Source organism: Bos indicus, chromosome 7 (genome assembly GCF_029378745.1).
Source record: "Bos indicus isolate NIAB-ARS_2022 breed Sahiwal x Tharparkar chromosome 7, NIAB-ARS_B.indTharparkar_mat_pri_1.0, whole genome shotgun sequence".
NCBI classification, from domain to species: domain Eukaryota; kingdom Metazoa; phylum Chordata; class Mammalia; order Artiodactyla; family Bovidae; genus Bos; species Bos indicus.
In genome coordinates this window covers 16,000,133-16,275,574 of record NC_091766.1, presented here as the reverse complement: position 1 = coordinate 16,275,574, position 275,442 = coordinate 16,000,133, and the positions used below count along the sequence as shown (strand labels likewise).

The following is a 275,442-nucleotide window of genomic DNA, read 5'->3' as shown; positions in this document are numbered from 1 at the left end:
GACTGCAGATAAAACTTGTTGATGAGAATGTAGAGAAAAAAGACACTGTACACATTCGTGCAGTCACAATGGAGAACAGTGTGAAGGTGCCTCAAAAAACTAAAAGTAGAACTACTACATGATCCAGCAATTCCACTCCTGAGTATATATCAGAAGACAATGAAAACACTAGTTTGAAAGGATACATGCACTCCTTGCTGTTCATTGCGGCATTATTTATGATAGCCCAGATATGGAAGCAACCTAAGTGCCCATCAACAGACAAGTGGATAAAGATGTGGCATATATATACACACATATATACACATATATGGCGATGGCACCCCACTTCAGTACTCTTGCCTGGAAAATCCCATGGACAGAGGAGCCTGGTAGGCTGCAGTCCACGGGGTCGCTAAGAGTCGGACACGACTGAGCGACTTCACTTTCACTTTTCACTTTCATGCATTGGAGAAGGAAATGGCAACCCACTCCAGTGTTCTTGCCTGGAGAATCCCAGGGACGGGGGAGCCTGGTGGGCGGCCGTCTATGGGGTCGCACAGAGTCAGACACGACTGAAGCGACTTAGCAGCAGGAGCAGCATACACATATATATGTATGATGGTATATTACTCAGCCTAGAAAATATTATGCTTAGTGAACTAAGACAGAGAGGGACAAATACTGTATGTTATCAGGATATATGCAGAATCTAAAAAATACAACATAGTAGTAAATATAACAAAAAACAAAGAGAACAAACTAGTGGTTGCCAGTGGGGAGAGGGAAGGAGGAGGGGCAAAAGAGGAGTAGGAGATTAAGGGGTACAAACTACAATGTATAAAATAAATAAGCTACCAAGATACATATTGTACAGCAAGGGAATACAGGTGACTTCATAATAATTATACAGGAGTATAATCTATAAAAATTTCAATTTTTTGAAATTTTACAATTTAAACTTTTTATTTACAATTTTACATATTTACATATTTAAATTTTACAATTTACAACCATGTTGTACACCTGAAACTAAGGCAAAAGTCATTTTTCGAGTGCTCTGATTTTTTCAAACCCTTTAGTCTCAGAACTTTTCAGATAAGAGCTTTTGAAGGAAGCAAAAGAAGTGGGCAGCTCTAACTACAGGAGAGGTGAAAAACAAGGACAGTGGGTAGAAGCCCCTGGGATTCCCTGGGGACTCAGTTGAAAACCCCTAGCTCAGTAGCAGGAAAGAGGTATACATGCCCTGATAAAAGAAAGGTTCACATACGGAGGTCTGGAGAAGTCATTCTGGCTTCTACATAAGTTAGCTTGAATTTTATGCTAGCTAAAATAGCCTGCTTGTGACCTATCAAACCTACATTATATACTTGCTTTAATTATTAAAGAAACGGGCACACTGACCAGAAGTCAAGAATGTCCATGTTCAAAATAAAGATTAAATGCCTCCCTTCCTGGGACATCAATGCTGGTCCTCCTTTGGTGATAAGACTCCCTTCCCAAGCTCCAAGGCCATACTGGCTGACTATGCACATTCTGGTCTTGTTTCTTTGAAACTTTGAAGGAGTGTCTCTCTGACTTCTCTGACATTCTTTGCTCTGACAAGACACAAAGTGAAAGTCATTCAGTCGTGTCCGACTCTGCAACCCCATGGACTGTATCAGTTCAGTTCACTTCAGTCACTCTCTGACTCTTTGAAACCCCATGAACCACAGCACGCCAGGCCTCCCTGTCCATCACCAACTCCCGGAGTTCACCCAAACCCATGTACACTGAGTCGGTGATGCCATCCAGCCATCTCATCCTCTGTCGTCCCCTTCTCCTCCTGCCCTCAATCTTTCCCAGCATCAGGGTCTTTTCAAATGAGTCAGCTCTTCGCATCAGGTGGCCAAAGTATTGGAATTTCAGCTTCAACATCAGTCCTTCCAATGAACATCCAGGACTGATCTCCTTTAGGATAGACTCGTTGGATCTCTTTGCAGTCCAAGGGACTCTCAAGAGTCTTCTCCAACACCACAGTTCAAAAGCATCAATCCTTTGGCACTCAGAAAAACCATAGCCTTGATAGACAGACCTTTGTTGGCAAAGTAATGTCTCTGCTTTTCAATATGCTGTCTAGGTTGGTCATAACTTTCCTTCCAAGAAATAAGCATCTTTTAATTTCATGGCTGCAATCACCATCTACCATGATTTTGGAGCCCAGAAAAATAAAGTCTGACACTGTTTCCACTGTTTCCCCATCTATTTCCCATGAAATGATGGGACCAGATGCCATGATCTTCATTTTCTGAATGTTGAGCTTTAAGCCAACTTTTCCACTCTCTTTCACCTTCATCAAGAGGCTCTTTAGTTCACTTTCTGCCATAAGGGTGATGTCATCTGCATATCTGAGGTTATTGATATTTCTCCTGGCAATCTTGAGTCCAGCTTGTGCTTCCTCCAGCCCAGCGTTTCTCATGATGTTCTCTGCATATAAGTTAAATAAGCAGAGTGACAATATACAGCCTTGACATACTCCTTTTCCTATTTGGAACCAGTCTGTTGTTCCATGTCCAGTTCTAACTGTTGCTTCCTGACCTGCGTATAGGTTTCTCAAGAGGCAGGTCAGGTGGTCTGGTATTCCCATCTTTTTCAGAATTTTCCACAGTTTATTGTGATCCACACAGTCAAAGGCTTTGGCATAGTCAATAAAACAGAAATAGATGTTTTTCTGGAATTCTCTTGCTTTTTCTATGATCCAGCGGATTTTGGCAATTTGATCTCTGGTTGCTCTGCCTTTTCTAAAACCAGCTTGAACATCTGGAAGTTCACGGTTCACATATTGCTGAAGCCTGGCTTGGAGAATTTAAAGCATTACTTTACTAGCGTGTGAGATGAGTGCAATTGTGCGGTAGTTTGAGCATTCTTTGGCACTGCCTTTCTTTGGGATTGGAATGAAAACTGACCTTTTCCAGTCCTGTGGCCACTGCTGAGTTTTCCAAATTTGCTGGCATATTGAGTGCAGCACTTTCACAGCATCATCTTTCAGGATTTGAAATAGCTCAACTCAATTCCATCACCTCCACTAGCTTTGTTCATAGTGATGCTTCCTAAGGCCCATTTGACTTCACATTCCAGGATGTCTGGCTCTAGTTGAGTGATCACACCATTGTGATTATCTGGGCCATGAAGATCTTTTTTGTACAGTTTTTCTGTGTATTCTTGCCACCTCTTCTTAATATCTTCTGCTTCTGTTAGGTCCCTACCATTTCTGTCCTTTATTGAGCCCATCTTTGCATGAAATGTTCCCTTGGTATCTCTAATTTTCTTGAAGAGATCTCTAGTCTTTCCCATTCTATTGTTTTCCTCTATTTCTTTGCATTGATTGCTGAGGAAGACTTTCTTATCTCTCCTTGCTATTCTTTGGAACCTTGCATTCACATGGGTATATCTTTCCTTTTCTCCTTTGCTTTTTGCTTCCCTTAATTTCACAGCTATTTGTAAGGCCTCCTTAGACAGCCATTTTGGTTTTTTCATTTCTTTTTCTTGGGGATGGTCTTGATTCCTGTCTCTTGTACAATGTCACGAACCTCCGTCCATAATTCATCAGGCACTCTGTCTATCAGATCTAGCCCCTTAAATCTATTTCTCATGTCCACTGTACAGTCATAAAGGATTTGATTTAGGTCATACCTGAATGGTCTAGTGGTTTTCTCCACTTTCTTCAACTTCATGGAATTCTCCAGGCCAGAATACTGGAGTGAGTATCCTTTCCTTTCTCCAGGGGGTCTTCCCAACCCAGGAACCAAAACCAGGTCTCCCTCATTGCAGGTGGATTCTTACCAGCTGAGTCACAAGGGAAGCCCAAGAATACTGGAGTGGGTGGCTTATCCCTTCTCCAGTGGATCTTCCCAACCCAGGAATTGAACGAGGGTCTCCTGCATTGCAGGTGGATTCTTTACCAACTGAGCTATGAGGGAAGCCCTGACAAGACATAAAACTGCACTGAAAAGCCATACCTCTCCGGAGCACTTCCTCAGAGTAATCTGAGAGGCTGTCTTCTGAGTTATAGTCCTCAGTTTGGCTCTAGTAAAGCCCTATTCTATTCTTATTATAGATGTTTATTGATTATTGTCATCAACAGTCCCTTAATTATCTTCTATGAAAAAATATATTTTATTTATTTATTTTATTTGGCTGCACTGGGTCTTAGTTGCAGCGTGCAGGATCTTTAGTTAGGGCACGCTAACTCTTAGTTATGGCTTATGGGATCTAATTCCCTGACTAGGGATCAAAGCCCGCCTCCTAAATTCACAGGGGGTCTAAGCTGCTGGACCACCGGGGAAGTCCCACTTAATTCTCTTTTTAAAAAATCCTTTCATTCTCCCTGATTTCTGCCAACAAAACTGAGCTCTAGTGGCTGTAATTTTACATCTAATACTACCGAATAAAATTCTAGAACCAGGTCTTTTAAAAGCACAATAGGGCAATCACCCACCTATAATTTTTAAAAATAGATTTTGTGTGTAATTTCATGAAATAAAATATGTCTATCTTAAATGTTCAGTTGGATGCATTTTGACAAGTCTATATACCTGCATACTGCATCAATGTTTTGTTTTTCCCAAGTATTGGGTTTTATTTTTAATTGTGTGTAATTGACATACTGCAAAATTCACTCTTTTTACTGAGTTCTATGAGTTTTGACAAATGTGTACAGTTGTGTAACCATCATTACAGTTGTGTAAACCAAATATTTATAATTCAAATTATAATTGGAAAAAAAGGAGTCTCCCAAAGAGCTGAAGGTAATATGTGTCCTGAAGTCACAGAAAGGAAGGATTTTTCTGCCCCAAACAACTGTTTTTTTTTTTTTGTGCTCTGCAGATCCCCTGAATATTTGCAAGTGTTACCAGCTTGTTCTTGCCTCTGTTAATATACATCTGCCCTTGAAGTAGTTTTGAACAAAGAGGCCTGTATCACTTGGAAGACTGGAAACTGTTGCCACTTCTTGTGAAACTGACTTGCATAGGCAACCCACGATTCTGACTGGTTACTCCCTTCCCCCGATTCTGACTGGTTACTGCCTTGCTACATAACTTGGCTAATGCATGTAGCAATGACAGGTAGCCCTGCCAATCAGAAATGAATCATTGACACTTGCTTCCTGTCCCACATGAATGACAGAAGATAAAAGTAAAAGTCTTGATAATTACTAGAGAAATGCAAATCAAAACCATAGTGAGATACCTCATGCTGGTCAGAATGGCCATCATCAAAAAGTCTACAAACAATAAATGCTGGAGAGAGTGTGGAGAAAAGGGACCCCCCTATACTGTTGGTGGGAATGTAAACTGGTACAGTTCCTATGGAGAACAGGATGGAGCTTCCTCAAAAACCTAAAAATAGAGTTGCCATAACAATCCAGAAATCCCAGTCCTGGGCATATATCTGGAGAAAACTAGAATTCAGAAGGATACATGCACCCCTATGTTCACAGAAACACTATTCACAATACTCCAGAAACAATCTCAATATCTATCCATCAACAGATGATGGATAAAGAAGATGTGGAATATATATTCTGTTGACATATATATGTCAATTGAATATTACTCAGGGATAAAAAAAGGATGAAATAATGCCATTTGCAGCAACAGGGATGGACCTAGTGATTCTCATACTAGATGAAGTAAGTCAGACAAAGCAAGACAAATACTATATGATATGGCTTATACATGGAATCTTAAAAAAGATACAAATGAACTTGTTTACAAAACAGAAACAGATCCACAGACACAGAAGACAAAATTATGGCTACCAAAGGGGAAATTAGGGAAGGATAAATTAGGTTAGACTTAATATACACACAGTACTATTATAAACTAGATGACCAACAAGGACCTCCTGTATAGCACAAGGAACTGTACTCAATATTTTATAATAAGTTATAAGGTAAATGAATCTGAAATATATATGTGTGTCTATACATATGTTCAGAGAAGGCCGTGGCACCTCACTCCAGTACTCTTGCCTGGAAAATCCCATGGATGGAGGAGCCTGGTAGGCTGCAGTCCATGAGGTCGCTAAGAGTTGGACACGACTGAGCGACTTCACTTTGACTTTTCACTTTCATGCATTGGAGAAGGAAATGGCAACCCACTCCAGTGTTCTTGCCTGGAGAATCCCAGGGACGGGGGAGCCTGGTGGGCTGCCATCTATGGGGTCGCACAGAGTCAGACACGACTGAAACGACTTAGCAGCAGCAGCAGCATATACATATGTTATATATCTAACTGAATCTCTGTTCTGTACACCTGAAACTAACACAACATCGTAAATCAACTGTACTTGAATAATAAAAAATAATATAATTTTAAAAGAATAAAAGATAATGGTGTGGGGGCAGAACGGAAAGCCTGGCCAAAGCTTCTTGAGAGCCCCCCACCACGTACCCCATTTCACAGATGGGAAAACTGATGTTGGGTGAGACTGAGTCACTTTCAAAGGGAAGGTTTCAGACGCAGATTTGTTAGGTGCCAAGGTGCTTAGTCTGTTTTTTTGGCTGCAGCGTGGGTCTTGCAGGATCTTAGTTCCCAGACCAAGGATTGAACTCATGCCCCCTGCAGTGGAAGCGTCTTAACCACTGAACCGCCAGGGAGAACCCTCAAAGTCCTTACTTATAACCAAGGCATTTTCCCCCCATATCATGAGGTGGGGGGAACACATGGAGGACAAAGTAAGGGGCAGCCTAGCTCTTGGGGCCCCGCTGGCCCAGGATGAGCTGTCTCTCCAGCCCCTTTGTGCTGGGCCCCCCCCCACCCCTGCACCCACCCTGCCCAGCATATCCAAACAAGAGCAGATGCCAAGGAGTTTTAAGGATGCTGGGGTGGTGATGTCCAGCCCCCTTCCTGGGAACCCCAGCTCAGCCATTGACTAGCTGCATAGCTTTGAGAAAGTGGCTAAAACACCTCTGGGCCTCTGTTTTCCCTTTTGTAAAATGGAAGTATTCTCAGTGACTACCTTACACGGCCGGGGTGATGATTGACTACTCCTCCTCCCGCAGCTTTACCAAGATAAAACTGACATGTAGCATTGCCTGGGTTTAAGGTGTATAACGTGATGATGTGACATGTGTATGTTGCAAAATGACTACCACATAAGGTTAGTTAACACCTCCATCATCTCCCATAATTATCTTTTTGTGTGTGTGGTGAGAACACTTAAGACCTACTCTCTTAGCAACTTTCCAGTACACATACAGTGTCACTTGTAATCACCGTGCTGTATGTTAGGTCCCCAGAATTTATTAATCTTCTAACTGAAAGTCTGTCCCCTTCGAGAAACATCTCCCCATGTCCCCATCCACCCAGCCCTTGGTCACCACTATCCTGTTCTCTGTTGTTCTGGCTCAGCTTTCTTAGATTTCACAAATAAATCTTTAAAAACAAAATCAAACTCATAGAAAGAGACTGGCGTTTGCCAGGGCCTGGGAAGTAAGAGAAATAGGTTAAGGCTTGTTGAAAGGTACAAACTTCCAGTTATAAGAGGAGTAAATTCTGTCTGGGGGTGTAATGTACAACATACGGATGATGGTTAACAATATTGCATATTGTGTATTGAAAGGTCGCTAAGAAAGGAGAATTGAAAAGTTCTTGGAAATTCCCTGGCAGTCCAGTGGTTAGGGCTCCACCCTTTTACTGCCAAAGATACTGATTCAATCCCTGATCCGGGAACTAAGATCCCAGGAGCTGGGCAGTGTGGCCAAAAAAAGACATAAAACTAAAAATTTCTCACAACACACAGGACAACTATGTGAAGAGTTGGATATACTACCTAACCTTATTGTAGTTATCGTTTTGCAAAGTATTGTCAACACAAATAATCAATAAATCATCTGTGTGCATGCCAAGTCACTTCAGTTGTACCTGACTCTTTGCAACTCTGTGGACTATAGTCTGCTGGGTTCCTCTCTCCATGGGATTCTCCAGAAAGAATACTGGAGTGGGTTTCCTACTCCAGGGATCTTCTTCACCCAGGGATCAAACCTCCATCTCTTACATCTCCTGCATTGGCAGGCAGGTTCTTTAACCACTAGTGCCACCTGGGAAGCCCAAGGCATCTCTAATAGAAATAGAAGAGGTTTTTTTTTTTTCTTCTAATGCCACCCAGCTTTTGGGATCTTAGTTCCCTGACCAGGAATCAAACTCGGGCCCATAGCTGTGAGAGCGCAGACTCCTCACTACTTGACTGGTACGGAAGTCCGAGAGAAGAGGTTTATTTGCGCCAAACGGAGGAATATAGCCCAGAAGACAGCCTCTCTGATGACTCCGAGGAACTGCCTCAGAGAACCATGATTTTAGCTCTGTTGTATGTCTTGTTAAAATAAAGAACATCAAACAAGTCAGGGAGACACTCCTTCAAAGTTTCAAAGAAACAGACCGGCACATGCACAGCAAGTCAGTATGACCTTGGCACCTGGGAAAGGAGTCTTATTACTGAAGGAGGACCAGCGCTGGTGTCCCAAGAAGTGAGGCATTTAATTTTTATTTTGAATATGGACATTCTTGACTTCTGGTCAATGTGCCCTTTTCTTTAATAATTAAAGCCGAAGTACAATGTAGCTTTGGTAGGCTACAAACAGGCTGTTTTAGTTAGCATCAAGTTCAAGTTAACCCAGGTGGCCCAGTGGTAAAGAATTCCGCCGGCCAATATAGGAGACACAAGTTCGATCCCTGGGTCAGGAAGATCCCCTGGAGAAGGAAATGGCAACCTGCTCCAGTATTCTTTGCCTGGAAATTTTCTTGGATAGAGGAGCCTGACAGGCTACAGTCCATGGGGTCGCAAAGAGTTGCACATGACTGAGCACACATGTAGGAGCCAGAACGACTTCCCCAAACCTCAATAATGGGAAGATTTCTTTTATCCGTATATATGTATTAAATCACTACTTTGTACATCGTAAGCTTATCTCAACACAGCTAGGGGAAAAAAGTAGATTCCACAGTTACGTAAGGTCAGACAGTATTTGTCTGCTCCCTCTGACTTATTTCATCCAGTGTGTAATTTATGTGAATCTACGTAGGCAATGCATGATGAATGTTTTATAAACATCTTTTTTGTTCATTACTTCCCCAGAATTTCCCCAACTGCTGACAGGGATCAAAGCTCCGAGTGGTCACTGAAGGTGGAGGGGTCCCCCACCCAGACTTCCTCTTCCTGTCCCAACCCCTCAACACCTCAGCCCTGGGGACTCCATCTTGGCCCCACAGGAATGGAACTTTCCCACTCTTGGGGCTATTTCCACACCCCTAGGAGCCTTTTCACAATATTCTTAGCAGGACCTGTTGGTTAATTTCTGTTTTCAGATTTTGAGCAACTTTACAGAAAAAAAAAATAAGGAAGCTTGCTTTGCTTCCTTGATGTCTACTGGGTTCCTCAGAAACCCTCAGCTCCTCCCCTGAAGGCCTAGGGCACTTCTTGCTCTGCCAGTGTCCCTGGCAGGGGGCAGAGGGTCACCATCCCACCTCCACCATCCTTGCTCAGCTGGCAGCTCCAGACCCTCACTTTTTTGTTCTTTTTAAAAGCAGCTTTTGTTGTTCAGTCACTAAGTCATGTCTGACTCTTTGCCACACCATGGACTGCAGCCCACGAGGCTCCCTTGTCCTTCACTATCTCCCAGAGTTTGCACAAACTCATGTCCATTGAGTTGGTGATGCCATCCAACCATCTCACTGTCTGCTGCTCCCTTCTCCTGCCCTCAATCTTTCCCAGCATTAGGGTCTTTTACAATGAGTCGGCTCTTCACATCAGGTGGCCAAAGTATGGGAGCTTCAGCTTCAGCATCAGTCCTTCCAATGAATATTCAGGATTGATTTCCTTTAGGATTGACTGGTTTGATCTCCTTGCTGTCCAAAGGATTCTCAAGAGTCTTCTCCCAATACCACAGTTGGAAAGCATCAATTCTTCAGCACTCAGCCTTCTTTATGGTCGAACTCTTACATCCCTATATGACTACTGGAAAAAAACATAGCTTTGAGAAGCAGCTTTACTGAAGTATAATTTACACGCTACAACATTTATCCATTTCAAGTACAGGACTCGATGGTCTGCAGTAAAATTTCATAGGGGTGCGCAGCCATCACTGCAATCCAGTTCTGGAACATTTCCATTGCCCTTAAAAGGAATTCTGTGCTGCTTTTCAGTCCCTGTCTATTCCCAATCCCATCCCTAGGCAACCACTTTCTGTCTGTGAATTTGCTTATTCTGGACATTCCATATAAATAGAATCATACACTATGTGGTGGTTTTTTTTTTTTAGGATTTTTTGATGTGGACCATTTTGAAAGTTTTTATTGAATTTGTTACAATATTACTTCTGTTTTTCATGTCTTTGTTTTTTTGACCTCGAGGCAAATGGGATCTTAGCTTCCTGACCAGGGATGGAACTGTCACCCCTGAATTAGAAAGCAAAGTCTTAACCACTGGACCACCAGGCAAGTCCCCCAATATGTGTTCTTTTGCATCAAGCTTCTTTCACTTAGCATAGTGTGTTTGAGGTTTATTCATGTTGTAACAAGTATTTTGGGCTTCTCTGGTGGCTCAGACGGTAAAGAATCTGCCTGCAACGCTGGAGACCTGGGTTTGATCCCTGGGTTGGGAAGATCCCCTGGAGAAGGAAATGGCAACCCACTCCAGTATTCTTGCCTGGAGAATTCCATAGACAGAGGAGTCTGGTGGGCTACAGTCCATGGGGTCACAGAGTCAGACACGACTTAGCAATTGAGCACACTTTTTTTTTAAGTAGAGCAAATTCAAGACCACAAACCTTTCCCTCCTGTCATTTGGGGGAGATAATACTTTAGAAAAGCCCCCTGCCCAGCATAGCATGGACTGAGAACCATCCTCTGCTGTGATGTGTTCCCAACTCCCCCCTCCAGAACATCAGTGCTCACCACCCCAGGGGTGCCCTCCTGACCTTCCCAAGCCCTGCTGCTCACCTGAGGAATTCCCTTCTCACTTTGTGGGGCTCTCCTTCTTAGTACATCCTGGGAACTACACCGCCCAGGCCAGAGCCAGACCCCTTTTGGGTATTCAATAATAATAACGTATTATTACATCAAGACTATATTATTATAGTATATATTAATATCACATCCATATATTATTATCACTGTGGCAGCCAGGAGTTCCTAAGTGTTGCCCAAGTTATACTGTGACCCAACAGTGACTCTGGCATCTGTTTGCACCCGAGGCCTCCCTGATGAGCTCACGTGTTCAGTTGTCTCCTGGGGATCCTGGGGACCTAAGCCACACCCACAAGTAATAGGTAAAAAGCCTTAGGTTGCTACTTTCCCTACAAACCAACTACAGTTGTTTTTGAGGGACAGTCCTTTCAAGAAGGGTTCCAGGGACTTCCCTGGTCGTCCAGTGGCTAACACTCCATGCTCCCAATGCAGGGGATCTGGGTTCAATCCCTGGTCAGGGAACCAGATCTCATAGGCTGCACCTAAAGACCTGGTGAGGCCAAATAAATACGTATTAAAAAATTAAGAAGAAGAAGGATTCCAGCTGATTCCAGTGTGAGGAATGACAGGGATGAAAATAATCCTCAAGAGTTATTGGCAATAGATAGGTATATAGATTGGAGTAGGAACTGGCAACTCACTCCAGTATTCTTGCCTGGAAAATTCCACAGACAGAGAAAGCTGGCGGGCTACAGTCCCTGGGGTTGCAGAGTCTGACATGACTGAGCATGCACACACACAGTTACATGAAAGTGAAGTCGCTCAGTCGTGTCCCACTCTTTTGCGACCCATGGACTGTCGCCCACCAGGCTCCTCTGTCCATGGGATTCTCCAGTTAAGAATATTGGAGAGGGTTGCCATTTTCTTCTCTGGGGGATCTTCCCGACCCAGGAATCAAACCCAGGTCTCCTGCATTGCAGGCAGATTCGTGACCATCTGAGCCACCAGGGAAGTTTTAAATACTGGGGCGGGGGGGGGGGGGGGGAGATTTAGGAATTCCCTGGCTATCCAGTGGTTAGGACTCCTTGCTTTCCCTGCATGGCCTAGGTTCACTCTCTGGTAGGGGAACTAAGATCCTGCAAACCTCCAGACACCGCCAACAACAAAAAAATAATAATTAATTTAAAAAGGGAGATGGAAGGAATTCCCTGGGGGTCTGAAGTTCAGGGGGCAAGTTTCAATCCCTGGTAGGGGAACTAGGATCCTGAACGTCCCCAGGCAGAGAAAAAAAAATTTTTTTAAGGTGTAAACTTGCAGGAACCCAGGACTGCTAAAACCTTTATGCGGAGAGTTGTTGGGAATCACAGACCTCCCGCCTTGCCCTCACCCCAGCCACCGACTGACCGTAGGGACATGACATCATGGAGTCCCTGACGTAATGCATCATGGAACGCATAAAGGTTGGAGTTTACTCTCCTGAGAGGGTTTTGAGAATTTTGTGCAACGCGTGGGGCACTTGGCGTGATACCTGGGGGCGTGGTCAGGACTGACACTACTGGCTGCTCTGGTCCATGGTGGGTGGGGTCCGTGAATATTCTTAGAATAAAATGCCCTTAGGTGGAAGATTTTACACCATCATTTACGTACAAATAAGGGGCCGAGGCCGAGGCGATTTAAACAGAGTTTCGTTGACGCTGAGAACTACGGAGTAACTCATGACCTACTCTCCCTCCTCCATCCCCCCTCCCCGCGGCCCGCCACCGGCGAGGTCTCTAATTAGGGTCACCCAAATTCCTGGTTACAGACGCTTTTTGATCTTTCGATCAAAGCAACCGGCAAGTTGAGCCACAGCGCCCCCTTGCGCTCAGAGAGTTTACCTGCCTAAGCGGGCCCCGGAGGGAATACCGTGACTTCCCAATTCAGTTCAGTTCAGTTCAGTCGCTCAGTCGTGTCCGACTCTTTGCGACCCCATGAATCGCAGCACGCCAGGCCTCCCTGTCCACCCCCAACTCCCGGAGTCTACCCAAACCCATGTCCCTCGAGTCGGTGATGCCTTCCAGCCATCTCATCCTCTGTCGTCCCCTCCTCCTGCCCCCAATCCCTTTCAGCATTAGGGTCTTTTCCAATGAGTCAACTCTTCGCATGAGGTGGCCAAAGTATTGGAGTTTCAGCTTCAACATCAGTCCTTCCAATGAACACCCAGGACTGGTCTCCTTTAGGATAGACTCGTTGGATCTCCTTGCTGTCCAAGGGACTCTCAAGAGTCTTCTCCAACACCATAGTTGAAAAGCATCAATTCTTCGGCACTCAGCCTTCTTTATAGTCCAACTCTCACATCCATACATGACCACTGGAAAAACCATAGCCTTGACTAGACAGAACTTTGTTGGCAAAGTAATGTCTCTGCTTTTTAACACGCTGTCTAGGTTGGTCATAACTTTCCTTCCAAGGAGTAAGTGTCTTTTAATTTCATGGCTGCAATCACCATCTACTGTGATTTTGGAGCCCCCCAAAATAAAGTCTGACACTGTTTCCACTGTTTCCCCATCTATTTCCCATGAAGTGATGGGACCAGATGCCATGATCTTTGTTTTCGGAATGTTGAGCTTTAAGCCAACTTTTTCACTCTCCTCTTTCACTTTCTTCAAGAGGCTTTTTAGTTCCTCTTCACTTTCTGCCATAAGGGTGGTGTCACCTGCATATCTGAGGTTATTGATATTTCTCCTGGCAACCTTGATTCCAGCTTGTGCTTCTTCCAGCCCAGCGTTTCTCATGATGTACTCTGCATAGAAGTTATATAAGCAGGGTGACAATATACAGCCTTGACGTACTCCTTTTCCTATTTGGAACCAGTCTGTTGTTCCATGTCCAGTTCTAACTGTTGCTTCCTGACCTGAATACAGGTTTCTCAAGAGACAGGTCAGATGGTCTGGTATTCTCTTCTCTTTCAAAATTTTCCACAGTTTATTGTGATCCACACAGTCAAAGGCTTTGGTATAGTCAATAAAGCAGAAATAGATGTTTTTCTGGAACTCTCTTGCTTTTTCAATGATCCAGAGGATGTTGGCAATTTGATCTCTGGTTCCTTTGCCTTTTCTAAAACCAGCTTGAACATCTGGAAGTTCAAGGTTCAAGTATTGCTGAAGCCTGGCTTGGCCAGTTCAGTTCAGTTCACTCAGTTGTGTCCAACTCTTTGAGACCCCATGAACTGCAGCATGTCAGGCTTCCCTGTCCATCACCAACTCCCAGAGTTTACTCAAACTCATGTCCATCGAGTCAGTGATGCCATCCAAACATCTCATCCTCTGTCGTCCCCTTCTCCCCCCTTCAAACTTTCCCAGCATCAGGGTCTCTTCAATGAGTCAGTTCTTTGCATCAGGTGGCCAAAGTATTGGAGTTTCAGCTTCAGCATCGGTCCTTCCAGTGAATATTCAGGACTGATTTCCTTTAGGATGGACTGGTTGGATCTCCTTGCTGTCCAAGGGACTCTCAAGTCTTCTCCAACACCACAGTTCAACAGGATCAGTTCTTCTTGAGCTCAGCTTTCTTTATAGTCCAACTCTCACATCCATACATGACTACTGGAAAAACCATAGCTTTGACTAGATGGACCTTTGTTTAATATGCTGTCTAGGTTGATCATAGCCTTTTTTCCAAGGAGCAAGCATCTTTTAAATTTCATGACTGCAGTCACCATCTGCAGTGATTTTGGAGCCCCTCAAAATAAAGCCTCTCACTGTTTCCATTATTTCCCCATCTATTTTCCATGAAGTGATTGGAACGGATGCCCTGATCTTAGTTTTCTGAATGTTGAGTTTTAAGCCAACTTTTTCACTCTCCTCCTTCACTTTCATCAAGAGGCTCTTTAGTTCTTCACTTTCTTCCATAAAGGTGGTGTCATCTGCATATCTGAGGTTATTGATATTTCTCTGGCTTCCCAGAGCAAGGTTTAAATGTTAAATTTTGGGGACTTCCCTGGTGGTCCAGTAGTTATAACCCACCCTTCCATTGTGGGGAGATGCGGGTTCCATCACTGATCAGGGAACTAAGGTGCTCCGCGGACAAAAATAAACAATTTTTTTTTAAGTTAAACTCTTAAAACCATCTCCCTCCCATTGTGTCTCCCACCAGTTGAAAGGCTTCCCTGCCAAGTCTGTGAAGGGAGCCTCGCATCCAGGGCGGGATGTCTCAGGGGTCCGAGATGACCCACTTTCTTCCCTGTATCCTATCTACTCAAGGGCCTTGCACGTCCATCTTTCTGCCCTGTTAGGAGTTTCACGTAAGTTTTAGTTGTTGCTATTGGTGTTGTTTAGTCGCTCAGTCGTGTCCGACTCTTTTGCGACCCCATGGACTATAAGGCTGCCAGGCTTCTCTGTCCATGGGATTCTCCAGACAAGAATACTGGAGTGGGTTGCCATGCCCTCCTGCATCTCCTGCATTGGCAGGCAGATTCTTTCCCACTTAGCCACCAGAGAAGCCCTGTAAATCTCAGAAGAAATGCTGAATTGGAGGGGGTTTTTGCTTCTCCAAGGCCCCACCTGCAAAACTGTGTGTGTGTGATTTTTCTAGTTAGGGTGTCTTTAGATTTCTCCGAATTCTCAAAAGGAGAGGTGACCTCTGGACTTCCCTAGTAGTCCAGTGGTTAGGATTCCACACTCCCTATGCAGGGGGCAAGACTTCAATTCCCGGTTGGGGAACTGGGATCCCGCATGTTGCACAGCCTGCCCCCACCAAAAAAACAGGATAGGTGACCTCAAAATCAGGGCCAAGTCTTCGGTGGGTGGGAAAGGAGGGGCCTAGGTGTCCCATTTCTGCCCACACTCTCTTGGTCACAACCTCAGATGGGCCACAACTCCGATTACAGGTGGGGTAGTGCTCTACCTGGAGGGGGGTGGTCACGATCTTCAGCTTATCCTCCCATCAGGGTCCCCTCCCCAGGCACCCATCCCAGCTGAGTCCCATCACCCACATTACACTTGGACCCCACCTGACCCTGCTGAGATCCCTTCTGCAGTTTCCCATCACTCCAGCAGCGGTCATATTCAGGGGTCATATTCTTACTCAGGCCCCAGGTGGCTATTAGACCTTGACCCCTCAAGACCCTTTCCCACTGGCTCCATTCTGCTGTCTTGCTTTTGCCTCCACACACCCCCTCCCTTCCCAGGTAACACCTCTTCACTTTCTCTTCACATTCTCTTAAGTGCCCCCTCCTCCAGGAAGCCTTCCCTGACTGCCCCAGGCTGAGTGGATTATGGTGTCCTCAGGGATCTCTTAGCCCCATGTGATACAGACTTCTGACCAGGCTATGTGTCTGTGCCCTCAGAGGAAAGGGGCCTCATAGCTCTTATTCAGGCTGTAAAATTCACATCTGATTTTAGCTAAGGGTTATGGACTGAACTGTGCCCCCAGAAAATTCGTATGCTGGAGTCCTAAGCCCTATGCCTCAGAACGTGACTCTATTTGGAGATAAGACTTTCAGAAAGATCATTAAGTTGGGAGTTCCCTGGTGGTTCAGTGGCTAAGACTCCATGCTCTCAATTCAGGGGGCACAGGTTCCGTCCCTGGCTGGGGAACTAGATCCCACATACTGCAACAAAAGATTCTGTGTGCTGCAATTAAGAGTCGCTGCTGCTAAGTCACTTCAGTCATGTCCATCCGACTCTGTGTGACCCCATAGACAGCAGCCCACCAGGCTCCCCTGTCCCTGGGATTCTCCAGGCAATAACACTGGAGTGGGTGGCCATTTCCTTCTCCAATGCATGAAAGTGAAAAGTGAAAGTGAAGTCGCTCAGTTGTGTCCGACCCTCAGCGACCCCATGGACTGCAGCCTACCAGGCTCCTCTGTCCATGGGATTTTCCAGGCAAGAGTACTGGAGTGGGGTGCCAGTGCCTTCTCCGAATTAAGAGTCGGTGCAGTCCAAAAAAGTTTTTCTTTGACAGTGTCAGTCAGGGAGAATAAATCAAAGGGATGATCCAGAATGGAGAGAAGTGATCAAAAAAAAAAAAGATAATTAAATCCAAATGAGGTCACTAGTGTAGACTCTAAGCCAATACGACTGGTGTCCTTAAGAGGAGATTAGGACACAGATATGCACAGAGGCAAGAGCATGTGAGGACACAAGGAGAAGAAAGCCATCTATGCGCCAAGGAGAGGGGCCTTTGAAGAAATCAACCCTGCCAACACCTTCACCTTGGACTCCTGCTCTCCACAAATGGGAGAGAGTAATTTCTGTTGTGTAGGTCACCTGGTACGTGGGACTGGGTTGTGGCAGCCCCGGCATTACTAATCCACCCAGTAAAGTCCCTGATAAGTCCTGCAGTTAGGAAGCCCTGTGAATACCCTGCCGGAAATGGAGAGGAAGAAGCAGGAGGAGCTCCAACTCTCTGGGATGGGAGCTGGGCAGGCATCGTTTGCCGTGCTCCTGTCCTCACACAAGTGCCAGTTCTGATCTTAGCAAGCGGAAAAAGACTCCTGATCTGTGTGGCTGCAAGTCCCAAGGAGACAGTGCCAGAGGGCTGGGGAGTCTGTCTGGTCTGTTGACGCTCTGCTACTGACGGTCCCATCAGAGTGGCCAAGAGAACCATCACTGGTTCCCAGGTTCTGGAAAGGCCAACCCAAGATGTTGGCTGGAACCTGGAAGCTAGTAGATCTTGGAGTCCATGTTCACCTTAAGAGTGTGGAATGCCCTCTAGAAGAACAGGGTTGGGTGGGGCCTGAGGCACAAGGTCAGGGGACGGGACCCAAGGGAGGTGGGCCCCATATGGCTCCCTTGGAAAGAAAGCAAGGTGGGTGCCAGCTGGCAGATGGGAGTTTATTTCTCTGGAAAGGGATGCAGCAGGTCAGGCGGGGGTCAGGGCAGGGAGACACCCTCTAGCTTCTGGTCCAGAGTCTTCAGATCATCCAGGAAGCGGGTCGGGGTGAGGATGTGCGAGGAGCCTGGACGGGAGGGAGGGGCTGCGAGAGTGGCCTTGGCCCCTGACCCTTCCACCCAGAGGGTCGTTCAGGAACACCCTGGCTCTCAGGACTCAGGAGTCTCACCTCCTGGAAAGGGAAGGGTCCACTCCCAGGGGACCCCATTCCTGGGAAGCCAAGCCCTAACCCTTCTCACCTAGGGCTCCCAGATGCCAGCCCTGCAGAGGCTCCAGGGTTTGGGGACCCAGAAGGCGCACAGCTATCAGTTCCCCAGGAACCCACAGGCGGGAGAGTCGGGCTCCCAGCCCCTGCCCACCCCAGGAGACCCCAGTCTTGGCCACTCACCGATGAGCACCTCCCACTTGCCATCAGTGGCCCTGGTAACTTCGTAGGCGGCCCGCATCTCTGACATGGCCACACCACCCACGATGTAGACAATAAGCCGGGGCCCTGCCCGGGCCTCCACGCCTGCCTTGTTCTTGTGCCAGTGGCCGAAGCGGGCACTGTGCGAGGAAGGCAGGCGGAGGTCAGACTGGGTAGCAGATCACCCCTTCCCCAAGCCTTACTTCCTGTGGGTCTGGGCGTGTCCCTGGCCTCACCTGACGGCAGCCTGGGAGCTGGATGTGGGGGCAGGGTCAGACACAAAGGGCCACAGCTTCCGGTCCAGCCGGTCTTCCACAGCATCCTAGGGCCGGAGAGGGAGGCTGAGGAGAGGGGCCCGGGCAATGAGGCCCAAGGTCTGGAGCCTCCTCCATCAGGTATGTTCCCGGGCCAAGATCCTGGCAGACAGGGGCTGCCACCTGTACCTCCAGCCCCTTGATGACCCAGGACCCGGCCTCTTAGCTTCTTAAGGACCCTGCTCCTGCTCAGCTCCTCAGGGACCCAGGAGTGTGGACCTCCAGCCCCTGGAGAAGCCAAGATTCTGAGCCCCTAACCCCTCAGGAACCCAGAGGTCTAGGCATCCAGGATCCATAAGGATAAGGGGGTCTCCAAGCAGGCAGAGATGCCAGGACTCCACACAGACGGCAGGAAGCAGGAAGCCAGGTCCCTGGCCAGGTCTTTTAGGCTGCTGCTGCTTTTGGCTCCCACAGTGGGGCTGGGGTTGGTATGGGCAGGGCAAAGCGGGACCCAGGTGGCGTCCTGGGGGGCAGGAGTGAATAGAGGGGGACAGAAGAGGGGGCCAGCAAGTGGAGAGAAGATGAAGCTCTTCTCTCTGTATGCGCCCCTGTTCCTCCAGTGTGGGATGGGGTTGCCCCCAGACCCCAGGCAGAGCCACGGGGATGCCCGTAATGAGGGATTTTCTCTTAAGCCCTGGGGCTTAGGACAGTGAGCAGGGAGGGGGCTGAGCATGGCCTGGATCGGGGAACTCAGGTCCCACCCCTACCAGCGGTACCTCCATCACATCCTTGATGACCGGGGTCCAGCGAGACAGCTGATAGGTGGGCTCTGAGCGCTCCCTCCGCTCCAGTCGGCTGGTGGTCCCAGAGCTCTACAGGTGGGGCGGGTGGGGTTGGTGGGGGAATTAGGGAGAAGGAGGCAGGTCACGGATGGGGCTTGTCGGGCTGGGGGAGGTTGCAGACAGAGCGAGGAAGGAAAACAAGAGGGAGGGAGGAAGAAATACACAGGTGATGAAACCAAGACGAGACAAAGAAGAAATCAGGACTGAGAGAGATGGGGACTGACGACGGAGGACACAGAAACAGGGGGACTGAGAGGAGGTGGACAGGGTGACAGACGGGGGCGCCTGGGAGAGAGGCAGAGGGCAGGCAGGGGGAGAACACGAGAGGTGCCTGCAGTCGAGCGGCAGCGGAGGCAAGGTCGAGGGAGGAGGGACGTGTTGAGAGCCGAGCCCAGGAAGCTGCTGAGTGTGTTCCGGGTGGACTGGAGGCCCTGAGACCTCCGGGAGCCCAGGGTCCCCTGCTGGGGACCCAGCTATCGACCTGTGGGACGTGGACCACACGCCCCACACGGCAGCGCCACTAGGACTCGGGCTCTATGCCTCATGGCCCCCACTTCTCCTGTGACTCTGAGACTCGGAACAGCCCTGCTGCCCCCCAATCCCCAGACCCTACTCAGGGCTCCCCGTGCTCCCAGAACCACATCACGCCTGGTGTGTCCCCGCCCTGGTGATGTGCCCTCTGACCCCAGTCACCCCCCTCTGACTCAGTGCCCTCTCCCTGCCCAGCATACCCCAGGGTTGGTGACAGTGCCCCCCAGCTGCTCCAGGTTCCTGATGAGGTTGCTGTGTGCCTGCACATTGGCGTGCTGAATCAGCTTGGCCAGGTTCTCCTCGCTCACACCTGGAGGCGGCCGGAGGGCGGGGCTTATGTGGAGGCTCACAGGGTGGTGGTGGGCAAGGGGGAGGGTGGAGAGGTGGCCACACAGGCTTCTGGGTTGAGGGGCTTGGGGTGGGGGCATCCAGCAGTCGGGACACCCTGGGGACCGGGGGAGCCACCTACGCTCACAGAGGGGGCGGATTCCTCATGTTAGAACTCTGGATGGGAATCCTAGAGGAGGTGGTAGATTGGAGGAGCCTCTGGAATCAGTTGAGGGGGCTAAATTTGGAGGAGCCCTAAAAATAGATTCAGAGGGTCTCCATGCCAACGGAGGCCAATGGAGGGTGGCCCAAGGTCCAGAGTGGTATCTGCGGGGTTTGGCGTACCTGGTGTGTGGGGGCATCTGCAGGAGTGAGAGCCTCCCACAGTCACCAGAAACCGTGGTGAATGATGGTATACCAACCTCCCCCGCCTCTTCAACTCCAGGCCCCCTACCTACCATTCCGTAGCAGGATGTAGAGCAACAGAACCCGGATCTTGTCGTAGGCTGGCACTGCAGCATCCAGTAGCACCGGTACAATCAGCTTCATGGGGTCCTTGATCTTCTCACCCTCTGCGTCTGAGCCCATGGCTAAGTCCTGGGGGCCATAGGGGTCAGACACCATGTGGAGGGACGGGGCAGGGCAGGGACATCCCCATGGGCCTCGGCAAGACCTCTGGGCTTCATTTTGCTCTACCAGTCTCTGAAGGTTCTACACACTGTTCGCTGTGAGGTCCCACCCCTCACACAGGCCCCTCCTCCCCATAGGCTTCACCCTCTAGGAGGTTTAGCCTCCTCCCCTACAGGCCATACCTCTCACACAGGCCACACCCCTCACACAGGCCACAACTCTCCACAGGCCCCGCATTTCCAAGGGTGTGTGTGTTAATTCGGAGAAGGCAATGGCAACCCACTCCAGTACTCTTGCCTGGAAAATCCCATGGACGGAGGAGCCTGGTAGGCTACAGTCCATGGGGTCACCAAGAGTTGGACACGACTGAGCGACTTCACTTTGACTTTTCACTTTTATGCATTGGAGATGGAAATGGCAACCCACTCCAGTGTTCTTGCCTGGAGAATCCCAGGGATGGGGGAGCCTGGTGGGCTGCCGTCTATGGGGTCGCACAGAATCAGACACGACTGATGTGACTTAGCAGCAGCAGCAGCAGTGTGTTAATTGCTCAGTGGTGTCGGACTCTTCATAACCCCATGGTCTGTAGACCACCAGGCTCCTTTGTCCATAGAATTCTCCAGGCAAGAATACTGGAGTGGGTTGCCATTTCCTTCTCCAGGGGATCTTCCTGACCCAGGGATCGAACCTGGGTCTCCCTCATTGCAGGCAGATTACCGTCTGAGCTCCTTGGGCCTGCCCTCCCCACAAGAAACTGCCTCTTCAAGGGGCTGGCCCCACAGGCCCCACGCCCACACTCCAAGTCTCAAGAGGAGACAGATCCCACTCCTCACACAGGCCACACCTCTCCAGAGGCCCCAGCCCATACCCAGGTCCTACTTTTTTCCAGGCCGGGCCACCCCCCACAAGTCACAGACTGCCCCAGAAATGCCTCTCCACTCCCAGCCCAGCCCATACAGACCCCACCCCTGCCCAGGGCCCACACACCTGCTCCACGCTGCACAGCTTCTCCACGCAGCCCTTGAAATGCTTCATGCAGTCATCAGCTAAATGCAGGTGTGTAGAGTACTGCAGGGTAGGTGTGGGAGTCAGGGGTAACAGAGACTGAGTCAGGATGGAGACAGGGTGACAGTTGGAGGCACGCAGGTTCCTGGTCCCCGCTTATTGCTCACCTTGTTCAGCTCCTTCTGGTACTGTGGCATCTTTTTCAGGATATGAGACAGGTCTTTGATGTTGGCCTGGGAACAAGGCTGAGCATGAGGCCAGGCCCTGCCTACCCGAGGCCCCCAGTCTAGGCTGGGGCTCCAGACTGAGGCCCCGCCCCTCCCAAGTGGCCCACCCTGCCCCGGGCCTGCACCCTACACACTACAGCCTACCTTGTCTGTGGTCAGCCTCTTGCTCTCACAGAAATTCTTTAGGAGCTCCGTGACCTTCCTGGCAGTGAGAGTGGGCAGGGGGTAGGTTGGGGACTGGTGCCGAGACGGTCATATTGGGGCAGAGTTGGGGGGTGGGGGAGTCACATGGCCCGGGGATGCCAGCCAGGGGACACAGGCCGTGTATGAGCCCACACTGGAAAGGCATGGGGAGGCCAGCAAAGGGGTGTGGCTCGTTGACAGGCATTCATGCAGAATGGGTCCATAATGGGAGGGAGGGGTGGGGACCTCGTGCCAGAGGGCCCCCAACCCCGGTGCCCCCCGCGAGCACACGCACGCGCATGCACATACTTGGACACGTCCGCAATGTGCATGTGTCGAAGCTCCACCCACAGGTCATCATCCTCGTCCAGCAGCACCGCCTTCTCCCGGGCCTCACTGAGCCCAGTGGTCTCGTACCTGGGAAAGCCAGAGACATGAAGGTTGTGAGCGCTCGCTGAAGCCCAGGGACCTGGGTCTGCAGTGACAGCAGAGGATAAGTTCCAGGGTCTGCCCACCTGTAGGTGTCCTGGTCGATGTCCAGCAGGTCGTAGGCCATGGCCTGGAAGGTGAGCTCATGCAGCAAGGGGGACACGGGGTCAGCCGCCCGGTCCATGATGAGCAGCTGTGAGCGAGTCTTCTCAGGGCCCTGGGGTGCAAGGGGTGGGCAGGGGGATGAAGCCATTGACCCTGACCCTGGCTGGGGCCTCCCTCCACCTCCCCAGAAAGCCCCCTCACCTCGCCCAGGTTGGGAGTGTCTGCCTTAAAGGCGTTCAGCTTGGCTAGGACGGCATGGGCCAGCTGTGCTGTGTCCTCTGGGCCCCTGGGGATGGGGTGGGCAGACACGGGGTGGGTGCCTCAGGGTGTGGGGTTTGGGAGGGCCAGTCGGCACAGACTGGGAGTCAGGGATGGGGTTAGGGATGGGAGTCAGGGGTCAGGGTGAGGACTGGAGCTGGGGTTGGAAGAGAGGTGCAAGGTTGGAAGCAGGATGGGGTCAAGGTCAGGGCAGCATCTGGCTGGGGACCCACTTGCGGTAGCGGATGGCCGGGTACTCTTGCAGAGTGGCGCACAGGGTGGCGATCTGCTGGGCCAGTGCCTCCAGCTGCCGTGCTCTCTCGCCCGCCCGGAAGGGGCAGTAGAGGTTGTAGGTGCTGTGGGGGGCATCCAGGGAGAACACCTGCGAGGACACAGAGCCGCCACTGCTGGAGGTGCGCCCCTGCCCAACTCCAGCCGCGGCCATGTGCCACTCCCCGGGGCTTCCTCCGGTCTCTGGAGCCTGCTTTGCAGGCCTGGGGCAGCCCCCTGACTGCTGTTTTGTGGAATACCCCAGCCCCCTCTGCCTTGTGGGGGAAGACAAGCAGTGAGCTGCATGCTGCCCCCCTGCTATTGCCCAGGAAGACGGAACTCCAGGTGACTCCCGCTAAGAGCTCATTCCACCGGTTGTTAGCTGCTTTCCTTTCTGATTCAGCACCCTCTCTGCTTATCACCTTGCCTATTTCTGAGGGAACCTGGGATACTTGGTGACGAAGCCCCACTTCCTACCCAGAAGTGGGCTGGGCTATACCTGAGCTTCGTATGGGAGGAAGGCAAGGTGGATCTCTTTCAGCGTCTTCACCACCTTTGCCAGACGGGAGCGACCCAGCTCACTGAACAGGGGCTCAGGGCAGGCTGGGAATGGGCAAGACGGGGCATCAGGCCAGGGCAGCCCTCACACCCCCTTACCCTGACCCCCACACCGCACCCCTACCCGGCTCTCCTCACTCACTGTCGGTGAAGAAGACGTGTGCGGCTTTGTAGGTGAAGGTCGGGGTCCCCCGGAAATCTGCGATCAGGGCCTGTACCGACTGGGGAAGGTGGATCACTCTCCAGGCCTGGCCAAGTACCCTTAGACAGACCACCCCTGACCCAACCTCCCAGCCACTGCCTGCCCCTCATACACACACAGACATGTATGCCCGCACACACGCATCCACACACACACACACACACTATCATAGGCACCTTCTCCGTGGGGCTCAGCAGATAAATAGCCTCCAGGCTGGGGATGGGTTCTCGTCTTTTGTTGATGTCCTCCACAACTAGTAGGAACAGAGAAAGGGGACATGTGTGGATGGCACTGGGGCCAGGGCACATGCAGAGTCGCACACTCAGGGAGCTGGACACTTGGGGTGCAGAGGCAGGAGGGGATATGCACACTCCCTGAGGGTCCTGAGCTTCAGGGGACACATCCATGGATCACAGGACTAAGAGCTATGTGGGCAGGGCTCTGCACATTCGGGATCACACAGTCATCGCCTCCTGGGGATCGACCTTTGAGAGTTACACATTCTCGGGGTCACACTCTGAAAGCCCCACATGGGGTTCCACACAAAGGGGTTGCACAGCTGGGGAGGCTGACCCCTTAGGGGTTGCAGCTAGGGAGCCCCTTGCGTGGGAAGTCTGACTATCTAGGGGTTGCCATATCAGGGCTGTCTGTAAAGGAAACCGCATCCTTGGAAGTCCTGGACAATTTCAGGGGATCCCACACTCTGGTCCCAGCTGGGAAGCCTGGGGTTGAGGTAGCCACTCACTGGTGATGCCCTCAGCCAAGATGTCTGACATCTTGCAGCAGGACGACAAGATGCGCATACTCGGGTGGTCCATGATGAGCACCTGTCCAGACGGATGGAATGGACAGAAAAGAGGGTGGGAGAGGTTGAAGCTGTCCCCAAGAAGGGGCTGGAGCCACGGGCAAGTCTCTCAGCTTCATGAGCTGATTGAACAAGAGGACCCAGGACCCTACCCAAGCCCAACCCAGACCCACCCACGTGACCTCTGTGGACCAGCAGCCTCCTCGGGGAGCTGGAGTGGTGGGGGGTGTCCCACATTCAGGGCCCCCTGACATGGGTTTGGACAAGGCATTCTATCTCGCCCCTACCTTCCACTCTCCATCTTTCTTGACGCTCCGAATGACTCCGCTCAAAATTTCTGCAGGGAAATGAGGGGTGGGTTCAGTATGTGGGGTCCTCTGGCCCCACAGTGCCCCCCAGTTTTCTGGGTCCTGGGCTGGACTTCCATCGGAACTCCCATTTACTCCTCCCCTCAGTCCTTTGAGGTAGCTCCTGAGGTCACCCCCAAATTATAGTCAGGGCCACTGAGGTTCAGAGAGGAGAAGGAAATTGCCTAAGGACCCTCAGCACCTAAGTGGCAAGTGCCTGGAGCGTAAGTAGTAGATAAATATGCTTTAGATAAACGAATAACTGGAAAGCCACGACTCACATAACAGGTCTACCTGCCTCCAGAACTGGGCTCTCCATCCCCCTATATACTGGAGTACTCCTGGCATGTAGATTTCAGCCACACCCTCATTTCACCTCCATCGTTTACCCTGAACCAGAATGCAGGACCCCTGGATCCCTGTCTGAAACATGCCTGGCTGTGGTCATCCCATTACCCAATATCCAGCCTCAGTTTCCTCATTTGTAAAATGGAATCAATGGCTCTCCTGTCTCTCCATCAATCCCTTCATAGGAGGAGGCTCCTTTTTCAGTTGGGGTTTGGGGAGTTTGAGCCACACTCGGCTCTGCCTAGTGGAGGGAGTGGGCAAAAGGGCCAGGGCGGCCCCGCCCAGCAAGTGTCTTGTCCACTGTTATCAGCACTGCCAGGGCGGAAGAAGACTCTGAGGCCGGAACTACCGGGGGTGGGGGAGGGGACGACCTCCACCCACCCCCCACGAAAGAACCAGGCCCGCGAGGCCTGGATGCCACGGTCCCCAGGCTGCAAGGGACTCCTGGGGGCCGGGCAAAGAGCAAGGCGTCCCCCGCCCTTGGATCTGCATTGGAGCCTGGACGCGCATCCTGAGCACTCTCACCAGCTGGGGTCGCTGACCAGCGCACCCAGGCCCGGCCGCGGTCCGCAACATGGGGCCCCAAGAGTCCAGCCCGCCGGACTTTGCCCGGCTTAGAGACGCCGGAGCCTGGCTGTCCAGCGGTGCCCTCCCCACGCCCATTCTTTAGGGGGTCCAGGAGTCCATGCCCAACGCCTGTCTACTCCACCCTTAGTCTGATTTCTTTCGGTCCCCGGAGTTTAGTCTCCCAACTTTGTTCCGCTCCCTCAAGGGAGAGCCAAGTCCCCGCGCACCCCCTCGAGGGTCAGGTGCTCGACGTCCTGCCAGGTCCCCAACTCCCCGCCGCTAGACTCCCAGAGTCCGTGCGCCCCCGGCCCCCCGCCCCCAGGGGGCGGCACTCACTTTCTCCTACCACCGCCTTCAGCCCCGAGGGCGCCATCTTTCCCTAGGGGCGCCGCCGCTTCCGGGTCTGTCCCAAGGTGGGGGCGTGGCCCCGCGCGTCATCCACGTGGCCCCCGCCCTGCGGGTCCAGGGCACGCCCCCTGCCCACCTGGCCCCGCCCCTCCACCGGTTCTCGGAGAAGTTGCGTTCCTTGCTGAAACGACAGGGGAAAGCGTCCCTGCAGACATCTTCAAAGTCGCCGGAGGAGCACGGCCCGACGACACGTTCATAGACGTGAGCTCAGACACACTTCCCTAGCTTGTGTGCAACGAGAAAGTGGGATCGCAAGGCAATAATAACCCCTTTATCTTCCCCAGGCATAGTTCCACCCCGGCAGAAATTTCTCCCCTGGGTCTAAACGATACTGTGTATGCCTACTTGGAGCTACGGGACCACAAACCCGTGATCCACTTACCTTCTGTTCCCGAGTTTAGTAGCAGCAGTGGGCTTGGGCAACACTTGATAAGGAGGCCTGGGGGAAGGTTGGAGCTAAGCTAGCAATTATTGGGTGCTAGGTTCTCAGTCCGGAGAAGGCAATGGCACCCCACTCCAGGACTCTTGCCTGGAAAATCCCATGGACGGAGGAGCCTGGTGGGCCGCAGTCCATGGGGTCGCTAAGAGTCGGACAAGACTCAGCGACTTCACTTTCATTTTTCACTTTACTGCATTGGAGAAGGAAATGGCAACCCACTCCAGTGTTCTTGCCTGGAGAAGCCCAGGGACAGGGGAGCCTCGTGGGCTGCCGTCTATGGGGTTACACAGAGTCGGACACGACTTAAGTGACTTATCAGGTTCTTAGTCGGGGCTTCTCTGGTGGCTCAGATGATAAAGAATCTGCCTGCAACACAGGGGTTCGATTCCTGGGTCGGTAAGATCTCCTGAAGAAGGAAATAGCAAATCCACTCCAGCATTCTTGCCTGGAGAATTCCACGGACAGAGGAGCCTGGAAGGCAACAGTCCATGGGATCACAAAGAGTCTGACACGACTGAGCAGGTAACACACACATACAGATTCTCAGTCGACCCTGCAGAGGCCCTGATGGGCAGCGCAGGTTGGACAATGAAACCGCAACTCGGACTGACCCTTGTCCAAGGCCGGGTGATGAATAGGCCTATTGCAGTCTGAAGCACGAGTTGGTCCCAGGAGGTATGCTAGTCACAGCCTTGCTGATGCACACGTGAACTCAGTGGCATGTTCAACCGCTTGCACACATACATACACACACATCTCAATTTACACTCGACTTGAAATATTAGGGCCTGCCCCGGCTGTGTGCCAGCAAAGGGCTGACACCTTATCACACAGCAGGCACAGTCCAGCATCACCTTCTCCTTTTGATGAGGATTTAAGGTGTGACACTCGTGTGTGGGTACAGAATCCTGAGCTGGCTCAGTCCTGAACGCGTGGTTTTATTTGGCTGTGGTTTTTTGAGAGTTTAGCCAAGTGCCAAGCCCTGTGCCACTTTCACGGGATGGGCATGGGACTGACCATAATGAGTAAGACCAAAAAGCCTGCCAGGCACACTTAAAGTTGAATGGAGGAGGAGGGGAGAGAAAATGATCAATTATGCCTTAAGGAAAGAAAGTGACATGATAGCAAATTTGGGGGTGGGGTGGGGGCACTCTATTGGGGGTGGTGCCAGAGGGGTATCCTGAGGGGATGATCTTTTAACCCTGAGCGGTATTAGGGAGCAGCCGTGCATAGAGAAGCAGGAGGTGAGATTGGAGGAGTGGCTGGAGTGAGATGAGGGGGGGATGCCCCCCTCCCCAACAGAAGCTGAGGTTGGAGGGGCCACAGAGACCAGACCCCAGTGGGACATGGCAGGACTAACCTAGCCCAATTTGCATGGGATTGAGAGGTTTTCAGGACCCAGGGCTTTCAGTGATAAAACTGGGACAGTCCTGGCCAAACCAGGAGGGCTGGCCTCTCTACAAAGGAGCTTGGGTTTTTCTTTCTTCTTTTCTTTCTCTCCCTCATCTTCTCTCTCTCCCCCTCTCTACCATCCTTTTTTTCCCCTTTTTGTTTCTTAGCTTTATTACAATATAATTCACATACAATTTAACCACAGAGGGGACAATCAATGGCTTTTGCCATATTCACGGTTGTGTATCCTTTACCTGTCAATTTATTTACTGAAGTATTGTTGATTTACCATGTCAATTTCTACTTTACAGCAAATGATTCAGATATACATGCACGTTGTTTTTCATATTCTTTTCCATTATGGTTTATCACAGGATATTAAATAGTTTTGTGCTATACTCTATATAGAAGTTTTCATTTGCTAACCCCAAACTCTTAGTCCATCCCTCCTCCACACCTCCTTGCATTTGACAACCACAAGTCTCTTTTTTGTGTCTGTTAATCTGTTTCTGTTATGTAAATAATTTGTGTCGTATTTTAGATTCCATACCTGAGTGAAATCAGATGCTGTTTCTCTAACTTACTTCACCTAGTATAATAACTTCTAGGTCCATGTTGCTGCAAATGGCATTATTTCATTCTTTTTAATGGTTGAGTAATATTCCATTGTGTATATGCACCGCATCTTTTTTATCCATCCATCTGTTGATTCTCCATTTGTTATCCATTCATCTGTTGTTTCTGTGCCTTAGCTATTGTGAATAGTGCTGCAATGAACACTGGGGTGCGTGTATCTTTACAAGTTAGTTTTGTCTGGATGTATGCCTAAAAGTGGGATTGCTGGATCATATGGTAGCTCCATTCTTAGTTTTTTGAGGAACCTCCAATACTGTTCTCCATAGTGACTGCCCTATCTTACATACCCACCCACAGTGTAGGATGGTTCCCTTTCCTCCACATCCTCTCCAGCATTTATAAGATTTTTAAATGATGGCCATTCTGACTGACATCACCAGTCAAGTTTAGAACATCTCCATGGTCTCATGGTATTCGGGTTTTCTCCTGAGGACAGTGGGGGCCAAGGGAGAGTTCTGAGTGAGGGAGGGAGGAGACCCCTGTGGTTCCTGGGAGGAAGGATGGATTGTAGGGGCAATGGGGAGGGGGGAGGGAGCTGGGACCACCTCTAGCGTCTCTCTTGGTCTGTCCTCTGGTGGTGAGACTCTGTAGGGTCTGGCCTCACTCTATCAGGTGAGGATAATCAGGTCTTCTGCTGCTATGGGCTCAAGGGTGTGCTAACCACCCCCTTGAAGGAAAAAAAAAAAAAAGTATGTTACAGCCCTTACTCCCAGTACCTTAGAATGTGCCCTGTTTTGGATATATGGTTTTTGCAGGTGCAGTTAGTAAAAGATGAGGTTGTGCTGTGGTAGGGTGAGTCCCCAAAGCAGTGTGACTAGTGTCTATGTCTTAGGACAGCTGTGTTAAAACAGTACATGATGGGGATGCCTGTGATGACAAAGGCAGAGACAAGTCCTGCAGCGACAAGCCACAGGACATTAAGGACTGCCAGCAGCCACTCGAACCCAGGGAGAGGCAAGGAAAGAGTCTCTCCTCCGCATGGCCCTGCCAACACCTGGATTTTGGACTTCTGGCCTCCAGAACTGTATGACAATAAATGTCTGCTGCTCTAAGCTACCTCGTTCGGCACACTTCATTAAGAAGTCTGGGAACTAATATGTCTGGGGAGGAGCAGGACAGCACATTGGCATTTGGGGTCATGGGGCCACGGAGAAGATGTGGACAGGGGCTCCAGAGGGCAGTGGTCTGTCTGGGGAGGAGGACCAAGCTTTACAATCGTGCAGAGGTGGTCATGGTGCGGCCCCTTTATCCTGTGAAGAAACTTGAACTGGTTTCCAGAAAGGCATGCGGGAGAGGGGGTGGGGTGCACTTGGGGTCCTCCCAACAGCACCCTCTCCCAGGGCACTGATGGGGAGCCACAGCTGCTCAGGGGACGGGGTGGGGTTTCCTTCTTGCCTCCCTCGGCAGGACTGTAGCCTCTCATCCCTAACTGGGACTGGGGGAGGGGGGGTCAAATGGGAGGAGACAGGCCAACTTGGCATTGGTGATGGGGAGACAGGTGGTCCCACAACTTCCAGTTTTTTGGGGGGATGAGGTGTGGACAACCAGACCTGGGGACAGTAGTAGAAAGGATGGCCAGGAGACAGAGGTGGAGCCAGGCTAGCTGGTGGTGGCTCAGGTGTCCTTGAGCTTCCTCTCCTCCCACCACCTGTGGATGGCAACTGCCTTTCCAGCCAATATGGGTGGGCAAGGTGGATGCAGATGTCACCTGAGCTGTCCCATGGTCCAGTCCTCTCCCAAGGGGGTCCAGTCAACTCAAGCTCTCCACTGTGGGGACCCTGCACTCCACCTCAGAGTCCTTGAGGCCCAGCGGGTCCTAAACCCAGGTCACCCTGCCTCCTGCCCCCACAGCAGCCCCGGCCTCACGCTGCAAAAACAATTATCTGGATCATCTTTATGGGGCTTAAGCTTGGGTGGGAGCAGATGGGGCATGAGCTGGGGATTTGGGGCTGGGTATCCACTACACACACCCCGCCCCCCTCCATATCCCAGTCTCTTAAAAAGCCTTCTCTGGCCTGGGGCTGGGGCAGAGGCCAGCGGAGAGGTGGACGGGATCCAGGGGAGGGCAGCAGGGACAACGATGGACCAGGAACAGGAGGATGTGGGCTCAGCCTGCGACAAGGTGAGCAGGCCCCACCCCCACCCCCCCAAGGGCCTGTGAATGACAAGACTAATTCATTTGTAGGGCACCTAATTAGCAAGGAGTCTTCTGGGACCCCTGACCCAGTTGCCACCTAAGAAGGTGCAGGAGGGCACTTGAGGTTCTGAGTGCCTAATCCACCCCCCAGCGAGGTCAGGGCTCTCAGTGATGACCCCATGAAGGGAGGGGGTTGGGATAAGGGAGCGGCCCCCGGGATGGTCCCCTGGCTAGTGTCCCAGTCCCAGGCCACCCCGCAGTCAGGCCCCTATGTAGGACGTCAGCCCTCTCTCTTGGGGCAGCGCTGCAGTCACGTGGCACTGCTGGTGGGGCCCCCTGGGGCAGGGGCCAGGGCGAGATTGAGGAGGAGACTCATGTCTCATTTGGAGCAGCTCTGCAAAGCAGCACATCGGCGGGGACCATGGTGAGAGCCACAGAGAAGCTCAGAGCGGGCCCAGGAGCCAGGTGGAAGCTGGCTGACTGGGTTGATGGGTCTCCTGGCTGAGGGTGGGCTGGACTGAGCATATCTGTTCCCCAGGCTGGCTCCCCAGACCAGGAGGGCTTCTTCAACCTGCTGAGCCACGTGCAGGGCGGCCGGATGGAGGAGCAGCGCTGCTCGCTGCAGGCGGGGCCGGGCCCAGCCTCTGACAGCCGTGAGAGTGGGCAGCAGGGTGTGCAGAAGTGGCTGTGATGTGGGTGGCCGGGCATGAATGGGGCAAGTGGCCACCTGGGGGGCCTGTGGGAAAGAGTCTGAGAAAGTGAGCTGGTGACGGGACAGAGATGGCCATGGGTTGGGGGCAGATACCAGCATGCTTCTTGGAGGATGTGGGCTGGGGGGCTCCAGCTGGGCTGAGCTCCCCATGGCCTTGGCTCCACGCAGAGAGCAGCCCTGCACCCGAGATGGACAGCCTCATGGACATGCTGGCCAATACCCAGGGCCGCCGCATGGATGACCAGCGAGTGACGGTCAGCGCTCTGCCTGGCTTCCAGCCTTTGGGCCCCAAGGTAGGTGATGTTCTGCCTGGGCTGAGGAGAGACCAACCAGGCTGAGGCCTTTAACCCTGCCTTCTACCCCCAGCCAGGAGTGCAAGGGGCCCCACCCCCACCTCTGTCCATCCATCATCTGGTAGGAGCACTCATCCTGAGTCCCTGCCAGTCACAAGACCCCGGTGGATCCAATACCCCGGTTCAGAGGGAGGGCAGAGGCCCAGACAGGGCTGAAAAGGGATCGAGGTCATGTCTGGGGCATGTTCAAGTCAGAGACATGGCGAGAACTCACAGCTCCTGAGCCCGAGTGTCTGAGAGCTATGAGGAGGTGACAGAGAATAGACCCCTTCCTGGGAAGGCACCCCGAGGGTGGAGGACAGGTGAGCTTGTGCACAGGATGCATCCAGACCCCCACATGTCCACATCACACATACTTGCCCACAGCTTGGGTTCTGATCAGGACCCCAGTGAGGCCCCCAAGACCCACCAGCCCCAAAATACCACCCTTAATGTTGAGTAACCAAGGAGCACAGAGGCTCAGGGATGGTGGGAGCAGGTAAGGGGAGGGAGGGGAGGTGTGACTCAGCTGCCATCTGCCGCCTCCCTCCAGCGTCTGTGTCCCCCTCTGGTTGGCACTACCCTCGGCCCCTCTCTCTGGTTGACCCCTTTGTATCAACAGGACGGAGTGCAGAAACGAGCTGGGACCCTCAGTCCCCAACCCCTCCTCACCCCCCAGGACCCAGCTGCTCTCAGCTTCCGTCGGAACAGCAGCCCCCAGCCCCAGACACAAGCCCCCTGAGGACCTGAGGTGTCCTGGGCCCCACTTGGCCCCTGAGAGCCGACAATAAAGCACTTCCATGAGCAACAAAGAACCGTGTGTGTGTTATTCTTCGGGGCAGGCTGGAATTCCGGCACGGAGAGACCTCAGGGGCCCTGCTGGGCAGCACGAAGGAGTTTCTCCTCCCGCTGCTTCCGTATCCTCTCTTTGAATTCTTCTAGCTCCCGGCGCTGGGGAGGTGAAATGGGAAGGAAGGAGAGGCAAATGCACCTCAGGGCCTGGATCTTGTTCCCAGCCCACCTCCCCTTAACCCCCCAGACCGTGGCTTCAGAGTTCCTATCTACAATGAAGCCTGTGCCAATTACAACCCCAGATTAGCTTCAACCTTCAGGGAGTTCCCTGATAGCTCAATTGGTAAAGAATCCACCTGCAATGCAGGATACCCCAGTTCAATTCCTGGGTTGGGAAGATCTGCTAGAGAAAGGATAGGCTACCCACTCCAGTATTCTTGGGGTTCCCTTGTAGCTCAGCTGGTAAAGAATCCGTCTCTAATGCAGGAGACCTGGGTTTGATCCCTGGGTTGGGAAGATCCCCTGGAGAAAGGAAAGGCTACCCACTCCAGTATTACGGCCCAGAGAATTCCATGGACTGTATAGTCCATGGGGTCCGCAAAGAGTCAGACATGACTGAGCAACTGTCACTTTCAGGGAGAGGGCAGTTAAGGAAATCATGTGTCCCTCCACCCTAGGTTCCCTGCCCACAGGAATCCAGGCCCCTCCCCACTCCGGTGGGAGGAAAAGTACATGGCTTACCTGGTCCTCCTTCTCAGGGGGCCACAGCTCCCTCTGTAGGGACAAAGTCACAGATGGAGTCACAAGCCAGAAGCCTCCAGAGCCCCGCATCCAGGGCAGGGTCGGCTCAGGGAAGGCTGACCCTGTTCCCTCATACCCTTCCCCATTCCCTGGAATGAACCAGTACCCACCTTGCGCTGTATGACATAGTCCTCAAACCACTCGGCCTGATTGGCAATCCAGAACATAGCCACAGGGAAGGTGAGGTAGATGGTCATCTGGAAGGGAAGGGGAGGGATGAGTAGTCAGGAATTACCATCCCCGCCTCAACCCCTACTGTACAGAGGCTGGTCAGAGTCGGGAAAACGATCCTCTGGCCGAGACCAGAGGTGTTTCTTCAGGACCCTCCAGAACCCCAAAACTCCCAGCAAGGGTACAGAAGTCACACACCTTGAAGTCTAGTCCCAAGAATCCAAGAGTAACCCCCCACCCCCACCCCGAAAGCCCCCTCCAAGTCTGAAAGACTCTTTCTCAAAGAAACACAGATATATTGGCCCCAGGAGCAGAAGAGCTTGTACTACAATAAAGGCATCTCTCTGAGACCTCAAACCACCCCCAGCTAGATTCCAGAGCACCCTCAGATCCAGAACTCATTCTTCAGAGTCTAGGAGTCGGTCTAGGAGAAAGACGCACACCCACTTTAAACCCGAGAGCTCCGCCAGAGCCTGAAGTCTTCCTTCTTAGAGTCTCCTCCCCAGGTCACATCTCTCAGAGGGTTTTCCTCACACCTGCCCTCCCAGAGCCCCCAACCCAGCGCCCCCTTCTCTGCGTCTCCAACAGTAAAGGTCCCTTTCAAATCAATGGAGCTTTCGCCCCAGAGCCCCTCTCTCGGAGGCCTCCCTTTTCAGAGCCTTCTCATCCAGGAAGAACCCCGCGCCCAGCTTTCCGACCGCTCCGTTGCTCACTGACCCGAAACACCTCAAGCTTCACCCCCATGTTTCTGCTCTTAGGCTTCACAGCCGCTTCCGCCCAAAGCCAACCGTCCAACAAGACAGTAGGTCATTGGGAGTCCGCGGGCTCCACTGCTAAAGCTGATTGGTCCAAGTAGCTTCATGATGACGTCATCTTAGGGCGCTCGCCAATGCTTCCGGTAGCTGGGGTGGTCGAAAGGAAAGTCAACAACACCTGGCGCATGATCGGGAGGAGTTCAGCCAATGGGAAATTAGTCTGGTTCGAGATAGGAGGCCTTTAGGCGTAGACGTCATCATACCGCGACTCCTGTCCGTGTCTGGGGAGCCTGGAAAATGGTGGTGATGGCGCGGCTTTCGAGGCCCGAGCGACCGGACCTTGTGTTCGTGAGTCCGCGGCGGGCCGGGGATGGCATTCATAGGGGCGCCGGGGCTTAGATACCTCAGGGGATTGGGGCTTGGCCACTCGGGATATTTAGGCTAAAACTGTGCCGGTCTGAGAGCAGGAGGACCCTTACGGGCCGACTCGTGATGTTTGGACCAGGCTGGTCAGGAGCAAAGATCTGGTGCCGGAGCTCAGGTGACCTTAGTAAAGAGCAAATGGTCGAAGTTAAGGGCCTAGCATCCCAGACCTGGGGCGGAAATGGGAGCGCGCAGGGTGTGGGCGGGAAGGGAAACTCATGTAGCTAAGCCTTGAGAGGCCTGGTGTTTGAAGTAAAAGCATGGTGAGTAGTCCAGGGCTGGTTTCATTGGTAAAATCTAAGTGTTCCGGGTAACGGTCCAGGTCTGGTCCTGAGCGTTATAGTTTCTGGGATAAAGGCATGGTGTCTGGACCGGGAGAATCTTGGGAAAGAAGTAAAGACCTGGTGATGTGGAGCTGAGGGGGCGACGGCCAGTAGAATCCTGGAGAGTCAAAGTCTTGGTGTTTGGAGTAGAGGCGTGGCATTTTCACTAGATTGCTTCTTGGTGTCTCGAGTTAAAGGCTAGGGAACTTGTCCATACCTTTCTTCCTGAGATAAAGGATCTAGCTTCCAACTTCTGGGGCAGAGTTGAACTAAACTGGCTGGTGGGAGCCTGAGATGCCAAAGGTCTGGTGTCTGGGGAGTCATGCTCTAAGGAGGTAAGACTTGGTGACTAGGGCAGAGGCCTAGCGTTGGACCAGAACCTTGGTGTCTGTAGAGTCTGGTGACCTGGGCCAGAAAGTGGATAGCTTGATTCGGAAGGCCAAGAGAGTGATATCTGGGTGATAGTTTCATGCCTGGCCTGGAACCCGGTGACCGAGGAGTCTGATAGTCTGGGTCACGTTGTAAGTCATCAGATTCTGAGAGGTAAAAGTCTGGTCCTGGTATCTGGGTGACTGGGCTCCAGTGGTGAGCAGTGGCATCTGGGACCTGGGTAGGGATCCCAGTAGGAGTGGTGCTGTGCGCAGGCTCTGAGAGCAGGTCTGTCTTCTCCCCATGCCCTGGCAGGAGGAAGAGGACCTCCCCTATGAGGAGGAAATCATGCGGAACCAGTTCTCCGTCAAGTGCTGGCTCCGCTACATCGAGTTCAAGCAGGGGGCCCCCAAGCCCAGGCTCAATCAACTGTATGAGCGGGCGCTCAAGCTGCTGCCCTGCAGGTGAGATTGGCAGCAGCTGCCCTGCCTGCCTCCGCCCCCTGCCCCACCTTTTCTTATCCCATCACACCAGAACTGGCTAGTAGGTCCCAGGTCCCTCCTAGGTGTTGTGTCAGCGAGTAGACATCCCAGGAATCGCTGAGCACACCTTCCCTGATGTCCTGGCCATCCTCCCCAGGCCCCTGCTCCTAGCCCTCGTCTCATAGGGCAGAGGGAAGGGTCCCGGGAGTCCATAAAAGCTGACCAGTCACTGCCCCTCCCTCCAACTCCCAGCTACAAACTCTGGTACCGCTACCTGAAGGCCCGCCGGGCACAGGTGAAGCATCGCTGCGTGACTGACCCCGCCTATGAAGATGTCAACAACTGCCATGAGAGGGCCTTTGTGTTCATGCACAAGGTGGGGAGGGGCATGGCTGGGCCAGGGAATGAGTAGGGAGGTGGGGCTCAGAGTCCACGGAGGTGGACAGAGCAGGGGTGGGAATTCTGTGACCTCTGTGCATGCCGGCCTGAGCAAGACTTAGTTCCAGGGACACTGGGGTTCTGGGTCCTGCTGCAGGGGACATCCAGCATCCTGGGGCCCAGTGCTGAGGCTGGCAGCTCAGCCCCTCCTCTCCCCACCCCTCCAGATGCCCCGGCTGTGGCTGGATTACTGCCAGTTCCTAATGGACCAGGGACGTGTCACGCACACGCGCCGAACTTTCGACCGGGCCCTCCGGGCATTGCCCATCACCCAGCACTCTCGTATTTGGCCCCTGTACCTGCGCTTCCTGCGCTCACACCCCCTGCCTGAGACTGCTGTGCGGGGCTACCGGCGCTTCCTCAAGGTGAGGCTCCTAAAAGGGCAAGACGGGGCCAGGTTCAGGCAGGTGGGCCAGTTCCCCAGGTCAGGACTTTCCAAAAACGGGCTCGTTGGGGGCACTGTGTGCCCTGACAGACAGGAAATGGGAACGTGGCTCATTGAGACAGACAGGGTTTTGTTTATGAGTTCTGTGTTCAATCTCCAGAGAGTTTGCGAGCATCTGCTCCACGTCAGGCACTGGGATACAGGTGCTGGGGATAGCGTGGCTAAGACCGTCCGTTTGCACGGAGCTTTCAGTCTCACCTGGCAGACAAATGCTTGCGGCCTGACTGCATAAACCAGAGTAAATCTGCAACCACGAGAGGGCAGGGAACAGGAGATAAACACATAACAGGCAGGGCTGAGAGTCGAGGGGCAAACAGTATGGAGGCCTCATGCGGTTTCCCCAAATGTATAGTCTCTTATGCATCGTGAAGTCCTTAGTGCAGTGCTGTTTTAGGTAGGGGGCTTGGGATGAAAGCAAGGCCTGGTCTGTGCAGGCTGGACCGCTGGTGTCTGACCCAGACAGTGAGGGCTGGACCTGGACTGGTGAGGGCTGGGGCTGAGACTGGAAGTGCAGCGCTAGCTCCTGCCCAGAACAGTGGTGGGTGGCTGACCGGAGGTGGGGTGGGAGGGGGCATGGTGGTGTGGCCCTGTGGCCCCACTGACAGCCGGTGGTGTGTGGGTGCCCAGCTGAGCCCCGAAAGCGCTGAGGAGTATATCGAGTACCTCAAGTCAAGCGACCGGCTGGATGAGGCAGCGCAGCGCCTGGCCACCGTGGTGAACGACGAACGCTTCGTGTCGAAGGCCGGCAAGTCTAACTACCAGGTGGGCCCTGGGTGCTGGCCAGGCGGGAGGGCTGGCCCCTTGGGGCCAAGGCTGACCTTCCCTCACCCCGCAGCTGTGGCACGAGCTCTGTGACCTCATCTCCCAGAACCCTGACAAGGTGCAGTCTCTCAATGTGGACGCCATCATCCGTGGGGGCCTCACCCGCTTCACCGACCAGCTGGGCAAGCTCTGGTGCTCGCTGGCTGACTACTACATCCGTAGCGGTCACTTCGAGAAGGTGCCTGGGCAGGCAGGGGTCTGGGAGCGGGGCGGGGCCTCCCTCCAGCACTCAGCCTTTGGGGACACCTGTGGACGTGCATATGAGCAGAAACATGTGCCAGTGTATTGCTAGTGCACACTTCTGCACGTGCCTTCCTGAAGGTGGGGCGAGGCAGACTGCCAGCGAGCGCACCCACCTTGAACCAGCGAAACCTAGTTTTCCATGGTGGTAGCCTTGGACCTGTTTTAGCTTGGGTGTCCTCGTTTGCTGAAGTTTCCTGAGAATGAACTTTTGAGAGTGACAGTTGCATTCCCACCTATTGGGACTCAGGCTGGAGTTGGGGTTTGGTGTGAGGGTCCCTCCTGAGGTGTTGGTGTTACCATCTGTTCATGTTGGCTGTTCTCCTTGTGACAGTGGAGTGGCAAGCTTGGGGATGGGGGCCGTGTGGGGGGGCTCAGAGAGGTCCCTGGAGGGGCTGGGTGGGCCAGGGGTGATCAGAGCAAGAGGGTGGAGCTGGAGTCGGGGCCCAGAGTGGGCTGTGCAGGCCTGGGGGAAGGGGGAGCCCTGCAGGCCAACAAGGGGCCAACTGTGTCCCACTACAGGGAGCTGCGAGTTAGCCAGCCATGAGCAGGACGCAGGCCTGACCAGCTGTGCCTTCTACAAAAATACAAAGACCCTTCGGGCTGACACTTTGAGTGGACCACATAGGCCGGGGCTGGCAGCAGGAGACTGGCCAGGCAGGGGCAGAGTGAGGGGGCCTCCCACCACTTTCCTTTCATACTGCCTGTCCCCTCGGGGTTTGGGGAATGACCAGGAGAATGTGTGCTGGAAAGAGGGGTCAGACTGGTGTGAGGGGTACTTTGTAGCAACAGCTGAGCCGTCCATGACCTGCTGAGGCTCAGGCCCTGGCAGGGTGGTTGGTCCCCCTTTTGGTCCAGCGGGGGCTGGGCCATCATGTATCTCACTTGAGCCCCATGGTTACTGCACGAGGAGCTGCCACTCTGTTTACTGATGAGGAGCCGAGGTCCCCAGGTCATCTGGTAGAAGAGGGGAAGGGAGAGCTCCAACCATTGTTGGATGCTGGCAGTGCTGGGCAGGCCCCAGGACTCTGTTTACTGATGAGGAGCCGAGGTCCCCAGATCATCTGGTAGAAGAGGGGAAGGGAGAGCTCCAACCATTGTTGGATGCTGGCAGTGCTGGGCAGGCCCCAGGGAGTACCCTACGGGGATTCTGATCTGGGATGGGTGCTCAGAGGCCGGTTCTGTCAGATGCCTAGGGTCCCTGTGGTGGGCACACACGCCTCTCCCCTGCACTTTGCTTACAACCTCCTCCCCCACTTCCCTTCCCTGCAGGCTCGGGACGTGTATGAGGAGGCCATCCGGACTGTGATGACCGTGCGGGACTTCACCCAGGTGTTTGACAGCTATGCCCAATTCGAGGAGAGTATGATCGCGGCAAAGATGGAGACCGCCTCGGAGCTGGGGCGGGAGGAGGAGGGTGAGCTGGGGGAGAGGGGTCCCTAGTGACTTCTTGGGGGTGAGTGGGTCTTGGGGTCAGAGGCCAGCAGCAGGGGAGTGTGAGTGGGTGGGTTGCCAGGACTGGGGACACTTTTCAGTGGGGCTTGGGTTGAACGCTGGTGGGAAGGGAAAGCAGGGTACACAGTGAGGTGGAGAGGGGGCCTGGGCCAGAGCTTGGCAGGGAAGGAGGGCTTGGGGGGGGGGCGGTGGAATTGAGGGGTTTCCAGGGTAGCCTGGACCCTGCCCACGTGTGGGTTCACGGTGGCCCTGGGGCAGCTCGGAGAGGGAGTGCCCAGATGGACAGTGGGGGCGTAGGGTAGGGACCGGCAGTGAGCAGGAGGTGCCCTGGGTACTGTGAACTGACGCCCTCCGCCCTGCCCCGACTTCGCAGATGACGTAGACCTGGAGCTACGCCTGGCCCGCTTCGAGCAGCTCATCAGCCGGCGGCCTCTGCTCCTCAACAGCGTCCTGCTGCGCCAGAACCCACACCACGTGCACGAGTGGCACAAGCGTGTGGCCCTGCACCAGGGCCGCCCTCGGGAGGTGTGTGACGGCCCCGCCTCCAGAGCCTGTCTTGGCCCCCTCTCCTCCGAGGCCCGCCCCCTCCCCACCAGGTCCCCGCCCAGCCTGACCCAGCCCTTCCCTCCCAGATCATCAATACGTACACGGAGGCTGTGCAGACGGTGGACCCCTTCAAAGCCACCGGCAAGCCCCACACGCTGTGGGTCGCGTTTGCCAAGTTTTACGAGGACAACGGGCAGCTGGACGATGTGAGTGTGGGTGTCGCGGATGGACGTCTTATGGGTCCTCTGCCCCGCCCCCTTCGTGGGCGGGGTCTCAGCCTGGCCTCTGCCCGCCCCGCAGGCCCGCGTCATCTTGGAGAAAGCCACCAAGGTGAGTTTCAAGCAGGTGGACGACCTGGCCAGTGTGTGGTGCGAGTGTGGAGAGCTGGAGCTCCGGCATGAGAACTACGACCAGGCCTTGCGACTTCTGCGGGTGAGCATAGGCTGGCGAGGGGTGGGATGGGCCGGCGAGGGGTGGGATGGGCGCGCTTGGGCGCTGCAGGGTGTGCCGTCAGGGTTCAGGACGCCCCCTGAGCGCCTCCCCCTGCCGTCCTTGCCCCTGCAGAAGGCGACAGCGCTGCCTGCCCGGCGCGCCGAGTACTTTGATGGCTCAGAGCCTGTGCAGAACCGTGTGTACAAGTCTCTGAAGGTGTGGTCCATGCTGGCCGACCTGGAGGAGAGCCTCGGCACCTTCCAGGTGAGCCCCTGGAACAGGATGGGGGTGGGATTGCACCTTCCAGTGGAGCCCCTGGGATGGGGTGGGGGAATGCGACGCGCTCCCTACGGAGGGGAGGGGGGCTGACTCCCCCACCCGGGGCACACCGCCCTGTCCCCGCCCCGCAGTCCACCAAGGCAGTGTACGACCGCATCCTGGACCTGCGCATCGCCACGCCGCAGATCGTCATTAACTACGCCATGTTCCTGGAGGAGCACAAGTACTTTGAGGAGAGCTTCAAGGTACGGGGGTCCCACCCAGGTGTCAGGGACACTGTTCTGTGCTCAGGCCGCCCCCACAAGGTACCACCCACTGGGCGGCTTAACCCACGGAGGTGCGTTTTCTTCATCGTGGAGGCCCAAAGTCTGAGATCAAGGTGTGGGCAGGGTGGTTTTCCTCCGAGAGCCCCTCCCTCTGGCTTGTAGAGGTCGCCTCTTCGTGGTGTTCTGACGTGGCTGCCTCTGCTGTCATGAGGATGTGAGTTGTATTGGAGCGAGGTCACCTTAATCATCTCATTTTAACTCAAGTTACATCTTGTAAAATTTTTTTCCAAATAATCTTGTTCTGAGGTACTGGGAGCTAGGGTTTTGACTTGAATTTGGGGGGACACAGGGACACAGGAATGGGGACACGGTGGGGGGGACGGTGTCGTACACACATGAGTGCCGCCTCTTGAGTGTCAGGCCTGCTCCCCTGCCTGGGTGGTGACCTTTCTCCCCAGGCTTCAGTGTCTGTGGAGCTGAGGATCTACTCCCATCTTCAGCCATAAAGTTGCTGAGTTAGCTTAGTGAGTCCTAGTCCAGCTCTGTTTAGGGTCCTGGCAGCCTATAGAGGAAGACAGGCCATGCATTGGCCGCCAGGCTGGGTTTTGATTGCGTGATCACGGGGAGGAGCAGGAGGGAGAGGCAGGCAGGCAGGCCAGGGGCCCGCTGAATGAGCCAGAAGGGGACATGGGCGTGAGGGGTCCTCCTGCTGAGGGCTCACACACAGCACCCCCTCGGGCAGGCATACGAGCGCGGCATCTCGTTGTTCAAGTGGCCCAACGTGTCGGACATCTGGAGTACCTACCTGACGAAGTTCATTGCCCGCTACGGGGGCCGCAAGCTGGAGCGAGCACGTGACCTCTTTGAGCAGGCGCTGGATGGCTGCCCTCCCAAATATGCCAAGAGTGAGGGGGGCCAAATGGTCTTGGGGGGTAGGGGTGCATCCCAGGCCCAACCGCTGATCTCTAATCCAACCCCCTGCTTTGTCCTGCCGCAGCGCTGTACCTGCTGTACGCGCAGCTGGAAGAAGAGTGGGGCCTGGCGCGGCACGCCATGGCAGTGTATGAGCGTGCCACCAGGGCTGTGGAGCCCGCGCAGCAGTACGACATGTTCAACATCTACATCAAGCGGGCGGCTGAGATCTACGGGGTCACCCACACCCGCAGCATCTATCAGAAGGCTATTGAGGTGCCCGCGTTGGGGGTGGGGGGTGAGGGGGAAGAAGAGGGTCTTGCAGGCAGGGAATCTGAGTGAGCCTGTGTGTGTGTGGCAGAGGGTAGGCTTACTGCCCAGGGGCCAGCCTGGTGTGCCCAGAGGGGTGTGTGCACCCCCGCCCCCATCCCAGCCTCCCTGACCCCTCCCAACCCCACCAGGTGCTGTCTGACGAGCACGCCCGGGAGATGTGCCTGCGGTTCGCTGACATGGAGTGCAAGCTCGGGGAGATCGACCGCGCCCGGGCCATATACAGCTTCTGCTCGCAGATCTGCGACCCCCGGGTAGGGACGGTCCTGGACCTGGGGAGGGATTGAGGGGTGGGAGGTTGTGGCCAAGCTGACCAGCTCATGTTCCTGCTACCCCCTCTGCAGACGACTGGGGCCTTCTGGCAAACGTGGAAGGACTTTGAGGTCCGGCATGGCAACGAGGACACCATCCGGGAGATGCTGCGGATCCGCCGCAGCGTGCAGGCCACATACAACACACAGGTCAACTTCATGGCCTCGCAGATGCTCAAGGTGTCGGGCAGCGCCACGGGCACCGGTGAGCGGGCCCTTGCCATGGGTGCTGGCCTCCCAGGTCTGAGAGCATCAAGGTTCACCCCGTCCCCCATGCCTCAGGCTGGGAACCCCCTGGGGGATTGGGGCCTCAGGCTTACGTGGGGGGCACCCAGCAGCACCCAGAGCAAAGCAGGCACGGTCCCCACGGCATCTGACCCCCACGTTCCCTGCCTCCACCCCCAGTGTCCGACCTGGCCCCCGGGCAGAGCGGTATGGATGACATGAAGCTGCTGGAGCAGCGTGCCGAGCAGTTGGCGGCCGAGGCGGAGCGGGACCAGCCCTCAAGGGCCCAGAGCAAGATCCTGTTTGTGAGGTGAGGGAGGGCGCCCTGAGGCTGGGGCTCAGAGCCAGCCAGCTCTCAGGAGGGGAGACACCAGGAGGTGGGGGGCCGCCGGGCCTGGCTGAGCAGTGTGGCCCCCTCCGCCCCAGGAGTGACGCCTCCCGGGAGGAGCTGGCTGAGCTGGCCCAGCAGGCCAACCCAGAGGAGATTGAGCTGGGCGAGGACGAGGATGAGGATGAAATGGACCTGGAGCCCAACGGTGAGGGGCCAGTGGGCCGGAGGGGTGGAGGGTAGGGGTGGGACCCCCTCCCAGAGAGTGACCGAGTCCTCCTCACATCCCATCCCCATCCAGAGGTGCGCCTGGAACAGCAGAGCGTGCCAGCCGCTGTGTTCGGGAGCCTGAAGGAAGACTGACTCCCGCCCCTGCCCACTCTGCCTCTCCCCTCAATGAAGCTTGTGTTTGTACGTCCTGGTCTGAGCCTCCTTCCTGCCCCCTCTCTCCTGCTGCCCAGGTGCCTGAGGGGTTTGCCAACTCAGCGCCCCGCCCCCCTCCACCCCTGGATTGGCTCATGTGGGAGGTGGGGCAGGCTGGGCTCTAGGCCAGGGCAGGCACCCGCCCCACCCTCACCCCACCGAGCGAGTTCTGGACTCTGAGAGGCCAGTCTCTCCGCGGCCTGAGGGCCTGATCCTAGAGGGGCCCTGTCCCGCTTCCCATTAGCAGGTAGACAGCACGCCACCTCGAACCCTTCCTCCCTGGGCGAGGGCGGCACCCTCCACCCTTGGGAGGTTACTAGTCTGACAGCTTTGGAGGCAGGCAGGCCCTGACCACCTCTGCGATCTTAGCAAGGCTATTCTCTACCTGGACAGCAGCCAGGAGCCAGACCTCGGCCCTGGGCCACGGCCAGGGCGTGGTCCTTAGTCCTAAGCTCTGGGAAGCCATTATCGGGCTCTAAGCTATTAAAGGATTTGAAGCATTCAGGGACTTAATCAGATTTGTGCCCTTAACAGGCCAGGCAGACTGCTGTGGGACCGGCTGGTAGCAGGAGGTGACTGGGGATGCAGTCATGGGGACAGAGAAGTGAGTGAGCAGGTAGGCCTTCAGGAGGCGAATGTGCAGGATCAGGTGACCCTGGGGAGGCTGAGGTTCCCCACTTGAGCTTATGACTTAGCTCCTCCACCGGAGACATCCGGGGGCCACGCCAAGGCAGCAACCTCAGACCTGGAGCTTGGCTGAGAGAAACAGGACCCCCTGGCCCAGAGGCAGTCACCGAGTCTAGAAACGTAGGCAGTGGGGTGAGGGAGAGAAGATCAAGTTTAGCAGTTGGCCAAGGACCAAATGACAGGAGGGGCTGATAATAACAGCCAGGCTGAGGAGGAAAATGAAGCCAGTGGGGGTGGGGAGGGCTGGCCGGAAGCCCCAGGTGCCCAGGAGTTCAGCTAAGAGGCAGCTGGGAATCGGCCATGGGGCCCGGGCAGGGGAGTCATGCCAGACCTTGGCAGAAGCTGCACCAGAGCCATCGAAGGGGGCAGACAAGAGGCTGGAGCAGGATCAAGAGGGAATTGGGAGACAGGAAATGGCGAGTGTGGGAAACCTCTCCTGCAGAGATGTCCCCAGCCCCCCAGCCAGCCTCGAGGAGATGGCCAGTGGTCTCCAGTAGTCTCGCTCTCTTTAAATTACTTTATTCAAGAAGGTGGGGAGGACAGACAGTTGGGGGGGACTGAGCTGAGCCCTGAGTCCTTGAACCTCCCAGCTCAGCCCCCACAGCAGGACGGGACAAAAATTAGGGGGTGGGGACTCCAGCCCCACCCAGACAAGGTCGGGGACAGACAGGACCCAGGAACACCGACTGACTGTCCTCCGGGCTGGTCCCCGGAGGGGGCGGCAGTCGGAGTACACAGGGCCCGGCCTGCGGACCACCCAGGATGGGGCTATTTGGGGGTGCTGCTGCCCTTCTTGGGAGTGGTGGGCTTCTTGCTCTGCCAGAGGTGTCCCTGGATGGTGAAGGCATCCACGCTCATGGACATGGTCTTGGCGGGGATCTGCGTGAAGCGCTTGCGGTCTGAGTTGTACTTGTAGATGCCCTCGACCATGGCTGGCGTGACCGTGCGGGGGCCATAGCCCGCCAGCCGTGATAGCTCCTCTGTTTCTGCGGACAATGTGTACAGGGCCCGGAACTGGCAGCTTGAGTCGCGGAAGAGGATCAGGAAGTGGTTGGCCTTGCTCTTCTCGATCTCCTGGTGGGCGGCAGACACAGTTAGCCAGGCCACCAGAGACCCCCCACCTGCCCCTGACCCCCTATAAAGCCCCGGCAAGGGCCTACCTCAAGAATGCGGTTCTTCTGTGGCTCATTCACCTTGCCTGCCAGGCAGCAGTGTGACAGGGCATTGTGGATGATGAACTTGTTGGACTTGGCACTCGGCTCCTTGTACAGCCGCGGACCTAGGGGGCAGGGCAGTGAGCAGGGACTGGTGGGGGCCGGTGCTCACCACCCCCCCACCCCTGAAAGTCCTACCACCTACCCGTATACTCAGGCACTGAGGCCGGGGAAGATGCGTTGCTGCCATTGTCCCACTCACGTTCGCGGCTGCCGGGCAGGCGGCTTGGGGACATGAGGCCAGATGGAGATGGAGCCCTGCGGGGGAAGGTGGGATGGGGTGGGGGTGCGGTCAGTGGTGGACGAAGTCAGTATGCAGTGAGACCCAGGAAGGGTGCGCCCAGGACAATGGCAAAGCAGGATGTATCCACAGATACCATCTGTGCTCCTAAGTCCCTGCAGGGCCAGGTCCCAGCCCTGGGCACGCTGAATACGGGAGCAGAGAGACGCATCCTTAGGTTCTGTCTCAGGTGTGTGACCTTTCATCTCTGGCACCATATCACCATATGGCTCCTTGTGCCATACCACACTCCTAGGCATGCATTCACACTCACACACACACACACACACACACACACACGCACACTCTGAGAGGCATGTGGCACATGCACGTCCAGGCCAAACTCACCGAGACGTGGGCCTCTTCACACCAAGGTTACTGGGGCCCTCGTTGGCCACCGTGGACAGAGACAGGGTGGACTGGGAGTAGATTTTGCTGAGCCGAGAGCCTGGGAGCAGAGGGTGTCAGGTCAAGCACCCCCCACCAAACCCCCTTACCTCCACGTATGCCTAGGGGGCCTGACCTGGCCAGTTGGAGAAGGAACATGGGGGTCAACCCTGCCTAAGACCCTCACCCCACACTGACTATCCCCCGTCCCCCCTAAGCCAGGCTGTAGGGAAGCAGTGCCTGACCTATTAAGCTGCGGAGAGAACTCTGAGCCAGTACCCTTTACCCTGCTGTGGCCCCCACATCCTTCTGGAAGCCTTGAATCCCCACACCGCAGCCCTGTGTATATACCCCAAGCCGCCCCACTTGCCCCCTGGGGGCCTCACCCAGCAGTCCACGGGCTGGGCTCCGAGCCAGGGCCGAGTCATCACAGCAACCAGAGCGTGGCCGAGGGGCCCTCCGACCGCCGCGGCCCGGCCCCCCACTCCCTGCTGCCCGGGGCCGCAGCACCTTATCAAGATCGTCCATCAGCTTCAGCTGGGCCCGGCGTTCATACTCCAGCCGTGTGAACTCCCCCCGCCGGGGGCCCACCTCCTCCTCAGCAGGGGCCCGGGCAGCTGGGGCTGGGATTGCAGCAGAGGCCGTAGGAGCTGTGGGTGCAGGGGGGCTGGGGGTCACCTCCTCCTGGACCAGCCTATGCACAGAGGAGATGGACACAGTCAGACAGGTGGCAGGGTTGCCGGGGGCAGAGGTCCTGGGCTGAGCTCAGCCTCACCTCGAGGCCTCCTCCCTCCGCTGCTCCTTCTCAGCCTCCTGCCACTGCTTCCTCCGCCGTGCCTCCTCTGCCCGCCGCTGCTGCCGTTCCAGCAGGCTGGCCCGCTTCTGGGCCATCTCGTCCTCGGGCTTGTCTTCATCCTGGGGGCAGGCACCAAGTGTAGCTGGCTGTCCCTCCCCTGGTTCGGCTGGAGTCTGTTTCGACCCAGCCTGCCAGTCACTCACATGTCCTTGAGTTTTTGTCATTGGTCTGAAGGCGTTTGGTGGGTGCCTGCTGTGTGTGTGACCCCATGCTGGGTTCTGGGCACACAAAGGCCTCAACCCAGCTAGGATGCAACACTGGTGAGCACACTGGTGGGGCAGGATTTATCCTAGTCTGGAGATACCAGGAGAGGTTTCCTGGAGGAAGCAGCCTAGGAGAATGAGGTGGACTGAACTGGGTGGGGTTGAGTGGTGAGGAGTGCAATCTGGGGCGGGAACAGGAAGTGCAAAGGCCCTGAGACCAGAGCAGGTTGAGCAGGTGTGGAGCAGGGAGGCCAGTTTATTCTAGGACCAAAGGGGAGCCACAGGAGGGTTTTAAATAGGGGAATGTGTGTTAGTCGCTCAGCTGTGCCCGACTGTGGCCCCATGGACTGTAGCCCGCCAGGCTCCTCTGTCCGTGGGATTCTCCAGACAAGAATATTGTTAGCGGGTTGCCATTCCCTTCTCCAGGGGATCTTCCCAACCCAGGGATTGAACTCCAGTCTCCTGCATTGCAGGCAGAATCTTCACTGTCTGAGCCACCGGGTAAGCCCACAGATGGGAGTGACAAAGTCTAATTTACATTTTAAATAAATGCTAACTGCTCAGTTCACAGTGGTCAGGGATTGGTGTGGTGAGGGGTGGGCAGTGGAGACCAATCAGGACGAGACTGCTGGTGTCCAAGTAAAAGGTGCTGGCCCAGGCTGGGGATGCCGACAGGAAGAAGAGTGATTGGATATGGGAAAGTTCAAAAGAGGAACTGGTAGGGCCATGCTGGGGGCAGTGGGGAGGAGAGGACAGGAGGGAGGGGATGCTGTGGAAGATGCCAGCCGCATCTGTTGATCTGCCTATTCCTGTTCACCTGTCCGTAACCCACCTACCCATCCGTCTACTGGGCCACCCCTGTCCATCTGTCTACCACTTACTTTGTATTCCCCCACTACCCACCGCATCTACATGTCCATCTGACCACACACACCTTGTAGGTCTGCCTCTCCCACCTGGCTAACCATCTATCCATTCTGTTCCCCTACCAGCTCTATCTGTTTGGTCATACACTGAGAAAGCCCCATCCATGCGACCACCTGTCCACCTGCCTGTCTGCCCATCCGTCCGTTCATCCATCTGCCCACCTGGCCCCGCCCCCACCTGCTCAGGTGCTCACCTTATAGAAGAAGCCCAGTCCGGTGCGGGGCTCTCCCTCTGAAGACACTTCCTCCTCTAAGGAGTCCTCAGCCCCAGGGGGGCTCCCATCTCCCTCGTCCTCAGCTGCTGGCTCCTCCAGGCTGCTCAGTGGGATCTCGATGAGGCCGGGCCGTGCTGCGGGCTCCTCGGGGGGCGGCCCCTCGGCCAGGAGGATGGAGGAGCGCGTCTGCACCGGCACCTGGCTCGGCGAGAACTTGCGCAGATGGGGGAGGCTGTCCACGTCGTGTGGGGGCGTGAGCACCCTGGTCAGGGGCGCCAGCCGCAGCTCTGCTGGCCGCGCGTGTTTGGGGCTGCGGGGTGTGGGGCTGGGGCCGGGGCTGGGGCCCGGCCCGTGGCTGCGCCGGGCAGCTGGGGCGCGCCGGGCGGGGCTGGGGGATGCAGCTTTGGGGCCTGCTGTGGGACCGGGGATGACCCACGCGGCGGCAGCGGGAGTAGGGGCGACTGTGGAGGACTCGGGTGGGGCCAGGAGCCGCTGCTGCTGGTCTGTGAGCCTCTGCATGTCCCGTTGCAGAGAGTTCAGCGCCGCGCTCAGCTTGCTCACTGCCCGGTTATAGTCCCCCAGTCCTTCGGGGGGCACCGGGCCCAGTTCTGGTGAGAAGGTCACCGCCTTTGGCCGTGGGGATGGCTCACCCTGGCCCTCACCTGCTGGCCGCTCCCCGCCAGGGGCCGGGCCCAGCTCTGCCTCTGCTTCCCCACCGGCCTCCCGGGGCTGCACCTGCAGGAAAGCATTCTTGCCCAGTCGTTGGCGGTGCTTGGCAAAGATGGCCTCGATCCGTCGCTTCTGGGCCTCGATGGCCCGGCGTTTCTCCTCTAGCCGGGCTCCAAGCTCACTCATCTCCGAGCTCAGGGCCTCCGGTGCCCCCGGGGTGGCCACCGGGGACCCGGCCTCGACCTCGGCCTTCACCAGCTGCTTCTTGCGTTCAGCAAAGCTGGTCATCTTCACTTCAGAGTTGCTGGCTGCTGGGGATGAAGCTGCCACCTTTGGGGAGCCCTCAGGCAGGGCTGGTGGTTTTGATACCTCCCCAGCTGGGCAGGGAGCTGGTTTTGAGGGGCCCTCGGGGTGGGGCAAGTAGGCAGGTACTTTGGTGGGCCCGTCAGGCAGTGGTTTCGAGGACCCCTCCAGTGGGTAGGGGGAAGCCAGCGGCAGTTTGGAGGACCCCTCAGGGGAGTGGAGGTAGAAGCTGCCATCGGCAGCCCCATCTGGGAGCAGCCGAGGCTCGGCACTGTGGATGATCTGCAGGGCCTCCTCGATGGTAGGCAGGTCGCCAGTCTCCGGGGGTGGCTGCGCGGGGGTCCGGGCTGGCACAGGGCGCTGGGGACCCAGGCTGTCTGAGCTGACGGAGCGCAGTAGGACGGGGTCTCCCATGACAACATCCACGTCGCTGTCCAGGCCAAAGGGGGTGCTGAACGACACGGCCTGGGAAAGGGGACGGCTGGGCGGCCGGAGGGAAGGGTCAGCCCCTGGGACAGGTCCAGGCCCCACCTGGCCCCTCTGACTCCACTGCCTGGGCCCTTTCGATGTGCTCACCTGAGCTGACGGTTCCAGGCTTTGCCGAGGGCCTCCATGTGGGACATGGACGGGGAGGACTTCAGCGAGCCTGGGGAGGGGTGATGAGTGGTCATTCTGGGGTCACTGGGGACCCTGGGTGGGGTAAGCTATGGGGTGTCAGTGGGTGAGTCACTGATGGGGCATTATGTGGATGGAGAGCTGGGGGCCACGTGGTGTCACTAGGGGGTCCTTGTGAGGAGGTCACTGTGGGGGCCAGTGAATGTCACCAAGGAAGTCATTCAGGTACCAGACAGACCCAATGGAGGGGTCACAAGGTGCCCACATGAGGTCAGCAGGGGCAGTCTTTGGGTGTGGGGGGGGGGGGGGGGCGGATCTCCAGTGACGAGCCATCCCCCTGCCCTCACCTGTGGATCCTCGGAGTGGGGACTGGGGGCCACCAGGTGACAGGAGTGGATGGCGGAAATTGAAGACAGGAGAGCTGCCAAGAGAGGTGTGTCAGCCAAGGGTCCCCCCATCCCCCTCCCCTCCCCCCTTGGGAGTGGAGACCAGAGTATCCCCCCGACACCTTCCCTCTAGCCAACCCAGCAGGAGGAGGGACCCAGCAGGAGGAGGAACCCGTCGTGGCTGGGAAGTCTCCACCCACCAGGGGATGTACCTGCTGCCGCTGTTCTGGGGAGTAGAGGCCTCTGTGGCCTGGGGGGAGGCAGCTGTACACAGAGCAGAGGGTCAGGCAGGGCTTGGTCTTCCCACTATCCCCCTCAACCTCACCCCACCCCAGGCCCGGGGCCAGGCCTTACCGTGACCATCAGGCAGATCCTTGACCTGCACAAAGTCGGGTTTCAGCACCTCGAAGCACATGAACAACTCAGCCAGCAGCACCATCAGGTTGACCTGGAGGCGAGAGGCAGGGTCAGCCGCCCGGACCCACAGCCCCGGATGCCCATGAGGCCCACGAGGTAGCCTTACCTTGAGGGGCGGTGGGACATAGAGAAGGTCCTCCAAGGACAGCGGGCAGCCCCGAGGGAGGCGGGAGGCACAGAAATCCTGCACCAGCTGGAGGTTGTACAGGCTGTCCGCCACAGACATGGGGTCCTTGAGGCATACCTCTGTCGGGACAGGATGCCTGGGTCCCTGGCTCTCCAGGAAGGAGGACGGGGTCCCAGCACACAATATACACGGACACCTTCGACTGATGAGCTGAGCCGGGCCCCCTTCATAAGGTGGGTGTCATGACAGGCTGGCTGTCCCTCAGGTCTTTGCATCTACTGTCCCCACCGCCTGGAATGCTAGTCCCCCGAGAACTCAACTCAAATGGCTTCTGACTACCCAGCACCTGACAAAGTACCTAACATCCAGAATATTCCTCTAGATGAACTTATGGTTCATTCTCTCTCAACTAGGATGTGAGCCGCCTGAGGCCAGGGGCAGGTCCATATTGTTTTGGTTGGATCTCTTGGTGCCTACAATAGGATCTGGCACACAGTTTCTACTCTACTCACATTTGCTGCAGGACTGAATTATGGAATCACACAGTATGGCTCAGATGGTAAAGAATCTTCCTGCAATGCAGGAGACCTGGGTTCGATCCCTGGGTTGGCAAGATCCCCAGGAGGAAGACATGACAACCCACTCCAGTATTCTTGCCTGGAGAATCCCATGGGCAGAGGAGCCTGGCAGTCTACAGTGGGGTCACAAAGTGTCAGACACGATTGAGCAACTAACACACACTGAATTATAGGCAGCACAGAGACGTTTAGACACTTGGGCAAGGTCACACAGCTCATTAATAGGAGAGAGATGTTCAAACTCAGGTCTGCCAATCCTGGGAGCTACACTTAACAGTCTCTGCGATACTCTGGGGACAGGAGCCAAGGCCTGGGTGCCAGGCTCGTCGGGACAGGATCTGGCTCAGACCCATTCACTCACCCTCAAGTCGCAAGAGCTGGGGACAGTAGCAGTGGATTGTGGCAGCCAGCGCAGCCCCACTTGCCAGGTCCTGGAGGCTGGTCACCGTCGGAAAGCAGGGGGCACGTCGGGCCACCGCACGGTCCTTGCGATATCGAATCTGCGGGTGGGAGTCGTGTCAGGTCAGAGGTCAGGCTGGCCTCCAAGTCCGTGGTCATGCAAGCTGTGTGGGGAGGCCTGGGGTTTCCACCACGAAGGGGCGTGAAGCCAGGGGGGTCCCAGAGCCAGTGTGGGAGGGGGGCCAGCCTGGAGCAGGGTGGGGAAGGGCAGCAGCAAGAGGCAGAGGAGGTGTCCGCGAGCAGCCAGGCCAGCAGCGGGGGCTGGGGGCAGGGACTCCTGAGACCCTGGGGTGGGGGATACATTACCATGGGGGGTTTGCTCCCCGACTCCTTCAAACAGAAGGCAATTGCGTGCTGGGGGGGAGAGGAGCAGCCGTCAGCGGGGCGGGAGGGGTGCTGACTTGCTGGGCCCCCAAGCACACCTCCGGGATGGGGGACGGCCCTGACCCCTGTCCTGAGCCCTGGCCGTCCAGCTCCCTGGCTGTGCTCTGGCCGGCTCTGGGGACCCCAGCACCTCCCAGCACGGAGGGACCCAACAGAGCAGCCTCTCATGCAGCAAGTCCTCCCCCACCCACTCAAGAGACCCAGGCCCTGGCTGGGGGAGGGCAAGCAGAGGAAGCAGGTAGGCAGGAGAGGAGCCCCTGACCCAGGCCCTAGGGTGGGGGGAAGGAGGAGGCCCTGAAGTGAGCAAAGGCAGGGGCTTCAGCCCAAAGCGCCCCCACCCTCACCCCACTTGCAGTGGTCACTTTCCCCTTATTGCACTTCAGGGATGGACACCCCACTGCCTCCAGAGCTGGGAGCAGGGAGCTGTCCTTAGGGAAGCTGGAGGCTCAGTTAGGAAGGTTCCTCTCCCCTCTTTTGGGTTTGAGGATCTTCCTCTTGGCCAGAAGGGTCTTCTCCCTGTGCCCTGCCTGCTGGGGTCAGGATCCATGTGTCTGATGGGCTGGGGTCCTCCCCTCAGAAGCCCCAGAGGTCTCCCCACCTCGGCTCAGGTGGACAAGCCTCTGGATTACTGGGTGGGGAGTCATATACCAGGGGAGAAGTAAGAGCAGAGATGACCCTCTTGCCTTGGTTCCCCAAAGGGTTTCCCTCTGTCCCCCAGGGCTGGGTCCCACTTCCTTTGCTCATAACTGGGAGCAGGGGAGAATAGGAGAGGGAGCGGGACAGGCAGGCAGAAAGAGACACACAGACAGCGACAAGCGGGGCAGGCAGACAGGGCAGAAAGACAGCCCCACTTACAGGAACCAGCTTCCAGTACCAGCGTGTGGGGCACTGATGCCAGAGAGGCAGAGAGGAGAGTGTGGCAGGAGTGGGCAGAGGCAAGGCGGCAGAGAGAGAGAGAGAGAGAGAGAGAGAGAGTGAGAGAGAGAGAGAGTCACTTCCGCCCCGCCAAGAGCAGGAATGGCCTCGAGGCACAGCCCCGACCTACCCATCCAGCCCTCAAAGATCCGCCCCTCCCTCCTTCCTTCCATCCATCACCCCAGCCTCACCGAAGGCTGCGCTGGGGCCACCCCATCTGCAGGGGCCGCTGGAGTAGCTCTCTGGGCAGCTTCCTGCTCCGTCTTCTCCTGCAGCCGCCGGATGGTCTGCGGAGCAGGGAGACGTTAGCACTCTAGTCACTGGACCGGTCCTGGCCGCCTCCGGCTGCACCCCCCCGCCCCCCGCCCCCCCATCTTGGCCCAACCCCCACCTACCGTGTCTACCCAGAAAAGGAGCTTGTGCTCCAAGCTGGCTAGGGCCAAGGGACCAGGCAGTGTCTTTGTCCACTCGAAGGCGAAGGCAACCATGAGGGCATCAATGACAGCTAGATGGGCTCCCTGTAGGGGCAAGGGCTGAAGGGTGAGCCCAGAGCACAGGTTGGAGGCCTCCAAGGGAAAAGAAACAGGAAAAACCTGGAGGTGGGAGGGGCTTACAGTGGGACGGGCTTGGGAAGCAGGCCAAGCTTGAAAGGGAAAGTTAAAGTCGCTCAGTGTCTAACTCTTTGAGACCTCATGGACTATATAGCCCATGGAATTCTCCAGGCCAGAATACTTGGAGGTCACAAACTAGGCCTTAGCGATCTGGCGTCCAGAGTAGCGCCTTTTGGGGAGGTGCCTGACTTGGTAGGAGGAGCCAGGGCTGATGGGCGGAGCCTTGGTGGGGGAGGGACCTTGTTTGGTGGGGCGGGGCCTGGCTGGGCAGGGGCGGGGCCTACCATGAGGATAGGCTGGTGCCTCAGGTCGGCCTCCTGCACCGGGCGCTCGGGCAGCGCAGGCACTGTGCCCCTCCGTGCCAGCAGTGCCAGAAGCGCAGAGGGGCTAGGGGGTGCTTCGAGCTGCGGCAGCGCCTGGCGCCAGGCCCGGCAGTACAGCTCGGCCGAGAGCAGCAGCCGTGTCACCGGGGGCTTCACATGCTCCTGGGCGTACTGATCCGTGTAGAAGGGCTCCCACAGCTCCGAGGGCACATGCTCTGCGGGGGCGGAGTGGAGGTAATGGCAGAGTCAGGGCACGGGGCACAAACCCCCATACTTGCAACCCCACAGACTAGGTAGCCTACCAGGCGCCTCTGTCCATGGAATTCTCCAGGCAAGAATACTGAAGTGGGTAGCCATTCCCTTCTCCAGGACCCAGGGATCAACCCAGGAATCGAACCCGGAACTCCAGCATTGCAGGCAGATTCTTTCCCGTCTGAGCCACCAGGGAAGCCCTTACATACAATTACATGGCCCCAATTAAAGCAGGGGTGGATGGGGTGTGGGTTGGGGCAGGTCTGTACCAAGAAGGATGGCACCAAGATGAGAGAATAGGGGAGCTGGGCTAAGATGAGAGGCGCAAATGCAGAGGAGTTTCCCAGAGGAAGGGATGACGGAGTTTCTGGCAGGGGGCTCTGCATACAAAGGAGAGACGGTGGGTGGGACGGAGCACCAAGCCTAGAGGAGGTGGCGGGCTCTTGGACCCAGAGTGGAAATGGAGGTCAGATAGGCGGGGTCTTGAAGCCACGCCTCTCGCCTTCACCTAAGGACAACAGTGACTCGAAGGGTTAATGGACCTCCCCGGTGCTTCCCCTTACAGCAACCCTAGGAAGAGGCAGCCTGGGCACACGTGGTAACTCCGCTTTATAGATGAGGAGACCTAGGCACCAAGGCCACACAGCTGATCAAGGCTGGGACTGGGGGACTTCCCTGGTGGGCCAGTAGCTAAGACTCTGCACTCTCTTGGTCAGGGAACTAGATCCCACATGCCGCAACTAAGAGTTCGCATGGCACAACTAAATATCCAAACAAATAAATATTAAAAATAAAAAAAAAAAAAGGTTGGGACTGGGATTCAAACCCAGGTCTCAAGGAGACTACACCCTTAGAGTGGAGGCTGGAGGTGGGATGAGCTGTGGAGCAGGGGGCTGGCTGGAAGGGCATAGAATGGAGGAGGGGACAGACTGCAAACACGTTGAGAGGGGTGAATGGCCTGAACTTGGTGACTGAAGGGGGGGTGGGGGTGGGGGGAAGAGAGGCACCCAGAGCCCTATCTGGAGGGGGAAGACAGGCAGGAGAAAGAGGGTGTTGGCTGAGATGGGGGTACAGGAGGGCCGGGGACTTAGAGGCAGCCATGGAAACTCTGAAAGAGAGGGGCAAGGTAAGACGAGGAGGCTTGAGGAAGCCCCAGGGGGAGGGGGGCAGTAGCAGAACCCCAACCAAGTAAAACCCAAGGGTGAGGAGGAGAAAAATCAGAGCCACTAGGAAGATTCGGGAGGTAGAGGAGGAGGATCCAACTCGGTTAGATCTGCCCTCCTGGGCCTTCCAGGGAGGCCCCAAGTCTTATCCCAGTCAGAGCCGCTGCTCTGTACACGTGGGTTATGCCTGTGTTGGAAGAATGCAAGAAGGCAGGATTGTACCGTTCAGAAACATTTGAACGTGACATACCAGGCCTTCCTCAGGTGCCTGAGTTCACAGCAGTGCTCCCCCGGGGTCCCGGCCCTCAGCTACAAGGACCCAGGCACCCTTGCCTTCAACCCCTCCCTGCCCCTCCCTGATCTTTCCCCACACCTTAAACTCACACTTGACCTTCCCACTTAATACCCAAACCTTGTGAAGAGTTGGGCCATCTCCCTGACCCTTGAAGGAAAAGCTCTCCAGAGCAAGAGATTATATTATGTGAAGTCAGACAGAGAAACACATATATCAAACCCCATCGCTTGGAATATGTGGAATATTCCATATGTGGAATCTAAAAAAATGATACAAAGGGGCTTATTTACAAAACAGAAACAAGACAGAAAACAAACTTAGGGTTACTAAAGGGGAAGCGGGGAGCAATTAATTAGGAATTTAGGATTAACGTATATATAGTACTATGAACTAGATAACCAAATAGGACCTACTGCAGAGCACAGAAAACTATACTCAATATCTTGTAATAACCTACACTGAAAAAGAATCTGAAAATGAATGTGTGTGTGTGTGTGTGTGTTCAGTCGTTCAGTCATGTCCAGCTTTTTGCAACCCCATGGACTAGCTCATCAGCTCCTTTGTCCATGGAATTTTCAAGGCAAGAATCCTGGAGCAGGTTGCCATTTCATACTCCAGGGGATCTTTCCAACCCAGGGATCGAACCCATGTCTCTTGCATATCCCTCATTGACAGGTGGGTTCTTTACCACTTCGCCACCTGGGAAGCCTATATATGTATGTATAACTGAGTCAGTTTGCTGTTTATGTGAAACTAAACACAACATTGTAACTATACTCCAATTAAAAAAAAGAAAAAAGTTCTCCAGGTTCTCTTTCCTTCCACTCTACTCCCGATCGGACTCCTCCCCATCCGTTCCTTCCCTTGTAGCTCCCAGCCTTCCCAAGGCCAGCAGTGGCGTTCCAAAGCCCACTATCTTGCCTGGGCTCTCTGCCGAGCATCTCCTTCTTTGGGAAGTCTTCCTCCCTCTGGTGTCTCCCAACATCCTATCTCTTTCTCCTTCTCTCACCACTCAAGCCTGGCTGCCTGCCCCCATGCCTTTTCATTGCTGGGCTCCTGATAGCTCTGTCTGAGCAGCCCTGTCAATGGACATGCTCTCCCCACCTCCTTCCCACCACAATGATGGCTTCCATAGTCATCTGAGCACTGCCTCCTGCTGCAGCTCAGGCATTGCCCCTAATCCTTAGCATCCTTCTCCTTCTCTCTGTTCCCATCACAGTAAGAGAACACCATCTCTCCTTCTCTCTCCCCACCTCCAACATCCAGCCTCAACTCACCGGGGTTCAGCTCCTGGCATCCCCTGAAGCCAAACCCTCCTCCCTCTCTCTCTAGCTCCAGGTTTGTTTCCTGCTCTCATCAGCAAAATGAAACAAGTTTCTTTCCTGCAGGACTTGTCAGGGCCTTGAAGACGACAACTTGAGCTGGAGCTACCGATGGCTACTGTTTATTAAGGGGCTTCCAGGGTCAGGGGCTTACCAGGTGGTGCAATGGTAAAGAATTCACGTGCCAGTGCAGGAGACACAAGAGACGTGGGTTTGATCCCTGGGAGGGGAAAATCCCCTGGAGAAGGGCATGGCAACCCACTCCAGTATTCTTGTCTGGGAAATCCCAGGGACAGAGGAGCCTGGTGGGCAACAGTCCATACGGTTGCAAAGAGTGAGACACAACCCAAGCACACACAATGTTTATCAAGTACTTAGGTTATACTAGTGTGTCTTTGCCGAGGCACAACTGGCATTTGGGGCTGGATGATTTGTGTTTAGTGGGGCTATAGGTGTGGGGAATTGGGGCAGGGAGTGCTGTTCTGGGCATTGTAACATATTTAGCAGACTTCCTGGTCTCTCCTCCAGAGCTGACAAGAGCACTGTCCTCTCTAATAGTGACCACCAAAGATATTCCCAAACATGGCCCCTAAGTGACAAACTCATCCTCGGTTGAGAACTACGGCTCTATGCTATGTGTATTGGAGCACTTAATACTGTCCGACAGGAATAGAATACGAGCCACACAAGAAGTTTAAATTTTTCTATTGCACCGTTTAAAAAGCAGCAAGGAGTAACAAGACCTTATAATATATCTCACCCAATATATATATATATTGGTAATATATATCTTAGTAATATATCTCATCATATATATATATATGTCCAAAATATTATTTCAACATGTCAACATAAAAACATTATTAATGGGATGTTCACATTTTTTTTTGGTACCAGGTCTCCAGAAGCCACTGTGTATTTTACATTGACAGCCTTTCACAAGTCAGATCAGCCACATGTTGCTCTTGAGAGTCCCTTGGATTGCAAGGAGATCAAACCAGTCAGTCCTAAAGGAAGTCAACCCTGAATATTTATGGAAGGACTGATGCTGAAGCTCCAAAACTTTGGCCATCTGATGCGAAGAGCCGACTCATTGGAAAAGACCGTGATGCTGGGAAAGATTGAGGGCAGGAGGAAAAGGGGGCGACAGAGGATGAGATGGTTGGATGGCATCACCGACTCAATGGACATGAGTTTGAGCAAGCTCCAGGAGATAGTGAAGGATAGGGAAGCCTGGTGTGCTGCAGCCCATGGGGTTGCAAAGAGATGGACACAAGTAAGTGACTGAACAACAATATGTTGCTCGTGGCTACCACGCTGGACAGCACAGCTAGTCTTTGGACCACCCGCCTTGTGTGCATCTGCTCCTGGCATTCCTTTTCTTTTTTTAATTGGAGGATAACTGCTCTACGATGTTGTATTGGTTTCTGCCACACACCGCTGATATGGAATCAGCCATAAGTATCCATATATTCCCCTCCCTCTTGAGCCTCCTCCCACCCCCCTTGCTCATGGAATTCTTATGAAACTTATCCATTGTACAGATAGGAAAACATAGACCCAGACAGCTAATATGACTTGGCCAAGATCCAAAGAGATAGTAAAGGGTGGAGCCGACAGGACCCTAGCTCCCTAGAGCATCACAGGGAGGTTCTGGAGGCCTGAGGGACTGCATGTAGCACTTCCCAAACTTGTGTAAAGATGGCACCCTTCCTTATCTTATCTCTGAGCTCACTGTGGAGCCCACTAGCCTGCATTCTTGCCCAACCTCCTCAGGCCTGTGCCCCAGGCCACCAGAAAGACCCCATCCCCCTAGCCATTTTTCCCCAGAGGGGCAACTGCATAGCTGATCTCATCTTGTCAGTCCCCAAACACCTTCCCCAGCTCCCCAGGGCCCTCAGATCCCCACATGTGGCCTGAGAGGACCTCTCCAATGGCACCAGACTCCCTCATCGCCCCCAGCCACTCCTGGGCACAGCACAGAGAACTCCCTGTGGGTCTCCTCCCCCTAGAAAACTCCTACACACCCTTCAAGGTCCAAACGCTCTCTCCTCTAGTGAGCTGTCTGTCCCTTCTCCTCCCTTCCCTGGAAGACTTCTAGGATTTCCTCCCCTAGCCCCTCTGTAAGGGCTGGCAGCCCTCTTCCACACTGCTTGGACATCACCAGCTTTATCACTAGAAGAAGCAACGGTCTAGTTTCAGGTCCCATCGTCCTCTCTCCAGAGTTCATCCCCATCTTTTCTGTCCTGAGAGCCCAGCACTGGCCTGGCACCCAACAGGCATCAGTAGAGAGTTCCAGAGTTCATGGATCAAGCAGGGGTCTGCTCACCACTTTCTGCTTAGAGCCTGGGGTCTCCCCTTCCTCAGTCCCCCTCTGTTCAGAGAACATGGGTGAGGGGACAGACTGAACTTGAGCCTCCGGGACCATATCACACAATTCAGGGGAGCTGAGTCAGTGAAAACAGAACCAGGTGAGTCAGGGCATCCTCCCAGAGACCTGACTTTTCTTTCTGCAAAATGTAATAGTAATTTCTCTTCTGTCCCCTGGACAGAGGACAAATAATATTATTAATAAAAATACCACTGGTCATGGCAGCAGAAATAGCAACATCCACTTAGTGTGTATAGTGGGCCAGACACAGAAGAATCCCATGGTCTGTCTGTCTCACCTTGTGAAAGATGAAACTGGGACCCCACTCACCCCAGCACTGCCCTGGGACTTAGTGGACAATTGTGAAATGGAAAACAAAGTGAATACATGCCTTCTTTTACAGAGGACTCAACAGAAGCTTAGAGAATTGGGTTAATTCATCCACATTCTGGGGGAATGTGGCACTCAAACCCAGCTGATTCCCAAAGCTGAGTCCTCTGTGGCCTCATAACTTGGGATGGGGGGACTGGGGCAGGCTGGGCTCTCTCCCTGACAAGCCTTCCTCTCTTCCTCAAGCAGGTATTTGGGGGTGGGTGGGCCCTAGAGTGGGCCCTGCCTGGGAGACTGCAGGGAAAGAGATTGGAAGAAAAAGACAGGCTCAGGCGGAACCAGGAGACAGATGGACAGCTGTCACCAAGACCCACACCCAGAACAGGTTGATCTGGGAAGGCCACTGAAGGGGGGATGGGCTGTGCTCAGCTGGTGCCAAGACCAGTGGGCAGGACCCGTAGGCGGGCAGGGCGTCCCCCCAGAAGGCCCAGACCTTAATTAACTCCTCTTCCCCATGGCCAGGCCCTGACTCCTGGCTCTGGCATGAGGCCATGACTGAAACTGCCCTGGGCCTCAAATCCTAGGGATGTACCCGCATCCTCCTCCCCCGTGGGGTGGCCCGAAGTCTCCACACATGTGGGTCTTGGGGAGGAAGTGGGACAAGGCCCCACACCTGGCCCCCACTCCCGGCGATCATGGATAAGCCATTTCCCTTCTGCCGGGCTCGCCCGCCTCCTGAGTAAAATGGGGCAATAAGTCACAGCTGCCAGCCGCCGGCCGGGGCCATGGAGGCGAGAGAGGGGCTTCCTGGAGCTCCCTTCGCCGCTCGCAGCGCAGGCAGGGCCGACGCCGGGTGTGTGTGTCCGGCCTGGACTGGGGCGGGGGTCCTCGCGGGCGCGTGATATAAGGGTGTAAAGGGTGGGGGGAGGACGTGCCAGAGGCGAGGCGAGGCTCGCCTGGGGGACACCACTCGGCCCACAGGCCCTGCCCGGCTCACCTGGGGACCCGGACGCCCCGCTCGTGGCGCGGAGCTGGGCAGCCGGCCCCACCCCCACCGCGCTCCCGCAGCCGCGCGGGCAAAGTCCACCGCCCGGGCCGAGCAGGAAGCCCAGAGGCCCGGCGCCGAGGGGCCCAGGCCCGGGGACCCCCCCGCCCCCGGCGGCCGGCGCTATTGTTCCCACGGCCCCGGCCTCCCCAGCGCGGCGCCCCGCCCCCCGCACCTGCCGCCCCCTTCTTCCCCTGGCCCCGGTACCTGCGCCCCCGAATGCGGCCCGCAGCACCCACGCCAGGCTCGCCGCCGCCTTGGCCCGCGAGAAATCGTACTGGTCCAGCGACTTGATCTCGGGCACCAGGAAGGTCCTCCGCAGCGGCCCGGGCCCCGGGGGCGCCGCCTCCACCATGGCGGCGCGGGGGCTGCGGGCACCGGCTCCGCGCTCGCTCGGGCTGGGCTTCGCCGCGCTCGCACCCGGGCCGGGCCCGCTGCCGCCACCACAGCCGCCACCGCCACCGCCACCGCCACCACCACCACCACCACTGCAGGCGAGCCAGGTGCGGCCGCTCGCGCTCACGACGCTGCGTCGGCCCCGCCCCGGGGCGGAGCCCAGGTGCGCCCCGCCCCCGGCCCTGGCCCCCGACCCGGTCCCCTCGCCTGACCCGGTCCCCTCGCCTCTCCCGGTCCCCTCGCCTCGCCCGATCCCTCGCCGCCGCAGGGTGGGGCGGGCCCAGACTGCGGTGGCGGCGGGGGAGGCTGCGGAGGAGTGTGTGTGTGTGTGTGTGCGCGCCCGCGCGCGCTTGTCTGTGTGCGCGCACTGGGGAGGATGAGGGACCCTCGGCTTGCGGGTGTGGGTGCAGGCACAAGTGTTGTTTCCTTAGATGAGAATGTGAGCTTGTCATTCCTGGCCCCGGAGGCAGCGCGCGCGTGGGTGCACCTGTTTCTCATTGTGTCTTGGGAGCGTCCAAGAACGGGTGTCTGTGTTCGCACGAGTGTATGGTCTCTGCAAGTGTTTGGGTGGTGCACGAGTGTCTTTGAGGGTGTCTGCATGTGCGTATCTGTGTGAGTGTGTGACAGCGATTGTGTGTGTCCTTGATTTTCATGAGTGTTGTGTTTTCAAGGATCTATATTGTGTAGGTGCCTGTGTCCTTAGAAAACAGGAGTGTGTTTTGTCATTGTGCTTGTGAGTGTGCCTATTTGTGAGCATTTAAATGCACTTGTATTATATATCAGAGTGTGATGAATGTCAATGAAGGAGGATAAGTGAAAAATTGAGTATGTGTATTTATAGAGTGTGACGGCTTGTAGCTGTGAGTGTGTTTCAGTGGCTGTTACTGGGTATATCTGCAAATATATTTACATTCATGTGTGGATTTGTGATGTCAACAGAATTGGTTGGGGGTGGGGCTCCAACTGTGTATAGATGGGGATTATGTATTTGTATCCAAGTGCATTTGTATATGAGTCTATGAGTGTGATTGTGTGCAATGGATGTCTATGGGGGGAGACATGGCAGAATGTGTTCTGTGCATATATGTGTATTTACATGTAAGTGTATTTGTGGATGACTGCGTTTGGGTATATGGTGTGAATCAGGGTGGTGTGACAGGGTGTGTAAATCGTGGAAGGGGATGTAATTGTGTAAGAATGTCCATTTCTTGGATGCATTTATGAGTGTGCGTGCATGTTAAGTCCTTTCAGTCCTGTCTAACGCTTTGAGACTCCATGGACTGTAGCACACCAGGCTCCTCTGTTCATGGAGTTCTCCAGGCGAGAATACTGGAGTAGGTTGCCATTCCCTCCTCCAGGAGATCTTCCGGACCCAGGGATTGAACCCATGTCTCTTGTGTCTCCTGCATTGGCAGGCAGGTTCTTTACCACTAGCTAGCGCCACCTGGGAAGCCCTTTATGAGTGTGTGCCTATTTCTGTAGGAACTGCAGATATGTGTGAGCAAATCTGTTTGTGGTATGAGCCTGATTGTGTATGTTGGCATGGAGGTGTGTGTGTATGTGTGAATATATGTGTGTGAGCTCAGATATTTGTGTACACAATGCAATTGTGTGGATGTTACTGGGTATACTTGTAAATGTCTGAGCGCCTATTGGTGGATATTTGTTTAATATTTGCTTGTGTGTTCCATAGTGTTTTTTTTTTTTTTTTATGTCAACTGTGGGCCTCTTAACTGTGTGTAATTGTGAACACAGGAGTGTTTGTGAATGTTAGGTATTTGTGTAGGTCTAGATGCGTATATCGGAGAAGGCAATGGCACCCCACTCCAGTACTCTTGCCTGGAAAATCCCATGGACAGAGGAGCCTGGTGGGCTGCAGTCCATGGGGTCTCGAAGAGTCGGACACGACTGAGCGACTTCACTTTCACTTTTCACTTTCATGCATTGGAAAAGGAAATGGCAACCCACTCCAGTGTTCTTGCCTGGAGAATCCCAGGGACCGGCCAGAGGGGGTGGTGGGGTGGGGTGGTGGGCCTCGTGGGCTGCCGTCTCTGGGGTCTCACAGAGTCGTACACGACTGAAGTGACTTAGAAGCAGCAGATGTGTATATCAGAGTGCAGTTTTGTGTGTATAGTAAATGTACGTATATGTTTGGGTTTATATGTTATCTGTTTATATGAGCATTGACCTGTATCACTGAGTGTATTGTGTGTATATTTGTGTGTGTGGAGCTGGTGTTTACCTCTGTGTGGATTTGTGGATATTGCACCTGTAACAGTGTGTGTATCTGGTTTCTGAATATAAACTGAGTGCCTGAACATATCTCTTTGTGTATAAGTGCTTTTGTGGGTGCCTGGTTGTGAACATATGGCTGTAGTGTGTGTGTAGGTGTATGTGTGTAAGAAGTCATACTTTGAATGGCTTTGTGGGTGAATAAGGGTAAGTATTTGTGCATCTGGATGCACTTTGGTGTCATATATAAGTGAGACTGGGTGGGTGAATTTCGTGTAAGGGAAACTGAGTCTGTGCATTTACAACTACAGAGGGGTTTCAGTCTATAAACACACACACAGAACAGTGTTTTCTTGACTGTGTAAAATTCTATGAGATGAAACTGACTACAGCAAGTCAGTCTCTTTACAACCGCCCCCCACAGGGGTCCCTGAGCCCCATCCTTTGTAGAAATTGCCCATCCGCTTAACATTCAAGGTACAGCGGTGCTTGAGGAGTGGGTCTCCTGGTCCAGAGCATGTTGAGGGGCAGGAGGTGGGTGTGCCTAAGGGAGGGGAGCTGGGGCGTGGGCCCTCCTGTCTGGATGTGCCCGTGCAGGAGTGGGTGTGGACGCACTCACAAAGGGGCCAGTGTGGATGTGTCTGAACACACGTGTGGGATGTGTGTGGCGCACGTGCCCTGGCCCCTATCCCAACCCCCCGCTCCTCCCGCCTGAAAGACATGGACGAGTCCCTTTTTCCCTTGGGCTTCAGTCCCTTTTTCCCCTGGGCTTCGGTGTCCCCATCTACAACACTGTCAGGGGATCCCGGGGGCTAGGGAGGTGACCTGGCGGGGACGGGCGTGCCTGCGTGCCCTGCCCCTCCTGGGAGCGTGGTGTGTCCTGCCGGGACACACGTGTCTGTGCTTTCCCTGGGGAGGTTCTCACGACCTTTGTGGACCCCAAGGGCAAACATGGGTGAAGGCAGTGCCTCCCGCTTGTGGGCACTCTCCTGGGGGATGCATTATGACCACGCAGCCAAAGGCTTTCCCGCCTTGGGAGGCGCCTCCGCTAGCCCTCAACTGCCCGGGGGTGGGAGAGCCAGGGGGCTTCCGGTGGTGTAGCGAGCAGGAGCCAGTGGCCTCCTGGCGCCCAGCCCCCACACTGGGCGGACTGGAATGCCTGGCTGGGCTGGACCGCCCCACCCACGCCTGCTGGAAACCACGTCCCACCTTCCCCTCCGGGGTCTTGTTCCTGGGGCCTGGGCGGCTCCAGACAAACTGACTCTCCAGTGTGCACCAGGCGCCCCATCCTAGCAGCCCCCTCCCGCCCTGCCGGCTTCTTTGCTTCCAGCCTCCTTGCTCACCTGCAGGCCTGGCTCTCAAGCCTCTTAACTCATTCGATGGGCCCTGGTTATTAAACGGGGGTGGGTAGGGATGACTTAGAGACTTTGTAGGTCAAGGGTTCAGAACTAAGTTTAGGGAACTGATGAACCCCGAAAAAGCCATCTGCAAAATTATGTATGTGCAGTGCACTTTCAGGGATTGTGCTAACAGATAACAATTTCTGAGAGTACGATATGCCCAGCACAGTCTCATTTAATCCTCACAACCACCCTAGCGTATTATCATACCCATTTCACAGACAGGAAAACTGAAGCCGAGCACCATCAAGTCAGGTGGCAAGGAGAATGTAAGGACGCTTTGAGCCCAAGTCACCAGGATTCAAGTTGCATCTGCCTAACAAATATGCTGCCCTTCCATTCCAAGGCTGGCCCACATTCTCTACATATCTATGAACCTTCAAATAGAGTTGGGTGAGGCCTCTAGTTTTGGGGATCTCAGAGTGGAGGAAGAAGTCTGAGGTCCCTTTTATGTACCTGCAGCCTACATAGCAAGCTGTGGTGATGGGATTCAGGTATGGTCAGTGCTTCTGTCCTCCACATTCCCACAGTATTCCCACGGTGGTACCTCTGAAGTTTGGCCAGAGTAGAGGGAGATTATTATCAGACCTCCAGGGGCCTCCAGGAGACATTTCTAAAATATTTCAAAATAACGTCTTTTAAAACTAAAACACGATGGTGCATTGCCCAGGGTTGTCCCCGTCCTCATGACACTTCCATGCAGAGGTGATAAACAAATTCATTAAAGAGATCATTTCAGCAAGGGATGAAATAGTGAGACAGGAATGAAACAAAGTGGTGGGGGGCGGGGCAGGGGGGGAGGACCTGGAAATAGCCAGGGTGGGGGCTTCTTCAGTTTGAGACCAGGAGACTTTTTTGAGGAGGGGGAGATGGAGCTGAGACAGGATTGATGACCCAGAGCAGTTGGAGGGAGAGCATTCCAGGCAGAGAGAGTTGCCTGGGCAAAGGGCAAGGGGGGCGGGGGGGCGGGGGGGGGGGGGGCGGGAGGCAGGTAAAAGCCTGGTGCTCAGGACAGGTCCCTGGAGCTGGTGTGAATGAGGCAGGCAGAGGAAGATGTTAGAAAGTTTTGGAGTGCTCCTTAAATTCTCTGAAACGCAGATCTTTTTTTTTTTTTTTGTAATCAAAATGCAATAGAAATTAATTTCTAGGAAAATAAGATTGAAAATGAGATTGAAAAAGACACGCATGGGAATCCCCTGGCAGTTAGGACTTGCGAGCTTTCATTGCAAGGGGCATGGGTTTGATCCCTGATCCAGGAACTAAGATTCCACAAGCCATGTGGCATATGGCCAGAAAGAAAGAAAAAGATGTGCTTAGAGCCAGAAAGCAAGGAACAGCTGACAAGGATCAAGGACAAGAGGATATCCACAGGAGTCAACTAAAAGAGTTTCCAGAGGACAAAGCCAGAGCCATTTGAACAACAAAATTAATCAAGTATTGGGGGACTTCTGTGGTGGTCCAGTGGCTAAGACTCCAAGCTCCCAATGCAGGAGGCCTGGGTTTGATCCCTGGTGACAGAACCAGATCCCATGTACCGCAACTAAGACCCAGCACAGCCAAATAAAATAAATATTAAAATAAATATATATAGTATTGGATTCGGAGAAGCCTGGTGGGCTGCAGTCCATAGGGTCGCTAAGAGTCAGACATGACTGAGCGACTTCACTTTCACTTTTTCACTTTTCACTTTCCTGCATTGGAGAAGGAAATGGCAACCCACTCCAGTGTTCTTGCCTGGAGAATCCCAGGGACGGGGGAGCCTGGTGGGCTGCCGTCTATGGGGTCGCACAGAGTCGGACACGACTGAAGCGACTTAGCAGCAGCAGCAGCAGCATAGTATTGGATTATAACCCAAGGAAGACGATTTCCCTAGTGGTGCAATGGATCCCATGTGCCGCAGGGCAACTAAGCCTGTGCATGCCACAACCACTGAGCCTATGCTCTAGGGCCTGCAAGCTGCAACTGCTGAAGCCCTCCAGCCTATAGCCCATGTTCCGCAACAAGAGAAGCCACTGCAATGAAGAGCCCGTGCACCGCAATGAAGAGTAGCCCCTGCTTGCCGCATTACAAGAAAGCAAAGCAGAGAAGACCCAGCACAGCCAAAAAAAAAAACCCAGGAAGAAAATAAATGTCCATGAGTTTGTAAGCGATACACAGAAATGATGGAATACATTAACACATGAAGGACAGGTATGGAAGGTTTTCAGATAATTTATGTAAGTACTCCACCCCAGGGGATGGTTAGAACTGCACACAGTGGGTTCCTTCCCAGAAGGAACAGTATGTAAAGAAAGGAAAGAAAGAGTAACTTTTCAGTGGAGAAAACTGTCATACATGCTACATCACCTGGCTGGGTGTTCAAGGTCAACAGTCATAATTGTACTCTTGATCATATGCACTCTTGAGATGATGTGATGAAAATGGCACTTTACCTCTGTGATCTTTCTCCCCCCAAACCCATAACCCTAGTCTAAATATGAGGGAAATAATCCAAAAACTTGAGAGGCATCCACTTGTTTGTGTGCATGCATGCTAAGTCGCTTTAGTCATGTCCCACTCTTTGTGACCCTATGGACTGTAGCCCGCCATGCTCCTCTGTCCATGGGATTCTCCAGGCAAGAATACTGGAGTGGGTTGCCATGCCCTCCTCCAGGGCATCTTCCCAACCCAGGGACCGAACCCACGTCTCTTACATTTCCTGCATTGGCAGGTGGGTTCTTTAACACTAGTGCCACCTTGGAAGCCCCATCCTCCTGTATAGTTGACCATGATCCTCAAAACTCTCAAGGTCATCAAAGACAGGGGGAGCTCAAGAAACTGCCCCAGCCAAGAGAAATCTAAGGAGACATGTCAATTAGTTGTCATGTGGGCTCCTGGACCAGAAAAAGTATATTCTGGGAAAACTGAAGAAATATGAATAAAGCATGAACTTTAGTTCATGCTAAAGTTAATGATGTCATGTCCCACTCTTTGTGACCCTATGGACTGTAGCCCGCCATGCTGCAGTCATGAACTTTAGTTCATGCTAAAGTTCATGCTGTTAGTTAATGATAATGTATAGATGTGCTGTGCTTAGTTGCTCAGTCATGTCCAACCCTTTGTGACCCCATGGACTGTAGCCAGCCAGGCTCCTCTGTCCATTGGAATCTCCAGGCAAGAATACTGGAATGAGTTGCCATGCCCTCCTCCAGGGGACCTGCTCAACCCAGGGATCGAACCCAGGTCTCCCACATTGCAGGTAGATTCTTTACCAGCTGAGCCACAAGGGAAGGCAAGAATACTGGAGTGGGTAGCCTATCCCTTCTCCAGGGGAGCTTCCTGATCCAGGAATCAAACTGGGGTATCCTGCATTGTAGGTGGATTCTTTACCAGCTGAGCTACCAGGGAAGCCTTGGTTCACCAATCCCAGACTAGTGGAAGATATTACTTCCACTAGTTACTGGGGAAACTGTATGTGTGTGTGTTGGGGCAGGAAATATATGGAAATAGTACTATCTGCCCAATGTTTCTGTAAATTTTAATTTGTTCTAGAAAAGTCTATTAATTAAAATAAAGAATTTGTATGGAAAAGAATCTGAAAATGAATATTTATATATGATTGTATAACTGAGTCATTTTGCTGTGCACACGAAATTAACACAACATTGTAAACTAATTGTTGTTGTTCAGTTGCTAAGTTGTGACTGACTCTGTGACCCCATGGACTGCAGCATGCGCCAGGCTTCCCTGTCCTTCACTATCTCCCAGAGTTTCTCAAATTCAGTCCATTGAGTCCTTGATGCTATCCAACCATCTCATCCTCTGCCCCCCGCCCCTTCTCCTTTTGTTTTTCAATCTTTCCCGGGATCAGGGTCTTTTCCAATGAGTCAGCTTTTTGCATGGCCAAAGTATATGTCAATTTAAAAAATGTTTACAAAAAAGAATTTACAAAACATGCAAAACACAAGCCCAGTAGTCCATGAAATGACTATGGCAAGTTGCTATAAAGTTTCTAAACACTTATTCTTTCCTTAAAAAAAAATATCTATTTATTTGTCTGTGCCTGCATAAGTCTTTGTTGCTGCAAGCAGGAGCTTCAGTTGCATCATGTGGGGTGTAGTTCCCAGACCAGGGATCAAACCCAGGCCCTCTATATTGGGAATGCAGAGTCTTAGCCACTGGATCACCAGGGAAGTGCCTCCTTATCGTTTTCTATACTCTCTTATCTGGATGGATAATCAGCCAGATGGGACCAGCACTGGTCTGTGGGTTGATCTGAGCAGTTCTAGATCAGTGGTTCTCACCCTCGGTTCTGTTGACATTTGGGGAACAGATCAGTCTTTGCTGTGGGGATCAGTCCTTTGTATTGTGGATGTTTAGCAACTTCCCTGACCTCTGCCCTCTAGACACCAGTAGCAGCCACCTCTCCAATTGTGACAACCAAAATTATCTCTACACATTACCAAACGTCCCCCAGGCCACGTGAATCAATCACTCGCCCATTGAAAACCATGCATGTGTGCAGGTGATGAGGTCAAACCTGGTAACAGTCCAGAAAGACCTAGGCATGTCTGTGACCTCACGGCTGCATTGAGGGGCTTGGGATCTCCGAAACAATCCTCCTCCAGCCCGGTGGGCCACAGAAACATGTCTTAGGAGGCCAATCCTAGGGCTTGGCTTTGGGACTAGATAGAAAGCAAGGATTCAGAATTGTGTTGAAAAGAGAAAATTGAGGGGTTTCCCTGGTGGCCCATCTACTTGCAAAGAATCCGCTTGTCAATGCCGGAGACACTGATTCCATCCCTGGTCCAGGAAGATCCCACAGGCTGCAGTGCAACCAACCCCGTACAACTACTGAACACAACTACTGAGCCTGTGCTTTAGAGCCCACGTGCCACAACCTCTGAAGCCCGACTCACCTGGAGCCCGTGCTCTGCAACAAAAGAAGCCACCACAAGGAGAAGCCCACACTCCACAGCTAGAGAAAAGCCCATGCAGCAACAAAAACCCAGCGTAGCCAAGAATAAATAAATAAAATTATTAAAAAATGAGAGAAAGAGAGAGAGAATTGGGGGATTTCCTGGCAGTCCAGTGATTAGGACTCAGTGGTTTCACTGCCCAAGGTGAGGGTTCAATGCCTGGTTGGGAACTAAGACCTCTCCAGCCTCCTGCCATGGCCAAAAAAAAAAAAACCCAGAATTGACAAGACTTGCTGATTGATGGGAGGAGGAGGACAGAAGGAGAAGGGAGGAGTTTGGAAGATGCCCATATCTTTCCCTTTCACAGCTGGGTGGATGTGGAGTCATCAGCTGAGATGGGGACACGAGATGAGGGGCCAGCTTGGGTGAGGGAGGGGAGGATGCCAAGTTTCATCTTGGGCAGGATGAGTTTCAGGTCCTGGAGGGAGGAAAGGAGGGCATCTGCTCATAATCTCTTACCTGTCTCGATGAGTGGTGCCTTGTGTGTTTCCATGAATGTAAAATAGTCCCAAAGGGGTAATTTGGCCCCTTGCTTCTGTGGCACAAAGACACAATTTGGGGGCTTCCATAGTGTCGTGGCCCACTGGCTAACACTCCCATGCTCCCAATGCAGGAGGCCCAGGTTTGATCCCTGGTCAAGAAACTAGATCCCACATGCTGCAAGTAAGACCCAGCATGGGCAAATTAAAAAAGAAGAAGAAGAAGACACAATGGAGACTTGAAAACCACTAAGATGTCCTTCAGCAGGATAAACAAACTGTGAGACATCCAGACAATAGAATACTGTTCGGTGCTAAAAAGAGGAGCAGTCAGGCTGTGAAAAGACTCAGAGCAACTTTAAAAAATGCATACAACTAAGTGAAAGAAGCTGATCTGAAAAATCTATGGAGTGGGTGATTCCAACTTGAGGATATTTTGGAAAAGGCAAAGCTACGGAGACAGTAAAAGAATCAGTGGCTCCTGGGGATGAAGCGGGCAGGAAGGATGAACAGGCAGGGCCCTGTGGATTTTCAGGGCAGTGAAAAAACCCTTTGTGGTGCTATAATGGCAGACCCTTGCCATTATACTTTTGTCCAAAACCCACTGAATGTACACCACCAAGAGTGAGCCCTAATGTTGACAATGGACTTTGAGTGATAACGAACTGTTAGTGTTCGCTGTAGGTGTGTTCATTGTAACAAATGCACCATGTGGTGGGGGATGGCAATAGTAGGGGAGGCTATGGGGGGAGGGGTATGTGGGAAATCTAATCTGTATTTTCTGCTCAATTTTGCTGTGAACCTAAAGCTGCTCTAAAAGTTAGTCTATAATAAACAGATACAGTGAGACCCACATATAAACACTGAGCAAATATTCATAAATACATACTGGGGCATTTAAAATATACCCAATGGGAAACATGTGAGGGAAGATAAATTAGGAACTGGGGATTAACCTATGCACCCTGCTCTATCTACAACAGATCATCAACAGGTATCTACTCGATATTCTGTGATAACCTACCTGGGAAAAGAATCTAAAAAGGAATGGATATATGCATGTGTATCACTGAATCACTCTGCTGTACACCTGAAACTAACACAACATTGTAAATCAACTGCATCCCAATATAATTTTAAAAACCACACAATAATACCCACATGCTCATCCTCATGAGCACCAATATCTGTGCATGAACACCTCACACACACACGCTCACGGCATACTCATTATTGATGTAGGTCAAGGCAAAAAAGATTATCTCGAGTGTGCCTCTGTCCTCTGCATGTCCTCGATGGAAAGAAATTTTCTATCCACTTTGTTCCTTTCTCCCTTTTCCTCCCTCTGGGAGGAGAAGATCTGTGGGCAGACAGAAGGGAGGCAGTGACTTTCTAAAGTGAAAGTGTTAGAAAGTCAGTCGTGTCTGACTGTGACCCCTTGAACCATATCCCGCCAGGCTCCTCCAGGCAAAATACTGGAGAGTGGGTTGGCATTACCCAACCCAAGGATCGAACCCAGGTCTCCTGCATTACAGGCAGATTCTTTACCATGTGAACCACCAGGGAAGCCAGTGACTTTCTAAAGCAGGCTAGAAAACAAAAATCTGAGGTGACTGTGGGCTTTCCAAGTGGTGCTAGTGGTAAAGAACCCACCTGCCCATGCAGAAAACGCAGGTTCCATCTCTGAGTCGGGAAGATACCCGGGAGGAGGGCATGGCAACCCACTCCAGGATTCCCATGGACAGAGGAGCTTGGTGGGCTACAGTCCATAGGGTCGCACAGAGTCGGACACGACTGAAACAGCTTAGCAAGGACACACACAAGATGATTGTAGGCAAAGAAGGATGAAGAGAGGCTGATTTTCAGACTCTGATGAAGACTGTAGAGATGCAACACAAATGAAGGGTCTGTATCATCCTTTGAATTCATTGCTGTGCTCAACCACCATTTTCAACTGTAAGAGACACTCAGCAAATCACACACAAACTTTGGGGTCTTGCAATGGCCCCATCTGCTAAGACCCCATGGTGTGTGAGCTCCTCAAGAGTAATGGTCAGGGCTGGAGATGCCTGTGTGGGAGTTCGAGAAATCGAAGGCTTGAGAAAAATGAGACACGGGTGAAGGACCGAGTGGGCAGGGGCTTCTGGACGGTGAGAGGGATCCCCAGGGTCAGGGTTAGCTTGGAGTGACTGCAGGAGAAAGAATGGGCAGTCACAGCTGATGCAAGGACAGAGCGGTTCAATGGTGATTTTGGGGAAACTGGCCTCAAAGAAATGTGTGTGAAGAGGCCCAAGGGAGGGAGTAAATGAGGCAATGAGATGAGAGAGTAGAAACATCACTGAAATTTTCAAGCCACCGTTCACGCTTTTCCTTTGCTCTCTCCAAAGCTGTTATCCCCCACAAGTCCATCCTTCCTGCTTTGTGCTTCTTTTCCACTTCCTATCATTCCCCAAAACTTAATCCTGCCAGCAGAACTGTAGAATGAAAAAAGGTGGAAAGGAAGTGTCTTGGAGAATGGCATGCTTGTCTGCTCAGTCACTCAATTATGTCCAACTCTTTGCGACCCCATGGACTGTAAACCCTCCAGGCTCCTCTGCCCATGGGATTCTCCAGGCAAGAATACTGGAGTGGGTTGCCATTTCCTCCTCCAGGGGATTTTCCCAGCCCAGAGATCGAAGAGCCCAGGTCTTCCAAATCGCAGGTGGATTCTTTACTGTCTGAGCCACCAGGGAAACCCAAGAATCTGAAGTGGGTAGCCTATCCCTTCTCCAGGGGAACTTCCCGACCCAGGAATTGAACCCGAGTCTCCTGCCTTACAGGCAGATTCTTTATCAGCTGAATTACCAGGGAAGCACATAACATTACATGGATGTGAGATATTCCATTTTCGATTGCATCAGAGAAAGTCAAAGTATCAGTCACTCCATCAGTAGATGCCTTCCAACTGTGATCATGTCCCAGGTCTTCAGGTGTCCTCTGGACTGAGACTTACATCCAGTGCTGGGGACGACAGACATTTTTTCCAGGACCACTCAGCACAATGCATCAAGAAATTTAACAAAACCGTGTATTTTTATTATTTTTAAATTATTTATTTATTCTTTCGGTCATGCAGCTCGGCTTGTGGGATCTTATTTCCTTGACCAGGGTTTGACCCTGTGCTCTCAGCACTGAAAGCTCAGAGTCCCAATCATTGGACCACCAGAGAATTCCCCAGGTCACTTATTTATTAATTTATATTTTTAAGTTAAAGTTTTTTAATTTTATGTTGGAGTATAGTCGATCTACAATACTGTGTTAGTTTCAGGTGTACAGCAAAGTGATTCCGTTATACACATACGTGTATCTATTCTTTTTCAGATGGTTTTCCCACGGAGGTTAATTGCATCCAAATCACTTATTTTTTAATCCAGTATTTCCACATCTGGGATTATTTTCCTTAAGAGCATAAGCAAAGAAATAATAAGTATGTGCTTGTGTATTTATTTCTTCACTAATCAGTTGGGAATAGCGTGAAGAAATCACAGAGGCAAATAAAGGTGAACATTCAAGGACATTCATCCCAATTTCATTCATAATAGTGAAAGTTAGAACCAACCTGGATGCCCAGCAGGAGAGACCTGGTTAAATAATTACGCAGCAGCCATGTTGGCAGGGGAGAGAAGGAGTCCGGTGCTTTTGTTTCTTTGTTGTTTTTTGTTTCTTGCCACACCACCAGCCATTTGGGATCTTAGTTCCCTGCCCAGGGATTGAACCCACGTCCCCTGCAGTAGAAGCAAAGAATCTTTTTTTTTTTCTTTTCCTTTCATGAAGCCCTGCAGTTTTTTAAAAAACTTATTTTTAATTGGAGGACAGTAGCTTTGCATAGTTGTGTTGGTTTCTGCCATACGACAGCATGAATCAGCCATACGTACACAAATATCCCCTCCCTCTTGAACCTCTCTCTTACCTCCTTCCCCATTCCACTCCTTTAGGTCATTACGGAGCACCGAGCTGAGCTCTCTGTTACATAGCAGTTTCCCACTAGCTATCTATTTCACACCTGCCAGTGTATATAATTCAGTGCTACTCTCTCGATTTGTCCCACCCTCTCCTTCCCCCCGCAGGAAATATGGAATCATAACCACTAGGCTGCCAGGGAAGTCCCAGGAATCTTGTTTTAGAGGAATATTTAACAAGTTTTTTTCTGGGGGGCTTAAAAAATGATCGAAATAGTGCAATCTCATTGTACAAAAGGGTCAAAGAATGCAGAAAGTGACGATACAGAAGTTCCACTTTTAACTGTCACCCTGCGACTTCTTCCTAAGAGGAAACCACTGGTAATTGTTTGGAATAAACTCCCAGGGCGTCTTATACGTGTACATACTTGTGTATCATTCACATTCTTTACAATAAGTGCAATCAGACTGTATACAATGTTATGGTTGTTTTTTTTTTTTTTTCCCACAGAGCAATATACCAGCAACACACACAGGGATTTTTCCAAGTCATTTTTTTTTAATGGTTGTGCTGCGTTCCCACAGTCTGCCATGCCCTAATTTGTCCAACTATGCCCCTATTGTCAGTCATAAAGACTGTTTTCCATGTTTTGCTTTTACGAGCAATGGCATCATTGCAAGCAAGGCTTTGATGAGAACACATCTTTGGGCACGTATATTCCTGGGATCAATTGTTGGCTGTAGAGTGCCCAGGTGAGAGGTGACGTGCTTTAAATGGTTTGTTCGCCCACAGTCAAATTCCCTTCCAAAAAAGTTGCAGTAATTTACACTTCCCCCACTCAACAATGTGGCAATGCTTATTATTCATCCAATTCTCCATAAGATCTCATGCTTGCAATAGTTTTAATGTTGGGCTTCCCCTGTGGCGCTAGTGGTAAAGAGCCTGCTGCCCGTGCAGGAGACTCAAGAGACTGGGTCGATCCCTGGGTCAGGAAGATCCCCTGGAGTAGGAAATGGCAACCAACTCCAGTATTGTTGCTTGGAAAGTTCCACGGACAAAGGAACCTGGTGGGCTGCAGTCCACAGGGCCACAAAGAATCAGACACAACTGAGCACAGCACAAGTTAAAGAATGAGGATTAAAATCTGTCTGATTACTAGTGAGACTGAGCATGTTGCTGTCTTTTTTTTTTCTATTTATATTTCTAGCCCGCTTGCACAGTCCAGATGTCAACCTAATTTATATAAAGAGGCATGATGACGTAGGGGTTAGGAATATGGACTCCATGGCCAAGCTGCTTTGCTTCCAGCTCGGTTGTTTACTGACTCTGTGACCTTGGGTAAGTCACTTAACCTTTCTGTGTCCCTGTTTCTCATCTGTAAGATAGAGATAATGATAGTATCCATCTCATAGGGTTGAGGATTAAATTACTTTATGTATACAAAGGCCAAGAAGAGTATCCAGTATTCAGTGAGCAGTTAATAAAACATTAGCAATAATTGCCCTTTTGCTATCATTTATGTTGCAAATATTTCCTTCAGGGATGCAGCTCTGTTGGCCCTTTTGTCTTTGTTCAGCGTGTTTCCATGTCATCAAATCTGTCTGTCTTTTCTTTCATGGCTCTCAGTTTCAAAAAAAGCAAAACCGGAACATTTAAACCAGAACATAGGGTGGGCAACAGAGGATGAGATAGTTGGATGGCATCGGAAACTCAGTAGGACATGAGTCTGAGCAAATTCTGGGAGGCAGTGAAGGACAGAGGGGCCTGGCATGCTGCAGTCCACGGGGTTGCAAAGATCTGGACACGACTGAGCGACTGAACAACAAGAGTAAGAAACTGAGAAAGAAGAAAATATTAGCAATGTTCACCTCTGGGCGATAGAATTCAGACGACTTCTCTTTTTTTATGTTTCATGTTTTCAGAATGGTCTAAGGAGCATGTATCATGAATATGTATTTCCAAGTGAACACATATTACCTTTATTTTTATGCTTTATGTGGTCATAAATTTTATGCTAAGCGCACTGATAATCATTTTATAATGAGAAAAAGCACCCCTTCCCAATAAGTGTTGTTTATCTTAAAAGACCAAAAAGGGAGTCAGCTTGGGACTCCACACTTAATGCAAACAGAGCCAGCAGAGGAAAGCTCCACCCTGGAAGGAGCCAGCTGTGGGGACTGAACACTCAAACATTATGGCAGGATCGCCCCCTGGTGGTAGGTGGTAGAGAGATGAGGTGATCCAGGGAGGGTGTGTGTGTGTGTGTGTGTGTGTGTGTGTGTGTGCGCATGCGCGCACACTCACCTGCCTGCCCTCCTGTTAAGAAGTTCTGTTCCATTTTACTTACATCACAAAGTAACCCTTTGAGTTGGGGACAAAAATTATGTAAAAGACACAGATGAGGAATTTGAATCAACCTGCTGGCAAGGTACAGCTCCTCACCTGCTTGGAGAAATGTCCAAGTGCCTATTTTTTTCTTGCTGTTATTTGGTTGGTTTTTGTTTTGTTTGTTTCTTGGCTGTGCCATAGAGAGTGCAGGATCTTAGTTCCCCAAACAGGGGCCGAACCCATGCCTCCTTCAGTGCAAGTGTGGGGTCTTAATCACTGGACCACCAGGGAATTCCCCCAGGTCCCTGTTTTTGATCACGAAGTCCTCTGTTCCCAAAGGTCCCCTGCCCTGTCTGTGGATCTAATTCATATAATATTCAATTCACCCATTGAAAGTGTACAGTTCAGTGAGTTTTAGTCTATTCCGAGTTGTGCAACCATCATCACTATCAATTTGAAAACATTTCTATCACAGGATGTGGAGAAAAGGGAACCCTCGTGCACTGTCGTTGGGAATGTAAATCAGTGCACCCACGGTGGAAAACAGTAGTAAGGTTTCCACGAGAAATTAAAAATAGAACTATCATATGGTCCAGCGATCCCACTCCTGGATCTACATCCAAAGGAAATGATACCTTTTTCCAGAAGAAATAGTTGCACTCCTATTTCATAGCAGCATTATTCACAATAGCCCAGGTATGAAAACAACCGAAGTGTTCCTTGATGGATGAAGAGATAAGGAAAATGGGATACATCTTTTCCCCCACTATATAGGGGATGGAGTATGATTCAGCCTTTAAAAAGAATGAAATTCTGTCATTTGCAACAACATGGACGAACATGGAGGGCATTGTGCTATGTGAAATAAACTAAACAGAGAAAGAAAAATACTGCAGTCACTTACTTTTTAAGAATTTTTGGCTGCTCAACGCAGCACGTGGGGTCTTAGTTCCCTGACCAGAGATGGAACCATGTCCCCTGTAGTGGAAGCACAGAGTCTCGATCATTGGCCCACCGCGGGAGTCCTGCAATCACTTATATGTGGAATCTAAAGGAAAAAAGTAGAGCTCATAGAAACGGAGAGGAGAAAAGAAGTTTCCAGACGCTGGGGGTGAGATAAATAGGGAGATGTTGGTAAAGAGTATAAGCTTTCAGTTAGAAGATGAATAGATAGCTCTGAGGATTTAATGTATAACATGGTAATTACTGTTAACAACACTGTATGGTATGACTGAAACTGACCAAGAGGGTAGAATTGAAGTGTTCTCACCCCAAAATAAAAAAAAAAGTAAATATGAGAGGTGATGGAGGTATTAATGAACTAGACGGAGGGTATCATTTTTCAGTGTATACATTATCATTATGGCACACTTACAATATCTTATAATTTTGTCAATTATACCTTGATAAAAAAAAAGCTGGGTGGAAAAAAAAGAGAACATTTCCGTTACCTCAGAAAGAAACCCCAAGCTCATTAGCAGTCATTCCTTATTTCCTCTCCCACCAACCCCTGACAACTGCTAATCTGTCTGTCTCCAGGGATTTCCTGTTCTAGATATTTCATATTAATGGAAGCACTCCTACAAATGGAATAGTACAACGTGGGGCCTTTTGTATCCGGCTTCTTGCACTTGGCACAGTGTTTTCAAGTTTCACCCATGTTGTAACATGTGTCTGTACTTCATTCCTTTTTGTTCTGTTGCGCTCAGTTGTGTCTGACTCTTTTGTGACCCCGTGGACTGTAGCCCACCGGGCTCCTTTGTCCATGGCATTTCCCAGGCAAGAATACTGGAGTGGGTTGCCATTTCCTACTCCAGGGATCTTCCCAACCCAGGGATTGAACCTGCATCTCTTGTGTCTCCTGCATTGGCAAGGGGATTCTTTACCACTGTGCCACTTAGGTCCAAATAAATGTCCCATTGTATGGATATGCCACAATTTCTTTATTCAGTCATCAGTGGTTGGGCGTCTGATTGGCTATTATGAAGAATGATGTCCTGAACTTTCATGTACAACATTTCTGTGGACATATACTTTCATATCTCTTGGGTAGAAACCTAGGAGTGGTATTTCTGGACCATAAACTAACTCTATGTATAAGAAGTCTTTTAAACTCAACTTCCCGGATGTCTGGGGTCCAACATAGTTGTCACTTTGCTGTCTAATCTCTATATGGGCATTTCCAGAGACCTGGCTAGAAACACACACACACACACACACACACACCTCTTGTGAGCCTGGCTCCATCAGCCTCCTCTGGCTCCACTCTTCTTTCCCAGCTTCTGTGAGTTCGGGTCAGGCCTCTGGAACCCCAAGATTTCTTAGTGTTAGCTGAGGATCAAGCTCTGGAATAGAGAGAAGTAGCCAAAACAGCTCAAGAAGATCCAGTGAAATCTGACTAACTCTATTAGTGATGAATGTTCATCAAATGTTTCCATTGCTGTCTCTTCTGAGCACAGGGTAGGGCTGTTCTTTCCTGCTCTCTCTTAGTTGGGTGGGACCACATGACTTATTCTGGCCAATGAGAAGTGAACAGAAATGCTGTGTCATTTCTGGGCCAGAGAATTGAATGGCCGGTGCAAGACCCTCCGGAGAGTTCCTATCCTCTGTTATGATGTCCTGACATATTCCAGGCAGTGGCTGCTTCATCGCCTGGGTCATGGAGTGAAGGTACATGGGAAAGAATCCCCAGTGGATCTGTGATGGATACATCCTGGGAGTGAGAAATTAATTTTGTATTCTTTAGGCACCCTGGTTCAGTTCAGTTCAGTTCAGTTCAGTCGCTCAGTCATGTCCAACTCTTTGCAACACCATAGACTGCAGAATGCCAGGCTTCCCTGTCCATCACCAACTCCCAGAGCTTGCTGAAACTCATGTCTATTGAGTCAATGATGCTATCCAACCATCTCATCCTCTGTTACCCCTTCTCCTCCTGCCTTCAATCTTTCCCAGCATCAGGGTCTTCTCCAGTGAGTCAGTTCTTCACATCAGGTGGCCAAAGTATTGGAGCTTCAGCTTCAGCATCAGTCCTTCCAGTGCATATTCAGGACTGATTTCCTTTAGAAATGACTGGTTTGAGCTCCTTGCAGTCCAAGGGACTCTCAATAGTCTTCAACACCACAGTTCACTGGAAAAACCATAGCTTTGACTAGATGGACCTTTGTTGGCAAAGTAATGTCTTTCCTTTTTAATATGCTGTCTAGGTTGGTCATAACTTTTCTTCCAAGGAGCAATTGTCTTTTAATTTCATGGCTGCAGTCCCCATCTGCAGTGATTTTGGAGCCCAAGAAAATAAAGTCTGTCACTGTTTCCAATGTTTCCCCATCTATTTGCCATGAAGTGATGGGACCGGATGTCATGATCTTCGCTTTCTGAATGTTGAGTTTTAAGCCAGCTTTTTCACTCTCTTCTTTCATTGTCATCAAGAGTTCTTCTTCACTTTCAGCCATAAGGGTGGTGTCATCTGCATAATCTAAATTTTATGCACCCTGGTTAGTATAACATAAATTTTCCTGACTGATACACTAACCCATCTACCTCATGCACCTGGGTCCGACCAAGGGCTCTCTACTCATTTGATAGGGTTGCCACAGCCAGGGACCACAGACTGGGTAGTTTAAGCAACAGAAATGGATTATCTCTGTTCTTGAGGCTAGAAGTTCAAGATCAAGATGCTTCAGCCTTGATTTCTTCTGAGGGCAGTAAGGGAGACTCTGTTCTATGCCCCTCTCCCAGCTTCTCAAAGTCTCAGGGGTTCCTTGGTTTTTAGGTGATGTTCTCCCTATGTCTCCCCATCATCTTTCCTCTGTGTGTGTCTGTGTTCAAATTTCCCCCACCCTTTTTAAGGACACCAGTCACATAACAGATTAGGACCCATCTGAATTATCTCCTTTCAACTTTATTGCTTCTTAGAGATCCCATCTCCAGATAAAGTCCCATTCTGATGTCCTGGAGATGAGGATTTCAATATATAGATTTGGAGGGATGCTGGCTTGAAACTCAGCATTGAAAAAGCTAAGATCATGGAAGCCAGTCCGATCACTTCACAGCAAATATAAGGGGGGAAAGGGGAAGCAGTGACAGATTTTGTTTTCTTGGGCTCCAAATTACTGTGGACAGAGACTGCAGCCATGAAATTAAAAGATGTTTGCTCCTTGGAAGGTAAGCTATGACAAACCTAGACAGTGTATTAAAAAGCAGAGACATCACTTTGCCGACAAAGGTCCATATAGTCAAAGCTATGGTTTCTCAGTAGTCATGTATGGATGTGGGAGTTGGACCATAAAAAAGACTAAGCACAGAAGAATTGATGCTTTTTAATTGTGGTGCTGGAGAAAACTCTTGAGAGCCCCTTGGACTGCAAGGAGATGAAACCAGTAAATCTTAAAGGAAATCAACCCTGAATATTCATTGGAAGGAGTGACGCTGACGCTGAAACTCCAATACTTTGGTCACCTGATGCAAAGAGCCAGCTCATTGGAAAAGACCCTCAAGCTGGGGAAGATAGAAGGCAAAAGGAGAAGGGGGCGGTAGAGGATGAGATGGTCAGATAGCATCAGCGACTCAATGGACATGAATCTGAACAAACTCCAGGAGACAGTGAAGGACAGGGGAGCCTGGCATATTGCAGTCCACAGGGTCACAAAGAGTTGGACCCCACTTAGCAACTGAACAACAACAAAAATCACCCCATTACAGACTCAATTTCAACTCCAAGGTGCCAGGGGTCCCAGCCTTCCCAGCTTCAGTGAGAGAAGGGAGCTGAGTGATCAGGGGACTCTTTCCAGGTCCACAGAGGACTTCTTTCCTGAGGATCAAGTGCTGTCCACAGGAATGCGGCCTAGTGAGGAAACTTCAACAAATCCATTTCCCAGGGAGATAGTATAAGTTGGTGGTTAAGCTTCTGAATATGAAAACCAGCTCCATCTCTTAGCAACTGTGTCACTTAACCCTCTCTTTGAGCTTCAGTTATCTTTTCTATGAAATGGGATAATAATAATAATAATAATAATAATAATAATATACATCCTCTATGGAGCTATTGTGAGAGTTCAAAGAGAGAATATGTATGCATCAGCACAAGACATGATATATGGAAATTCTCTCCAAAAATTGTCATTGTTACTGCTGCTGGTGATGCTCATATGTGCTTAAGGGAAAAGGATGTTATGTGGCTTCCAAGTGGGGGGTCTCAAGATTCCTAGAGCATAAGGGACATCTCAGGTATCTTTGCTTCATCCCCAGAGCTTGATCTTATTAGACAAACATTCCTACTATGGGCCAAAAGCTCTTCTACACAAGGTTTCTCCAGGGTTGGAACTTATATTTGAGCAAAAAGAGGCAGATGATAAACAAGCGAAGCAACTGAGGTCAGTGAGTATGATTAAAAGGCAAGGAAGGGGGCTTCCCTGGTGGCTCAGTGATAAAGAGTCTGCCTGCCAATGCAGGAGACACAGGTTTCATCCCTGGTCTGGGAAGATCCCATATGCCATGGAGCAACTAAGCCCATGCATCATAGCTATTGAGTCTGTGCTCTAGAGCCCAGGAGCTACACTACTGAGCTCACACACTGCAACTACTGAAGCCTGAGCTCCCTAGAGCCCACCCATGCTCTGGAATGAAAGAAGCTACCACAATGAGAAGCTTGCATATTGCAACCAAAGAGTAGCCCCTGCTTGTCACAACTAGAGAAAAGCCGCACATCAACAAAGACCCACACAGCTATAAATAAATAAAATTATTTTTTTAAAAAGGCATGGAGGGGACTTGCCTGGAAGTCTAGTGATTAAGACTCCATGCTCCCAATATGGGTGTACAGGTTCGATCCCTGGTCAAACAACTAAGATCATGCATGCTGCACAGTGCTGCCAAAAGATTTTTTAAAAATAAAAAAAGGCAAGAAAACAGGGCAGTGGGAGTGGGGAAACTGATTTAGACAGTACTTTCAGACAATCTGAAGAGGCAATATTTGAGAATAGACTTATTCAACTACACAGAGTAAAGAGCTCCAAGGCAGGAATCTATGAAGAGTTTGAGTTGCAGAAGAAATGCTAGTGGAATTGGAGGAGCAAGTGAACATGGAGTGGGGGGCAATTATGGTGGAGATGTCTGCAGGGTACAAACCGGGGCTTAATTTTCAGCTTAATGTGTTCCCCAGGATCTGAAGAGGGCAGGGATATCAGAGGCTTGAAGGTGAAGGCAGAGGGAGGTGGGCCTTGGGAGCACCTGGGATAGCACCCTCGCTGTCCATGGTGCTGACACGCTGAGACACTGTTCCCCAAAAGGGAGACATCATTGATTCAACAATGAAGACACAGGAGACTAAGTTCCCACCCTCGAGATGCTGAAGTTCCAGGTATAAATAGTGATAATGTTAATAATGATCTACTGATCATCCTAGTAACAACCATTATTCACTGAGAGTCTCCTATTGGCTTAGCTTGTGAACTTAGGAACTTATAAAGTGAAAGTGTTAGTCACTCAGTCGTGTCTGACTCTTTGTGACTCCATGGGCTGTAGCCTGCCAGACTCCTCTGTCCATGGAATTTTCCAGGCAAGAATACTGGAGTGGGTTGCTGTTGCCATTCTCTTCTCCTAGGAACTTATGGTAGGCAAGTGAAAGTGAAAGTGAAGTCGCTCAGTCATGTCTGACTCTTTGCGACCCCATGGACTATAGCCCACCAGGCTCCTCTGTCCATGGGATTCTCTAGGCAAGAATGCTGGAGTGGGTTGCCATTTCCTTCTCCAGGGAATCTTTCCGACCCAGGGTTCGAACCCAGGTCTCCCGCATTGCAAGCAGACGCTTTAACCTAGGCAAAATATCTCCAAAAATTTAATTCCTGGAACCTATGAATGTGTCACCTTACACAGAAAAGAGGCTTTAACCCATGCATCTATGGTCAATTAATCTACAACAAAGGAGGCAAGAATATACAAAGGAGAAAAGACAATCTCTTCAATATGAGGTGCTGGGAAAACCGGACAGTTACCTGTAAAAGAATAAAATTAGAAAATTCTCTAATACCATACACAAAAGGAAAATCAGAATGGATTAAAGACCTAAATATGAGAATGGATCCTATAAAACTCCTAGAGGAAAACATAGGGAGGACACTCTTAGAAACCACAGAAATATCTTTTTAGATTTGTCTCCTAGGGTAATGGAAATAAAAACAGAAAATAAACAAATGGGGGTTTCCCTGGTGAGGCAGTGGATAAGAATCCACCTGCCATTCAGGGTACACAAGTTCAATCTCTGGTCCAGGAAGATTTCAACTAAGCCCACGAGCCACCACTACTGAAGTCTGTGTGCCTAACCCTGTGCTTCGCAACAAGAAGCCACAGCAATGAGCAGTCCATGCACAACAAAGGGCAGCTCCTGCTCCACACAACTAGAGGAAAGCCTGTGCCAAAAGCCATGAAGACCCACAGCAACCATAAATACGTTTTTAAAATGAATACATTTTAAACAAATGGGATGATCCCCTGGGGAAGGAAATGGCCACACACTCCAGTATTCTTGCCTGGAACATCCCATGGACAGAGGAGCCTGGCAGGCTACCGTCCACGGGGTCTTAACACTTTCACTTCACACATGCCCAGGGTCAACTAAGCCCATGTGCCACAACTAGTAAAGTCTGTGCACTGCAACTAGAGTCTGTGTGCCACAGTGAAAGATCTCCCATGACACAACGAAGATTCCGCATGCCACAATGAGAACCTGACACAGCCAGGTAAATAGTGAGTCAATAAAAACACTCACTCTCACTTTATTAAAAAAACCAGATAACCAACAAGGACATGCTGTATAGCACAGGGAACTATCCTCAGTATTTTATAACAATCTGTAAGGGAAAAGAATCTGAAAATGAATGTATGGCTTATATATAACTGAATCACTCTGCTGTGTGCCAGAAACTAACACAGCATTGTAAACCAACTATACTTCAATTAAAAAGAAAAAAATTTTAAAACATATACATATAAAATTTTATTTACCTTTTTTGGCCATGCCACATGGCATGTGGGATCTTAGTTCCTCACCCAGGGATCGAACCCATGCTCCCTGCACTGGAAGCATGGGGTCTTAAACACTGGATGGACAGGGAAGTCTCCTATGTGATGTATATTTTATAATAAATCATACACACACAACTAAACAAACAAAAAATCATCCAGGGTTCCTCGCTGTCCGCAAGATAGTCTTGTGAATGAGCCCAGCCATTGTCACATCCCCGCTCTGGCTCCGGGGAGGCAGTGATGGGGAGCCCCAACAGGCCAGCAGCACGCAGTAGAGGAACCTGGCTGGGAGCCTCCGAGAGTAAAGTTCTTGAGCTCCGTTTATGCGTGTATGTATGGGACATCCTCTGGGGACCAGGCTCAGGAGAACACACAATAGGAACACATAGAAGACATGGAGCTTCTGCACACAGTAGGACTAGTCAAGGGGCGAAGGCTGTGGGAACCTAGTATGGAGAATGAGGGGTGCCAGAATGGGCATCCGTGATTCCCAGAGAGGCACACAGCATCTGCAGGCCGTGTGGTCCAGAGCCTGCACTGAGTGGGACTACAGGCCACTCCCACTGGGAGTGGGGGATGTTCAGCCCAAGGCTGGGAGCACTGGTCACTGTGACAAGCTCAAGGCTGTTTTCAGTGCCAGCCTCCACCATCCTGAGCATGGAAGGCGGAGTGAGGTGCCCCCTGAACCCAAAGATGACATAAGGCCACTTCTAAGAGGGGAAGGTTTATTGGTGTGACTGATCGAGGGTCATCAGTGCAGTGCTGCCCCTCCCCCATGCCAGGGAGGGGGGACAGGCCAGTCCAGTGTGTGGGCCCTGGGGGTCAAGGGGGACCCAAAGGGCCACAGGCATAGCAGCAGGCAGAGGGGGAGTGAGCCACCCCCATAGGGCTCACCCCTTGTCTAGCTCAAGGCAGGGACCCCTCTGGAGGTCCTCAGGTATCTGCAGCAGGGCTGGAGGGTTCCTGCGGCAGCCAGCGCCGGTGCCGGAGGATCGACTTCTCCTCCTCCTGTGGGGACAAGGGGTGGCCCCCCACGCCCTGCATGTGTCATCACACAGCCCAGGCCGGGGGGGCACATCAGCAGAGTCTCCCCACTGCGCGGGCGGTGGGGAGGGGGGCCCGGGCCATCCTCCTCTCACCATCTCCAAGGCAGTGCTGGGGCTTGCGCCCTCCGGAGAGCCCCCTTCGTCCCGTGAGCACTCAGGGCCCGCGTCCTCCTCATACTCCGTCAGACAGTCCGACTCCTCCCCTGGAATGGCGTGGGTGAAGTTGACGCGGCTCAGGACTGGTCTGACCTCTCCGGCCACGTACATCATCCCCACCCTCCTAGGGTGGCCCTCGGTCCCTCACCATCAGCACAACCGTCGGAAACCGAAACGTAGCTCGTGGTGGGCGGCTCGATCCGGGACACTATCTCCGCCAAGTCGGTGAAGCCAGAGCTGGGGAAGGCGAGCACCTGCCGGGTAATGTGGATGAGGCTCTCGGCGGTCATCTGAGGTGTGTGTGTTCGGGGGGTGGGGGTGGGGTGGGCCGGGGTCCAGAGGGAACTGGGGTTGGGGGGGAATCTGTTGTCAGAGGGGCCCTGCTGATGGAGGAAGGCGCAAGCTTACGTCTGCACGGCGGCTCTCGTTCAGGTCGGCAGACCACCGGTCTGTGAGCATCTTTTCAATGATGTCGCCCCGGCTCCAGCCCCCAAAGACGGTCGATCCATACTGGTAGCCCACATCCTGCAGGAAATGAAGGGGGCTTGGGGCCATGTGTGCAACCCCCAGAATGTTCCTCTCTGCTTATCCCCACCATGCCTGCTCCTCCCCTGGCCCCTCAGAAGCCTGCTGCTCTGTAGGACCTGGCATTTGAGACTACATAAAGTTCAGACTTGGGTGTACTTAGCACACTCACCCCCATGTCCTGTGATCCTGTGCCCCTACCAAACATTACTAATCTGTCTTAGCACATTTCTTTCCCAACTCAGCCCCACGGAGTGTGTCAAGTGTCAAAGGACAGGTGGCAGTGTGTAAGCTTATTTCAAGCTCTACAATTAAGTATTAGTCGTTCAGTCATGCTCGACTGTTTGTGACCCCATGGACGGTAGCCCACCAGTCCCCACTGTCCATGAAATTCTCCAGGCAAGAATACTGGAGTGGGTAGCCATTCCCTTCTCCAGGGGGTCTTCCTGACCCAGGGATGGAACCTGGCTCTCTGGCACTGTGGGCAGATTCTTTACCATCCGAGCCACCAGGGAAGCCCTTGCAAATATGTGCTATACCCCTAAATATCACCATCTCCCATGCCCACTACAGACATCACTAATCCATCATGGCTTGCCTTCCCAGTGAGCCTGGAAAGGGCATCAAACATTTTTTACTCAGCGCACTGGACAGGCAGCTACTGATGCTTTCTTTTTTCTCTTTTTGGCTGCACTATGTGGCAGGCAGGATCATAGTTCCCCAGCCAGGAATTGAACCCACGCCCCCTGGAGCAGAAGCTCTGAATCTTAACCACTGGACCAGGGAAGTCCCCAGCTACTGACCATTTTCTCTTGGCATGCACTAAGATCCATTTTTCTGGACCAGTGGCACATTACACACTACTGCATTCAGTGCATCACAAACCTGTGGCAGACATTACTAACTGACCATGGTGTTTATTCCCACCAACACAGAAATGGTGTTAGAAATCTCTACACTGTGCTTCAGGCCGCGCAACTTGCCTGGTAGTTGATATATAGCGCATGTGCAGCCACGCCCCCTTGTGACACTCATTGTAGACATCACTAATGGATTACCGTTCTATTCCCCCTAGATCCCAAACAAAGCCCTAGACTATTTCCCCTTCTGTGGTTTTGGGCTTTCAGAAGTAAAGGTCTACCGGCCCACCACACTGTCACCAGGTGGCTCTCACCAACTCACATAGATCTGGTCGAACTTCCCGAAGTCCATGGTCTTGAAGCAGTCGATGGGTGGGCGCAGGTACTCACAGTAGGAGCTGGACTTCACAACCTCCAGCTGTCGCACGCAGGACACGTAGGCCAGGCGAGACTGGATCTCTGCCATATCTGGAACCTTGATCTTGTCTGCCCAGGGATTCAGCCGCTTCCACAGAAGCCACCAGCCAGACAGGCTGTCCCCGTATGTGCTAAGGTCTGTCTCATCCTGGCTCCCCACGTCGATGGCGATGACTGTCTTGGCACCCATGCTGCGGGCGATGTCCGCTGTGGGGCCAGGGAGTCAGCTGGGGGCTCCCCACCAGTACCGGGGCAGGGAAGATCAATCCAGTCCCACAAACACCATCACTCACATGGTCATGCTAAAAAACCATGTGAACGACATGTAGGCATGCAAAGGGGTATGTATGGATGGATGTAGAGGCTGATGATGTGTGGGAAGTGGGGTTGGGTGTTGGCGCTTTGGGGTTTGGGGAACCAGGGCCAAGGGAATGGAGAAGATGGAGCACAGGGACAAAATCACTGTGGAAAGACACACGAAGTCAGATGCATGGGGAACAGAGACATGGAAGGAGAGTGACAGAGAGAGAGAGTATAGTAAGGACATCAGGAAAGAAAGGTGAAGGGATCAGTCATGGAAACAGACAGTGGGTCTGAGATGCAGGGAGACAGTGGTGGAAGGAAACTGACAGGGAGATGTGGGAATAAAGACACCCAGAGAGGGACTTCCCTGTTGGTCCAGTGGTTAAGAATCCACCTTCCAATGCAAGGGACATGAGTTCGATTCCTGGTTAGGAAACTAAGATCCCACATGCTGCAGGGCAACTAAGCCCTTGTGCCACAACTGGAGAAGCCCCATTGCACTGCAACTAGAGAAAGTCTAAATACCTCACCAAAGAGCCCACATACCACAATGAAGACCCAGAGCAGCTAAAAACAAAAAAAGATACCAGGAGACACAGCCAAGGGAAGAGAAACACAGGGGACCAGAGATAGCAACAGAGACAGGTGGGAGAAAGAGACAGAGATCAGTGGCCAGAGATATGGAAGGATAGAGAATCCAGGTAGAATAAGAGACCTCAAGACTGAGGCAAGACAACAAAGAGCTGGTTCAAGGAGATTCAGGGGAGCAGGATGGATAGGGGAAGGGGTGGGGTGATGGCACAGTGTGTGTGGGGTGCTGTGGTCACAGTCTGTGTGCCCCACTGAGGGTCTCTGTGTGTGGGGGTGCCTATGGACAGGTCCTATAGCCACGCCCATTCCCCAAAGACACCTGAGTCTCCATCAGACTGCTTGTGTCCCTCACAAGTTTTTGTGTGTGCACGCGTGCCGTATGCACCCTTATCAGATATATGCAACTCTTGTCTGTATGTTTGTGAATACACCCACCTCTGGGTGGGGTATACCTCTGTACACACACCCAGTACTGTTTGTATTCCTTTCACATGGCCCTAGATCAACGTCTGTGTATGTTTCCTTGTGCGTCCAAGCATGCCTGTCCATCAGAGTTTGTACACACCTGCTCACATGAATGTGGTTGTGTGAGTGCATGTATCTATTTGGACTGCCTGTGCCAGAGTTGGCAAACCATAAAAGGCCAGAGGAAAAATTATTTTGGCTTTTTAGGCCGTGTGGTCTCTGATGCAGTTATTTGACTCTGCTGCACAGACACAGCCACAGACAAAAGGTTAATGACCGGGAGTGGCTGTGTGCCAATAAAACTTTATTTATAAAATCAGGCAGGGGGCTGAACTTGGTGTGCAAGCGAACTGTGTGGATCCCTGGCTTATGGGACCTCAAGCGTCTGTGTAGCCAGCATAGGTGTCTACTTGTGTTTGCACGCTTCTGTGTGTATGGAATTTTAAGTTGCAAATGCCCCTGTCTCTTGTCTGCATGCTTCAAGTCAGCAGGTGTGAGAGAAAGCTGGTGGTGGAGGCACCCCACCCATTTGTGTGTGTATGTGCATGTCCAGCACAGCACATGCGTGCATCCTACACATGCACATACCAGCTGTGAGCTCGCCCGTGTGTCCACACAGGGGGATGAGCAGGTGGCTACTTGCCTGGCAGGTTGTTGATGTAGCCGCCGTCCATGAGGAGGTGCCCATCCTTGGGGTCGCACAGCGGCGGCAGGTAGCCCGAGAGAGTCATGCTGGCACGCACGTATCGCCACAGGGAGCCTGCCCAGCGGGACACACAGACACAGACACGCACAGGCACACTCAGACGCACTCAGAGGCCCGGCCAGCCCCGTGGGCTCGCTGACCTGGCACGTTGTTGACGAAGCACCCATCCACCAGCAGGTGCCCGTCCCTGGGGTCGCAGAGCGGGGGCAGGTAGGGGCAGTAGGAGGCACTGGCCCGGACGTAGCGCCACACGCAGCCTGCGGGGACGGGGGGTGAGGGGGTGAGGCGCCCGACAAGTCTCCCAACCCCCCCGCCCTCCCCAGGACAGACATACCTGGGGCCCTCTGGGGCATTAGTGGGTGACGGTTAGTGCTCAGCAATCAGGCCAGGAGGGATGGTCACTCATGTTAACAACTTGGCTGCCCCCCCAGCACCCACTCCCCAAACGGCCCCAGTGGTTGTGGTTGGGCCGCCTGGGGGCACGCACCATCTTTGTGGACACGCATGGCTGAGGAGGTGATATCCGTGGTCACATTGAAGTATGGCAGCCACAGGTCCTGCAGGAACAGGGACCGCGATCCAGGAGGACTGGGTACGCCTATGGGGAGGGGTAGGGGTGGGGGGGGCATGGGGGAAGTATGTACCTCGATCTGCTTGTCCTGGAAGACACGGTGGATGCTGCGGTTGAAGGCTGACCCCGTGAACATGGAGGTGACGGGGTAGGTGAGGTCCAGTACAGGCTCCAGCACCGAAGTCATGCTCTAGGGGTGAGGAGCGAGCTGGGGTCAAACAGGAGTTACTTGGGGGTCACTGACTAGTAGGTCTTTAAGGGTCTTGATTGTTCTAGCTGGGAGCTGGGGGCTAGGATCACTAGCCTGGAAGTCACAGGGGTCATCCAAGGTCCTGGAGGTATCTCTATAAGCATCTGGATGGGCTTCACAGGATTAAGTCAGGGAGGGTCAGGAGAAGTCCAGAAGCCCCTCTGAGGTCAGGTTTTTCAGGGTGCTCCTGGGGTGGGGGGACCCTTCCCCATCACCTCCCCACCCCTTCCCCATAACGCACACCTTAGCCCACTCCCGGGCCCGCTGTTTAGTGCGGCTGGCGCTCCGCTCCTCGGCGTACAGGGCCCCGATGAAGGAGCCGATGGACGTGCCACCCACCAGGTCAACGGGGACCCCCGCCTCCTCTAATGCCTTCAGCACCCCGATGTGTGAGCAGCCCCTGCACGGTGGAGGAGACTCAGTGACTTGCTGGGGATCCCCTAAGCCCCACCCCCAGGAATCTCCTCCAGTCTCCCCCACCAGCAAGGAACGTGGTGCTAGCCGAGTCCCTGTGGGATCCTGCTCAAGGAGTCAGCTCCACCCCTCAAGGCACCTGGTCCCGCCCGTGCCGGCACTGACCGCACCCCTCACCTGGCTCCGCCCCCGCCCAGCACCAGGGCGATGGTGTTGCCCGTGAGCACCCGCGCCAGGCGGGAGAAGTCGCTGTGCCGGTCTGCGCGCCTCGAGAAAACCTTCTCGTAGAGCTCGTGCTGGTATGAGGGGAGAGAGACACGGCGTATAAGGATGGGGGTGTAAGAGGCACCCTCTGGACCTTCAACACACCGCCACGCCCCTCTGGCCTCTAAGCCATACCCCTCCACTAGCCACGCCCCCGAAGGGTTCTGCCAGTGGACCTGCGCCCCACAGCACCCCTCACCAGCTTGGCCGGGCTGCGGCGTGAGAAGAGGCGGCGCGGACAGCGCAGATGCAGGTGTCCCGAGCACCAGCTGCGCATGTTGAGCCACTCCACAGTGCGTGTGGGGCCTGCGCCCTCCTCGCGGTGCAGCAGGACCAGCTGCTTGAGGGCGCGCACTGCCGTGTTCTCCAGCATCTGCTCCAGCTGCATGGGGGGGTGGGAGTGAGGAGGACTGAAGTCACTCTCACCGGTGGTTTCCTCCTCGCCCCCCACAGCTGGCCCCCTGGGTTCCTGGCCACCTAGCCCCAATGGTGAAGGTGCACATGGCCCGGCACAGGCACCCAAGGGCCTGGGGCGGGATCCCAGGGATAGGGGTCACTGTGCCTGGTCTCCGGACCTGGCCAAGTGTGGGCTCCTGGTCGCCCAGCCCCACGATGAGGATGCAGTCAGCCTGACGCAGGCAGCGCACAGTCCAGGGCGTCAGCGATGTGTCTGTTTGGTAGAGCACGATGCGGTGCGTGTCCTCCTGCTGGGCCAGCCACCCTGACAGCCGGAATTCTTGGATGCTAGGGTGGGAGTGGGGAGGGTCATCTTGGGGCTGGTCAGGGGTCTGTGCCCTCAGAGACCATGTAGCTCCACTGCTGTGGGGACGTGGATGTGGACATTCAAGGCCTAGACATGACTGCATCCTCTAGGGACCAATTCACCCCACTGTCTCCCCAGTGGCCAGAGGGATGGGGGCCCACGCTCCTTGTTTCACAGCCTAGAACTCAAATGAAACTGAAGGAATCCTACGTTCTGAGCTCATCCCTGTGCTCCCCGTCCCCATACCCCAACACACACCTGTCCAGTGCAGAGGCCCCCAGGCGGGCCCGGATGATGTCACTGTTGAGGAGGAGCGTGGGGCCTGGAGATGGATGAGTGAGGAAGGGTGTTTAGGAACCTGGGCCAACAGAGGTGGGGCCTCTCCCATGAGAGAATACCACCTACTTGGCTTACAGGGCCTTGTTCCAGCTCCACCCCCACCCTGACCCACCAAGGCATTTCCATTCCTTGACCGATGCCCCACCCACATGCGCCTTGCCCCACGCAGACCAAAGGCCTGCCCTTGCCCACGACTGACCAATGGCTTGCAGAGCGTGCTGCAGCTCCAGCATGAAGGCCACCATGGGCACCTCGGCACACACAGGCAGCACTGCCACTGTTGACAGGTTGCTGGCGGGGTTGGTGAGCTCCGAGTGAGGGGGGACACCTAGTCCCGAGCCTGCTGAGACCCCAAAGGATGGTATTTGCTGTGCGGTCCTGTGTTTGGAAAGGTCAGCTCTCCCCCACCTTCTCAGAAATCCCTTCTCCTTGTCCCTCAGCTGAGGCTTAGTGACGCCATACTGAAGATCATGGTCTCAATCCTCGTCCCACAGCCTCAACCACTGTCCTTGATAAGATGTGGTTATCTGACCCTCAGTTTTGGCCCAGTCTCCTCAGGGGGATCCATTACACAACTGTATAACCCTTTCTGTTTTCCACTCTGCCTACATGGACTTGATCTGTGCCCCTACCCATTCTCGCCTGGGCGGGGTGGGGCGGGGGGTGTCTCTGTCCACTAAGAGGACTTGAACACAGAACTAGACTGAGATAAAGATGTTTCTGACCCACCTATTGCATCTCAGCTTCTCTGCATACACCTTAGACTAAAACATCGACCCCATCTCTTGATCAGACCTCTCACTGCCTCTTCTCCACCAATTCCTATAACAGTTCTGTTGTTGTCGTTCAGTTGCTAAGTCATGTCCGATTCTTTGGGACCCCAAAAACTGCAGCATGCCAGGCTTTCCTGTCTTTCACTATCTCCCAGAGTTTGCTCAGATTATAACAATCTAAACAAGTTCAAATGCCTTTCTGGTTGCTACAAGACTTGCCCTGGCCCATTCCTCCCCCTCACTCACTTTCCCCCTTAAAGTGTTTCAACACCACCAAACCCTTTCGGAGTCTTGTCTTGTCCCATCTCATTTATCAAGTCTCTGCTCATTGTCCTCAGAAAAGCCTGCCTCCTTAGGTTAGTCACGCCCCAGCAAGACTCTCGTTTTCTACACAGTACCTTAACTGACATTGTACTCTTTCTTTGTATTTTAAAAACTGTTATCTTGCAAGCCAAGCCATAAGCCATTCTAGGGGCTTTGTCTGTCTTGTGTACTTTCCCACCACCCTGCACACTGCAGGATGCCCAGCACACACTAGATGCTCACTAGAAACTGTCTTCGTAGCATCACAGAGAGGTTCTCAGGGGTCTGAAATTTTTAAAGTCCCTGCCCCATAGCTGCCCCAGAATCACATCAAGGGTGTCCTGCCAACAGAGTGGGAGTGAAAGTGTACTTGGGCACAGAGTGTAGGACTAGGGGGAAAGTCTGTCGGGGAAGACTCTGGGTGTAGGGATGATTCGTTGCCATGGCTCACCTTGGCCCCACCCAAGAGATCCAGGTGTCAGGGCTGACTGGGCAGAAGCCCCCAGGCGAAAAAGGAAAGTAGAGGTTGCCTAGGCTAGTCCAGGGTCAGGTCACCATAATTGAAAACCTCGGGCCCATATTTCTGCACGCCTCAAATCCGACCACTTCCCAGTGTATCCTAGCTGGGAAAATTCACCTCCCAGTATGCCCTGGAAGGGAACCACACCTCCCAGCATGCACTGAAACTGAGAAATACAACTCCCAGCATCCACCAGGACCAGGAACCACATCTCCCACCATGTTGGTAACCTATTGAAGTCACTTTCCAATATACCCTAGGCCCCAAACACCACCCCACAAACTACACTTCCCAGCACACGTTAGTCTAGGCGTTCCTTTTCTAGTAGGTGGACTCCATCCTCCAGCCAGCTCTGACACCCAGAACCGGGCTGCCCCTAAGACGCCCACCTCTCGTCATGACTGACGCTTTAGATTCCACTAACATCCATCCTAAAGGAGACCAGTCCTGGGTGTTCATTGGAAGGACTGATGCTGAGGCTGAAACTCTTTGGCCACCTCATGCGAAGAGTTGACTCATTGGAAAAGACCCTGATGCTGGGAGGGATTGGGGGCAGGAGGAGAAGGGGACGACAGAGGATGAGGTGGCTGGATGGCATCACCGACTCGATGCACATGAGTTTGGGTGAACTCCGGGAGTTGGTGATGGACAGGGAGGCCTGGCGTGCTGCGATTCATGGGGTCGCAAAGAGTCGGACACGACTGAGCGACTGAACTGAACTGAAGCAGCCCTGGCTCCAGGACTCCGTTTCCCGGCATGCCCAGGAACCCGAACTTCATCCCCCAGCATGCACTAGAACTCGGATTGCCATTTCCTGCTTCAAGCTCCACCCAGAGCAGGTTATACGCCGGACTCCACCTCCCAGCATGCCCTAGGCTCAAGGCTCCCTCCCCCAGCACGTTCTGCGGCGTTGGACTACATCCCCCAGTATTCCCGGGCGCTTGCAGGCTCCCACCTGGGAAGGGTCCTCGCAGCTGCTGCAAATTCCCCAGAATCTTCTGACTCAGCAGGTGGATGAGGCGGGTCACGACCTGGGGCGTTGGAGGCCGGCGGTCCAGTTAGACTGCAGGAGCAACTCTGCGAGTACCACTTTTTCCTTCTTGACCAGGGCGCCTGGGTCCGTTACCTGGGCCCCACCCCACGAGCCCCGCCCCTCACTTGGAGGCTTCAGCTCCTCCCTAGGGCTCCATCTGCACCCGAACCCCCTCCCCACCCATTAGGCCCCGCCCTCTCTAGGGCCACACCCCCACTCATCTGTCCCATCTCCATTAGGAGAACAGCCCCCAGCCCAACGAGCTGCACCTGCGGGTATCGACGTTTGATGTGGCCCAGGGTGCCCTCGGGGAGTTTGGCCAGCTCTGTGTCGCGCACCGCGTGCACCGTCGTGGCACGTGGCTGCCTTGTCAGCGCCTCCACCTAGGGGATCGCGTGTGTGACCAGGGCTGAATGAGCCAGGAGGCTGATAGGTAAGGGGAAGACCGACTGTGGGTGCAGACAGAAGGCGGAACGAAGCCTCGCTATCCATCTCCGAGCTCGGGGAAAGAGAGGCCAGGAGAGGGTGCCACACCGGGTGAGGGTCCCTCACTACGCTGATGAGGTTGCCCCCATCTCCCCGCCCCATGGAAAGCAGTTGGAGAAAGTGGAGTACAGAAGGTTAGAGGCGGGGGGTGGGGGGGGGTGCTGCGCGTTTAGTGCCCCATCCTGTTGTCCGGGATGAAATATATGTTGGGGGTGGGGGGAACCTGGACTGGAAGAGGTTAGAGATCAGTGGGTGGGGCCATGCTCACCACTCCTATGAGATCCCCGCGGCCGTACTCGCCCACCAGCTCTTTTTTGCCGCTGCCCCTCTGAATGACACTACGCAGCCGCCCGTTGAGCACGATGTAGGTGCAGTCTGAACGGTCTCCCTGCCTGCGGTGGGGGTGCGGGTGTCAGAGTAGGAAGGTAGGCAGGACCTGAAGGAAGAGGTAGGGGCGGGGGCTGCACCTGTACAGTGCGCGTCCCGCCTCCACCGCTGTCCAGTCGATGGCGAAGTCCATCTGGCGCACGAAGGGCGACATCCTGGCGGCCACGGTTTGTGCGGCGCTCAGCACCACGCTGGGCTGTGCACGCATGATCCTGCAGGCAAAGGGCAGGGGCGCATGGGCCTGGGGGCGCCCAGGAACAGCCGATAGGGAGTGTTGAGTTGGGTGATGGCCTGGGGGGTGGGACAGGAAGGGCTCAAAAAGTGAAAACGGCTTTTCAAGTGCCGTTGAAAAGTGTGGAGGGTCAGAGGCATAGCCTCATGTAGGGCAGAATGGAGTTGGTCGGGGAACCCCCTGAGTCACCCCCGCCCCAACATCGGGCCCAGGATGTACTCGTAGAAGTTGGACTTGGAGATCCGCAGGAAGGTACAGTCACGCTGGGCTCGAAGCGTGAAGATGAGGGGCTCGCCGGTGAGCACAGCCAACTGTCCCACTAGCTCCCCGGGCTGTACCACGAACAGGCACACGTCCTCGGCCTTGTCGATCATGCGCTGGTACACGTGCAGACTGCCCCACAGCACAAAGTGCAGGCTCACATCCTGTGGGAGAGGGGCCAGGAGATGGGCATCCGGGCAACACTCCACCCACAGCTCGGGTCTGTGAGCTCGGAAAAGGTTAAGGAAAGAAAAGTTGGAGGTAGTGAAGGCCCTCCATAGCACTGAGCTGAGCAGCACATGTATTTATATTCCCATTCAGCACCCACAGCTGCTGCTGCTGCTGCTGCTAAGTCGCATCAGTCGTGTCCGATTCTGTGCGACCCCATAGACGGCAGCCCACCAGGCTCCCCCGTCCCTGGGATTCTCCAGGCAAGAACACTGGAGTGGGTTGCCATTTCCTTCTCCAATGCATGAAAGTGAAAAGTGAAAGTGAAGTCTCTCAGTCGTGTCTGACTCTTAGTGACCCCATGGACTGCAGCCTACCAGGCTCCTCCGCCCATGGGATTTTCTAGGCAAATGGAGTGGGGTGCCAGATGCTGCTAATAGATCACCCATCGCAGCCCAGATTAAGAGGCAGGAATTCTTTTCAACAGGGTCAGCAAGAGGCTGGGAAGACCGGCTACATAGGAGCATGGCTGAGCTTAGGTCCTCTTTGCTTGTGCTGGGCAACTGCATAGCTACATGGAAAGGAACAAAGTTGCAGCCTCACCTTTCATCATGTCAAAATGGATCAAAGACATGAATGTGAGAGCTTAAACTATACAACTCTAAGGAGAAAACACAGGAGTCAATCATGGTCACACTGGACCGTGGACGCAATGGAATCTTGGATATGATACTAAAAGCCCAAGTGACAAAATGAAAAACGGATAAACTGGACTTCATCCAAGTTAAAAACTTTTGAGCTTCAAAGGGCACTATCAACTGAAAGGAAACCCACAGGCTAGGAGAAAACATTTGCAAATCATATATCTGCTAAGGGTCTGCTATTCAGAATATGTGAAGAATTTTTACAACTCCACACTAAAAAGACAACACAATTTTAAAAACGGGCAAAGGCTCCAAATAGACGTTTCTCCAAAGGATGTATGAATGGCTAGTGATCCTATGAAGATGCTCAACATTACAAATCACCACATGATGCATGCTAAGTCATGTCCTACTCTTTGTGACACTATGGACTGTAGCCTGCTAAGCTCCTGTCCATGGGATTCTCTAGGCAAGAATACTGGAGTGGGTTGCCATTTCCTTCTCCAGAGTTGCCCTATGACCCAGCAACTCAACTCTAGGACACAATGAAAATATATCCACACAGACATGTGTACATAATGTTCATACCTGAATCACGCTATTATGCATACTAGCCAAAAGGTGGAAATAACTCAATGTCCATCAGAAGATGAACTGAGAACCAAAATGTGGTTCATTTCTATGATGGAATAGTATTCAGCTGTAATGGAATCGGAGAAGGCAACGGCAGCCCACTCCAGTACTCTTGCCTGGAAAATCCCATGGGCAGAGGAGCCTGGTAGGCTGCAGTCCATGGGGTCACTAAGAGTCAGGCATGACTGAGCGACTTCACTTTCACTTTTCACTTTCATGCATTGGAGAAGGAAATGGCAACCCACTCCAGTGTTCTTGCCTGGAGAATCCCAGGGACAGCGGAGCCTGGTGGGCTGCCCTCTATGGGGTCGCACAGAGTCGGACACGACTGAAGCGACTTAGCAGCAGCAGTAATGGAATAAGGCACTGACACATGCCACAACATGGGTGAAGCCTGAAAACATCATACTACGGGAAAGAATCCCAGACACAAAGGGCCACATATTGTTTGATTCCATTTATATGAAGTGTCCAGAACAGGCAAATCTATAGAAACATAAGATCAGTAGTTGCTTAGGGCTGCGGCTGGTTAGGAGGTAGGAGATCGATGGCTTTAGAGTGTGGTGTTTCTCTTTAAAGGGATGTTCTCAAATCGACAGTGGTTATGGTTGCACAACTCTGAATATACTAAAAACCACTGAATTGTACTCTTCAAATGGGTGAACTGTATCATGTGTGAATTACAGCTCTAAAATTATCACACACACAAAAAAAATCCCCTTTGGGGAGTTCGCTGGTGGTCTAGTGGTTAGCATTTGGCACTTTCACTACTGAAGCCAAGGTTCAATCCTTGGTCAGGGAACTGAGATCCCACAAGCTGACTGGTGCAAAACAAAACAACAACAAAAAACCCCTTTGTTCTCAATTCCTGTGTTCTGCTCCAACCTTGTTGGTTTTCCTTTGTTTTCCAGATGGGACAGCTCCACTACAGGACATCTGCACAAACTGTACCCTCTGCCTAAAATGTTCTTTCCTCCCCCTTGCACCTAGTTAATTTCTCTTTGTTCTTCCTACTTCACTGGAGGTCACTTCCTCAGAGACACTGCTCTGCCTAAATCAGAGGTTGTAGAACTGAGGACATCCCCTTTGTAGCACGAAGCCTATATGATTTAGCAACAATCTGTATCATCCTTTGAGTGAAAGGTCTATCTGTGAGCTTCTCAAGGGCAGGGGACCCCTGCTGGTGTTTTTTGGCCCTACAGCAAGCCTGCTAACTGCTGCTACTGCTGCTAAGTCACTTCAGTCGTGTCCCACTCTGTGCGACCCCATAGATGGCAGCCCACCAGGCTCCTCCATCCCTGGGATTCTCCAGGCAAGAACACTGGAGTGGGTTGCCATTTCCTTCTCCAATGCATGAAAGTGAAAAGTGCAAGTGAAGTCGCTCAGTCGTGTCCGACTCCTAGCGACCCCATGGACTGCAGCCCACCAGGCTCCTCCATCCATGGGATTTGCCAGGCAAGAGTACTGGAGTGGGGTGCCATTGCCTTCTCCACAGCAAGCCTGGGACACAGCAAATACCCCTCTCCCCTCTGGTTAGCCTGCCCAGCTGGACACCACTCTGTACCACCCTCTTAAGTAAGGAACTGAAACTGCCTAGAGACAGAAATGTTCCTTCCTCATCCAGCACACAAACCTGTACGACACCCCACAAAGCCCTGGTGAGCACCAAAACACTGCAAGGATCCTTGGGAGGGGTGGGGGACATACACACATGCTGGAACCTTCTAAGACAGAATTCCCAGCCTGGGTTTGGGATACAATGGGAGTGACTAGTATTAGGCTGCCATTCATCCTCAGATTGGGAAACATGTTTCCTCACCACCCCCCAACTGCAGGACTTCTCAGAGCTTTGAATATGCTAATGAGTTCACTGGGCACTTCCAAGAAGGACTAAAACAGCCCGTGTTCCCCAAACCTGTTGCACTCAGATCCCTTGTGATAGGGGTGTTCCGTGAAATATACTCTGGGAAATGTTTGTGGAAAGCAAGGTTTCTCAACGTTGGCACTACTGACATGTTGGACTGGATAATTCTGTTGTGGGGGGCTGGCCTGTGCCTTTTGCATCCCTGGTGTCTAGCCATTAGGTGACGGTACCACCCTCCCAAGCCAATCAAAAATGTCACCCTGTGGGACTTGCCTGGTGGTCCAGTGGTTAAGAATCCGCTTTGCAATGCAGGGGACACAGGTTGGATCTCTGGTTGGGGAACTAAGATCCTACATGCCGTGGAGCAACTGAGTCTGCACACCACAACTAGAGAGTCCATGCATCGCAACAAAAGATCCCACATGACGCAGGATGATCCTGTGTGCCACAACTAAGACCAGACACAGCCAGATAAATGAATAAGGAAATAAGTAAAACCTGATCTCAAAAACACTCAAGAAAAGCTTAAAAAAAAGTCTCCACGTGGCCAAATATCCCAGGGGGGTGGGCCAAACTGTCTCCACCTCGCCCACTGTGCATGGTTTGGGGAGGGGCACAGCAGACCAGCTTTGTCCCTAACAAAGTCCTGAAGACCCTGAGGAGCCTTTGATGGTTGCACACCAGCCTGGTATGTTAGCAGGCTGGGCTGGGCTGGGCTGGGCTGGGCTGAGTTGAGCCCAGCAGAGGTTTCCAGATAAGCAGGGCCCAGGGGCCCCTGCAAGGGCCATGATGTGACCACACTTCCTCAGCCGGGCCTTGAACAACTGCCACCAAATGTACTCTGCAGGAAGGAGCCCATTCTGCATTGAGCAGCTCAAAGTGACAATATAATCAAACTGATCATGTGATATAACAAATCAACTAGAATCTAATTAAAATAAAAACCACCATCGCCCAGCCAGCTAACAGCTGGGCCATCCCCTCTTCCAAGCGCAGACCTCCCTCTCCTGAGCCTGGGGTGCTGCTGCGGTTTCAGCACTTAAGTCATGTCACCCTTACTGTCACCTCCCCATCCTTCTGTCAGCACACCTCCCTCTGGTCACCCTTGCACACACCCTAGCAGCTCAGAACTGAGTACTTCCTGCTTGATCCTCACAACAGTTCCTGCAGGTAGTTATGAGCCACATACCCCCGACCCCATTCCACAGGTGGGAAAGATGAGAAGTTTCTATATGATTCACCCAAGGTCACCCAAGGGCTGCAACTCTGGTTCCCTCTCTAACCCTCCTCCCCTGTGCTCCCCAGCTGTGATGTCACAAAAGGGCCTCAGTTTCCCCATCTGGAGAATGGGCAGATTAGTGGTTTCCTCCACCTCCTGCGTGTCATCAAGGGGCAATGAAATCCAGCTCGTGGGGCTCATAGGGCTGGTTCCTGGCCTCCAGGCCAGATTCACACCCGCACCCATTTAGTGAGCCCCACCCACCCCCATCCCAGCAGGGACCTAGGATAAGAAATACAGCATCAGAATATGTTGTAGATTTCGAAGGTCAGAAAAATGGAGGTTGTAGGAATGGCCAAGGGCAGGGAAGAGAGATCTTGGGGTGGGGGTCCTAGTGTAAAAGGTTCAAGTTTGGAGGGGAAAGGTAAATAGGTCCACAGGACTTGGGGAGGGAGGGCTGGGGGTCAGAATCATAGGATCCAAAGGTCAGGGGTTGGAAATCACAGACTGAGAGGTCTACATGTAAGGTGAAAAGGCAAGGATCAGAGACCAGAGAGGGGGAGAGAGAGGTCTCGGGTCAGAGCTGCAGGGTCAGAGATCAAGGGTCAGACTCACCTGGTCCCCCTGGCGGGCGATGATGGTGCCAGCTTTGGCGTGATGTAGCAGAACTCGACTATTCAGAAGAGTGGGGTCCTGGTGAGGAAGGATAGGGGCTTGAGACAGCCCAGCGATGCCTACCACCCCCCTTACCTGGTCCCCTAGATGCCCTGGGCTGCCCACCTCAATCTGCATCAGCTTGGCCAGCTCCTGCTTTGCTGCCTCAAAGATGCTGCTTGTCTGGCGGCCCTGGTAGGGCCCGAAGGGGCAGCTGCCGGAGGCCGACTCGTCCTCACAATAGCTGTACTCACAGGCGCCTGCTGGCTGCTCCCGGGGCTCCTGACTGGGAGTCTGTGGGGGAGGGTCTGTGACCTCCATGCTCCCCCCAAACCTTCCTCCTTGGGAGACTCCACCTGTGGCTAGGCCAGGGTTCCAGGAGGGGATTGGAGTCAGGAGGCAGGGGCAGGGGAAGAGGACAAGGCCCTACCCGAGCTGAGGCTGCCTGGAACCCTCCTGAGGCCTCTTCTTGCAGGGACACAGAGATTCGGCCCCGTTCATATGCCATGTCGAAGTCTGAACGGGGCCCACCCTGCAAGCCTGCGGTGGATGAGGGGCAATAAATGCAATAAAGATCAGAGTAACCATAGTGGGAATCTAAGCAAACACTATCTACATAACGTTATCCCGGGCAGCAGCCGGAAAGACATGGACTAATCCATCGCCTCTCTCTCTCCCTTGCAACCCTTCTCACTACAGTGCGGAGAGCACCATCTCAACAAGGACCCACAGAAAAAAAGACATGAGAAATGCTCCCAATATTCCTATTTCGTGGATGAGAAAAATCAAGACTGGGAGGCAGATGGACTTCCCTGGTGACCCAGTGGTTAAGAATCCTCCTGCCAATGCAGGGTACTATTCCTGGTCCAGGAAGATCCCACATGCCTCTGAGTAACTACTAAGTTACAACTACTGAGTGCACACTCTAGAGCCCATGCTTTGCAATAAGAGACGCCACTGCCTGAGAAGCCCGTGCACCACAATGAAGAGTAGCCCCCTTGCACAGCAACGAAGACCCACTGCAGGCAAAAATAAGTAAATAAATGATATTTGATAGCCTCTCCCAGCTCCACCTGGTGCCCCAAACCTGAGATATCCACTGGCATGGAGATGCAGCGACTCAGCAAGGGGGCTGAGGAGGTTTCCAGGGATGTGGGCTTCACTGGGTCCCCTGGAGGAGACATATATTTAGGCTCCGGCCCCTCGGAGCCCCCAGGTCTACAGCTAGGATCAGAGGGTGGGGAACTGAAGGGAGCTTGAGGAGGGGTCAGCTCAGAGTTCCTGGGGACTGGGGGACTAGGAAAAGCAATTCCAATGGGCCCATGGGACTGAGGCCAGGGGTTCTGGGGGACTAGGCAGGAGGCAGACCTGGAGACCTAGTTGAAAGGGCTCTTGGGGGGCTGAGAGCTTCCGTGGTGGCTCAGATGGTAAAGAATCTGCCTACAATGCAGGAGACCTGGGTTCGATCCCTGGGTTGGGAAGATCCCCTGGAGAAGGAAATAGCTACCCACTCCAGTATTCTTGCCTGGAGAATTCCATGGACAGAGGAGCCTGGTAGGCTACAGTCCATGAAGTCACAAGGAGTCAGACATGACTAAAGTGACCAACACTTTCACTTTTGGGGGGCTGGGCAAGTTAGGTGGGAGTCCCTGAGGAACTGAGACAGGCACTGAGGGGCAGAGGCTGGGTCAACCTGAGCTCCTGGGGGCCAGGCAGCAGTCACCTTGGGTACCTCCAGTCCCGGGCAGTGGGGCCCCAGTGGGGTCAGACGGCCGGCCAGGGGTCTCCCTCAGCTCCTCTGAGGCCACAGTGCTGACCATCCGCTTGGAGCCACGCACTGGGCTGGTGCGGGGTGGGAGGCCCGGGCTAGGGAAGAGGCGCAGTGGCTGGATCTCCTAGGGGCAGACAGCATACTTGTGGCATGTCCGGGGGAGGCAGGCGTCACTCACCCCTCCAGCTCCTGGTGCTCTGCAGGCAACTCACATGGCTGAAGAGCTCATTGGTCAGTCCCAGGTAGTTGTGGAGTGCCAGGAAAGTGACCCGCTGCAACCTCACCATGATGATCTTCAGGGGCGTGGTCCGCAGAGGAGGGGGCCAAGGAGAAAGAGGGTGAGCCCCGGGAGAAAGTGGGGACCTAGCACTTGGAGGTGGGGCCATGGATGGGGAGAAGGAGAGGGAGCTAAGGTCAGAGGTCAAGATCAGAGCAGGAAGGGGCTGGGCAGGGCCATGGGAGCCAGGGAGAAACCCACAATCAGGTGGCAGAAGCCTGGGAAGATGGGGTGGAGGCGGCTCAGAGGAGGAGTTGGCGAGGTCTGGCTGCTCAGAGTTGATAAGCCCATCGTGAGCGCCTCTTGGCAGCTGGGTCCAGCCCCCAGGAGCCTGTGATGGGCGGGGGTCATAGAAGGAAGTGAACCGCCCACTCACCTGCACCACCCGCACCAGGCTCTCGGGGTACTTGGTGAATACCGCTGAGAAGGCCTCCACCGGCAGCCGCAGCACCGTGGAGTCTCGGGCTGCCCGGGCGGACACAGTGCGCTGTGGGTGCTGGTGACCCTGGGGGCACAGGGGGCACAAGGAGAGTCAAGGTCGGGGTGGTGAGAGCCCCCTGCCTGCTTCCCCTGGCCCCTTCCCAATGCCATTCCTTGAGGGACCCCTGGAAACATCAGAGACCCATCAGAGATGGGGGCTCTTGGGGTGACCCTCTCCTACCCAGTCTGGTGGGTGTGGCCTCCTACTGTCCCCACACCCCTCCGTACTGGTGACTCACAGTGATGACATCCAGTATGCTCAGGAGGCTGTTGACACTGTCCCCAGGAACCACTTCCTTCACCACACACTCCTTCCCGTCCTGAGACACACAAAGTGGGGTGAGCACTGCCCAGTGCTGCCCTTACCCTGCTGACCCACATCTTGCCCCCTGACCAAGCCACTAGCCCTCATTCTCATGTAGTCTGGTGATCGTTGACATCCTGACCCCATGAACCTTCCGACCAGCATCGCTAACTAGCCAGTGGCTGTGCTGACCACCCCAGAAGCCCCTGGGCATCCGTTCCTGACTCCTGCCTGTACATCTCATAAGGACCACCAACCTGGGGAGTTCCCTGGTGGTCTAGTGTTTAGGATTTGGTGCTTTCACTGCCATGGCCTGGATTTGATCCCTGATCAGGGAACTGAGATTCTGCAAGCCATGCAGCACGGCCCAAATTAAAAAAAAAAAAAAAAAAAGACCACCAACCCTGCTGACCAAAACCACTGTCTGTCCCGTGACCGTGGCACCCATGCTTGTCCTGCCACCCACCTTGTTGCCCCACAGAGCCCCCCAGGGTGGTACACTCACAGGCCCCGGCAGACAGAGCTCCAGGAGTCCATCCTGTACCACATAGATGCTTGCATCCGGCTGGCCAGGTCGGAAGACATAGTCACCCTGACTGAGCCGCTGGAAGACCATGTGGCGGCAGAGCTCCAGGAAGAGTGGCTTCTCAAAGTGGCCCAGCACCCTGGACAGGGAAGGTGGGGAATTGTGGATATGAGGAGGTCAGGTCAGCCCCAGCTCTGCAATGCCCCTGCCTGTACCCTGACACTGACCGGACATTCTTGAGCATGTAGAGCACCTCGGAGGGCAGGTGGGAGTTGGCCAGGTCGCCCTCGGTCAGGTCAGCCTCCAGCACAGCAGGCGGGGGCTCCTTCCGCTGCAGCGTGGGCGCCTCTTTCTGGATGCGCAGGATCCTGGTGGCAGGAGAGGGGGATGGGGACAGTGGGGAGCAGGAAGAAGGCTCAGGCAGACCTCAGATCCTCCTGCCCCCACAGAGCCCTTCCTGGAGTCCTTAGAGCAGGGGTCAGCAAACTCTGGCCCACTGGCCAAATCAGGCCAGCCACGCCAGCCACCTCCTTTTTGTCCATAAAGTTTTATTGGCACACAGCTATATTCATTCATTTACACATATCTGTGGCTGCTTTAATGATACAATAGCAGGATTGAGTCATTACATTACCGTTGTATGCAGCCTGCAAAGCCTAAGATGTGGCTCGAAAAAGAAGAAACTTGCTGACCCCTAATGTAAAACTCTGAGGTTGCCCTCCACTAGTCACAGGCTTCCTAGATGGAACCTCTCATTGGGCAGACTCCTGACATAGCTTCCAAGATACGAGCAGACCCCAGGAAAATCATCTATGTTCATCACGGCACTCCAGATATAGTCCATCAGCTGGCAATCACAGATTAGACTCCTGATACAGCCTCCCTCATGAAGGCAGACCCCTGGGGTAGCTTCTGTTATATCAGAAGACCCCAGATGCAGCCTCTCTGCTCTTTATAACAATCCCTGAGATAGCCCTTCCTCCCAAGCCTCAGACAGCCCCGAGAGAGCCTCTTGGATGGCTACAGAGGCTCTTGAGATAGCTCTGGTTACAGACAGAGAATCCAGATACAGCTCCTCTGCTGATCATGGACCTCAGATAGCTCTGCCCTGCAAGGCATAGTTATTACTGAGACAGTCCTTCCACTGGTTACAAAATGCTCAAGATAGACCCTCTAGAATGAGCTCAAACTGAGTTAAACTCCACAGAACAGAGGAATCGCACAGTGGTTCCCCTTCTGATCAGGAAGATCCTTGGGCTAGCCCTTATCTAGGTCACAGAGAAGTGAGATAGCCCTTTGAAGGTCATGGTGATATCAGGGTAGCTCCTCAAGGCTGTGCAGCCAATGAGACTGCCCCCCAGGAGTTGGACAGACCCTCAACTCATTGTGGAAGACCTAGAGACAGCCCTTCTGCTCAAGTCATAGAAAGTCATGGGATAGCACACCTACTGACTGTGGTCCGCCCTGGCATAGCGCCTCAGTGTGAAGAAACACTTGAGACAGACCTTCATGTAGACCCTACATTGTCAGGAGACCCCACAGCCAGCTCTCAGCTTAGAACGATCTCTGGGAGGGCCTTGCTCAGAAACCCCAAGGTAGCCCTTTTATGATGACATGTCCTGAGATGTCCTTCCTGTCTCAAGTGTGAAAAGATTCTTGAGATGACTCCTAGGGAACAGAAATCCCTGACGTAGTCTTCTTGTAGTAGAAGAACTGCAATGAAGGTGACATAGAGAGATGCTTTCTGATATAGAGGGACTGCTGAGATAACCGCCGGGGAACAAAAGGTAGAGACAACCCCTCCAGCAGGTCGCAGAAACACCCTGGAGTACCCTGGAATAAGCCCTCTCACGTGGGGAGATTTGACCAAGGCAAGACATCCAAGATAGCATTGTTGTTGTTTAGTTGCTAATTTGTGTCCGACTCTTTGTGACCCCATGGATTGTAGCCTGCCAGGTTCCTCTGTTCATGGGATTTTCCAGGCAAGAATACTGGAGTAGGTTGCCATTTCCTTCTCCAGAGGATCTCCTAACCCAAGGATCAAACCCACATCTCCTGCATTGGCAGGTGGATTCTTTACCACTGAGCCACCAAAGCCAGAGATAGTAACTGGGGATTAAATAAATCATAGATACTTCTGTAGTAGAGAAACATCACTGAGAGAGCCCTCAAGGAACAGAAACAGCCTGTCTGGTAGGGGAGAGCTCTGAAACAGTTCCACAGACGTGGAAAGACTCCTGAGACAGACAGTCCATAGGGTTCAAAGAAGCCTGAGATGCACGCTTCGGTGTGGGTTGATCACTCAAAAAGCCCTGAACATAGCCCCGGGTACATCCAGCACAGCCTTACTTCTTGGCAATGTTGAGCATCTTAAGTTTCTTCTTCATGCGTGGGCGGGAAGTGGTGGAGACGGAGGCGTCCACTAAGGAAGAAGTGGATTGTGACACCTGGGAGAATTAAGGGGGGTGGGAGTGAGAGGGATGCATCAACTGTCAGTTCAGACCCTAAGGAGGCGGGGGCAAATCCAAGGCCCTTAATCAAGGAGGGAGGCGGGCTTACTAAGAAGTATAACTAGGAAAAGGGCAGGGCCTCTGTGTGGCCAAAAGGAGCCCCAGAGGGTCCCAGACTTACCTTTCGCATGATCTTCCGGCCATAGAAAAGCACTTTGTCTCTCTTCCGGAATCGGTAACGGGGGCCGTCCGGGGCTGGAGCTTCTGGGGATAATAAGTGCGGAGAGGGGCATTCTGAGCTATACGCATACTCCGCGCGGCGAAAGATGGGGACGCTGCGTGCGGGCTCCAGCAAATCCCATCTCTACTGACTCACGGGCCCAGACATTTCACCTTCCCATCCCTCAACAGCCCCCAAAGGCCCTCCGGGTCCTCACTCGGCACTCGAAGCCTCCGCACCAGCAGCAGGATGAGCACGGCCGTGACCAGAACCGCGACTCCAGCCCCGATCATCATGCCCAGCACCTGCGGGACGAACGGCACAGGCTGCGCATCGCATACCGGCCCCGCCAAGCCTTCCCCGGGGGTCGGGACGCTTGGGACTCCATCCAACGGAGCCAAGTCCGCCCCGGAGATCACAGTCGGCTCGGCCCTCGACGTCCCCATCTGCAAAATGGGCCAGCGCGGCTCCCTCCCCGGGGGAGTCAACTCTTTCTGGAGGTTCGGCGGCCCGCAGTGCACGCCGGGAAACGTAGTTCAGCCTGAACAGACGCAGCCTAGTTATCGCGGGACCGCGCTGATGCGCGCTAAGCACGTCGGGAACCGTAGTCCCCGCGGAGGCGCACAACCTCCAACCCTTACCATTCCGGTTTGCAGCGGGGCGTCCATCTGTTTCTTCAGGCAGGGCTGCACGTCTGGCACTCCTGGGGAATGAGAAGCCGGAGCAACCCGGGCAAGTCGTCACTCTGGGCCGCCTCTCCCCTGCAGCAAGCCCTGCCCTCTTCTTACCCTTACTGCCGGGAGGTTTCTCTGCCGGCTTGGGGACGGCTGGAGGGTGGGGCAAATTGAGTTCGGGGCCCAAGCTAGGGAGTGAGGTGGGTTCCCGGGTCCCCACCAGGGTCTCCTTACTTACCAGGCCGGCCTGACGCCCCACTCGTCCAGCCCCACCCTGGGGCTGAAGGGCAGCCGGTCGGACACCTATTATCAGCAGCCAGAGAACAGGTTCCCCAAGGGGCACGGTTTTCTCCAGCAGGTGGCCCCCTCTTCAGGATCAATCCTGACCCGATCCCTAGGCCGCACCCCTGCACTCTCTGCGAACACTGGATGCCGCACCCCAGGGAAACCGGGCCCGAGTCATGGGGCTGGGGAGATGCCTGGCTCCCGCTGGAATGCTGCCAGGAGCGCCTTCACAAGGAGTCGTGATGCAATGACGAGGTCTCAGTAGCATCCTGGGATGCTTGGAGTGGAGTGGGCTCGCAAAGTGTTACTGGTTGATGCTGGAGATTTACTGTCACGTAATAGTAAAATTTAGGGGTTTTCTGATGGGACTCGGGGAACGAGGCTGGGACCATTGCTGGGAGATGTAACCAGGGACGCTGGAGTTACCAAGGGTCGATAGAAAGTTATCGAGATTGCGAAGCATGTAAGACTATCACTGAGAAAATCGGAACTGGTTGGGCACATCCCTGGAGTCGTTGGAGCGTGATACTGAAGAATGCTGGAATTATCACTGACTTTCCTGGGAAGCTGAGACTGTTTTGGCAACCTCAGAGGATTAATGGAAATCTGGGGTAGTCACTGGGCCCTTGAGACCGTACCTGGAAAATTCACAGGGGATTGGTCTTCTCCCACCCGAGGATGCACCTGGCTACCGGTGCGAAAACACCTGCCGGGAGCTGGGGGAGCGGGGTAAGAGTCAGGAAGTCGAGAGATACCGAGAATAGACGGAAGACAGATCTTAGGAAAGCCGAGGGCTCGCTAACAACCCGCGAAGGGATGTCCCTGCGGGTGCCAAGGAAACCCGGACTCACCCAGGAGCCGCAGCTGGGGTCCACCCTTCGCCAACTCCGTTAGCGTTCCGCCCAGCGCCGCAGACGCGGCCCCTTTAAATTATTCACCGCAGGGCGCGCCGCAGCCCCGCCCCTCGCCATGCTTGGAAGGTCGCGCGGAGTGTGGCGACGCTTTAAAGGGACCCGCGACCAGTTGGCGCAGGGAATGCCCCTCCCACTACAAATGAGAACAAGTTTATTTTCCCGTTTATTTAACACCCACCCTATCCTTGTCCAAAGTCCGACCCGACTGGCCCAGGCCCTCACGGGGCGCGACTGGCAGCCGGCCCTTAAAAGCAAAGGGTAAAATAAATAAGCTTGGGTCTCCGCACTCCGGGGGTGGTGGTGGTGAGGGGGCTAATGTCCAGTAGCAGTCCGGGTCCGAGTCAATTCACCAGCAGCGAATGCTCCTCCGAAGCGTCCCTGAAGGAAGGGCAGTGTTAGCGGAGGTGGAAAGCATCGGTTCCTTCCGTCCGCTTCCCTTCCACCAGCCAATCCCAAACCCGAACCAAACCAGCCTCGAACCTGCCACAACAGCAAAGGAGGCTGCAGGCGGAGCCGCTCCCGCGGCGGAATTTGCCGGAGGTGGGGCTGTCCTGGCACTGCGCGATGTAGGCCTGGAGCTCGCTCACCTCTGCGCCCGCTCCGCCTGGGTGCTGGGGAGAAAGACCCGGGACCCACATGAAAGACACCCCTGCCCTCCCCATCCTCTCCAACCATCTGAATCTCCTCCCTGATCCTGGTGGACCAACCAGGCTCCCTCCTCTGGGGCTTTGTACATGCTGTGCCCTCCACCTGCTGGTTCCCCGTGCTTTGCTTCACCTGGAGACATTCCCTGACCACTGAATGTGTCTCTCCGCCTGCGGGGCCACCACCTAGAGCCATACTGGACCCAATCTGGGTGCTTGGCAACCACCTACTGACTTGGGTGCACACAGCGGAAGCAAGGTCTGGGTTTGTACCCCCAAGGCTGATAGACATGTGTGATCTTTAAGTGCTAGAGGAAGACCTATAAGGGGTCCTTGGGTCTGAGTGACAGAATTATGTCTGTTGCCTGGCTGTATGTCCAGGCACAGGCCGGTGCAGTCTTCTGCATTCCCAGTTGCAGGGATGTTCTGGCTTTCAGCCTCTTTTTCACCCTTCCCAACCTCATGGGAGCACTCTCTTCTCCAAATCCTTTCTAGCAGTTCCTTCTCCCTGGTGCGCTCTCTCCCGGGCTCTTGTCTCATCAATCCAGAATGTTCTGAGATGATGGAAAGGTTTGATATCTATGCTGTCTAAATCTGGTAGCTACTAACTGCACTGGCATTTGGGTGCTTGCTCTATGCCTGGTGTGAGTGAGGAACTGAATTTAGAATTGTTTCATTTTCATGAAAGTCAAAGTGTAACTAGTCACGTGTGTGGCCAGAGACCAGACAGCACATTTTAGAAATTTGCCTGGACTCAGCCTAACACCAGTCTAAAGCAGGAGGCCTCTGTAACCTTCAGTTTATACCACCTCCATCGGTAGATTGCCATACTCTGGTTTGTCCATTATCCATCCTGCCCACCAGTGCTGGACAGACACCTGGCACCAGGCTTGCAACACAACAGGCCCCCAAACACATCTGCTGAAAGATGTGTCTGCTGACAGATGTGTCACACCTGTCTACCTGTCACGCCCGCGTTCTGCTCTGGGCCCTGCAGCCTGCAGGACCACCATCATTCCCTAGACCCACAGGACACAGGGGCTTGGAGCAGCACTTCTGGAATCACACAGTTTCGGGATGAGCTGGGTCCACCATCTGCCTAGTAGCCAACCTTGGGCGAGTCAGTGAAACTCTATGGCTTGGTTTGTGTGTGTTCAGTCACTCAGTTGTGTCCGACTCTTTGCAATCCCAGGGACTATAGCCCACCAGGCTCCTCTATTCAAGGGATTTTCCACGCAAGAATGCTGGAGTGGGTTGCCGTTTCCTACTCCAATGGCTTGGGTTCCCTGTTGGTAAAAGATGCAGGAATCCTACCTGGCCCCACACCTTGATAAAACTGAGAATGCAGCAGCTGTGATGGTATCAGCCCCTCTTGGGCCCCCCACTTCTGAGCTAACCTCTCCTTTGGCCTCGTGGAGTCTCCCATATTCTTTCCCAGGGTCCTTCTCGCCTCACCCCAATGTGGCCAACCTCGAGGGACTTACAGCCTGAGTTTGGGGCTGTGTGCTAATGCATGTGGGGTGGCCCACAGGGAGGTGGCTGACCTTGATGGTGTCATAGGCGCCTGTGATGAGCGCGATGAAGAGACTGAGCACCATGTAGATGAACAGGCTGATGAAGGAGTACAGGTAGAGCTGAGAGAAGAGCCAGACCAGGCTGCTGCGGCTCTGCTGCGCCTGCATGGCCGCGAAGGTCACGAACATGTCATCCCCGTTGATGAGCGAGAACAGGCACTCGGACACCATGGACAGTGAGCGGAACTGCAGGTGGGCAGCGTAGTAGGGGGGTCAGAGCAAGCTGGGGGCGTGGCAGGGGCTGGGATGGGGCTGGTAGTGGCATTGGGGAGTCAGAGGGGACAGCAGACAGAGCACTAGTAGTCACGGTAAGGCCAGCTCGGGGGGGATGGGTCACTGAATAAGGATCAAGGCCAGGGTCACTGGGTGGGTTCAGAGAGGACAGTGGACAGAATTGCTGGAGACCAGGGATCAAGGTGGGTCGTTCAGCGTCACCAGATCAACAGCAGATGGACCCGCTGGTGTCAGAAGACTCAGGAAGTAAGAAGGGGAGCCAGGGACCCTTGGACAGTGGGTCATGAGCGCCACCCACAGGTCCCTGCCAGCCCCTACCTTCACATGGTAGGGCCCCAACACGATCCAGCCGCAGAAGCAATAGCCCAGATAGATGACGGCCACACAGCAGCAGAAGCGCATGACGCTGGGCAGGGCCACCCGCAGCGTGGCGATGAGGATCTGTGGAGGGAGGAGTGGGGGGGCGGACAGTGTGGGCATACCCACAACACAGGCCAGCTGGGGTGACCAGTGAAGCTGGAAGGAGCCTCAGAAGGGGCAGCAGGGTGCTGAGAGCACACCCCCTTGGCTGGATTCAGCTGGCAAGGGGTTGGGGATGAAAGTGGGCTCACATAGCCCCTGCCCATGTAGAGTGACAGGTATGTCTGGCAGGGGTGAGGGGGCAGGTATGGGGAAGAGGCTCCTGGTGGGTCATCTGCAGGGGCTGTTGATGGCAATACGGGTATGATTTATCTGGGGGTCGAGGGGGTGGGAATTAAGGGACATGTGGCCGCCACCAAGGGGGCCCTGCCTGCATATCTGAAGCTTACATTGTACTTATGGAAGAAGGTCAAGTAGCGGATGACTCCGACCCAGACTAGCAGTGTTGAGGTGCCCAGGAGGATGCTGCAGACGTCGTAGCTTGCCAGGTTCTAGGGGCGGGAGTAGCGTCAACTCCATCTGCCCCTTCCCTGGGGATGGCATTGGCAGAGAGTGGGAGAGGGGGACAGGGCTGGAAGGAGATGGGGTGGGGAGGCAGGGCGTGGGCTGGACCCACCTTGGCTTCGATGCCAATCTTCATGATGGTACCCGAGATGGTGAGCATGTCACTGGTGACCAGAAGGATGTACCAGCCGTTGACAAATTCCAACCGCTCCCACAGGCTGATGACCCGTCCCCGCCGTCGCCACATGAACCTGACAAATTCCTGCAGGGGTAGGCGGGTGGGGTGAGGGCTGGTCTGGGCAGGGGAGGCTCCCCACCCTGGTGGCCCCAAGGGTCCCAGAGCTGGGCGAGGCTGGGGCTGGCTCTCACGTTCTGCAGCAGGAAGCCTCGGAGCAGTGAGCGGGCGCACAGCAGGAAGGAGAAGGCGCAGGTAAGGATCACAACCACGTCAAACAGGAGCCGGAAGCTGTTGTCTCCTGCGGGGAGGGGCCAGGCCCGGGGGGGGGGGGGCTTCAGGGCTGCTTTGGGCTGGTCAGTGGGCTCATAGGTTTGTCTGGGTGAGTCAAGAGCTCGGTTCACACTGGTCTGGGGCTCGGGGCTCCCAGGGAGATTCAGAGCCCCTGGGCAGCACTGGTTCAGGGCTTGGGGGCTCACCATGGCCAAAGACGCTGGGGTGCTTACACTCCTGGATGTGGGCCTGGGTCTCTAGGCTGATGGGGACACGCCCACTGTGTGCCTTATTGTCAAATGTGATCTGCAGGGGTGCACCGAGATGAGACGGGACAGGGTAAACCTCGGCAGACCCAAGGCTCCCAGACCTGCAGGATGGATGGTCTGTCCAGCCCCAGCCTCCCCCGTCACCCCCACACTGCCCCTGGCCCAGGGTCCCCCAGCTCCAGAGTTCAGGAGTCCTGTGCCCCGCCCCCCACCCTACCCCGTCACAGGCTGGTTCCTCACCCACACCCCAGGGACCGTGGGCTCACCAGGATACTGAAGGTGTAGCAGTCTGGGATTTCATTGTTGATCAGGCTCTGGAGGTTAATGGTCTTCAGCTGGAAGTGGATGGTGACGTTGATCAGCCTGGCGGGGAGGCTTGGGTGAGGGGGTGGGTGGGCTCTGCCTGAGTGCCAGTGCTCTGCCCCATGCTGACTCTGCAGCTGGCAGAGGAAGTGCTCACGTGGCAGCTTGGCCTGCCCAGCCCAGGCTTGTGGGGAAGTGGCTGCCCCCTCCCCCAACACTGAAGGTGCCTGGAGTCCTGCCTCCCCGCACCCCCAGCCCCCTCGATCGGTCAGACAGTACTTGTGGAATTTGAGCGTGAGGTTCCTGTAACTGGCGCTGCCATCCGAGAGGGAGAGATCATCACTGGGGGGGACGGGGGGTCTCTCAGGGGGGTCCACCCGGATACAGTCTGAGGACAGGGAGTCAGGGAGGGGACACTGGTGGCAGAGGAGGCACAGGCAGGTCTCCCCAGAGTCCCCGACAGCCCCCTTCCCTGCTTTACCACTCCCTTCGTATTTCCACATTTGTCTGTTTCTGTTGTCTACCCCACAAGGGTCAGGCCCAGTCTATCTAACCCCGTACACAGGCCCCAGTGCCTGGTGCTCTGTGGCCCCAGGTGTTTAGAGAATGAATGACAGCGAAACATAACATGCAGCTCTGTCTGCACACCAAGCAGCCAACTCATCATCACATCATCCTCGCCACCCTGTCTTCCAGAAGAGCAGGAGGGATTTTCAAGTGGGATTTTAATCCTAGCAGCCCGGGCTCCTGACCACTGAGCCCTGCCCGGCCCACTCACCCGTGACGACCATCGGATCAATGTCAAATGTGTCGTTGGCTGGGTCCACGTGGCCCCGGTGGTAGTAGCACTGGCAGAGGGCCAAGGCCGAGCCGTTGGCCCAGGGGCCGCCCCCGCCCCGCACATAGGCATACCGGCCCAGGGACACGTCTGGGAGTGTCAGGTACTGCGGGCAAAGGAGGGGAGGATCTGTCAGCCCCGCCCGCTCTCCCCTGAGGGCCCAGCTGCCCAATGGCTCCTGGCCACCCGCACCTGGTCCACGGCATAGAAGATGGCCTGGTATAGCTGCTGCCGTGTGTAGGCTGCGAACGTGTCATCCGCCCCATCCGTGTAGCCCAGCAGGAAGAGGTGTCGGAAAGCGATGGTGTTCTCCTCCCGGAACGTCACTGCCAGCTGGTTGCTGAGCCCAAACAGGATGAGCTGGTAGGAGGGACAAGGACGATGGGGATCTCCCACAGTGCATGAGTGGACGGAGAGAAGAGAGGGCCCTCCCCATGAGGGCAGGCCTTCCATACGCAAACAGTGGCTGCTCATAGAACTCACGGCAACAGCTAACGTCCATTACATGTGTACTGGGTGCCAGCTGCTGTGCTAAACCCAAACCTATGGGGAGAGTCAAGCTCCAGGAGTTGGTGATGGACAGGGAAGCCTGGTGAGCTGCAGTCCATGGGGTCACAAAGAGTCAGACATGACTGAGGGACTGGACTGAACTGCACAGGTAAGCACCACTGCTGGCTCCTTTTGCTGTTGTTCAGTCGCTCAGTCGTGTCCAACTCCTTTCGATCCCATGGACTATCCGTGGGATAGTCCTCTGTCCGTGGGATTTCACTGGCAAGAATACTGGAGTGGGTTGCCATTTCCTCCTCTAGAGGATCTTCCCAACCCAGGGATTAAACCTGCGTCTCCTGCATTGGCAGGTAGGTTCTTTACCACTGAGTCACCTGGGAAGCCCCTCACTGGGCTTCTTTACTGACAGGAGATTAGAAGCATGGTGACATACCCAAAGGCACTAGACCAGAAGCTCTCAGGACAGGGGCTGAGTCTGACTCATCACGGAGTCCTTGGAGCCCAGCACAGGTCCTGGGAGAGGGAGGGAGGGAGGGCAGTGGTCTCTGCAGCCACCAGACCAGTTTTCTTTGAGGGTCAGCACAGCATCAGACTGCCAGGGTCCACATGCCAGCTCCCAAGGCTTAGTGGCTATGTGACTTTGGACAAGTCCCTTAAACTTTCTGAGCTTCATTTGTCTCATCTATAAAAAAAGTGCAACAACACTGACCAGAACCTTAGAGGGCATTTGTGAAGCTTAAAGGAGCTGCTCCTGTGCAGGTCCCAGAGGGCTTCCGACTGATGAGTGCCACATGCTGCTGAGGGGGCAGGACTAGGCTCTGACTCTAGGCTTTTCCCCTTCAAGGAAAATAGGGCCCACAGGTGGAACTCTGGGGGCAGGGGCGAGTGGTACAGGTCTCACCTGCACGGTGACCACCAAGATCTTCACCACTTGCAGCATAAGCTTGAAAGGCTTGCGACCCTTGGCCCGGAATTTATCACAGGGGCTCATGAAGAAGTACTTGAGACGGCGACGGAGATCTTCCTCTTCTGGAGGGGTAGAGGGGGCTGGGGAAGCCCCTGTCTGAGTCCCATATCCAGGGCTGGGTGTCAGAAGCCGCTCGGTCTCTGTGAGATGGGAGGGAGGGGGAAGTGGGGACCAGGCCGAGACAAGTTTACCTGCCAATAGGGGAGGCAGGTCCCAAGCTCCAGCTAAAAAAGAACTCTGAGAGATCTAAGGAAAACCAGAAAATTCGTAACATTTTACAGATATTTGCAGCAGTGCTGGTCAAAGACTATAAATCACTTGAAAGAGCCTGAACTGATTCCTGGCCCTGCCTCAGGGCACTCAGCTTCCCTGAGTCTCAGCTTCCTCGACTGCAAAATGGGGCAATAAATTCTCTCACTTAGGAAGCTAAGGATTTGATACTTACAAAGCATTCCATTCCTAAGCGTCAATAGTTCCTCAACAAGTAGAGGCTATTCTATTTTTTTGTTTGTTTTTCCCCCCTTCTTTTTGGCCATGCCTAAGGGCAGAGAAGGCAATGGCACCCCACTCCAGTACTCTTGCCTGGAGAATCCCATGGACGGAGGAGCCTGGTAGGCTGCAGACCATGGGGTCGCCAAGAGTTGGAAACGACTGAGCGATTTCACTTTCACTTTTCACTTTCATGCATTGGAGAAGGAAATGGCAATCCACTCCAGTGTTCTTGCCTGGAGAATCCCAGGGACGGAAGAGCCTGGTGGGCTGCCGTCTATGGGGTCGCACAGAGTCGGACACGACTGAAGCGACTTAGCAGCAGCAGCAGCAAGGGCTTGCAGGATCTTAGTTCCCAGACCAGGGACTGAACCCAGGCCGCAGCAATGAAAGCACCAAGTCCTAACCACTAGACCACCAGGGAACTCCTGAAAGTGAAAGTGAAGTCACTCAGTCGTGTCGGACTCTTTGCGACCCCATAGACTGTAGCCTACTATAGACCATAGCCTACAGGCTTCTCCATCCATGGGATTTTCCAGGCAAGAGTATGGGAGTGGGTTGCCATTTCCTTCTCCAGGCGATCTTCTCGACCCAGGGATCGAACCCGGGTCTCCCGCATTGCAGGGAGATGCTTTACCCTCTTAGCCACCAGGGAAGCCCAGCGAACTCCTAAATAGAGGCTATTCTAAGCATCACTGATTCCTTTCAATCCTGACCAGCCCAAGAAGAAGTCCAAGTTTTCAGCAACTGCTGGTCATAGTTGGTCACAGCAGCTGAGAATAGTCCCTGACATACCCCCATGATCCCCACTGGAAGAACCCTGTTTCATTCCAAGGTCTGGCTGACTCTCTGCCTAGCCCAGCCACCAAGATGAAATGTGGACACTCTTAGAACCTGTCCCACAGTGAGGGCCACCTTCAGATCCCTTTGGCACTCAGATGCTGTTGTGGTTGTTTACAAGACAGCTGGATGGGAAACCAGAGGGTGGGGCACCTCCCTGGCTGGGATCACAGCTAATCCACCCCAGGCTCCAATGACTAGGACATCTCTGAGATGTCTGCAGCTAGTTTAAAAGATGATCAACACATGGGCATTCCTCCAGGCTTCCCTATGAGAGGCAACTGAGCTTCCACGGGTTTGGAGATCTGAAATTGAGTTAGGCGCCTGGGTTTAAAGTGGCAACCCCGCCCCAGCAGTCCTGCCTGGGTTTAGAAAAGCTGAGCATTTGCCTCCTGGCCTGGGGAAGCAGAGTCTGGGAGTCTGACGTTGGGGCGGGAGGGTAGGGGTGGGGGTTGGAGAAGCTGGGGCCGCAGTCGGAGTTTCAACAGAACTAAGCAATCCGAATCTAGGCCCGGGATGCAAATCCTGGGACCCTCGCCGCCGCGCGTCGAGAAGCTGGCGGCTCGCCAGCTGCCTGAGTTGAAGGTACTCAGAGCACAGCCCGGAGTCCCGCCACTTAGAAGGGAGAAGCTGGTGCCCACCCGCCACATGTGGGCAGCCTGCCTTTTCTGCCTAGGCTCTAGGAGCCGTCAGTCCATACCGACGCCACCGGGAAGCTGAGAGGTGGGCATGGGAGCTGAGGAAAAGGGAAACCCGGAGCTCCGCCGTCCCAGGTAGGAGAAGCCGTCCGCAGGTTCGCAACCCGCGTTCCGGAGCTCGCCGGATTGCCTGCGCCCTCACCTGAGCCGCGCGGGCCTACGGGGACTGCCATGTCGGGGCCCGGAGCGCCGGACGCCGCCGGGCGCTGCGGGGCAGCCGGGGTCCGAACGCCCCGCGCTGTCACTGCGGCCTCGCTCCCTGGCGGTGCAGCTTCAAACCCTCCCGCATCAGCTGACTCGCGCCTCAGACACGTGACCACAGCGGCCAGGGAGGCAGGCGACCAAATCCGGTCCCTCCCCCTGCGCCACGACGTCCCCTGCCTGAGCAGCGCGCAAGCGTGCCTCGGATGGCGGCTGGCTTCCTCTAGGCGGTCGCGAGGTCCTAGCGCCGAAGGTGACAATGTGCTTGGGGGATGGGCCGGCTGTGAGCGTGCGGACTTAGGACTGACTCAGTCCTGGCTCCCTGTCGTTCCGGCGTCCAGTGCCAATCTCATGGCTTCCATGTCTAATGCTTGACCCCTTTCCCTCCGCGGTGTAGGATAAGGATCCTGTCTCAAGGGTGTCCGGCTCCATCCTCCCAGAAACCCTCCCTTACTCTCAACCCCCTCTCATCTGACCTATCATCAATCCTACTTCTTTTCCTAATTGTATCCTAAATAGGACCACTTTCCTCCACTCCTATGGCTGTCAGCCCAGAGTCTCCCAACATTCCTGGCTTGGACCACTGCAACAACCTCCCTGATCTTACGCTCCTATTTCTGATCCCCCTCCATTCCCCTCTCCATCCAGCAGCCAGAAGGGTCTTCCAAAAATAACTGATAGTCCTCTGTCAGAACCTGCTGGTAGCTTCCCATTTCTCTTGGATGACAAGCAAACTCCGCTCTTCAATCTACTGAGCCGTCTTTTCCAGCCCCACCTACCTCCTCCCCTATCTCATCTCAGTGGCCCCAGGGCCTTAGTACAATCTTCTTGCCTTAGGCAAGAAGGCAAGTGATCAGATCAGTTCAGTCACTCAGTCGTGTCCAACTCTTTGCGACCCCATGAATCGCAGCACTCCAGGCTTCCCTGTCCATCACCAACTCCCGGAGTTCACTGAGACTCACGTCCATCGAGTCAGTGATGCCATCCAGCCATCTCATCCTCTGTTGTCCCCTTCTCCTCCTGCCCCCAATCCCTCCCAGCATCAGAGTCTTTTCCAGTGAGTCAACTCTTCGCATGAGGTGGCCAAAGTACTGGAGTTTCAGCTTTAGCATCATTCCTTTCAAAGAAATCCCAGGGCTGATCTCCCAGTCCAAGGGACTCTCAAGAGTCTTTTCCAACACCACAGTTCAAAAGCATCAATTCTTTGGCGCTCAGCCTTCTTCACAGTCCAACTCTCACATCCATACATGACCACAGGAAAAACCATAGCCTTGACTAGACGAACCTTTGTTGGCAAAGTAATGTCTCTGCTTTTGAATATGCTATCTAGGTTGGTCATAACACGCTCCCAACCACCACTTCTGGGTCTTTGAAAAACTCCTTTAAATGCCATGTGCCTCAGTGTCCTCATTTGCAAAAGGGGAATACTCAGTTATCTGTCTCATGGAGCTGCTGAGAGAATTAAATGAGAGGGCTTCCTTGATGGTCCAGTAATTAAGAATCTGCAGGGAACACAGATTCTATCTTGGTCTGGGAAGATCCCACACGGCAAGGAGCAACTAGGTCTGTGTTCCACAAGTACTGAGCCAGTGCTCTAGAGCCTGTGAGTCACAACTACTGAAGCCTGTCTGCCTAGAGCCTGTGCTCCATAAGAGAAACTAAAGCAATGAGAAGCCTGTGTACCACAACCAAGTGTAGCCCCTGCTCACTGCAACTAGAGAAAAGCCCACACACAGCAATGAAGACCTAGCATGGCCAAAAGATAAATAAAATTGTTTTAAAAAAAGAATTAAGTGAGAAAATGCAAATGCATAGCACAAGTCTGGACCAGCAGTAGTGCTGAAGTAGCAGTGATTAGATTTACAAAGTCCTTCCACAGGGAAGCTGTCCCCTATTTAAATCAGAAGTCTTGTTATGCTTCTTGAATGCACCATACTCTATAGTTGCTTTTTAAGTGTTTCTGAACTCTGGGAGCTCTGTGAGAACCAAGGCCATGCTAATCTTGCTCCCTGCTGAGGCTTGAGCAATCAACACGTGTTTATTGAATGCATAAGCGAGTAACCTCTCCTTTGTCCTGTGGTGTACCTGCAACATGGGCTTTGAAGGATAAGGGGGTAAATCTGGGGAGCAGAAAGGGCAGGCTGCCCACATGGTTTCATATCAGCCTCTGCTATGCACCTGCTAGACATTCAATGTGCCAGAAATCCCACCACTCGTGGGAAAGTTAACTCTAAAAGGGAAGGAAGCAGCATAGACCAGATCGCAGGGTGAGTCCGCCCCTGACTGGGGTGGCTAGGTCTGGGGGAACAGAGAGTGGCGACTGCTGGGATGGACCACTATGAGACCTCCTGGGGGAAGCCAGGAGGATATTGTGGAGGGAGCCAGGATAGTAAGGTTCCATTTGTGTGGCTCACTCAGGCAATGCCCTCCCATCTCCCCAGGAACAGGCTGCACATTAGAGAAAAAAGAGCAACAGCAGAACCACGACACAGAGCCAGGAGGCAGTGGGAAGATTTTACTAACTGCACAACACACGCTTTCCCAGGCACCTGTGGGTGCCAGCACACCCTTTAGCCATCAGGCCCAAGCAGGGCTTCTTGCTCCTGCACCCACCTGGGACTCTCGCCCGTAGGGAGGGCTGGGCTGACAGTGTCACAGATGGGAGAGCCAGGGTCAGGGTGGGACTTGGAGTTGGAGTCAGGGCTGGGCACAGGATCTGTGTCGGGGCTGGGACCAGATCTGTGGTCAGGGCTAGCCAGGAGGTCGGAATTGGCATTGTGCCCAGGCTTAGGGTCAGAAGACAGGGCAGAATCAGGGCTGGGGCTAGATCCAGAGCCACTGGTGGGTTTGAGGTTGGGATTGGGGAGGGAGCCCAGCCCAGAGCCAGGATCACGGTCAAGGCCAGAGCTAGGGCCAGGGCTGAGCACTGAGACAGCATCCGGACCCAGGAGGGAGGCCTGCCCTGGCCTTAGCATCGAAGCGGGGCTGAGGCCCAGGCCGGCAGCGGCAGCGGCGGCAGCCGCAGCTGCAGCCGCACCCTCGTGCACGCGCTTGTGCTTGGTGAGGCTAGAGGCTTGGCCGAAGGCCTTGCCGCAGAGCTGGCAGCGGTAGGGGCGCTCGCCCGAATGCACATGTAGGTGCTGCAGCAACGCGGAGCTCTGCCCAAAGGCCTTGGAGCAGTGGGGGCAGGCGTAGGGCCGCTCGCCCGTGTGCGTGCGCAGGTGATGCTGCAGGTTGGAGCTCTGGCCAAAGGCCTTGCCGCAGTGGGGACAGCGGTAGGGACGCTCGGCCGTGTGCGTGCGCTGGTGCTGCAGCAGCGCCGAGCTCTGCCCGAAGGCCTTGCCACATTGCGGGCATGGGTACGGCCTCTCACCCGTGTGCGTGCGCAGGTGCTTCAGCAGCGCCGAGCCCTGCCCGAAGCCCTTGGCGCACACCGGGCACTTGTGCGGCCGCGGGCCGCCGTGCGTGCGCAGGTGCTGCGCCAGCAGCGAGCCATGGCCGAAGGCTTTGCCACACACCGGGCAATGGTGAGGCTTCTCGCCACTGTGGCTGCTGCGGTGCTTGAGCAGTGTGGAGCGCCAACCGAAGGCCTTGCCGCATGCGGCGCACTGGTAGGGCCGCGCGCCAGTGTGGATGCCCCGGTGCTGCGCCAGCGTGGCGCCGTGGCTGAATGATTTGCCGCAGTCGGGGCAGCGGTAGGGCTTCTCGCCGCTGTGCGTGCGGCGGTGCTGGCTCAGCCCCGAGCTGCGGCGGAAGGCTCGCCCGCAGTCGGGGCAGGAGAAGGGCCGGGGCGGGCTGGCAGGTGCAGGGAGCACCGCGGGGGCAGCGGTCAGGACCTCAGGGGTGGCAGGGAGGTCGGAGGAGAGGGAGTCCAGGTCTGGGGAGGCAGTGGGACTGAGGGTGTCGCTGTTAGGGTCGAGGATCAGGGGAACCGGGCCGATGACGTCGGGGTCGTCGAAACTTGAAGACAGGGGGTCGAGATCTTGGGGGTCGGAGTCACGGATCCCCGAGATGGAGCCTGGAGCATCCGCCTCCGCATCCAGAGCCTCGGAGACAGGCTCCAGATCTTCATAGCTGGGGTCCACGTCCTCAGAGACAGTGTGGAGGTCTTCCGGCTCAGGCTCCTGCTTTTCGGAAGCCGGGTCCAGCTCTTCTGGGTCAGGGTCTAGGTCTTCTGAGTCTGAGTCAAGCTCTTCATAATCCGGCCTCCTGCCCTTGTGGCCTGGGTTCCTGACTAAGACGGAACGCCTCATCCCTGGTGTGGAAGTACCGGCTTCTGGGGCAGGATCTATGGGGTGAGGGCAGAGGGTGAGTGGAGAGTAGGTTCTGCGGAACCCGGGGTCTCTTCTGGAGCCTGGGCAGGGAAGAGAGAGGGAGTTGGGCTGTACCCCAGATCCCGCTTTGGGGTAAACACACAGATCCTTCTCTTGTCTCGTGCTATAGGGAGACTGCACTGGTTCCTGCCAGGTCAGGGAGAAGAGGGACCCTGGTGGGACAGGGGGAGGGGCCTCCCTTCTCAGCCCCACACCTGGACAGAAGTCAGGGGACCCAGCACTAGAGGTCTCCAGCACCCAGCTCCATGGTTCCGCCCCTCTCTCCATCCTGGGCTCCTCCTCTGGTGGGAAGCTCAGGTCCTGTGGAGGAGAGAGTCCCCTTGACCATGGCCGCTTTGAGGGGAAGAGGGTGGGTGTCTGGGTTCCTGTGCTTGCTCTAAGTACATGGCCTGAATTCCAGTCCCATTGTTGGGGGTGGCATATTTGGGGGTTCCTGGTAGGGAACTTGGCTCACCTCCTAGAGGAAACACTGTGATCTCTGAAGCCTCTATCTGTGGGGGATGAGTGTGTGTGTTGGGGGGGGGTGCAGACAACATCTGGTACTTCTCCTGGGTCACTGGGGGCAAGCAGGGAGACCCCTGGCTTGCTTCCGGGGGAAGAGACAACGTGAATTCCAAACTTCATAGTTCTGGGGTATGACTAAGTGTCAAAACACCTATGTTCCGTCTTAGAAGATCCTGAATGCTGACTTCTAAAGGTAGAGTGTGCATGGGAACCCCTGGAGGGGGCAGGGAGACCCATGGACCCATTATCCAGGAGAGTAGCGACAAGTGTCCGTGTACCTGTTTGCCCGACTGGATAGATCCTGAATTCTAACCCCTAGCTTGTTAGTCGCTTAGTCCAGTCCAGCTGTTTGGTATCTCATGGACTGTAACCCACCAGGCTTCTCTGTCCAAGGAATTATCCAGGCAAGAAAACTGGGGTGGGTAGCCAATTCCCTTCTCCAGCGGATCTTCCCCACCCAGGGATCAAACAAGGGTCTCCTGCATTGCAGGCAGATTCTTTACCATTTGAGCCACCAGAAAACCCCTAGCTGTTGGGTAGGCAAAACAACACATTGGGCTTCTCTTTGGTTACTGGAGGGACCCCTGGGCCATCTCCTAGGAGGGAATGATTTGAGTGACTGACTCCATGGCTCAAGCATGGAGATGGTCCTCTCTGGGAAGAAAGATCCTGAATTCTACCTCCATGGCTGGAGGTAGGGAGTGGGACAGAGAAACAAGCTGGGACCCCTTCTGGGGAGCAGGGGGAGCTCAGGATTATCTGAAGGGGAGGTGATGCCCTCCCCATGGCTAGGCCTGGGGGGGGAAACAACAAATAGATCATTATTGGGAGGGGGGTTGAGGTGGGGGTGGGTGGGTGTGCGTTGGGGGGCACTTTGGCTCTCCTTTGGGGGAGGGGGACCTTCTGAGCCACAACCTCAGAACTGGGAGTGGATACACACAGAAAGAGGCCTGAGTTCCTAGTTCACCTCCTCACATTCCATGATGGAGGGTGGGGGGACAGTGCTGGGTCACCCCTGGATTCCCAGTAGGGGGAAGACCCTTAGATTGGCTCCTGAATTCCCACCTCTGAGCTACAAGTAGCAAGGAGACATAACTGGGGTCCTTCCCTGAGTTCCGGGGGGGCAGGTGGAATCCTGGATCACCTCCTGAGGAAGGGGCTTCCAGTGCTCTGGACCCCAAGACTGGAGAGTGAGGGGAAACACTTGGGGTCCTGGGGGAGGTCCCTCTGGAGGATGGGTCTCCTGAACTCCGGACCCCAGGCTGGAGGGTCTGAGGGAACAATACCTGGGCTCCTGGGGTGGGGGATCCGGATCGCCTCCAGGGGAGGGGGCGTTCTGGACTTACGCCCCCGCCCCCAGCCGAGGGGTGCCCCCCTCCCCTACCTCCCTATTGACGGCGCCCAGCTTGGGCTGGGCCCTCCCCCGGGCCGCAGCGGCGGAACCGGCGCGCTAGGCCCGCAGGTCGCGAGGCCCCCTCCCATCGCGCCCCAGGCTCTGCTCTCCCCGGGCGGGCGGGCGCGCGGGGCGGCGGCGTGGGGTAGGACAGAGGTCGCCCCGGGCCGCGCCCCGCGCTGGGGGCCCCCCGCGCCCGCCCCCCTCATCGCAGCCCCCGCCCGCCCGGCCCGCTCGCGGGGACACTCACCCGGCGCCCCTCTCCCCTGCCCGGCCCGCCGCGCCCGCCGGCGCCCCCGGGGCCCGCAGGAAGCCCCCCGCCCGCCAGCCCCGCCGGCGGCCCCCTCGGCCCTGCGGCCCCGCCAGGCGCTCCCGGGGAGCGAGAGGGGCCGGCCGAGGGCCGCAGCGGGGGCTGCTGGGACTTGTAGTTCGCCCGCACCCGCCTCGGCCGTCGCCATCGCTGCCCCCGCCCCCCGGGCCAGCCTTTGTCCCGGCCGGGCCACCCGGCCGCGCGGCCGCGCCTTTGTCTGCGCCGGGCTCCGCCCGCGCTGTCCCCGCCGCTGCCTCTCCTCTTCTGCTTCTCTCCCAGCCGCTCTTGATCCCTCTCCGCCCCTGTCTCTCTCTCTCTGTCCCTTCTCTGTTCCTCCGTCCCTTTATTTCCATGTCTTGGCCTCTCTTGTCACTTTCTCTGCCTCCATCCCTCTGTCTCTGCATCCTCCTCCTCTCTCTCCCTGTCTCTGCCTCCAGCCCGTGTCTCCGACTCTGTCTCTCTTTCTCTCTCTCGTTTCCAGGAACACCGAACAGTCTCTGTCTCTTGCAGACGGGAAACACACATCAGCATAGTTCAGACGCTGAGAATTTACAAACTTGTGGTATCTTTGCTCAGTCCAGCGTTTTCCCTTTAAGACTCCTCCTCCGAGGAAAAGAGCTGGGGATACTCCTCCTCTTTCTCCTCCCAGGGTCATGCAGGGCTGTCACTGGTGGGCTCCCCGTGCCTGTTCCTCCTTCTATAAGCCAGGTCTGGGAAGCAGTCTGGGCATACTTTACCTGGAGATGGAGATCCCTGTGAAGAGGGAATGAAATACAGTCCTGGCAGCTGGCAGCTGGCAGCTGGGCTGTGATGTTCTTACCAGAACATAAACAACGGTCTCAGAATATAAACAGTCATCACACAAGGCCGCTCTGTGACTGCGTCTGAGCTGAGATAGACACAAGGACACTCTGCAACCTCAAAAATGAATACATACCCTGTGCCCCCTACTAACGGAGATGACCGCCGCTTCTTCCCAATGACCACCCCACATCCATCCTCCTACATCTAAGAATCACCAAAAGACCCAATCACCAATCTGCTCCCTCACAGAGCCAGGCTAGAATTGCTTCTGCTCTCAACTCTACTTAAAATTATCCAGCACAAACCTGAATCCTATAAGAAGCCTTTCTGTCCTCCACCTCTCTCCTCTGTCGATACCCTGCTAAGGGGTCTTCCTTGCTGCACAAGCTAAAAAGAACAAAACTTTTTTGACTACCGGTGTGCTTCTGATGGGGCTTTTCTTGGGGCTCAGTGGTAAAGAACCCACCTGCCAATGCAGAAGACATGGGTTCTATTCCTGGGTCATGAAGATCCCCTGGAAAAGGGAATGGCAACCCACTCCAGTATTCTTGTCTGGAGAATCCCATGGACAGAGGAGCCTGGAGGGCTACAGTCCATGGAGTCGCAAAGAGTCAGACATGACTGAGCAACTAAAAACGACAAAACAAGTGCCTCTGATGGTCCTTGGCTGGTGAATTTTGACACCACCTACCCTTGCATGTAGGTCAGGGCTCCAGGAGACTTTGCTCTTCCTTCTGGATCTTCTAGATCTGGGCTGAACTTTTGGCCTGAGACCTGCTTTCTACCCCTCTGTGGAGAAGTCCACAGCAGATCTGAGAGACTTGAGACTGCAATTGGATTATGTTCCTGGATCCTTATCCTGCTGGATGATCCCATTACAGTAATACTTGTAAAGACAGCTGTTGTTTCTGTCTGCCTAGTCTCTCTCTCAGCACCTTGTTTTCCCTTTGTGTAGCCCCCACCACTACTCCAGACAGATCTGTGTCTAACACAGCCCTCAGTATCTTGTAATTGAAACTTATCAACCCGAGAACTTCAACCCCCCCACCCCCCAACCCCGGCCACAAAGAATGAAGTCTGGGATGAAGCCATGTAGCTGGAGGATCTCTTTCTTCCTCTGGGATCATGAACTGTTCACAGGACCTCATTCTACCTGCACCCACCTTCCTCAGTTGTGTGGAAGAACAGTCTTCAGACTGAAGTCAATGTGTACCAGGATGTAGAGGTGAGAGTCAGAGAGACAGCCATAGCTATATTGGTTGAGCTCCTCAGTTCAGTTCAGTTCAGTTCACTCAGTCGTGTCCAACTCTTTGCAAGACTGCAGCACGCCAGGCTTCCCTGTCCATTACCAACTCCCTGAGCCTGCTCAAACTCATGTCCAGTGAGTTGGTGATACCATCCAACCTTCTCATCCTTTGTTGTCCCCTTCTCCTCTCACCTTCAATCTTTCCCAGCATCAGAGTCTTTTCCAATAAGTCAGTTCTTCGCATCAGGTGGCCACAGTACTGGAGTTTCAGCTTCAGCATCAGTCCTTCCAATGAATATTCAGGACTGATTTCCTTTAGGATGGACTAGTTTGATCTCCTAGCAGTCCAAGGGACTCTCAAGAGTCTTCTCCAACACCACAGTTCAAAAGCATCATTTTTTTGGCGCTCAGGTTTCTTTACAGTCTAACTCTCACATCCTTACATGGCTACTGGAAAAACCGTAGCTTTGACTAGACAGACCTTTGGTGGCAAAGTAATGTCTCTGCTTTTTAATATGCTGTCTAGGTTGGTCATGGATATAGCCAGGTTGAGTTCCTGGATATAGCCATACCTGAAGCCCTTAGTCTTGTCAGTATCACAAGCCAACCAATTTCTTGGGTATTTGAGCTAGTTTCAGTTCAGTTCAGTTCAGTTCAGTCGCTAGTTTAGTGGGTATCTGTTCTTTGCTGTCATGACAGTCTTGACTAATTTATAAATTAGTTTCGGGAAAGGGAAGGGTATTGAAGGAAATAATGTAAAATGTGAAATTGGCTGAACAAAGGTAAAATAGAGGGTCAGGGCCACCACAGACATATATATTCATTATGAATAGGACTTTGAACATTGTGCTGTGCACAATCTCCTCAGATGTATGTCACACCCTGTAGAAGAGCCCTTTTCAGGAGACTAGACATCTATTATGTAGAAAAATAGCTGATTAAATTGTTGCCTGTTTTATCTTGGCACTCTAACAGGGTGTCACCTGAGACTGTGGCTCAAGTGCCTTTGGAGGAAAACATCAGGATGTTGGAATATCTGGGAGCTTCCATGAAGTCTTCAGCAAGGTCTTATAAGATACATACAAACTCCCTCTATCTGCTGCTTCTTAAAGCAGAGTTAGCACTTCTTTGATTTTGTGAAGTTAGCACTTCTTTGAATTTGGCCTTGGAATACGGAATGAAGCAGGGCAAAGACTAATAGAGTTTTGCCAAGAAAATGCACTGGTCATAGCAAACACCCTCTTCGAACAACACAAGAGAAGACTCTACACATGGACATCACCAAATGGTCAACACCAAAATCAGATTGATTGTATTCTTTGCAGCCAAAGATGGAGAAGCTCTATACAGTCAACAAAAACAAGACCAGGAGCTGACTGTGGCTCAGATCATCAACTCCTTATTGCCAAATTCAGACTTAAATTGAAGAAAGCAGGGGAAACCACTAGACCATTCAGGTATGACCCAAATCAAATCCCTTATGATTACACAGTGGAAGTGAGAAATAGATTTAAGGGACTAGATCTGATAGATCTGATAAAGTCCATGATGAACTACAGACGGAGGTTCGTGACATTGTACAGGAGACAGGGATCAAGACCATCCCCACAGAAAAGAAATGCAAAAAAGCAAAATGGCTGTCTGGGGAGGCCTTACAAATAGCTGTGAAAAGAAGAGAAGTGAAAAGCAAAGGAGAAAAAGAAAGATATAAGTGTCTGAATGCAGAGTTCCAAATAGTAGCAAGGAGAGATAAGAAAGCCTTCCTCAGCAATCAATGCAAAGAAATAGAAGAAAACAACAGAATGGGAAAGACTAGGGATCTCTTCAAGAAAATTAGAGATACCAAGGGAACATTTCATGCAAAGATGGGCTCGATAAAGGACAGAAATGGTATGGACCTAACAGAAGCAGAGATATTAAGAAGAGGTGGCAAGAATACACAGAAGAACTGTACAAAAAAGATCTTCACGACCCAGATAATCACGATGCTGTGATCACTCACCTAGAGCCAGACATCCTGGAGTGTGAAGTCAAGTGGGCCTTAGAAAGCATCACTACAAACAAAGCTTGTGGAGCTGATGGGATTCCAGTTGAGCTATTTCAAATCCTGAAAGATGATGCTATGAAAGTGCTTCACTCAATATGCCAGCAAATTTGGAAAACTCAGCAGTGGCCACAGGACTGGAAAAGGTCAGTTTTCATTCCAATCCCAAAGAAAGGCAATGCCAAAGAATGCTCAAACTACCGCACAATTGCACTCATCTCACACGCTAGTAAAATAATGCTCAAAATTCTCCAAGCGAGGCTTCAACAATACGTGAACCATGAACTTCCAGATGTACAAGCTGGTTTTAGAAAAGGCAGAGGAACCAGAGATCAAATTGCCAACATCCACTGGATCATCGAAAAAGCAAGAGAGTTCCAAAAAAACATCTATTTCTGCTTTATTGACTATGGCAAAGCCTTTGACTGTGTGGATCACAATAAAGTGTGGAAAATTCTGAAAGAGATGGGAATACCAGACCACCTGACCTGCCTCTTGAGAAACCTATATGAAGGTCAGGAAGCAATAGTTGGAACATGTTGGACATGGAACAACAGACTGGTTCCAAATAGGAAAAGGAGTATGTCAAGGCTGTATATTGTCACCCTGCTTATTTAACTTCTATGCAGAGTATATCATGGGAAATGCTGGGCTGGAAGAAGCACAAGCTGGAATCAAGATTGCCGGGAGAAATATCAATAACCTCAGATATGCAGATGATACCACCCTTATGGCAGACAGTGAAGAGGAACTAAAAAGCCTCTTGATGAAAGTGAAAGAGGAGAGTGAAAAAGTTGGCTTAAAGCTCAACATTCAGGAAATGAAGATCATGGCATGTGGTCCCATCACTTCATGGGAAATAGATGGGGAAACAGTGTCAGACTTTATTTTTGGGGGCTCCAAAATCACTGCAGATGGTGACTGCAGCCATGAAAGTAAAAGACATTTACTCCTTGGAAGGAAGGTTATGACCAACCTAGACAGCATATTGAAAAGCAGAGACATTACTTTGCCAACAAAGGTTCATCTAGTCAAGGCTATGGTTTTTCCTATGGTCATGTATGGATGCGAGAGTTGGACTGTGAAGAAAGCTGAGTGCCGAAGAATTGATACTTTTGAGCTGTGGTGTTGGAGAAGACTCTTGAGAGTCCCTTGGATTGCAAGGAGATCCAACCAGTCCATTCTGAAGGGGATCAGCCCTGGGTGTTCTTTGGAAGGAATGATGCTCCAGTATTTTGGCCACCTCATGTGAAGAGTTGACTCATTGGAAAAGACTCTGATGCTGGGTTGGATTGGGGGCAGGAGGAGAAGGGGACGACAGAGGATGAGATGGCTGGATGGCATCACCGACTCGATGGACATGAGTCTGAGTGAACTCTGGGAGTTGGTGATGGACAGGGAGGCCTGGCGTGCTGCGATTCACGGGGTCACAAAGAGTTGGACACGACTGAGTGACCGAACTGAACTGAACTGAACTGAACTGATTTTGTGAGATTGCCAGAGCTCAATTCTCTGCCCCAGGCTAAAAAACAAAGTTTCTAGGAATGAGATGGGGAGATAAGGCTGGGATTATCAGAAATCTGGTGGGTACTTTCAAACACTGAACACTGCCTGTTTCTAAAGGCACAATTACCCTCAATGGGACGAGCCTATTGGCTTAGTCTGTCTGCTCTCTAGATTGTAACCTGGGGCAAGATAGATGCTATGGGGATGGGCAGGCACAGGTCTGTTGCTAAGATACAGGATCTACCAAGGTTGGCCTCCAGACTCCAAGATCGTGGTGAGGTTTGGAGAACCAAATCATCCGGCCATTCAATCACAGCATCCCATCCCTCTGGACACAGTGATTGGTTTGCAGCTGGACATGTGTCACAAATGGGTCAGTCAGAGTGTTCCTTACTTTCTAATGCAAGACAGCTCTTCCTTTAGGGCCTAACTATTAGGATTTGGGTTTGGTTTTGGTTTTGTTTTTTGCCACTGCTTGAACTGAGAGGCAGCAAGGCAGAAAGCATGCCTGATAAGGAATTGGCAGTCTTGCTAGTTACAGACTTTCTTAAGTCAATAAAATCCCTGTCTGCTTGAGCAAATAGAGATAGGTTTCTGATACTTGAAATAGAAATACCTAAGACCTTAACTTATGGTCTCAGAGTACATCATGAGAAACGCTGGGCTGGAAGAAGCACAAGCTGGAATCAAGATTGCCGGGAGAAATATCAATAACCTCAGATATGCAGAAGACACCACCCTTATGGCAGAAAGTGAAGAGGAACTTTATAAAAAGCCTCTTGATGAAAGTGAAAAAGGAGAGTGAAAAAGTTGGCTTAAAGCTCAACATTCAGGAAACGAAGATCATGGCATGTGGTCCCATCACTTCATGGGAAATAGATGGGGAAACAGTGGAAACAGTGTCAGACTTTTTTGGGGGGGGCTCCAAAATCACTGCAGATGGTGATTGCAGCCATGAAATTAAAAGATGCTTATTCCTTGGAAGGAAAGTTATGACCAACCTAGACAGCATATTCAAAAGCAGAGACATTACTTTGCCAACAAAGGTCTGTCTAGTCAAGGCTATGGTTTTTCCAGTGGTCATGTATGGATGTGAGAGTTGGACTGTGAAGAAAGCTGAATGCCAAAGAATTGATGCTTTTGAACTGTGGTGTTGGAGAAGACTCTTGCAAGTCCCTTGGACTGCAAGGAGATCCAACCAGTCCATTCTGAAGGAGATCAGCCCTGGGTGTTCTTTGGAAGGAATGATGCTAAAGCTGAAACTCCAGTACTTTGGCCACCTCATGTGAAGAGTTGACTCACTGGAAAAGACTCTGATGCTGGGAGGGATTAGGGGCAGGAGGAGAAGGGGACGACAGAGGATGAGATGGCTGGATGGCATCACCGACTAGATGGACGTGAGTTTGAGTGAACTCCGGGAGTTGGTGACGGACAGGGAGGCCTGGCGTGCTGCGATTCATGGGGTCGCAAAGAGTTGGACATGACTGAGTGCCTGAACTGAAATGAACTGAAAATCTTAACAAAATATAGGCACTGTTCATTGAGCTGCAGCCAAGCGTGACGCCCTGTTTTAAGATGGTATGTGCACATTGTATTGACTCTTTGTAACCCTCCATGAAGGAGGAACTGTTGCTCTCCCCAATTTTTCACATAATGAAAGTGAGGGTGAGAGTATGAAATCATTTGCAGAGGGACAGAAAGAGATAAGTCTGATGCTTAGTGATGAGTACCATTGACCAGAATGTTTTCCTTTAAAAAGTCATCTCTTTGGGGACTTCCCCGGTGATCCAGTGGTTAAGAATGTGCCTTGCAATGCAGGAGATGAGGGTTCAATCCCTGGTCGAGGAACTAAGATCCCCACATGCAGGGGCAACTAGGCCCGAGTGCAGCAACTACTGAGGATGTGTACTCTCGAGCCCGTGCTCCACAACAAGAGAAGCCCCTGCACATTGCAACTAGATAAAAGCCCGAGTCACAACAAAGACCAAGCATAGCCTAAATACAAAAAGAGTCATCTGTTTTCCCATGTTCAAGACTATTTCATTTGGGCTTCCCTGGTAGCTCAGTAGTTAAAAAAAAAAAAAAAAAAAGCTGCCTGCCAATGCAGGAGACAACGGTTTGATCTCTGGTCTGGGAAGATCCCACATGCCATGGAGCAACTAAACCCATGCATCACAACTATTGAGCCTTTGCTCTAGAGCCTGGGAACTGCAACTACTGAGCCCTCATGCCACAACTATTGAAGCCCAGGAGCTCTAGAGCCTGTGCTCACAACAGGAAAAGTCACCAAAATGAGAAGCTCATGCACTGCAACTAAAGAGTAGCCTCCACTCACTACAACTAGAGAAAAGCCCAAGCAGCAATAAGGACTGAGCACAGTAAAAAAAGGTAAATACATAAAATTTTTAAAAAGATTATTGTATTCATCTAATTTTATAAGCTCTTTTAGTTTTTATAGTTCATATGACATGCCTTTTTTGGAAAGTATGTGGAATATAGGAGGGATAGACATAAATCCATAACATAAAACCGGAATCATCATAATGTAATTTCTTTCTGTACTGAAGACATTTCGAGTAAAGTTTCTGTTCTTTCCTGGCAACCCATACTGGGGCTTGTCAGTTCCTTGGTTAGAAAATGCTTCACAATGTGCAAAAATCTGCCTCCTTGTAACTCCTACCTCTTATTTCTCATCTGGTGTCTCAGCAGTTTAAACCATTCTTAGAACAAGGCAGAAGCACCCAAAATCCTGCAACTGGAGCTACACAGAACCAAAGCAAAATTTCTGAGCTTCCTGGAAGGCAAGGCAAAGAGGATGAGTCCCTTTGTACGTACAGTCTGGCCAAGCAGCAGATCGGCTTTACCAGGAGAACATGATTTTGTTGTGGGAATCACTGGAGAATGGGTTTATTGCAGTGGTCCTCAACCAGGGGTAACTTTTCCCCCCAAGGGACACTTGGCAATGTATGGAGACATCTTTGGTTGTCACAACTGGGTTGGGGAGGAGGAATGTACTATTGGCGCATGGTGGGTAGAGGTCAAGGATGATGCTGGCCAGCCTGCAATGCGCGAGATGGCCTCCAACCACCAAGAATGATCCTATCCAGAATGCCAATAATGCTGACATTGAGAAAGCCTGTTATTATCATGGAGTAATTCACAAAAGTGTCATCTGCATCATTAGTGAAAGCAAACAGAAGAAATGTCCGGCCTCTAGCAGACCTTCTCATGGTCAACGTGGATACCATGATTGCAGCCAAAAGGGCCATCTTGTCCCAGTAGGACCTCAAACTGGACTTCTCTCCTTCCTGTGGAAATGACAGGCTGGTCTCACAGGACTATTGCCCATGGGGAAAAGACTCCTGGCCAGGCTTGAGGCTGACTCTTAGTGGCCCATTGGATTGGGGGTCTTGTGAAGGTCTGTCTACAGGGTCAGGAAACTACGTTCATTCCCTGAAACCAGATTCTCAACAGCCTGTTGAGGCAGGGCCCAAGCATGGCCACCAAGACCCATCTGATCATTCCAGACAGAGCCAACTTCTCAGTGTTGATTGCACCAGACCTCCAAGATTGTCATGGTGGGTTGCTGTCCAAGGTACTGGTTCTTGACATGTTTGCTAAGCCCTGTCACCCACTGGCTTCAGGGGCCCACCCCAACCTCCTCCTTTCTACCCTTTTCATTCTATCTCTGGCTGAACACCTGCCCCCTTGGATCTGATTATATTCTGATGACTTTTGTTGTTTTTCCCTTTTGACCTGGGGGCCAGTTTCCCAGCCAGCTAGTGCGCCAACCATTCAGCTTCCTGCCTCTGCCCACAACAGGGTAAACTGCTGGCTCATTCTCATGTCCACCCCTTCATGCCCCCTCTGAGCCCCAGCCAGCATTCTCAAGGATTGAAAGCTCCTTCCTCGCATTCTCAAGGATTGAAAGCTCCTTCCTCCCCCTCCTCTCGTTCATCCTTGGAAGGGAAGCTCTCCTTTCTTAACTCCCAGCCACAACCTGACTACTGTGTACATTTCTCAGTTATAACAATCTAATGAGAGAGAGATTGTGTCCAGGTGGTGCTAGTGGTAAAGAACCCATCTGGCAATACAGGAGACATAAGAGACAAAGGTTCAATCCCTGGTTTGGGAAGATCCTCTGGAGGAGGGCATGGCAACCCACTCCAATATTTTTGCTTAGAGAATCCCATGGACAGAGGAGCCTGGCAGGCTATAGTCTATGGGGTCGCAAAAAGTCATACATGACTGAAGCAACTTAGCTCATGGCACACACGCAATGAGAGAGAGCTATTATTTATCTCCATTTTATAGATAAGCAACTAGAGGCTCAGAGGGGTCAAATGACCTGCCCAAGAGTACTTTTCAGGACATGGTGGAGTCAGGATTTGGACTCTGTCCACTCAGTTCCAGGAGCCTGTGATCTCAGCCTCATGACACTGCCTCATTCACCCACATCATTCAGAGCTTGTGACAGCAAACTCCTTACATGAATCCAACCACCAAGCCTTTGCACAAACTCGGATGGCCTCCCTGCCCAGAGTGGGACAACACCCAGAGTCTGCAAAAGGGCTTCTCCCTGGAGTCATTCTCTCTTGTACATTCTCCCCGACCTCCACCCTTCATCCCGCAAGCCCCCTATCTCCTGGAGGAGGGCATGGCAATCCACTCCAGTATTCTTGCCTGGAAAATTCCATGGACAGAGCTGCCTGATGGGCTACAGTCCATGGGGTTGCACAGAGTCAGACACAACTGAGCACACATGCATGGGTTGCCAAAGCACTGTTTATTGCTGGCTAGGGCATGGGTAGATAGGGGTCTGGGGGGCCCGAGGGTCCACTTTCCGAGCCCTACAGCCCCATTGATGAAGAGAGCCCAGGGGCAAGTGACTCTCCTGGAAGTCGTCCCATCTTAGCACTGCTGGGCCCTGGTACTTGAAGGTAAATTCATCCTTGTTTAGGGTTGAGAAGAAGCGCTGTTGACCCAGTGGGGGCTCCAAGTGGCTATACTTGCACTGTGGAGTCAGGGTGGGGGAGCCTGGCAGGGCAGCCTGGAGGGTGGCTGACCCACCCAGGCCACCCTGGGAACATAAAAGTGTGGGGAGAGACTTAGCCGGGTTTGGCCCATGACTGGGTCCTGGAGAGGTGGGTAAAAGGTTGGAGTGACACAGGAGCTGGATGAGACACCAGTGCAGACCCCTGGAGAGACCCCATAGCCTTGTTGAATTTAGGTGCTTCTGAGCTCACCCTCAGCTTGGAATGTAACTGTGGCTCACCACAGTTGCCCCTGAACTGACCATGATGGGCCCCTGAGCCTTGGATGACCCTAGAGTGATCCTGAGCAGTGAAGTGAAAGTGCTAGTCACTCATTTGTATCTGACTCTTTGTGACCCCATGGACTGTAACCCACCAGGCTCCTCTGTCCATGGAATTCTCCAGGCAAGAATACTGGAGTGGGTTGCCATGCCCTCCTCCAGGGGATCTTTCCGACCCAGGAATCCAACCCATGTCTCCTGCCTTGCAGGCAGATTCTTTACCATCTGAGTCACCAGAGAATCCCGACCCTGAGCAGATGTGAGACTAATTCTGATCTGAGAGGTTACCTGGTTAAGGAGATACCCTCTCCTCCCTCACCCGCTGTAGCAGCTCCTTGGTCACAGAGGCTGGAGCTATTCCATGTGGCTTCAGCATCTTCTGGTTCATGGTTAAAAAATCTAGGTCTGGAGATTTGAGTGGGGTGGCTGAGCTGAGGGTCTGAGGGAGGAAAGGCAGAGCCCAGGGGGAAAGAACGCAGGAGACTAAGGATGCAACAAGGGTTCAAGGGCGACACCTGGGTTCCCGCCGAAGTTGTCAGGGGAGGAGGATGCATTAGGAGGCAGGGAGGGTAAGGGAGCCAGGCGGGGGGACTGAGGTGGCCAGGGGCGGGGCAAAGGCAGAAGATCCGGGGTGAGGGGCTGGTGGGGGGACAGGAAGAGTGCACTAGCTGGTCAAGGGGCGGAGCCAGAGTGTTGCAGAGGAGGAGGAGGGCCAAGAGTCTTGAGAGGGTGGATATGGAGAGGAGAGGAGCCATACCAGAGGGGCGGAGTCATGCAGGGATGGAGGGGGTTGTTGAGAGACACGATGACGAGAGCATGGGGTTGTTCAGGGTCAGAGCTGGGAATCTTGGCCCAGGGCATGAGATCTAACCCTTCAGGAGGCGGAGCCAGAGTCAGGCAGTGGGCGAGGTGGGATTGGCCGGGGGCGGGACCACAGAGGTAGCAGGGGTAAGGCGGGGCTTCCCAAGATGGGCGGGGCCTCGCTCACCACCGGTGCCCTCTGGCAGGTTGCTGCGCTGCAGGTGGAGGTTGGGCGCTTTCGGCGGCTTTGGCATCCCAGGGGGTAAGTAGTCCGTGCCCATGGAGGTCTGGAAGAACTGTCCGAGCAGCGACGGCTCCCCTAGGGTTATGTGACTCTGCAATGTCTCATGAGGCACGTGGCGGCTGGCTGGCTCGCTCGTTCGCAGGGGCTGTAAGGACCACAGTGCATCTGGGAAGCTCCCCTCGTCATGGATGTCCCAAGGCCAGGGATGAAGCTCAAAAGCGGGAGCTGTGTGACCTTGGACGGCTCACACTTTCTTTGGGTCCCACGGATGGCGCTGGGAATTGGTACTGTTATTTCAGTTTACAGACAACCACTGAGGTATGAAGTGGTTAAGTGGCTCGCCCTACATCCCGCAAATAGATCCAGGAGATCCCTATACACATGTCCAGCTCCCTCCCACCTCAGGGCCTTTGCACTTGCTATTATACACTTTGGGAAACAGAGGAAAGCCCGTTTCCCTGACTTGCCCTGCAGCCTTTCGCCTTCCTGCTGACCTGACGGTAGAAGAAGTGTGTGGAGGTGGTGAGGCTCCCCGGACCGGGACACCCATTTCCTTCCAGGATGTGTGACTCAGGAGTCTGGTCGTGGTGAAGAAGGAAAGGTTCTGCCAGTGGCAAAGTAGGTCCTGAGCAACCCTGGGTGGCTGCTGTGGGAATGAGGGGGCAGGGCAGGCAGCCGGATCTCACCTGGCTCCCGGGCATAGAAGTGTTCCCCCTTGGTGGTCCTGTCGTGGAAGAGGCCATCCCCAGGACGGATGTTCACACAGTGGATGTGGGCTGAGGCCTGGGCCTTGTCATACCTGCAGGCAAGGGGATGGGAAGCAGGAGGTGGATCCATCTGATCTGGGCCCTTACAACTCCCAGGAAAAGGGAGGGAGGGACAAGCTCCCCAATAGCCAAGCTGTGGGGTGCTAATTGTGAGTGATCTGGCACAATAGTGGGCCTTGCCTGTGGGTGATGGAGACTTCAAGGGCACAGTGTTGGCCCTAGAGACTTAGGTGACCCACCCCACGTCACCCTGTCTTGATAGAAAAGGCCATGGTTCCTTTGTACCTGTCCGGGGGCAGATCCGGAGGCCCGTAGGCTTGTTTCTGCTCCGTGCACATGGGCCTGTAGCCAATCTTGAAGTCTCCCAGTTCTATGCTGGAGGAGGCCTGTGGGTGGACAGGAGTGGGGAGGGCAAGACCACCCAGCCCCCCTCGCTGCTCCTCCGCCTGACCCCCACCCGCAGCACCAGCCCGGTCTCAATTTACCCTCTTACACGGCAAGGCAGGTGGGCCTGGCAGGGCCTGGAACTGTCTCTGGTAGGAGGTGCTGTCATCCTGTCTCTTGTGCTCCCACTGGAGGGGATTGGGCCCACCTGAGGATGAGCAAGAGGAGAGAGAATGGGATCAATTCTTGGCAGCTTCAGGACCACTGGGATTCTATTCCTCACCTGGGAAGGGCAGGTGGGCAGTCCAGACTAGCTTAGCCAAAGGCCTATCTGGAAAACATCAAAAATAATAAGAAGTAGGAACTTTCACGGGCTTCCCTGGTGGTTCAGTGGTAGACAGTCCACCTGCAATGCAGGAGCCGCAGGTGAAGCAGGTTGGATCTCTGGGCTGATCCCCTGAAGAACCACTCCAGTATTCTTGCCTGGAGAATCCCATGGAGACAGGAGCCTGGTGGGCTACAGTCCATGGGGTGACTCCCAATGCAGGGGGCCTGGGTTCGTTTGATCTCTGGTCAGGGAACTAGACCCCCCATGCCACAATGAAGATCAAAGATCCCGCGGGCCAAAACTAAGACCCAGTACAGCTATATATATTTAAAATGACAACAAGGGAGTTCCCTGATGGCCTAGTGGTTAGGATTCCAGGTTGTCACTGCTGTGACCCAGGTTCAGTCTCTGGTCAGGAGCTGAGATCGCACAAGCTATATGTTCCTGAGTCACAGAATTGGAAAAATCATACAAATGACAACGACCCTTTGTTGCTATCTGGCAGGCACGTCCAGCACTCGGGGCTCTTTTGGCTTCACCAGTAACTATAAAACTGGTTGTCACACCCACTTTGCAGATGAGTAAACTGAGGCTGGAAGAGGTTGTCTCCCTTAGAGTTACACAACTACTGAGGTGTCAGGGCTGGGTGGTAGAGATGGAGGACACTTAGCATATTTGTTTAACCCCAAACCAGCTTCATGACTCTGCCCACAGCAAAGCACCCTGGAGAGCTTCGGGAGATGTGCCCATTCTGTGGATGCAGAAACTGAGGCTCAAGGAGGTTCCAGGGTTTCTCAGCCTCTGCGCTGTTGACATTTGACGCGAAAGTGTTAATCGCAAGTGTTAATCGCTCGGTTGTGTTCCACTCTTTGCGACTCCATGGACAGTAGCCCTCCAGGCTCCTCTGTCCATAGGGTTTTCCAGGCAAGAATGCAGGAGTGGGTTGCAATTCCCTTCTCTGGGGTATCTTTCTGACCCAGGGATCGAACCGGCGTCTCCTGGATTGGCAGGCAGATTCTTAACCAACTGAGCCACCAGGGAAGCCAACATCTGGAAAATTCTTTACTGTGGGGAGCTCCCCTATGCGTGGTAAGATGTTTAGTAGCATCCCTGGCTTCCATCAACTCCCTGACAGTAGTATTCTCTCCTTCCCGTCGTAAAGACAAAAAGACGATCATCAGACACTGCCAAGTGTCCACTGGGGGCGAGGAGCAGAATCCCTGTTCGCCGCGAGAATAAGTGTGTCGGTGAAATTGCCTAGGGCGCCGCGGCGCGCACTCACAGAGGCGGCAGGCAGGCTCGCGGGGCTTTAGGCAAAGGTCGTGGAGCGGGAAGAACTCCCGGTACGTGGTGGACGGGATGCGCAGCTTGTCTGGGTCGCCCGACGGCAGCGAGTCGCGGTCGAAGATGAGGCGCGCCCCGCGGATCTGTTCGCGAGCGCGCTCCGGCGGCTCTGGCCAGCCGTAGTCGCCGCGCGCGGTGGAGAGGCCGGTGCGTGCGCGCGCTTCCGCGTGCACGTGCAGGTGACTGGCTTGCATGGCGAGTGTGCGCTCCCGCGCCAGTTCCCGCTCCTGCTCCCTCAACAGCATAGGTGGCGGGGGCTCATAGGCGCAGCGCGTCTCCGACAGGCGCTCCTGGCCCGCCCAGCGCGCATCCTTTTGGAAGAGGGATGCGCAGGGCGGCGGCGGGCACAGCGGCCCACGGATAGCGCTCGAGTAGGCGGGAAAGTCCCGGTGCGATGTGGACTGCTTGGCGTCCGCGTGCAGCCGCGGGTCCGGCCCCAGCGCGAAGTGCGAGGCCTTGAGGAAGTCCAGCCGGGACACTGGGCACGGCAGGAGGGCTCCCGCGGCCATAGCGGGGGGAGGTGCCACCTGTGAGGAGGCGGAGACAGGAATGAGCAGGTCCCACAGTGGGCTCGGGGTTGGAGACATCAAGTTAACAGGTTTAAGGATTTTACTGGCTGTCCAGTGGTCAGGACTCCTAGCTTTCACTTCCAGGGACCAGGGTTCAACCCTGATCCGGGAACTGAGATCCCGCAAGCCCTGTGGTGCAGCCCTCACCCCCGCCTAAAAGAAACAGGTGTAGCCCTGTTTGCCTGCCCGCAGGGAAAGTAGAGATAGAAATAATCACTTATTTGGCATTTAGAGTGTGCCAGGCACGGTTCTAGAGGGGGTTCATCAACAGACCTAGAGCCTTATCTTTGTGGAGATGTATTGTATTGTGGAACATACAATAATGAATAAATGTAATCACATCAATTGCAGAGTAAGTTACAAGGTGGTTAAGTGCCTTGGGGGGGAAAAGTCACATGGTGTAAAGGATAGGGTTTGGGCTAGAAGCCTTGTTGTTTTATATAGTCAGCAAAGGCATTCCTTGGTGGTGCAGTGGATAAGAATCCACCTGCCATTGCAGGAAACATGGGTTCGATCCCTGGTCTGGGAAGATTCCATATGCTGCAGATCAATTAAGCCCGTGGGAGCCACAACTACCAAAGCCCACACCCTAGGAGCCCATGCACCACAAGAGAAGCCAGGGCACTGAGAAACACACACAGTGAAGAGTAGCTCCCTGCTTGCCACAGTTAGAGAAAGCCCACGTACAGCAACGAGGAACCAGTGCAGTCATAAATAAATAAATAAATAAATTTTAAAATAAGTCAGGGAGGCATCACTAAGATGATAGTTGAGCAAAGACCTGGAAAGAGGGGCAGTGGGGCATTTGGGTATTTGGGGTGGGTAAAAGAAATAGAGGAAAACAACAGAATGGGAAAGACTAGAGATCTCTTCAAGAAAATAAGAGATACCAAGGGAACATTTCATGCAAAGATGGGCTCGATAAAGGACAGAAATGGTATGGACCTAACAGAAGCAGAAGATATTAAGAAGAGATGGCAAGAATACACAGAAGAACTGTACAAAAAAGATCTTCACGACCCAGATAATCACGATGCTGTGATCACTCACCTAGAGCCAGACATCCTGGAGTGTGAAGTCAAGTGGGCATCACTACGAACAAAGCTAGTGGAGCTGATGGGATTCCAGTTGAGCTATTCCAAATCCTGAAAGATGATGCTGTGAAAGTGCTGCACTCAATATGCCAGCAAATTTGGAAAACTCAGCAGTGGCCACAGGACTGGAAAAGGTCAGTTTTCATTCCAATCCCAAAGAAAGGCAATGCCAAAGAATGCTTAAACTACTGAACAGTTGCACTCATCTCACACGCTAGTAAAGTAATGCTCAAAATTCTCCAAGCGAGGCTTCAACAATATGTGAACTGTGAACTTCCTGATGTTCAAGCTGGTTTTAGAAAAGGCAGGGGAACCAGAGATCAAATTGCCAACATCTGCTGGATCATGGAAAAAGCAAGAGAGTTCCAGAAAAACATCTATTTCTGCTTTATTGACTATGCCAAAGCCTTTGACTGTGTGGATCACAATAAACTGTGGAAAATTCTGAAAGAGATGGGAATACCAGACCACCTGACCTGCCTCTTGAGAAATCTGTATGCAGGTCAGGAAGCAACAGTTAGAACTGGACATGGAACAACAGACTTGTTCCAAATAGGAAAAGGAGTATGTCAAGGCTGTATATTGTCACCCTGCTTATTTAACTTATATGCAGAGTACATCATGAGAAATCCTGGGCTGGAAGAAGCATAAGCTGGAATCAAGATTGCCGGGAGAAATATCAATAACCTCAGATATGCAGATGATACCACCCTTATGGCAGAAAGTGAAGAGGAACTAAAAAGCCTCTTGATGAAAGTGAAAGAGGAGAGTGAAAAAGTTGGCTTAAAGCTCAACATTCAGGAAACGAAGATCATGCCATGTGGTCCCATCACTTCATGGGAAATATGTGGGGAAACAGTGGAAACAGTGTCAGACTTTATTTTTGGGGGCTCCAAAATCACTGCAGATGGTGACTGCAGCCATGAAATTAAAAGACATTTACTCCTTGGAAGGAAGGTTATGACCAACCTAGACAGCATATTGAAAAGCAGAGACATTACTTTGCCAACAAAGGTTCATCTAGTCAAGGCTATGGTTTTTCCTATGGTCATGTATGGATGCGAGAGTTGGACTGTGAAGAAAGCTGAGTGCCGAAGAATTGATACTTTTGAGCTGTGGTGTTGGAGAAGACTCTTGAGAGTCCCTTGGATTGCAAGGAGATCCAACCAGTCCATTCTGAAGGAGATCAGCCCTGGGTGTTCTTTGGAAGGAATGATGCTAAAGCTGAAACTCCAGTATTTTGGCCACCTCATGCGAAGAGTTGACTCATTGGAAAAGACTGATGCTGGGAGGGATTGGGGGCAGGAGGAGAAGGGGACAACAGAGGATGAGATGGCTGGATGGCATCACTGACTCGATGGACGTGAGTCTGGGTGAACTCTGGGACTTGGTGATGGACAGGGAGGCCTGGCGTGCTGCGATTCATGGGGTTGCAAAGAGTCGGACACGACTGAGTGATTGAACTGAACTGAACTGAATAACATTCCGGGCAGAAGAAACAGCAGGTACAAAGGCCCTGCGGCTGCTGCAGAGACATAGGAAGAGCTGCAGAATTAACTACTGCATTTGAGAGTTTGCTACTGGAACCTACTCTCTTCACTGTCAGTCAGTTGTGAAGACCATGGCCCTCCCCTCCTTCATGCCTGGGAACCCACTTCTGTCTCTTCCAATCTCTGTCCCATCTCTGCCATACCCCTCTCCTCACTGGTCTTCCTGCCCTCAGCAGTTTTCCCAGGCCCTGACTGTTCTTTCTGTCTTCCAGCTGTCTGCATTTTACACACCTCTTACTCATTTCTCTGACCTTTAGCTCCGGACTCTCAGCACCCCACTTAGACTTTCTGGCTTTTTCTCAGAGCTCTCTCCCTCACCTGTCTCTGCCCCTCAGAGACCAGATCCTTGGATACCACCAACACCCCTGGCTCACTCAGCATCACCTCCTTCAGGAAGCCCTCCCAGACTGCTTCAGCCCACAACTATTGGTTCACATCAATCTCTTCAGAAAACACACATGAAGTGTTGTTTTTTTTTTAAAACAAAACCACAGTGGTTTTTTTTTTCCTGATCATTTTACCACCTAAAATAGTTGAAGATCGAGAAGCTTTCAAATAGTTTGTGGGAAAATCTGATGACTGAAATGACTAGCTGGGTCACCTTGGAATAATTAACTGGGCTCCTGTGAGCTTCATTTTGTTTCCTGATCAGGGTTGAAGAGAGTGCACCTACCTCGAGGTGGGGCATGGGAGCTAGTGAGTCTTAGAAGATGCACTTGGTGTGGGCATGACCCTCAAGACTCCCTCAGTCCCTGGTCTCCCAGAGGATGCTCAGATGTTCCATCTGGGGATTTATCCAAGTGTGGTCTGGCCCTGCGCATTGTGACCCAATAAGCTGCCTGGGACGATGCTGTCACAAGGGTCCCCCAGCAACTCTGGGGGCAACCAGGAGGAAAATCAGAAGCAAGAACAGAGGATCCTGCCCCCTGAGAGCTTGAGGGAGCCTGGCCCGTGACTTGACTTCTCAAAGACTCAGTTTTGTCATCTGGAAAATGGGGCTGGAGATGGCAGCCACTTCAGTGGGGGAAGATTTGATGCCAGAGGCCACCTGATTGTATTATCACCATTTCCCCAGGTTTTATTTCTCATCAGCTTTCTAACACTTGTCTGCACAGGATGGGCCAAACTCTCTGAGTCACCATATCTCTTAATGCCACTCCAGGGCTCACAGACGTCCAGTGTAGCCTTAAAGACATCTGTGCTTCCCACCTTCAGCCCCAAGACCACCAGGAACACACATGTATTTGAACCACACAGGGCTTGTTATTTGCAGCAATGGGTACAATGCATGTCATGGATCTGGGCTTTGTCTTCGGTGCTTCCAGGGAAGTTTCAATACGTGGGGACTTTGCTGTGTGTTGGATGCTTTTACTGGTTGGAAATTGGACTTTCTTTTTATTTATTTATTTATTGGCTGCGCAGCATGGCATATGGGATCTTAGTTCCCAGTTTGTTCTTCAGTCAGTCAGTCATGTCTGACTCTTTGCGACCCCATGGACTGCAGCACACCAGGCTTCCCTGTCCTTGACCATCTCCCAGAGTTTGTTCAAACTCATGTCCATTTAGTCGATGGTGCCATCCAACCATCTCATCCTCTGTCGCCCCCTTTTCCTCCTGCCCTCAATCTTTCCCAGCATCAGACCAGCAATTAAACCCATGCTCTCTGCATTGGGAGCACAGTGTCTTAACCACTGGATTGCCAGGGAAGTCCTATCGACTTCTTTTTCTTTTTTTTTTTTTAATGTCCGGACAAATATAAATAATATATTCAAAAAACCCCTCGGAATGGGATGGGGAATGGGAAACTGATGTTTCATGTGGACAGAGTTTCAGTTTGGGGAGAAGAAAAAGTTCTGGAGGTGGACGGTGGGGATGGTTATACAACAGACTGAGTGCACTTAATGCCACTGAACACATAAAGATGATTAAAATGGTCAGTTTGAAGTATATTTTACCACAATACAAAAAAACTTAAAGGAAAAAGCAATTTCTTAAAAAAAAAACACAGATGAAATAAAAATGTAAGGGCGGTGACTCTTTCACGCTGCCCCAGATCACCTACTGAATGACAGCTTCCTTCCATCCTTTCCTTTTTCTTTCTTCCTCCCTCCCTTCTTTTCTCCAGCCCCCTCCTTCCTCACTCCTCTTTCTCTCTTCCAATATAGTTGACATATAGCATTGTGTGAGTTGAATAACATAGCAGTTTTTGATGCATTTCTTTGGCACCATGGTTATTCCTGTAGCCTTAGCCCACACCTGTTTGGCATCACCTCACTATCATTTCTTCTAGGGTCTGCAACAACTAACATCTGGTATATGGTTGGGTTTTATGTTTATAATACAGTTTTGTCTGCATGTGTGTTTGTGTATGTATGGTCTGTCCTTCCCGTACTTTGAATTCAAGCTCCAGGACTTATATACGGAATGAATTCCTTTTCACTAAATGTAAGCAAAGTGTTGTTTTCCCCACTGGGGTGAGGTTCCATCACTTGGTCCCCACCCCAGGGTCCTGCTGAGGGCTCTGGTCCAGCCGTGTGTGCGTGCTCAGTCGCTCAGTTGTGTCTGTCTCTTTGTGACCCCATGGACTGTAGCCCACCAGGCTCCTCTGTCCATGGGATTTCCCAGGCAAGAATACTGGAGTGGGTTGCCATTTCCTCCTTCAGTTTATCTTCCTGACTCAGGAGCCAACCTGCATCTCCTGCATTGGCAGACGGATTCTTTACAGCTGAGCCACTGGGGAAGCCCATTTTGATGCAAAAATACATTTTCTCTGCCTGCCTGGGAAAGGAGGATGCAGAAGTGGGTAGGTTCTGTATGCTGTCTTAAAGCAAGGGGGAGAAGTAACACTCTTATGGAGGAACTGAATAATCTTGATCACAAAGTCTAAGGAATGAAGCAACTTGAAAGCAGTGATTGGGGACTTCCCTGGTTGTCCAGTGGTTAAGAGTCTGCCTTCCAAAGCAGGGGACGCAGTTTCGATCCCTGGTCAGGGAACTAAGATCCCACATGCTGCAAGGCACCTAAGCCTGCATTCCACAATGAAAGATCCTGAGTGCAGGATCTAAAACCCAAGGCAACCAAATAAATAATAAAATAGTTTTTTAAAGAAAAAAAGTGGCAGTTGGCAAAGACTCGGAGTCCTTCAGATTAGCCGGGACACATTTGGTTGCTGTAATGATTTAGACAGTGCTCATGTTTTGTCTGTGTTCAGACAGCATGATGGAGCGGGCTTGTTTTGTCTTGTTCCACCATGGTCACAGAGTGGCCTCGTCTGATGTAGGCATCCTGTGAAATTATCTGTGTCCAGCAGGAGAACACCAGCGCCCGACTGCAAGTGAGCTCCAGGCCAGCTCCTAGCAACCACAAGGCCAGCCGTGAATGCCACGCCAGCTCCTGTCGCTTTCCCAAAGGTCAAGCTGAGCCCTAACCAGACGGTGATGGACACTGGGAGGGCAGGGCTGCCTGCCAGGCTCACTGCTGTCTCTTTGGTGCCTAAAACAGGGCTCGGCACACAGTAGGCATCAAAGAAATGTGGTGTGCTCTTACAAGGACCATGGGGACAGTACAGGCTCAGGAGAAGGGATCTGGCCAGTCTGCAGCCCAAGGTCTCCTTCCCTTTGTAGGCCTTGGGCTTGGCTTCAATTTTTCCTGCAGTATGTATGTATGTATGTATGTGTGTGTGTTTAAATGTTTATATATTTGCCTGCTCTGGGTCTTAGTTGTAGGATCTTTGATCTTCGATGAGGCATGTGGGATTTTTTTTTTTAGTTGCAGGATGTCGGGGGCTTCCCAGGTGGTGCTAGTGGTCAAGAACCCTCCTGCCAGTGCAGGAGAAATAAGAGATGTGGGTTCGATCCCTGGGTCAGGAAGATCCCCTGGAGGAAGGCATGGCAACCTGCTCCAGTATTCTTGCCTGGAGAATCCCGTGGACAGAGGAGCCTGGCGGGCTACAGTCCATGGGGTCTTAAAGAATTGTACATGACTGAGTGACTGAGCATGCACACACAGGTTAAGAAGCAACATAGGGACTTCTCTGTTGGTCCAGTGGCTAAAACTCCATGCTGTCAATGAGGGGGACTCCGGTTTGATTCCTGGTCAGAGAACTAGGTCCCACCTGCTGCAACTAAAAATCCCGCATCCTGCAGTGAAGATTGAAGATCCCACGTGTCGCAACTAACACCTGGCACAGCCATATTAAAGAAAGAAAAAGAAGAAGTAACATACGCAGTCATGTTAAGTACTGTTACAAGCTAAAAAGGAAAATAAGGTAGCAAGAAAAGCGGGCAGGAAGTGCCTGCTACTGCTGCTGCTAAGTCACGTCAGTCATGTCCGACTCTGTGCGACCCCGTAGACGGAAGCCCATCAGGCTCTCCCATCTCTGGGATTCTCCAGGCAAGAACACTGGAGTGGGTTGCCATTTCCTTCTCCAATGCATGAAAGTGAAAAGTGAAAGTGAAGTCGCTCAGTGGTGGCCAACTTTTAGTGACCCCATGGACTGCAGCCTACCAGGCTCCTCCATCCATGGGATTTTCCAGGCAAGAGTACTGGAGTGGGGTGCCATTGCCTTCTCTGAGGAAGTGCCTAGGGGTATGTGTGTGTGGTCCCAGAGGAGAATGACAGTTGAGTATATCTGAAAAGGAAGTGTGGGAGGGAGCCAGACGAGTATCTGGAAGGAGAGCCTTCCAGGCAGAGCCAACAGCATGTGCAAAAGTCCTGAGGTTGGTGTGGGCTGGAACTTCAAGGAACAGGACAAAGGCAACATGGTTGGATATGAGTGAATCAGGCTGGATGAGTAATATGTGTCTAAATCAAGAGGAAATGTATTTGTTTCTTAAAAAAGGAAACCAGTCAGCATCATTAGTGATGCAAAACAAAACCACAGTGAGATACCACTTCAGAGTCAGCAGGAGATGAGCTCTTGGGTGTCTCCTTACTGGTAAGCCAGCTTATCTTTCCTTGAGCCTTATTTATTATTTTAGCCTTGGGAAAAATAGGAGAGCAGATGCAATCTTGCAAAGGAGGAATGTATGTAGAGGAATTTCCTGAATTGACTAAGAAGAGGACAAAGAAAGCTGATGAACTATGAGAAAAGAATGGAGGTGAGAGGATTAGGGGGTATAATGTGTGTACATTAGTCTGGACGGATCCCAAGCTGGCATGACAATATTTTTGCATGTTGGGTTAAATAAAATGTATTATTAAAATGAATAGTCCAAGTGTTGGCAAGAATGTGGAGAAATTGGAACCCTTGTGCATTGTGGGTGGGAATGTAAAATGGTGCAGCCATTGTGAAAAATGGTCTAATGGTTCCTCATCAAGTCAAACATGGGGACTTCCCTGGTGGTCCAGTGGCTAAGACTCTGCATTCCCAATGCAGGGGGCCCAAGTTCGATCCTTTGTCAGGGAACTATATCTCACATGCTGCAACTAAGAGTTTGCGTGCCACAATTAAGACCTGGCACAGCCAAATAAACAAACAAATATTTTTTTAAAAAGTCAAACATAGTAGAACGGCCCGGCAATTCTAGTCCTAGGTAGGAACTGAAAGCAGGGACTAGAACAAGTACACGTAGACCATGTTCACAGCAGCACTGTTCACAAGAGTCAAAAGGTGGAAACGAGGCTTCCCTGGAGGTCCAGTGTTTAGGAAAACGCCTGCCAATGCCAAGGACACGGGTTCGATCCCTGGTCCAGGAAGTTTCCGAAGGGCAACACGCTCAGGGGCAACAAAGCCCGTGAGCCGCAACTACTGAGCGGCGTGCTACAGTTCTAACTGGTGCTCTGAAACAAGAGAGGCCGCTGCAGTGAGGAGCCCTCGCACTGCAACTAGAGAGTAGCCCCTGCTTGTTGCAACTAGAGAAAGGCCTCGAGCAGCAACAAAGACCCAGTGTAGCAAAAAAAACAAACAAAAAGAGGTAGAAACAACCCAAGTGTCCACCAACCAATGAGCAGATAAAAATATGATGTAGCCAGAGCACGGAATATTATTCAGCCACGAAAGGAATTAAGTACTATTGAGACATGCACAATGTGGAGAACTTAAAAAACAGGGTCAGTGAAAGAAGCCAGACCCAAATGTTCACATGTTACATGATTCTATGTATAAGAAATGTCCAGAATAGGTAAATCAGTAGACACAGACAGCAGATGGTGGTTGCTAGAGACTGGGGGAGGAGGAATAGTGTGACTGCATGAAAGAGTGACAAGGTTCTTTTGAGGGTGATGAAAACATTTGAAAACTATCAAGGTGGGACGTCTGTATGACACGTGAATGTACTAAATGCCACAGAATTGGACATCTTAAAATGGTGAACTTTTTGCTATATGAGTGAGGCTGAAAGTCGCTCAGTCGTGTCTGACTCTTTGCGACCCCACAGACTATACAGTCCGTGGAATTCTCCAGGCCAGAATACTGGAGAGGGTAGCTGTTCCCTTCTCCAGGGCATCTTCCCAACCCAGGGATCGAACCCAGGTCTCCCGCATTGCAGGTGGATTCTTCACCAGTCGAGCCACAAGGGAAGCCCAAGAATACTGGAGTGGGTATGTATTTGGAAATTAAATGTCCAATTTTAAATGATGGGTGAATCTAAAAAGCCATAACAAGGAAAATTAGAAAATATTTGTGATAGAATAAAATGAAAAAGAATTTACCAGAATTTGTTGCATGCAGCTGAAGCTGCTCAATGGAACTAAATATAATGTGGAATCTTGAATAAGGTATGAAAACAAATGCACACTAACACACAATTCTGTGAAATTTGAACAAAATCTGTGTATTAGTTAATAATAGTGTATCACATGTTAATTCCCTGTGCTTTGATTTTTTTACAACATAGTATTTTTTTATATTCTCAGAATTGGATTAGAAGTTTCAAGCCTCTTTGAAAAATTTTTTTAAATCACTAAGATAATAAACTTTCTAGACTTTTAGCAGTAATAGTAGATGCCAAAATACATGGAACTATATCAAAGTTTTGAATATAAAATAGAAATCTAGCATTCTATTCATACTAAGTCAAACAAAAAATAGTGTCTTTGATTTTTTTTTCCGGCTAGTCCATGCAGATGGCACAAAATTCAAAGACTACAAAACAGTACAAAGGTGAACATTCAATCTCCTCCCAGTGATGACTAATGGCTGGCCATCTGGCTCCACAAGGATTGAGTCATTGGCCACTGCAGTCACTGACCTTTAACACCCCCTGGAAAGAGTTCCACGTGGAGGATCAGAAAGGAGCGGCTCTCTGCTCTGGGAAAATTGACAGGACAGGCCTTCAGAGAGTGAAGATATTTTCAGGAAAAAAATTTTATGAGTCTGGATTCTTGTCCATCTTCCCACACTTAGAAAAGCACTAAAATCATTAACTGCAGTATTTGCTCTTTGTGACCAGAAACAACTTTCCACTGGGATGCTTGATTACACATAATCTCCAAAATCACACACGTGCAGACCTTCCACTCAACTCTTCCTGAGACCTCTTGGATTATAGCCCTCAGTAAACCCCACAATAAAACAAAAACTCACAGCTCTCATGGTGTGCGTTTTTATTTCAGTCAACATCAGCCACCCAGTTATCCTCTGGGGATATTCCAGTTGTCAGATTCTTGTCTAATCTTCTAGACCGGTTCCATGCATTTCTTTTTCTTTTTTTTTAAAGGAGACTAGTTTATTCATGCACGCGTGCAGGAACTTGGGCTTCCCAGGTAGCTCAGTGGTAAAGAATCCGCCTCCCAATGCAAGAGATGCAGGAGATGCGGGTTTGACCCCTGGATTGGGAAGATCCCCTGGAAGAGGGCATGGCAACCCACTCCAGTATTCTTGCCAGGAAAATCCCACGGAGAGAGGAGCCTGGCGGGCAAAAGTCCATGGGGTCCGCAGAGTCGGACGACTGAGCACGCAGGCACGCGGAAACACGGATGGAACTCGCGCCCCCTGTAGTCCAAGCAGAGCGTCCCAACCACTAGGCTACCAGGGAATTCCCCAAAGTTTCCTTGACTTTTTAAAACTGCCTTACAGGACATAACAGCAAACCATGCTCTCTAAAGACAAGACGACAACGCAGAAAGGGTGAAGCAGAAAAATTAGAAAACTTTCTTCTTGGACCACAGCAAACAGGTTGGTGCTTTTGCTTGGAATCTTTATGTGTGCGTGTGTGTAACTGGTTAACTTTGAAAACATGGGTAGCGAGCTCAGACCGTCCATCTAGGTGCACGGGGCCGGGAGAAACCACAAGTAGAAGTCCCAAAGCTGCAAACTGCTTTGCTCCCAGAAGCAGACAAAGGGCGGAGTCCCGGACAAAGGGTCGTGCCAGCGCCTGCGCAGAAAGCTCCCAGGAACGCAGCCCACTGCGCCAGGCCCGCCCCCTGACGCGGCGAACTGACCTCACGGTGTCGTCACGGTGGAGTCGCTATGGTGGCCCTGAGCGATCTGGCGTCGGCGCTGGAGTCTTATAGGGGTCGCGATCGCCTGGTGAGGCTGGGGTGGAGCGAGGCCAGAGGTCCTGGAGTCCGGCCAAAACCCAGAGACCGGGACATTGAGGCCAGAGAGGGAGCGGGGTCACTCAGGATTCCCCCCAGGACAGATGCCCTGTCCCCTAGCGGTGGACATGTAGGTTCTTCCCGCCGCCCCAAACGACTGGAAATTTACAGAACCAGCCAGATCCTCACGTTTGTACATTTGAATCCAGCCGGACCACTGAAGTTGGTCCCAGACAACGTTGTATAAGGATTTGGGATGTGGCAGGGCTCCCTTTAAGGCTGGACATTTGGGTTCTGACTAAATCCCCTGGAGTTGGGCACTTAGGTTGCTCTGGCCAGTTCGGCCTGGCCAGACATTCCCAGGCCAAACAAACCCATGTTGGGACATTTAGGATCAGACTAAGCCACTGTAGTTAGTTCCTCGGTTGTCGAAATCTAATATGGGGATATAAGATTTTGCACTGCTTTCCCTGTGGCTAGATGTTTAGGTTCTGAGCTTCCACTCGACTCAGATTGGGCATTTAGATTGTTCCTTCCAGGCCGCTGAGGTCGGACTCTGAGCTTGTCCCAATCAACTTCTTACAGGTAGGCATTCCAGTTGTACCAGGGAATGTACCAGTGGCTGGGCATTTAGGTTCTAGGCAAATCCTCTCTGATTGAGTATTCAGGTTCTAAATCCCCTGGAGAAGGAAATGGCACCCCACTCCAGTATTGTTGCCTGGGAAATCCCATGGACAGAGGAGTCTGGTGGGCTACTGTCCATGGGTTTGCGAAAGAGTCGGAGACGACTTGGCAACTAAACAACAACAAAAAAGCTGGACTTAAAATGCAGTGTTTTTGCCATTACAAAGGATGCGAAAAGGCATTACAAGTAAAAATAATATATAAAACAACAGGAAAAAGCAACTTGTGAAAAGCAGATGAAATAAAGATGTAAGAGTGGGAAAGCAGACCCTGTTCACCATGCTCCAGATCACCCACTGATTCCGGAATCACCACTGGGTTCCTTCTCACTAAAGTAATGCAAACAAATTATCCTTTTGTTCACTGGGTTGAGGCCTGCTCACCTTCCTAAGCCACAACCCAGCCACGGACTTTGGTCCAGCCAGGTAGATGCAAATAGCCTTCCTGCCTGCTGGGAGAAAGGATCCAGGAGGTAAGATACGCGGGTTTCTTTTTCTCGTCCCCATCACGTGTCTCCAAAGACTGTGCCACTCAGTGACATGAGCCGGCATGCCCTGAGTCTCCACAGTGCCTTTTCTTTTAAAAATTGATTTTTATTGGAGTATATGGTTGCTTTACAATGTTGTGTTAGTTTCTTCCATACAGCAGAATGAATCAGCCATCCATATACATATATCTCCTCCATCCGGGACTTCCTTCTCATTCAGGTCACCATTCAGGAACTGACTAGAGTTCCCTGAGCTATGCAGTAGGTTCTCATTAGTTATCTGTTTTGGGCTTCCCTAGTGGCTCAGATGGTAAAGAATCTGTCTGTAATGTGGGAGATCGAGATTCAATCCTTAGGTTGGGAAGATCCTGTGCATTCCAAACTCCAGTATTCTTGCCTGGAGAATCCTCATGGACAGAGGAGCCTGGCAGGCTGCAGTCCATGGAGTCTCTAAGAGTCAGACATGACTGAGCGACTAACACACCCAGTTGTCTGTTTTACACATAGTATCAATAGTGTATACCTGTCAATCCAGTCTCCCAGAGCCTTTTGCACAATGATGTCGTGTGTCTCCATGTATCCCACCTACAAGTACCTTTCAACTTTCTGTTGGGAGTTTGATTGAGAGTCCTCCTCCTGTTTGATCCCCCGAGGCCTGAGGCCAGGTCAGGGGTGATCGGCTGAGTCCTACTGACTGCTTCTGGTTTCCCGCAGATCCGAACGCTGGGTTACTGCTGCCAGCTGGTGGGCGGGGTCCTGGTGGAACAATGTCCTGCCAGGTCAGAAGTGGGGACGCGCCTGTTGGCACTGTCCTCCCAGCTCAGCCACTGCAGGGTCGTCCTGCGACTCTTTGATGATGCGGCCATGTTTGTCTACACTAAGCAGTACGGCCTGGGGGCAGAGGTAACGGGGGTGTGTGGGGCTCCAGGGAGGGGGTGCGGACCCTGGGAAGTTGGCATCTTATGGACTGGCCTTTACAAAGGCAACAATATGGGCTGTTTATTATTTTTTCAATTTTACTTTTTTTTTGAGACAATCAGACGTTCTCGTTTCAGTTTCAGTTAAACAAATTAGCTCATTCCCAAAGACTATGTAATTAAGAAGTCTTCTTCCTGACCCTTGGGTCACCAGTTTTCCTCCTCAGAGGCAGCCACTGCTCTCGGCATCTTGTGTTTCCTTCATGAGACTTCCTGCACCTGTGCTTTGCTTACATCAATAGTTACATGACATTTACATTCTTCTGCCACTTGCTTTTTTCATGGAACAGTGCAACTTGAAGGTCATTCCATATCAGTCCTTCTGGGAATTCCCTGGTGGTCCAGCAGTTAGGACTCAGCACTTTCACTGCCGCGAAAGAGTACGCCCTCAGTCGTGTCTAACTCTTTGCGACCCCCATGGACTGTAGCCCTCCAGGCTTCTCTGTCCATGGGATTCTCCAGGCAAGAATACTGGAGTGGGTTGCCATTTCCTCCTACAGGGGATCTTCCCAGCCCAGGGATCTAATCTGCATCTTTTGCATCTCCTGCATTGGCAGGCAGATTCTTTACCACTGCACCACCTGAGAAGCCCCTTCACTGCAGAGGGCCTGAGTATAATCCCCATTTGAGGAACTAACATTCCCTCAAGCCATGTGCCTTGGCAAAAACCAAAAACCAAAAGAAGCTCCTTCCTTCTTTAGGGCCTCAGGGTACACATGTATAGCCGGATGGTGACTTACTGAACTGGTCCCCTGTTGGACATGTAGATTATTTATAAGATCTTGCAGATACAACAGAACCTCATGTCACCAGTGGGTCTAGAGCGATGCTCCTCACCTGGGGAGGGGGCAGCAGGGAATGTGATCTTGCTCTACCAGGGGATGGGCTGAGTTATGCCCCCTTCCTGGGCTGCCCTGCCCTCCCCCCACCCTCCAGAGGTCTCCTCCCAAACTCACTTGCTCAGATGCCCCCCTCATCCTGCCCCAGTGCCCATGGCCTGATTATCCCCAGTCTCAAGGGTTTGCCTAGGCCTTCCTCCTGTGTTGACACCCATCTCTCCAGCTTCTTTGATGAGGGCATGTTCCCTGCACTGTCTCCCCAACCATCTCTTCTGTGAAGACTCCCCTGAGTCCCTAGGTGAGGGGGAGGGCTCTCTGCATCTCATATATCCCTTAGCCAGAACAAGAACCCTCTTTGGTTGAGTGCCCTCTGCTCCTACCTCTTCCCCAGCATAGGGCCCCAGGTCTTGCAGCTTCTCAGAAAACATTGGTGGAGTGAGCCCCATCCTCACAGAGGGATGAAGGACACCCCAGAAGGTCCCAGATGGGATGGGGAGGCTGGAGTGGGGTTCAGCATCCAGAGGGAGGCAGGACCACAGCCGGCTACCAGGAAGGAGAGGGCTAAACAGGGAAGACAGAGAGGAGGGGAAGGGCACGGCGGGCAGCGAGGGTGACACGGTTCCAGGCAGGGAAGTGAAGGACTTGGCCAGGGACCAGGCCAACTTGGAGGCCTGGAGGGGGCCCCTGGGGCCCAGGGAAGAGGCTCCTACAGCCTCAACCGGCCTTGCCTTGCCGGGTGCTCACCCCTGTCTGATCTGGGGGAGGTGATCCAAGCCTTGTAGTGAGCATTGTGCCTGCTCAAGCTGGCACTGGGTGTGTGGCAACCCAGCAGGCCAGCCAGCCGCTCTGCCTGGAGAGGGTTCTCTGCGGGGCTCCCTCCCCTGCCCCTCTCAGGGTCCTGAGCCTGAGACTCATACCCAGGAACTAGGAATGCCCTGATGCAGGGCATCCCAGGTTGTCCTCCACAGGAATCATCCGGGAACTTAATTACTGGTGCCAGGGCCCACCTCAGCCTTGGTGCGGCAGCACCCCTGGGGCTGGGGGCTGAGTGGGGGTTTTTGAAGCTCCCCAGGCATCCCCTGAGGTGCCCCAGGTGGTGCAGTGGTAAAGAATCTTCCTGCCAATGCAGGAGACTCAGGAGACATCTGTTTGATCCGTGGGTCAGGAGGGGCCCCTTGAGAAGGAAATGGCAACCCAGTGTAGTATTCTTGCCCGGGAAATCCCATAGACTGAGGAGCCTGTTGGGCTACGTCCATGGGGTCGCAAAGAGGACATGACTGCAGCAGCTTGCACACACATGCAGGGATCCCACAGCACGGTGGAGTTGAGACCAGCCGCTCTACTGAGCAGAGGTGACCACACTGAGAAATCAGGCCTTTCTCCCACAGTGCCAGCCATGAGCCAACCTGCCTGGCCTGGACCTTGCCCTGTGACTGCCCCCTGGTATGGCCCGAGCCCCTGAGATGGACAGTGGGTGGGTCCTGCTGTGGGTCCCACCCACCGCAGGCCCAGCCCCAACTCTTCCATTCCTGCAGGAGGAGGATGTGTTTGTCCGCTGTGTGTCTATCCTGAGCAACCTGGCCGACCAGCTCTATTACCCCTGTGAACATGTCGCCTGGGCCGCCGACGCCAAAATCCTCCACGTGGACTCTGCCCGGTGGTGGACACTGAGCACCACCCTCTGGGGCCTCTCCCTGCTCCTGGGGGTTGCTAGGTAAGCAGCATTGCTGCCCATCAGGAGACTGGAAGGGAGCCCCTGACATCGCCTGGGTGGGTGGGCAGGTGGACTGGGGGGCTGGGGGGCAGGGGTGGGACTGTTTTGGCCTCTCCTGCCTTTCCCCCTCTTGTCATCCCTCACTGTATCCATCCCCTGCAGCTGCTGAAATGGATTCCCACAAACTTGGCAGCTCTCCATTCAGTTGCTCAGTCGTGTCCAACTCTGGCAGCTTTAAGCAACACAGATTGATCATCTTAACAGTTTCGGAGGTTAGAAGTCCAAAATGGCTCTCAGTGGGCTAACATCCAAGCGTGGGCAGGCCTATGTTCTTCCTAGGGGCTCCGAGGGAGTCTGTTTTCGGCCTTCCCAGCTTCTAGTGTGCGTGTGTGTGTGCTAAGTCACTTCAGTTGTGTCCAACTCTGTGTGACTCTATGGACTGTAGCCCGCCAGGCTCCTCTGTCCATGGCATTCTCCACGAAAGAAGCCTGGGTTGCTGTGCCCTGCTTCCTCCAGGGGATCTTCCTGACCCAGGGATCAAACCTGCATCTCTTACATCTGCATTGGCAGGCAGGTTCTTTTACCACTGGCACCACCTGCGAAGCCCTCCAGCTGCTAGAGGCGCCTGCATCCCTCGGCTCGCAGCCCCTCCCTCCATCTTTGAAACATGTCCGTCACTCCAGCTTCTGCGTCTCTTGTCACAACTCCTTCTCTGACTCTGAGCCTCCTCCTCCCTCCTTTGAGGACCCCTGTGATGACACCCACCCCCAGATCATCTCTGATGTCCACACCCTTAACTCAATAACACCTGCAAATTCCTTTTTGAAAAAAATTATTCATTTATTTTTGGCTGTGCGGGGTCTTCGTTGCTGTGCTCGGGCTTTCTCTAGTTGTGGCGAGCAGAGGCTCCTTGTTGTTGCCGTGTGCCAGCTTCTCTTCTGAGGTGCGGTGGCTTCTCTTGTTGCAGAGCCTGGGCTCTAGGTGTGAGAGCTTGAGTAGTTGTGGTGCATGGGCTTAGTTGCTCTGAGGCATGTGGGATCGTCCCAGACCAGGGATTGAACCTGTGTCTCATGCATTGCCAGGTGGACTCTTATCCACTGCACCACCAGGGAAGGCCTGCAAAGCCGTTTTTGCTGTGGAAGGGAACACACTCACATCATAAGCCTGGGGATTAGGATGTAGGAATCTCTGGGGGTGGGGGGCCCATGACTATGCCTACCAGACCCAGGAAGAAGAAAATAACTTGGGGGGCATGGACAGAAGTGGCTGGCGTGGCTGCCTTTCCCCGGGTCCCCGGGTCTTGTTTGCATTGTCATCAGCAATCCTCAGATGGAGCAGCCAGGAGTTTCCAGACTGGCTCTGTGCTTCCACAAACCATAAGGTCTCTAAAACTTTAATGGTTTCTTCCCCTCTGCCAATTTGCTGAATGGGTTTGTTCAGAGCCCCCTGGCCCAGAAAGCATGGGCAAAGCAGGACCTCCAGTGCTGTTTCCTGGGGGCAAAGGTCTCTTAGATCCCTGAAGGGATGTGGGGCAGCCCCTAACCTCGAGGTTGAGGGGCCAGTGCCCTCATCTGCTGTCCCTTGTCCCTGGGCGTACACTGATATCCAGTAGTCCTTGTCTCCCCCTCACCCTAGTGATATGTTTACTGTAGATGGTCTGGAAAGTGAGCAGACTCCAAAGTGGAAGATTCAGTTCAGTTCAGTTTAGTCGCTCAGTCGTGTCCGACTCTTTGCGACCCCATGAACCGCAGCATGCCAGGCCTCCCTGTCCATCACCAACTCCCAGAGTTTACCCAAACCCGTGTCCATTGAGTCTGTGATGCCTTCCAGCCATCTCATCCTCTGTCGTCCCCTTCTCCTCCTGCCCTCAATCCTTCCCAGCATCAGGGTCTTTTCAAATGAGTCAGCTCTTTGCATCAAGTGGCCAAAGTATTGGAGTTTCAGCTTCAACATCAGTCCTTCCAATGAACACCCAGGACTGATCTCCTTTAGAATGGACTGGTTGGATCTCCTTGCAGTCCAAGGGGCTCTCAAGAGTCTTCTCCAACACCACAGTTCAAAAAGCATCAATTCTTCGGTGCTCAGCTTTCTTTATAGTCCAACTCTCACATCCATACGTGACCACTGGAAAAACCATAGCCTTGACTAGACAGACCTTTGTTGACAAAGATTCAAGTCATCCACTATCCAACCCAGAGACCCTCTCTCTTTATACTTTGGTGATTTTCCCCAGTCTTTGATTTAAAAAGCAAAACGAAACATTTTTTTAGTTTAGTTGCTTTAAAATGTTGTATTAGTGTCTGCTGTATCGCAAAGTGAATTAGCTGTATGTATACATGGACCCCCTCTGTTTTGGATTTCCTTCCCATTTAGGCTACCACAGAGCAGTGCGTTCCTTAGCTATACAGTAGGTTCTCATTAGTTATCTACTTTATACATAGTAGTGGGCTTCCTAGGTGGCTCAGTGGTAAGGAATCCACCTGCCAAGAAGGAGATTCGGGTTTGATCCCTGGGTCGGGAAGATCCCCTGGAGGAGAGAATGGCAACCCACTCCAGTATTCTTGCCTGGAGAATTCCATGGACAGAGGAGCCTGGTGGGCTACAGTCCACGGGGTCGCAAAGAGTCGGACACGACCAAGCGACTAAGCAGCAGCAGCAGCAGCACACATGTATCAGTCCCAACAGCCTTTGTTTCGGATGCCGTGCTGACATGTTTCCACTTGTTTCTGCTCTCCTGGTTTAGGGACACAGCTCCGTTTCGACGTCAGCTCCCTTCACAGTCTCGGCAGCTGTTATGGAGCTGGCCCTGTCTTTCCATCAGCATTGCCCACACCCCGTGTGCTCAGGGTGCCCAGGCTGGGCTCCGGGTGCTCTGAGGCCACAGCCTCTTCTGAGGCTGCCCTGTGACCTGCGGCCCTGAGAGACTTCCCGTTCCTGCTTTCAGGGCTGCCTTGTTTCCCTTAATTTTTTTTCTTTTAAATAGACTATTTTTTAGAACAGTTTTAGGTTCACAGCAAAACTGAACTGGAAGCAGAGTTTTCCCACGTACCCGCCACACACATACAGACTTCCCCACCATCCACATGGCACCACGGCCCGACATTTGTTAGTCCATGAACCGACGTTGACATGGCATAATCATCCCACGTCCATGGTTTACATCAGGGTTCACACTCTGTGTTGCACTTTGAGTTTGGACAAACGTATGATAACATGTATCCACCACTGAAGTATTTCCACTGCCCTAAAAATCCTATTTTTAGGGTGAATATGCTCTGCTTGTTCTTCCATTCATGTTATTTTGTATTAAATACCTTTTAGGGTGCTTTTTGGAGAAGGCGATGGCACTCCACTCCAGTACTCTTGTCTGGAAAATCCCATGGATGGAGGAGCCTAGTGGGCTGCAGTCCATGGGGTCGCAAAGAGTCAGACACGACTGAGCGACTTCACTTTCACTTTTCACTTTCATGCATTGGAGAAGAAATGGCAACCCACTCATGTTCTTGCCTGGAGAATCCCAGAGACGGGGGAGCCTGGTGGGCTGCCATCTGTGGGGTCGCACAGAGTCGGACACGACTGAAGCGACTTAGCAGCAGCAGCAGCAGCAGGGTGCTTTTTATCTATGTAAAATTTCACTTATTTATGGCTGCACTGGGTCTTCGTTGCTGTGCGGGGGCTGCTCTCTAGTTGCAGTGGTCGGGCCTCTCACTGCAGCGGCTTCTCTTGTGGAGAAAGGGCTTTAGGTGCTAGAAAGGCTTCAGTGGTTGCAGCATGTGGGCTCAGTAGTTGGCTCATGGGCTGGGCTGCCCCTCACGTGCAGTCTTCCCGGAACAGGAATTGAACCCGAGTCTCCTGCATTGGCAGGCAGAGTCTTAACCACTGGACCAGCAGGGAAGTCCTCCATTCATTTTAGAGCAGCTAGTTTTCCCATCGTTTCTCTGTATTTGGTGTGAGCAAGGGTATGGGGGCTGGGGAGCATTTGGTGTGTGCTCATCATGACTCAATGGACACAGGTTTGAGCAAATTCCAGGAGCTGTTGAAGGACAGAAAAGCCTGGTGGGCTGCAGTCCATGGGGTCACAAAGAGTTGGACACGACTGAGCGACTGAACAACATGGTCCCTAAGACCCCAGGGTGCCGGAGAGTCACCTGCCCAGGCTGCAGGGAGCAAAGGCTGGAGGGAGCACTGGAGGACGCCCATCTGGTGGCTGCTTCCCCAGCCTGCAGATCCAGCCCTGGGGACCCAGAAGGTTGTCTAGATTGCCTTCAGACAGGCCCAGCCAGTGTCCAGGGTGTCTGTGTAGGAAGGCAGTGGACAGGCTTTGCACCCATCTGGACCCCATTTACCTGGTGACCCCCTACTCAGCTGCTCCCACCCCATCCTGTGTGGTGTTGCAGGTCTCTGTGGATGGTCCTGAAGCTGAGACACAGGCTGAGGAACCCCCCGGAAGCCTTCACCAGGTACGTCGTCCACGGTTCCCCTAGAAGACTTCTTCCAGCAAGCTGGTCCCCAGCGGGTCTGCCCAGTCAAGGAAGTGCTCAGAGTCACTGCCCTACCCCACGCATGCAGGCTCTTGGGTGGGGGTGGGGGGCTGATGTGTGCTAGGTACCGGGGCACCGCTGCGGCGCCCCAGGGGATGGAAGCCCTTTTACAGATGGGGAAACTGAGGCTAGCTGGGGTCCCCTAGGCAGGAAGTGGCAGAGCTGGGACTCCAGGGCTGAGCCTTCACGGCTGGGCCGGATGGGAGGATGTCTGGGAGGATGATCCAAGGTGGAGTCTGTCCTGAGGACCAAGGTCAGTCACTGTCTCATCCTGGGAAGGAATGCAGGGTAAAGCAGTTGCCCGGCACAGGCCCGGAAGCTGCTCACCCCTCCCCTTTCCCCCCTCCCTCCCGCCCGAGGACCTGAGACTCTGGTTCCCACTGTGGGCTCCCTCTGGCGGATGTGATGGTCGCAGCCTGCTGGTCCTCCGCCCTCCCCAGCACTCCTTGCCCTTTGCTCCCACAGCCGGCTGACCCGGGGCAAGAGGAGGACCGTGGAGACCCAGATCTGCTCGGAGGTACTGACCCTCCTGAGCAACCTGGCGGACCTGGCCAACGCAGTGCACTGGCTGCCCCCGGGTGTCCTGTGGGCCGGCCGCTTCCCCCAGTGGCTGGTGGGCCTCCTGGGCACCCTCTCGTCACTCCTCAGCGTGTACCAGGCAGTCCAGGCGGGTGGCCAGGCCAACGCCACCCCCTGACGGATAGGGGCGCCAGAACCCCAACAAGGACCCTTCCTATGGAGCGTGATTGCCCAGGACGGGCGGGTCTCTAATCCAGGAGATCACGGCCAGGTGCCAGTAGGAAGGTGCGGCTAGAGGGCACACCAGAGCAGTCTAGGGTACCAGCCCCCAGAGGGGTGGGCTTGGGCGGCTGAGGTCCCCCAGGTGCTGCCTCAGTAGGGGTGGAGCAGGAAGACCCCGAAGACTCAACTTGCAAGAGGAACCAGCCCCTGGCAGGCCTTAGTCTTGTGTGCAATAAAGGCAAGCAGGGCAGCCGGGTTGGGCCTGAGGACTGTGAAGTGAGGATCAATTAAATGAGGTGGTGATGGTGCCAGGCCAGGTGTGAGCTGATTCCTAAGTCCCGTGTCTCCGTCTGCTTATTCTCACGCCCTCTCTCCCCAGAGGTTGGGGGCGCCCCCTGGGTCTAATAGGGTTCAGCCTCCTGTGGGCTGGAGCTGCAGCGGGAAGCACCACCTCCCAGCCCACCTTCCCCTCCGATGCTACAAACGCAGCCTGTTGACCCCAAGAGGCTCAGCCACAGAGGGCGGTCCTTCCTTCCCAACCCGCGGGCTTGGGCACCCTTGGCTGGCTGTGGATGCTGCTTCCTCTGCCAGGCCTTGCCCGGGTCTCAAGCTCCCAGGCATCGCGGGGTGCCTGTCGTGGCTGAAGCACCTCACAGCCACGGCGTGGACTCAGGGCTGCCGTGGTCCATTCGGGGCCGGTCTGAGCATTTCGAGGGCTCTGAGCATCATCAGTGGAGATGCCTGAGGCTCCCAGCTTGTGAAAGCACGGCGGGCGAGAAGGGACCAGTTTGTTTCCAATCTGGGGTTTGAGAGGCCACATGCATGTGTGGCCTCAGGTGATATTGGCAGGTGGTGGGCGGCCCACGCCTGCCCCTCACTCACTGGCCCCTGGAAGAGCCAATGAAGGGTCGTGTTTACAGGCCCTGAAGCCTGTGGTTTCAACCATGTTTTGTTCTTTTACAAAGAAGGTACGTGGTGGGCAGCTGGGGTGTGGGGCTGCTCAGGGTCTCACAGGACACAAGGACCCCACCTGGCCTCCAGCTGAGCCCCTGCCCCGTCCATCTGGGGTGCTCCCTCTGGGTTAGGAGGCTGGGCCAGGTCACTCTCCCCCTTCCCTCTGCCTTCCAGGCACCCAGAGGACCTGTGAGATTAGGGTGGGGGTCAGAGTGGCACCTGCCTGTCTGAAGACTCTGAGTTAACACCTGCAAGGCAGCGTGCTTGCCAGGGAACCACGTGAACACCTGTGTGTGTGATGCGGCAGGTCACAGGTACCCCAGGGGCTGGCATCCCCGAGGGCCTGGGCAGCAGGGCTGGGATACAGCTGCTGGCACTGCCAGTCATGTGGCTGTGCCCCCTGCCCGGTGCCCTTCCCTGGGCTGGCAGGTCAGTTAGAGGTTGGGGTCAAACAAGATGATGATTCCAGGGGACCAAGCCCCAGGGGCATAGACAGCTTTTTCATGGGATGTGGGGGAGCATGTGTATGGCAAATTAGGCTCCTTTGAGGAGGGAGATTGACAGGTCCAGAAGCCAGTAGGGTCCCCCCTCGTCGAGGAGGCTGACATCCCAGGACCATGGTGCGGGGGGCAGCCTAAATGGGTGGGGACCCATGCGCTGGGGGGCCACCTCAGCACTGCCACTGCCTCCAGCCTTGACTGTCCAGGTGGAATCCAGAGCAGGCTGCCTGGCCTGGGTTGTCTGTGCGGTCTATCCCGTCACTCGTCGGAGCTGATGCCAAGTGGGACTGGGGGTGAGGGCTGTTACTGGCCTGGGACATGTCCCTGCCTCCCTACACTCCCCGCCAGGAGAAGTGGAGAATCACAGTCTGGTCATCAAGCAGGCCTTGGGCCTGGTGTCCAGGGCTCCCCAGGGTCCTAGCAAAACAGAGGGTCTGAGTGCTGCTGCCCCCCGCCACGCAGACTGCAGCACTGAAGTTTGGGCAGGTTGTCCTAGAACAAAACCCCAAAGAAAGTGACTCTGGTCCGCTCCCCCTAGACACGTTTATTGCAAGAGTCAGGTCTTAAGTTCTAGAGCAGTTCAGACATAACCCCCAGTGAGGAGATGCTGCTATCATCGTAAAAAATGATCGTTGGGTTGACTAAGGTCATGGTCACAATTAACGAAGATGTGCACAGACCCCACCGAAGTAGGAATGTTTGCTCAACTCCTAACTTTACAAACGAGACTGGGCTGTACCTGGGAGTGGCCTCGGGGTCCTGGTGGGACGGGCCCATGGTGCTGCCCCGCTGCAGGCACCACCTGGAAGCCTCTGTGGCCGATTCCCACCACGTGGCGTTGAACTTATCCCTGCAGGAATCCCCTGGGTGGGTGAGAGGATCCTGTGGGTGGGGGCACGGGGCCCAGGAATGTCCTCTTCACGACAGGACAGGAATGTAAAGTCAGCTTTTCTAAAGTGCTCCGATGCGTCTCAGGACCAAACACAGTGGTTACAGACGTGGCGTGGGTGGCCGGACGTGTCCCGGGGAGGGGCCGCTGCTCCTCTGGAGCACTCCAGGACTGCGGTCAGTTCCTTGTCACTGTGGGCCATGGTGCCCAAGCTCCTGCTCCACCCCAGACCCTGCCTTCCCACCAATGCTTGGCGGGATACTGGGTTCTGCAGGGGCGTCTGGGGTGCAGGAAAAGGCTGGAATGCTCCCTGGCCCCGAGCCTGCACTTGGTCAGAGCTGGAATGTGGGTGTGCCCACTGTCACGCGCGACACCACCCCAACAACTGCGGCTGCACCACGAGGCTGGACCAGTGGTCCTCGCCCTCCTCTCGGGGACTGATGACAACCTGCGACAGCTCACTGGACGTGAGGTGCCTGTGAGGCGGCTATCTGTGCACTCGCTGCCAACAGTGACTGCCCAGGCCACACTGGTCCCTTCCAAGTTCTGCTCCCACTGCTCTGTGTCACCTCAGTATCTGCCCATCCACTGGAGATGCCAGCTGGGGGCCACCTCATGGGGAAGGAGGACTCTCCATCCAGGGCTGGGACCCTCAGGCATGCGCCAGCCCTGGTGGAAGCCCTGGGTTTGGCTTCCCAGGCATTGAGTCTGGGAGGCGCTTTGGGAAAGCACCAACTTCGACAAGAGTGGGTTTTAAAAACCTCCACCAGATTAAAATGAGCGGTGGTCTGTCCCCTCCCGGTCAGCCCCTTTCAGGATGAAATTCCGAACCTGCAGGACATACCTGCATGCCATGGGCCAACCCCTTCAGCCACCCTGCCTGCCCTGTGGCCCTCTGTCCTGGGTGAACTGTGTGCCACCCCTGGGTGGGGTCGCATCCTGGCCTAGAAGTTCACCACAAACCCACTCGTGTCTCTGCTTTAGAAGTCATTTCGGCCTGATTCTGTGGACAGAGCCAACCCCATCAGGCCCCTTCTGGTGCCATTGTGGCTTGCTGCAGGGTCTCCTGGTGGCTCTGGTCACTACCTTGGAAAGATAGCCCAGAGTGGGACTCTCCTCTGCTGGAATGGGGTGCTATGATGGCAGATGGCAGCTCCAGTGGGTTAGCTTTGCTTCAGCCTTCCATTACAAACTTTCCTTTTCACGTTAACAAAAAGGTTTACAAAGTTGCCCAGGCACCACTGCTAATCCTTCAGAGCGAGCAGCCTCAAGACAGCAGGCCAGCTCTGCCTGCCCCGTCCTGGCAGATGTCAGAGGAGGCCTGTGTGGGAAGGGGAGAGGGTGGGCTGGGGGTGGGGTGGGGCCACAGAGCATCAAGAGTGGGCGGTGCAGGGAGGGGTCTGCACCCCGAGCCATGCCCCCTAGAAGAAGATGACGTCTTCCTTGCCGGTTTCTTCCTTGTTGACTGGTGTGGAGGACGGGGCCCCGGGTGGAAAGGATGGCCCCCAGGTCTTGAGGGGGAGGGACTCGGTGGGGACATCGGCTGGGCCCGGGGTCGGGGCTGGAAGGCTGGGGTCTGGAAGAGAGACGGGGTGGTGGGTGTCCGCATCAGCCAGGCACTGTGGGTGCCAGGGGGTAGGGGGCTGGGCTGGCTCGCTCACCTTGGTGGGGCGTGGAGCTGGGCAGGACGGGACTCAGCGAGCGGCGGTTCCGAGAGGTGTTCTCTTCTTTGCCCATGAGCTTGTTGAGAAGCAGCGGCTGCCTCAGGTCAAATGAGGCTGAAAGAGGGTGGAAGATACTGGGGTCTGCAGTCTCGCTGCCAGTGCCAGAGCACCTGGACCTCGCCCCACTCCTCGCCCACACTTTCTCCAGTGCCGGTTCCCAGGGAGGGACGCCGCTCAGACAACAGGCCCCGAATTCACTGACAAAACCCAGAGCAGACACCCCTGGCGAACGAGGGGGGCCCCTGGACTCGTTCAATCTTCAGACAAGAGGCTCTGTGATGCTGCAGCCTGGGGTCCTGGGACCAGGGCCCTGTTCCCCAGGAGGGCCCCAGGGCCTTCTTACTGGGGAACACTGGCTCTGGGGCGAGGACTCAGTGGGGAGTAAGCAGTGTCAGTCACTGGCACACTTTCCCCCTCTGCACGGGGGTTTCCGAGGCCCGTTTCTGAATCACCAAGGTGCTCCCTTGTGTCTGATCCCAGTTTTGAGGGCCAAGGTGGGAACAGGAACTGAGTTCTGAAGTCTCTGGGGGTGGGTAGGTGGTTGTGTGTGTGTGGCGCAGGCCTCAGCTCCATCACCAGCTGGGGTTTCCTGCCGGTGTCTGGTCCAGAGGTGAGGAGCCAGGAGGGCACCAGGTGAGGGGAGGGAAGGGGGGTGCCAGGAAGTCCCAACTCACCCGAGCTGTCCCAGCGCTGGGAGCCCCGGTTCTTGCCTCCCTTGTCCTTTCCGCCCTTGGTGGAGGCTGCCAACTTGGTGGGAATCTGCTGCTGCACAGCTGCCTGCCTCTGGATCTGGTTGGTGGCACTCAGCAGCTGGATGGGCACTTCGCTCTTGGCCGGGGCGCTGTCCCTGCGGGCCACCTCGGGGCGCTCGGCGTACTCGGACCCCGCACTGGACACCAGCGAGGTGGGTCGGGGCCCTGGTGCTTTGGTCAGGGTCATGGATCCATCCAGCCCATTCCCATTGAAGCTGGGAGTGTGGCTTAGAGGCTGGGTCTGAAAAAGCCACAGAAGACACGTCCCAACGCTGTTCCTGCTGGAAGCCCTTCTTGGGGTACTGAGGAGGGGCAGCGCCCTGCGGATCAGCACGGTGCCATGCACCAGCCCCCACACTTTGCAGGCTCCAGGGTGGAGGTGGGGTTTTGGAGGTTGGATGGAGCTGGCGTGCCTGCCCACCTCCCGGGCCCGGCATGGCTTAACCGAAGCCTCTTAGTTCGGAGGGTCCCATCTGGGCATAGAGTCTGGTGTAGGCCTGATGGAGTCAACATTCCTCCCTTGTCCCGAAAACACAGGCACGTACCCACCCACGCATGTGCACACTCAGGCTCTCAGGCACAGGCACCATTAGGCCGGTGCTCACCTCCGCCAGTGCCTCCGGCGGCAGCGCCCCGGGCGCTGTGTTCTGCTTCTTGAGCCGGCGCAGCACCTCTAGGCGCTCGCGCTCCCGCTCCACGGCGCGCTGGGCCTCGCGCAGCCGCTCCAGGTCATGCTGGTAGGCCTGGCGCTGGCGCTCCAGCTCCTCGCGCTCCTGGTTCAGCCGCTCCTGCAGCCGCAGCAACTCACTCTCACGCTGCTGCAGCCGCGCCGAGGCCTGGTCCAGCTCCCGGCGCTGCTGCTCCCGCTCGCGCTCCCAGCGTTGCTGCTCCAGCCGCAGCTGGCCCTGCAGCTTCTGCACGCCTGCCAGCTCCTCTCGCTGCTTCTCAAAGTTGCGCTGCCGCTCCTGTTCCAGCAGCAGGTTCCCGCGTGTTGACTGCAGCCGGAACTGCTTCTCGCGCTCCTGGATGGCTGCTTTCTGAATTTCCACGTAGCTGTCCTGCTGGGCGATGACCACCTGGGGGAGGGGAGGGGAGGGCCGGCTTTAGGAAGAGCCAGGCCATCCTCCAGCCCCCAGCCTTAACCTGAAGGAGGAGGGCACATGTGGCCCGCTGCGCTCCCCAAAGGCCCCGTACCTGGAGGCTGAGGAGCAGCTGGGACAGCGTCTGGATCCGCTGGACGAGCTGTGGAGAGAGGGACAGGGCCACTGGGCGCTGCAGGAAGCCCCGCTGGGTCCCAGGGAGTAGGTGTGGGGACGTGGACACACAAACCTTCACTTACCTCCAACTCCAGGACTGCAGGTGGGTGGGGGCCGGGGTCTGCACCTGGTGACTCTGCCTGGGGAGACAGCATCAACACATAGAGCCTTTACAGGCCAATCTGACTTGAGTGGGACCCACTTACTATTGATGAGACATCCCCTTAGCATGGGACCGGCCCCCCCTCTGCTCATCTGACTTGTGCCAGCCTTGGTGTCTGGAGAATTAAGGGCGAAGGGTGGTTCCTGGGAGGTAGGAGGGTGCAGGGGTGTGGGCCCATGTGCGAGGCTCTGAGAAGCCCAGAGCTGGGACTCTGAGCCCAGTGCTTGGCAAGGGTGGGCCTTAGGAGCCAAAGAGAGGAACAGCCAGTGACGTCACATCCGTGGAAGGTGGACACCTGTGTAGACTGCCAGCTGGTGGTCCCCGCCTAGTACCTCTCACCTACTGATGAGGCCACTGCCCTGAGCGGGTCCCCTCCCCTGCCTCCTTCCTGTGCGCCTCCCACCCCGCCCTTCCTTGGGACTGCAGGAGGAACCCGCATGTCCTTTTGCACATTAACGATTAGTCACTGCCGAGTGGGGTAGCACTGGCTGCTATTTGCCCCAAGAGGGAAAAACCAGACAAACCAAACACAGGCTGTTCGGCCTCAGAGGATAATTATAGGGATATGGGCTGACTCTGTACTGAGCTCAGGCACATCCCAAGGAGGCAACGTACCACCTTTGAGGCTTCCTCGGGGGCCCCCTGGGTGTCTCCAGGCCTCGAGTCCAGGCTGCTCACCAGGCCCTGCCAGTCTCGGGGGCTGAGGTCACTGCTGCACATGTTCTTCTGAAGACTGCCATCTGAAACCCCAAGCCAGGCGCGTGAGATGCCTCGGGTCCCACCTGCCCTGCTCCCCGCCCCACCTCATCCCCTGGCTGGGTAGGGAACCTGGGCCGCAGAAACTGGCTTGGGTGCTGCTGTCAGAACATGACTGACAAAACCCGGGAAGTTCCAGAAACCTGACCCTGGTGTTTACAGAAGGTCGAGGGAAGCAGCAGAGAGATGCTGAAGAGCAAATGCCCAGATGCCGTGGAAAGGCACGCCCTCCCATGGTTGCCGAGCTCCGGGGTCCCCAGCAGGTGGCAGCACCATTTACCCTTGCCTGGGCTGCCTGCGCTGCCCCCGTCTTCTGCCTGGCAGTAGGCGTTGCCCAGCCGCCTGCAGATGAAACTCTGGATGTCTTCGACTGTGGAAGGAAGGGGATGGAGGGGAGCTGAGTCACCCTCTGGCTCCACCCTGGGCATTCAGAGCCAAATTCAGGGACCCAGGCAGAGGCCTCAAAGGGTGTCGGTTACCCACTATCCTGGGCACCCCCTGCACAGGTGCTGCGCCTAGGACATGCCAATCTACAGGAGAGGTGGGATCTCAGGGGACCATGGGGTGGGAGGTGGGGGGCCCTGGGCCTGGGAGGGAACTCAGCATGGCCACTACCTGTGTGCTGATGGTCACACAGATGGGCAGGAGACACAGGAGGTGGCCTCGAGGGGAGGGGGCAGGGGTGGTCACACAAGGTGCTTGAGGACACAAACTTTGGCCAGGTGAGGGGGTGGGGAGAATGTTCTAGGCTGAGGCACCAGACACGAGGGAGTTTCAGGGCCCAGGAACAGTGGTGACTACAGACATCGGAGACGGTGGCTTGGCTCCCTGGAGAGAGCAAGACTGAGTCCACATGGGACCCTTCCCGCCTTTTCTCTTCACTCTGATGGAAAGTTCTGGAGGGCAGGACCCTGTCTGTCTTGCCGGTTGATGGAAGAGCAGCCCTGGCTGTGCTGTCAGATTGGATAAGCACTGGCCATCCTGCCCAGCAAAGCCCCTGGCCTGGCACAGGACTCAGCAGCCATGTGGAAGATGCTAGGGGCTCCACAAGGACCCTGATGGCTCTGGGAAGCAGGCCGCTTATCGGCCAGCACCCCTCAGCTACGGGGACCAGGAACCCCTAAAATGACCCATCAAACTTGTATGTGTGTCTTTTTCTGGGGAGAGCATCAGTGATCCACTTATCAGAAAGAGGAACCATCTCAGTCAATTTGAGATCCCCCCTGCCCAGCATGGGGCCTGGAGCTCGGCAGGCACTGGGAATGTTTATTGAGTGAATGTGAGATGGTGCTTGGAGTCTGCATCGAGGGGCTGGCACCCAACTGGTCCAGGGACCTTCCAGCTCTAACAGGAGCGGGCAGAAGCACACGGGGATGGGGTGGCTGGTAGGCTACACAGGGCTGTGTGCCCGGCCTGGGGTCCCCTGGGAGGCCCCAGGAACGATGGGGCTGGGCTGCAGGGGTGGGCTGGTGGCTACTCACTCTCACTCATGGCTGACTTGAGAATCAGCTCGCCCTGCAGGTTCTCAGGGGGGTCCCCTCCCCGGAAGAGAAGCCGAGACAGGGCGAGGTCCTCGAGCCCGCTCATCTCGGCCATCTCCAGGTAGATCTGCTGCTTCTCGCTCAGGCTCTGTGCAATCTGCTGGTCTTTCCTGTTCAGTCGCTCTGCAAGGTGGCCGTGAGGTGGTGGTAAGCCTCCTCTGGGGTGGTTTCCCCCAGGAACCGGCTGTCATGATGCCTCGCTGGGCCAGGAGGGCCTCCGGCGTTCCCACTGACCCTCATCCTGTCCTGGACCACTCCCTTCATCCAGAATTCCCGAGAGGCAGGCAAGGGTGTGGCCCTGCCTCCTGCTTGCTTCCCTCAATTATAAAAAGATCAAATATGGTGGGAGTGTGGGGCAGGGCCATAGCAGACTAAATTTATTAGTTTGGGACAAACCGAGAGCCTTTAAAGACTTAGTTTTCTAATCTTGAAAGCCTTCTTACAAGTCTCTGGGTTTTATACTTTTTAAATTTTTATTTCTGGCCACATTTCACAGCATGTGGGATCTTAGTTCCCTGACCAAGGATATCAACCCGAGTCCCCTGCAATGGAAGTGTGGAGTCTTAACCACTGAACCACCAGGGAAGTCCCTATAGCTTTTTTGCTGCTGTGACTATGACTTATTTTACTAGACTTTCTCACATGACTGCTAGTGTGTGTATATATATATATACACACACATCCTATTTAGCTAAATTATTTAGTTCTCTTAACATTTCCAATAGTTTTCCAGTTGATTCTATCAGATTTCCTAGGCAGATAATCCTGTCACCTGCAAAAAATAATTCTGCCACCTCCCTTCCAATTGTGATTTTTTTTTCCATTTTCTTTTTGGCTGTGCAGAATGGCTTGTGGAAGCTTAGTTCTCCGACCAGGGATTGAACCTGTGCCTTTGGCAGTGAAAGTGTGGAGTCCTAACCACTGGATCACAAGGGAATTTCCGCAACTGTGATGTCTTACTTCAGAGTCTTCCCATTATTACCCTGGCTGGAAAGTCCAGGGTGGAGATACTAATGGTGGTGATGGTAGGGGGGGGGGGCCCTGTCTCGATCCTAGCTTTGATGGGAGGGTCCCTGACCTTCCAATGTGAAGGATGAGATTGGCTTTCGGTCCAAGATGGGAAAGAAGAGTTCAGTGAAGAAGATACCGATTTCTAATTCACCACAACTCGTCAGGAATGGGTGACAACGAGACATTCCTGGATGACTCTGAGGTGTTTGTGGAGATGTGTCTGGGCAAGGCCTGTACTTTATTAATTACCCTTCGGCAGGAATACAAGAGTGAGGAGGGGGTGAAATGAGCAGTATGTTAGCATGATACTTTTGGGGTCAAGGGGATTTCCCCTTTCCTTTGAATAATTTTATTCCTGAATACCCTCCAACGTGCACCTCTCCTCACACAGAGAAATAAAATACACACTACCTAATTTTAGGTGCTTACTGCTTCCATGTTATCTAAGTTGAATATAAAGATTACGATAAGAACGGGAGAAGAGGGGAATTGACTGAGATCACAAAGTACTTGGACTTATTTTTGGCAATGACCTCGCTGAAACTGCACAGGAAGCTGTGAAAACTGGGGAGGAAAATAAGCGTGATGTGGTCCAATGATAAGATGGAATATTATTCAGCTTTAAAAAAGAAAAGAGCCTGTTGCACGGATGAACCTTGAAAACATCATGCAGTGAGACAGACCCGTCACAAAGGGACAAATGTCCCCATTGATAAGAGATGTGTGGAATAGCTAAATTCCCAGACAGTAGGACAGAGGTTCCCAGGGTCTAGGGGTGGAGAAAGAGCGGGAGTGATGGCTAACGGGGATGGGGTTTCTTTTTGGGGTGATGAAAACAGCCTGAAACCGTCGGGACGGTTGCACCACCTTTTGATATAGACTAAAGCCACTGCATGGCATGTTGTGAATGGGTGACCTGTGTGGTATGTGGAATACAGTTCGATAATGTAGCTAAAAAAATATCCAGATGGAAGAGGAAGTCAGTGTGGCTGGTTGCAAAACCAGGATGGCCTGAATCCACTCAACTTTAGGAGGAGGCCGTGGGGGTCCCAGCTCTCACAGGGACCTGGAGGGTCTGACGCACTTGACGTGGGATACCACGTCGAGTCCCTTCCTGAGCGAAGACCCCAGGAGGAACCCTAGAGCCCCCCAATCCCTTTCCTATACGCTTCCTGGAAGATCACTACCCCAGGGCAAGGGCCATCCCACAGTTCAAGCCCTGGATGTGTGGGCAGTGATCTGCTCCATGGCCAGCCCTCATGGGACAGAAGGGAAGGGCCACCACTGGGCCCAGGAGGGCTCCCGGGGCCGTGTCACCAGGTGAGGGCTGGGTCATGGGTGTGGAGGTCGGACTGATTCCCTCCCCTCTCACCTTGGAAGTCCCTCAGCCTCACAGCACGCGTCTCGACCACCTTCTTTTCCTCTTCGGCCTCGCTGAAGGGCCCTTCCTCTTCGTCTGGGCAGCTGTAGGGAGAGGGGACGGATGGGTGAGTGCACTCCAGGGACTGGCTGCCTCTGAGCTGGCAGAGGTCCACCTGGAGAAGCCACTGCAAAAAGCATCTCTGATGTGCTGAGAGATGTAGCTTGTTAGTGGCCAACCTTGAGGGGGAGACACAGCCATCAGCGTGCATCCAGTCTCCAAGTGTTGGGAAACCATCGGCCACACGTTTTAAATACCTGGACACTATTTGGGGCAATTCATTCCCTGGGGCCTCCCAGGCATGGGAGGCTGCCAGCCCAGCAGAGCTGAAGCTGAGCACTGAGGGCAGGCTGAGCAGACTAAGGGAAGCTCCTGGGTATAAAGAGAGGCAGCAGGCTGGGCATGGGGGCCAGACCCCCGGCCCCATCTGAGGACCATAAGCCAGGCATCACACGGAGCCACAGGGCTGGGGTCTGTGGCTGGAGGGGGAAGAACAGCCCCCTTTGTGGGAGGGAGACAGCCCACCAATACAGAAGATTAGAGCTGCCAACCCTGCATCCCTGTCCCAGAGACATGCAGTTAGTCATGTCGGAAGGAGCCCAATGGGGCTGTCTGTCTGCCCTCAGATGAGGGGAGGGGCAGAGCACCGAGGTGGAAGGAGAGGGAGGGGAAAAGCACAGGGGTCTCCCGCCTGCCTGCGAGCCCAGCACCTCACGGGCACTTCTAGGCATCTGCCAACTTGCCAGCTGCCGAAGCCAAGGGCTTCCCTGGTGGCTCAGTGGTAAAGAACCCGCCTGCCAATGCAGGAGACGGGGGTTCGATCCCTGGGTCGGGACGATGCCCTGGAGAAGGAAATGGCAACCCACTCCAGTATTCTTGCCTGGGAAATCCCACAGACAGAGGAGCCTGGTGGGCTGCAGTCCAGGGGGTTGCAAAGAGTCGTACAGGACTGAGTGACTGAGCAACAACAACAGAGCCGAGGGTGCAGCCATGGGGGGTGGGAAGGCCTGCCGGGCCCCTCACCTCTCCACGGCCCTCCGGATGTGGGCCATCCAGGTGTTCCTGTCTTCCTTCGAGCTGGTATAGATCTCGTACATCTCGGGCCCATGCAGGGAGGCACTGATCAGAAACATGGCTTTCTCCTCGTTGGCTACCTCCCTCACGATGAGCTTTTGCAGCGAGATGACGGGGCGCTTGGAGTCCTGCACAGGTGGGAGGGGAACAGGGAGGGTGACCCTGTACCTGCTGCTGCCCCACAGCTGTGGAACCGCGAGCTGGAGGGGAAGGGGACGGGGGTGGGGGCGTGCACCCCGCTTATCCTCCAATTCAAGGGAGAAAGGTTTTTCCATCTAGGGGGAAAAAGGCACTATGGTGATGATATCCTCACATCATTTTTCATGTGTCTGTTCAATGTGCTTAAAAGATGTTTTATGATCGCTAATGCATGAATGCTGTACAAAACTCAGCAATATAACAGCTGGTGGTCTATGGTAACAAACACATCTTCCTCCCAAACCTGTGTCCCAAACAATCAGAGCCAAGCAGTATTCCCAATCTCTGGGCATCCCCCAAGAGGCAGTGCTCTGACCGACCAGTAAAAGGCACGCTTGTAACTGGTTGTTATGGGCTGAACTGGTCTCTAGCCGCCACTGACCCTAGCTAAATCCATATGCCGAGGTCCTAACCTCAGAAAACATGATGGTATATGGAGACAGAGTTGTTAAAGGGGTGACTAAGTTGAAGTGAGGGCTGAGGGGGGTGGCCCTGACCCAACAGGACTGGGGTCTTTCTGAGCAGAGGTGATGATCAGGATCCAGGCACACACAGAGGGTGGCCAGGTGGGGCACTTGGGGAGCAGCAGACATGGTGTCGCCCTCGTGGGAGTGAACACCCAGCACGCATGACGCTTGCTGGGGTCATGGGCGTGACAGCGCAACCTACTTCTGGAAACTTCTTGAGAAGCCAGTTTAAGTCTCTGGGAAAGGGATGAGACTCCAGAGTTGAGTGACAAAGTCCCTCATCCTCTCCAGGGGGACTCAGTAGTGGGTATTCATGGGTCACCCAGGTGAGAGGGGGAAGAGGCCAACTCCCTGGTAGACGAGGGCCAGGTGGGGTGGATGGACCCCAGACTGACTCCGAGTCCTCCCCAGCGGGGAGCTCCTGCAATGTGGCTGTTCTAGGACCAGTGGGCCATGGGGCCAACGCAGCCACAGCTCACAGGATGGCGGCTGCCTGAGCCGCATCCTCAGGGGTGACCGGGCAGCCTTGGCATGACCCTGAGGCCCCCTCAAGCCACTGCACGGGACCTTGGTTTTGGCAAAGTCTACTCCTGCCTTGCTGGCACCTTCTGGCCCTGGGAGGGCCTGGGACGACAGGGTAACATATGGGTGTGCTTCTCTAGCCACCATGCTCTCAGGCCACCCCCCTGCCCCAGCACTGAGGTAGCCCCCTGGTTGCTCCTGCCCCTCAGCTGCCTCCATGTGGGCAGGTTTTGAGTAGCAAAGGGACAGGACACGTACCACGGATGCAAAGACGTATTTCTGATCCTTTTCTTGGAGCAGCAGCAGCACATCTGTCAACAGGACTGCGAGGACGTCTAAAGGGAGAGCATGAAAGGAGATGTCTTTCAGGGTCCCCGTGGCCGTGTGGATCCTGCCAGGCAGACGGAAGCCCAGGTGGCCTCGGCCCTGTGGCGCTAAGTCGGTGCCATGATGCTTCTGCAGGAGCCCAGTGTCGGGGGGTGTCCCAGCTTCGACTTGACCCCTCCCCTCCCCTCTCCTGGTTTCAACATTTAACAGCGAACCCCTGGACCCTTGCATCCTGCCTCCTGCCACGGATATACTCTCGTCCCCAGGCGCCAGAGCTTCCTGGTGGTGGCAGGCTTGGAGCCCTGTCCCTGTGGAGACATTGTGAGGTGACCACCAGGCAGAGCTGGTACACAGGGGTGCGAATCCTAAGCTGTGTTTCTAACAGCAGCACTAGCGCTGTGGGAAATGAAAACACCGCCTCCTCAGGGAGCTTGCTCAGGATACCCCACCCCAGTTAGATACCCTCCCCTTATGGAATTCTCCTGCACTGAAGCCTGTGGGGTTCCTCTGAAGCACGTACTGAGCTTTTCACTGTTTTCCTGTTTACTTCTCTCTGTCCACCGGCTGGAGCCCCACGGGGTAGGGCCTCGGCCACCTGCCTTGGTGCTGGGCACACAGTGGGTCTCAGTTGTAAACCGTATCTTCTCGCTGCTCACCTGCTCACATGGAGAACAGACACTTTCTGTCATCTGGCCACCTGTGACACTTCCCCAGAGATCTTTAAAGATGCTGAGGCCAAAGGACAGGCGATGGGTGTTTCCAGAGGCTCATGGAACGGACAGGACACTCAAGGATGAGCCCTGAGCTCTGGTTTGGAACGGCACAGCAGATCTCGAAAGGAGGGCTTGGAGCTCGCCCCAAGCAGCAGGGGTGACACCCACGTCGCATTCTCTACCCCCACTGGGGCCTGTTACTGTTGTTTAGAACTCTGAGGGCTCTGCTGAGTCAGGGAGTCATGATATGCTGGGTTTCTGCTCAGGAGTCGGTGACTCGCTGCGCCCTCTTCACCTGGTGGCCCTTGCTGTGTGCACCATACCACCTCCATCACTGGAGACAGAGGGCACCCCTGCAGCCACCTCCAGCTTGCTCCTGCTCTGATTCTCCACTCCTCCCGACTTGCTATATAACCATCCTTTAGCCATGAAGTGGTGGCTCTGTGTCAGCTGGTACCCACCACTCCAAAATGGTGCCACTGATCCAAGATAGCGTCCACCACTCGAACATTACACCCACCACTCCGAGGTGGTAACACTGATCCAAGATGGCACCCATCACTCCAAGATGGTGCCACCGATCCAAGATGGCACCAACCACTCCAAGATGGTGCCACCGATCCAAGATGGCACCCACTACTCCAAGATGGTGTCACTGATCCAAGATGGCACCCACCACTCCAAGATGGTACCCACCACTCCAAGATGGCAGCCACCACTCCAAGATGGCACCCACCACTCCAAGATGGTGCCACCGATCCAAGATGGCACCCACCACTCCAAGATGGTGCCACCGATCCAAGATGGCACCCACCACTCCAAGATGGTGCCACCGATCCAAGATGGCACCCACCACTCCAAGATGGTGCCACCGATCCAAGATGGCACCCACCACTCCAAGATGGTGCCACCGATCCAAGATGGCACCCACCACTCCAAGATGGTGCCACCGATCCAAGATGGCACCCACCACTCCAAGATGGTGCCACCGATCCAAGATGGCACCCACCACTCCAAGGTGGTGCCACTGATACAAGATGGCGCCACTAATGCAAGATGGCACCTACTACTCTAAAATGGTACCACCAACCCAGGATGACATTCACCAACCCAAGATGGTGCCACTGATCCAAGATGGCGCTGACCACGCCATGATGGAGCCCAGCAGAGGCGGCCGGCGCAGGGCTTTACCTTTCAGGCGCCCAGAGGTGGTCTTCCAGCACAGGGTGCCCTCCAGGTGGAGCTGCCTCTGCAGCATGTCCTCCTTGCGGAAGGTCAGCCCATTTTTGAGCTTGCTGGAGGACTTGAGGTCCATCTTCCCAGCGATCTCCCTGAGGCGCTGGCCCTTCTCGCACTCACTGACCCTGGCGTCCACTTGTGAGATGATGTCTTTGATGAGGTTCAGGGCCTGGGTCAGGTCTCTGTGGTCCTCGGAGCCAGCTACCACACATGGCAGAGTTAGCGCTTTCCTTGGTCTGCATCCACACACGTGATGGAGGCAGGCAGGCTATGGGGTCGAGGAGGTGTCTCCCGAGGCCATGGCTCAGAGCGGCCTCGAGAGTCACCTTCCAGCTCAAGTCTCCCGAGAGATAAACGCTTCTCCTAAGTAAAGGTAACAGCCCAGCGCCTGGCTGACACCAAGACAGAGCGTTTGTTGAATGTAGAAGCTGAGGCGCAAGTCAAGCAATTAAAACGGCCCTGCACAGCCCTGGGTCACCAGCCTCCCCCTGCCCTCCAGCTCTCCAAAAAAGACTCCCACCACCGTCCCCCACCATCACCAAGGGCTGGCTCCTCCCACTCCAAGGGCAGCGGGACTCCTGCATCCTCCCACTGCCCAAATCCCCTGGAGAAAACAGGGAGGTGTGGTCAGTACTGCCCTGGCCTTTGAGAACCCTGGGCTGGGCTACATGCTCATCTTCTCTGCCCTCCATGGCACCTGGCATGTGACACGGAGGTCCTTAGCCAGAACACAGCTTGCACCCTTCCACTGACTCTTCAATACTAGTTCAACTGCTCTAGTTGAGACTTTGCAGGAACTGAAGGGGGGGTGCAGGCAAGGGAGACCAAACACCCTGTGTTTCTCAAGTTGGAAATCCCAGCCCCCAGGAGGGTAGATTCTACAAGGTGGGAGCTCAGTTAATGATCGCTGAGCCTGGCTGAATCCAGGACAGATTGCAGAGCAGACTGTCTAATCCACTGTTAGGACGGGGGCGGGGAGACTGAGACCCTCCTCCCCACCCAGCGTGGACAGGCAAGGCAGGAGGGCTGGCATACCTTCTGTATTCTGGATAATTCGCTCTACCAGCACAGGGTACTTGGTGATGCGTTGGGTGACCAGGAGGATACACTCCTGCACGCCGAGCCGCCTCACGATGGAGAAGTTGCCGATTCTCTGTGAAATGGAGACGACAAAGCCATGCCGTATGGGCATCTGTTTCCTGCCGAATCGTTAACGGTGGGACACGGGGGGCTGGGGACCCTTTCCTTTATCAGTTCATGGGGACCTTTTCTTTGTTGCTTCAGCAGACACTTGAAAGCAGGGACCGGGCTTCCCTGGTGGTCCGGTGGTTGAGAGTCCACCTTGCAATGCAGGGGACACCGATTTGAACCCTGGTCCGGGAAGATTCGACATGCCAAGGAGCAACTGAGCCCACATGCTGTGACTACTAAAGCCCATCCACCCTAGAGCCTGTGCTTCTCAAAAAGAAGCTACTGCAGTGAGAAGCCCATGCATTGCAATGAAGAGTAGCTCCCGCTTGCCACCAGAGAAAGCCCGCATGCAGCAATGAAGACCCAGCACAGCCAAAAATAACTAACTAAATAAAAAATTAAAAAAAGAAAGCAAGGAGTGCCTGCTATATACAGAAAGGCCAAGAAGCCTGAGGTTGACTCACTTGCTGTAAAATGCAGGGCTCTGCAAAAGCCATGAGGAAGAAACTAGCTGGTGTGGATTTTGGGAATCACCGGAGAGCTGTCCACACACACACGTGCACACGTGCAGACCCTAACACTGCTGATGGTTGTTGAGGCCTTCTGATGCAGCTGGGCCTGTGGTCCCTGCAGTAGCTCCCTGGTGGCTGCTGGTGCATGCTTCTGGCTAAGAGCCCAAAGAGGCGATCATCTGAAGCCATCCTTTCTTTTTTTTGGCTGAATTGTGCAGCTTGCGGAATCTTAGTTCCTCAATCAGGGATTGAATCCAGGTCCACAGCAGTGAAGTGGCAAGTGCTAACCACCGGACGGCAGGGAAAGCCCTGAAGCACCTCTTGGTGGGGGCTGGGGCAGCTTCCTGTGCTTCCTTCTGCTTGTCTGTCCCCACTGCTCTGCTTTGTGTTTTAGGAAGGCCAGGAACCATTGTATTTTTGACTGTGCCATGGTGGCATGTGGGATCTTAATTCCCCTGACTAGGATCAAACCTGTACCCCCTGCATCGGAAGCGTGGAGTCTTAACCACTGGACTGCCAGGGAGGTTCCAGGAGCCAGTTTGTAAGAGCATGGGAGGGGATGGGACAGAGACCTGAGACTTGGCTCTGTTTCCTTCTGTCTCGTGGGAAACCCCCACCTGCGAGGGGCTTCTGGTTCAGGACGTCAGGCGGCCTGGCCCCGTGCTCATCACCAGATGAATTCAGACCACTAGACGACCCTCTCCCTGTCCCATCGGTCTGCTGCCGGGACAATGGAGTGAAATTTAATGACTCTATGCCCTTCACTCTAGCCCGTTATTTACTGGGTGTCACTTGGGGCACAGGCTGCAGGCATGGAGCTGTTTTGGGGCTTCTGCTGCAGGGCACACGCTGACAGCGCCCCACGGCCTTGGCCCAGGAGCACCTCCCAGGACGCGGCAGGCAGGGGTCTTGGCTCCTGGGCCCTGAGCACCCACATGCTGTCAGGCAGAGGACAGGTGTGGGTCATTCCATGGGCTGATGGGGACGAGCGGGGAGCAGACGGCCGGAGGACAGAAAGGGGCAAAGGCTTGCAGGCCTTGTATCTGCTAGAACATCTGAGGCAGGGGAGGTGGCTCCGGAGGGGACGCTCGTGTCCCCTCGACAGTCTGAAGGACGGTGGTCACCCACTGAGTGGCATCTCAGGGGCCACCCTGCTGTGGTGGAAACAAAAACCACGCCTGCTGTGCTTTACACCCGGGGATTTTCCAGACCTTTCATGGCCCTGTTCTAAATGACTCTGTGGTTAAAAATGAGGTAGAACCTGGAAAATCACCGTTTTGTAACAAGTCCTTTATAAACCTCTCCAAATGCCTACAGTTTTGTGGGGAAAACAAAAATAAACAAAACAAAACCGCTCCCCATGAACAAACCAAAAAACCCACCTACTGCAAAGAGAATACGTTTTTAATATAAAGAAATAATTTTTTTTTACCTTGATCAAGTTTTGAAATTTCTTGTTTTGCTGCAGCAGCAACTTGTAGTGACTGACAGCATCGTTGTGACCGCTACAAAAGACGCTGTATTTTTCTTTCATCCTCTCTCCGTTTTCACCTGAAAACTGAGGAGAGGCGTGGACCTGTTACTAGGAGAAACATGGAAACTGCTGGGGAACGTCTTCACCTCGTTCGCCTGAGTCTGCTAAACCACAGATTGACCTGACTTGGGGTTTCACTCTCGTCTGGCTTGCTGGCCCCAAACAAAATGCTTCGGCACATGGTGTCTCATTAACAGGGCACCGAAAGGGCAAAGGAGAAAACTTCTGCATGTCACAGGTGCTTGTAAAACACCCCGAAATCCGACCAGGAAGAATACATTTAAGCAAGAGAATGTCAGAAAAAAATCAGAGGTGAAAAGGGTCTTCTTTTCATGAAAGGGTCGTCTTCTCCTTAGTTAGGTGACTTGCATGCTCCGGGTGCTTCAAGGGCAGATGAGGGGTCCTGGGTCCCCTCTGTCAATCTCGGCTCGGCCCAGAAGTCCATTCAAAAGTCAGTTTGGGGTCCATGGCCCTGCCATCCATGGCAGTGGTTCAAACACCACGCAGGTGTCAAGACCAAAAAAAAAGTAAAAACTGGCTAACCAACTGGCCAAACAAAAGCACAGCCTGTACACTGGACGGTGTCTCAACAAGCGTGTTTGCTGTTCAGGCCTCTGTTTCTGAGCTCCCCTGCCTCAGATGGGCAGCTGTGAGAGGCCAGGACCACTGTCCTCGGGGGCTGGGCTCTCAGAACACAGAAGGACAAAGTGGGGTGGGGGTGGGTCTGGCCATACCCACCTGCTGAAGCAGGAGGTCCCCGATCTTCCGGATGATGTAGTTGTGGGCACTGCCCTCCTCCAGCGACTCCAGGCGGCGCTCCTTCAGCCGACACAGGAAGTGGCTGTGCACCTCCAGCAGGTCGTCTGCGCCTGGGAACAGGCGGCTGACGGCCTTGGGGCTGAATTGCAGCTCCTCCCGCAGGGCCCGGGAGTAGACCTTGAGCATGATCTTGAGCGTCCGCACATGGTGGGCCTCCGTCTGCATCAGCTCTGAGGGGGCGGGGATGTGGGAATTAGCGGCACAGGTCGACACCCCGGCTGGGCCCTCCCTCGTCTCACTATGGGCCAGTCTGGCCTCTCAGCTTTCCTCGAAGCCCTCATCATAGTCGTCTGACCTCCCAGGGGCCAGGCCTCCCGTCCTCCCTGGCCCAGCACTGCCCAGGGCCCAGCTTAAGGAGGTGGACACACACCAGGAAAGGGAGGACTGGATGTATGCCGAGACCTCAACTTCACAGGAGGGTTTTCTGTCTAATGTCAACTGAAGACGTTTTCAGGCTGCTTGAAACAAGACTGTTCTGATGGACATCCCTCCCTGGGATGTGAAACTCACACGCTGGTGCTGTGTCAGAGACTCGCCCCAGACTGTAACTGATAGGAAAAGTGAAGCTCAAGGGAGGATTTTTAATTCATGTTAAAAGCAAATAAAGATTAGATTTTGTGATGAAGTTTTTCTGTTGTTTAACTTAAGGTCTTGAAGCTGTCAGAGACGAAACAGAAGTCAAGAGGATACATGTATGCGCACGGCTGATTCCTGATGCTGTCCACCTGAAACTATCACCATGTTGTTCACTGGCTATTGCTGTTGTTTAGTCACTACGCTGTGTCTCTCTTGTGACCCCATGGACTGTAGCCTGCCAGGCTCTGCTCCTCTGTCCATGGGATTTCCCAGGCAAGAATACTGGAGTGGGTAGTCAGCCATATCCTTCTCCAGGGGATCGTTCCAACCCAGGGATCACACCCACGTCTCCTGCTTGGCAGGCAGATTCTTAACCACTGAGCCATCAGAAAAGCCCGTTAATCAGTTATACTCCAATTTAAAATAAAAAGTTTAAGGGAAAGCTTAATAGCATCGGCCCGTTCCAGGGCTGCCAGCCATGGGGCTGGAAGGACTCTGTGCTTGTCCAGCTGTGGAGACAGCGAGGCGAAGCGCTGTCCAGATGGAAGCGGTGGACTGCTGCCCCCACCGGCCCTGTCTGCAGGACCCCTGGCTGGCCCGGGCTCTCCTCCTTGCCCACACCCCGACTTGCTCTGGCCCTGGCAGGGAGCTGAGTGTGTAAAACGCGGAAGGAGTTGAGTGTCCACTGGTGAGTGGTCACCACTGAGCTGCAGGGAGGGGGGCCTGGAGGGACCTGCCGGGAGCACCAGCCCAGGTTTGGGCAGTGTCTGGGAGCTATGGTTTCCATGGTGACCATGATATCCGGTCTCAGGAGAGTGGCTGCTCACGGCTAGCTCTCTGATGGTTACTGGGAAGAGGTGCCCACCTGGGAGCCGGTGTTATGGTCACATTCAGATGGACAGACCCGCCTTCAGAGCCCCCATTGCGGCTCTGTCTGGGCCTGTTTGCGGTCATCTGACTGGGGACGGCTGGGATGGGCCTGCGTGGTCTTCTCCCTCGGGGTCACCAGCAAGGTGGGGATGACTAAGGACTGGGCATTGGGCCATTCCCCTCCCCGGGGACTGATTCTCAGAAAGTCTTGCCCGGCCGCCCCATCCCTGGCCCGGAAGGCCCAGTTGCCCTGGGATGAGGGGAGCAAGTGTAGGGTGCCACGTGGTCTCAGGAAGGATCGACAGTGGAGCCCCGGCTCCCCAGTGGAATCAATTAAAAAAAAAAAACGAGAAAAGAAGAAAGAGAAGGCGCGCAGGCCTCCTTACCATAAAGCACGTCCTGCCTTTTCACCACCTCCCTCTTCTGTTTCTTCACATACTCGGGGTCCACAGAGAGGCTCCAGGACTCAGCCTCGAACTCGTGGGTGTCCGCTTCGACCTCGCCTCTCAGCGAGGCAGTGTAGGGGTCTGAGGGAAGGACAGGAGGCTGCTGCTCGGCGGCTGGGGCCTAGCTGGCTCAGGGGCTACCCCCCGCCCTTGTCCCCTGGATGCCTGCACGTGGGTCTCGATGCCTCCCAGAGACTGGAGCCTACGTGACACCCGGGGAAGGATCACGGTGATGGTACCTTCTATAAAGATGGGCTCAGTGCTGGAAGATGTAAGAAAAAGCGAGTCATCGGCCACCTGCTTGAGCTTCGGAAACAGTGTATCAGTTTCATCCATCTCTCCTGTGAGTGGTCTAAAGAGACATAAAAACAACTTTAAAGAACTTGAATTAAGCGCGCGCGCACACACACACACACACACACTCATACACACACACACACAGTCTATAAGAGCAAACCAGGTTATTACTTGATTTGATTAAGAGCAAACCAGGTTGTTACTTGATTTGATTAGATACTATTTGAGAACTTTCTGGATGTCAATATAAGGCTTAACTCTGTCATAAACCTTTTTTTTTCCTTTCTTTTTCTGGCTGTGCTGCGTGGTTTGTGGGATGTTAGTTCCCTGACCAGGACTGAACCTGCACCCCCCGCCATGGAAGTGCCCAGTCTTAACCACTGGACCACCAGGGAAGTCCTTGTCACAGATCATTTTTGAAAATTAGGAGACTACCTGTGAATGTGACATGACGAGCTCTTCCATCAAACTAACTTTTTTTTGGTGGAGGGTAGGGAGTATGGTTGATCTACAATATTACGTAAGTTATGGGTGTATAACATAGTGAATCAGAATTTTTTTGACTCAACTTTTATATTCCGTTTATAGTTATTATAAAATATTGGCTATATCTCCTGTGCTATACAATACATCCCTGTAGCTCATCTATTCTGTACGTAGTAGTTTGTGCCTCTTAAGTCCTTGCCCCTATCTTGCCTCTCCCCACTGGCAACATTAGTTTGCTCTCTGTATCTGCCACCAAAACTAATTTAATGTTCAAGTACATTCTATGAAAAAGTGAGTTAAAGCGTTAGTCACTCAGCCGTGTCTAACTCTTTGAAACCCCCTGGACTGTAGCTGCCAGGCTCTTCTGTCCATGGGATTCTCCAGGCAAGAATGCTGAAGTGGGTTGCCATTCCCTTCTCCAGGGGATCTTCCCGATCCAGGGATCAAACTCCAGTCTCCTGCATTATAGGCAGATTCTCTACCATCTGAGCATCAGGGAAGCCACCCAAGTACACTCTACAGGTGTATTCATTAAATGCTTCCTTTCCTAGCCACTGGTGCCCTCTGGAATCCCCAGAATTCTTTCCAGCCAGAGCAGGGTGGACACAGCTTCATTCCCAGTCCAGATTAAAGGGAGAATCCTTTCTAGGGGAAAAGAAGATCAGCTTCTTGTCCTACCGACTCATGCAGAGACATTTTTTTTTAACATGAGGTTTTCTACTTGAACGCTGCTGAATGCAGCACTTCGAGAACCACCTGGAAGCCCTAGGAAAACCAGCCTAAAGCATAAATAATACGATACAGACTCCGCAGCGACCCCAGCAGGCTTCCTGCCTGGTCTGCAGGACGGAAAGGAGCCCTGTCCAAGGGTTCTTCAAGAGCGGGAGGCAAACTGGCTCCAAGTGGCTGGGGACCCCAGAACACACCTTTTTTTCCCCTTCCCTTTTGAACTTTTTATTTTATATTGGGGTACAGCTGATTAACAATGTCATGATGGTTTCAGGTGAACACTGAAGGGACTCAGTCATACATATACATGTATCCATTCTCCCCCAGACCCCTCTCCTATCCAGGTTGCCACATGACACTGAGCAGAGCTCCCTGTGCTATAGCGTAGGTCTTTGTTGGTTATCCATTTAAAATATAACAGTGCGGAACACACTGTTTTTGAAAAAGGAAGAGAAGTGAATCTCCCAGGCAGGTGTTAATGGGAATCTTGCCTTTTGGTGGTGTGGTCCTGCCGAGGGTCTCCTTCCGGAGAGGCTGTCCGAGGGGTCCCTGAGGAAGCCTCCCCACCTACCCGCTTCCTCCCTTCGCCAGCTCCTGGTGGCAAAGGGGGTAACCCACTCACCCGAGTCTTGTCCCGGTTCCCGCTGGGCTGGGTGCTGGCTGTGGACCCCCCTTCTGCGAGACCGTCATGCCGACATTCCTGGTCGGGCGTGGGCTGCCATCAGACAGGAGGGTGGCCCTCGGGTGCTCCTTCAGGGATGCTGCAACAGAGGCAAAGACAGAGTGGGTGCTGAGGAAGTGGGCGGGGTAGCGCAGGTGGCCCGTCGGGAGGCCCTGCTCCGACTGGGGCCGCAGCGCCGAAAGGATCTTGGAGGTCAGCAGCTCGTTGTCCAGGAAGATGCTCTCGCTCCACTTCCTGGGGAGAGAGCCATAGAAGGAGAGCTCAGGGCGGCTGCGGGGCGCGCCCTCCCTGTCGCTGCTCTTGGAATGCCCGTTCCCCATGGTCACGCTCTGGGCACTGAGACTCGGCTGCTCTGTGCTGTTTTTATACCCTGGAGCAGGGAGGGGGGGGAATCCTTCTAGAAATGGCAAGCTGGTTCTCTTACTGTATTGGCTGAAGCCGTGGGTCTGGAGGGCAGGAAGTGGGTCCCCACTGTGACCGTTCAGTGTGGAAATCGCATAGGATTTTCTCCTTGGGTAAAACACCAACAAAACGGCAACTCCCCCACTCCAGACCCTTTCTGTCTTGGTGGGGAGAGGGGGCAGATAGTAAGGATCAGCTTATATCCGCCACAGAGAATCTTAGGATCACAGACTAAGGACCTCGTACCGACATCACACACGCGATTGTAATTAATCTGAGACCAGCTGTCAGGGTGATTCTGAGATGTGGAGACCACTGGGTCTCTGATGCTCGTAATTGCTAACAGAACCTGAGGCTCTGATCCTATAGTAGAAGGTGATCGGAAACCAACCGAACACACAACAGGGGCCCCAGCAGGGCTGTCTGTGCTCATCAGCTCGTTAATTTCAGAGTTGGCATGTTACTGTTGATAGCAACTTATCCCCCCCAACCCTGCCACAGATCATAAACTTGAATGTGTTCTACTCATATGTGAATTCATTCAATCCTCTCAGTAAGTGTGAAACTAGGCAATCTTATCTTCACCTTGATAAATAAGGACACTGATAATTAAGAAGCCCAATGCCACTTATATTTGATAAATGAAAGCCCATGATATACTCACAAGATGACCTGATTCAAATCTATAATTTTTTCACACTTGTTACTAGCAGTGCCTTGCATGTTACTTTAAGGTCACAATCTATGGGCGAGTACTGATCTATTATAACTATACTTGAAGTCATGATTATACTGGATTTTGGACACACACCCCCCAAACACAATACACACACACACACAATAAAAAACAAAAACAACAAAACCAGAAATGTAGCAACAGACTGGATGTCGAGCGGAAAGGATGTTGAACACAAGTAAGAGACCAAGAGAAATTTGAAATTAAAATAATTTCAAATTATTTTTTAAAAATGTGATGCTAGAATTAATGTTTTAAAAGTGCAAATGTAATTTTTGCCTTTTTAAATTTAAAAATATGTATTGAAGGACTTCTCTGGTAGTCCAGTGGTTAAGAATCCACCTGCCAATGCAGGGGACAAGGGTTCAATCTCTGGTCTGGAAAGATCCCACATGTGATGGGGGCAACTAACCCTGTGCAACACAACCATTGAGCCACCGCTCTAGGGCCTGCAAGCCACAAGTACTGAGCCCATGTGCTGTAACTACCAAAGCGTGCGTGCCTAGAGCCTGTGCTCCAGGACAAGAGAAGCCACCACAGTGAGAAGCTGGTGCACCGAAACTGGAGAGTAGCCTCCCTCGCTGCAACTAGATAAAAGCCTGAGCAGCAACCAAGACCCAGCACAGCCAAAAATAAAAATATATACAGGGGAAAAAAAAGTGCTGAACATTTAGATGCACGGTGCCCACTGATTCCTCCCTCACTGATGGAAAACTGCAGCTCTTAGAAAGCCAGGCTGTCATTAATTAGGCTGATTTTTTGCTGCCTCTTTTTTGGCAAATCCACCATGTAAGTCAAGCCTACTTGGGATGGGCTGCTTGGCTAATTTTGAAAGCCACATTTAAAAGCTTTGCTCTAAGACAAACAGCAGCCTTTAAAAGAAATCTGACCACTGGCATTCCAGATCTGGCTCCTGGGTCCCCAGCGCATCCCTTCCCCGTCCCCTGGTTTCTCTATGTCACTCGAGGAAAGTAGTTGGGATTCTGGTTCTGAGTAGCATGGAGACTGGGTGGTGCCACGTGCTCAGTGATTTCAGACGTCCTGACATGGAGATTGTAAATGGCTAATGGTGCCTATTATCGTGGTAGACACAGGTGGTCAAGCTGTCGCCCATATACCAACACCTGTTTGGCAAAGGTGAAAATCGTAAACCGAGGCCTCCACGGTCCCTGGCAAGTGCTTCCCGGCATTTCTACACCCAGTGAACTCCACCTCGGCAATTATGATCTATCTGGATGTACAAACGGGACGAACGCAGAGACAAAGCCTTTGCCCAGTGTCCTGGTGTGGCTGGTAGGCTGTTCCTGTGACCCAAGGTCCTGCCTGAAGTTGGATGGATTCTGCTGTAATCGAACAGCCCACAGAAGAAAAGGTAACCAGGAACGCCCTCGAAGAATCACCGCTTCCAGAGAATTTTTAGAAAATGATGGATAACACTAAATCTACAGTAAGTGTAATCAGAGCCTCCTTGGGGTGTTGGGAAGACACTTTGAGGTTCTTCCATCTTGGTCTTGCTTAGGGATCCCAGGTACCCCTGGACTCTCAGAAGGGGAGAAGGGACAAAATTCCAGGTAACACAATGCTGAGTTGGCCCTGACAACGTATGCCATGATTTACTCATTTACTCTCATTATTGTCTGTCTCCTTGGTAGGAGGGAGAAAGGGTCTCTCACAAAGTAGGCACCAAGAAATCACTGTTTCACAGGATTTTATTCAGCTAGAAAAAGGAATGAAATTCTGATACTTGCTGCAACGTGGACAAAATGTGAGGACACGATGCTCAGTGAAGTAAGTCAGACACCAAAGGACAAAGATGGTCGGATTCCTCTTCTAGGAGGTCCCAAGAGGAGTCAGACTCCCAGAGACAGAATGCAGGATGGGCTGAGGTGGGTTCCCGGGGTGGGGGAGGGGAATGAGGAGTTTTGCTTAACATGGACAGTTTCAATTGGGGAAAATGAAGAGAGTTTTGGAGATGGATGGTGGTGATGGTTGCCTGACCCTGTGAATGTACTTAATGCCACTGGATTGTACTCTTCAAAATGGTAAGGCTGGAGCCTTAGTCACCGGATTACCAGGGAACTCCTAAGTGACTCACATTTTTCACTTCAACTATCTCTGCACGTGATTGTGAACACCGCACAAGTACTGATTTGAGGGTTACAGACACATTTTAGCCAGCAGGTGAATCTGCAAACACGGAATCCAAGAATAATGTCGTTCGTCCATACAGTGGAATACGAGGTACTCAGCCAAAGAAGGAACGAAAGGTTGAAACATGCTCCTATGAGGATGGACCTGGGAAAAACCCTGCTGAGTGAAAGAGGTCAGGCACATAAGATCTCTCAGTGCAGGATCCCGTCTCTAGGAAACATGCAGGATAAGTCCATCTACAAAGGCAGAAAGCAGATTAACAGGTGCCTAGGACTGGGGGCTTCCCTGGTTGCTCAGACGGTAAAGATTCTGCATGCAGTGTGGGAGACCTGGGTTCTATCCCTGAGTTGGGAAGAACCCCTGGAAGAGGGCATGGCAACCCACTCCACTATCCTTGCCTAGAAAATCCCACAGACAGAGGAGCCTGGTGGGCTAAAGTCCATAGGATTAAAAAGAGCTGGACATGACTGAAGCGCCTAAGCACAACAACAGGACTGGGGGAGATTGGAGGGGGACAGCTCATGGGTATGGGGTTTCTTCTGGGGGTCTAAACTTGACTTCACGAAAAAAAAATGAGAAGGGGGAAATTCCCTGATGGTCCAGTGGTTAGGAATTGGCGCTTTCACTGTCCTGGGCCTGGGGTTCGATCTCTGGTTGGGGAACTAAGATCCTGAAAGCCACGTGGTGTGGCCAAAGAAACAGTTTTTAATTAAAACATTTTTTAAATCAATAAAATGGATTGCAGTGACTCTGAGAACATTAAAAGCCACTGCACCGCACACTGAAATTGGTGGATTGTATGATATGTGCATTGCATCATGGTTAATGGGTAAACTGAGAGGAAGGGCCATCTTTCTGCAGGAGGAGAGGGAGCCAAGGGATCTGTAGGCTTGACCCCCACTGTGAGTGAATCTTGCTGTCCCTGACTCTGAGACAGCAGGAATCTGTATTTGTCCTGCCATCGTGTTCTCCTACACCAGGACAGCTACGGTGGGGCAGGTGAGCAGTGGCCGGGCGCTGGGATCTGGGCGGTGCTGTCTGCACTGCCATGGGAGCCACCCGGGAGCTTAATTAGCACCCTCTGCCTGCCGCTGAGAGGTGCCATCGACCGGTGTGCTCCTGGCCCTCTGTGGCCACCCGTCCACCGTGGAGGGGACCCAGAGGAGAGGGAGGGACAACAAAGAGAAGTGAATGGTAAAAATGGAAAAAGTTCTTGGCCCGGAGGAAAAAACACACCCTGTTCTCAGCCACAAACACAGACAGCAGTCCGTTCTCAGGAATTTTTTTTTTTTTCAAACCTGGAATCTAGAAAAATAGTGTAAATGATCTTATTTGCAAAGCAGAAATAGACACAGACATAGAGAACAAATGGATGGATATCAAAGGGGAAAGGGGTGAAGCGGGTGAACTGGAAGCTTTGGATGAACATATATACACTCTACTGATAGTAGGTATAAAATCGCTAACTGATGAGAACCTACCGCACAAGGAACTCTACTCAGTGCTCTGTGGTTACCTAAATGGGGAGGAAATCCAAAAAAGAGGGGATATATGTAAACATACGGCTGAGTCACTGTGCAGTACAGCAGAAACTGACACAACATCGTAAAGCAACTGTACTCCAAAGAAAATCAATAATAATAATAATAATAATAAAAAAAGATGCTACCCTGGGTTGGGCTTCCATGTGGGAGAGTCTCAGACAGACTGGTCATATAATACAGGTATATATCCTAAGCCTGGTGGCTCAGACAGTAAAGATTCCGCTTGCAAATGCAGGAGACACAACAGACAAGGGTTTGATCCCTGGGTTGGGAAGTTGCCTTGGAGGAGGGCATGGCAACCTACACCAGTATTCTTGCCTGGAGAATCCCATGGACAGGGGAGCCTGGAGGGCTACACAGTCCACCAGGTTGCAGAAGCAACTTAGCACCCACACACCCTGGGTTATGAATCATATCCCTCCTAATGTTCTTCAATGAATAAAAGCAAATAACGTAATCACTTTTAAAAATGTCCTTGCTGCTAAAACCACAAAAACAAAAACCCGTTTTGTCTTGGTTTCTTAAAGAGTGGTCTCTGAGCAAATCAGGTGACGAAGCTGGTGTGAGAGCTGAAGTGATCCCACCTTGAGATGTTACTTGGGTGACAGACCCCACGCTGTGCAGTTCAGGTGAACAGGGGCTAATTTCTATCCCACTTAGGCTCCCGAGTGAGCTGCCATCTATAAATCCCCTGATACACCAGCAGGACCCCATCAGCCCCCGGGGGAATCATTAAGGACCCACAAGAAAAGTCTATGAATATGACTTAATAGTTACAGACCTGTTGAAAATTAATTTTCAAGGAAACCCATCAAGTGACCATCTTAATTGGACTTAAACTGTCCTTCTATAATCTAGACCCACACTGGTTTCCAGAAACACTGACTTCCAAATAAGAATTTTAAATTCTAACCAACAAGGATATACCCCCTGTTGTTATACCAACAACCATATACCCCCCTGCTGTGTAGCATGGGGACCTATATTCAATATCTTATAATAACCAATAATGGAAACGAATCTGAAAAAGAATAGATATACATGTATTGTTGTTCGGTTGCTAAATCGTGTCTGACTCTTTTGCAACCCCATGACATGACTGTAGCCCACCAGGCTCCTCTGTCCATGGGATTTCCTGGGCAAGAATACTGGAGTGGGTGGCCATTTCCTTCTCCAGGGGATCTTTCCAGCCCGGAGATCGAACCCAAGTCTCCTGCACTGGCGGGTGGATTCTTTACCACTGATCCACCTGGTATTACTGAATCATTTTGCAGTACACCTGAAACTAACACAACATTGCAAATCAACTAGACTTTAAAAATTTTTTTAATATTCTAAATGGCAGACTCCTCCTGTCACTCTATAGGAAACCAACTGGAAACATCTCTGGGAGGCAGCTGGGCCAGGGTACCACGTTCCTGCAGTTTTCTACTGCAGGCCAAGCAAGTGGATCAGACTGGCGGCATCTTTAGGCAGGACCAGACTTCCCCAGCCACCCAGCAGTTTTGGAAGCTTGGCTTCAGAACAGCTCCCCCATTTCTCCCATTTGGGTGAGGTCCTGGGTCCTCCTCCCACCACCTCCGTTCTTTGTGTTTGCGAAAACTTCTCTCCCAGGCTGTGAGTGCCGCCTGTCTCTAGAGAGTTCTAGCAAGCACAGGCTGCAGGGAGAGTGTTCCAGAGACAATTAAGAAAATCTGATGCCAAGTGGAGTTTTCAGTTCACAGCTCCAGGCTTGGCGGCTGCCTGAGAACAGACTGAATCGATGCTGAGACAACTCATTGATTTCTCTGCCTTGCTTCATTGTATGTTATACAACCGAGGTGGCATAAAAAAGAAAAAGAAAAAATATAGGAGGCAAAAAAAAACAACCCCAAAAAACAAAACCAACAGCCAAGCCCCAAATCTTAACCCCCTGCCTCAAAGGACAAGCAAAACAACTAAAAAAAAAAAGGCATACTGTGGTTTAGAAGAGTAAGCCAGAAAGAACATTCTTTGTGGATCTGAAATCACCCAATTAACAAAATACACAGCCCCCTTACTCCCAATTACGTCAAACCAGCAAACACCACTATTAAAAAAAAAAAAAAAAAAGTGGTATTTTCTTGACTGTGTGTGCAGAAGACTTAAGCATCACAAAACAGTATAAAAGTAGAAATAACCCATAACGTCACCGTCCACAGTTAACTGGTACTGGAATGAAGATTTGCAAGTTGAGAATTAATGTTTAATACTGAGTGATTTACAGAGCCATGTTGAAAGCTCCCTCATGTATAGCAAAAGGATAATATGGTAGCAAATACCATATTTTTTGCATAAATACTGTACAGGACATGTGGGTTATACCATCAAGTGATATGCTTGCAAATCACAATCATACAAAATATTCCATATTCTCTATGGATAATTCTGGAAGTTAAACATAGAAAGGACAAATGGCCATGTCTGTGGGCATAAACATGAACTTCAACCTAAAAACTTCATGTTTTTCACAAACAAAAACTCAAAATGGACCACAGATTTAGAACCATAGAAGTATTCAGAACTAACATAGGAGAAAATCTTTAGGAACTGGGGCTGAAATGGTAAAGAGTTCTTTGCTGTGACACCAGCAGCCTGATCCACAAAAGAAAAAAAATTTTTTTAAACTGTCTTCATCATGATTAAAAATGTTTGCTTGTGGAAGATCTCTTAAAAGGATGGAAAGAGGCTTGGGAAGAAATTTGCAAACTGCCTGATGAAGGACTAGCATCTAGAATATATAACAGACTCTCAAAATCCAATCGTAAAAATACAAACAACCCATTTAGAAAAATGAGCAGAAGAGATGAAGACTACATTTCAGCGAAGAAGATATTGAATGATGATGTAAAAAAAGCACATGAAATGATGTTCAACATCACTCAACCGTCAAATGCAAACCAAAACCACCAGGGACCATCACTACCAGGATAGTTAAAATAAAAAAACAGTGATGATGCTAATTGCTTGCGAGGATGTGGAGAAACTGGATTGCTCATACATGGCTGGTGAGAATGTAGAGAGTGCAGTCGCTCTGGAAAACAATTGGGCAGTTTGTAAAGAAAACAAAACAACTGCATTCCTAGGTATTTATCTCAGAGAATGCAAAACTTCAGTCCAGACAAACACCTATGCACCACTGTTCACTGCTTCTTTGAAGCCCAAACTAGAAACAATACATGGGTCCTTCATGGAGTAAAAGGCTAGACAAACTTCAGTCTACCCACACGACAGAATACAACACACAACAGTCAGGGTGGATCTCACGGGCATTGTACTGAGATAAAAGAGCCAACCTTGGACTTCCCTGCAGTGGACTGGAATCCATCTGCCAATGCAGGGGACGAGGATCCGATCCCTGCTCTGGGAAGATCCCACATGTCTTGGAGCAACTGAGTCTGGGTGCCACAGTTAATGAGCCTGCCCTCTGGAGTGTGCGAGCTGCAACTGCTGAAGCCCGTGCTCTGCAATAAGAGAAGCCACCGCAATGAGAAGCCCCTGCACGCCACAACTGGAGAGTAACCCCGCTTGCCACAAGTAGAGAAAGCTTCAATGCAGCAATAAAGACCCAGCACAGCCATGAATAAATGTTAGGAATATTTATATTTCTATAAATGTAAATAAAGGCATTAAAGTAAATATGCAAATAAAGTCAGACAAAAAAAAAAAAAAAAAAAGAAGAAGAATTCCTGCAGGAATGTGAGCATCGGGAAACTGAGTGGGAGATATATGCAAACTCTGTACTCTCTTTTTTTGTAACTTTTTTTATAAATTGAAGACTAATCCCAAACAAATAGTTAAATGTTTTTTTTTTAAAGTTCAGGAAGAACTGAGCCTTATTAAAAACAAAAGAATAATTTTTGAAAAGATATGTGTGTGGACACTCCGAGTTATGTTTAAAAAGGACTAGAATGGGCCAGGCCCTTCTTGGCAGAGGGAGGAGACAAGCAATTGAAAATATTTATTTAGGGATACCCATGTTCAGCAGTGGCGTTATTCACAGTGATGCTGAGGCGGGAGCAACCCAAGTGTCTATAGGTGGAGGAATGGATTAACAGATGTGGTCCATTCATAGCATTGGGATTTTATTTTAGTCTTAAAAAAAAAAAGGAAGGAGATGCTGAGCCCTGCCACACTGTGGATAAGCCTTGGGGACATGATGCTCAGTGAGAGAAACCAGACACAGAAGGACACAGGGTCTGATCCCACTCACAGGTGGTCCCTGGAGGAGTCAGATCCTCAGAGACAGGAAGTGGACGGTGAGGCGGGGGCGGGGCGAGGGGCCAGGGAGTGAGTGTTTCATGGGGATGGAGTTCCAGTATTTCGAGACTCAAGTTCTGGAGATGGATGGTGGGAATGGTCACACTGTGTTGTGAAAGTACTTTCAGCCACTGAATTGTGCCCTTAAGATGGTTAAGATGACAAGTTTTTAGTGTATTTTATGACTATTAACATCCCATTAAGGGACTCAGAGTGTGTCCACACAAAAGAAATGAGACTCCTTCACTGTGGTTTCCGTCTTCATTCCGTGCAGGTGAGATGGCCCCTGGACTGCGAAGGAACAGAAACAACACACTTCGAAGATCATCAAGGCTCAAGGCAGGACTAGGCACGCGTACTTGACCTCAGCTCCTCAGGGCCAGGCACAGCACAGCCCAGGGACACAGATGGCACCAAGTGAAGTCCCTAGACTGAACGATGCTCAAGTGGGACATGGACACAGCTGGCTGAGCCTGTGTGGAGCACCTCTGGGGGAGCTGGGGAGGACAGAGATGACAGAAGGGCAAAGCCATCCTGATTGGCAAAGAGGAAGGAAGTTAATCTTACAAACTCGATGTTAATCTGTGGCAAAAAAAAAAAAAAAAGCCTTCTGGGATGTGAGCATGGGACATAATGGGCTGAGAATCTTAGGTTTCCTGTTCCTTGGAACAAATCAAGACAACTCCGAGAGGTGTGCTCTGCAGCACTAGAGGAGAGTAGACAGAGAGAAGGTGCTCATGGTCGCTACAGCAAATGGCCTGCTAGTCCCTGGGCGGTTCTGGGCACAGTGGGGAGACAGAGTGGATACGGGCCCCTGGGGTATAAGTTAGGTGCTGGCTGAGTCCCTTGTGACACCCTTGTAAATTCACAGGGGGATTAAGAACCCATGAGCACAGCTTGAGGGACTTTAAAATTTACTGGGACCACACTTCCCTGCTGGTCCTGTGACTAAGACTCTGCACTTCCAATGCAGGGGACCACCCGGGTTCAATTCCTGGCCACAGAACTAAGATCCCACATGCTACAAGTAAGAGCCCGCATGCCACAACTAAAAAGGTTCCACAAGCTGCAATGAAGATCCTGTGTGCTGCAACTAAGACTCGGTACAGCCAAGTAAATAAATATTTTAAAAAGTTTACTGGGTGTCCACAAACACTCAGGCTTGGCAGTAGACTGATCTTACACAGAAAGAGGGTCTCCAGTAGAATGCCAAAGGGCTCTGTCCTTGGCCTTGACTGAAATGAGACCATAGGAGCCTTGCTTATCAAATTCACGGATGACACGCAGCAGAGAAGTTGCCCCAGATTTTGTTTGTAAATAAAGACAGAGAGATGAATTAACACAAAACTGTCTTGGAGAAATTACTATAGAGGAAATACCAAGAGATCCAGCAAAGATGGGGGGTGTGGGGCCACCTGCAGCAGCAGCACAGGTGAAAAACCAGGGGGGCGTTCCAGGTGCCTGCCAGCACCTCAGTAAACCACCAGCGTGCTGCACACAGGGCTGGGTCACCTTAGGTCACAGCAACGTCAGTGAGATAACCAGAGCCAGGAGGGCTAAGCTGCTGGCCGGCCAGGCCTGCCTGGGCATTTACCTTGGGCCACGGCCAAGTCCAGTGAGTTCACTGCCCCAAAGTGGCACCCAGGAAGCCACACGGTTTTCTAAAAAGTACCAGAGAGGGTGGTACACAGGGGGCCCCAGGCCCCCACGAGGGCCCGGTGGGGCATGCCTGGAAGGTTGACAGACCCACCAAGGGGTCCCAGCTGTGACTGGAAAGGAAGGGGTAGAAGATTGGGAGCGATGCTTGGAGGAAAGAAAGCGCAGGATGGTGTCCATGCAGGACAGGCCTGTGGGCGGGTATGGAAGCAGGTTCTCCTGGGGGGCTACCCTATGCAACAGGTGACGGTAACAGGTGAGGAACTGTCACTTTCCCATAATTATTAAACACTTAATAGCAACTGCCCAGGATTCCACAAACCACACGGAACCACCGCTCCTGTTTCAGCACATTCTTTTCCATCTTTATTTCTGTTCATTTCAATGAGGAGGTCATGCTGTCATCCACCATCAACCATTTCTGATCTGCAAAAACAACCTTTTCCCACAGTTGGACCTCACATGGGGGTGAGCTCTTGCCAAACTCAATTTTGCATCCCGCCTTTCTGCTGAAGATGTGTCATAAACATTCTGTCAGCCTGTGAAACACACTGCGGAAAGCTTGTACTGTGGCTTTTGTACGGAAGTCTTCTGCAATGGCTGTAAAATCACTTATTGGAGACGACCACTCCTCTAATAGGCTTCCCAGGTGGCGCGGTGGTAAAGAATCCACCTGCCAGTACAGGAGATGTCATGAGAGATGTGGGTTTGATCCCTGGGTGGGGAAGATCCCTTGGAGGAGGAAATGGCAACCCACTCCAGTATTCTCCTGGAGAATTGTCCTGAAGAACTGTCCAGTATTGTCCTGGAGAATCCCATGGACAGAGGAGCCTGGTGGGCTATAGTCCATGGGGGTCGTAAGAAGTCAGACTTGACTGAGAGATTGAGCACACATGCTCCTCTAATGTTGTGTTGTAATGTTTCCTGTGGTTATAAATTAAGCTGTGATGGACACCTGCATGACACACTTCCGATCAGCAACGGATATTTTCCTGGGATAGATCCTTATTAGCAGCTGGGTAACCCCCGTGGCCCATTTCCACAGTCTGTTCCCCCCATCACAATGCAGACAGTCTGGAATCTTCCTGATTGTGGGGAAAAAAAGACCCTGTGTTTTCAATGCAGGGGTTGCAGGCTCGATCCCTGGTCGGGGAGCTAAGATCCCACAAGACTTGCAGCCAAAAGAAAAACAGCTCAAAGAGCTCTACTGAGCCAAAAGCACTCTGGTGAGCTGGGGGTATGTGGCCTCCCCCAACGAGGGAACTCAGACTTGACACACTTTCCAGGAGAGGCGGGGTCCCCTCTGCACACACCCGTTCTTTCCCCCATTGTCCCTGGGGCCCCTCCCTGGGCTCTTCGGGAGCCCCTGCCCCTCTGTGTAGGGCCCTCCCTCTGTACCAGTGAGACACGCCCTGGCCGTTTGGCCAAGGCTGTGACCTCCTTGAGAGGCTGCCCGCCCAGACTTGCCAGCCCCGTCCCTCCTCACCTGCTGCCAGCGCGGCTTCCCACGCACCTGGCTAGTAGTCCCCATGGCTTCAGGATGCAGTCCTGAGCCCTTGGCCTGCTTCAGACAGACTCTCTGGGATGTGGGCCCTTCCTAGGCCTCACCTCTTGCCACCATGTCCACCCTCGGAGGCCTTGGGGACCCTGGCCCAGGCGCCCCTTTGCTTCGCCAGCTTTGGGGCCAGGCCAGAGTCCCTCTGGGTTGCCCTGCCCTGCTTCCCACCCTCAAGGTCTAGGCCTTTTGGTGGTTTCTTTACCCTCCCCCACTTTCACTGCATCACTCAGGCCTCATTGAACCTTGACCCCCATGAGGGTAAGGGGTGGGTGTCACTCATCTCTGTGTGACATCACTGGCCATCTTTGGGCTCAGGGCACAGCTACACAGGCAGATCTCAGCCCTGCTGGGAAGGTCAAAGGCAGACATCCAAGGGTGAGGCCTGCAGTAGTCAGGTACAAGCCTGTCCAGCCTGTTCTTGGTTATTTCACTTTAAAGACACGTGGTCACCTTTGCACACTTCTCCTGGGGTCTCTGTGGCTCTCTTGTTACCTTAGCTGACTTGATGAGGACAGCCTCACCCCCCCACACAGCCCAGAGACACGCCCACCCTTGGGAACTGGGCAGACACTCTGCCCTTGCCCTTGGCCCACCTGGCTTTCCTGGCAGGTTTGATTTATTTTTGTTGTTGTTTGGTCAGTTGCTGAGTCATATCTGACTCTTTGCAAACCCAAGGACTGCAGCACACCAGGCTTCCCTGTCCTCCACTATCTCCTGGAGTTTGCTCAAATTCACGTCCATTGAGTTAGTGATGCTATCTAACCATCTCATCCTCTGTTGCCCACTTCTCCTCCTGCCCTCAATCTTTCCTAGCATCAGCGTCTTTTCCAATGAGTCAGCTCTTCCAATCAGGTGGCCAGAGTATGGGAGCTTCAGCTTCAGCATCAGTCCTTCCAATGAATATTCAGGGTTGATTTCCTTTAGGACTGACTGATTTGATCTCCTTGCTGTCCAAGGAACTCTCAAGAGTTTTCTCCAGCTCCACTGTTCAAAGGCATCAATTCTTTGGCGCTCAGCCTTTGTTATGGGTTTATTTATTTACTTATCTATCTATCTAGGCCATGCTGTGCAGCTTGTGGCATGTGGGGTCTTAGTTTCCAGATCACGGTTTGAACCCTGGCCCTCAGCATTGAATGCTCAGAGTCCTAACCACTGGCTCACCAGGGAAATTCCTCCTGGCAGGTTTTAAACCTCTGTGTCTGAAAGCAGACCAGATGGAATCCCACTACCCATTTGGAATTGGGGTGGTGGGCCAGGCCGCCTCTAGTTTGTCAGGGGAAAGAGAGGGAGGGGCTGTGGGTGGTCTTGTCTCTAGCCTTCCAAGATCAGAACCTTGTTTCCCTCGGGCTCCTCCAGCCCCAGAATTCTGAGAGATGGAGGAGGCTCTTTCTACATTGTGAGGTGACCTCTGATTAGGAAATTTTGATGGCACACTACGGAAAAACTTGGGTGCATGGGGAGAAACCACACTCTTCCACGAAAACTGTTCAAAGCTCCTTTTCCTTCTAGCACATCTGAGAGTTAGGGATGCTTTGTGGCGTAAAACATACTCTAACTGGAAACATTCACGTGAGACCTTTATTCTGGCAGAAGTGGGCCAGTCTGTCCCCATTATCCCTCAAGTAGTTTAGCATCATTTCCTCACAGGGACATGATGTGTAGAAAAATATTACTCTGACATTGCTGGGAAAAAAAGAGGCTGGGGTAGGGCAGTCAGGCACAGCTAGATTTTAGTACCCAGTCAGTAGAGGTTAATTATGTTAATTAAGCAGCTGGTGTACTGCCTACAGTCAGTTCTTAACATTCTTAATAAACCTTAACTTGAAAGTTTTTTCTGGCGGGGGCGGGGGGGGGGGGGAACACTGGCTTAATTATTCCACCAATAAATAAGGTACATCTCTAAATTAATATCTAATGTCAAGATGGAATTTCTCTAAATTATTCTTGTTTTGTAAAGATAAGAGCTAACTAAAGCAAACTGCTATTGGTGAGTCATCTTAAAGAAAAAAAAAAAGAACAAAGCAGAACATTCTTGGGCTTAAATCCAGGCAGCTGCATATTATGCTCCTGGAGAAAAATGCAGTCCAAACTCCTTACCTGCACAGATTGCTGGCTGAAAAGAAATGGTCCTCAGGAAACTCAGGTAAGGGCTCATGCAAAAATGTCACCTCTGTCACTGTTACCTGGATTTGATCCCTCAATTATAGTAGAGGAATGAACTTAAAAAAAAAAAAAAAATTTTTTTTTTAAAGATAAAATTAAAAACCAGCCAATACTCTTGTCATCATTCACAAATGACTCTGCCCCAATATCTGTTTGCCTGGGTGGTACGCTGACAGCTGTCATCACAGTGAATATACCCCAGAAGGTAAAGAATCCTCCTGCCACTGCAGGAGCCACAGGCTCGATCCCTGGGTTGGGAAGATCCCCTGGAGAGGGGAATGGCAACCCATTCCAGTATTCTTGCCTGGAGAATCCCATGGACAGAGGAGCCTGCTGGGCTATAGTCCATGGGCTTGCAAGAGTCGAACATGACTGAGCACAGCACAGGGCATGGTCTTTGAATCATTTTAATCATTTCCCTGTAGTCAGATGTCAGAGCCATGTATTTCAATAATATACGCAAGCGTCAAGGGGACAGAATTGCAAAGGCAGAGATTAGAAAACGCTTTATGATTTCAGATCTGTGTCAGTAAACTGCTTCTCCAAATAAATGTACCGACGAGAACAACACTGCAGGAAAATAGGAAAACGGGAGTAAGGAAAGATAACCCTGGGAGGGGACACAACAGACCGACAGCTAGCCGCAGTTGCAAGGGATTGTGGGTATTTCCCCTCATTTTTCTGTTTTCCAAATTCCCTGTGATGGCCATATGACCTTTATAGTTAAAAAAAAAAAAAGAAAAGGTTAATATTAGGAGGAAGCTGAATGCAGGGTGTGTGGGAACTCTGCACAATCTTATTTTTTTTTTTTTTGCTGAAGCTGTGAGGTTTATGGGATCCTAGTTCCACCACCAAGGATTGAACCCAGGAGCTGGTGGTGAAAGTGCTGAGGCCCAGGTACTGCACCGACAGGGAATTTCTACATGATCCTTTTTTTTTTTTTAGATTTTCTTCAAAGATCTAAAATTATTTCAAACGATTTAGCATTTGGATGGCTGGAGTCTTCTTTAAATTTCTGATTAAAAGGAAATTAGAGAGGAGAGTCTCTACCATAGGTTTGGTTTCAAGCAGGAAACCTGACAAATTTCCATTAATGGAAAGGCTGTTGGATCTATACCAAATGGCAGGCAAATAAAAGTGCATTTATCTACTTTAAATATTGAAGGTCTATGACTTTTAAAAAGAAGTGCTGGGGCTTCCCTGGTGGACCAGTGGTTAAGACTCCACGCTTCCACTGCAGGGGGCTCGGGGTATGAAGAAGAGAAACAAGGAGAAACAAAGTGGGCAGAGGGGGGAGGGACACTGTCATGGGCCTTTAGAGGTGCCTCGGGTTTATACTTTTTCCTTGAAACTGAAGCTACAGAAAAGTTTATGCATGAGGGTCCTAGATCAGATTTGCCTCTGGAAGCGGCTGATGCAACCAGGGAGCAGTAATGGAAGGAGCCAGGGGTGGAGAGTGCCAGGACTGCTGACACGGGGGATGGGCAGGGGCAGACTCAGGGCAGGGAGAGGGGAGGGGTGACCTTTGACCTAGGATGGGAGTCGCCCAAGCTGCTTGGGAGGTCTCAGGTGACAGCTAGATGCAGGAGTGGGGCCCTCAAGAGACAGTCCAGAAGAGGGATGGAGACTTGGGCAGACGACAGTACCTGAAGCCAAGGAGTGGACGAGACTCCAGAGCTGGAGAGACTGCTTTGCAGAGCTGCCTGGGGACTGGATGGGGCAAGACATGGCAACGATGGCCCTCAGGGTCCCTGGCTGCTGCATGTAGTGCAGAACAGCGGGCAGAGGGAGTTCATCTCAGAAGCACTGCTTCATCAACTGAAATCTGTAGGCTGTTTTCTCACAGGCTGTCATTCAGTCCTCGTTCTCCATCCTGTATTTCCCTAGCTGCTAATTTAGACCAATGGTTCTCATCCTGGGGTAATTTGGCATTTGGGGGACATTTGGCAGCATCTGAAAACAGTCGAGATCATCATCAGGGGTCGGGGGTGCTCCTGACATCCTAGGTCACTACTAAGGATACTGCTCGGCACCCCAACCACAGAGAACCATCCGGCCCCAAATGTCCACAGTGCCCAGGGTGGGAAAGGCCACGTGAGACCCGGACATGGAAACTGAAACATTCTTTGCCCTGAAGCCCACCTTGCTGGCTTCAGTCACTGAGACCTGGGGGCTCTGATGACACAGAGATGGGGGCCACCCTAAAGCTTTGATAAGCAAACCTTCCACATCTGTGTCTTTCTAAATTACATGGTAAATGACTGGTCAGGACAGAGCAGAGGATGGAACCCAGGAGCGGTCTCCCTCTAATTAACTCACCAAATGTGAGCACATGTGCTCAGTCACTCAGTTGTGTCCGACTCTGTGACCCCATGGACTGCAGCCACCAGGCTCCTCTATCCATGGGATTCTCCAGACAAGAATAATGGGTTGCCATTTCCTTCTCCAGGGGAATTAACTTCCTAATTAATGCCCTTTGGGAACTTTCACCCAACTTATTATAAGCCTGGCTAAAGGGTGATTAGCTCAGAATCATCTTAACGTCTCCGTGTACTTCCTTCTACCCCAAGAATGTTGTCTAGGAGCAGATCTGACCTTCCCATCGCCCGGTGTTCCACCCCACTTTCCTGGTCGACTGACCAGACCGTCACCTGCCAGAGGAGGAAATAAGGCTGCTGTGACACCATTTCTTCCCAGGGATGCAAGCTGGCTTTAGGGCTTACAACCGCAGCTTTGATGACCCACTCTTCTGGGTGACGGAGGCATGATGGCGGGTCGGCTGTCTCTAGTTGGGGGATGGCCCTGGCCAATCCTTCTGCTTCCTCCCCAGGCCTGAGACCACACTTGCCAGATGTCAGATGCTTCTGCTGGGATGCCCAGAAATGTCAGAGGTCATGGGTATCTGAGACTTGCTTTTAAGTTCTTACAACTCTCTGGTGTCAGGCCCAACTAGCGTAGAGAAGCCTTACGATCCAACAATGAAAAACCAAACGACTGATTCAAAAACGGGCAAAGGGTGTGAATACATATTTCTCCAAAGAACATACAGAAATGGTGCAACTAAAAGACTCCGCATGCTATAACTAAAATCCTGCATGCCACAGGTAAAAGAGCCTGCATGCTGCAACCAAGACCCAGCGCAGCCAAATAAATACATACTTAAAAAAAAAAAAGATAGCGAGAAGTAGCCAATAAGCCTGTGAAAAGCAGTTCAACATCCCTATTGTTAGGAAAATGCAAATCAAAACCACGATGAAATGCCACTTCACACCCACTAGCATGGGATGATGTAAAATGACAAGGGTAGGGGAGGATGCAGAGAAACTGGAATCCTCCTACGTTGCTGGTGGAAATGCAAAACGGTGCGGCTGCTTTGGGAAAGTTCGGCAGTTCCTCAAGAAGTCAAACTAATTACCATGCAGTCCAACAATTCCACTTCTGGGTATGGACCCAGGAGAACTGACAGCAGGGACTCAAACAGGTATCTGCACACCCGTGTGCATAGCATCGTGATTCACAACAGCCAAGAGGTGGAAGCAACCCAAGGGTCCGTGAACAGATAAATGGACAAACAAAATGAGATATAGCCATAAGATGGAACAGTACCCAGCCTTAAAAACGAAGGAAATTCTCATGCCTGTTACAAGCTGGATGAGCCCCGGGGACATCATGCTCTGTGAAACAAGCCAGTCACAAAAGGACAAATACTGCATGATTTTACATATACGAGGGGCTGAGTGTAGGCAGATTCTCAGAGACACAAAGTAGAATGGTGGGTAACACAGGCTGGGGAGCCAGTGTTTCATGGGGACAGGGTCTGGGAAGATAAGAAAGTCCAGGAGATAGATGGTGGGGATGGTGGTGTAGCGATGTGAATCTACACTTAAAACCAGTTAGAATGTTTCCTAAGAAAAAAAAGGCACGACTAGAGCTAGAGGGGCCTTGCCCTTCAGAGTGAGGCTGCAGCTCGGCCATCGTGGATTTCAGCTTCCTCCCACAAACCTGACATCCTGGGCGTCTTTCCTCTCTACTGACAGCTATCTTGCATGATGGACAGGGCACTGAGAGCTTCCTCAAGAAACTGATTCCGACACCCAGGGAATTGCTCAGGGCTCTAAAAGTGGCCCGGAAGGTCCTGCTGCCCACTTTTAGTGGTCGCTCCTCAGAGCTCCCTTAGCGTTTGACAAGGGTGGTTCAGGGAAATAAGGAAACAAAACTGCTATGTTTAGTGTTTTTGAGTCATTCTGATGAACAAGTTTACCCACTGCATGGAGGGGAAGGGGAGGCAGCGGGTAGGGAGGGGGAGGAAGGGTGTCTCTGGAACTTTTTACCAAGAGTAAACTAGTAACTACCATGTGATCCAGCAATCCCACCCCTGGGTACATATCAGGAGAAAAGTTTAATTTGAAAAGACACAATGCAGCCCTATGTTCATAGCAGCACTATTTATAACAGACAAGACATGGAAGCAACCCAAATCATCAACAGGTGACTGGTTTAAGAAGATGTACACACCCACCCACCCACCCACACAATGAAATATTACTCAGCCATAAAAAAGAATGAAATAATGCCATTTAGAGCAACACGGATGGCCCTAGAGATGATCATACTAAGTGAAGGAAGTCAAAAAGAGAGAAACAACCATCATGGGACATCACTTATATCTGGAATCTTAAAAAATGATACAAATGACCTTATTCACAAAACAGAAACAGACTCACAGACATAGAAAACAAACATGGTTACCAAAAGGGAGAGTGCCAGGTAGGAGAGATGAATTAGGAGTTTGGGATTAACACATACACACTGCTGCTGCTAAGTTGCTTCAGTAGTGTCCGACTCTGTGCAACCCCATAGACGGCAGCCCAGTAGGCTCCTCTGTCCCTGGGATTCTCCAGGCAAGAATACTGGAGTGGGTTGCCATTTCCCTCTCCAGTGCATGAAAGTGAAAAATGAAAGTGAAGTCGCTCAGTTGTGCCCAACTCCTAGCGACCCCACGGACTGCAGCCTATCAGGCTCCTCCGTCCATGGGATTTTCCAGGCAAGAGTACTCAATAAGGATCTACTATATAGCACAGGGAACTATACTCAATATCTTGTAATAACTCATAATAGAAAAGAATCTGAAAAAGAACACACATGCACACACACACACATAACTGAATCACTTTGCTCTAAACTAACATGATATTGTAAATGAACTATTGTAAATGAACACTTCAACTAAAAAATATTCTATAGTGCTAAAAAAAAAAAGAGTAAACTACTAAGAATCACTCCTAAATGATAACACCGATCACCAGGGCAAACAGCCTTCCGACATGAGGATGAAAGGGCAAATCGGGTCGGGAGGACAAAGGTGTGATCGTGATGCTTCGATACGAACATGGCTGGGAAGGACGGGAGGAGGACGCCCCTGCACAGCTCAGGCATGTCCCAGAGCTTATCCGCTTCCCTTTGCTCCATTTCCCACCACTTTCTGGTATTAGGCAAAGAGGCACCTTCAGCCTCATTCACAAGGAATTCAGACCTTAAAAAAAGCATGCACTTTGTGGATAAGTTATTTCATCCCTCTGAGGGCAAGGCCAGAGGCAGGACTGTAGGGGCCCCAGCAAAACCATTCCACCCGCTGAGGCCCCGCTAGCAAGTCGGCAGGCTTTCCTCATTGGCATGTTGTAAACAATTATGCAAATTCAACTGACTGTCCAGAAATCAGAATGACGTGATAAAAACATTTTAATGAAAACAAAGTGATTTTGAAAAGATTAATTCAGGTGTAGCTACGACGCATCTGAAATCTTGCAGAAAACCCCAACTGGCCTGATTATGTAATAGTATTATTTTTCAAACCTTCAATGCGGGAAATAAAGAGCAAACGTCAGCAGAGGTGGCTGTGAGGAGGGCAGGGGAAATCAAACACTTGACGCAGGTCAGTGGGTTTCTCTTTCAGTAGATAAAAACCATTCTGTTCAAGGAGGAAGGCAGGAAAGAAAAACACAAACCTACAACGCTAAAAGGAAAAACAAAACTGAACCTTGCTTGCAATGGCCTGGGAAATTATTCAAGGGCACTGCACGTCTGTGAAGAGAACTGAAATGGTGTCAGAGGTTGGGGAGGCTTAGCAAGAAGACCTTTCATGGGGAGTTCCCAGTGCACACACACCTGCCAGGAACTCCTGTCCCCTCTGTAGGTGTGTCCCTCACCGTATTTACAGGATCAGAATCATGGGCCTAGAAAGAGAACAGGAAAAATCAGGAGTCTGTTGTAAAATCAGGTGGTGGCAGACTCTGGCCCTTGGGCCAGCGACCGGTTTTAGTCAATAAAGTTTTATCGGCACCCAGGCCACACCCACTTGTTGTCTGGGACTGCTTTAGCAGGTAGGGCAGCTGTGACCAAGGCTCTGTGGCCTGCAGAGGCTGTATTTACTCCTGGGCTTTTTATAGAAAAAGAATGCTGAGCCCTGGTCTACTGTATCTAATTGGTTTGTTTTGGAAAGGAGGGCCTATTCCCTGCAATCAACATGCACCCAGAAGGGCTCATGTGATACTCCCCTTTTTAATTCCTGACACACACAGGGAATGGAATAAAGGAAGCAGGGAAGTGGTTTAGCTGTGTGGAGTCATTACTGAATTCCAGAGCCCTGAAACGGCTCATGTTGGTAGCAAACAGGTATGAGGGGTGGGTTTCTGACCATCTCAAGATCCCCACTGTCCTGAGAATGCTGGTTCTAACTGGCTCCTACATTTGGAAAATTCCAGAACCTTGCAAAACCTTCATTAGTATTCCTTTTAGTACTGCAACGCTGTGAGCTTGAATACATTTTAATATATCTCATGTCTCAAGGTCAGGGAGAAAACACTTTTCATGTGCTTATGTAAGCTAGGTGGAGGGCTGGGCAGACAGAACTTTTTTTCCCTCTCTAAGGCAACAAGACTTTTGTATTTAAGAGGGTGGTATCTGAACACATGGAGAAGGAGCAGATTATGCAGAGGACAGGCAAATAGCCAAACATTTTGACCCACTGTAATGTATTAGGCACCAATTTATACTTTACAGCAAATTATACCCACAGAGGATTCAGATTTAGACGCTTCCCAAGCAAGGAACTAGTTCTCCTTAAGGTCAATCTCTTTCCTCTCCTCACTTAAACTGGGCTCCTGAGAGCGAGCTCGAGTCCAACCCTTAATTTTAAAATACCTGGAAGTTACGATGTGTTCTAAAGAATGTACGGATTAAGTACTAGCAACTCCTGTAAGCCTGTTCTCATTTACAAGTCACTGGAAACACAGAGCTCCTGCGGTGGGTGGCATAAAATCCCCCCCAGTTTCATGTCCACCCGGAACCCCAGAAGGTGGCCTTATTTGGACATGGGGTCTCTGCAGATATAATCAAGTCAAGGATCTCAAGATGAGATCATCCCGGATTTAGGGTGGGCCCGAGATCCAAATGATGGTGTCTTTATAAGGGAAAGAAGAGGGATATTTGGACGCGGAGAGACACACAGATATGGAGACAGGCACCAGAGGAGGAGGCCACGTGAAGACGGAGGCGGAAGAAAGGATTAACAAGGCCCTATTGCACAGCACGGGGAACTACATTCAATAGCTGGGGACAAACCACCAGGGAAAAGAAAGTGGAAAAGAATATATAGGGACTTCCCTGGTGGTCCAGTGGCTAAGACTCCACACTCCCAACGCAGGCGGCCTGGGTCTGGTCCCTGGTTTGCGAACTAGATCCTGCATGCTGCAACAGTTCGCATGCCTCAACTAAGACCCAGTGCGGCCAAAATAAATACTTATTTAAAACAAAACAAAACACAGCTAGATCCAGGTGACAACATGGATGAAGCCTGAAAACGTTACATTAAGTAAAATAAATCAGATGCAAAAGGCTGCCTGTTGTGATTTCATTGATAGGAAATGTCCAGAATAGGCAAGTACATAGAGATGGGAAGTAGATTTGTGCCTGGGGATGGGGAAAAGGGGAGTGATGGCTAATGGGTACGAGATTTCCATTGTGGATGGTGAGAATGTTCTGGAATTAAGACAGTGGGTATGATTGCACAACACTGTGACTATATTACAAACCACTGACTCATACGTTTTAAAAGGGTGAATATTATGGTATATGAATTTTCCAGGCAAGAATACTGGAGGAGGAACCATTCCCTTCTCCAGGGGCTCTTCCCAACCCAGGGATTGAACCTAGGTCTCCCTCATTGCGGGCAGATTCTTTACTGTCTGAGCCTCGAGGGAAGCCCCATGAATTATAATACCCCAATTAAAAAAAGGAGCAGCAGAATGGTTGAGCCTGTGAATGGCAGAGCTCACCCCAGTAGGTGGGGAAGTCTTCCCCTTTGATTGAAGCTCTGGGAACATTCTAGAAGAAGGAAAAACACCCCAAGGAAGGTTTTAGCTTCCTGATCATCAGCGGGGCTGGGGTGGAAGGGGGAACCTGGTGACAGATTTGGAAGCACTGATTTACCAGGTGGGACTTAAAATAACTGTTCCTTGGATTTCTGGAGGAGACCACTGTGGTTGCACTTCATTTAAGGAAAAAACTATCCATTTATTCATTTTGAAAGACGTGATTCTTTAAAGTTAAAAACACAAAGAGCAAAGTTGCATTCACTGTTGCAATTCTAGGACCTGGTTCACAGCAGGTACCGGATAATAAATAATCTGCTGAATGAATGAATGACCGAGTGAGCGAATGAACAAACACACCCAGACGCTGTGGGAGCGCTCCACTAGCAATAACAGCCCTAGGAAGCAAGGAGTGGTATGTTTGTAATGCGATGGACAGGAAACCAAGGATTAGAGAGTTCAGGTAGCCTCCCCAACAGGACAGAAGCAGACCCAAGTGCCCTGCTGTCATCTTTGTGTCCAGGTGCTCATGGTCCTGTGTGCAGAGAAGGGGCCTCGAGGCAGGCCAGCAAAGGAGGAGTGACAGTGGCCTCCTGACAAAGGCCTGCAGTGAGAAGGGAAAGTGAGGCAGGGCAGGGCTGTGAGCCGGGGGCTCCCGAGTCAGACAAGAGGAAAACCAGGTGTGCTGTGCGCTCAGTCACTTTAGTTTTGTCTGACTCTTTGCAATCCCACGGACTGTAGCCCGCCAGGCTCCTCTGCCCATGGGATTCTCCAGGCAACAATACTGGAGTAGGTTGCCCTGTCCTCCTCCAAGGGACCTTCCTGACTCAGGGATCGAACTCGCGTCTCCTGCATTGGCAGGTGGATTCTTTACTGCTGAGCCGCATGGGAAACCAGGTGTGCAATTTTGCTATTTTGTTTGTGTCAATCTACCACAAACAATGGCTGAGAACAACACAAATATATTCTCTTTTGGTTCTGGAGGTCTGAAGTCTGAAACAGCAGGGTTGCGATCCTTCCAGAGGCTCCAGGGTAGAATGTTTCCTGACCTCTTTCAGCTTCTAGAGGCTGCCTGCTTCCCGTGGTTCGTGGCCCCTTCCTCCATCTTCAAAGCCAGCATCTTCTTTTGAAAAATGTTTTATACATGTTTATTTATTTATTTTTGGCTACACGGGTGTTCACTGCTGTGCACAGGCTTTCTCCATTTGCAGTGAGTTGGGGCTACTCTCTAGTTGGGGTATGCGGGCTTCTCACTGTGGTGGTTCCTTTTGTTGCAGAGCATAGGCTCTAGAGCTCTGAGGCTTAGTTGCATTGAAGCATGTGGAATCTTCCTGGACCAGGGACTGAACCCATGATCCCTGAATCAGCAGGCAGATTCTTAACTACTGGACCACAGGGAAGTCCTAAAGCTAGCATCTTCTAACCTGTCTCTGACCTCTGCTTTGGTCATAGCATCACCTTCTCTGACCCAGACCCTCCCGCCTCCCTTGCATAAAGACCCTAGTGACGACACTGGAGCCATCTAGATAACCAAGGATTATCTCCCCACCTCCAGATCCTTAACTAACTCACACCTGCAAAATTCCTTTTGGCCACGGTAGGTCATCTATTCAAAGTTCTTGGGGGTTAGGACATGGGCATCTTTGGGCCATATTTCCACAGGATCAATGGGGTGGGAGAGGTCCGCTATAGTTCCAGAACAGAAAAGAGATGTAGATGTCTCCTTGATCTCTAGAACCACAACTCTCCATGAATAACACCTTGGTGTGTGTGTGTGTTAGCTGATGCCTGCTGGAAATGGCCAGAAAAGCCTGGAAAAGCAAGGATGGGAAATCAGCCGGCTGAAGGGCATCAGGCTTCTGAGGCTGGTTACATAAGCACACGAGTCAGGTTGCTGTTCTGCTGTCAGATTTCATTTTTGAAGGTTTTCACATCACTTTGCTGCTGGATTCTCCAACTCTCCCCTCCCCGCCTCTTCCCCCAACCCCTAGCAGGCAGCGCCTGCTTTCTAAATAGACACCGTGGGACTTTCCTGAGGGTCCAGCTGGCTAAGACTCCTCGCTCCCCATGCAGGGGGCAGGGGTTCCATCCCTGGTTGGGGAACTTGATTCCACATGCCCCAACTAAAGATTGCGAGTGCCATGGGTTACCCTTCTGCCCCGCTCCCCTTCCATCCCAAAGAGCTACAACTTCAGGGTCCCTGGTGGTCTACAGATGAATACTTTTCAATGTTCTAGACCTCTGAAAGACCCTGGGATGGGGTGGAGGTGGGGAGGCGAGAAGAGAGCCTTGATCTGACGGGAGGGCACAGTCTTCCCCAATCTTCAAAGCAAGACAAACTTGGAGAGAGCTCCAACTAGCCAGACCAGTGAGGGTAGGCTCCTGGGAGCTGCAGGCTGTGTAGGGAAGCGTTCTCCTAGCTGATGACGTTGGGGCCCAGCATCCATCTGGTCACCTCCGTCACCCTCTCTCCCACACTACCACCGACAAAGCCCTCACTCATCTACCTGTGAAGCGACCTGAACTCTGTCCTCTTTCTACAGTCCTTGTTTGTTTGGGTTCAACGGATCATCACCTCTCAGGCCACCCTGTCTCCAGACTCCCCCCTTTCCTGTTCCGCCACCCGAGGATGGAGGCCGCCATTGGGTCCACCCTGGCCTATAAGATACGATGGATGGCACATCATTTCCTGACTCTGAGCCTCTGTACACCATTCTCCCTCTGCTCACAGCCGCTGAGGCCTGGCCTGGCCACCACCCCTCCACAGAGGACTCTCCCGCCTGGGACACAGCCAGGGTGACACTGTGACCCCAAGTCTCTGCCTCAACTGGCCTGTCCTAACGGACAGCACTGAGGACCCTAACTGTCTCCCACGTGGCAGGGACCTGAGTCTATAATCTACTTTCTCGTTTAGTCGCTAAATCACATCCGACTCTTTGTGACCCTATGGGCTGTAGCCCACCAGGCTCTTCTCTCCATGGGATTTCCCAGGCAAGAATACTGAAGCAAGTTGCCATTTCCTTCTGCAGGGGATCTTCTTGACCCAGAGATTGAATCCGGGTCTCCTGCATTGCAGGTGGATTCTTTACCACTGAGCCACCGGGGAAGCCCCTCAACAGCTTTCTTGAAATGGAATTAAAATACTACGTAAGTCATCCTTTTCAAGTGTACAGTCCGATGGCTTTCAGTTTATTCAGAGTTGTGTGTCAGTTTCAGAACATTTTCCTTACCCTCAAAAGGAAGCCTGGACCCCTTAGCTGTCACTCACCATTTCCCCCTCTCCCCACCCCAGGCAACCACTAATCTACTTTTCTGGTGTCTCCATGAATTTGCCTGTTCTGGATATTCTGTGTAAATGGAATCAGACCCTATGTGGCCTTTGGGGACTGGCTTCTTTCATTGAGCTTTCACACAGTTTTGAGACTCAGCCAAGTTGTAGAGTGTGTCAATGCTTCATTCCTTTGCACTGCTGAAGAACAGTCCACCGCATGGATGGCCCACATTTTCTTTCACCCATTCTTCCTTTTTTTTTTTGGCCACACTGCATGGCTTGTGAGGTCTCAGTTCCCTGACCAGGGACTAAACTGGAGTCACAACAGTGAAAGCCTGGAATCCTGAGGCCACAGGGAACTTCCTGGCCCACGTTTTCTTTATCCATTCATCAGCTGATGGACATTGAGATTGTTTCTACTCTTTGGCTGTTGTGAACAATGCTCCTGTGATGTTTTTGTGCCAATTTTTGTGTAGACCTAGGCTTTGGCACCCCAGTCCAGTACTCTTGCCTGGAGAATCCCATGGACGGAAGAGCCTGGTGGGCTGCAGTCCATGGGGTCGCTAAGAGTCCGACACGACTGAGCAACTTCACTTTCACTTTTCACTTTCATGCATTGGAGAAGGAAATGGAAACCCACTCCAGTGTTCTTGCCTGGAGAATCCCAGGGACAGGGGAGCCTGGTGGGCTGCCGTCTATGGGGTCTCACAGAGTCGGACACGACTGAAGCGACTTAGCAGCAGGAGGCTTTCTTTTCTCTTTGGCACATACCTAGGGGTGGAACTGCTGGATCTTATGGTAAATCTAATGTCTGACCTTTAGAGGCACTGCCAGACTGTTTTCACAGTTGCTGCCCTGTTCTACAGTCCTACCAGCAGTGTCTGAGGGTCTCCATCTTTCCATCTTCCTGTTTCTCTTTCAGTTCTTAGACAGAGAGCCCCTGAGGGGATGATGCAAAGGGTCACAAGGATCTGCCATCACTCCCATGTCCTGGCATGATGAGAACTGACTCCCAGATGACCCAGAGCTGATTCCCTTACTGCCATGATGCCCAGGGATGCTCCCCATTGTATCTGGTCAGTTACTGTCCATTTCACTCTTATGAGGGGACGGAGGAGTACACTAACCCTACTGTGGATGACTTCACAAGTTATTCTTCTAAATTCAATTTCCCTCTGAAAATTAATCTCAGCAAATCAGAGTCATCCATGAACAGTGTAACTGTCCTGGTGTGCTGCAGTCTTCGGGGTTGCAAAGAGTCAGACACAACCGAGTGACTGAACAACAAATTGTCCTCATGGGATCACAATGGATTCCAGCCAAGCAGTCTGATGGGGTCCTGCCGTCCCTGCACCCCACACTGTGATGGAGGGGGCACCCACTTAGACCCTCTTACTGTGGCCTTTCTCTCCTCCTGAAACCCATCTGTAGGAATGACCAGCTGATAAAATGTCCCGGCGGTTGACAGTGGTGACAGTTGTGTGAGCTTGTGAATGTTCTAAAACCCACAGAAAGGCACCCTTTAAAAGGGTGAATTTTATGGTATGTGAATTATGTTTTAATGAAGCTTTTTTTTTTTTCTTTTAAAGTGACATGCATTTACAGATGTAGAGAAGAGACTTGTGGACATGAGGTGGTGGTGGTGGTGGTGGTGGTGGGAAGGAGAGGGTGGACGACTAGAGACACTTGCACTGACATTTACACCATTTCCTCCTCCAGAGGATCTTCTAATTCAGGGATCGAGCTTGCATCTCCTGCACTGGCAGGTGGATTCTTTACCGCTGAACCACCAGGGAAGCCATATATGCACTACCGTGTGTAAAACAGATAGCTAGTGGGAACTGCTGTATAGCACAGGGGGCTCAGCCCCGCGCTCTGTGGGATGGGGGCGTGGGAGGGAGACTCAAGAGGGAGGAGGTATATGTATACAGGAGAAGGCAACGGCACCCCACTCCAGTACTCTTGCCTGGAAAATCCCATGGACGGAGGAACCTGGTGGGCTGCAGTCCATGGGGTCGCTAAGAATCAGACACAACTGAGCAACTTCACTTTCACTTTTCACTTTCATGCATTGGAGAAGGAAATGGCAACCCACTCCAGTGTTCTTGCCTGGAGAATCCCAGGAACAGCAGAGCCTGGTGGGCTGCCGTCTATGGGGTCGCAGAGATTCGGACACGACTGAAGCGACTTAGCAGCAGCAACAGCATGGCTGATTCACCATTGTTGTGCAGCAGAAACTAACGCAACATTGTAAAGCAATTATATGCCAGTTAAAAAAAATTGACATGCATTCAGAATGTAACCACCTGCAATATGTTAAATATATAGCCCCTTCCTTAAAATCTTTAGAATAATTTTCTCAAGATATGGTGATACTTTGAACAAAACCAACTGCAACTTTTTTTTTTAGATTCTTTTTTTTTTTTTAATTTTATTTTATTTTTAAACTTTACAATATTGTATTGGTTTTGCCAAATATTGAAATGAATCCGCCACAGGTATACATGTGTTCCCCATCCTGAACGCTCCTCCCTCCTCACAACTGCAACTTTAATCTCAATGGCAACTATGAATCTACTCAAGAACCAAAGCAGAGAAGCAGCATACCAGTTGAATTTAGTTAGCCTGCTTACCTCTGTGTTTAGCTGTGGCTCTCTTTGCAACCGTATGGATTGCAGCCCACCAGCCTCCTCTCTCCATGGGATTTTCCAGGCAAGAATACTGGAGTAGGTTGTCGTTTCCTTGTCCAGGGACTGAACCTGAGTCTCCTGTGTCTCTGGCATTGCAGGTGGATTCTTTACCGCTTACACCCAAGGCAATTTTACCGTTTACGCCCAAGGCAATTTTACTGCTTACACCCAAGGCAATTTTAATCGCACACTCAAAAAAAGCGTAGCTGCAGGGGTCCTTTCACTGAGGCCTCCTGGAGGACATTATTTGAATCAGACTGCCCCTCCCCCATCAGCCACATTCCTCCTCCAGAAAAATTCCTAGTGGCCGCTCAGGAGCTGTGCAGGGAATTGCTTTGCACCTGGAGAGAGGGTTTACAAACCAAGAGCAGCTCTTCACCACTTTCAGGGGAAAAGTAAAGTTTAAGTCACAAATAATGAAGAAACAGTGACTAGCTGGACCTAACAAAGCCTCTGGGCTTAAAATGACTTAAGAGAGCCTAGAGGAAAATGTTTAAAAAGTCATGGGTGGAATTTGCGGAAATGGAAACAGGACCCAGGACGAGTGAAGAAAAATGAAGGAGACCTTGACACGAGGATCAGAAATATGCTAAGCACGTGGAAGGTAAACAGCCAGGGAGGCACAGCTGGTGACCACAGCCCTAGGCCGGGGGTGGGGTGGGGGTGCGCTGGTGACAAGGGCAACTGGCTGTAATCGCTACTGTGTGACAATGAAAAGTATACCAAGGTTTCCACCAGGAACAATGTACGTGCTACCACGCTTTCAATGTGGGGGCGTTCTTACCTCGACTGAAGAAAAAAAGAGAAAGAAAAGAGATTCAAAGAATCTCCTTTCTCTCCTTCATGCCACTGAAGCGGGAAGTAAGCGATACACAATGCAAACAAGTTACACTGACCAGAATTAAAAAAACTACCCCACTCCTTTATTTTTGGGCTGAGCTGTGCTGCATGCAAGATTTTAGTTCCCTGACCAGGGACCAAACCTTTGCCCTGCAATGGAAGCACAGAGCCCTAGACACTGCACCGCCGGGGAAGCCCCTCTTACTCGTTTTTGCACAGCTTCTTCCACCCCCTTAGAAGGGCTTGACCCACAGAACTAGCAAACTACTGATAAAACATAAATTGCAACCCAGTCCAAACAACAACTGAGATGCTCACATTCTCCAGACTCTTTATTACTCGGAATGTCGACTGAAAAATATGGGCCTGAGATTTAAAAAAAAAAGAAAAAAGAAATAATGCCATTTGCAGCAATATGGATGGACCTAGAGTATTAAATGAAGTCAGTCAGAGAAAGACAAATATCATATGGTATCATTTACAGGTGGAATCTAAAGAAATGATACGAATGAATGTAACTACAAAACAGAAATAGACTCACAGACATAGAAAACAAACTTAGGGTTACCAAAGGGGATGGCAGGAAGATAAATTAAAAATTTGGGATTAACATACACACACCTGTTGTTTACCTGTTTATATATAAAACAGGTAAACAGCAAGGATCTACTGTATAGCACAGGGAACTATCGTGTAAAAAACTATAACAGAAGAGAGTATGAAAAAGAATGTATATATGTGTGTATATATACATATAGGAATATACATATATGGGAATATATTTGTATATATGGAATCCCCGGTAGCTCAGCAGTGAAGAATCTGCCTGAAATGCAGGAGATGCACATTTGATCCCTGGGTTGAGAAGATCCCCTTGAGAAGGAAACGGCAACCCACTCCAGTATTCTTGCCTGGGAAATCCTATGGACAGAGGAGCCTGGTAGGCTACAGTCCATAGGGTCACAGAGTCGGACACAACTTAGTGACTAACCAACAACAAATATATATATGTATCACTGAATCACTCTGCTGTACACTTGAAAGTAAAACAACATTGTAATCAACTATATTTCAGTAAAAATAAAAAATTAAAATACAGACCTGGGGGCATACCACATGCACAGAATATATAACATTTATTGAGCATTCACCATATGCCAGGGGCTGTGCTTCCCACCTTACATGTATTACCTCATCAAATCCACAACTGATCCTCATTCTGGGTTTAAAGATGGGGAGACTGTGACTTAAGTGGTGGAAACTGGGACCAGAAGAACCCAGATGTGATTTGACACTTAAGCCTGTGCTCTTGACACTTCTCCATACAACTCCAGAATTAATCATTCACCCGGATACCTGCAAAACCATCCCCACATCGCCCTTGGCCATAGGGCTGTTCACCTGTCCTGAACTTTCTCTAGTCAACAAGAAGAGACCTGCCCGTCTACGATCCTGGCTGGAGTTCCACTCTCCCCCAAACGGAGACAAAAGGAAGAAAAGTTGTGTTCTTCATTTCCGAGGTAAAACTTCGCCAACGCTTTTGATCCCCTGGGCCAGCCATCTCTTCTACCACTTCGATCTCAACAGAGAACCAGGTAGAAGAGAGGAGGAGAAGACAGCTACAATAAACCATGCAAGGACCAAGGGCCTCTGATTCCTGCACCGCACCATCTAAATTCTCCCACAAGAAAGAAACTGGAGGGAGAACTAAAGACCCAAAGCACACACACTTCCTATGATTTTGTGACCCTAACGATCAACTGGCAGGAGGACGTGGGCTCCACGGAGTGAGCGATGCTCGGGGGCTTCAAGTCCCCCAGTGCTGAGTTATCACCACATCTCAGGTCCTGCCCCGGGAGCTCCAGATCCCGGACGCCGAGTCCTCTCCCTGTTGAACCAGGGAGGTTGCACTGCCCGAGGGCTGGGGCTCGGCCGGAGCCGGCGGGCATCGTCTGAACTGTGCCTTCTCCAAACAGAGCCTGCATGCACGGAAGGGACAGCCTGCACTGCAGGATCCACCCACCAGTTTGGACGAGCCCACGGGGGCCGGCCCCGAAGCCGAGGCAGCCTCGGGGGTCCTGCGCCCGAGGCCACCCGCGGGAACCGACGACGCCTTCGTGGGGCCCGAGGCCTCCTCCCGAGCCTCGTTCTCCTCAGACCTGCCCCGCCGCCCTCACCTCAGTCCGCCGCAGGTCACTCGCCGCCCGCAACTCCGTTAGCTTCCCCACCGCTGCTGCAGCCCGGCCTCCCGGGGTCCACGGCTGCCCTCGGCTCGGAGCCGGAAGCGGGAAGCCACGGGGGTGAGATGCGCACGCGCGGCCTCGCCCCCAAGGGCGGATCAGAGGGTGTGGACGCGGAAGGGGGCGTGGCTCGAGGGTCGGTGGGTCGCACGAACCTGGGACATTAAGGCTTATCCTGGTGATGATGCAGGCAGGGGTCTTTAGCTCGAGCTTAGGCAAGGCGAAGGGACTGAAAGGTACTTTCGAGGAGGGTGAGGGCGATCCTTGAGGGGCGGGTCAGTCGGGCAGAGGGGCGTCTAGGGGAGGGAGGTCATGAGAGGAAATCAGCGGGGTTGGGAGCCGTTTGGGGGGAGGCGGTCAGTGGGGCCCCGAGGTATTCGCGGGACTGGGAGGCGCTTAGAAGGAATCTTAAGGAGAGATTATTGGGGTTGAGGGAAGTTTTGTGGAGTCATCGGGGACGTGGGTAATTAGCAGGTCTGGGAGGGGTTTCCTGGTAGAGGATAGCAGGGCTGGGCGGGGGGCGACTTGGGGAGTTAGGGGTATCTAGAGGCAGAAAGTGGGGTACCGTGGAAGCCTGGGGACATCAAAGGGGGATTAACCCCGGGGGAGAGAAGTGTGAGAGGGGAGGATGCAAGAAATGGAGAGAACAGGTCTGTCTCCTGCGAAGAAGTGGCATCCTAGGTTACAGGAAGTGAAAATTTACAAGTCTTGAAAACATGAGTCATTTATCTCTCAGGTGATCCCAGACACTGCAACATAGATACCACCGGATACCCCAAACACATTTCAGAAACCCAGGCAGATACCATCAGATACTCAAAACTCACTTTCAGGCATGGGAAAATAGACACCCCTTGTAGATCCCTTCTCACGGAGAAGGCAAGGGCAACCCACTCCAGTACTCTTGCCCAGAAAATCCCATGGACGGAGGAGCCTGGTAGGCTGCAGTCCTTGGGGTCGCTAAGAGTTGGACAAGACTGAGCGACTTCACTTTCACTTTTCTCTTTCATGCATTGAAGGAAATGGCAACCCACTCCAGTGTTCTTGCCTGGAGAATCCCAGGGACATGGGAGCCTAGTGGGCTGCCGTCTATGGTGTTGCACAGAGTCGGATATGACTGGAGCAACTTAGCAGCAGCAGTAGGTCCCTTAAATACCCCCAAACTATTCAGAATCTGAAAAACATGCCAAATATCTCAAAAGTACTGGACACCTTCATCCAGTAGCCATCAACTACCCACAAACAGGCTTTCAGACACTCTGGAATATATCAAGCCCCACATGGAAACTTCTAGATTCCCTCCAACACAGATGCTATTAGAAACCCCCAAAGGGGTGTTCAGAGGATGAAACACATGCTGGACACCCCCACAGAGGTGTTTTCAGACGCCTATAGACATGCCAGATGCCCCTCCATGTGCCAGCATCCCCTCAAATACCATCAGCCACCCCAGTCCTGAGATTTGTCTAATCCAGGCCCTCCATAGGTGAAGAGGGTGGGTAAGAACCAGGAGAGGAGCCAAAGAGCTTTCACCTAAGGTCCAAGCTAGTCAACCAGGTCAAGATCACCCCCAAATAATCTTACTTCAAAACACACACAATCAGGATGTCCCTAGTGATCCAGTGGCAAAGACTCCATGCTCCCAATGCGAGGGGTCTGGGTTTAATCCCTGGTCAGGGAACTAGATCCCACATGCCACAACTAAGAGTTTGAATGCTGAACTAAAAGTCCTGCATGCTGCAACTGAAAGATCCCACGTGCCTCAACCAAGACCTGGTGCAGCCAAATAAATAATAATAATAAAGCCACACACAATCTGTGTTTGACAGCTCTCAATTTAGAACCTGGGTGGCGGAGTCCCCAAGTGACCTGCCTTCGGTTTAAGTCCAGACTTCATGATCAGGAGAGGGAACACGTCTAGGGAGTTGGAGGGTCCAAAAGTGCAAGAATCCCACCCCAGTGGAGGTCATCAGACACCCACCCCAGTTGAGGTCAGAAGCCCAGACACAGGTACTTTTGAGGTCTCGATGGATCTGTAAATGATCACTCTGAATGCCCATAACTTTTGGACTTTATCCCAAAGGCAGTGGGGAGTCACTGAAAGATTTTAAGCAGGAAGAGTGGCATGATCCTTATATCTAGAGCTCCCTTTGTTACCTTCAGGTTGACAAAGTTCTCCCCTAAACCCTTTCAAGGGGCCTGTCAGAAAGAAGAGGCATCTCTTGTCTTCCTCTTATCCATCTAACCATTTCCTGCTTTTACTGAGTCCTTATCATGGGCCAGGGACTCTGCCAAGAGCTAAGGATCTGTGTTTCTCAGTTTTGCTACTAATGACAGTTCATGCTTGTGCTCAGTCACTCAGTGGAGTCTGCGACGCTATGGACTGTAGCCCCACCAGTTTCCTTCAATGCATGAAAGTCCTCTGTCCATGGGATTCTCCAGGCAAGAATACTGGAGTGGGTTGCCATGCCCTTCTCCAGGGAATCTTCCTGACCCAGGGATCGAACCCAGGTCTCCTGAGTTGCAGGCAGATTCTTTACTGTCTGAGCCACTTGGGAAGACCATAATGTCTGCAGACATTGCTAAATATTCTTCAGGGGGGACACAGTGGCCCTTGGCTGACAGCCATTGGAATTTAAAGTCACCTCATGCAGGCTTTAAAGTCACCCCATGCAGGCTTCCTGGGGGAGGTGGCCTTGCTCTTTGTCTTAGAGAATGAGTAAGAGTTAGGTGGTGGAAGGAGTTCCAGGAAGAGCACTGAATGAGCAAGGCACATGTGACCGGCACGAGTAGCCATGAGACTTCAGGGTGGCCGGGCGAGGGGATCTTGGGGGTTGAGTAGTGGCAGAGAAGGGTGGAGGGCTAGGTGGGGTCAGACCACGGAGGGGCCCCAAAGGTCAAGGCTAGGAACAGGACTATCAGGAATGGCACTCCACCAGCGGAGCTGGTCGCTGGGAAAGCATCTCAGCTTTACCCTGGAGACACTAATTACCTGGAACATGATTCACTTCCTGTTCTGTTCAACTTACAGTGGGGCTGTTTCCTTAAGGGGACAGTCAGTCACATCTAGCTTTGAATATCTGTGATGGGAGGTAAGCTTGTGGTGACTTACACCTGGGTGGTGCCTGCTCTCAGCCTGCTGGAGTGAGACACAGGTGTTCTGGCCTCACGTTGCTCCCTTAGACAGGTGTGGGGCTGTGGTCAGAGCCTAGGGTTAGGGTCTGTAACTAAAAGGCTAGCTTTGCCTCCATAACAAGAGCTAGCACTAGGACTTCCCTGGTGGTCCAGTGCTCTGAGAATCCTTCTGTCAATGCAGGGGACACAGATTCAATCCCTGGTCCAGGAAGATCCCACATGCCATGGAGCAAATAAACCTGTGTGCCACAACTACTGAAGCCCACCTGCCTTAGAGCCTGTGCTCCGTAACAAGAGAAGCTACTGCAGTGAGAAGCCCATGCACCGCAATTAAGAGAGTAGCCCCCATTTGCCACAACTAGAGAGTAGCCCCGATTTGCCACAACTGGAGGAAGTCCACTCAAAGCAATGAAGACCCAGTACAGCCTATAAATAAACACTACAGTGTAAAAAGAGAGATATTGCCAAATGACGATGACAATAGGTGCTACCATTGCCCGTATGTACCCGGCACCATGTTGAGTGCTCATCATTTCTGTGACATGAACTCCAATCTCCCTTGATCTCAAAGGGTTGTCCTGAAAGTCAAATATTGTCTCCAGAACATGGAATTTGACTCCTGCCATCCTGAGAGTAGGCTGGATTGAGTGACCTGCTTCTAGAGAATAGAGAAGAGAAACGGGAAAAATAGCAACCTGGCAGTTGTTAACCTTACCCCGGTGATAAAGATTAATATTCTCAAGGATGTCATGTCGATAGCACTTACCCCCTTATCTGATGAGGCAGAAAGGTTCCCCAAACCCATAGCCCCTCTACAATTTTAAGAAAACACCAGGACTTCCTTGATGGTGCCGTGGGAAAGAATTCACCTGCCAATGCAGGGGACACAGGTTTGATCCCTGGTCTGGGAAGATTCCACATACTGCGGGACAGCTAAGCCCATGTGACACAACTGCGCCCCGTGCTGCAAATACTGAAGCCTGAGAACCTAGAGCGTGTGCTCTGCAACAAGAGAAGCCACCGCAACGAGAGGCCCATGCCCTGCAACACAGACCCAGTGCAGCCAAAAACAAATAATAAATAAATTTTTAAAAAGGGCTTCCCTGGTAGCTCAGATGGTAGAAAAAAAAAACAAAACCCGCCTGCAATGCGGGAGACCTGGGTTTGATCCCTGGGTTAAGAAGATCCCCTGGAGGAGGACATGGCAACCTACTCTAATAGTCTTGTCTAGAGAATTCCCATGAACAGGGGACCTTGGCGGGCTACAGTCCATGGAGTTGCAAAGAGTCAGACATGACTGAGCGACTAATGCTATGCTATGCTATGCTATGCTATGCTATGCTAAGTCGCTTCAGTCGTGTCCGACTCTGTGCGACCCCATAGACGGCAGCCCACCAGGCTCCGCCATCCCTGGGATTCTCCAGGCAAGAATACTGGAGTGGGTTGCCATTTCCTTCACCAATGCATGAAAGAGAAAAGTGAAAGTGAAGTCGCTCAGTCGTGTCCGACTCTTAGCGACCCCATGGACTGCAGCCTACCAGGCTCCTCCGTCCATGGGATTTTCCAGGCAAGAGTACTGGAGTGGGGTGCCATTGCCTTCACAATTAAAAAAGAAAACATAAGACATGGGAATTCTCTGGGCGTCCAGTGGTTAAGAATCCGTACTTTCCCTACTGAGGACATGGGTTTGAGCCCTGACTGGGGAGCTAAGATCCCACAAGCTGAGAGGCATGGCAAAAAACAAACCCATCAAAACCCCAAAACCAATAATGATAACAACCTCCCCCAAAACATCAGGCAAGCCCAGATTAATGGACCTCGTACAAGACACCTGGCTAGCATTTCTCTGGATTGTCAAGGTCATGAATAGTAAGACGAGACAGAGAAACCCTCACAGACCAGAGAGACTAGGAAGACAGGATGATTGAAGAGAATGTAGTATCTGAATTGGATCCTGAAACAAGGAGAACACTAATGAAAGAACCAAACCAAACCTGGTGAAATCTGAATAGAATCCAGAATTGGGTTAATAGTACTGGACCAATGTTAGTTCCTAAGTTGTGACAAATGTATCGAGGTCCTGTTGAGAGTCCCTTGGACAGCAAGGAGATCAAATCAGTCAATCCTAAAGGAAATCAACCCTGAATATACACTGGAAGGACCGATGCTGAAGCTGAAGCTCCAATACTTTGGCCACGTGATGCCAAGAGCTGACTCACTGGAAAAGACCCTGATGCTGGGAAAGATTGAGGGCAGGCGGAGAAGGGCACCAACAGAGGATGAGATGGTTGGATGGCATCACTGACTCAATGGACAGGAGTTTGAGCGGACTCTGGGAGATGGCGGACAGGGAAGCCTGGCGTAGTGCAGCCCATGGGGTGGTAAAGAGTCAGACACGAGTTAGTGACTGAACAACAAGACATTAACATGAGGGAAAACTAGGTGAAGTGTATATGGGAGCTCTCTCTGCACTTTTCTGTAAATCTAAAATGAAAAGTTGCCAGGAGGACAGGGGTCTGCCCCCCACTGGAGGGGTAGGAGAGTCCTCAAATAGATAGTTGTATACTCTAAGTTGCTCCCCCAGGTGGCTCAGTGGTAAAGAATCTGTCTGCAATGTAGGAGACCCAGGTTCGATCCCTGGGTTGGGAAGATCCTCTGTAGGAGGAAATGGCAACCTGTTCCAGTATTCTTGCCTGGAAAATTCCATGGACAGAGGAGCTGGGGTTCAGTCATGGGGTCGCAAAGAGACACGACTGAAGCAACTGAGCATACTCCAAGTTAGAGTCTATTGCCAAAATGCAGCAAAACACTTCACTTCCAAGTTACAGATCTGGTCTCTTTGAAGTCTGATCTTGAGTCTTACTCTAATGGTAAAATCCCTAAGTAAGCATTGGTTTCACCATAGTATTAGCATGGATTCTTTTTTTCCTGCAACAACAACAACAACAACAAAAAACCATTAAGCTACCCCTTCTGCCTGTCTTGCATTTTATTCTACACGTGGTTATTTGCTGGTTTATGCTAGCCAAGGACAGCAATCCACAGAGTTCCATCCTTACATCAAGGAATGGAATCTGATCCTGAGCGTCTAGTATTTTGCCTGTAAGTCTACTGATAAAAGATTGTTGGAAGCCAGTCATAGAATCTGAAGATAAACTCTAATCTCTCCTTTGCTATTTTGGGATTTTCACAGAAGCCAAGAACTCATTGCAAAACATTTTTGCGAGTATGAGTGCTTATATTCCATCCAGGAACAATGCATTTTTGCTTGGTTTAGAATTACTGGTAGCTCATTTTAAAGCAAAGGAAAATCCACTGAGTGCGTGTTTGCTGTCTTTAGAACTGTTTGCCAAAATATGGTATGAAGATGTTTTCATCTTCCTACTATTTTAAATATTATTGTACAGAGCCATTATCGATGCCATTTTTTTTTTTTGTAGGAAAAAAGCCTTAAAAAGTGCTCCAATTATTGACATTAAGTGCATCAAACAAAGTGTCTTTGGCATATTAGACTTTTGCTCTTCTGTAATTTAATTTTCTTTTAAAATATAAAATTTTGCCTTTGTTGTTGTTTAGTCACGCATTCATATCCAACTCTTTGCCACCCCATGGACTGTTGCACGCCAGGCTTCCCTGTCCTTCACCATCTCAACTTTAACCATTAACATTAACCATTCACCATCTCAACTCTAACATGAGTCTGCTCAAACTCATGTCCATTGAGTCAGTGATGCCATCCAACCATCTCATCCTCTATCATCCCCTTCTCCTGCCTTCAATCTTTCCCAGCATCAGGGTGTTTTTTCTTTGCATCAGGCATTGGGGCTTCAGCTTCAGCTTTAGTCCTTCCAATGAATATTCAGGATTTCCTTTAGTATTGACTGGTTTGATCTCCTTGCTGTCCAAAGGACTCCAAGAGTCTTCTCCAGCACCTCATTTTGAAGGCATCAGTTCTTTAGCACTCAGCCTTTTTATTGCCCAGCTCTTACATCTGTACATGACTACTGGAAAAACCATAGCGTTGACTATATGGACCTTTCTGGGGAAAATAATGTCTGCTTTTTAATACACTGTCTATGTTTGTCATTGCTTTTCTTCCAAGGAGCAAGTGTCTTTTAATTTCATGGCTGCAGTCACTGTCCATAGTGATTTTGGAGCCCAAGAGAATAAAGTCTGTCACTGTTTCCATTGTTTCTGCATCTATTTGTCGTGAAGAGATGGGACCAGATGCCGTGATCTTAGTTTTCTGAATGTTGAGTTCTAAGCCAACTTTCACTGTCCTCTTTCACCTTCATCAACAGGCCCTTTAATTCCTCTTCACTTTCTTCCATAAGGATGGTGTTATCTGCATATTTGAGGTTATTGATATTTCTCCTGGCAATCTTGATTCCAGCTTGTGCTTCATCCAGCCCAGCATTTCATATGATGTACTCTACATATAAGTTAAATAAGCAATATGACAATATACAGCCTTAATGTACTCCTTTCCCAATTTTGAACCAGTCCATTGTTCCATGTCCTAACATGTCCCATGTTCTAACTATTGCTTCTTGACTTGTATATAGGTTTCGCAGGAGGCAGGTAAGGTGGTCTGGTATTCCCATCTCTTGAAGAATTTTCCACAGTTTGTTGTGATCTACACAGTCAAAGGCTTTAGCATAGTCAATGAAACAGAAGTAGATGTTTTTCTGGAATTCTCTAGCTTTTTCTGTGATCCAACAGATGTTGGCAATTTGATCTCTGGTTCCTCTGCCTTTTCTAAATCCAGCTTGAACATCTGGAAGTTCATGGTTCACGCACTGTTGGCTTGGAGAATTTTGAGCATTACTTTGCTAATGTGTGAGATGACTGCAATTGTGCAGTAGTTTGAATATATCTGTGTATTTATTTAAAAATACTCAACTCTGCATCAACATGGATACATTTCTCTACTGGATCAGTACTGGCTCAGTTCTGGATCTCTGCCCTCACCCTTCCTTCTGCCAACTTCCCACCTGCACCTTGAATTTGCTGCCTGAGATAGAGCCCCTCAGGGCTTGATCGTGGCCTTCCAGGGAGGTTCCAGTATCCAGCAGACCTCACCCCCACCCCTCCCAGATGAAGAGATAAGGAAGTCAGCAGAAACAAGAAGTCACTTGCTGGTCAGGAAGATTCCCTGGAGGAGGGCATGGCAACCCACTCCAGTATTCTTGCCTGGAGAATCCCATAGACAGAGGAGCCTGGCGGGCTACAGTCCATGGGGTCACAAAGAGTCAGACACTACTAAAGCAAATTTAGCACTCACCTGCTGCTTAAAAGGACTTTAAGATGCTGAAGACTTTGCAAAGCCTGGGTGGCTTCTGCTGGAGAGCGTTCACAGGGTCAGAAAGCAGGTTGGATATCTTTGGAGAGAAAGCTCCAAATGGGTCCACTCCTGACTGCAGCAGCCAACAGGCCTGCCGCCAGCAAAAACTACTCCGGAAAACGGGAGGAATGAGGAAGAAGGAAAATGCCCACGTGTGGGGCCAAGCAAGGCAGAAATGCAAAACCTGTGGCTCAGGTCTTGAGGAGGCACCTGCCCCCAGGATGGAGGGACCGCTGTCACTGTATGGCCCACCCTGGGGCCAATTCTCTGTTGTACTCGCCCACTGATTCTCACCTGGGCAATCCTAGCCCCCAGGGGACATTTGGCCACATCTAGAGACATTTTTGGCTGACATGACTCATGGGGCAGGTGTTAACAGCATCTAGTGGGTGGAGGCAAGGGATGCTGCTCAGTATCCTGCAGTGCACAAAACAGCCCTCCCCTCCCTCAACAAAGAATGACCAGGCCTCAAAGAGCAATAGGGCCAAGGTGGAGGAACCCTGCAGCAGCCGGAATTTGCAACTAGCATGCAGTTGCCAGTGCCTCCTCTCTGCCCCTTGTCAAAAAAAGCGAAGTTCTAAATCTCATAAAAGACCAGAGTCATCTCCCTCCAAGGCCTTTGGAACCCAATACTTTTTCCTGATTTCTGTGTTGGGTTTCACAGTGGTAAAAAAAAAAAAATCTGCCTGCCAATGTGGGAGACACAGGTTCAATCCCTGGGTTGGGAAGATCCCCTGGAGAAGGAAATGGCACTGGGAAATCCCATGGATGAGGAGCCTGGCAGGCTGTAGTCATGGGGTCACTAAAGAGTCCGTACATGGCTTAGCGACTAAACAAAACAAACAAAATGTTTTCCTGAGCAGAGACTGTTCTGGGAGGCAGGAAATTGCCTGTTAATGGGCTGATCCTGCCTCCTCCTCTCTCTCTCCCTCCAATTCATATATTACAGACCTCACCCCTTTCACTACATCATGCCTGCGTGCATGCTAAGTTGCTAAATCATGTCTGACTCTTTGCGACCCTACAGACTATAGCCTTCAGGGCTCCACTGTCCATGGAATTCTCCAGGCAAATATACTGGAGTGAGTTACCATTTCCTCCTCCAGGGATCGAACCCAGTTCTCCTGCATTGGCAGGCAATTCTTTACCACTGAGCCGCCAGGGAAGCCCCATCAGGGCATCATAAGGTGGCCTTATTAGCTAATGTATTTAGTTCAGTGAGGTCATACTGAGTTAGGGTTGGCCCCTAATCCTCAGGCAAAGGGGGATTTGAGGCATGAACATGAGTGTGGGGAAAATGCCACATGAAGACCATAGTTCTTCTGGCACAAACCATTGGACTTCCGGAAGCCAGGAAAGACACTTGGGATGGACCCCTTCCCAGCACCTGTAGAGGGAGCTGACACCTCGATCTTGAACTTCTCCAGAACTCTGAGACAATGCATTTCTGTGGTTTAAACCAGCCAGATTGTAGCTAACTAATACACTGCCTGAGTCTGGATTTTGCCAACAACGAAAGCGAAAACTTAAAGGGAATCTGGGAGTCCCAAACTTCCCTGGTGGTCCAGTGACTAACACTCTGCACTCCCATGGCAGGGGACCTGGGTTCCATCCCCGGTCAGGGAACTAGATCCCACATGTTGCAACTGAGAGTTCACATGCCACAACTAAATATCCTGCATGCTGAAACAAAGATTGAAGATACTGCGTGCTGGACCTAAGATCTGGTGCAGCCCCATAAATGAATTAATAAGCACTTTTTAAAAAAAGGAACTTGTGTGGGGCAGTCCAAGCTAACCAAATACCCCTGTTCTTAGGGATGGATTCCTGGTGACCTCCAGGAAGCCATGGTTGGCCTGAGCTGAAAGGGAGGATGCAAAGATGGAAGGAGGCCATGGGAGCAATTTAAGGGAAGTAAGGCAGAGAAAGTGGCTGCCATCCAGGGCGACGGGCTGGGCCACCGGACTCACCAGAGCTCAGAAAAGGTTTGCCGCACATAGGGCAGCTGGAGTGGCCAGAGAAGGTTCCTCGAGCCAGCTGGTGCCCGTTGATACATTCTTTCCTCTCTCGCGCATCCTGACCTTTGTCCTTCTGATGCACTGGGGTCTTCCCCTGTTGGGGACAGAGGTGGACCGTAGAATGCCCTGTGTGTCCCTTCCCACTTGGAATCACAGGGCTCTGGGACCAGGGACATCCTGGCAAGCTGGAGAAGGCAGAGAGGGTCCCCCCAACCCCTGGCCCAGCCCTCTGACCTTCTCCTTCTGCCTGGTGACTCGATTGCGCAGGGAGCTCAGGCTGCGTTTCACCTTGGTGCCCCTGTCGCTTCTCTCCGTCTTCCCCATGCTGTCCTCACTCCTAAGGGGTGGAGAGTTTGGTGAGGAGGGTTACAGCAGACCCAAAAGGCCCTTCTGGCCAGTTCTGCATGTCACTCCTGGGATCCACCTGGAATCTACCTGAGGCCCCTCTATCCTGTTCCACCCTTGCTGTGGTCCTGAACTCTCTCTCTCCTCTCACTCACTTATTCACTCAAAACACATTTACTGGGCTTCCCTGGTGGCACAGTGGGTAAGAATCTGCTTGCCAATGCAAGAGATACAGGTTCAATTCCTGGTCTGGCAAGATCTCACATGCTGTGGGGCAACGAAGCTGGTGTGCCACAACTACTGAACCTGTGCTATAGAGCCTGGGAGGCACAGTGACTGAAGCTCAAGCACCTAGAGCCCACGCTCCACAACACGAGAAGCCACCGCAGTGAGACGCCCGAGCACCTCAACTAGAGAAAAGCCTGTGCAGCAACAAGCAACGAGTGCAATTGTATATATATACAGACATATATATAGGTATAGTATGTATATACTATAGTTTGCATACAGATATAGTATGTATAATATATAGATGTATATATAGAGAGATAGATATAGATATCTATCATATATCGTATATATATATAGAGAGAGAGCTTCCCTGGTGGCTCAGATGGTAAAAGAATCTGCTGCAATTTGGGAGACCCAGGTTTGACCCCTGGGTCGGAAAGATCTCCTGGAGAAGGGCATGGCAACCGACTCCAGTATTCGTGCCTAGAGAATTCCACGGACAGAGGATCCTTGTGGGCTACAGTCCATGGGGTTGCAAAGAGTCAAACACGATTGAGCAACTAACACTTTCACTTTCATATTCATATATAGGGCTTCCCAGGTGGCTCAGTGGTAAAGAATCCACCTGCCAAGCAGAAGACCCAGATTTGATCCCTTGATCAGAGAGATCCCCTGGAGAGGAGAATGGCAAACCACTCTAGTGTTCTTGCCTGGAAAAATCCCATGGACAGAGAAGCCTGGCAGGCTACAGTCTACAGGGTCTCAAAGAGTCAGACCCGACTGAGTGACTGAACACAGACACACACACACACACACACACACACACACACACACACACAACATTTATGGAGGTTTGCAAAGTTCCAGCAGACTTGGGGACTGGGTTTGCCTAGGGGAAAGTGACATGGTCTCAAGCTTGAGGTACCTTGATGGACCTTGTCCATCTCTGCCTCCTTCCTCTGATTCACACCCCCTTCCTATCTTATCAGCCTGAAACTCTGTCCATTCTTCCCATGGGATGTCTCTCAAATCCCCCTGCCCTCTTCCCACCCAACACTCAAGCCTTAGATCTTACCTCTTCTGGATGACCAGCGTACTCTCATTTAATAAATAACATATTAAGTCATTGCATGTATTTATTATAATACATATAATACAAAGAACCCCAACCCCTGCAGAATCGAGTCCCTGGAGGGAGATTCCATGCCTCTGGTCTGCACCCTTGATGGTGCTCACCATCACTGGTCACCACAGAGCTGTGGACTTCTGCTTCCCAGCAGCAATCTGGCCTTTGCTGACTCCCCTCCCCTCCTTCCAGCCCCACCCCGACACCTTTCCTGTGGAAGGCACCCAATTCTTTTCCCCATCTCATCTCAGCATACCGGCAAACTCCTACTTTTCCATTGGAAACCAGCTCAAGCTGTCACCTCCTCTGAGAAGTCTTCCCCTGCCCTGCCAGGGAGTATGAGGAGCCCCCTGCCACCCCCACTGTTTCTCTGGTGATTCCAGTAAGAGGATGGGGCCCCAACCCCTCATCCCATCTCAGGTCCCTGCCCTCTCAATTCAGTGCCTGCCCCGCCCACAGCTCAGTACTCACTCAGACAAGAACTCAAACCAGGTGAGGTTCGAAGCTGCTCCTCCGGGGCAGACCGACAATCGAGCCCTCTGCCGGGCCCTGCAAGGTCAAAGGGGACAGACAACAGGGTCGGCAGCCCTTCCCCTGACCCCTAGCGGCCCCCTCATCTGTCCCCTCTCTCCCAGGGCTCCTGTGGACAGGTGTGCAGCCCATGACCAGGGATCCTGTCATCCCTCCACGTGTGGGCTTGGATACATGGTCATTGTGATGGGTTTTCCAGCAGAGGGTAGTAACAGGTCTTGGTCAAACAAAGTTAACATGTTGGGAAGATTTTTCCAACAGACGGCAGCATTTTGGGAAAGGGCCGCCTTTTCCCGTTTGTGCAAAGGTACAGCGTGGCTAGCGGCAGCTTGCTCCTGTGTCCTGTCCTTCCCCACACCTGTGCCTCCTCCCACCTCTCCAGTCCTCATTTTCCTCCCATTCCTCCCCATCCTCACACATGTCCCCTCTACCCGTCCACTCTTCCACCTGTCCCCACACCTGTCTTCCCATATCCGTTCCCTGCTTGCGTCCCCCATCCCTGTCCACCGTCCCCCTACACCTGCCTTCTACATCTGTCTCACACACCTGTTCCCCCACACCTGGCCCCCTATCCACTCACCCATGGTACTGTCGGAGTTCTTCAAGCACCTGCTGGACAATCAACCTGAGCGGGGGGGTTGGATAAAAATAGTCCACAGTTGCCCCCAATGACAGACATTTCCCCAAACGAGCTGTGAATGCCTGACCTGGCCCTGGTCCTGATGCAACCCTTAACTGGAAGGCCCAAACCCTCTCCTGATACTGTCGAGAACCTTCTGAGGTGCCGGGAGAAAGTTGGTGTGGGAGAGGAGACTGAGGTTATTAGAGGGGGACTGTGGCTGGCCCTCAGAGAAGGCAATGGCACCCCACTCCAGTACTTTTGCCTGGAAAATCCCATGGATGGAGGAGCCTGGTGGGTTGCAGTCCATGGGGTCGCTAGAGTCGGACACGACTGAGTGACTGCACTTTCACTTTTCACTTTCATGCATTGGAGAAGGAAATGGCAACCCACTCCAGTGTTCTTGCCTGGAGAATCCCAGGGACGGAGGAGCCTGGTGGGCTGCCATCTATGGGGTCACACAGAATCGGACACGACTGAAGCGACTTAGCAGCAGCAGCAGTGGCTGGCCCTGCTCACTTTTATGGGCAACGATGCTACATCCCTGCATCCCTCTTCCCCAAACCTTGACCCCCTTGGCTGTCCTGGGGGTCCCTCCCCCACCTAAGGGTCAGACACTCACACATGATTCGGCTCCACATGATCCTTTTCCATGCACTCCAGCACCGGGGGGTCCAGGCCTGGAAGCAGCCCCCACCCCAGGAGACATAGGTGTGAAAGGTGCCCTGGGGCAGGACCAGCCTGGCATACAACTCCTGAACGCACCCCTGTAGACCTGGAGCCGGTCCAGATGGGGCTTGCCATCCTCGGGGCGAGGGAGAGTTGTAAACAGGACAGACAGCCAGGGATGGAAGCGTCCTGGGTGTGTCATGAGCTCACAAAGGGCGAAACGCTTTACACATATTAGGTCAGTGGACTCTCAAAGTGACGCTAAGAAGATACTCTGATTGTCTTTCTTAGCGACAAAGTGGAGGAGGTTCAGAGACTTGTTGGAAAGTGGTAAATTCCTGGACTTCCCTGGTGGTACAGTGGTTAAGAATCTGCCTGCCAATGCAGGGGAGATTCCGGGAAGATTCCACATGCCTCGGAATGCCTCGTGTGCCACATCTACTGAGCCTGTGTTCTAGAACCCTCGAGCCACGTGCCAGAACTGCTAAAGTCTGTGCACCCTAGAGCCTGTGCTCCACAACAGGAGAAGCCGCTACAATGAGAAGCCCATGCACCGCACTGAAGAGTAGCCCCTGCTTGCTGCAACTAGAGAAATCCTGCACACAGCATGAAGACCCAGTGCAGCCAAAAAATAAATTAATAAATAAAAAATTTTATAAAAAGAAAAAGAAAGTGGTAGCTTCTGGTTTGGCCTGTAGGTCTTTCTGTTACCAGAGGAACACAAGCTCTTCAGATAGAGATTCAGAGAAAAAGAAGGAGACAAAGAAAGACACAGAATCAGAGGAGGAAGAGAGTGTTGGAGGTCATTCCAATATTGTGCCCACCTTGGCTTGAGAGTCCCCTGGGAGGGTGAGGGGGAAGGGCAGATGATGGAGGAGCCATGTCACCCCTCCCCCAGCATTCTGCCCAATTCCTGCCGAGGGGATCCTAAGCCTCCTCCACTAGCCCCAACCAGGGGACCCTCCAGCAGAAACCCCCTACCCCACTTGTTTGAATGAAGGAAACCCCCAGGCTGGGCTACCTTGAACAGCTGGAGGTGGCACTTCCAAAGCTGGAAAGATTTCCAGGGAGCTGATCTCATCGAAGGACACAGGAACAGACCGTGACCTCACTCTTTTCTCGGGGCTGTCACATTCCTGCAGGGAATAAGCATCTCGCTAAGCCCGGAGGCAGCCTGGGCTGCAGGCAGTTTCCCTGGGTTGAGGGTCCCCAGCCTCCAGCTGCAGACAGGGGCTACCCTCAGCCTTGGGGCACAGGAGTAGGGATGGGTCTCCACAGCAGCCGAGGGCTGGAGCCAAGGACCGTACCAGCCAAGGACCACCCCCCAGCTGTGGGCTGGAGTTCTGGACTTTTGAACCACAAATTCCAGCCATGGCCAGAAACTCCCCACCCAGTCATGGTCAAGGGCAGAGATGCCCCAGGTGGAAGCTTCAGCTCCGAGTGTACATTCTCCAGCTTTGGGCTAAAATCCCAGACCTGAGATGAGTTCTTCTCCGTTGCAAAGTTCAGTCACAGACAGGGCTTCCACCCAGCTGCAAAGATTCAGAGACAAGCCTGAGTTCCCTAGCCCAGGGGATGGCGCTTACAGCCAAGGATCTCAGGCCAGCAAAGGACCTTCAGGCTTGGTCTGAAGTCTTAGGACCCAGCGACTTCTCTGTCATGGGTGACACCTGCCATGATGGGTTGGTCCCCCCAGTTATGTGTAAGGCACCCCAGGGTCCCACAGAGGCAGCTGCTGGGCGCATAGTTGTGTTATTAACTGGGGTGGTTGGGGGTTGCACCAACCTTGCTTGGTTGCTCTGCGGGGGTTCCACCCCCAGGCAGACACCCTTGGGTCCAGGCCTGCAGGCCCTCTCCTGGCAGGTTCAGAGCGAGGCTGGCCAGTGTCCGAGGCAGAAAGGGCCCCTCATTCACAGCTGAGGATTCGATGCTGAGCCTGGTGAAGATCAAGAGGGAGTCAGGTCTCTACCACTGGGCTGTCGCCCCAGCTCCAGCATTCGAAGCACAGGGGCTGGGGGGAACCCTTGGGTGGTCCTGTGATGGGGGCAGGGCACAGACAGTGTTCCAGATCTCCCAGCACCAGGGGGGTGGACAGGAAACCTGGCTAGAGGAGTTGATGCTGAAGTTCCATTTGCATCACAGGTCCACTGCTCTTTTTACACAGACTAGATGAATATTTGGGGAAAACTGTGAGGGGTGGGGGCTTCCCAGGTGGTGCAATGGTAAAGGATCTGCCTACTAATGCAAGAGACATAAAAGACTGGGTTTCAGTCCCTGGGTCGGGAAGATCCCCTGGAGGAGGACATGGCAACCCACTCCAATGTTCTTGCCCGGAGAATCCCATGGACAGAGGAGACTGGTGGTCTACAGTCCATGGGGTTGCAGAAGAGCCAGACACAGCTGAAGTGACTGAGCACACAAGCATGTGAGGGGTGGAGGGAGAAAGAGGGGCGGGGGGAGAGTTGAGGAGGGCCCACAGCTAAAGCACTCCACTGTTTCAGGCTGCCCCTGCACTGTGTGGGTGGTGCCAAGCACCTATCTGTGTTTCGAACAGAAGTGCCTCTGTGGTTCTGTGCTCACATATGCAAGGGACACATTTAGGCGTCTCTGGGTTTGAGCAGGAGGAGGGTGCATGCCTGTGTGTGGGCATGTAGCCCCCGTGTGCAAGGTCAGGTGTGCTCATCTGGGTCCAAGCGTGCCTGCCGGCTTCATGCAGCCTCCAGGTTGACCTGGCGGACGCTCCTTCAGCGTGTGCTTGCTCACCCGTGCACACAGATGCATGTGCCCACACGCATGTGTGCACCTCCGGAGGGGGTCTCTGGGGCTGCCTCTGATAGCACAGACACCTCTGGTGGCCCTTGAGCTAGGTGACCCAGAGGTGGTGGTGGGGGGTGAGGAGCAGCGTGTGGCCGCCCTGGAAGGTGTGTCCCGGAAGGCGGCGGCGCAGTGGGCGGCTGACCTCTGCCGGCTCTCAGAGCAGCTCCTTGACCTCTCCCAGCTGCGTCTCCGAGCAAGGCCCTGGGACCTCGCAGCGCTGGAGAGGGGCGTTTCTCCTCGGGGCGTTTCTCCTCGGGCTTCTTCACTAGGGGGGCCACTGTCTCTGGCTCCCCCAGGCTGGCTGTGTGAAAGGACTTCGAGGCCCAGGTCCTGGAGATACTCACTGCCCTGAAGGGCCCCCAAATCCAGGCTGAGGTCCTCTGAACTCTCGCTACCGCCGAGCAGCCCTGGGATTCCATCCTCCTGGAGACAGATGCGGAAAAGGCCTTGACCCACAGGCAGCGAAGACCCCCACATCCAGACCCTCCACACCATCCCCTACTTATCCAACCTGGGCTCTGGGCCCAGCTCTTGGCAGGCGGGGTAGAATGAGGGTGGTCCCCTCAGTGCAGGCCTTCAAGGCCTTAGTCCTCAGAAAAGGGGTTGGAAATTAGGGCTACTGGCCCCGACTCGACCTCCATTGTTGAGTTTCTGTCTGATCATCTTATGAAACAGGCCACGTAAATCCTGTCCTCTGTCCTCTCTCCTCTGTCTGTCGGCTCACCCAGCTTGCTTTAAGCCTCTTATAAGATCATGTGTGTGAATGCAATTTGTACAAGTGCTGTACTCCATAATTTGGCCACCTGATGCAAAGAACTGATTCATTGGAAAAGACCCTGATGCTGGGAAAGATTGAAGGCAGGAGGAGAAGGGGACAGCAGAGGATGAGATGGTTGGATGGCTTCACCAACTTGATGGATGTGAGTTTGAGCAAACTCTGGGAGTTGGTGATGGATAGGGAAGCCTGGAGTGCTGCAGTCCATGGGGTCACAAAGAGTCGGACACGACTGAGCAACTGAACTGAACTGCACGAAGTATCCTTGATGCTACTGGCTGAATTTCAGGCAGTATTGTGGCTCCTAGGCTTTCCCCAGGGCTGCCCTTAGGGGTCTCCTAGACCCTAAGTCTCCCTCCCAAGCCAGGATGAGAGTGGAGCAAGTGAGGAAGCCACCTCGGGCACAAAATTGTAGGGGGTACCCCCAAACTCAGAGATCAAGAAAAGCGTATTTTCACACTTTTTTTTTTAAGTTTGTAATTTTCATTTTTTTCTTTTTCCTTTCTTTTTTTGTTTGGCCACACCTCATGGCATGGGAAACTTCCCCCACCAGGGATCGAACTCGTGCCATCGTAGTGGTAATGCAGTCTTAACCACTGGACCACCACTAAGTGTAAGTAATTCAGTCGTGTCCAACTCTCTGCAATCCCATGGGCTGTAGCCTACCAGGCTCCTCTGTCCGTGGGATTCTCCAGGCAAGAATGTTGGAGTGGTAGCCATTTCCTTCTCCAGGGGATCTTCCCAACCCAGGGATCAAAGCAGGGTCTCCCGAATTGTGGGCAGATTCTTTACTGTCTGAGCCTCAGGGAAGAAGCCCTAAGGACCACCAGGGAAGCCCCTAATACAACAGTAACAAAAAACCCAACAGACTTCAATATAGTGCAGAGTTCCATGATGAACAAATCATCAAAGTGTTACGACATGACAGGGACTTCCCTGGTGGTCCAGTGGTTAGGACTTGGCGCTTTCACTGCTGGTCTAGGAACTAAGATCCCACATGCTGTGTGCTGGGGCCAAAATTTTTTTAAAAGGCGGGGCTTCCATGGTGGCTCAGAGGTAAAGAATCCGCCTGCCAATGCAGGAGACACAGGTTCAATCCCTGATCCAGGAGGATCCCACATGCCTCAGAGCACCTAAACCTGTGCGCCACAACTACCGAGCCTGTGCTCTCGAGCCCTTGAGCCACAGCTACTGAGCCAACATGCTGCAGTTATTGAAGCCTGTGTGCCCTAGAGCCCATTCTCTGCAACAACAGGCCACCGCAATGAGAAGCCTGTGTACTGCAACTAGAGAGTAACCCCTGTCGCCACAACTAGAGAAAACCTGTGTGCAGCGACCAAGACCCAGCATAGCTAAAAATAAATACATAAATAAATAATTTTTAAAAATTAAGACATGACAGTATTGGACCCTGCACTTCGCTCACCTCACCCTATTTCCAGCCCTCCGCTCCATTGTACCAGAGAGTAGCTTGGAACCTTTGAGCTCCTAAATCCCTTCCGATACCTTCCCCTCCCTCCTCAGCCCGGTATTTACAAAGGGCTCCAGGGTCCACCGCCTCCTGCTTCCAGCCCCTCTGCAGCCTCACGTTCCCACCCACCCAGGAGGCAGCTGTTAGACTCTAAAAATACGTAGAGGTAGATGATAACGCCACATCCACCAAAGCACCAACCAGTTGCCTCCCCAACAGTTATTCAAGGGCCTTATTCTTAATCCCATTGCAGCTCTTACCAGGGGGTGTTGTTGTCCCACTTCCCAGATCAGGAGGCTAAGGCTCAGGGAGGAGAAAGGACTGTGCAGCCTCGGGTCACACAGTTGGTAAATGGCAGAGCCAGACTCAAACTCTGTGGGATCTGTCTGGATCCAAGCTCTATGCTCTTTCTTGCTCTACTTCCTCCTCTATTTCTTTTCCTAGTCTTTTCTTTGCCCTCTCCTCTCCCTGTCATTCATCCTTTTTTTTTTTTTTTTCTTCCCAGCCAGGGCACCTGTTTTTTCCTTTCCCTGGAGAATCTCTTCTCCTAGGCCATCCAGAGGCAGTCTGGTGAACTCCTATTCCTCCTTCAAAACCCACCTTGGGCATGCCCTCCAGGCTGCCTTTCTGACTCTTCCAATCTAAATAAGGTGTCCCTCCTCTGGGCTGTCAGGGTCTGCAGGATAAGGACTATTCCTTTCCAGGCTGTTGTGACGCTGTCCTCAGACAGGCTTTGGTGGGTAGGTGGGTGGTCCGCCCCCCATGCTACAGGCAAAACCAACCCTGAGATGTGGCCTTAGGCATCTGTGTGAGCTCAGGCAGTCCTTGATGGACTGTCCCGATTGGTGGCCTAAAGGGCCCACTGAGCAGACCTGCCACCCTTGATGGTTTCTACAAGAGGCTCCCAGGATAGAATTGCCAGATAAAATACTGGACACCCAGTGAAATTCGAATTTCAGATAAACGACTATTTTTTTTTTTTCTAGTGTAAATAGATTACAAACATTGCAATATTTGGCAATCAGTTCTAACTGGGCATCCTGTAATTTTATTTGCTCAATTTTGCAAGCCTACCTATCCATGGGCCATTTGGCCGGTCGTGGGCAGTCTTTACTAGGAAAGGGGGAACAGGGAGGTCCCTACTAATGCTTGGTGAGGGGAATTTTCAGAGAAGCAGCCAATTGAAAGTGGAAAATACCTGGACTGCCCTGGTGGTCCATTGGATAAGAATCTACCCGCCAATGCAGGGGACATGGGCTCAATCCCTGGTCTGGGAAGACCCCACATGGTGTGGGCCACCTAAGCCTGAGTGTCCTTACTACTGAGCCCACGCAGTCTAGAGCCCACACTCTGCAACAAGAGAAGCCACCATAATGAGAAACCCATGCACACAACTAGTGAATAGCCCCTGCTCGCTGCAAATAGAGAAAGCACGTGTGCAGCAATGAGGACTCAGCATAGCCCAAAACAAGCAATAAATATATAACCAAAATTTTTAAAAGAGAAAGAGGAAATACTTGCCAGCCAAGAGCCAGGCATTTGGTTGGCTGGGGATCTTGGCTGGTGGGAGGCAGGCAGCAGTGTCCATACCTGTCTTGAATGAGGTTGGAAGAACTAGGGTCTGGCTTTTTCTCTGACCTTCCCCACTTGGAACTCTACAGTTTTGATGCCTTATAGTAAAATATAAATGGGGCTTCCCTGGCAGCTCAGTGGTAAAGAATCCACCTGCCAATGCAGGAGACTGGGGGGGTCAGGAAGATCCCCTGGAGGAAGAAACGGCAACCCACTCCAGCATTCTTGTCTGGGAAATCCCATGGCCAGGGAAGCCTGGCGGGTTACAGTCCATGGGGTCTCAAAGAGTCAGACACAACTTAGTGACTGAACAACAGCAACAAAAATATAACAGAATTCACCATTGTAACAATTTTGTGTACAACTCTGTGACATTAACTACATTTACTCGATATGTAATCATCATCACTCTCCATCTCCAGATGAACTTTTTTTCATCTCCCCCTTAGGAGGGTTTGTCGGAGAAGGCAATGGCACCCCACTCCAGTACTCTTGCCTGGAAAATCCCGTGGATGGAGGAGCCTGGTAGGTTGCAGTCCATGGCGTCGCTAAGAGTCGGACACGACTGAGCGACTTCACTTTCACTTTTCACTTTCATGTATTGGAGAAGGAAATGGCAACCCACTCCAGTATTCTTGCCTAGAGCATCCCAGGGACAGGGGAGCCTGGTGGGCTGCCGTCTGTGGGGTCGCACAGACTCCGACACGACTGAAGCAACCTAGCAGCAGCAGCAGGAGGGTTTGTACCCAGTAAATAGTAACTGCTTATTGTTACCTCCTCCAGCTTCTAGTCACCTCGACTCTACTGTGTCTCATTGGATTTGCCTATTCTTTGCTGTTGTTCAGTCGCTGTTATGTCTGATTCTCTGTGACCCCAGGGACTGCAGCACGCCAGGCTTCCCTGTCCTTCACTATCTCCCTGGGTTTGCTCAAACTCATGTCCTTTGAGTCAATGATGCCATCCAATCATCTCATCCTCTGCCGTCCCCTTCTCTGCCTGCCCTCAGTCTTTCCCAGCATCAGGGTTCTTCCCATAAGGCTTTGGCCGCCTGCCTATTCTAGGCACCTTGTTTAAGTGGGATCGTACAGTGTTTGTCGTCTTGTGTCTAGTTTATTTCACTTAGCTTAATGTTTTCAAGTTCATCCGTGTTCTAGCACAGGTCACAGTTTCCTTTCTTCTTAAGGAAGGATAACATTTCGTTGTATGGATGGAACCACACTGCGTGGATATAAGCAAAACTGCATTTTGTTTATCTATTTGGTCTTTGATGGACAATTGAGTGGCTTCCACCTTTTAGCTCTTGTGGATTTTGCTGCTATGAATCAGTTCAGTTCAGTTCAAGTCAGTCGCTCAGTCGTGTCCGAGGTGTATAAATGTCTGAGTCTCCGTATTTACCTCTTTTAGGTAGATCTGTAGAAGCGGGGTTGCTAGATCATACAGCAATTCTCTGACTGGCTTCTGGAGCCCTGGCCATATTTTCCATGGTCTCCCCTCTTGAATTTCTCCTTTACACCCACTAATCTGTTTTCTTTTTTTTTTTTGGCTGCTCTGTGTGGCATGTGGGATCTTAGTTCCCCGACCAGGGATCGAACCCATGCCCCCTGCAGTGGAAAGCATTGCATCTCAACCACTGGAACGCCAGGGAAGTTCCTGCACCCACTGCTCTGGTTCCCCCAACCTGCCTGGCTGCTCCTTCTCTGTCTGCCACTTCCTCCCTGTGCCTTTCATACACCAGGGTACCTCTCCTTCAGTCTCTATCCAAAAAACCCACCCCTCTGGCCCAGCTGGTCCGGGTTCCCCTGATTCTCCTCTGACTTCCCCAGCCGCCTTCCTGAAGTCACTCCCATCCCGTCCCGGGTGTCTGGACAACCTCTACCAACCCCGTCTTCCTCTGCCACAGCCCCTAAAGTTTCCTCGCATCTCTGGTTTTCATCCTCCTGTAAATATAAACACGTCAGGACAGCCTCTTGGCCTGGACTGGGTCCCCCCTCCTCTGTCTCCTGCATCTGGCCTCCCTCACAGGAGGCAGAAGTGGGAACCCGGCCAGGTCTTTGGGTGGAAGGGGAGGGTGGACGGCTGTGGCAGGTACAGCGAGGGAGGAGGAGGGAGGGGGCTTCGTCCTTTGCTGGGGAACTTGTATCTTTCCTCCAACATTTCCTGGGTGAGAAACGGGAACCAGCCCACTAGGAGCCTCCCCGGGCATCTGCCCAAACATAGGTATGCTGGCCCTGACACCCCAGAGAGCGTGCCATCAACTCAGACTCCTGCTCCCTGGACCCTGGGGAGCCTTGGGGGATGGGTGCCTCCCCGCCCCCGCAGACCCAGAGGCGAGATGCCCCAGGAATTTCCACTCTATAAAAACGGCTAGCTGTGTGCAGATTTAAATAGTACACAGATCAACGTTTTTTTAAAAATGTAAATGGCTATTTATCTCCTTGTACTTTAGGAAAAAAATAGCACACCAGAGCAACTTCGTGTCTCTGGTTCTGTTTCATCATGTAAAACAGGGAACGAGTTTCAAACAAGAGAGCAGAACGGGGACAGAGGGTTTTCTGGTGGCTGGAAGGGTAGAAAGGCCTTCGTCAGGGTTTGCATCCTTGATGTAGCTTTTGTTGGCTCAGTGTGACCTAAGACAAATTTCTAAGCCTCTCTGGGCCTCAGTCTTGTCATCTCTAAAATGGGTGTTATGTTGCCTTCTTTTTGAATATATTTTTATTTGCTTATTTAGTTATTTTTGGCTTTGCTGGGTCTTCATTGCTGTGCGGGCTTTTCTTACTTGCAGCGCTTGGGCCTCTCGCTACAGTGGCTTCTCTTGCTGTAGAACACAGGCCCTAGGGCGCTTAGACTTCAGTAGATGCGGCTTGTGGGCTCTAGCGCACAGGCTCAGTAGTTGGAGCACACGGGCCCAGTTGCTCCGCAGCCTGTGGAATCCTCCCAGACCAAGGATCAAACCCTTGTCTCCTGCATTGGCAGGCGGATTCTTCACCACTGAGCCACCCAGGGAAACCTTATGTTGCCTTTTTGTAGGATTGCTGGGCAGGTGAAATGAGATGATATTTACATCTTGTAAGCCCTTGATCCGGAGAAGGCAATGGCACCCGACTCCAGTACTCTTGCCTGGAAAATCCCATGGACGGAGGAGCCTGGTGGGCTGCAGTCCATGGGGTCACTAGGAGTCAGACACGACTGAGTGACTTCACTTTCACTTTTCACTTTCATGCATTGGGGAAGGAAATGGCAACCCACTCCAGTGTTCTTGCCTGGAGAATCCCAGGGACGGAGGAGCCTGGTGGGCTGCCATCTATGGGGTCGCACAGAGTCAGACACGACTGAAGTGACTTATCAGCAAGCCCTTGATCAGTGGAAGCAGATATGGGGTTGGCCAAAAAGCTCATTTGGGTTTTTCTATAACATCTTACGGAAAAACCTGAGCACACTTTTTGGCCAAGCCCATATTATGGTGGTTGTTTTTAATACTTCAGGAATCAGGGATCTTCCTCTGGGGCCCTGCCAGATGGAGCTAATTGGAGTAGACCAATGATTAAACCCTGCAATGACAATCAAGTATGAGTGAATGTTCTAGAAAGTAGAAAGTGGGCTAGAAAGAACAGGAGGGGACAGTTGACTCTGGAGGGACAAGAATTCTGGACTGGAGTTCTACTTAGGAAATCCCTTTTTTGTTATTATTTTTTAAAACTTAATTTTTTTAAGTTTGAAAAATTAGATTTATTCTAAGCCAGATCATACAAAAAATCCCTCTTTTAAAATGGACAAACCACTGGGGTAATCACTGGTGCACAAAATCTACTAAGGATAACTCAATTAGGACAGGTTAGACCATCTTTAGACAGCTTCCATAACCAAAATTAAGCCCCCAAACTGTATTTCCAATCACATAGTGTCTATGTGACAGGTAAGTGATTTCTTGAACTGGCTATATAGGTCAATATATATAGCCAATTGCATATATTTTAAAATAATCTATATCTTACCTGTGTATCCACTCCAGTAAAGAGGAGCCTTGTAGGCTACAGTCCATGGGGTCGCAAAGAGTCGGACACGACTGAGCGACTGATCTGATCTGATCTGATCTGATACATACTTTTCATTAAAATGCATGCATATTTCAATGAGAACTCCTACTAAATGTAAAAAAAGAAGAAGGAAGGAAGAAATCGGGAGGGCTTCCTGGAGGAAGTGACAATGAGGGACACCCTGAGCAATGAGTAGGAGTTAGCTAGGCGGAGGCTCTGGGTGAGGGCATTCCAGGCATTAAGAGAACAGGATGTTCAGAAGCCTGCAGGATTGGCAAGATTTCCTTTTGGCTGGAGGTGTGTGTGTGTGTGTGTGTGTGTGTGTCTGTTGGGGTAGGGGGGATGGAGCTGTATCAGCAGGCCTGGGAGCCCAAGGAAGGATTTAATCTCTAAGTTCCCAACAGTAGTGGTAGGGAGGCTGGGGGAGAGGAGGTGGTGATTCCCCTTCAGAGAGATGACGCAAGATGCAGAGCCCAGATGGGCTTGAAGCAGCGAAGATGCCTGTGCAGATCACCTGGGTGAGCAACTATGGTGGCCTCCACCAGGGCAGCGGAAAGGCAGGGACAGACGTGGATAGCACTGAGAGCTGTACAGGTCTGATGCTATACAGGGCTTTTGGACAGAAGGGGCAGGGACATCGCCATCTGCTGCCTCCAGCTCTGGTGGCCAACAAGATGAGGATGAGGATGTGGGTGGCAGGGCTTCTTTGGAGGTGGTAGGTGCTCAGCGAGCACACCCAGGGCTCCCTGCTTCCCCAGATGCGTGGTCTCTCCATCACCATCCTAGCTGCCCAACTGCCTGCTGCCCACGGTCCCTATTCCAATATATACAGAGCCCTGGAAGGCTCTAGGGCTAAGCCTGAGTCTCAGGTCTCTCTTCATTTACTCTGGACTCTTCCCAACACCAAGGCAAATTCTCTCCCTCTTGGACCCCAGTGTGCTCTTCTCCAAAATAAGGGGTGGACTTCCCTGGTGGTCCAGTGGTTAAGAGTCTGCCTGCGAAAGCAGGGGACACAGGTTCCATCCCTGGTCCAGGGAAGATTCCGCCTGCTGTGGGTAAGCTAAGGCTGTGAGCCACAACTACTGAAGCCGGAGCACTCTAGGGCTCATGTTCTGCAGCAGGGAAGCAATGAGAAGTCTGTGCATCACAACTGGAGGGCAGCCCCCAGTCACTGCAACTAGAGAAAGCCCACATGCAGCAATGAAAATTTAGCACCGCCTTGATCAATCAATCAATAAAATTTAAAAAACAATACCAGCAGATACACAGAATTCCCTGTATATGGTTTGACTATAATGAAGCCTCTTTCCTTAGTGTGGTGGGTGGTCCAAAATGCCACCCAGATTCCCCCTTTGGTGAGGATGTGTTGCCCCAGATGCTAAGGGGTAGGTGGCTATCAGCAGACGGCTGTCAGCTGTCAGCCTCCTCCCAGGAAGTCATATCCCTTCCTGGGCAGTCCACAGGCCATGACTTATTGGTGTGGGGATGCAATGGCTTGGTCATTTCAGCCTAATTTGGGATGACTCTGCAGGGATGTTCTAGCTCAGAGCTCCTCATGGGAGCTTTTCCTTCCTTCTTCATTGATCCATCTACCCACTCATGCACCCATTTAGCCACCCTTCCCTCCTCCCTCTCTTCCTTTCTTCCCTTGATTCTTCTATCCATCCATCCATCTCTTCTGTCAGTCCTTCCATCCATCCACCCACCCATCTATCCATCTGTCCATCCATCCATCTCTTCTGTCAAAATGTCCTTCCATCCATCCATCCATCATCCATGTCTTCTGTCTATCCTTCCTTCCTTTCCTCCTTCCAGCCATCATCCCTCCACTCTACTCATCCCGTGCTCCCTCTTCTTGTTCCATAAAGGATTCATTTCCTCACCTGTGGAATGGCATAATAACCACTCTGCTATGTTTTAATAATTCCCTGAAATATTGCACACAAGTGCCTGGTAAAACCCAGGTGCTAAACAAAGTGTACTTGCTCCCCTGGAGTCATCAACTCCTGCCCATCTCAGCAGTTGGACACCTGCCTGCTCATCCTCCATAGTGGAGAAGTCTGGGTCCTCAGGCCTCCAGGGTCCACCGCTGCTCTTGGTGGCTGAATCTGCAGCTCCAGAGTCAAAGGGCTGGACACATGGCTTGGGCTCAGAGCCTGTGGGAAAGGAGGGACAAGGTGTTAGACCTGAGCTGTGAGGCCTGAACAGTTGGGCCCCAAATGCTGCATCTGGGCCTCAGTTTTCTCATCTGTAAAATGGGGTTTCAGGGGAGGATGGTACCGATGATCTGTAAGCCAACATACATGCCACCACTCCCCACCACTCATCCTGAGCCTGGAGCAGACATTTCTGTTCAGGCACACGGCTCTTTCCTCCTGAGCCATGGCCCCCTCAGAATTCTTCCCAGTGCATTATTTAAAAAATTTTTTTATTTATTATTATTTTTGGTTGCACTGAGTCTTTGTTGCCACATGTAGGCTTTCTCTAGTTGCAGTGAGCAGGGGCTTCTCTTTGTTGCAGTGGTCAGGCTTCTCATTGCAGTAGCTTCTCTTGTTGTGGGCAACAGGCTCTAGGCACGTGGGCTTCAGCAGTTGCAGCTCGGGGGCTCACTGGTTGCAGTGTGAGGCTCTAGTACATATGGGCTTCAGTAGTTGCAGGCCACAAGCTCAGCAGTTGTGGCTCGAGGGCCTTACAGCTCGGGCTTTAGTAGTTGTGGCACATGGGCTTAATCACCCCACAGCATGTGGGATCTTCCCAAACCAGGAATTGAACCCACGTCCCCTGCATTGGCAGATAGATTCTTAACCATTGGACTACCAGGGAAGTCCTGGACTGAGCCTTTTGCTGAGGGAGACACAGGTGTCCCGTCTCTCTCCCTCTGCCCCTTGCACGGCTTCTAGAGCATATGGTGCCTCCCTATTCGAATCCCCATGGAGGTGCCCCACCACCTGGAGGAAAAAGGTCGAATGTCTTGGCTCAGCCACCGATGTCCACCAGGATCCTCCTCTGCGCCTTGTCTCTGCCCCTTAGGCGGGACCCACTGCCTAAGAGCACCCCGTTCCTGTTCCAGGGCCACCTGCCTGAAGACCTCATCCTACTCACTGCAGAAATGTCCATCCACCCTCCTCCCATGGTGCCTCTGTCCTGGGCATTGCCCTGCACTTCATTGCACTGCATTATCTTGACCCCTGGCCTCCTTTCATGCCTCCACGCCCCCTGCCATGACATCCCAGGTCCTGTTGAAACTGGGGAGCTAAGAGAAGTGTGCGTGGAGGTGACAGTGGAGGAGCTGGGGGAAGGTGGAGGTGGTAATTGGAGAGACGGACCAGACGTTTGCGGTAAGAGCCAGTAAGAGCCCCGAGGGGCTGGGCTGGGCTGGGGAGTGGGATGGTGGGGTCCTTGGGCAGTGCCAGTTAGGGCCTCCTTCATTCCTTAGCTCAGGTCCTCTGTGGTTGGGTGATCCCATCTCCTGGCTTGCTGGACACAGTCCTGGTTTATGCTGCTGAGTCAAGTAATGATGAACATTATGGGACCTCCCTGGTGGTCCAGGGACTAGGACTCCATGCTCTCAGTGCAGGGAACCTGGGTTTGATCCCTGGTTGGGAACTAGATCCCACATGCCACAATTAAAAGATTCTGTGTGCCACAACTAAGACCCGGCATAGCCAAAGAAATAAAGAAAACAAAACCTCCCACAGTACCACGCTTTTGCCCTCCAAAGGGTACCAGTGGGGTGGCCACTTTGTGGCCACTCCACCTATAACCACCGTGGCCAGCAGATGAGAAGAGATGATGCTGTCTTTTTCTATCCCAAAGTAGGATGAGCTGTCTGTAGCCACTTACCTTCCTTCTCCTCCCAGCTGTGTATATACCAACACTGCCCTACGTTTTTGGGTGCATGACACTTGTATAATTTGGAGGGCTATTTTTTTTTTAAGAAAAAGAGTATGAAATTATGAATGCAAAATTACTGGGAAGTAGCAAGAACAGCAGAAAACAGCCAAGACAGGAATAAACGCATTCCATAAATAGATGAATGAAAAGCTATTACATGGGTGTGAAAAACTTAAGGAGTTTGGAAAACATTTTGGCAGTTCTTCGAAAACTTAAGCATACTATGGCTCAGGAAGCTCAAACAGGGGCTCTGTATCAACCTAGAGGGGTGGGATGGGGAGGGAGATGGGAGGGAGGTTCAAAGGGAGAGGCTATATGTATACCTGTGGCTGACTCATGTTGAGGTTTGACAGAAAACAGCAAAATTCTGTAAAGCAATTATCCTTCAATAAACAATAAATAAATAAATATATAAATAAAAACTTAAGGACCTCCTATGTGGTCTAGTGGTTAAGAATGTGCCTGCCAATGCAGGGGACACGGGCTTGGTCCCAGGTCTGGGAAGATCCCACACCCTGCAGGGCAACTAAGCCCATGAGATGCAGAACTACTGGAGCCCACACACCCTACAGCCTGTGATCCACAGCAAGAGAAGCCGCTGCCATGAGACACCCGTGCACCGCAGCTAGAGAGTAGCCCCCACTTGCTGCAACTGGAGAAAGCCTTTGAGCAGCAACAAAAATCCAGGGCGACCAAAAAAAAAAAAATGGTGGAAACAATCCAAATGTTCATAAACAGATGAATAGATACACGAAATGTGGTCCATCCATACAATGGAACGTTTTTCAGTCATAATAAGAAACGGGGGGGAGTTCTGGGAATTCCCTGGAGGTCCAATGGTTAGAACTCAGTGCTTTAACTGCCGAGGTTAGGGAACTAAGCCCCTGGGCTGGGAACTAAGATCCCACAAACAAACAAATAAACAAAAGAAGAATAAAAAAGGGAATGGCGTTTTGAAACCTATTATACCATGAATGAACCTCGAAGACAGATATCATGTGACGTTGCAGAAGTCAGTTCACAAAATATCCCATGTTAGTGGATTTCATTTATATGAAATGTCCAGAACAGGTGTATCTATAGGGGCAAAAAGTAGATTAGTTGTTGTCTAAGGCTGGGGACGGAGAAGGCAATGGCACCCTACTCCAGTACTCTTACCTGGAAAATCCCATGAGCGGAGGAGCCTGGTGGGCTGCAGTCCATGGGGTCACTAAGAGTCGGGCACGACTGAGCGACTTTACTTTCACTTTTCACTTTCATGCATTGGAGAAGGAAATGGCAACCCACTCCAGTATTCTTGCCTGGAGAATCCCAGGGACAGAGGAGCCTGGTGGGCTGCTGTCTGTGGGGTTGCACAGAGTCGGACACGACTGAAGCGACTTAGCAGCAGTAGCAGCAAGGCTGGGGAGAGGCTTCCCAGGTGGTACTAGTGGTAAAGAACCCACCTGCCAATGCAGGAGACACGGGTTCGATCCCTGGGTCAGGAAGATGCCCTGGAGAAGGGGATGGCAACCCACTCCAGTATTCTTGCCTGGGAAATCCCATGGACAGAGGAGCCTGGCGGGCTACAGTCCATGGGATTGCAGAGTCAGACACAACTGAAGCGACTTAGCATGCAAGGCTGGGGAGAAATGGGGAACTTTGGAGTGATGAATAAAGGATTCAGATTTCTTTTGGGGGTGATGAAAACCTTCTAAAATTGATTGTGGTAATCATTCACAACACTCCTATATATATATTTTTTTTTTTGACCATGCCACAAGGCTTGTGGGATCATGATTCCCAACTAGGGAATGAACCTGGCCCCCAGCAGTGAAAGTCAAAGCACCGAGTCCTAACCACTGGGAAGCTGGGGATTCCCATCACGGTATATTCTAGAAACCACCGCTGCTCTCCTAGCTACTATCCCAAGCTGGGTTAGGGCCTCTGTTCGGCTGCCCTCATTCAGCCCTGCATCTCCCACAAGGCAGCTTCTATGACTCAGGGAGATGTTGGAATAAAACAAGCAGGCTGTGAAGGACGAGAAAAGCCAGATGTGGGGGTGAGTCCTGGAGGCTGATGGCAGCTTGAAAAAAGAGGGAGAGACTCCCTGAGAGGCAGTTCCATCCCTTGGCCAAGATCCCAGGGGGCCTCAGGACAGGCTGCTGGGTGTGCCTGCTTTCCTGGATGGGGGCTTCACAGAGGCTTGAACCTCATCCTTGCATCTGTGACCCTGCAGGTCTGGGACCCAAAGGCTGAAGGTAAAAGTTGATTCTTTGGATGGATGCTTCTGACCCAGGAATGTGTGGCTTCCCTGGTGGCTTAGATGGTAAAGAATCTGCCTGCCAATGCAGAAGATGTAAGAGATGTGGGTTCCATCTCTGGAGGAGGGCATGGCAACCCACCTCAGTAACTACTCTTGCCTGGAGAATCCCATGGACAGAGGAGCCTGGCGGGCTATAGTTCACGGGGTCACAAAGAGTTGGACACGACTGAAGCAACTGTCACTTCACGTCATTTCTGACCCAGGAACAGGCTGAGCCTGACCCTGAAGACAGAGTCCATTCTGATCTCTGCATCACATGCTGAGCCTCAATCTTTGGGTCACAGACTGAATTCCTGTCCCAGTGTCATCGACTGAACCTCGGTCCTGGCATCATACTCTAAGCCCTGATTGTGGTGTCATAGACTGAGTCCCAGTACTGGAGTCATGGACTGAGTTCCCATCCTAGAGCTTCAAGCTGTACCCCAATCCTCATCACACACTAAACACTGACCCCAGGCACACACTGAGCCCTGACTCTGAAGTCACACTCTGAGCTTGGTTCTGGTGACAGATTCTCTCAAGCTCCAGTCTTTGTCTTCAGTGGCCTCTGGTCACCACTGCCTGATCTTCCCACCTGCACTCCAACCTCAAGCTGTTAAGACCAAACTCCTTGTCTTCCTTTCTCCTTCAGGGTCTATGTATCAGTGTGACTGTAGTGTCTCCCCAGTGACCCCCACCAGAAACCCGAACTCGAGCCTCGCCTCCTCCCAACCCCTCAGGACACCAAGCCCCGTCAATTCCCCACCCCTCTTTTTAAAAAAAATTTCCATTTCTTTAGCTTTATTTACTTATTTGGCTGTGCCAGGTCTTAGTTGTGGCATGCAAACTCTCAGGTGCAGCAAGTAGGATCTAGTTTCCTGACCAGGGATTGAACCCAGAGCCCCTTCACTGGGAGCACAGTCCTAACCTCTAAACCACCAGGGCAGTCCCTCCATCCTTCTTTGGTTTTGCCTTTGATATGATCTTAATATCAGCCTCCATTATGCTCTATCTGGGTTTCCCAGATGGCTCAGCATTAAAGAATCTGCCTGCCAATTCAGGAGACCTGGGTCCAATCCCTGGGTCAGGAAGATCCCCTGGAGAAGGGAATGGCAACCCACTCCAGTATTCTTGCCTGGAGAATTCCATGGACAGAGGAGCCTAGTGGCTACAGTCCACGGGGTCGAAAAAAGTCGAATACAACTTAGTGACTAAACACAACAGTGCTCTCTCTACACAACCACAAGTTTTTTTCTTTTTGGTCATGCTATCCAGGCATGCAGGATCCTAGTTCCCCAAGCAGGGATCAAACTCATGCCCTTGGCATTGAGAGTACGGAGTCCTTAACCATTGGACCATCAGGGAAGTCCCTACAATCGCAACTCTCATTGGGATTTTCCTGTACAAACCATTGCCAACAATAGTTGGCTTCTTCCATCCCAGTAGAAGAAGATGTGTCTTCTTGGCATGACATTTCAGAGTCACCCTCCTTCGTCTGGTCCCCACCCCATAGACACCAGTCCCCTTACAAGGACATTTGAGCACTTTTCAGTCTGCCTGCTCAACTCCCCCCAAATGCCTGAGCTCCTAACTCACCATTCTCCTGTGCACCTCTGTGCAGTTCCCACCACTCTTTCCCACTCTTCTGCCTGGCAACCAAGGGGTCCCTCTGATCCTCTGTAGACGGTCTTAGCCAGAAAACTTTGGATTGGTTTGCTAGTGGCTAAGAACCCCTGGGCCAATGCACGAGACATAAGAGACTCGAGTTCAATCCCTGGGTTAGGAAGATCACCTAGAGGAGGGCATGGCAACCCACTCCAGGATTCTAGCCTGGAGAATCCCATGGACAGAGGAGCCTGGTGGGCTACAGTTCATGAAGCTGCAAAGAGTCAGACATGACTGAGGGACTAAGCATGCACGCACGCACCCCTTTTCTGCTTCTGGATGTACTTTAATTGGACTACTTGTTCCCTTCTAGACCAGGAGTTTCACAGGCCAATTCTGGCTCAACACCTGATTTTGTAAATAAAATTTTAGTAGCACACAGCCACACCCATTCATGTGCCTTGCTGTCTGTGGCTGTCATCATGCTACAATGACAGTGTCCAATAGTTGCATCAGAGACCATATCACCTGCAAAGCTGGAGGTATTACTCCCTGGCCCTTTACAGAAAAGGTTTTCTGACTCCCACTCCAAGGTCCATGGGGGCAAGTTCTGTATCCAACCCACTTTTACATCCCCCAAGTCTCTTGATCAGTTCCAATATGTCTTGCTTCATGCTAAGCCTGTCATGTTCTTTCCATTCTTCTATCTTAACAACAACCCTCTGAGTCCCCACATTATGGAAGGAGAAACTGAGGCTCAGAGAGGTGTACTGACTTGTCCAAGGTCATACCAGGCTGTCAAGAGGCAGAGCTGAGATGGGAAGCCAGGTATTTCTTATTCCAAAGCAAGGGCTCCTAACCACAGAGCTATTCTGTGGTGAGCTGATGAATGGATAGATGGGTGGATAAATGATTGGATGGAAGGGTGGATGGATGAATTGGATGAATTGTTGGATAGATGGTTGTTGGATAGCTGGCTAGTTCATTGGCTGGCTGGCTGAAGGGAAAGTTGTCTGGCTATACGGTTGGATGAATGGATGTTTAGATGGGTGGATGGTTACCTATATGGATTAATGGGTGGTTAGAGGGAGGGAAGAATGTGTAGACACATAGGTGGATGGTTGACTGGCTGGCTGGTTGGATGGATGAATGAGTAGACGTTTAGATGGATAACTAGTTGGATGGGTCTTTGGATGGATAGGTGGATGGATGCATAGATCCAAGGATGCATGGATAGATAGTTGGCTGTCTCTCTGTTGAGTAGATGAATGGGTAGATGGTTAGATGGATGGATGGATGAAAACATGGATACATGGAGGCATGAATGGATAGTTGGCTACCTGACTGGTTGGATGGATAAAAAAGTGGATGGTTAGATGGATGCATGGATGGATGAAAGGACGGATAGTTGGGATAAGTCGTGTGGCAGTGTCCAGTGGCAGTGATTGCTCTGCATTCTGGAGATGGTATTCCTAGGGGATGAGGGTGGGGAGAGCTCTAGATGGAAGGAGGCAGGACTGTGGCAGAGAAGCCAGGCAAGAAGGAAACCAAGTTGAGACACAGAATGTACTCATGATATACATGCTTATCATATACTAGGGAAAGAGTGGAAAAAGTGTGGCCAAAATGAGTAACTGAGCAACCGAGGGAAAGGGCCAGTGGGGCTCTGCCCTGCTGCAAATCCCAACCCCCCTTCCCTAGCCTTGTCTGGCTCCCCACATCTACTCCATTATTTTCCCAGGAGGCCCCGTCTGGTGCCCAGACAGCCAGTTACAGAGCGTAAGAGGAGGGCACAGAAAGGCTAGAGACGGGAAGGACACGGTTAGGGAGCCCCTCTCTGTGCCGCACCCCCAAGCTTCTCTCTAAGGAGCCGCCTAGCAGCTTGGATTCAGGTTCTAGGCAGCCTCTTACACCAGCAACCCCTGCAGCCCTGGCCATAAAAGGGTTTAAGAGTTGCCACTGGTTCCCACAGCTCACTCCCCCACCTGCCAGCCTATAAATCATAGCTTCAACCTGCCTGGGGTGGGGAGACAGGGTGGGCTGGGTGGCCAGGAGTGGCTAGACCTTCATAAGGATGTGGACATCTTCGTGATCCATGGCTGATACCCTAATTCTCTAGCATAGCCATCCACTGGTGGATTTAAACACTCTCTGCAAGCCCCCCCTCCCCACTCACACTGGTAGCTTCCTTCACTGCCCAGAACACACTCCAGAGGTGGCCTTGGAACAGAATGGGTTTCAAAGCATGGGTCTTTCAGTATATACTTGCTGTGTGACCTTGAGTTCATCACGCCTCCTTTCTGAGTCCGGCTTCACAAGGGCTCAACAGCTGGCAGCAATTTCTACCACTATGACTGTTCTTCTATTGCATCCCAGTCCCCAGGCCACCCTCTCCCTCCCCAGCCCCAGCCTCCAGGTCCCCTGCTAGCCCTATCTCCTCCAGCAGAGTGCCTGGCACACTACAGGTCCTCAACCAGAGCGTATGTCATGAAGAAGCGAATGGGTCTTCTCCATGGTTCGTCTCCTGCACGGAAACTCACTCACTAACAAGTACCCAGCTTAGGCAAGGGGTAGGGGGAGTTCCTATCACACAATCCCCCTGTGCCCCGTGGCCTTGGACACTATCTGGCTATCTTCCAGGACTAAACTCTTGCTGAGATTTAAGAAGTGCCTTTTTGCAAAAGCAATTCACCCGGACCTTGGGGGATATGATACAAGAGTCTATCCAGCTCCCAGAGGTAAACTGAGGTCCTGGGACCCGGTGTGGGGGAGTGCTACCAGCCAATGTGTATGTGTGTGCATATTCCAGGGCATGTCTACTTGAATCTCTGGATGTCTCAGACCTTCCTCTTGCTGCCTCTCTGAGCCTCTGTCCTGCACCCACCCGGGGAACAAGTAGCATCAGGAACCCCCAGGAAGCCACCAGGCTGCCCCAGGTCTAGGGCGAATTGTCCATCCACAAATTTACCTTCCGAGACAACCTCCTGGCAGAGCTTGGGGAGACATCTCCTCTGAGACAAGAGGGACCCCACAAGTCTGTGATGTTCCATGGGGGCCCTGGGGAAGCAGAGATCATCTGGGGCTGATTCAGGCAGTGTCTGTACCCTGAGCTGAGAAAAGGCTTGGAGTGGGATGGTGGGCAGCAGGCTGTCCAGGGAGCCTGGGTGGCCAGTGCCCACTACTCACTGCATGCCCCCTTACCTCTCTTAAAGGCCCACCGCTTCAGCCAGAACTTGGAGAGAGCCGGCCAGGAGTGGTTGAGCGCCGAGCTGGCCATGGGGGCCGTGCGTGCGAGCGTGTGAGTGAACGGCAGGATGAAGAAGGCGCTCGGCTGGGAAGCCCTGCCAGGACAGGGCTGCCAGCGAGAGGGGCGGAGACTGTCTGCAGGGGCTGCCAGACACATCAGCTGATGGCAGCTGGGGACTGGGGCGGGAGACGGGGGAGGCAGGACTGCAGCCTTGGGGGAGGCCGAGCACTTAGCATTACCCCACACCTCCCTTGCCCTCTAGGCCTCTTGCTCTGGCTGTATTAATACAAGACATTCCCAGGAGGAGCAGAAGAGAGCAGTGAGAGAGTCCTCAGGACACAGGTATAGACTGGGTCTTGAGGTCGGTGGGCTTGGGTATGCGTGAATGTCTGAGTGTTTGTGTATGAGTGTTTGTCATTGTCTCTGCTTTTGAGGGCTTCCCTGGTGGCTCAGATGTTAAAGAATCTGCCTGCCATGCAGGAGACCTGGGTTTGATCCCTGGGTCAGGAAGATCCCCTGGAGAATGGGATACCACTCCAGCATTCTTGCCTGGAGAATTCCATAGACGGAGGAGCCTGGTGGGCTACAGTCCAGGGGGTCACAAAGAGCTGGACACAACTGAACTCACTGAGCATGCACACACTATGCTTTTGACAGTGCATTTGTGTGACAGCTTCCCAGGCGATGCAGTGGTAAAGAATCTGCCTGCAATGCAGGAGGTGCAGAGACCTGGGTTTGATCCCTGGGTCCAGAAGATCCCCTGGAGGAGGAAATAGCAACCCAATCTGGTATTCCTGCCTGGGAAATCCCATGGACAGAGGAGCCTAGTGTGCTGCAGTCCTTGGGATTACAAAGAGTTGGATACAACTGAGTGAGTGTGAACACAAAGTCCTTTTGTGTGTCAGCACATAGCATGTTTTTAAATCTTGAGTGTCAACTTGTCTATGGGGGTGTGTGTATATAGGGGTGTTTATATCAATGTTTCCTCCTAGTTTCATTGAGGTATAGTTGACTGACATCACTGTATAAGTTTAAGGTTTACATCATAATGACTTAATATATCGTGAAATGATTAGTGCAGTAAATTTCGTTAGCATCCATCAATCCATAAAAAGTGAAGTTGCTGAGTCATGTCTGAGCCACCAGAGAAGTCATCAACCCATATAGATACCAAGAAAAGAAAAAATATGTTTTTTGTTGTTGTTGTTCTGATGAGAACTTGTAGGATTTACTCTCCTGGTTGGTGGTTGGTTTAGTTGCTAAGTCATGTCCATCTCTTGGAACCCCGTGGACTGTAGCACACTAGGCTCCTCTGTCCATGGGATTTCCCAGGCAAGAATACTGGAGTGGATAGCCATTTCCTTTTCCAGGGGATCTTGCCAACCCAGGGATCAAAGCCACATCTCTTGCATCTCCTGCACTGCAGGTGGATTCTTAACTGACTGAGCCACCAGGGAAGCAAAGACACCATATAGCAACGTTAACTGTAGCCATCATGTTATACGTTACATCAAAGATTTACTCATCTTACAACTGGAAGTTGGAACCTTTTGACCAACTTCATCCAATTTCCCCACCCCACTCCCTGTCTCTAGTAACCACAAATCTGATCTCTTTTTCTATGAGTTTGGTTGTCACCGTTTATTTTTTTTAAGTTCTACATATAAATGAGATCACATAGCATTTGCGTTGAGAACTTATTTATTTCATTAGCATAATGCCTTTAAAGTCTATCCATGTTGTTGTAACAGGCAAAGTATCCTTTTTTTTAAAAATGGCTGAATAATATTATCTATGTGGTTTTTAAAATCTCTGTGATCCTCTGTATGTATTTGTGTGAATGCCCATATCTGTGGGATGGGTTCTACATGACTCACCTGGGACTTGGGGAGATCTGCTTCCAGTATTTGGGAGAGAGCTTGGTATTGGCCTGTGGTTTCCTTGTGTCTACAAGTCTGTTGCTTTATCTGTATGTGCATCTGTGTGGATGCCAGCCCTCGCTTGTTCATACAAGTGCTGCCCCCTGGTGGTGGAATCTTCCTCACTTCAGTTCAGTTCAGTTCAGTTGCTCAGTCGTGTCCGACTCTTTGTGACTCCATGAATTGCAGCACGCCAGGCCTCCCTGTCCATCACCAACTCCCGGAGTTCACTCAAACTCATGCCCATTGAGTCGGTGATGCCATCCAGCCATCTCATCCTCTGTCGTCCCCTTCTCCTCCTACCCCCAATCCCTCCCAGAATCAGGGTCTTTTCCAATGAGTCAACCCTCCGCATGAGGTGGCCAAAGTATTGGAGTTTCACCTTCAGCATCAGTCCTTCCAATGAACACCCAGGACAGATCTCCTTTAGAATGGACTGGTTTGATCTCCTTGCAGTCCAAGGGACTTGCAAGAGTCTTCTCCAACACCACAGTTCAAAAGCATCAATTCTTCGGCACTCAGCTTTCTTCACAGTCCAACTCTCAAATCCACATATGACCACTGGAAAAACCATAGCCTTGACTAGACGGACCTTTGTTGGCAAAGTAACGTCTCTGCTTTTCAATATGCTATCTAGGTTGGTCATAACTTTCCTTCCAAGGAGTAAGTGTCTTTTAATTTCATGGCTGCAATCACCATCTGCAGTGATTTTGGAGCCCCAAAACATAAAGTCTGACACTGTTTCCACTGTTTCCCCATTTATTTCCCATGAAGTGATGGGACCAGATGCCATGATCTTCGTTTTCTGAATGTTGAACTTTAAGCCAACTTTTTCACTCTCCTTTTCCACTTTTATCAAGAGGCTTTTTAGTTCCTCTTCACTTTCTGCCATAAGAGTGGTGTCATCTGCATATCTGAGGTTATTGACATTTCTCCCAGCAATCTTGATTCCATCTTGTGCTTCTTCCAGCCCAGCATTTCTCATGATGTACTCTGCATAGAAGTTAAATAAGCAGGGTGACAATATACAGCCTTGACGTACTCCTTTTCCTATTTGGAACCAGTCTGTTGTTCCATGTCCAGTTCTAAATGTTGCTTCCTGACCTGCATATAGGTTTCTCAAGAGGCAGGTCACGTGGTCTGCTATTCCCATCTCTTTCAGAATTTCCCACAGTTTATTGTGATCCACACAGTCAAAGCATAGTCAATAAAGCAGAAATAGATGTTTTTCTGGAACTCTCTTGCTTTTTCGATGATCCAGCAGATGTTGGCAATTTGATCTCTGGTTCCTCTGCCTTTTCTAAAACCAGCTTGAACATCTGGAAGTTTACAGTTCATGTATTGTTGAAGCCTGGCTTGGAGAATTTTGAGCATTACTTTACTAGCATGTGAGATAAGTGCAATTGTGCAGTAGTGTGAGCATTCTTTGGTATTGCCTTTCTTTGGGATTGGAATGAAAACTGACCTTTTCCAGTCCTGTGGCCACTGCTGAGTTTTCCAAATTTGCTGGCATATTGAGTGCAACACTTTCACAGCATCATCTTTAAGGATCTGAAATAGCTCAACTGGAATTCCATCACCTCCACTAGCTTTGTTCGTAGTGATGCTTTCTAAGGCCCACTTGACTTCACATTCCAGAATGTATGGCTCTAGGTGAGTGATGACACCATCATGAAGTCATGTTATCTCACCCAGTTATCTGGGTCATGAAGATCTTTTCTGTACAGTTCTTCTGTGTATTCTTGCCACCTCTTCTGAAAAATTCCTGGCTGTTCCTTCTCTCTTCAGTGACCTCTCAGCCTCCACCCTGCCTTCTCAAAGGGTCATCCACACTTCTGTCTTTACCGACACACACCTACTTGACTCCACCACCCCCTGAAGTCTTATTTCCATCCCTTTCAGTCTTCTAGCTCTCTCTGTGGCTAAATCTGTAACAGGCATTTTTCAGTCTCACATTCATGGGACAGGTCTGACCACTGTCTTCCTGAAATCCATCCCTCACAGGCCTCTTGTTTCTCTGTCTGTTCCTTCTCAGTCTCCCTTCTTGACTTGGTTCCTCTTCCTGTTTCTGCCTGACCTTTGAACTCTATATACACAGGGCTCTGTCCTTGGTCACTTCTTGCTCTCCCCACTGGCCTTGGTGACCCTCATCTGCACCTCCCTCATCATTTCCACTATCCTATTGAGTAGGTGGCACCTGAATCTTCAACTACAAAAATACATAAAAATACACTCTACAAATGTAACACACTGGTAGTCCAGTGGTTAAGACTTTGCCTTCCAGTGTAGGGGATGAGGGTTGGATACCTGGCTGGGAAACTAAGATCCCACATGCCTTATGGCTAAAAAACCAAAACATAAAGCAGGCAGTATCGTATTAACAGCAAACTCAATAAAGACTTTATAAATCCACATCAAAAAAAAACTTGAAAGATACCGCACCATACTCGATACACCAACACTTCCCACTTCCCAACACACTCTCCAGCACTTGCAGACAATGGCAAACACATACACATAAGCAGTCAGACATATGTTAACAGATGGCTCAGTGGTAAAGAATCCACCTGCTATTGTGGGAGATGCAAGAGACACGAGTTTGATCCCGGGGTCGGGAAGATCCCCTGGAGTAGGAAATGGCAACCCACTCCATTATTCTTGCCTAGAGAATCCCATGGACAGAGAAGCCTGGCAGGCTACAGTCCATGAGGTCGCAAAGAGTCAAACACAACTGAGTGACTGAGAACAGTTATACACAAACATCTAGATGCTTACACAGAAATCCAGAGGAAAACCCAAGGAGATTTAAAAAATTACCTCCTCTGCTGTGCTCCAGGTTTTAATTCCTCATCTCCCATCACTTTCCCTGGACAGACTGCAAATGCCTCTTGGATCTTCCAGACCTTTGGGTAGACAGCAGATATGAGAACTTCAGGGAAATCAAAGGCAGTAAGAAGTTAGGAGGGGCCTTCATCAAACTGGTGGTAACAAAGGCAGGGACCCAGGAGGCCAGAAACAGAGAAACATGGTGATCTGAGCAGAGTTAGAAATGGAGGCTTGATAAAAATCTTATGTTAAAAATACAACAGGAAGGACTTCCTTGGTGGGTTAATGGTTAAGAATCCACCTGCCAATGCAAGAGACACAGGTTCAATCCCTGGTCCACGAAGATCCCACCTGTCATGGAGCAACTAAGCCTGTGAACCACAACTACTGAACTTGTGCTCTGGAGCCCAGGAGCCACAACTACTGAAGCCTTCATGCTCTGCAGTGAGAGAAGCTGCTGCGCTGAGAAGCCCGTGTACCACAACAAAGAGTAGCCCCCGCTAGCTGCAACTAGAGAAAAGCTTGCACGCAGCAGCAAAGACCCAGCACAGCCAAAAACAAATGAGTAAATAATTTTAAATACTTAGAAAAAATACAACCGGGATAACTATTTCTAGTGATGGCAGGCTACCTCAATGCAGATTTACCCTTCCACCAGAATCAGCTTTTTTTAAAAAAAAACTGGATAAAATCAGAAGGCAAAAAAACACCTTCAGTATCAAGGTGTTGTCAAACCAGGATATGAGAGGTCAGAATCCTGGAAAGGTGAGTAGACATGATGCAGTGCTGTTTCCCGCCACCCTCCCCTCGCAAGCAAGTTGTTGATTTGAATGCAATTCTTCGGTGCAAAGCAGGCCAGAGAGAGGCTGAGAAGCTGAATTCTGAATTCTGGCAATCTTCTGGGGCTGGAGAAATAGACCCTGGAAAGATGGGGTCACCAAAAACTTCATTCTAGGAGCAGGGAGCAACGAGAAACAGAGCAACCCTCACCCAGACTAAAATTCAGCTTCAACTCCGCTTAATTTCTGATTAGACTGAAATCACCTGCCTTTGGGGGCTTCCCAGGTGGCGCAGTGGGAAAGAATCCACCTGCCAGTGAAGGAGACGCAAGAGACACAGATTCCATCCCTGAGTCAGGAAGATTCCCTGGAGGAGGAAATGGCAACCCACTCCAGTATTCTTACCTGGGAAATCCCATGGACAGAGGAGCCTGGCGGGCTACAGTCCGTTGGGTTGCAAAGAATCAGATATGACTGAGCAACAGAACATGCACGCAACACCTGCCTTTACTTTCACTATCTGCCAGAAGCAAAAGTAAAACCTCTCTGGAAGGAAATAGCACCATGAAGAACCACCAGAAATATCTACAGTTTTTCGTAAACGGTATCTGGCAGTCAATCAAAAGTTGAGGCACATCAGAGAATAGGATCTCATGAACTAAAAGTAGAAGAAAAACCGACATAGCAACAAACCCACAGAAGATACAGATACTGCAAAGGAAAGCAAGGTAGAATATGGGCCAGGGATGGCTTGGTCTGGTGTAAAATGTCACAGGGAAGGGATATTTTCAGGAATCCCCTCCACGGACAGGATCAGGTATACCTACTTAGTACAAAGTTATGATGTACGGCCATCCCTCTATAACCTGTGTGGGGTTGGTTCCAAGACCTGTCATGAATACCAAAATCCTCCAGTGTTCAAGCCCCACAGTTGGCTCTCTGCATCTGTGGATTCAACCAACCCCAGATCATAAACATAGCAGCCCACAGTTAAATATTGAGCTGTTGGGCTGGTTGTGATGTTGTCAGGGAGGAGGAAGGCTGGGTTGATTTGTGTGGTGGGGGCTAGTCATTGGAGGCAGAGGGCCAATGACCTTGAATGTCTCCAGTTAAAGTTGTAAATAGCCCTTTGGCCTGCCAAAGGGTGGTCTTTTGGTTCTAGGTGTTAAAAGATGATACAAAGATCTGGAAGAGAGTCTGGATGGGGGTGAAGAGTATGGAGTGTGTTCCATCTTGATGGACGTAGCTGCCATCTTGGTGGGGATAGCCTCCATGTTGGTGAGGGCATCTACCATCTTGGTGAGGATCTCTGCCATCTTAGTGAGGTCTTTTACTATCTTATTGATGGTGATTGCCATCTTGTTGATGGTACCCTCTCTTGACACAATGGTGCCCTGACATCTAGAAAGGGCAGATTCCAGAGACACCTCCATGACAGCATGTCCCATGGATCCATTAGTGAGCCCAGCAGAGATTGGCTGAAGCTGGAAGAACCAGCCAGCTGGTGTAGGGTTAGGTAAGTTGATGGGCATTCAGAGGGAGTGCCAACTAGAAGGCCATGTGTGTGGGTCATGCCAGCGCAAAGGCCGGGGATGAAGTAATAGCACACAAGCTAACATTTAACAAGCGCTTATGTCTTGCCAGCCACCACTCCAAGGTTTTACGTCAATAATTCTTTTACTCTTCACAATCATCCTATGGTGGCATGATGCTATTGACGCTTCCAGCATTCCCGTTGTTCAGGTGAGGAAACCAAGACGCAAAGAGGGTAAGTAACAAACATCTTAAACACAACTTCTTCCCAAGTCATATCCATCCCCTCATTAAAGCTGAAATCAGCATGTTGTCCTGGATTCCCCATGGGCTTGAGCCATGTCTAGAGTCACCAAATGGTCCCCAAGTCTTGTCTCCAGTCCTCTTCCATATGTATATGAGGGGATACATATATCCCCTCACTCTTGAGCCTCCCTCCACCCCCTCATCCCACCCCTCTAGGTCATCACAGAACACTGAACTGAGCTCCCTGTGCTATACAGCAGCTTTCCACTAGCTAGCTACTTTACACCTGGTACTGTATATATGTTGGGCTTTCCTGGTGGTTCAGTCGTAAAGAATCTGCCTGCCAATTTTGATTCCTGGGTCAGGAAGATCCCGTGGAGAAGGAAATGGCAACCCACTCCAATATTCTTGCCTGGGAAATCCCATGGACAGAGGAGCCTTGGGGGCTACAGTCCATGGAGTCACAAGAGTTGGACACAACAACAACGATGGTGTATATGTCAATGCCACTCTCTAAATTTGTCCCAGCTTCTCCCCCTGTATCCACAAGTCTGTTGTCTATGTCTGTCTCTATTACTGCCCTGCAAATGGGTTCATTGGTACCATTTTCTAGAGTCCATATATATATATACATGCATTAATATGTTGCTGTTCAGTCAATAAGTCATCTCCACTCTCTGAGACCCCATGGACTGCAGCACACCAGGTTTCCTGTCCTTCACCAACTCCCAGAGTTTGCTGAAACTCATGTCCATTGAGTCGGTGATGCCATCCAACCATCTCATCTCTATTGCCCTCTTCTCCTCCTGCCCTCAGAAGTTGCTTTCTGCACTTCATAATAACTTTAGAAGGACCAGAGCTCCAGGTCTGCTTTACAACTCACAAGCTGCCTTAGCAACAAAGTAGACCTTCCTTTCCCTGAAAGAACACTGTGCCTGAAATTTCCTTACTATACCTTGTGACAAATACCGATCTAACTAATTCACCAGAGCAGGTGCAGAGAGTCATTTTGTGAATTCATCAACTTATTTAAGAACATTACCTTACTGTGGGGGCTTCCCAGGTGACTCCGATGAATGAGGTGACTCATTCATCTATCAATACAGAGACTCGAGTTTGATCCTTGGTTCAGGGAGATCCCCTGGTGTAGGAGATGGCAACTCACTCCAGTATTTTGCCTGGGAAATCCCATGGACACAGGAGCCTGGTGGGCTGTGGTCAATTGTTTTTGTTTAGTTGCTCAGCTGTGTGACCCCATGGACTGCAGCACGCCAGGCTTCTCTGTCCATCACCAACTCCCAAACTCCAATTGCTCAAACTCATGTCCATCGAGTCAGTGATACCATCCAACCATCTCATCCTCTGTTGTCCCCTTCTCCTCCTGCCCTCAATCTTTCCCAGCATCAGGGTATTTTCCAATGAGTCGGCTCTTTGCATCAAGTGGCTAAAGTATTGGAGCTTTAGCATCATAATCAGTCCTTCCAGTGAATATTCAGGGTTGATTTCCTTTAGGATTGACTGGTTTGATTGCCTTAATTGGCTGCCTTAATATGTGATATTTGTTTTCCTCTTTCTGACGTACTTCACTCTGTATAACAGACTACTCCCTGCACGCTTGATGGAGATTGACACCCATGACTAGTCCCTCTTTCTAGATGTGACTCACAGAGTTTCTACAGATGCACACGTGTGGCATGGGTGGAGAGTGCTCAGGATAGCCAGGCTGTGGGACAGGGACAAAATATGAGAGAATGGGCAAGGTGGACAGTGTTTCAGAGTGCCTACTGTATGCTGGGCACTGAGCCATGCTCTCACATGCAAGATCCACAGCACAGCACATTCTATGGAGGAGCACAGACAAAGCCAGAGCAGTGCGGACACTTGCCTACAGCCACGCAGACACAGGGGAGTGCAGCTCTGAACCCACAACTGGCCGACACAGCCATCCTTCCATCCGCAGCAGTACTGAGCGCTGGCAGGTGTCTGGCCCTGTGTCGGAGCTTGGGGGGTGGAGTGGGGGCAATGTCCCAGACCAGATGCACTGATGGGTTTGAGATTGATATTCCACGGGTGCTTCAAGGTCCAGTGAAAAGCCTGCCTCTGCCAGGAAGTCCTCCCAGATGGACTCACTCACTCCAGTGGCTGGGGAGCTCAAGGTGCTTGGCAGTGGGGGAAGCGCTCCCTTGGCTGCCAGTGGTTGTCAAGGTTTTCCTCAGAACCACGGGTGACCTGGCCAGTGGAACTCTCTGAGTGCAGCATTCGAGGCCTTTTTGATGTGCCCCTAGCCTAACCCCACCAGCTCCATCATCCCTGGCTCCAGCCTTCCACTCTAAATCCATCCCACTCCTGGCTGCTTCTGGGCCACCTTCCCAGACCCTGATGGCCGTGTTGGCACTGGGGCCGGGAGGAAGCAGCAGGCCTGGGTGTGCCCTTTCAGAAACCACATCCTTTCTACCCAACCTCACCCCACCCCAGGCAGCTGGGTGTGAAGGCTCCCGGTGGAGGGCCAAGGTGGGACCTGGGGCGCCTCCCCAAGTGGAGGGCTCCAACCAGGAGGGCTGCCTGGGTGGTGGGACCTCCTTCTTTGATGACCTTGGAAGACTAGGATAAGGATGTCCTTGGTCATCAGTGGGAGTTTGTTCTGAAAGTCAGACTCCCCCAACGCCACTATCTGGATTATGTTTCAGGGAGGTCTGAGACCTCTCTGGGGCTTCCAGGGTGGCTCAGTGGTAAAACAATCCATCTGTCAATGCAGGAGATGTGGGTTTGATCCCTGGGTCAAGAAGATCTTCTGGATGAGGAAATGGCAACCCACTCCAGTATTCTTGACTGGAGAATTCTATGGACAGAGGAGCCTGGTGGGCTGCAGTCCATGGGGTTGCAAAGAGTCGGACATGACTGAGCGACTAAGCACAGCACACACATAACCTCTCTTCTCACCCCACATCTCTAGCTTAAGAACAAAAGCATCTTTGACTGACTTTGCCTCCGGGAGCCTAATCCCATCTCCCAATTTATCCCCTGTTCCTTGTCCCCCGAGCAGACTTTGGCTACAAGGGGGCCATCCTTCTCTCTTGCTCTTATTGATTATGGACCCCAGCCCGCTGAGTTGACTTCTTAAAACCACAGACATTTGCAGAGCAAAGATTCAAGTCAAACAGCCTCCCCAACCCACTCAGGAAGCGGGCTGACTAGAAGGTGGAGAGAAATTGTAGATGGGCTCTCTGCTGCCCCTGAGGCCCCCCTCCCACCGCTGTTCATCCATCTGTCCCGCACTCCCCAGGGATGGTCACTCACCAGATGGAGCCTTGTCCTCGCTGCTGTGGGTGCCCCAGCTTGGTGTACTAGCTCCCGCAGCCCCCACGACCCTTGGCTAGGGCTTTGAGCTGGCCCCAGGGGAGCATCTGCGGGCCAGAGCCCGGGTTAAGCCACAGGGTGACCCAACTCTGCCCCAACTTCCTCTTCCTCAATCGCCTGCCTGCCTGCCTGGCGCCTCTACCCCCCTGTCGTGGGCTGAGGCACGGATGCGAGTGCAGCACAGGACAGGGTTTTAAAAGAGGGAGCTCTCCCCCCTCCACTCAGCAACACCCCGCCCCGTGCATGCAGGCATCTTGAGATGGGGTAGCAGACTGGGGATGTGGAGGGCAGTCTCAGCACTCTCCCCACCCCCCACTTCCTGTGGAACCCACTGCCAAAGAGGTATAGAGGGCTGGGGCCTCCCCCCAGCATGTGGGACACGCCAGTCATGTGTATCCACGGCGACACAGGCACTCACATACACGCACGGCAACACGAGCATACACACGGTTACATGGGGCATACGGAGGCACCTGCGTCCCCAGGGTGCACTGGTAAAAGGTGAGTAACCACCTCTCTTGACCACACACACACACACAGACACATACACTCAAAGCTGTGATGCATAGCATTTGTTGATTTTGTAGGGGCTTCCCTGGTGGCTCAGTGGTAAAGAATCTGCCTGCCAACGCAGGAGACAAGGGTTCGATCCCTGGGTTGGAAAGATACGCTGGAGGAGGGCATGACAACCCACTCCAGTATTCTTGCTTGGGAAATCCCATGGATAGAGGAGCCTGGCAGGCTACAGTCCATGGGGTTGCAAAGAGTCGGACGTGACTGAGCGAATGGGCATGCAGCTGGCGTGTGGTGTAAATACTCCCATCATGACTGATTTCAACTGCCAACCTGATGTCATTCTGCATGGGGTGAGGAAGAGATGCTCAGGCTTGCCTCCGGCATGCCACTAGAGTGGACACCTGGGCACTTGGATTCTTACAGAGAGACATGTGCCCCCAGGTTTGCAGGTGTGTAGGTATCTGTGGGTCCCCAAGATGTGGGAGTGTGTGGACAGAGCAGTCTGCCCACAGACACCCCTGGGTGCATGCAAGGTCCACGCGGGCTCCTTGGCACTCAGAGACAGGTGGTGTATAGACACAGACGATATACTCATGCAGACTCAGGAAAACTCAAGTGTGGGGACATGCACCTGGAAGCTAAGGTTAGAAGGAGCCCATAACAGCACAGAGACAGGCAGAGCCAGCGGTCCTGGCTCACGAAAGCCCATTCTTTTAAAAACACATGTAAAAGTTATTATTTATTGGTTTATATTTGGCTATACTGGGTCTTTGCTGCAGTGCTTGGACTTTCTCCAGCTGAGGCTTGGGCTTCTCATTGTGGGGGCTTCTCTTATTGCAGAGCACAGGCTCTAGGGCGTGCGGGCTTCAGTAGTTGCAACACACGGGCTCAGTAGTTGTGGCATGCAGACTTAGTTGCCCTGTGGCATGTGGGATATTCCCAGACTAGGGATGGAACGTGTGTCCCCTGCATCGGCAGGTAGATTCTTAACCACTGAACCACCAGGGGAGCCCCATATTCTAAAATGTTTAGGAATTTCGTGAGCCGGTTGTTAAATGCAGCTATCATAAAAATTTGATGATTTGAATTGACAAAAGTAATAACACCACTTAAATCTGTCATCATGTACTTAATGCTCCTGAACTGCATGCTTAAAAATGGTTAAGTGGTACACTTTGCATCACGATGTTTTACCGTAATAAAATTGAAAAGAAACGCATTACTTCCTAATTATTTTGCTCCATTTTCCTCTTACTCATGCTTTTGAGGTTATTTATGGCTACTGAGCGACTTCACTTTCACTTTTCACCTTCATGCACTGGAGAAGGAAATGGCAACCCACTCCAGTGTTCTTGCCTGGAGAATCCCAGGGACAGAGGAGCCTAGTGGGCTGCCATCTATGGGGTTGCACAGAGTCGGGCACAACTGAAGCAACTTAGCGGCAGCAGCAGCGTGGCTACTGAAACTGCTTGATGGAAACAGTATATAAAGGCATTATATACTAGTCCATATCTATATATCTGTATGGAAGTATCTCTCTATTAAGGTATATATTTGTATACTGGACTACATCTTTGTAATTCTGTGTTTGGTGACATCACATTGGTACGTTGAAACTGAGGGTATTTATACCATGCAAATGGGCAAATCAACACTTTCCACCCAAGAGCTGGCTGTTAACTATTTACCAGCACACCACTGCACAGAGTGTGCACATCTGCACGTGTGACATTGCATGCATGAATGCAGGAGCCTACAGGGGCACACACCACACACCAGAGACACACACAAGCATGACAGGCTCCTGGACACCTGGAAACAGGAACCTGTAGAGACTCACTCAGAGAGGGGCATGCAAGGAGACACAAATACAGACCCCTGTGTTCATGCTGTGAACAAATAGCTTACAAATAGCCGTGAAAAGAAGAGAAGTGAAAAGCAAAGGAGAAAAGGAAAGATATAAGCATCTGAATGCAGAGTTCCAAAGAAGAGCAAGAAGAGATAAGAAAGCCTTCCTCAGCGATCAATGCAAAGAAATAGAGGAAAACAACAGAATGGGAAAGACTAGAGATCTCTTCAAGAAAATTAGAGATACCAAGGGAACATTTCATGTAAAGATGGGCTCGATAAAGGACAGAAATGGTATGGACCTAACAGAAGCAGATGATATTAAGAAGAGGTGGCAAGAATACACAGAAGAACTGTACAAAAAAGATCTTCACGACCAAGATAATCACGATGGTGTGATCACTGACCTAGAGCCAGACATCCTGGAATGTGAAGTCAAGTGGGCCTCAGAAAGCATCACTATGAACAAAGCTAGTGGAGGTGATGGAATTCCAGTGGAGCTATTTCAAATCCTTAAAGATGATGCTGTGAAAGTGCTTCACTCAATATGCCAGCAAATTTGGAAAACTCAGCAGTGGCCACAGGACTAGAAAAGGTCAGTTTTCATTCCAATCCCAAAGAAAGGCAATGCCAAAGAATGCTCAAACTACCGCACAATTGCACTCATCTCACACGCTAGTAAAGTAATGCTCAAAATTCTCCAAGCCAGGCTTCAGCAATACGTGAACCGTGAACTTCCAGATGTTCAAGTTGGCTTTAGAAAAGGCAGAGAAACCAGAGATCAAACTGTCAACATCTGCTGGATCATTGAAAAAGCAAGAAAGTTCCAGAAAAACATCTATTTCTGCTTTATTGACTATGCCAAAGCCTTTGACTGTGTGGATCACAGTAAACTGTGGAAAATTCTGAAAGAGATGGGAATAGCAGACCACCTGACCTGCCTCTTGAGAAACCTATATGCAGGTCAGGAAGCAACATTTAGAACTGGACATGGAACAACAGACTGGTTCCAAATAGGAAAAGGAGTACGTCAAGGCTGTATATTGTCACCCTGCTTATTTAACTTCTATGCAGAGTACATCATGAGAAATGCTGGGCTGGAAAAAGCACAAGCTGGACTCAAGATTGCCGGGAGAAATATCAATAGCCTCAGATATGCAGATGACACCATCCGTATGACAGAAAGTGAAGAGGAACTAAAAAGCCTCTTGATGAAAGTGAAAAAGGAGAGTGAAGAAGTTGGCTTAAAGCTCAACATTCAGAAAACGAAGATCATGGCATCTGGTGCCATCACTTCATGGGAAATAGATGGGGAAACAGTGGAAACAGTGTCAGACTTTATGTTTTGGGGCTCCAAAATCACTGCAGATGGTGACTGCAGCCATGAAATTAAAAGACGCTTACTCCTTGGAAGGAAAGTTATGACCAACCTAGATAGCATATTGAAAAGCAGAGACATTACTTTGCCAACAAAGGTCCGTCTATCAAGGCTATGGTTTTTCCAGTGGTCATGTATGGATGTGAGAGGTGGACTGTGAAGAAAGCGGAGTGCTGAAGAATTGATGCTTTTGAACTGTGGTTTTGGAGAAGACTCTTGAGAGTCCCTTGGACTTCGAGGAGATCCAACCAGTCCATTCTAAAGGAGATCAGTCCTGGGTGTTCATTGGAAGGACTGACGCTGAAGGTGAAACTCCAATACTTTGGCCACCTCATGCAAAGAGTTGACTCATTGGAAAAGACTCTGATGCTGGGAGGGATTGGGGGTAGGAGGAGAAGGGGACGACAGAGGATGAGATGGCTGGATGGCATCACTGACTCAGTGGACGTGAGTCTGAGTAATCTCCGGGACTTGGTGATGGACAGGGAGGCCTGGCGTGCTGCAGTTCACGGGGTCACAAAGAGTCGGACACGACTGAGTGACTGAACTGAACTGTGTTCATGCACACATGGTCACACTTGAGCAAGTGCCATCACGATGGGGCGTGACGGACACACAAACATTGAACACCTCTGGACATACAGGGGCCATGCTGTGCTTCGTTGCTCAGTGGTGTCCAATTCTCTGCAACCCCATGGATTGTAGCCCTCCAGGCTCCTCTGTCCATGGGGATTCTCCAGGCAAGAATACTGGAGTGGGTTGCCATGCCGTCCTCCAGGGGATCTTCTGAACCCAGGGATTGAACCCAGGTTTCCCGCATTACAGGCAGATTCTTTACCATCTGAGCCACCAGGGAAGCCCAAGAATACTGAAGTGGGTAGCCTATCCCTTCTCCATGGGGATTTTCCCGACCCAGGAATTGAACTGGGATCTCCTGCATTGCAGGCCGACTCTTTACCAGCTGAGCTAAAGGAGATCATGCAATGACTCACACATACATGCACACACACAAGATGTAGGCACTGGGCACCCATGAGAACATGCATGGAGACACAGACACACTGCTTATCCTGTGACATCTTCCCCAAAGCCACCAACACGTGGACCCAGGGGCCCTTCAACACGAACCCTCATTGATCCAGAACTTCACTCTTGTCCTCAGGGACACACGTGGGACCGTCCACAGAAGACGAAACACCCGAGACACAAGCAGACAGGAAAGCACACAGATTCACATGCACCACCTATTCATTCTGCAACCGGTCGATTATTTGTTTAATGCAACACACATTGATTGAGCGCCTACTGTATGCCAGGCACTTTTGTGGGTGTGGGATTACCATAAATAATACAGATGCAGTTCCTTCTTGGGGTGGGGGGAGGCTCATGGTTCAGTGGGGAAGGCAAACTGTGAATCAGGAAACAGACCCGCGAGGTAACTTCAGATGGTGTTCATTGCTGCGACAGGAAGTAAACCTTGTTATGTGACCGAGACTGGGTGGGGGTGATGGCCGCTTCAGCGAGGGTGGGATGGGGGAGGGGAGGTCAGGGAAGGCTCTCGGAGCTGAGACCTGATTGCCCAGTGGCCAGGCATGGAAATGAAGAGCTGTGGGGAAAGGGCATTCCCGGTGGTGGGAACTGCAGGGACAAAGGCTCAGAGGCAGGTCTGAGCTTTGGCATGTTTGAGGAGTAGGAGGAGGCCCGCGTGACTGGGGGGAGGCTGGTGGTGACAGAGGCTGTGAGGCTGTTGGAGTTTGGGGGAGCCTTGGGGGACCAGGTTGTAGGTGTGATTGCTGGGCACCACTAGAGGGGTTCAAGCCGGGGATGAATTGGAAGCGGTGGGGACAAGGTGACTCAGGATGAGGGAGCCCAGAGAGTCCCAGAGATGGTCACAGTGTGGTGCTGGGAGGGAAAGTGGGTTCAGGATCCTACAGCAGAGAGGGAGCACTGCTCTCTGCCTCTGTCCATCTTTCTCTCATTTCATCTTTATCACAGTCTTTCCTCCTCTCTTTCTCTCCATGCCTCTCTGTTCTTGGGCTTCCCAGGTGGCACTAGTGGTAAAGAACCTGCCTGCCAATGCAGGAGACATAAGAGACACAGGTTCAATTCCTGGGTTGGGAAGATCCTCTGGAGGAGGGCATGGCAACCCACTCCAGTATTCTTGCCTGGAGAATCCCATGGACAGAGGAGTCTGGTGGGCTTCTGTCCATGGGGTGACAAAGAATCAGACCAAAGCAATTTAGCACAGCACACATTCTCTCTTTTTAGTCTCCTCTTCCCGGGCTCTCCCTCCCCCAGAATTTAAGCTCTCTCAAGCTTCTCCGCTGACTCTACTGTCCCCTTTCTGAACACCCCCCCACCCCCTGCTGCGCCACCTCCGGGTCCTGCTCTTCCCTCTTATGGCCAAAAGTCTTGAGAGTGCTATTGAGACTCTTAATCCGGGCTTCCTCACCAGATGCACTCTGGTCTCCACCCCCCAGAGACCCATTGCCTCCCTGCCCAGGTCCCCACCTACTCCTGGAGGCTCAACCATGCACGTTTGGCTCCCCTCTCCCCACCCAGAACGAGGGCTCACCTCCACAAGGCTCCCCCCAGCCCCTGCCTGCACTACCCTTTCCCACTTTCCTTGTTGGTGAAATATACATGACACAAAATTCACCATTCTAACCATTTTAAAGTGCACAGCTCAGTGGTATCAGGTTCCTTCCCACTGTTGCTCAACCATCCCCACCATCCATCACCAGAACTTTGTCATCTCCCCAAACTGAAACTCTGTCCCCAGGAAGCACTCACTCCCCATCCCCTCCCCCAGCCCCTGGCCCCACCATCTACTTCCTGTCTCTGTGGATCTGACTCCTCTGGGGACCTCCTGAGGGTGGGATCTCACAGCATTTTGTGTCATATACTTTTGTGTCATGTTTATTTCTCTGAGCATCATGTCCTCAAGTTTCATCTCGTTGTAGCACATGCTGGAAATTTCCTGAATATTCCACCACGTGGATGGATCACGTTTTGTTTGTCCATTTATCTGATGATGGACACTTGAATTGTTTCTACCTTCTGGTTATTGTGATGATGCTTCTGTGGACACAGGTGTACAAATATCAGTTTGACTTCTGATTTTCAATCCTTTATCTTCTGCTGGTGAGTTTTAAACCCAGACATGGGAAGGGATCCTGGCTCATGACATGGATCATGTCAAGATCTTCATGACCCAGGACATGAGCTCCAGACATCTGGCTCTAGGTGAGCTCCTTGCTGCCATCATGGTTATCTGGGTCATGAAGATCTTTTTTGTATAGTTCTTCTGTGTATTCTTGCTACCACTAGGACAGAAATGCTGCTGCTGCTGCTGCTAAGTCGCTTCAGTCGTGTCCGACTCTGTGCGACCCCAGACACGGCAGCCCATCAGGCTCCACCGTCCCTGGGATTCTCCAGGCAAGAACACTGGAGTGGGTTGCCATTTCCTTCTCCAATGCATGAAAGTGAAAAGTGAAAGCGAAGTCGCTCAGTCGTATCTGACTCTTAGCGACCCCATGGACTGCAGCCTACCAGGCTCATCCGTCCATGGGATTTTCCAGGCAAGAGTACTGGAGTGGGGTGCCATTGCCTTCTCCGTGGACAGAAATGGTACGGACCAAACAGAAGCAGAAGATATTAAGAAGAGGTAGCAAGAATACACAGAAGAACTATACAAAAAAGATCTGGCATATTGAGTGCAGCACTTTCACAGCATCATGTTTTAGGATTTGAAATAGTTCAACTGGAATTCCATCACCTCCTTTAGCTTTGTTCGTAGTGATGCACATCAGACGTGGCTTTTCCAGGATGTGGCCTCTCCTGAGATGAAATGGGAGCCGCTCAGCAGTCCTCCGAAGAGATAGCAGCTCTTGTTCCTAACCCTGACGTGGGGCGGGCACAGAGGAGCCAAGCCTTAGCACCTTCTTGTTCCGAGGAGGCCCTCGTGAGCCCCATCAAATTCCCCAGTCCCAGGTCATCCTGAGAGGGGCCTGCTAGCCCCTTGCTCCTTGCTGCCTGTCCCCAGATCCCTGGCACTCCCTCCACGTGAGCCCACTGGCCATCCCTGATCATACCCCCTCCATGTGGGGGGGATCCTCAGCCATCAGCACCCAGCCCAGATGCCCGCCTCTTCTTTCCAAAGCTGTTCTGGCCCCGACCCCCACCTGGACTCACTAGGTCAGCCGAGCTGGCACCATGATCGAGACCCTGGCTCTGCCTCCTGGGGCCTGGGGCCTGGGGCCCTGGGCGGGCCTGTGGGTCAGGCACTGGCGGGAGTGCATGCACACGCATCCTCATCCTCGTGGAGCTGAGCACGGTGCAGGCACAGCTGTCTGCTGAGGTGGGTGCTGCCCCAGACCCAGGGACGGGGTCCTTGTGCGGAGCCCTCTGTTTCCCTGGGCAGGTCCCCGTTCCCACCTGTGTTCTCACGCACAGGTCAAACAGGCAAAGCAGCTGGACTCAGTGATGCCAGTGACCCTTTGCAGCTGCAGAGCACAGGCCAAGCTGCTTCCGGGTGCCAGAGGCTCTAGTGGGAGCAAGATGAGGCGGCAGCTGGGATCTGTGTGCCCAGGGTGGAAGGCAAGTGCCTTTCCTGGCCACTGGGGAAAGGAGAGGGATCTGGCAGGAATGGGCTGTGAGGCTGGCATGCGCCCAGCAAAGAGGTTGCCAGGGCACAGGACACAAACAGCTTTATCTCCAGGCTGTAGGTGCTATTACTGAATTAGCCACTAGAGGGCAGTGCTTTCCTGGGGCTTCTCGGGCTAAATTAAGACCACAGTGAGATTAAAAAAGGGAAAGCCAGGTCAGGGATAGGACTTCCAAGGCGGAAGGGTTAAAGCCATGGCTTGAGTTAGAGAGGAAGGTAGGTATGGAGGGGCTTCCCAGGTGGCGCTAGTGGTAAAGAACTCCCTGCCAGTGCAGGAGACAACAGAGATGAGTTTGATCCCTGGGTCGGGAAGATGCTCTGGTGGAAGGCATGGCAACCCACTCCAGTGTTCTTGCCTGGAGAATCCCATGGACAGCGAAGCCTGGCGGGCGGCAGTCCATAGAGTCTCAAAGAGTTGGACACGACTGGAGTGACTTAGCATGCATGGGTATGGAACACAGATGGACTGTTTACCTTTCTTTCTCCTACTGTTCATCGAGATGTGATGGGGCGAAATATTTCTGTGTTACAAGGAAAAAAAAAAAACAAAAACCAGAAGAGTGAAAGATAAAATGTAAAAAAACAAGAGCCCCCACCCCCAAGTCAACATATGTGGTAGAATGAATTTCAAGGCTACTTTTACAACTTAGGCTTAAAAACCTGTTTTTGTTGTTGTTGCTGCTGTTTTGGTTTTTAAAACTAAGACAGTAAACTTGGAAGGCATAAATGAAAGAAATATAAGATTATATATAAATCTACAAAATCTTAGGGAAATAATATTATAAATAAAAGCAACAAGTAAAAAATCAATTAGTAGATACTTCCCTGGTGGTCCCGTGGTTAACAATCCTCCCGACAATGCAGGGGACACAGGTTTGATCCCTGGGGAAGTTCCCACATGCCTTGGGACAACCAAAACTGTGAGCCACAATTACTGAAGCCTGAGTGCCTTAAAGCCTGTGCTCTGCAACAAGAGCAGCCCCTGCCTGCCACAACTAGAGAAAGTTGGTGCACAGCAATGGAAACCCTTTTGGCTAAAAATAAATTTAAAAATCAATTAGTCTGAGAAGAGTTAGTACCTTCATATATAAAGAGTTTCTACACATTGATAAGAAAAAGACAAAGAACATAAACAGGAAATTTAGAAAGGATATGAGCAGACACTTCTCAGACCCTAAAGCCAAAGAACATGTTAAAATACATCCCCCAGGAGCCCAGAGAGTGCAAATTTCAGTAATGATGAGCTATCACTTCACACCCAAGCAAGTGGCAAAAACAACAGTCAAGAAGAGGGAAAGCATGTATTTCATGTTCCCCTGGAGAAGGGAAAGGCTACCCACTCCAGTACTCTGGCCTGGAGAAGTCTGTGGACTATATAGTCCATGGGGTCACAAAGAGTTGGACACGACCGAGCGGCTTTCACTTTCACTTACTGTAGTTAAATTGTAACAGAAATCATAAAGTTTGTGAAATCCTACATGTTTAACTTGTCCATCACATTGGAAATCTGGTATTTTCTAAAACTGAGCAAAGAAACTCTTGCAAGCAATTATCATAAATTAAAAAATTTATTTTTAAATGGAGGGCAATTGCTTTACAATGTTGTTCTGGCTCCTGCTGCACAACAATGTGAATTGGCCATAAGTATACACATATCCCCTCCCTCTTGAGTCTGCATCTCACCCCTCTGTTTCCCACCACTCTAGGTCACCACAGAGTACTGAGCTGAGATAAAATATTTTAAAAAGTGAGGAAAAAACATGAAAAATTGGCAACACCTGCTGCTGACAGAGATGAAGAGAAAGGGGTACTGGCACATCTTATCATATACCAATATTTAGTTATTCTTCCTCTAACAGTATAAACCAGAAACAGTCACAGGTGAGGCTATCTGTGTGAAAATTAATAAACAGAAGGCTCATTAAAAATGGAGTAAGATAGAGAACAGACATATGGTTGCCAAGGGGATGGTTGCCAAGGGGGTAGGGGTGGGGGAGGAATGGATTGGGAGTTTGGTAGGCACCTTTTTTCCCCTAACCCTGAAAACCACTGATATCTTCTCTGTCTTTATGGTATTGTTTTTCTTCTCTGTCTTTATGGAATTATTCAGCTTTTTTTTTTTTAAGGCAAAACAAAACCCACTTATTTATTTAATTTGTTTCTTTGGCTGTGCCAGGGTCTTGGTTGCAGCATGCAGGATCTTTAGTGGCAACATGTGGGATCTAGTTCCCTGGCCAGGGACTGAACACGCCCCCTGCACTGGGAGCAGAGTCTCAGCCACTGGACCACCAGGGAAGTATCAGAATCATTCAGTGTTTTAGCCTTGAGTCTGACCTTTTCTGCTTGTGCATTCAAGATTTGTCTCTGTTGCTTGTGTATTGATGATTCCTTTCTGTCTCTCAGCATTATATGATATATACGGCTGCCTGCTTACCCATTCACCCACTGAAGGTCATTTAAAGTGTATCTCGGGACTTTCCTCGTGGTCCAGTGGTTAAGAATCTGCCTGCCAATGCAAGGGACACTAGTTTGATCCCTGGTCTGTGAAGATTCCACAGGCCGTGGGGCAACTAAGCCCATGTGCTGAGGCCCTCACACCTAGAGCCCATGATACACAATGAAAGAAGACGCTGCGGTGAGCCCCACACCGAAGCTGGAGCGTGGTCCCTGCTCGCCGCAACCGGAGGAAGGCCGTGTGCAGCAGGGAAGACCTAGCACAGTCAAAAATAAATATATATTTTAAACAACTGTATCTGGTGGTTGGTGATTATGAATAATGCCACTATAAGCATTTGTGCTGAAGGTTCTGTGTGACACAAGCTTTCATTTCTCTTGGGACAGTATCTAGGGACGGCATTGCTGGGTCATATCTGTAAATGTGTATTTACCTTGGTAAGAAAAATGTAAACTGTTTCACAAAGTAGTGTTAATAACGCACAATTTTGCATCCCCGTCAGCAGCATTTGAGAGTTCTAGTTGCTCCAAACCCTTGCCAACACTTAGTGCTATCGTTTACTAATTTTAGCCATTCCAAACAGTGTGTCATGGTCTCTCATTGGGTTAGGGTCCCTTTATAACATCAGAAAAAATTTTAAAAATAGTTACATTATTACCAAAGCTGATTTCCTTCTTTTTAAATTGAAGTATAGTTGATTCACAGTATTATGTTAGTTTCAGGTGTACAACATAATGATTCACTATTTTTGTAAATTATACTCCACTTAAAGCTACTATAAAGTATTGGCTATATTTCCTGTGCTGTACAATATACCCCTGTAGAGTATTTATTTTTAATTTTGTTTTATCTATTAACATGCTTTTAACTGAAAATTTTTCTTGTTTAAAGACTTTTTTAAAAGTATTAAATTTGTTATAATATTCTTTCTATGTTTTGGGTTTTTGGCCCATGTGTGATCTTAGCTCCCTGACCAAGGATGGAGCCCACATGCCCTGCATTGGAAGGCGAAGTCTTAACCAATGGACCACCAGAGAAGTCCCGATTATTTATTTTATACATAGTAGCTTGTGCCTCTTAATCCCTTACCCCTCTCTTACCCCTCCTCTCATTCCTTCCCTCCCTCCGACTAGTAACCACTAGTTAGTTCTCTATATTTGTAACATCAGACAATTTGA

The 275,442-nt window shown here is 51.9% G+C and overlaps 11 protein-coding genes, 2 long non-coding RNA genes and 1 other non-coding gene across 45 annotated transcripts; 6 read left to right on the top strand and 8 right to left on the bottom strand.

Moving 5' to 3' along the window:
- Positions 1 to 17,716: 17,716 nt before the first annotated feature.
- STXBP2 (syntaxin binding protein 2) lies at positions 17,717 to 26,520 on the bottom strand. The gene is made up of 19 exons (XM_019964248.2): positions 26,426 to 26,520; positions 25,115 to 25,164; positions 24,768 to 24,849; positions 24,199 to 24,275; positions 23,963 to 24,041; positions 23,762 to 23,865; positions 23,226 to 23,374; positions 22,936 to 23,020; positions 22,716 to 22,846; positions 22,510 to 22,617; positions 22,162 to 22,219; positions 21,958 to 22,023; positions 21,773 to 21,853; positions 20,614 to 20,752; positions 20,029 to 20,138; positions 19,232 to 19,327; positions 18,438 to 18,523; positions 18,184 to 18,341; positions 17,717 to 17,862 (listed from the first exon to the last, which is right to left on the bottom strand). Exons 1-19 carry the CDS (start codon positions 26,460 to 26,462, stop codon positions 17,777 to 17,779), a joined length of 1,782 nt encoding a protein of 593 aa, XP_019819807.1. The 5' UTR covers positions 26,463 to 26,520; the 3' UTR covers positions 17,717 to 17,776.
- Positions 26,521 to 26,540: 20 nt separating this feature from the next.
- On the top strand, positions 26,541 to 32,894 carry PCP2 (Purkinje cell protein 2). Of its 2 annotated transcripts, XM_019964250.2 has the most exons (4): positions 26,541 to 26,698; positions 31,640 to 31,754; positions 31,982 to 32,106; positions 32,768 to 32,894. In XM_019964250.2, the coding sequence occupies exons 2-4, from the start codon at positions 31,700 to 31,702 to the stop codon at positions 32,885 to 32,887; spliced, it is 300 nt and encodes a 99-aa protein (XP_019819809.2). In that variant the 5' UTR covers positions 26,541 to 26,698; positions 31,640 to 31,699; the 3' UTR covers positions 32,888 to 32,894. The 2 variants fall into 2 exon arrangements, with proteins under 2 accessions (XP_019819809.2, XP_070648999.1); XM_070792898.1 differs by lacking the exon at positions 26,541 to 26,698 and having other exon boundaries at positions 30,371 to 31,772.
- A 52-nt stretch (positions 32,895 to 32,946) lies between these two features.
- On the bottom strand, positions 32,947 to 34,758 carry PET100 (PET100 cytochrome c oxidase chaperone). Its single transcript, XM_019964251.2, has 4 exons — positions 34,627 to 34,758; positions 33,849 to 33,935; positions 33,679 to 33,711; positions 32,947 to 33,096 (listed from the first exon to the last, which is right to left on the bottom strand). Exons 1-4 carry the CDS (start codon positions 34,651 to 34,653, stop codon positions 33,013 to 33,015), a joined length of 231 nt encoding a protein of 76 aa, XP_019819810.1. The 5' UTR covers positions 34,654 to 34,758; the 3' UTR covers positions 32,947 to 33,012.
- A 97-nt stretch (positions 34,759 to 34,855) lies between these two features.
- On the top strand, positions 34,856 to 43,704 carry XAB2 (XPA binding protein 2). Of its 2 annotated transcripts, XM_019964247.2 has the most exons (19): positions 34,856 to 35,012; positions 36,095 to 36,243; positions 36,514 to 36,637; positions 36,867 to 37,064; positions 37,772 to 37,906; positions 37,980 to 38,144; positions 39,479 to 39,623; positions 40,035 to 40,186; positions 40,294 to 40,413; positions 40,508 to 40,639; positions 40,772 to 40,903; positions 41,050 to 41,163; positions 41,927 to 42,089; positions 42,182 to 42,372; positions 42,558 to 42,680; positions 42,771 to 42,942; positions 43,143 to 43,272; positions 43,389 to 43,498; positions 43,592 to 43,704. In XM_019964247.2, exons 1-19 carry the CDS (start codon positions 34,962 to 34,964, stop codon positions 43,651 to 43,653), a joined length of 2,568 nt encoding a protein of 855 aa, XP_019819806.1. In that variant the 5' UTR covers positions 34,856 to 34,961; the 3' UTR covers positions 43,654 to 43,704. The 2 variants fall into 2 exon arrangements, with proteins under 2 accessions (XP_019819806.1, XP_070648997.1); XM_070792896.1 differs by lacking the exons at positions 34,856 to 35,012; positions 36,514 to 36,637.
- A 1,199-nt stretch (positions 43,705 to 44,903) lies between these two features.
- On the bottom strand, positions 44,904 to 61,491 carry CAMSAP3 (calmodulin regulated spectrin associated protein family member 3). 5 transcript variants are annotated; one of them, XM_070792895.1, is made up of 19 exons: positions 61,254 to 61,491; positions 54,230 to 54,483; positions 53,730 to 53,852; positions 53,526 to 53,621; positions 53,275 to 53,307; positions 52,342 to 52,389; positions 51,938 to 52,076; positions 50,978 to 51,117; positions 50,809 to 50,902; positions 50,667 to 50,718; positions 50,416 to 50,489; positions 50,030 to 50,099; positions 48,461 to 49,883; positions 47,057 to 47,196; positions 46,668 to 46,975; positions 46,243 to 46,342; positions 45,760 to 45,872; positions 45,561 to 45,679; positions 44,904 to 45,474 (listed from the first exon to the last, which is right to left on the bottom strand). In XM_070792895.1, exons 1-19 carry the CDS (start codon positions 61,399 to 61,401, stop codon positions 45,169 to 45,171), a joined length of 3,780 nt encoding a protein of 1,259 aa, XP_070648996.1. In that variant the 5' UTR covers positions 61,402 to 61,491; the 3' UTR covers positions 44,904 to 45,168. The 5 variants fall into 5 exon arrangements, with proteins under 5 accessions (XP_070648996.1, XP_019819804.2, XP_019819802.2 ...); XM_019964245.2 differs by having other exon boundaries at positions 48,461 to 49,934; positions 61,254 to 61,490; XM_019964243.2 differs by lacking the exon at positions 52,342 to 52,389 and having other exon boundaries at positions 48,461 to 49,934; positions 61,254 to 61,490.
- A 24,014-nt stretch (positions 61,492 to 85,505) lies between these two features.
- Positions 85,506 to 109,609, bottom strand: PNPLA6 (patatin like phospholipase domain containing 6). 10 transcript variants are annotated; one of them, XM_070792011.1, is made up of 35 exons: positions 109,483 to 109,557; positions 109,270 to 109,347; positions 108,314 to 108,375; positions 107,890 to 107,977; positions 107,634 to 107,716; positions 107,352 to 107,449; positions 105,230 to 105,370; positions 104,982 to 105,141; positions 104,412 to 104,492; positions 104,069 to 104,197; positions 103,628 to 103,708; positions 103,368 to 103,539; positions 102,732 to 102,815; positions 102,075 to 102,184; positions 101,771 to 101,938; positions 101,606 to 101,683; positions 96,421 to 96,626; positions 96,050 to 96,181; positions 95,851 to 95,974; positions 95,366 to 95,479; positions 95,019 to 95,094; positions 92,667 to 92,810; positions 92,387 to 92,450; positions 91,941 to 92,109; positions 91,565 to 91,747; positions 91,279 to 91,397; positions 90,931 to 91,087; positions 90,511 to 90,627; positions 90,354 to 90,423; positions 89,804 to 89,920; positions 87,707 to 88,008; positions 86,408 to 86,524; positions 86,148 to 86,253; positions 85,937 to 86,046; positions 85,506 to 85,835 (listed from the first exon to the last, which is right to left on the bottom strand). In XM_070792011.1, exons 3-35 carry the CDS (start codon positions 108,338 to 108,340, stop codon positions 85,731 to 85,733), a joined length of 4,032 nt encoding a protein of 1,343 aa, XP_070648112.1. In that variant the 5' UTR covers positions 108,341 to 108,375; positions 109,270 to 109,347; positions 109,483 to 109,557; the 3' UTR covers positions 85,506 to 85,730. The 10 variants fall into 10 exon arrangements, with proteins under 10 accessions (XP_070648112.1, XP_070648114.1, XP_070648111.1 ...); XM_070792013.1 differs by lacking the exon at positions 109,270 to 109,347 and having other exon boundaries at positions 109,483 to 109,609; XM_070792010.1 differs by having other exon boundaries at positions 108,314 to 108,499; positions 108,585 to 109,557.
- Positions 95,405 to 102,705, top strand: LOC139183838 (uncharacterized). The gene is made up of 2 exons (XR_011567393.1): positions 95,405 to 95,529; positions 102,344 to 102,705. It is a non-coding gene; the product is annotated as an uncharacterized lncRNA (long non-coding RNA).
- An 86-nt stretch (positions 109,610 to 109,695) lies between the features above and the next one.
- On the bottom strand, positions 109,696 to 118,591 carry MCOLN1 (mucolipin TRP cation channel 1). Of its 2 annotated transcripts, none has more exons than XM_019964240.2 (14): positions 118,423 to 118,591; positions 116,188 to 116,393; positions 114,972 to 115,139; positions 114,720 to 114,885; positions 114,221 to 114,329; positions 113,905 to 114,001; positions 113,576 to 113,675; positions 113,291 to 113,397; positions 113,034 to 113,183; positions 112,807 to 112,908; positions 112,316 to 112,438; positions 111,734 to 111,949; positions 110,026 to 110,156; positions 109,696 to 109,923 (listed from the first exon to the last, which is right to left on the bottom strand). In XM_019964240.2, exons 1-14 carry the CDS (start codon positions 118,451 to 118,453, stop codon positions 109,887 to 109,889), a joined length of 1,743 nt encoding a protein of 580 aa, XP_019819799.1. In that variant the 5' UTR covers positions 118,454 to 118,591; the 3' UTR covers positions 109,696 to 109,886. The 2 variants fall into 2 exon arrangements, with proteins under 2 accessions (XP_019819799.1, XP_070648127.1); XM_070792026.1 differs by having other exon boundaries at positions 113,291 to 113,307.
- Positions 118,592 to 120,976: 2,385 nt separating this feature from the next.
- Positions 120,977 to 125,827, bottom strand: ZNF358 (zinc finger protein 358). Of its 3 annotated transcripts, XM_070792024.1 has the most exons (3): positions 124,963 to 124,981; positions 123,010 to 123,115; positions 120,977 to 122,769 (listed from the first exon to the last, which is right to left on the bottom strand). In XM_070792024.1, the coding sequence occupies exons 2-3, from the start codon at positions 123,080 to 123,082 to the stop codon at positions 121,052 to 121,054; spliced, it is 1,791 nt and encodes a 596-aa protein (XP_070648125.1). In that variant the 5' UTR covers positions 123,083 to 123,115; positions 124,963 to 124,981; the 3' UTR covers positions 120,977 to 121,051. The 3 variants fall into 3 exon arrangements, with proteins under 3 accessions (XP_070648125.1, XP_070648126.1, XP_070648124.1); XM_070792025.1 differs by lacking the exons at positions 123,010 to 123,115; positions 124,963 to 124,981 and adding an exon at positions 125,760 to 125,827; XM_070792023.1 differs by lacking the exon at positions 123,010 to 123,115 and having other exon boundaries at positions 124,963 to 125,086.
- A 9,562-nt stretch (positions 125,828 to 135,389) lies between these two features.
- On the bottom strand, positions 135,390 to 143,812 carry SAXO5 (stabilizer of axonemal microtubules 5). 2 transcript variants are annotated; one of them, XM_019964230.2, is made up of 9 exons: positions 143,691 to 143,812; positions 139,743 to 140,331; positions 138,234 to 138,340; positions 138,034 to 138,134; positions 137,668 to 137,780; positions 137,476 to 137,585; positions 136,925 to 137,126; positions 136,256 to 136,341; positions 135,390 to 135,636 (listed from the first exon to the last, which is right to left on the bottom strand). In XM_019964230.2, exons 1-9 carry the CDS (start codon positions 143,703 to 143,705, stop codon positions 135,409 to 135,411), a joined length of 1,551 nt encoding a protein of 516 aa, XP_019819789.2. In that variant the 5' UTR covers positions 143,706 to 143,812; the 3' UTR covers positions 135,390 to 135,408. The 2 variants fall into 2 exon arrangements, with proteins under 2 accessions (XP_019819789.2, XP_070648128.1); XM_070792027.1 differs by lacking the exon at positions 136,256 to 136,341 and having other exon boundaries at positions 135,526 to 135,636.
- A 4,539-nt stretch (positions 143,813 to 148,351) lies between these two features.
- TRNAG-CCC (transfer RNA glycine (anticodon CCC)) lies at positions 148,352 to 148,424 on the top strand. Its single transcript has one exon. It is a non-coding gene; the product is annotated as a tRNA-Gly (tRNA).
- Positions 148,425 to 151,114: 2,690 nt separating this feature from the next.
- PEX11G (peroxisomal biogenesis factor 11 gamma) lies at positions 151,115 to 161,813 on the top strand. Of its 7 annotated transcripts, none has more exons than XM_019964235.2 (6): positions 151,368 to 151,487; positions 152,553 to 152,651; positions 153,381 to 153,569; positions 156,018 to 156,196; positions 160,594 to 160,656; positions 161,203 to 161,813. In XM_019964235.2, the coding sequence occupies exons 3-6, from the start codon at positions 153,531 to 153,533 to the stop codon at positions 161,432 to 161,434; spliced, it is 513 nt and encodes a 170-aa protein (XP_019819794.1). In that variant the 5' UTR covers positions 151,368 to 151,487; positions 152,553 to 152,651; positions 153,381 to 153,530; the 3' UTR covers positions 161,435 to 161,813. The 7 variants fall into 7 exon arrangements, with proteins under 7 accessions (XP_070648132.1, XP_019819791.1, XP_019819794.1 ...); XM_019964236.2 differs by lacking the exon at positions 152,553 to 152,651 and adding an exon at positions 151,976 to 152,080 and having other exon boundaries at positions 151,372 to 151,487; XM_019964237.2 differs by lacking the exon at positions 152,553 to 152,651 and adding an exon at positions 152,035 to 152,080 and having other exon boundaries at positions 151,380 to 151,487.
- Positions 161,814 to 163,461: 1,648 nt separating this feature from the next.
- ARHGEF18 (Rho/Rac guanine nucleotide exchange factor 18) lies at positions 163,462 to 263,624 on the bottom strand. 7 transcript variants are annotated; one of them, XM_019964221.2, is made up of 30 exons: positions 263,342 to 263,624; positions 257,478 to 257,563; positions 243,746 to 243,867; positions 234,002 to 234,282; positions 232,828 to 232,978; positions 232,064 to 232,178; positions 230,996 to 231,053; positions 230,335 to 230,379; positions 229,695 to 229,772; positions 227,756 to 227,858; positions 227,474 to 227,615; positions 185,067 to 185,205; positions 183,172 to 183,284; positions 182,873 to 183,013; positions 180,960 to 181,210; positions 180,120 to 180,245; positions 178,020 to 178,137; positions 176,937 to 177,185; positions 174,964 to 175,040; positions 173,468 to 173,646; positions 172,397 to 172,488; positions 169,954 to 170,136; positions 168,753 to 168,842; positions 168,332 to 168,456; positions 167,637 to 167,693; positions 167,492 to 167,539; positions 166,903 to 167,373; positions 166,220 to 166,538; positions 165,483 to 165,599; positions 163,462 to 165,397 (listed from the first exon to the last, which is right to left on the bottom strand). In XM_019964221.2, exons 3-30 carry the CDS (start codon positions 243,758 to 243,760, stop codon positions 165,243 to 165,245), a joined length of 4,038 nt encoding a protein of 1,345 aa, XP_019819780.2. In that variant the 5' UTR covers positions 243,761 to 243,867; positions 257,478 to 257,563; positions 263,342 to 263,624; the 3' UTR covers positions 163,462 to 165,242. The 7 variants fall into 7 exon arrangements, with proteins under 7 accessions (XP_019819780.2, XP_070648120.1, XP_019819782.2 ...); XM_070792019.1 differs by lacking the exon at positions 263,342 to 263,624 and adding an exon at positions 258,671 to 260,214; XM_019964223.2 differs by lacking the exon at positions 257,478 to 257,563.
- Positions 263,625 to 263,834: 210 nt separating this feature from the next.
- LOC139183839 (uncharacterized) lies at positions 263,835 to 274,561 on the top strand. Its single transcript, XR_011567394.1, has 2 exons — positions 263,835 to 263,902; positions 274,213 to 274,561. It is a non-coding gene; the product is annotated as an uncharacterized lncRNA (long non-coding RNA).
- The last annotated feature ends 881 nt before the right edge of the window (positions 274,562 to 275,442 follow it).

Coding starts and splice junctions, on each gene's coding strand:
- STXBP2 (XM_019964248.2), bottom strand. CDS start 26,462: ATGGCGCCCTCGGGGCTGAAGGCGGTGGTAGGAGAAA. Junction 24,276..24,767: donor CTTGGCTGAGGGCATCACCA/GTGAGTGGCTAC, acceptor TGTTCCTACTAG/TTGTGGAGGACATCAACAAA. Junction 17,863..18,183: donor CAAGTGGGAGGTGCTCATCG/GTGAGTGGCCAA, acceptor CCTCCCGTCCAG/GCTCCTCGCACATCCTCACC.
- PCP2 (XM_070792898.1), top strand. CDS start 31,700: ATGGAGGAGCAGCGCTGCTCGCTGCAGGCGGGGCCGGGCCCAGCCTCT. Junction 31,773..31,981: donor CCGTGAGAGTGGGCAGCAGG/GTGTGCAGAAGT, acceptor GGCTCCACGCAG/AGAGCAGCCCTGCACCCGAG. Junction 32,107..32,767: donor TCCAGCCTTTGGGCCCCAAG/GTAGGTGATGTT, acceptor TTGTATCAACAG/GACGGAGTGCAGAAACGAGC.
- PET100 (XM_019964251.2), bottom strand. CDS start 34,653: ATGGGGGTGAAGCTTGAGGTGTTTCGG. Junction 33,936..34,626: donor TGAAGCTTGAGGTGTTTCGG/GTCAGTGAGCAA, acceptor CTTCCCTTCCAG/ATGACCATCTACCTCACCTT. Junction 33,097..33,678: donor CCCCTGAGAAGGAGGACCAG/GTAAGCCATGTA, acceptor TCACCTCCCCAG/CGCCGGGAGCTAGAAGAATT.
- XAB2 (XM_019964247.2), top strand. CDS start 34,962: ATGGTGGTGATGGCGCGGCTTTCGAGGCCCGAGCGACCGGACCTTGTG. Junction 36,638..36,866: donor CCTTTGTGTTCATGCACAAG/GTGGGGAGGGGC, acceptor CCACCCCTCCAG/ATGCCCCGGCTGTGGCTGGA. Junction 38,145..39,478: donor GTAGCGGTCACTTCGAGAAG/GTGCCTGGGCAG, acceptor CCTTCCCTGCAG/GCTCGGGACGTGTATGAGGA.
- CAMSAP3 (XM_019964245.2), bottom strand. CDS start 61,401: ATGGTGGAGGCGGCGCCCCCGGGGCCCGGGCCGCTGCGGAGGACCTTC. Junction 52,077..52,341: donor CGGGGAGCAAACCCCCCATG/GTAATGTATCCC, acceptor TCCCACCCGCAG/ATTCGATATCGCAAGGACCG. Junction 50,719..50,808: donor GGATCTGCCTGATGGTCACG/GTAAGGCCTGGC, acceptor CTCTGTGTACAG/CTGCCTCCCCCCAGGCCACA.
- PNPLA6 (XM_070792008.1), bottom strand. CDS start 108,118: ATGGGGACGTCGAGGGCCGAGCCGACTGTGATCTCCGGGGCGGACTTG. Junction 103,709..104,068: donor GCCTGGTGCGGGTGGTGCAG/GTGAGTGGGCGG, acceptor ACGCCCCTGAAG/ATCATCATGGTGAGGTTGCA. Junction 95,480..95,850: donor GCGGGGATCTCATAGGAGTG/GTGAGCATGGCC, acceptor GCGATCCCCTAG/GTGGAGGCGCTGACAAGGCA.
- MCOLN1 (XM_019964240.2), bottom strand. CDS start 118,453: ATGGCAGTCCCCGTAGGCCCGCGCGGCTCAG. Junction 114,886..114,971: donor TCTTCTATGCCGTGGACCAG/GTGCGGGTGGCC, acceptor CTTTGCCCGCAG/TACCTGACACTCCCAGACGT. Junction 112,439..112,806: donor CCTTCTTCCATAAGTACAAT/GTAAGCTTCAGA, acceptor CTCCCTCCACAG/ATCCTCATCGCCACGCTGCG.
- ZNF358 (XM_070792024.1), bottom strand. CDS start 123,082: ATGGAGAGAGGGGCGGAACCATGGAGCTGGGTGCTGGAGACCTCTAGT. Junction 122,770..123,009: donor GTCCCCTGACTTCTGTCCAG/GTGTGGGGCTGA, acceptor CTCACCCCATAG/ATCCTGCCCCAGAAGCCGGT.
- SAXO5 (XM_019964230.2), bottom strand. Junction 137,781..138,033: donor CCGGATCTGCCCCCGGACAG/GTACAAAGGAAC, acceptor CCTTGCCTGCAG/GTATGACAAGGCCCAGGCCT. Junction 137,127..137,475: donor CACACTTCTTCTACCGTCAG/GTCAGCAGGAAG, acceptor TGGTCCTTACAG/CCCCTGCGAACGAGCGAGCC.
- PEX11G (XM_019964232.2), top strand. CDS start 151,428: ATGGTGGCCCTGAGCGATCTGGCGTCGGCGCTGGAGTCTTATAGGGGT. Junction 151,488..153,380: donor ATAGGGGTCGCGATCGCCTG/GTGAGGCTGGGG, acceptor GGTTTCCCGCAG/ATCCGAACGCTGGGTTACTG. Junction 160,657..161,202: donor CCCCCGGAAGCCTTCACCAG/GTACGTCGTCCA, acceptor TTGCTCCCACAG/CCGGCTGACCCGGGGCAAGA.
- ARHGEF18 (XM_019964221.2), bottom strand. Junction 231,054..232,063: donor GCCACCTCCAGCTGTTCAAG/GTAGCCCAGCCT, acceptor GGCTGCTTCCAG/GCCTGGACCCCCCGGTGCTG. Junction 165,600..166,219: donor CCAGCGCTGGGACAGCTCGG/GTGAGTTGGGAC, acceptor ACCCTCTTTCAG/CCTCATTTGACCTGAGGCAG.